Source organism: Netta rufina (assembly GCF_964035555.1).
Source record: "Netta rufina genome assembly, chromosome: 2".
Classification (NCBI taxonomy): domain Eukaryota; kingdom Metazoa; phylum Chordata; class Aves; order Anseriformes; family Anatidae; genus Netta; species Netta rufina.
In genome coordinates, this window is record NC_140124.1 from 23,881,651 (window position 1) to 24,170,008 (window position 288,358).

The following is a 288,358-nucleotide window of genomic DNA, read 5'->3' on the forward strand; positions in this document are numbered from 1 at the left end:
CAGAGCTGGAGTCTAGTAGGTTGTCTAGGACTTTGGTCTTGGAAATGAAGCAGAGACTTGAGGTATTTATGTCCTACATGTAGAGATTGTTTGTATGAACACCATACATACCATTCACTTTGTTTAGTTTTACCTTTTTTCCTTGTAGGCAAGTGTCACTTCCAGTGAAATTGTCCGTCCCTTGTTCTTGCCCCTCTGTAGCTGTTTATGCTTCCATCTCTTTCAGCATGCTTCCTCAAAGAATCCTTGGTGGGATTCTTGCCAAGCTGGAGCTCCAGTGGTGGGAAGTAGGCACAGCTTCCCTCCTATTTCATGCCTGGGCAGCCGAAGGTTCCTAAAGTGAGAGGCAGTGAATTAGCCAGTGACTTTTCCAAGCCTTTACAATTTGGTGCAAGGTTGGGAAGGAAAATAACACCTGCTCAAACTGCCCTGGCAAGGCAGAGTGTTTTGCTCTATTGCTTGTTGCATTTGTAATAATCTATAGGTATTAAATGTATTAAGTTAATTGGCTTTTCCTTTATCCTGTTTTCTATAAAGAAGAGAGAAGGCATAAACTGAGAACAGATTTCTCTGTTCCCCAAAGTTAGGGGATCTGCTGCCAGAAATACCTCGTCTGAAAGAGAGAGCTGTGACTACACTGCACCTGTTGTAAAAGCCAAGTAGTTTCTGAAGTAGTCTGTACATCTGAAAGTTATGCTTTGTATATTATTTGTGGTGGGAAAAGTATCAAATCATGGTAGAAGCTCCAGAAGGATGGGAAAAGTTGCTCAGTGTTGACATACCTGAATGTTTATTTGTACAATGTTTTAAGTTTAAAAAAACTCACAAACAAAAAACACAGTAATTAAAATGCTGAATAGCTCACGGTGTTTGCTATATTTTCATTAAATGGATATCATATTTATACTCTCCTCTTTCTCTTGATGACACTTTATAAAGCATAATTACCATCTTGTACATGACAAACCAAGATACCACTTGTATTCTCTGTGCGTGCATTTGGCGTAAATATTTGTAATAGTTAAGGTGCCATTTATCACATCTTCTTGTAACATTGCTTTTAGATTATTGTGACATTTACAACATCCCAGTGAGTGTGTGTGCTGAACACTGTGTTAAGTACAGCATTACATGGATTTATAGAGTAAGGGCAAGAAGGGGGTGATGAATCATATGGATTGACTTCCTATATGTCATGAGCTGTTACACTTGTTTAACTTTGTTTTTCATTCCAGTAACTGTAGCTAAGCATATATTCAACAAAATCATCTGGTCTTAAGGCTGCAGTGGATGATTTTGTCATCTTTATTGGAATGCGTAAGGGAAGTTATGCACATAGGTTTAGTGAATGGGTAGTCCCCATTCTAAAGAGCCTGTGGCTTATGCAGATAACACATGAAATGAGGTATAAAGACATGCTCTGCCTTACAGATGGCAAAATGGAGTTATAGAAAAATTCTGATTGACCCTGAAGAGCACACAGAAGCTTCTGAAAGAGGCTTTTGTGGCAAACACAGTGTTTTAATTGAAACATAGTTCTTTATCTTTCATGTAAAAAGCAAGCTGGAAATGAGACATTAGACTTGTGACTACCAGCAAGGAGTTACCAGATGGGACAGATTTACTTTTGTAAGAGCTTCAGAGATGAATTTTTATCTACATTTGAGTAGCTGAGATTTATAAAAAACATTTTTGCAATGCTGGTATAAGCAAAAATGATAGTTAAAAGGCAAAATCAGTGTAGTAGAAAATTTCAACCTGTGCTGTTCTTCAAAGTGATCTGGTCATCTCAGTGAAATCTAAAACCATTTCTGTGCACAGGAAGGTTTCCAAAACATATTAAGGAACAGTTTGCACTGTTAAGTCACTGTAAAATGAGTTTGAAGATTAGTTGGAGCACAGGATGGCACATCTGCATGCCCTTTACCCAGTGGCAAAAGCAGGGTTACCGTGGTAGTTTAGTTCTTGCCGATGGAGGGAAAACTGAAGTCACTAACATGTTTGCTGCAACCTTGTGGTGTGTAATGCTGAAGTTGTAGCCTGTGCTCAGTACTTGTGTTTTAGACTTGCTCAGATTTTATAGAGCAGAATTCTAAGGTTAAGTTCTATGATGACGTAAAACAAGCACCTAGGTACTGTTTCTCCTAAGAAAAACTCTCAGGCAAGGTAGATGGGTTGGAAATGTATATCCTTAAAGTACAACAGAAGTTTGGCCCCATTAGTTTCTCCATGCTCAGCAGTCACTTGGTGAGATGTTTAATTAATGCCAGCAAACTATTGCAGACCTTGAGAGAGAAGTAATGAATGAAACAGTGCTGGCATGAGAAGTGCCCCAGTGACAGAGCAGGGAGCAGTCTCTGCTTTCGCAGTTCTCTACCATCTTCTGTCTTCTTCACTGGTGATGCTGCTGTGCTGTGCACCCTCTGGGGTGCCTGACTTCTGCCCGGGGGACTGGCTGCTGCACATCTTGGTTCCAGCCATTCGCAAGTTTGAGGGTGGCTGTTAGAAGATGATGGCAGGGAATTTTATCCCACTCCTGACTCAATCAAGTGACCTGAAGGTGAAAGTATTTCCCTGCAATATCTAATTCCAAACTATTACTGCTTCCAGTGCAGAGACGATCAATAGTAACAGATGTGTAGCTTTTTTTTTTTTTTTTCCCATTTTTTTCTTCTAATGCAAGATCTACTTAGCCCACATTAGTGTACGACATGAAGACTTTCCAGTGGACAAAGAAATGAGACGCAGCAGTCATGGCATTGTTAACCATAACATGCTTGTAGCACTTTAACCAGTCACAGGTGGCATTTTGTAATTTGGAAGAAAGACAAGTACAGCTTTTCACCTTTTCTCCCTATCCCCTGTCCCTGTTTTCTAGATCATAGGATTTCAGAGGCTAAGAGATACTTACTAATTTATTTGCATCCACGTTGATTAAGCAAAATGAAAGTGTTGCTATTTTAACTGGAATTTCAGTTTACATTATGTCAAAACATCTTTGTTGGTATAAGCATCACAAGAACACGAATCTGGAGAGGACAGTGGGAAGTATGTGGGTGCATGCCTGTGCATAGTAGGTTTTCTAGGAAAAAAAAAAAAAAGAAGCCAATTAATTTTACAAGAAGGGTAATTAAAAATTCTTTGTGCAGCAGCTCTTTATCTTTTCTCTCTGAAGTAATAGACCAAAATTACATAATTGCTTTAATTTTGGCCTGAGAGAGTATTACCATTTGGAAAGAAGGGGGGCTGTTCCTCCCCTCTGTTAAAAGTTGGTTCGGTTTTAGTCCTGGAGAAGCCCTGTTAATGAGAAGAAACATGAACCCTTGTAAAGCTGGCTTGTAATGCTAGTAATGGCCTTAATTGGAGCTGAACTGGTGCATGGTGGTTTGGCCAGATGGCACCGAGTGAGAAGTGCACTTAAAATTTTTAATGTATGAAAAAAAATCTTTGATCTGCTGTTATGGCTGATCATCGAACCCATGAAATGCTAAAAACTCAAGGTATAGCCACATGGTACTTCTGTAAACAATTGGAATAAGTTGGATTTCAAGACACAGAATTCCTCAGTGGAAGAGGCAAAGAATAATTTTTTGAAGTCTGTGTTGCAGACATTTGGGTGATGGAGGAAAACTCCTAATTAGATTTTAAATTTATTTTTTTCTTCATGTTGCCCATTTTATGGCAGCAACTTTTCCACAATGCTCAAATTGTAGGTGCTTAAATGGAACATTACGCTTGTTTAAGTGTATGTATGAGAACAGTAGAGTTGATAGCAAATTACCATTTTCTACCCTTAAATACTTGCAGCTATCTTGGAAAAAATACATTGGAGATTCTTTTGATTTACCTTAAGTTTCAAGGAGCATCTAGGGTCTGTCTGCAACACCTCTCATAGTTTTTCCCCATAGCCTGAGAGCTAAATGTGTTTCTATTCTTACTTACATAAAAGTGGAATCTCTTGTGCAGTATGCAGAAGCTGAAACCTCAAATACCCCCAACCACACCCCAAAACTTGTGTGATTTTATGAAACAATAAATTGCAATGTGAAAAATACATAATATGCATAAAACTATGTAACTGGAGTATCTGAGCTCACTGTGCTGCTCACTGAGTTCTTTTGCATGAGAAGTAACCTATCTGGGTAGCTCAGGAAGCAAATTGCAGACTTCAGGGCTTGGCAGCATCGTACTTCACCGTAAGGAAGGATTGAACCTCTGAGCTTTAGTGCACTATTAAGCTGTGGTCTCACATTTCAGTGCCTGGGAATTGATTTACTGATTTCATTTTCTGAGACATATGGTGATAATAATAATAATAACACTGTACAAGCATTATTTAAAAATACTGGTATTGGCTCTCTGGCAGGCCAGCACCAAAGTGCACGCCCAAACTACCATCATTTATTTAAGTTTAGGCTCATCCAATTTTAAACAAATGGAAATCAATACTGCTCGCAGATATCAGTAGCTAGATTGGAGGAAAAAGTGAAATGGCATTGTTGCTAGGATCAAACTGTACGAGAAAACACACAAATGAATTTGGCATATGTTCTTCTGGTTTTTTTTTTTCTCTTCTTTTTAGTACAGAGTAAAAACATACAGTTTTTATTTTTATGACTGTTAGTGTGTGTCCCCTATGTAAAATGCATGTGTGATTTTAATATTTGAATAGAAAGTAAATGTCTTTGTGTTCCAGTGCCTTTTTTGATGGCTGATACATGGATCGATAAGACTTAAAGCCTGTTAAAATCAATGAATACTGTTTTTTCCTTTCAGATATGTGTCACAAAGATGTCTACACGGAACTGCCAGGGAATGGATTCAGTGATCAAACCTCTGGATACAATTCCTGAGGACAAGAAAGTCAGGGTCCAGAGGACACAAAGTAGTTTTGATCCATTTGAGAAACCAACCAACCAAGTGAAGAGGGTTCATTCGGAGAACAATGCTTGCATTAACTTCAAAACTTCATCTGCAGGGAAAGAATCACCTAAAGTCAGACGGCATTCCAGCCCTAGCTCTGTAAGTTCATAATGTTGATGTCTGCATGGCAAAATGGAGGATTTAATAACACTGAATAAATGGTTTCTTGCTTAAGAGGAAAAAGATTGCTTAGAAACAAAACAAGAAACTTGTGGCTGCCATTAAAAATGTTTCCCATGTATACTTGTACTGTTTCATTTAAAATATAATACATAAAAAGAAAATGAAACTTTAAAGATAATACATTTTGAGATTCCTCTCAGATACCAGCTAATATATCTTAAGGGATTTCTAAGCATTTTTCTCTCCTGATCCTGCTATGGCTTTACAGCTGCTACAATGTCTATGTTGGAAATTTTGTGGAAGATTGCTTATTTGCGAGGAAGAATTCTTTCCCACGAAGTTTAGGAAACCACCTGATTTTTTTTTTTTTTTTTTTTTTTTTTGAGTTTTAGATTTATGTTTCAGAGAAACTCGAGAAACAAATCAGATTTGACAGATTTTGTTTACATTTCAAAACTCTCTTTTAAAATCAAGTAGTAAAACTAGCATTTATTTCCCCGTCAGAAACTGTCTGTGTGAGAGAGAGAAAACAACTTAGAAGGTGTTGGTGATACATCATCATTGTTGTTTCATCCTCAAGTACTTTGAATGAAACCAGATAAATAAAATGTCATGTCTTTCATGAATAATGCCCAGACAGATTTCCCCCAAAAGACCTTCAAAATTATTGAAATACTATTTCTGTTATGCTTTGGAAAAAAAAAAAATCCATAATAATGTGACCTTTGAGGCGAAGACTATAGATCTAAGCAGAACGTGTGAAATGCTTCAAATCTTAGTTGGCATGAAACAATTTTAAAGGTTGATTGCCTTTTTTCCCTCTTTTCTTTCTTACCTTTTTTTTTTTGTTGTTGTTGTTTTTGTTATTGGTTTGTTTTGCTCTATCTTCTGGGCACCACCTGTCCTCTGTAGAGAAGTTTGACTGAATTCTGTCAGACTTCTAAGGAGAAGCGACAGAGATACATTTTCTGCAGATGAGCTTTGTTTAACCCATGTGAATTTAATGGATAAGATGTCATGTCTCTAGGGGACTGTCCTTTGGAGAAAAGGTTACGTTTTAAAATGGAGCCATCTGTAGCAAAAAGAAATTTGCTTTTCCATCATTGTATAGTGTTATATAGCTGCTGCCAAAGATGTCTCCTGCATGTTCCAGATCAATCCATAACAAGGAGATTTTTCATAAAACTACTGTAGTCATTAAGGAAGGACGGAGCTTTTTCTTTTTTTTTTTTTTTTTCTTCTTTTCTCAGCTTGTTTTGGGGGTGGTTGGGTGGTGTAGGCACTACAAGCACTGTATATTCAGCAGCCTACCCATTGGTAAGACCCCAGCTATTTATTTATTACCAACACCTTTTAAATTAGAACTTTTTGGAAGATGAGGAACTCATACATTTACAGTTTGCTCCTTGTTTATTTGTGAGTGATGCCTGATTAATATTTGGCAGCACAACTGTCAATTTAAGTGATTATTTTTTTCCTAAAAGTTCCTGAATTTTTTTTAGTGTTAACTTGCTCTACATCTTAGCTGTTTTTGCCTTGTTCTTTACAGAAATTGTTACTAGTTTCTGTTAATGCTTTACATAATTTTCTATTAAAAGTGAAGGTTTTTCTTTGCTTTGCTTCCAGAATTTGGAAGCAGATTTATTTTGAAAGTGTTATTGGCATCGTGTTCTTTTCCAGAGAGCTGGTACTGCATTGTGCCCAGGCAGTGTCCTGCAATCCCAGGATTTTCTCCTGTTAATGATGTTAATGCTTGCCCTCCTACTGTGCTGCTGGTTAGATCCCTAGCTAAACACACGCTCTCACCAATCTTCTCATGGGCTGAGTCACATGGGCTGGGGATGCCTCATGTTGGAAAGTAGATGCATAGGCATTTCCTGAAATACAATTCTGATTTCTTAACTTCCTGTAATTCTCCCTGGTTTTTATAGCTCTGCTCAGTGAACTCCCTTCTTCTGCTTCTAGGCATTGTTAGTCATTTTTTAACTCTTCCTCACAAAGAGTGCTCGGAAGAGCACCTGGCAAGGAATAATTTGTGGAATAATGAGGGTATTCTTGTCAATGAAGAAGGAAGAATAGAACTTCACAGCAAAAGGCAGAGCTACTGCTCCCCTGATTGCAGGTCACACCTGGTCCTGACTGGCAGACCCGAAATTCAACCATCCTGGGCAGAGATGTGATCAAGCCGTTCCCTTCCCCTGAGCCTGACTACATCGCCTCAAGCACAAGATGTTCTGATGCACATTTCATTGAGCATACGTCTGTGTGGTTAGTTGCAGGAATTTGTCGTTCTCTGGTTTTCAGTTACAGTTGAATTGACTGAGGGTTTTTGATTTATTCTTTTTTTTTTTTTTTCTTTCTACTCTCAATGCTGTGTTGCAGATGCCCTTGCCACTTCCTCGTCTGATTATTCCTTCTTTTTCTTTTGTGTCAGAGGGCTGCTCCACATTCTCCCTTATAATTTAATAAGTTGCTTCCCTGGAAATTCTTCTGCCGTGCAGATGATGCCATTCTGAACCGCATTTCAGTTTCTGTAAATATGCTTGAGCATACAACCATATGAGTTGTACTGGCTACGGTTGTGTAGTTGTGTTGCAGTTTTGTCTCTGTTTTTTTCTTTTTTTTTTTTTTTTTATATACTCTGACAGATGTATGCTACCTTCAATTTTTACTTTCTATGCTTGATTACTAGAGGCTCTGTATTAGAAAAAGAGTTCTTTTTAGTCTCTTCCCTTTCATAGTTTTAAGTCCTCTGTAGCCATCAGGTGAACTGATGTCTTGCAAAAGGTACATGGCTGAGGATTGCAGGCTCTGTATCAACCTGTATAACTGTCACCCACTTTCTACTCAGATGAAAGTCCCTAATTTGTCTCAAAAACAACATTTTTTTTAAAAAGAAATACCTTATTTATAATGCCCTGGGGTGCCATGCTCTTTCTTGCTTAGTTTCAGAAGCTTTATCAGCTCCCTGGCAGTTATTAGCATCAGTGTTTGGTGAAGATCACCAAACAGTACTCAGCAGGTGGCATTTGATCCATTTTATGTTTTCTGTACCTTCTGAATGCTCTGTACCTTGTGATGGGAAAGATGAAACACAGAAGTTTATGAAAGCTGGAACTCAGTGTTCCTGCCCACGGATTGTCACTTGGAAAATAAATCATTTGCTCTTGAACACGAAGTAATTTTCTACAGTTACTGTCACACCTCTTTGCAACCCTGTAGAAACTCTGTTGTTAATTAGTGCAATAGCATGCACTGAGAAGCTAGCACATTATTTTTTCTTCTTATAAGACTAACTGAATTTTTACATTTAAAGTCTTTCCCCCGATATTTACATTCTCATTATTTAAACTTGGCTGGACATGCCCTTGCTCTGACCCATTGCATCACAATAATAAGCATACATACATGTGCATATATGTAAAAATATACACATATATATATATATCTTTCCAAAAATCTTTTGTTGAGTCTTTTGATTACCAAAGGAAGAAACTTGTTTTTCTCTGCTCCCTGTTAGAAGAAAGAGTAAAAGAAATAGTAAAGCCATGAAATAAACTGGACAAAGAAAGGGAAAAAAAAAAAAGAAGCCACAATTCAAAAGAACAAACTTATGCCCCTCTTCCCAAAATAACACTTGGTCTGGAAGATGATTTGACCAATTCTTTGAAAATCCTTTTTGAGATCCATGCTGTTTGGGCATGTAGCCATATTTATTGTTCTCTATCTCAAGGTGAAGTTCTATTGTATTCAGTATACATATTTTATATACTAGAATAATACTTTTGCACAGTGTGTAAATAGAATATTGCAGCTTTTATGAGCTAACCGTCTAGTCAAGATTTAGGTTCGTGCTGGTACACATCAGTTTGTTTTCTGAATGACTTCAGATCCATGGCAATGAATTCAAATATCGTGCTGTTATATGTGCTACCTTTCAGCAGTAGAAAAACTAAGTGCAGTGAAATACTAATTATTCTTTTTACCAACAAACATAAATGTAAAAAAAAAAAAGTTATAGTTGAATATGCAATGCCCTAGTGCACTCTTTTGGGGAGAGCAGCCTCTCCTGTTTTTCTAACTTCTGTTAATTTTTGGTCTGTTAAAAGTAACTTTCCTACAAACAGAAAACAAATAGAAGCAAAATCATGAACTGATCCTATTAACTCATTGCACATTGATTACATAAAATATCTCACTTCAAAGAGAAACTAAAGTCAGAATTTTGTGTAAGCGGGAAGCATCTTTTCTGTCTGCCTAAACACTTTGCGTGCATTCTCACCTTTCTTCCTGTTGAGGTGTACGGAACCTTTTCCATTTTTAGAAACCCACTAGTTACAAGGGTATGTGCATTCTTCTTGGATAATACTTCTTTTATTAAGGTAAGATACGTTCAGAGCTCTGTGTAAAGAGCTGACTTTTCTGGCTAGAGGGAAGCTTCAAGAATCTTAACCTGGGGGATAGTCTTTAACTGTTAAGGCAGATAAAATGTAGCAGTTGGTCCAGCGACTGTGATTTGATAGCCTGCAGAACAAGTAAACACCTTTACAAACAGCACCAAGCCCTTTCACAGAGCTCTGTGGTAGCTGTGGCTCAGATTGCTCATTTATGGCTGCATGATAAAGGGATGGAAAGATGGCAAGATGATGGAATCTGGTAGTGGTAGAGCTCAGGTTAATGCTCAGGTAGGATTCTTGAACATCTCTGTATCCCTTGAACACAACCCTAGACAACCCTAAACCTTTTGCAAAGTTTAAAATGAAGTAAAAGAGTGGGATTGCATTGGACCTGTAATTGTATATTGGATCAAACCTTAAGGGCACTCATTACTGTGAAATTTGTGTATGGTTTTGTAAAATGCTTTTACCATTGTGAAAAAGAAGACAAATGTAGATTGGTTTAAAAAAAAGTCTACAGGTTTTGCAATTTAATCTGTTGTGACTCTTGGCCTACCTTTCACTTTCAAGTTATTCTAGCAATGAATATATTTCTTTTCAGTCATAGAACAAAACAGATCTTTAGTTTTGGTTTTTAATAATTTACAAGGGTACTGTGAACATAATATTTTTCCCTTGAGGATGGCTTTATATTGAAGTTTAATATCCCACAGTTTAAAAAAAAAAAAAAAAAAGATATTTAAAACTTAAGCTTAGGAGTGTGATGGTTAAGTGTGACATTCACAAGCTGTTTTGCAGTTATGAAAAATGCATGAGAACATAACCCACACAGCTTGTATAAGAATAGTCAGGTGATTTTCAATGTAATTTTCCATTAAAGTTCTCTTTACTATATAGATTTTGAAAAAATCTGAAGACAGGTATTCACATATAGTGTGAGGACTCTGTAAGATTTGGGATAGCTCTGTTACCTTCCTATGGTCTGTATCAATGAAATGCTTACTTGAAATGACCTGGTCAGAACAGACTCCTTCCTCTCACGTCTTTTTTCTCTGTTATTTTTAATACACTAACATCACTTTGAAATAGCTTCTTCTATTTCTGTATTCAACATTTTGGCATATTCTTTCTATCTTTGTTACTACAGTCTATATTTCCTTAGCCAGAGAAAAAAAAAATCTAATCTTGGTTGCTGAAAGCTGTCCTACAAAATATACCTACTCCCAGTGCTCAGTAGTGTTGTTAGCCTAATCTTGTGCTGGGAAAAATGTGGGCTACTAATAAGAAAACTATGTGAACAACAACTATTTTCAGAAAAGGTAAAGCATAAAAGCAAACAAGTAAAACTCAGTCTAGTTCTAGAAGGGAAAGAAGTGCACCATTTTGTGCTCCGGTCCTCCTTGCAGGTGATGTTATCCACTGAAGTCTGTGCTGGCTTCTACAATGACTTGGGACTATTTGTAGTTCTTCAAAGGCTTGAGAGCCTTTACTCCCTTCTGTCTCAATATGTTGCCTATCTTTCTCATTTGGATTCTATAGAAGATTTCTCCCAAGCTTTCCAGTCACTTTCCAGTGACTCTTCAGCAGTCCCAGTCTCTCACTGGTTGTTTGTCTCCTATTTAACCTTTGCCCATTAAAGTTGACCATGTTGAATCTTGGTCAGACTTACCTGTATCTCTTTCTTTTTTCAGCTTTCAAAGTTTGTTGTTGTTGTCTCCCTCTCTCCCTCCCTTCCTCTTTCTCTCCCTCCCTTTCTTCCTAGTCGTGATGCTGAGCAATGGGCAGATTTACGCCTAGGCAGTCTCACTGATGTGCAGTATATACAAATCTGTAGCTGTAGGGAGAAAATCTCTCTTTAGCTTCTACCTCACAATAAAATCACACACAAAAAAGTCATAGAAAAGTTTTGAAAGCTTCAACAAACTGAAAAACAGCACTGTTAGAACAGCCGTGTTCTGCTGGTGTTTTGGAGGGTTAAAAATTACTGATGAGGAGTAAGAAAAAGGAAATAATAATAATGAGGGAAAAAAAAAAAGAATAAAAGCAAATAGTGGCTGAAGTGTTCTAATAGTTGAGCTTCAAAAAGTAGCTTTGAACAAACATTTATCAAAATATGTGCATTCAGCTAAAATTAATACTATTTTCTGTTGAGAAATCTTGTCTGGGTCAAAGTGGAAGACTGCAGCAGTTTTCTAAAATGCAGGAAGACTTCTTGAGAGTCTGCTGCTTGTGAGAAATGTCAGTGGCTTATGCAAGCATTGTAAATGTGTTGTGCTCTGGATATGTCTTGCTTGCTATGCGTATTTCAGTCAACCGTATCCTGGGCAGAATATGGGACTCTTGTGACTCAACAAACACAGATAGATCTCTGTGAACATGTATTCCAATATATTTTACTGGAAGGAATAAAATATTCAGAACAAACAAAAGATGATATTTAGAAGTGAATTCTAAATGTTGGATTGTAATATTACCACTAAAAAGGTACCATTATCTTGCTGTAACAAAGTGTTTTTTTAAAACAAAAATGGTTGAGAAAGCTAAATATGGAGAAATCTGATTAATAAAGGTCACGGCTGTGCATCTGGAAAATAACCATATGAAACAGGGTGCAATAATTTAATAGGTGGCAATTGTGATAATTTTTAGTAGTCACAGAATTTCAGATTACTTAGATCCATTCTGTAGACCATTATTTAGATCCCTTTAAACTCAACATTTAAGTTTTGGGAAGCTTCATATCTTTGTTTTATGTGAGTCTAACCTGGTATTATAATCCAGAAATAGAGGTGAGAAATGTCTGAGCTAAGCAAATGCAAGCAATTGTAAGTTTGAATCAATGTGAGGCTTCATTAAAAAAAAAAAAAAAAGTAAATAAATAAAAATCAAAAAGTCTTTTGGTCCCTCAAAGTATTGTCCCGAATCACTGTGGTAGTATATGGAGATTTTTGATTGTAGAATTAAGTATGGGAATATAGTACAATTCAGAGCAGCTAAGCAACTGCAATGGTCTGCTGATTATTATTATTTTTTTTAATTTTTTAAATAATCCTCTGAAGTGCTTCCCTACAACAAATACCTTCAAGAACTGTGCATCTTTTAAAATTGCATATTCAAGGAAGAATAATGGCCATTTTCTCAAAGGGAGATTTAATAGCATGAGAGTGTAGACCTGTGAGCAGTCCCATTCAGTGATCCAGCTGGAACAAAGGGATGAGCTCCACTACTGAGGAGCTGTCACCTAGAGAGGTGAGATCAGCCACATTGTTTTAGTGCATATAGGATAAATAGTAACTACTAGCAGGTTGTTTTTTGTTTTTGTTTTTGTTTTTGTTTTTCCTTTCCTTTTTTTCTGGTTTGCTCTTTGTTGAACGGGCACCGGAGGATGGATTCAGGCTGCCCGTGAGGGCAAGGGGAGCATGGCAGATCAGTCTTGCTGTTGTGACACTGCATGCTCTGTGACGCTGCATGGGGTGGCCACAAAGACAAACTGGCCAAAACCAGCACCTTTTTGGGGCAATAAGGAGTGAGCTCTTCCTCTCAGTCCTGCTAAATGCAAGCTTTTATCATTTAGCTTGTTCTTGGTGAGGATGCATCCACTCCCAGGAGGAGAATGAGTCAAAAGGCATGACCTTAGGTCAGTGCCTCTGGCAGCTGGAATATGGGGATATGAGCCTGAGGTTGTAGGAATAATTACTGCTGCTGATTTACTGTGTGGTAATGGATTAAAGGCATCCTGTTTCCTATCAAGATCTTAAGGCATTACAAGTTGTTGTGACCTTTTATATTATGGTTTCCAGTGGTATAAAATTAAAGTAAATCACAGTGTGAAAATAAGAGTGGATGTGAAACACATGTATAAGCCGTGTCCTTTTCCTTCCTCACTAAAGGAGGAAACCAGCACTGAGCTATTCACCATTAACTGCAGCAGCATTGCCACCCTGAACAAAGCTACTCACTGTCTGTTTGCTCACTGCTGCTTGCAATATGGAAAATACTTTGCTATCCCTCCTCATTATATGGGATACGTTTAAACATCTTGATACTTCTGTAGTTTCATGATGCTGCATTAGTCCATAATTAGACACTTAAATGAGAAAGTTACTTGAATAAATGTTTTAGTCACCTCTGTTAGTGACATCTGTAATACCACTATGGTAAAAATAACAACAACAACAACAAAATCCACTTGCATTTCTAACCAGGCAGAATGTCTTTTTAAGTGCAGATTGGGAGATGAGCATATTACTCCCTTATCTGTAATGAAGTGGTCCCAATAATGCAAAAGGAAGATCAGAGAGTTCCCATATGGCATATTTTCATCAGTCTATTCATGTTTAGGACTTGGATAACGAAGTAATAGATTGTTCTGTGTATTGGAAGGAGATGAAGAGGCACAATTTTGCAAACATACATGTGTATAGCCTGATATCATTCAATAGAAGGCTGGGATCTTAGTCCCAGAAAACGCACGTATATGCCAAAGTGCCAAAATTATGGCTTAGAACAAATTTTGTAAATTTAGTTGAGTAAAAAGAATGTTTGTATTTTCTGGTTCATGGTTAATTGGCAGTAATGAGGATTATAGGTCCCAAGTCATCCTACCTGGGATGTTCTTGTCTGTTTATTGGAGCAATTTTTAGGCTCAGATGATTTTAAACTTTTGACCATGGTTTTAAAAGAATTTAATCACAGCTGTGTTCTGCACTGCAAACATGCACTGCATGCTTGTCTCCTTCCAGAAAACTGAAACCTGAGTACTTGTAAATCAGGCGTAAGATCCCAAATGTGAGTCTGTACTGTGTGCAGCGCAGGGCATGGCTTAGAGTCTCCCAGTTGAATTCAACCCTAAACATGCTCGATTTGCTTGGCTGCTTTCATTTGCAGTATTACAAACAGAGTGATACTGAGTTAGTCCCTGAATCTGAAGTGAGCATCAGTGCTGATTCTCCAGAATTTCTGCCCTGTATTCTTTTGGTTGGTTTGTGTACAGAATGTCTGAGTGCTGCAGTCTAAAATATCTGTAGGTGATACCGGTGGCGGTTGCAGTTCATTTTTTTTACAGTGTCTTTCTGGTCTATGGGGAGAGTAAAAAGCACTTTTCTTCCAGACAACTGGAAGATGTGGACACCTGGGAAAGCAGGATATACTTCAAAATGTCTGCTTAACTCAGATATTTTCCAGGAACTTCATGATATGTTGCGTACAAAAATGCTTATCCTAAACTACTTCAGATTACTTCTTTTTGTAAAAGTGAGGATTAATTCACAGCGAAAATGGCCCTTTAACTGAATTTAAAGTGCTCAGGATTAAAACTTTCAACTAACCTTTTCATTTCTGCTCTACACTGGTGTGGAACCTCAAGTACTGTGTGCAGTTTTGGGTGCCACAATGTAAGAAGGACATAAAACTATTAGAGAGCATCCAAACGAGGGCAATGAAGATAATGAAGGGTCTGGAGGGCAAGACGTATGAGGAGAGGCTGAGGTCCCTGGGTCTGTTCAGCCCAGAGCAGGGCAGGCTGAGTGGAGGCCTCATGGTGGCCTGCAGCTCCCTCACGAGGGGAGCGGAGGGGCAGGCGCTGAGCTCTGCTCCCTGGGGACAGAAACAGGACCTGAGGGAATGGCATGCAGCTGGGACAGACAGGGGGTTAGAAAAAGGTTCTGCACCCAGAGGGTGGTCAGGCACTGGGACAGGCTCCCCAGTGCAGTGGTCATGGCATTGAGCCGGCCAGAGTAGGCAGTAGTATTGACATACATTAAAAAAAACAATATATATATATATATATATCGTTTATTACTAAAAATGTGTATCATTCTAGTCTGTGTAATTGTAGACCAGGACTTCATTCATGAACGCTGAAATTATAAAAAGCAGATAATATATTGCATCATTTGGAGCAACATTTATTTCATAGAATAAAAATCAGGAAAAATGATTTTATGCAATGTAATTCCTCATAATACATCTTCTCTTTCTCAATTTTTAATATCAGCTTTCCAAATTAATCATTTTCATGTCAGATGAATTTCTATTTTTGTGGCTTGTATGGTGTTCTTTGTGAGACATGCATAGCAGCAGGGCAGGCAGCAGCCTGGCACAGAGGTGGGCTGAGCTGTCTGGCCCTCAGCAAGGCGCTGTGTTCAGCTTGCTTCCATTTTCAACCCTGCATTTAGTCTGCAGATGTTGAGGCTACAGGATTTTATTCCACTGTGCTGCATATACATGTCATTAAAAACATGGTGTGTTTGTATCCACAAGCTGAAGACAGTAAACATAATTCAGAAGCAAGATACTTCCTTTAAATGTGCTATCTTGTAGTATTTTAATGACTCTGAACAGTGGTAGACGTGCAGAAGGCACTGACTACTTATACAATGTTTTTGGGTGGGCTGTAGATTAAAATATATATATTTTACTTAAGAAGCTTGTGTAATCTGATTTTGTAGGGCAGATTGAAACTGTTGCTTAGATCTCTTAACAAAGATGAGCAGGTTTAGCTGCTAATGATCCTTTTCCCTGTACAAAGTGATATATGTGAAAAATGAAACAGAAATCTCCCTTTGATTAAGAACAAAATCCTTTTGATAATTCCAGTGATGTAAGTATATAGTTGATATTGAAAACCACCATCTGGGGTGTTGAATGATGTTTGCTTGAGTAGCCTATTCAGTCATTTTATTAGCTTTGCTATTAATTTTTTTCTTTTATTGTTGGCTGTTAATAACGTGCAGGTCTATGAGTTTTCATTATGGCCTTTGATCTCTGAAGGCTGAATCAAAGCAATTAATGTTGTGGGTGCAATACATTCTGAAAGGTCTCTCTCTTCTTTTTTTTTTTTTTTTTTTTTTTTCAGCCTACAAGCCCCAAGTTTGGAAAAGCAGACTCATATGAAAAGCTGGAAAAACTAGGGGAAGGTTCCTATGCTACGGTATACAAAGGGAAAAGCAAGTAAGTGCTGGTTTCTTCTCTCTCTCTCTCTCTCTCTCTCTCTCTTTGTCTTTCTTTTCCTTCTTTTCTTTCTTTCTGTAAATGAAAGTAAGCAGAAACTACTAAGTGATGTTACTGCACCTTGTGAATGAATGCGCAGTGCTACTGATTTTTGTGTTCTCGAGTGAAAGAGGTTGAAACCATATTGCAGAGGTACCATTACTTCAGAACAAGATGAGATTCAATCTTGTTAATCTGATGTTTTCTTTGTACTTTATTGTTCTATTACTTTTTCAATACCTTTACGAAATTAAATGTAAGATATTTAGTTTCTATAGATAAGAGCACAATACACTGTCAAGTAGATTTTTTTAAAGTCCTAAGAGTAATGCTGAATATAAGAAATGAGTTTGTTGGTCTTTTGTTCATCCTTATGAAAAGCTTGAATAAAGTACCATGAAGTGAATGAATGGAATTTTGGACTAATGTAAATTCAGTTTATTTACAAGAGTAGCCTTTGGGAAATAATGTTCAGACACATCTTGCAACCACTCCAGCTCAAAGGAATCTACTCTATATGTGAAAAATATATATTTTCTGCCAATTTAATGTTTTGTTACGACATTTTTTTATCCCTAATGTGCTAAGTACTTTTATATTGTATAAAATAACTTGGTAAAATACATAAAATACACTTCATTAGCTGTTGCTTCAGTTGAGCATTATCTTCTGTCAAGCAGTTTGTCTTATGCTGTAAAGAAGTTCATATATTTAATCAAGTTTTCATAATCAAATTTTCGATAAAAAACAGTTTTGAGAGGGATATTGGGTATATGCAATATCTTTATTTAAAAGTTTGTCTAGTGAATGATGGATGAGGCAACTTTTCATTCTTAGCAGAGTATCATGACAGTATATCTACTAAAACAAGGAAATATATAGAATCACAGAATACTTGAGGTTGGAAGGGACCTCTGGAGATCATTTCGTCCAACCCCCCTGCCAAACAGGATCACCTAGAGCACGTTGCACAGAAATGCATCCAGGCGAGTTTTGAATATCTCCAGAGAAGTAGACTGCACGGCCTCTCTGGGCAACCTGTTCTAGTGCTCTGTCACCCTCACAGTAAAGTACCCCCTCATATTCAGCCAGAACTTCCTGTGTTTCAGTTTGTGCTCATTGTCTCCTGTCCTGCTGGGCACCACTGAAAAGAGTCTGTCCCCATCCTCTTGACACCCTCCCTTCAGATATTTGTACACATCAATAAGATCCCCTCTCAGTCTTCTCTTCTCCAAGCTAAACAGGCCCAGTTCCCTCAGCCTGTCCTTGTACGACAGGTGCTCTAGCCCCCTCTTCCTGATGCAGCCCAAGATACTGTTGGCCTTCGTGGCCACAAAGGCAAACTGCTGGCTCGTGGTCAACCCGTTGTCCACCAGGACTCCCAGGTCCTTCTCTGTAGGGCTGCCTTCCAGCAGGTCAGCCCCCAGCTTGTACTGGTGCATGGGGTTATATTCTTCCCTAGGTGAAAAACCTTGCATTTGGCTTTGTTGAACTTCATGAGGTTAATATATTAAGGTGTTAATATTTTCCAGTGTCATCAAGTTGTAGGTACTGAATTTTTTTTTCCATTGAATATCTGTAGTAAATCAGAATAAGGGATGTTGTCATCTCTCAGTAGCTTTGAGATTGATAAACATAGTAACAGCTGTTCCTAAAGCACATTCCAAATTCTACATGTAAAAGAAGTATTTACACTTCTGCCATGTTAGTACATGCATTGTATTTCACTGGCAGCATTCTTCAAGAAAATGCAGTTATTTTGTGTTGCTAATGGTTCAGTTATACCTCACTATAAATTCCAGACATAATAAATAAACTTTTTATTGGGGTCTACATAATCAGAGAGAACTGTATAGATTTCAGCTTGTGCCTTATCACTAAAATCCTTTTGTAAAATCATAACACCTATTTCTGGTGATAGTTACCTGATATGCCTTGACTTTCAGTAAGATTGAACTAAGGAAACAGGGTTTCTAGATGTCTCGTCAATCAGTAGAATTGACCAAAAGTTAAAAGTAAAGCAAAGTACTTCCCTGAAGCTATCTCATTCAGTGGTGATTTGTGCATGTGTTACAAAACATAGATTCGTTAGAAATACTTCATTTGTTTTAATGGAGCTAACTGCAGATCTGTAAGAAATACTTCAATGATTTTAATGGTAGTTGAATAATAAATTGATATTACTGGGTATTCTGCATTCCCCATTATAAATAGCAAGCTCTAAATAAGTGGTGGGAATTATAATAATTATACATAACTTTATTCTGCTGCTTCTTAACATCTTTTGCAAAGTCTTTAAAATTTGTTTTGAAAAAGCTTGTGTAATTAGAGTGTGGATAAGAATGCATTTGCAATAAATATGTTGATCTCTTCTTAAGGTCATGTTCCTTCACCTGCTTAATTTTTTTTTTTTTGGTTGGCTTTTTTTTTCCTTCAAGAATTGAATAATTCTCATATTACATAGCACCACACAGACTCAGCACCTCCAGATGAGGCTTTGGTTTCTTGAAGTAAAGAAACAGTTCAATTACTTCAAAGCAGCAAAAGGTAATTCCTTAAGAGTTGAAAAACAGTACAGGGCCTATCTGCTATTTCAAAAGGAGTTGTTGGCCAATGTTCTTCTGTCCCCATAAGAAGATGAGGAATTTCTGCCCTTTATGGTGTTCCTAAAGAAGAGAGAGCATCACTGCTGTGATGTAGTTATGGGGAAAACAAATGGACAGAGGGGCAAATGGATGGGCCAACTTTGGCTCCTGCTGTTTCAGCAGATCCTAATTTTGCTGGTGCTTTTCTGGCAGATTGGCTCTGACTGTTTATAGCTTTGTCTAAAATGATACAGAAATAGATAGAGGAATGTTTTCTAGCACCTGCTGTAGATATACAGGCTAAGACTTTGATACGCATAACAATGTTCCCTTAGCTGTCAGTTCAATGGGAAATAACATGGGCAAAACAGGTCAAAAGAGGGCTGTTTTAGTTCTGGCGTGGACTGTTTTTGACCACTAAAAAAGCCCTCATGGCATGCCACAGAACACAGAAATATTGTTTATTTGGAGAAGCATGTAGTTATATGCACAAAAAGTGCATTTTTGTCAAAATTTTTAAGAATCCCTAACTCTAGTCTAGTTTAATCTAACCAAGTCTAGTGCTTGGCTTTGTCATTTTGCCAAAATATTTGGGTGGTGTGTCCTTAACTGTAGCGGAAGCTGGAGGATTTAAGACCAGGTAGAGTTGTTTTGAATGATGATTTGTTCTAAAAATTATTGTGCTTAGTATTTATCACCAGGTACATGTTAAAAGTTGTGGGGTTTGGTTTTCTTTTTAATAAATTTCATGAGATGCATAAGCACCAAGGTAATAGAACTGGAGGTAATGTTTCTTAGCTGTAAGAATAAAACATCTTCAAGGTGAAGGACAATACCATTTTGAAGAGTTTAATGGTACAATTTCTGCTAAAGGCATTTTGTGACAACATGAAGTGCTGTATGCAGGTATTTGCTTATTAACACACTGAAAGCTGTAGATAAATATCAAAGTTTGCTTTATATTTATATTAATAGTATCTTGCAACACTATTTTGAGTGTTTTGAGAGCAAACTGGCCAAATTGCATCTGGAAGAGTGTAGTTTGTTGTTTTTGTCTTTTTTGTCTTATTTATGTTATGTTATGTAAGTGTTTAGCTGTTTGTAATATAGACTTTATTTTTCACCTAACTGCTTAGGCACTTTTAGTTATCTTAATATTTGTTAATAGTAAAGACTTATTTCACTTATTGTGAGTGAATCCTGTTTTCCATTATGAGCTGTTCCATGTTTTTATTACAGCTTACTAGAGAGTACTATGCTATAATTTCGAGTTTTCCAAACCCACTTGCTCTTTTAGTTTATATTTCACTTCTACATTCATCTGCTTGAGAATGTTTCATAATGATCCATGATAAGAGTAAATTTGTGTTTGTAGGTTGGTCAGTATATCTTCTGAGCAGTGTGTACACCTCCTAATTCAAGTTTATTCCATTAAACAAAAATTGTCTTTCAGTTCCTGGGCTTCTTGAATCTCTGGAATAAAACCTTCTGTTTACATTGTAACAAGCTGGATCAGGGAGAGAAACAAAAGGAAAACCTGTTCAATTTCAAAATCTACTTTTTACACATTATAGAAATGACTGCTGGCTTTCTCATTAACATGCCATGTTTTTGTATTTGACGTGCTTAGGCAAGTCACTGAGAATGTCTCCCAGATCCGGCTTGTGTTACTGATCATCGCTATTTTGCATAAAATGGTTCTTGGTAAATGACAGTTTTCATTACCAAAGTCTAAATGAAGAAGACATCAACTAGCTGAAAAAAAAATAAAAAGGAAAGGATACTATCCGAGTACTACAAAGATACTATTGCATACTAAATTCCAGAGCAAATTCAATTTAATTTTAGATTTTACACAGAATTTTAACATGGAGGAGTCCGGGATTTTTTATTTTATTTTATTTTTATTTTTGACAGTTGCTTTCAGATAATTTCTTCTATTTGTTTTTGTTCCATTATCACTGCTTAAGCAAGGTATTTTTTCAACAAATAGATGGACTGTAAATGCACTGCAACTGTAATTTCTAAGTCCAAGTAGTTGAAAAAGTAGTATATTATTTGCATGCATTCAGCTTTCAGAATCCAAATCCAAAATGATATTTAAATATAAATAACATATAATAAGAGAAGGTAGAGATTAGGAGAGAGGGAAGAATCAGAGATGAGTCCAGGTTTGGGTGTTAGGCATCTCCGTGGATGGTGATGTTTATATATAATGACTGCAAAATCAGGAAGAGCTTTAAGAGGTTTATAGCACTGCATATAGGAGTTGTATTCATTCATTTTACCTTTCCTTTAGCTTTTTAAACTGCTTATCTCTAATTCCCATGATGATATATCACTCGAAACAATTACTTTATCAAAATTTCAGAATTTTCTGTCACCCATTTCTTTTTTGCTACATTTCTGATAGGAATTGGCAAAGTGTTTCAATGCTGTAGGTCATCTGGGTTTAGCCTCATATTGTCTCTTTTTTTTTTTGTGCTGCTTTGAATATTCTCATGAGTGTTCTGAAAGTACAGCGTGTTGTTCTGAAAGGACTTAATGTGTCCTTCAGTGAGCTATTTTATAGCAAAATTCTGAAATAATTAATGTGTGGGATTTCAGCTGTATGGTATCAGTTTCAAGACTAAAACTTGAATAAATGACTCAAAAAGTTGTATCTGAGGAAGTCAATGTGTTCAACTAATGGTATTCCAGGCTGTATTAGGAGGAGTGTTGCCAGCAGGTCGAAGGAGGTGACCCTTCCCCTCTATTCATCCCCAAATATTTCTTAGCCTCATATTGGCTACCTGGTAGAAGAGAGGTACGGAATTAGTGGGGAGAGTCTGGAGAAGGACCACAAAGATGATGAAGGGACTGGAGCACCTTTCCTGTGAGGAAAGGCTGAAAGCTCTGGGACTGCTGAGCCTGGAAACGAGAAGGCTGGCGGGAATCTTATCAATGTATAGAAATACCTGAAGGGAGGATGCAAAAAGGACTGAGCCAGGCTCTTTTTGGTCATGCCCAGTGAAAGGTCAAGAGGCAATGGGCACTGAAACAAAAGGGTTTTTGTCTGAATATCAGGAAACATTTCTTTATTGTGTGAGTGATGGTGCACTAGCACAGGTTACCCAGAGAGGTTGTCTGGTCTCCCTCTTTGGAGATCTTCAGAAGCCACCTGCATATGGTCCTGGGCATCCTGCTCGAGGTGGTCCTGCTTGAGCCAGGGAGGGTTGGACCAGGTGACTTCCAGAGGTTCCTTCCAACCCCAAGCATTCTGACTCTGTAACTATGTCTTCTTTCAGAGGTTAAGGCTTTCCCTAATTTTGATGCTTATCTTAAATTTGAATCTATGATCCATTGGAAATACAACTTCTATAAAGCCCTCTTTGAATCTCTTCAGTTGAGCAGAAGTTTCCAGAAATAGCATATAGCTCAAAGTCATTTTTAACTGAGCCTGGTTTTATAGGGTTGTTTGCTGAAATCCTGACAACTTTTTTTTTTTTTTTTTCCTAAATATCTGCATGTGATTTCTTTAATGGAGAATCCTTCAGTCTTTTAAATGATTCTCCCTGCTGATCATAATGATAGAATAAAAACTCCATGATCCTAGCTCACCACTTGAAAAAATGAATAGATACATACCTGCCTACAAATACATAAAATCAGCCATTCCTTTCTTAAAGTAATGTGCACGGTAACTTGCTTTCAGGGGAAGCTTGGCTTTTTTTTAGAACATGGAGCAGAATCAGCAGTACCAAGCCCCTGTCTTCCTATAAAGTGTTTTCTTCTGTCTATCTGAGCATCTGTGGTAGTATCCCAGGAACGTGAAGTGAAGTGGGCTAATTCCTCTTAACGGATGATGGATTTCTCTTTTCGTAGTCAGATTAAATTGATTCCCTGGAGTGTGGAGAAGCAGCAGAATGAACAGGGTTGTATGACTGAGGAAAGTGAAGCAGTGTTCTCTTAGACTGGGCTTTTTTGTGTGTTGGAGAAATAGCCACACAGCCATTTGTTTTTTGACTGACAGTTGCATCAAGAGGTAGATCTCTTTGAGTTCACTTATTGAACTTCAGATGTGCACAAGATGAGCTTCATTTTCTATGTTCTTTCAGGTTAATTTCTCGCTAGTTACTTTGTTGTATAAAATTACAAATGGCTTCTTATTGCATACATTGGTTGAAATTCAGATCACTAAAGGGATTTCTGCTACTTTTACAGTAAAATTTTGGAGAAATAGACTGAGTAACTTGCTAATGGCACTACAAAAAGATGCAAGTTTTACTCTGCAAATCAAACATTTACTCTGTTTGACTAATGCTGTGAACATGTCATCTCTTTTATTAACATTGACTTAAAAAAATAATAATAATCCTACTGAAGTTGAAAAGTGTTGCAATTTGACTGGGAAGCAAGGAGTGGGTAGTGTTGCAGTCATAATCTCTTTGCCTTGCTTTATATTTTCTTGACTCATTTTCAAGGTTTCACATTATTGTTGAAAGAAAGCTCATCATAACATAAATTTGTATACAACATAAATGCTATGGCTTAACTCTTTATCTCTACATACTCTGTAGGGGGAAACTGCAAAAACATTACTGTATTTGTAAGTAGTTTGCAGAGAACAAATGTTAGAGCAATAGATTCCTTTTGAATTATCATATCATTTCCATTTGTGATGGAACTGAATTCTGTCTGTATCAACCCATGAATCTTCCTCCTGACATTGACCTTCTTCCTTCTTAAGCATGACTAGAATTGACGTGCCTGAATTTATAGCAATGTTATCTCGCTTGATCTGTGACAACTAAATGTTGATGTGAGCCCTGAGAATCCAGGGACAGCAGAGAAGAGACACTCCTAACTGGAGCCCCTTGCAAAGCAGTATGAAGGCCTTCCATACTTGCCCTGGGAACTCTGCACATTGCCCTTAAAGGAAAAAAACTGCTTTTTGTGATAATTATGTGTTAGTATGGTTTGTATCCTCTCATCCCACTGTGTTTAATTGCCCTTCCAGCAAAGAATTAAAGCAGATTACTTCAGTTAAAGTGATGTGGTCTGTGACTGCTGCCTGCACAGCATGAATCTGTATTTTGAGAAGCAAGCCGATGGTATATCCACTGCATCTCCCCACTGTGATCTCAATATACCTCTTGCTTACCATCTGCTTTTTAGTGCACTGGAAAGGGGCATTTACTAAGTTGTTTGTGCTCAAAGTATTGCAAAAATGTATAGAACTCTTAACAGAGAGGTCAATCAATAAAATTTTGCCTAAAATCCCTGCTGCAAAATTCCATCATTTCAAACAATTTATCCTATATAAAATGCTTGTCCTAAATTAAATTCTGGTCTCTATTCCTGTTACCTATTAATATGAGAACTGGTCTGATGGGGCATGGAGTAGTATCCTGTCAAAGCTTGTGCTGTCCCCCCGAGTTCAGTTCCACGAAGGCTGTGGAATCGTGAAGTTCTTCATTCAGTCGAGCTGCCCCTGCAATTGCTTGAATTTATTTATTTATTTATTTATTTTTCAGGGTGATTCCAATGTGCACCAAAGGATGAATTGAAGCTTTTCAGTTAGCCAGGCCATTTTACATTTATATCCTTCGAAGGCAGTACTTTTTCTTATTCACTCAAAAATCAATAGGGAGTTAGTGATATGAAGTGCAGATCTTAAAGAGAAATATTGCTCAGTAAGACAGTCCTCATACTCTGCACCAGCTGTGGTTTCTATGCAGTATTATTCTTGTGGCAACAGGGAATAGTTGAATGATCAGAGGGAACCACCTGTATTTGTTGTTGCCATGATGCATTGTAGTATGCTTTATGAATATATAGCTGACTGTAATATTTCATATATATGTTTGTGGATGACTGCTCACAAGAAAATGATCACTCAGGGGTTTTGATTTTTATGTTTAGGGTGCTGAGGATGCCTGACAGGGCTAATTGTTATTCTGACTTTATCTTTCTTTTAAGCTGCACTATTTCATTTATTTGTCTTGAAACCTCTATGACTCTCATCATCTTTTCCTTTGTTTTATGTGCAATCTATTGCAAGTGCCATAGGCTTTGGGTAGCCTGAAGAACTTGCTGTTTTGTCTGTCACACTTTTTCTTTTTACTTATTCCCTAAGCATTAGTCTATGTGATGCGATGGATTGTGTTCACATACTTCTTTATATATTTTATGTGCAACAGTCCAGTTCACAGATAATATGTTTTGTGGTTCATGTCATCTTAGCGACTTAAACTTTCTGAACCGTTTCTTTTCTTTCTCGGAAATTGTGTGAAATCAGTGTTCATCTACAAATGAAACTGCTTTCATCTGTGGAGTACCAGATGGCTGGAAAAGGAATATATATTCATGGATTATGAAAATGCACTTTATAGTTACCTACTAGAGCTGCCTGATATGTTTTCTTTGTTTCTTTTCTTTTTTTTTTTTTTTCTATCAATTTCTTTTTTAAGTTGATAGGTTTTGAAGATTATTGTAGGCTGCTTTTTATTATACATTTTACAGTCAAGACACAGGTTTATAAAGTGTGTGAGTGGATGATTTATAAAAATTTCTAGTATTACTAATCCTTCATAAAAACAGTAACTACAAGATGAACTTGATGCAAAGCTAATAACTTGTTGCTGAACTAAAATGCCAAATGGTGGAAAAAAATGTTAAAGCAGTGTAAGTACTAAAATAAGTTATTAAATAATTATTCTGTCTGAAAACATTTTAAAATCATGTAAGCTTAAAGATTCTAACTAGAAGATGAATCATTAACTATGTCAATCACTTACTGAGTGAATTTTTCCACATCTAAAAGAAACCTAGGGAGGTTTTTCTCTGTAGCTGTACAGATTGAAAAGAACATTATACTATTTGCTTTGACCTGCAAAGTACAAAAGTACAAAGGTAACAAGGCATTATCATCTCTTGTGACAGGTGTGGAAACCAAGGAATGAAAATACATTGTATTACCCATTGACTGCACAGAAAAATGTGGTACAAGAACTAGGATAGAACATAGCTATATTGAATACAAGTGCTAAAAGTTATTGGATAGTAATTTAACAACACTATCATGTATATTCATGATTGGAATCATAGATTCATGGAATGGTTTGGGTTGGAAGAGACACAGTTCCAACCCCTCTGCCATGGGCAGGGACACCTCCCAGCAGACCAGGTTGCCCAAAGCCCCATCCAGCCTGGCCTTGAACACTGCCAGGGATGGGACATCCACAGCTTCTCTGGGCAGCCTGTGCCAGTGCCTCACCATCCTTGTAGTAAAGGAATGATAGACAAAACACTGAAGAAATTTGTAAACTAAGTGCCATTATGCACCAATATACTTCCTAGTTAGCCATGGGACTCTCTGGAAAGATCCCTGTGACTATATGTATGCAGAATTAGGATAGAGGCTGCTCTACTTACAGTAATACCACTACATTTGTCTTTGAACCTTCTTTACAAGAAAATCAGGTTTTGTGGAGCCCGAAGGGATGTGAGATGCGTTGAGGAGGACCAGGGCTGTACCTGTCTCTCCCTGCTGCCTGTGCTGTGTCATTTTCTTCCAACAGGGATGGAAAAGTGTGGCCCCCATGCTGAGACAAGCATCTGATATTAGTGCTAACTGAGCGATGTAGGTTGGTAGGTAGAGAGAGGGACCTGGAGTAAATTCTCTGATGTCGCACACCAGCTCCTGTCCAAATGAGGACTGTGGTATTGTTTGTGTGAGGTTAATTTGAGTCCTGTGAAGAACTAGATCCCTAGGTTCCAGTGGCAATGCTCATTAATAATTCAAATCCTTCACATCTCTTGGAAATCTTTGATCTCTCTCTCTCTCTCTCTCTCTCTTTTTTTTTTTCCCTAACCCTAATAAATGTCAACAATGTGAAATATCTTTAATCCACTGGTCTCTTTTAAAGGAAGGTAAAATTTGTTTAAAATGGAGCTTTAAAGATGATAAAAGTCAGAAAGATAAATCGATGAGCCAGGTTATTCCCTTGAGTATTACACAATAGAACTCTAGCAGGGCTGTAAATGTTTTTGTAAATTCCAACTGTAAGTGATTTTCAGTAATAGAAATATAGTCCATGTTTACATTGAACAGTGTCCATGTTTACATTGAACATGTTTACATCGAACCTACAGTGGCTTTGCTTCTGTCAGGTTTCTTTCAAAGAAAAATTCTGGCAGAGCTTGGTTTCATTAGGTGATCATGGTCTGATGTGGGTTTCAGACACGCATTTCTGACCTTAATATCACTACAGAGTATGTCTAATTAGGTATTTTCTGAATTTAATCATCACACCGAGCCTTTCGTGTAAATAAATATTTAGCAATTTAGAGTTGCTTTCCTTCATAAAAATTAATTCCTTGAAATAAGCATCGAAAACATGAGCATCATACTGCCTACTGATTTTTCTTTGCCGAAGTGTTCCCAAGCTTAGCACTTGCTAGAGTTATGAACTAAGCCTCAACTCCAGCCAGTGGTAAAACTCTGTGTTAAATAAACAGATTGAAATCAGTGGCAGATTTTATGTTAATTGAATCTTTTAAATGTGTTATATTTAGAACATTTATTGCATCTAAATATAACTGAAGAACTTGTGAAAATAGTGTTATTGTACTCTTTTGTTTTCTGTGTGGCTTCATCAGCATTATCCCCAGTAAAGCCCATTAAGTCATCAGTTACTTCATATTCATCACTATTATTTGTTCTTAATGATGTATTAAAGCACTAAATCATTTATAATCTTTTATGCTTTCTCATAAATGGTCATTTTTATCAATGTATTTATTTTGGTAATACTGATATAAGCTGTTATAGAAAAGGCTGAATGACACATTATATCAGAATTTTTTGTAACATCTGGCTCATTTGTATTTTTTATAACATACAGACTTTTACCATATGCCACATGAAAGTATTTGGACTCATTTTTCTTCTGTCTACGTTGCTTGTAAAATCTGAAATATATTAGAAGAGATTATATAACATTAAAATGCTGAATTTCCATAAATATGAAAACTATCCACCGGCTGCTGGTGATTTAGAGTTATGTTGCTTTGTGTGATCATTAGAGGGGCTTCATGACTTTTGTCCTTCTGGAGATTTTTGGATAAACGAGAAAGAGAAGTGCTAGTTTCAGAAGGAGGAAGGCTTGTAAGTTAGAAAATAGGAACTTTATAATTAATATTTTTCATTAGTAGAAATCAATGGGACAGCTAACAGGATGAAGAAGATAAGTGAAATCCTTGGCCATGTTTAGTGTATTGTTATGAGGTGCTGTGAAGTTGTTTACTTTCGGCAGTGAGCAGGAGAAGTGGTTTAATGGATCCTCGGTGTTGAAAGATGCAGCAGCATTGGCTTTTCTCTGTCTAAAATGCTCTCTGCCTATCATTTTTTTCTTATATTTGAAAATAATAAAAATACTGAGCATGCTTTGAAAGTTGTGGAAGACATGTGAAGTAATATCTGGGGGGAGTTCTGCTAATCTAATCACTACTGAAGTCTCCAAAGTCAAATTCTGATGGCTTGCAGAAGTAGTTTACTCTGTGTCTCTTTTTTTTTTTTTTTTTTTTTTTTTTTTTTTCAGTGTTGTTTCTAAGGAAATTACCACATTATTTTGGCAAGTCATTACAACATTCAGGGCATAATTTCATTACATAGCTGACTTGATCCCATGGTGAGCTGCTCCTCAAAGAGGTGGTCCTGATTCTTCTTGTATATTTTCTAGTGTTTTTCCCTTTTTAAAATACAAAACATGCATTTTTCATTTCTTAATTTTTTTTTTTTAAGGGTCTGTCTTCTCCTTTATAACTTCCCCAGCTGTCTTGCTGTATGGTCAGTCAAGCATGAGAGTTGATACAAGACAGCAGCAGGAGTGTATGGCAGGGATTTAGCAAGAGAAAAGCTCTACCCAGAGGTAGCTATTAGCTCTTCTCTGCAGTATCATCTAACTGCATCCTGAGATTGCATCAGTGGGAGAATAGCTAAAGGATGTGAATGTACACACCTATCTCTTTTAATTGATAATACTTTGTCAATTCTCATCTCTCCAGGTACACTTAAAAATTGTCCTATTCTTAGAAAATGAGCTGAAGAAAAAAGAAGTTTTAATGACTGAATAGGAAATGATAATAAGGGACACTATTTTTTTCCTGGAAGTTGTAGATTGGTATTTTGGATATTAAAAATACTAAAAGGGAGAAAGCAATCCCAGAGGAACACTGCTTAAGATTAGCTCAGTTATATTAACAGTGTTAAAAGTTGCCTTAATATCTGTCAAGATGATGATAGGTAACAGTGACAAAGTGGCAGCGATAACTGAATAGCAGAGCCCACCTACCATGTTTAAGAGTACAGTGTAATTGTGAATCCATCAAAGTGAGTTCCATATTATTGCTGTTTGTGTTATTTATTACTATTAGTGTATCAATGAAATGCAGAAATTCGGAATAAAAACACATAATCTGCACAAAAATAGGTGCTACTTTTTAATCTCTCTGGTAAAAACGTGGCATCCACATTCCTTAGTACCTCAGTGATCTGCTTTTTCCATTTTCTTCTGCATTGCCTTTGCTGAATAGAGCATCCATCCTGTTCCTGATGTGCGGAATGAGCTTGCTTTTCTTATTTAAATTCCTCCTGCACAGTTATTTCATCTATTGTAAAATAATCAAATTATCCAGGTGTCTAACTTACTTATATGTATGTGATAGGTGGGGAGGTGTATTGACAGAGGAATTGAAAACTACACATGTATATGAACCATGTCTGTCATCAATCTTTCTACTTCTACCTTTATTATGGTTTATTCTTCTGTCTGTGTATGACATATGAAGTTACATGAGGCAAGAGGTATCTTTTTCTGATAATCATAAGGAGAAATCCAGATAATGTGGTAGGGCTAAGCTGATAATTATCTTTCAACAATGAGTAGTGGCTTGAGACTTGAGCTGATGCCAGTATTTTGAATAGTTGGAAGGTGACAAGTAAAATGTCTTTTGATAATCAGGGCTTCTGAAGTTGTTCAGAATCATTGTGCAATGCACTGTATAGGTCTAATGAGAATCTGGCAATAGTAAAAGTTAATCAGAAGAAATAATACAGTAGCTGTCATGTCACTGAAGTCATGTAACTGCAAAAATTAGAAGCTTGAGGGAGGAGATGAATTCAGAGTTGGTGGGTATCCATGTCATCTTGCTTAGAAAAATGAATACATCTTCTAGGGTCCAGTGCAATAGGAAACTGCTTCCATGACTGCAGGAGTGTGAAAGCTCCAGTGCTTCCTTGGGTCTTGTGCCTGTAAAAGCTAGTTTTGCTTTTATAGAAAGAAATCAAAATATTGCTAGTATTTATTTGGTAACTTTTTGGTAACTTACCCTCACAATTGCTTGTCATAGCTTGGGAGTCTGTTAAAGCTTCAGAGGTATGAGCTTCTTCTTGAGGATTTTAAAATCTGATTCAGTTTTTGTGAGATTTAATTTGGCTAAAGTGGACCAACTGGATTTTTAAGGCTTTGAATGGGATTAATGTGTAGGGAAATTTTGAATTCTAGAAGTGAAATCAGCCAAAGAGATTTTAGAATAAAGTAACTTCTGTTGTGAAGTTTTGTCCCTTGGAGCACCGAATATTTTTAAGGGTATAAAAGAGATTCTTTATAATCTAAAATTAGTCTGGGTCATGTAGTCAAGAATGTACCTCAGGAACAATTGTGCCCTGAAGGGAAATGACCTAGAGTGACCTAAAAAATATTTCCCATCTCAAACTTCCATAGCTTTTGGAGGGTAGTAATTATGGGTGTGATGCAGTGGGAAGAAGGCAATCAATATAAATATGGATTTACTGCAAGTTGAATGATTGATTAAAATCATATGCCTTTTTGTTTGAGGGATTTGGTCAAATACAGGACAGATGCATTAAAACCAGATTCTGCAATGTGATACTTCTTAACAAAGCTTCAGTTTAGTGCTGTGATAGAAAGGAAACAGACTGACTCACAGAAAACTGAGATCATTTCTTGAATTACATATGGGTGTGAAAATATAAAGTTGACATTATGGAAGCTATGAAGTGTTTCTTACAGTGCTATAGATGAATCACTGGTATTGACAGGAAGAAATTGAATAAGTACATGATGGGAAACAAGTTTTATTAGGAGAAATACTGTTCCTGCTTTAATTTTGTTTTTTATCTTTCCTTCCCTTCCCCTTTTCCCTTTCAGGGTAAATGGAAAACTGGTGGCACTGAAGGTGATTAGATTACAAGAAGAGGAAGGAACCCCATTTACAGCTATCAGGGAAGGTATGCACAGACATTTAATGAGTATACAAATTATTATTATTATTATTATTAAATTATGTTGCACTTCTTATTTCAGTGCAATGCTGTAGTGAATAGCTTGAGAATTCAAATTATATGATCGTGTTCTCTGTAGGGAGAAACTGGTTCTTCAAAAACAAAGCCTCTAGTGTAGGAGTTGTTAAATAATGCAGCTCTGCCTCTGCTTTGGCTTGCCTTAGATTTACTATGTAAGTGAGTACTTAAGAGCTCACTCATGTTTAAGGTGGGTGTGAGAAGTCCCTCTGGAAGATGAAGAAACTGTGTAAGTAATGCTTCTTGCCTGGGGGCAGCACCTTAAAATGAAGGTAGATGTAATTTGTCATATACATGCAGCATGAAGAGAAGAAAAGCTTTTCTTGATGAACGCAATCAGAAGATCAGGGCACACAAAATAAAAGCATCATAAAAGCTGTGTAGGGTTTGGACTAGCTTTAGTATGTTTTCCCTTCCCCATGGGTTTGGGAATAACTCTTCTCTAGCTCACTCTGAGATGTCTGTCATGCTTTCTGCTCTGCTCCCTTTATCCTTCCTTGTCAGCCTCTTTCATGCTCCCTGGTGACAGCTGCTTTATCTGAGCTGGGCGGTCTCAAGCTCCTTTGCAGAAATTGTTCTGTGTGCCTTCTCTGTGTGAGCCTTCTCTGTAGGATGGCACTAAAATGAGCTTTGGTAGAGAAATAGTAAATAAATTGCCATCACAGAGCTGACTCAAACTCAGTTAAAATTGATAGTGAACTGAAGATATGAGACTGTTGTGGCTTTTGAGATGTCATTGAAAATTGTGTTGACTGTCTCAGCATCATTCCCGAAGCAGGAGGAGCCATTGACATCCCAGAATCTCAGTTTCCATAGGGTCCAAAGAGCAGATCCTGTGTGTGAAGGGTGTGGTTTCATGGCCATGTCAGCCGAAGTCCCAGCAGATGCAGCCCTATTATCCTTTGCTTCTGCCCTCAGGCACATTTGGCACCATCTGCATGCCAGCAGCAGTGTTCCCGTCTGCTCGTGCAGTGAGCCAGCCTGGCACTGGACTGGGAAAACATCTTGGTTTAGTGGGACTGACATCCTGGAGTTAGAAACTTGTAAAATACTGTGGATGATTACCTTTTTGAGATTTAGCTACATTTTACATTTTAAAGGCAGTTTCCTCACAATGGAAGAAAAACCGTGGGTGGCTAATATATAAAGGAATTTCATCGGTTTTTGTGTGTTGCTTTGTTTGAATCATAATTATTGAATGATCTGACACATTTATTCATAATGGTATACATTTTGTCTGAGTTGCCTGTTTCTGCAGCTGTGCCATGATAACGAGGTGTGTAAATGGTTATGAGCACAGCTTTCTGTATTTGCAATGCCGAGTTCAAGGCATACCAGCCTGTGTTTCAAATATGTTTATTATTCTCCGGTCTTTTAGTTTATAGAGTATTGACTTAATAAGAAAATAGTATATACAGTTTTCTTGTGCCTGTTTAGTGACACATAAAAGGTTTTTTAATGTGAGCTTGGTCTAGATGAAAGATTATAGCGACATAACTGTCAAATACAGAATAATGCTTTTTTTCTTTACACTTTGTTGTCTCAGCTCTGTATAAATAAATATTCTTTAGGAGCAGGAATAGAAATCTTCTGCTTGATTTTTTTAATTATAGAAGCCCACTTGCATGAAAATATTTTTCACACTGTCTTTGGAGAAGTTTTCCTTTTAGCTGTGAGTTCAGCACCATGGTTATTGCTGGTTAAAATTCTTGTACTTGGTATTAATAAAACAAAGCTCTTGTCTAGCAAAGCTCATAAGGTTATTAATTCATATATATAAGTATGCAGTATCTGAATGATTTTGATGGGACTATATGCATGTTTTGTATTTCTAAGTATTCATCTAGGCTGGGACTAGATACAAAGGCTATTATGCTAATATGAGTTTTTTCTGGACTTTTGAAGACTTTTGGTTAGGAGGAGTCAAATTCAGGTTACAAGTCAATTCTTTGTTGTTTTATTTGTGTGTAAAACTACTCCTGTCTTCTGGGTAGTGAAACTTCATTTGGATCTGAGAGAGCTGTTAGAAGAAATACACTCCTAGCTGTTGTATATATATCATGTGGAAGTCAGACATACCTGAGATGTAAGTAAGAAGGGGAAAAATCTATATTTAGATTATTTTGGCTCTCGCTTTTCTTTACTTTGATTTTGTCCAAAAAAAAATGTTAGGGCTAGAAAGTAAAGAAAACTGATGGTATATTGAAAATGTAACTTTTAGAAGGTAATTTTCACGGGGTGATGCCAGACCTGTATTATTTGACAGTAATGCTGCAGCTGTGGGTTTAGCTAGTAGGACCTGAGGGAGCTGTTGCTTTCCCCTCTGCAGCATCCAATCCATCTCAAAAGTGTGGTTTTCTACAGCACAGCAGTGGCTGATCTCAGCAGCATAGGTGGGAAATGAAAATGAAATGCTTCTATAAGCTCCCGAAGTTATCTGATAAGCTTGAGACTGAAAAGCAGTAAGAATGAGACACTGTATTAAGCAGATCTCTGTTGACTGACTGAGGCCCTCCTGCCTTATAATTTAGACTGGGACAAATAGAACAAGGGTAAATACCACTGAAGATGAGATCAACTTCTAATTTTGGTTATCTGAGTAGTAGTGTTGTCCTAATCAAAAAAAATGCATATATGGATGGTATCATGAGCCAGAGGTCTGTAGGAGGGTGTTTCTTTCCAAAGTCTTTCATAACGGAGGAGCCAGGCAGGTTTTGACTTTGACTTATTCCTTATTTTCTAATTTTCCATTAGTGCAAGGCAAATTCAGACAGAAGTCTGGTTGTTTGTAAATTGAAACTACTGTAAATTAACTATTTACCATTTCTCATGGCTCCTTGTGTAAAGAAATGAGAGAAAATAGCATTCCTGCGCTGTGTTCCTTTTGGGGGTGTTCTGTGATGTTAATTAGGGGGAAGTTACAGGCTGAAATCTTAAGCAGCGGTCATGCTGAGGGAATTTTGTAGCCGTCTGTGCAGAGGAAAGTGTATTGTTACTCTTCTGACAGCAACAGAATGAGGCTCAAAGAAAACCAAAGCTACATAGAAAAAAAAGATCAATTTAAGAGAAACAGGAAGATGTAGAATTTAAATATGGATTATGTGACTGTGGAAAAAGGCACTAATTTAGCTGAAACAACAACAAAAAATACAATAAAAGGTAAAATGAACAAAAGAAAAGCCAAAACATACAAACAAAAAACCTCAACCCACCAACAGTAAAGCAGCATAAGAAAAATCATAATTAACCTTGATGATTGGATGAGGTTTAGCTGAAACTTCAGTGAAAGCTGCTGCTTATAAAGTAATTCTGCTTTTTCAGCAGATGTGGTTTTGTGTCTTCCACCATTTATCAAAGTCTGAATGAAAGGAGGTTAAATGTGGCCTATCTGTGAGTGCCACTCAGCTCTCTTGAGTATGTAGGATGAAATTTAGAGGCAGCCTTTGCTAAACATTCCTTCAGCCTGGTCTAAGTCAGTTGTACCAACATAGGCTTTTAGTGGCATGCAGTTTACAGAATGTTTCGCTTTGAATTAACTCAGTCTGGGGAAATCTATTTTACTTTTGAAGAGCCTGAAACTAAAAAGAGGAACAAAAAAAAAAAATAAAGGCATCTGATTGAATGTATGTATATGACTGAGATAACCTATGTTATTTTCTGGACATGGTGAAGGCTTAGTTCCTGTTTGTACACCAGTGTATTACCGTAAGGATACTAAATGTGTTGCAACTGTGATATTTGAGACAGTATGGAGTCTGGAAATCATTTATACACTATTTTCTCATGCTACTGAATACAGATTAACAAATGATTGGTTTTCTGTGTTAAGTGTATTCTTTCACTGTATTATTAGTTTATCCTTTTACTGTAGCTATCATTATCAGCTGTTCAGAGATGTCTCAGTAGCAGAGTTAAAATGTGATTAAATCCACTGCAGCCAGCAGAAAAGTTCACTGACCTAAACTTTATCTCAGATATTTCATTCCCTTAATTTCCTGTAATATCATACTTCCATCTAGGCTAAATACTGAACTATGTGATAGGTTATAAATCTGGACACATCTTGATTTGCTATTCCATAGTTATCATCTTTGGATTCTGAATAATAATAATCTTTTTAGTCAGTATGACAAAGAGTCGACTTTTTAGGTATTTAGACAAGCATTCCTTGATTTTATTGCTACATTGCTTGTAAGGTTACTTGGGCAGTAAAATTATTTGTTCCTCATTGTAATCATGAAAGCTGTTTTTTAATTAGATTTTGTTCCTTCACTCCCTTGAAAATATTGCTTCTCCTTTGCTCTGCTTAATTTGTTTTACTGTTATTAATAAAACTCTATTCTAGTGGTGTAATATATAGTTACGTTTTATTTCTGATAAGCCTAGATGAAGTTTTGAAGCATCATGTAAAACAGGTATCTTTTGAAGGTATTTTTGTGCTTTGCCATTTAAATGTCATGATTAGGCAACTTTTACTCTATTTTTTTCTTGTTTTATTTTTATTTTTGTTTACATCTTTTAATTAATATTTATTTGTATTTTACATTTAAAGTGTTCAGGTTGGAGACTGTCTCTATGTCTTTGGTTTGACAGCTGCCCAGATAATAATTTTCCTTTTAATCCAGTATCCAAGGCAGTTACCTTAATACCACATGTGGTTAGCAGCGTGAAAATTAGCACATAAGTACTTTGGAAGCAGCCACCTGTCTTGCATTATGCAATTAAAAAGAACACAGGATTTGCTTTAAAAATTTCTTTAACTACAATTTTTGAAGAGAAGATCAGTGTGTGTACTGAATATGTTTGTGACGTGTGGGGGAAAACTTAATTCATTTGTTTGCTGGTGCAGAGCAGGTGTGGAGAGATGCTTAATTCTTGGCCACAAAACATCTTCAGAGTTTCAGGTCTCTTCCATCCTTACTTCTGTGTTGTATGAGGGAAGAAGACAGGAGGCAGCTGCACTGCTGGTACTGAAACACTGCTGAGGAGGGCAGTTCTTATAAAAGAGCAAAAAATGAGTTAAGCTTCTAGCCCTGTGAAGATATTTTTGTTGTCTTCCCTTACGTGCTCTACATCTTTTTACCTGTCCTCTTCACAGTAAACCTGTTTGGGAATTGCTGACATACATCAAAAGTTTCAACAATGGCTATGTTACGATTTTAAAATGGAAAGTATACAGTATGAAGTTTTTCTTTGGAAAGAATACAAATCTATATTTTTGTATACTATATGTAAAGTCTCACTTCATCCTCAGACAAGAAAATAAAGACACAGTTATCATTCTTATCAGAAGATCTATTAGGCCATCTTCCCTTATAAAGGACCCCCCAAAGAGCCTCCGCCTGAACAAAAAATGAAAACCTAGAGGGTTTTCTGGAAAGTCCAAGTCCTCCCAGATCAACAGACTTCCTGAATTTGGGAGCTTGTCTGAGGCCTCTCAGTCTGAAGTTGGCTGGCTGGAGGGTATAAATCTTCACAAAACTTTTATCTGCGGAAAATTGCTGCAGAGTAACTGCTAAGAGAAAATTACAGGGAAGATCCGCAATTTGCCAAGAGAGACTTCTTAACGTAAGTGACTGTGAGATTTATTACACAGTATTCCTCATAGGTGCACAATGGTAAATACTGCTTCATAGCCACAATGCTGCAAGTGATGTAAGCATCCAAGTTTTTAGATTATCCAAGAGAAATAGCGAGGTCTGTACCCATACCATCTAAGGAAGTGCTGCAGAAAATTATATTTCTCCTCAGTAGACATTTATTCTTGTGACGTCGTATTGAAATATTACCTGAAAACAGTAGGTGAGTTATAGCACACATCCAAGCTTAGTGATTTTGGACTGATATGTAGCATAATAATCTTTACAAATTTAAGTCAACAAGTGACCTCGTGGCACTAGTTAGATGATTGATGGTGATAAGCCATTCATAGTACCAGAGTAGGTCTGGGAGGTTCCATTCTTTAGGACAAGGGCACAGTGAAACAATATCTGTGTATTTTTAGGGGGGGGGGGGGGGGGGGTCATTGGTCAAGCTACTGCTAGGAGGTAGACATGAATATTGGAATTGGAATCCAGTTTTTATCTGCCAGTAAAGAATATTTTTTTTTTTGTTAGACCTTATTCTTAAAAAAAAACACAACTCAACCCCCCTAAAAACACACAAACAAAACAAACAAAACAACAGCAACAAAAAACTATTATTTCTTTCCTGTAGTAATTATTTGCTTTTAATTTATTTTTATTAAGGAAACTTGACAGCTGCTTTCTTTTGAGTGATAGGAATTTGAAGGACTTTCAGATTTCCTTCATGAAGTCCAGTCAAGAAATTTCAATTTCTGTAACTGAAATGCCTTAAAGCTTCATCTATGTCTGGCTCAGCAAGCCTCGGGGAACTTTATGAAATTATGTTTAAGATTATGAAGATGTAACTATTCTAAGCATTCACGTCACGTGAGTCATGGTAGGATTTTTGCATCTTTGTTTTTAGAGTCTGAGGATGAGTTCAGTCTCCCTAGAAGCTGTATTGATTTGGAGTTCTGAAGTAAAAAAAAAATAATAATAAAAAAAAAAAAATAAGACAGTAGCTTGGCTGTAGCTCAGGGAACTTTTTCATTGCCTAGAGAGCTGGCAAAGCTGGTGTCTACTGCAGGCTAAATAGCTAGAGCTCAATTAGCTGTAAAGTCCCCTCAAAGCCATTGTGGCTTGTAGTCATAACAGCTTTGTTTTTCTTTGTTGTTAAAAATAAAATGCACAAGCCAAAAACCTCTGGGACACTTTGTCACTGGATATTTAAGGTCAAGAAGTATTCAGGGGAAAGAAACTACAGAAATCATAATTTTTCTGTCTGGTCTCTGAGTGTTACGGACATCCTGCAGACTTACCCACAGTTTATACTGCCTCAAAGAGGAATACAAGATTTCCAAATAAAGATAATCTGAGCTTCAAAAATGTCAATCCATTTGGAAAAGGATGTTCCTGGGTTCCTTCTCATGGAATGGAGTCAGATTTTTAAATTCCCAAGACTTTTGTATAGTACTTATTAATAAATACTATTTCAGTGCTGTAGGGAAGTGTATGTTCTTTCTTACTGAACCTTGATGATAGAAAAGTGACCTTTAATTTTTTGAGCTTTTATGACTGGACAGTCTATTTTTAACCATGCTTCATTTGTGCTTTTTTCTGCACGCGAATTTGTGTGGATTTGCTTAGGTGTGAGAGAAACATGTTGAATCCTCTGCAAGGCAGCAAGAGCATTCATCTTGATTCCACTTTCCCCCCTGCTGATCTCTCTAGCCCTGACTTGCAGCTATTTTTTTTGCCTTTTTTTTTTTTTTCTTTTCCCCCCTGACAATATTCATTTTCTTTTCTTAAAAAGCAGTTGGACTGACTGGCTTAAACAGGTGAACTTCTGCTCGTCTCAGACAAATGTGGGAGAGCTGTTAGTTTGCCAGTCCCATTCAGATACAGTGCAAGTGGTTACGGTAATGCTGTTTTGCATGGCATTTCAGCATGTCCAAATTGTGCTGTGTTCCTTACTCCTTTCTGGTGTACTGAATGAAAGCTACTGTCTGTAGGGTGCTTAGAAGTGGTAGAGATTGAATAAGTCTGTCCTACTTCTTTCTTTGTTCCTTGCTATTCATTGGCTGAACATAACTTTTTTTTTTTTCCCCTTTCCCTTTTCTTCTACCTTGTAACATGTTAGTGTCACACAATTATGAATCCTTCCAGGAGAGCTGGAATTACATAAATGCAATATAAATCATTATGTTTCCTTTTGGGAATCGTGATATAAACATTAAACCCTTTTACAAACTCCTATCATGTGGGAAATCTGTCATGCTTTTCTGAAAAGTACAAATGAAAATTCCAAATTACCCAGCTACCACAGAGTAATCGTATGTCTCCCCATAATTTATCTGTAGTCTGCTGAGGCTGAGCACAGCTGTATCAGTTGCATCTTCATTCTGTACTTTTGAAGTACGAGCTGTGACCTTCTTCTGCCTTTCTTTCTTGGGCACAGGTCAAGAAAGAAAAGAACGTGGAAGGAATTATTATTATTATTTAAGGAATTATTATTATTATTTAAGGAATTATTATTATTATTTTTGATATCATCACTTCACCACTTGGATCCCTAATGCCTGTTATCAGTTAGTAGACCTTTTGTACTCTGCCCTACTTCCATTCAAGGAGATATCTGTGTGTCATTATTCACGTGGAAGATGTTGGATAAGGGCTCTCCTGCTAATTCCAGCACTAGAAGGTTACAAATCCTTTAGTTCAGTGATGCCATTGAATATCTGCCTAACTCTCCTCAGAAAGGCCATCTGCCTGCAGTGCTGGCTTCACCTGAGCTTCATGGTTCTCTGCCTTGACCCAGCTGGAGCATTCTGCTTTGAGCAAAAGTTTCTTCTGCACAGAAAGTCAATTTCTTCTCTTCCAACTTTTATGCGTGATTTAGAACTGTTGCCTTACAGATTTGCCCGGTCTTCTGTTCTTGTATGACAGAAAGGGTAGAAAAAGGTGACAAATACAGAATATGGCAGATAAATGGAGAGGGGCAAACCTTTCTTTATATACAACTATCTCTAGCACATAACTATAAATCACACCTTGTGCAGCCCTCATGGCTTTCTTGTTTAAGTGAAAGTTGGTGAGGGTCAGTCTTTTTATGTTATATGCAAATTTAACCTCTTTTTATAGCATACAATACCACCATAAAATGTAGAGCACAAGTTAATTCCACTCAGAGTATTGGCTTTTACCCTGTGATTTGGAGTGATTTATACAAGGGATGCAAATATGAGCTGGTTGTTAATATGTATGGAAATGGTACCAAGTGATGGAATCTCTGCTTCAATTGGTTAGAGACCCTCAGGGAGATGCCTTCCAAGTGCCAATACCTTCTACGGTCACCTGGTGAAACAGGACTGTGATACCAGCTGGTGTTGAAGCAAATAAATGTCTCCTAAACGTAGCCAGTTCTTCAGCCTGTTTTTTCTTTGTTAACTTTTTCTGAAAGGAATAATCACAGCAGCAGTGCTGTTTAGCCTTGTGATTAAAGTAACTTTAAATCTGCACAAAGACATTTGTCTTTGTTAAGATCTTTGAGTGTTTTGTGTATATTTTTCTGCTGCTGTGTCCTGAATTTCAAAAGTATCAGAGCAAGACGGCAATTCCACACTTGAACCTGTTCGGTTAGCCTTATTTATCTCCTTAGTTGTTTGTGAATATTAAACTAGTAGATGCCTTTTGTATCTCAGCAGAAGTGTTTTCAAGTTTGGGCAAATGCGGATATGAGAAGGTTGTGTAGTCTCCTGGTGTGTTTAACCTCTCCCTCAGGAGAAATACATCACTATATATATGGATAGGAATGTAGGTCTCTTGTATGTCTTTAAGACCTGACGTAGTAAGCTGATTAACACCATGCACCAAACAACCAAATCCTTTGTAAAGAGCTGTGTGCTGGCTTTGATCAATGCATTGAATGTTTAAGGTAATTTAGGTGTGTATCCAAATCTAGACAAAATTTTCCAACGAAAGACATCCATTTCCATCAGAAAGTTGTGTTTAAGACAATTGGCTACTGACCACAGTCTTCATTCATGAAGTTATCAGAACATCAGAGCGGGTTTTTTTTTTTTTTTTTTTTTTCACAGAAAGTTCGAGAATGAATTGTCCTTATTATTCTGACGTGAGTCATTTATTCAGAAATTATAAAGCAGTTCAGGTTATTTAGACATGAAAACAAACTTCTGAATCAAGTCATACCTTTCTTTTCAATGCTTTTGTCTCCATCATAACTATTTGTTTTTGTTTTTGTTTTTTGTCTTTTAAGAAAAACCTAAGTAGTTTATTGCAAATTTCTAACTTCTTTATAAACAGCTGCTGAAATTAAGCACCGTTATTAGTCCCTTTCAAGACACAAGACACTATTTTGTCTTAATATCTATATAAATCACTCACTATCAAAGGGTGAAGGATACTTATTATGAAATGGTGGGGTCATGCCTTCAGAAGAAGCTTGCTAACCGAGAAGACAGGAAGCCTGAAAGAGAGAGGAGAAGGCTACTGCAGTATTTTTGCCTTGCTGCCTTTTATTCCCTTATTTTCTGATAATTATTCAATTTTTCCTTAAATGTCATATATTCAGGGAAGTAAACGATTCCAGTAAGGTAAAATATTCCATTTAGATCACCATACTTTGCTTAAGACTGTAATCATGAATTGCTTATAAACTTTGAAATACTTTGGAAATATTTTCAGTAGCCTGGATCTACTATCACAAGATACAGAAGCAGACACTATACTCAATGAAAACCCTTTCTTATGGGAAGAAAAACATCAATTATAATCAAAACAATGAAGAAGTGTTAGCAAATATATCTTAAATTGAAGTTATACAGGAGAGAAAAAATCTTTTTCTACCTTGTTTTTGTTTTCCTCGTTTCTTCAAAGGCTGCTCTTTTTTTTTTTTTTTCTTTTTTCTTTTTTTTTTTTTTTTTCTGTAGGCTCAGGTGGCTGGGTCAGGCCCTGCCTCAGGGAGATAGCACTAGTCTTTTCCCTCCCTCATATTTTCCCATAAGCTGAAGACTGTGTTGCAAACATCTTAGTTCAATTTTCTAGTTGTTGTTCTTGTGGAGATTTATCATTCAGGAATTATATGGAGTTGAAATACATGCTTCATAAAGGGATCTATACTTGCAGCTAGGGTAAAGTTACTGCTTTTGGGCTTCATAATCAATATGAAGAGAGCAGAATTACAAAATTAGAGATTGACCTTCACTGTCGTCTTCAAAGCAGTGAAAATGAATATCCACATTATTTTACTTGGGAACGTTCCTCCTGAATAAGCAATATTAAAAAAAGAAGCTGATAATTTATCCCCCCACTCCTTTTTTTTTTTTTTTTTTTTTTTTTTTTTCTGAGATGAAGAGGATCTGCATGGTTCAGAGACTGGTAATAGGATATCATGACCTTCCACTTCTGACCCGTTTATTAAAATACAAGCCATGGTAGTGGTGTCTAGAAGCTATCAGTGTGGGATATATTCTACAGCTGTGGAATCTGTAACTGTGTAGTTGGTAAATTTTTAAGGTCTGGTCCACTTGGCACAAACTTCAACAGCTTCTCAGCTGCCAGCAGATTTAGCTGGAGCTAAGTGAAAATAGAAATGAGAACATAATGAATGAAGGAAGCCTTGTAAATGAGGATATACTAGCTGAACTTGGTGATTTTATCAGTTCTGATATGATACAGACTGTTTGTCCTTCTTTGGTGAGGCTTGGTTCAGATTTGCATGATGAAGTGGTACTGACAAATTTTCTTTGCCTGTTACTTTGGGATGTTAGGAAGGGGTTAATGTGGATTTTACCTTAAAAATATGCTCAAAACTTGCACTGTCAATGTGAGATAACTTATGCATGTAGCTTTTTTTGCTCAGAACCTCACAGGGAAGGTTCCTAACACCCTTTTCCATCTATTAAACTGTCTATTAAACTTAGGTTTGTAAAGCCCATCTTAGCTGTACAGGTCAGGTAATTAAATATCCTTGGGCTTTATTTAGTCTCATTTATCATTTGTTTTTCCCTGAGCAGAAGCAATCAAGAAGGTCACAAGGGTGGCAGGAATGGTGTACCTCCATGCTGGTTGCACAGACAGGGTGATAACAGGGCTGGTATGGCTGGCTTCCATCTGGAAACATACTCTCTTCCCTCATATCTCCTAAAATTTGAGAGGACAAAGTAACCCAAGTTACTTTGATAACAACAGACTGAAATAAATAAAATAAAACAATACTTTCAAAGTAAAAAGAAAAACCATTAGGTCAATGTTGAAGTTCTAGTTTGGATGTAGTTCAAATGGATCACTTTTTATGTGGTCCAAATATTTCTGAACTTTTATACCTAAAGAAAAAATAATATACAAAACTTCTTGAACATTTGACCCTCAAACAGCGAACTAAAGCTCACACTCACTTCCTTTCCCTCTACTTGTTTGGAATCCAGGAGCAATACAGTTGCTCTTTTGTATGCTGTGAAGTCTCAAAATGTGCTAAATACAAGAATGTTTTCATAAGAACATACGCTGGATTGTGTGAGGGTTTTATTAAAAAATGTGAAAACAAGAACCCTGAACATTTAGCACATGAAACGCTGGACAAGATAAAATCTCTCTTTTGTTATTTCGGTTTGGCTTTTCACAGCATAGTGGTGCTACGTTACTGCCATTAGGAAACTGTCAGTTACTGAAGGGATGTGTAACTTAATGCAAACCCAGCAGGTTGTAGACCCATTAACAAAATCTTGTTAAGAACTTTCACACTTTTCCATGTTACTTTATCTCAATGTGCTTGTGATCCTACAAGATATTTTTCAATTTGCAATTCTGTGTTTGTCAGAAAGTCCTGGTTATAAAACTGACATGGTTGAAATGCTGGCTTTGCATCAAGACTTCTAGCAGAATTAACATTTGAATCACTCGAGGCCCTATTCACAAAGCAGAGGACTATTTGCATAATCAAAAATGAATTATTTTGCTTGTCAGTGGAGAAACTAAGGCTTGTAGCAGCAGTTCACAAGTAAAGTTCAAGTGATAGGTATTGATGTGTGTCTGTATGCCACTGTCTCTCAGCCTTCCTTGCACAAATAAGCACATATCTGTATAAATGCCAAAGAAAAGATTTTGGAGCAATGCATATTCTCTATTCAAAGTCTGATTAAACAGGCTTTGGTCAAGGTATTAGATTAATGGTGGGATTAGATGAACTTTCTATTCTACCAAACGTGGATGGGGCACTTTTATGCCTGGCTTGTTGCAAGAGGATAGATGTCTTTCTAAAAATATGCTCAGTAAAAATTTATGAGCTTGAAAATTGCTCCTTCTATTGAGGAGGTCAAACTAAATAACCTGTAAGAGTATATGCCTGTGAATAATGGGTTTGCGACTTTCTTAACACCTTTCTGTCAGATTTCTGGCCAGTGGTCCAAGAGGTTTATGAGTTGCATTAATAACCTTCCCATCTCCCCATGAGCCCGTGCATTTATGTCCTCCATCCTTTTTTATGGCTGTGGACAGAAATTAGAATGTCACATTCAAATAATTCATTTCTTTGAATGTAAATAGCTCCCAATCAGAGTTCAAGAGTGTGAAGCAACTTCTAACCTCCTTGAAGTAGAAGGAAACCTCCAGACCTTAAAAAAAAAATAAAATAAAATAAATTTCCTCCCTCCCTTCCTTTCTCTAGAACAAACTTCTGTTTCTGGTAAATCAAGTTCTTCCATGAAGTTTAGAGATCCAAACTTTTAGTTCCACAAACAAATTTGAGATATAATTACTGCAACTTCAGATTATTTGACCTTCAAAAGGAGTAAGATGACATCCAGCCTTTTACTTGCTAATGGATGTCAACTAACTGAATTAAAAAAATCATGAAGGTAAGATATGAAGTGATATGCAACTTTTAACAAGTTTTGTGGCATTTTCAAGTTTTAATTGGCTTTCTTTTAGACAGATTGATTAAGACTATATATATATTTTTAGAGTAAAGGACTTGAATCTTCCATTATCATTGCTATTTAGCTCTAATTAAATTCATTTTTTATTTTTTTTTTTTTTATTTTTATTTTTGAAAATAAAGTTATTGAAAGCTTGAGGTTAAAACTAAAAAAAAAAAAAAAAAAAAAAAAAAAGTGAGGTCCAAATTAAATGAATAATATCTTGGATAATAGACATGCTCCTAAAAAGATAAACTATAGTTCTGAGCCTTCATTATCACAATATGAGCTTTTATTCCTCCCCTTTCCCCCCCCCCCTTAAAAAATTTGAAATTATACCCATGTAGTATTATATGTAGTATTCTCAGATGTATCTAGGGGATTGCCTTAATCTCTGGTTTTAGGATTTTAGGTTTTAAAATGCTTCTGATTCTAAGTGTAACATGGCTTGTCATGAATAGGAGTTAGTTGTTTTCTGTACATTCTTCTAAAGTTGTTACCAAAAAGGTGTTTATTTTCCCCTCCATGTTTCATATTTCATATGCCCAAGTTCTCTGCAGAGTATGCTGTTTTTATGGCTGACTGAAGTGCATAAAATTAAAGTAGTTCAGTTTCTCATTCATTTGTTTGATTACAGCGGTCATTAACCTTGTAAAATCAGTGACAGAATTACAAATCAACATCTTTGAGAATTATGTAAACAAGTTCCTAAAAGTTCCTTGAATTAAATGAAAGCCAAACTATACCAAAGAACAAGGTTTTATTAACAGTACTTATTAAAGCCCGACAAAATATTGAAAATAAACCCTCAGATAATCACACACTTACTCATGGCAATGACACCACCAGTTACTATGCTGTGTAGCACTCATTGTGATGTTAAGGTTAAAGATACCTTCAAGGTACAGGTTCCCAGCTGTAATTTCTTCTCAAATAAGTGGTAGTTCTTAACATTTTGCAGGTAGCTTATTGCAGTCACACAGAGCTTTGGGAAAGAAATGTGTTTTACTGCTTCAGACCAGGTTTGTTTATCTGTGGAGATCTTGCCTGTTTGTTTCGAATGTTATCGAGTTGTCATATATACGCATCCTAGCCAGCTGGGGGAGAGGCATTTTGATGGGCCTGCTGAAGTCTGTGATCTGTCATCACTGGGTTCCTGAGCTCTAATTAGATATAAATGAGTGGTGTTCCCATGCCTGTTCCATCGACTGATCTTTCCTTTTTCTGTTGGGGAATATTTTTGTTCTGCTTTCATGGGGTTGGTCCTGCTTGAAATATTGAACCGAGGTGGGAATTTAGGGAGGATGTTTAGCATTGCAAGTGTTAGCACTTTGGCTGCCACTGTTTTAATGTGCATGTCTGAACTGGAATGTGCTCTTAGACTTTTGGATGTAATCAGTTCTTGGTTTTTAGCCAAAACTTTCTGGCATGTGTTGGAAAAGGGCTTTGGTATTCCTCATTTAGTAAGTTCCTTCAGAGATGAGTTTATTGTTAAGAAGTGCCTGAAGTAGCATACACACTAATTAGCCATGCTGATAAAGAAATTAATTAGCATATATTGGTACTTGTTTCTGTCCTAATTCCTGTGAATTTTTTCAGATTAGACTGTGTTCCCTTGACGGAGAGACTTGGCCCTGAAAATTTGGTGGCTTTGTTGAAGTCATTCTTTGATTTACTCACAGGAGGTGATGAGCAGCAAATGACTAGCAAAGAGCTGCAAGGACTCAATAATACTGCTTGAGCTGTGTTTTCTTGCATATTAAGGCGTTCTCACTGTAGCAGTGTAGGCTAAGTGTTTGACCTTGTGTGGTATCTCAAAATCCTGTTTCAAATAAACTTGCTTCAAGAGCAAGCTTAAAGCAACATGTGTTCCAGAGACTTCCAAAGTTTCAGAAAGTGCTTCAAATATTCCTGGACCTTGGACTTATATGCATAATATTTTGTTAGATCAGAAACATTCAAAATCTGTTGTGCCATTGCAAAGCATTGAGGAGCTTCGTGTCTGTGTTGAATACTTTTTGGGCTCAGTTGGTAGGAGGATAAGGGTCTTGTCTTTGACCATGCCGTACTGATAGATTTGTAAGAAGATGCTTAGCTCCCATTTTGGCTATATATCGGTACACTGGATGATCTAGTTCAATCTGTGTTTGATCAAATTGGATTAGAAGCTAAAATTTCATTTCTTCCTCACTTGAGTTTTGTCAATAAAGGGGAGCTCATCAGTTATAGTTACGCCTATTGATTCAGTCACACAAGCTATTAGTATTTTATTTGCTTTAGTCCTTCTAACTGAAAATGGAGTTACAGAAGAATGCAGTGGTCTAAGCATATTGTAGGTCTTCTAGATTCAGCTAGAAGATCTTCATGCCTCGTGTTTTTGGTTAGCAGGTCACTTTTGTGTTCAGCCACAATAACAACTAGGAAAAATTAAGAGACCCATTAAAAAATTGTGTTTATCTCAGGGAACATGTACTCTGTGGGACGATGGACCTAGACCTAAACACTAGGTTTTTGGTTTGTTTTCTTCTCCTGAGCTTGTGGATGGAACTTCAGTCAGTTTCACGAGGGGACTTTTCAAGTGGCATATTTCATTGCAGAAGTGTCAAAAAATCCACCCACTTTTTTTTTTTCTTTACTGATATTGACAGAGTTAAAAACTCTGTATGAATTATCCATGCTTTTTTTTTTCCTGTTTTCCCTCCAGTCTTCACTTTACCCTCCTTGGTCCCCTCTCTGCTGTGCTGTAGCAGCCTGGAAGAGGAAGGCTGCCTCATTGCGATGCTTAGCGCTGTCCGGAGCTGGGCAGTGATAGAGAGGAGAACTGGGAGAAAAATTATGTCAAAAGCTGGTGGTTAAGAATGGACAGTGGTATGAGAATTGCAGGAAGAGAAAGATTACTGCTAAAACAATAGGTCTGGAAAAATGCAAATTATAGAAGCCATTCAAAAAAGCACTAGGTGTAATTGGAGGATAGAAAGAGTCAGTGACCTCAGCCAGGAGCCTGTAGGATTGTGATGGGGATTCTTCTTGGACAGGGACAGCAGTTCCCAGCCTTTTTGTCATTATCAGTGATAAAAAGTGAGAGGGGAGCAGAAATGAAGCAAGGGACTTGGAAACATGTTCATCCAAGAACAGGTTTGGGTTTGTTATTTTGGGGGAACTGTCAAAGAAGTTTTATTGCTAACATGGTCCCCTCTATAGCTGACATTTGATTCCAGACTTGTTGGCTCAAAATTCTTTTGCTTCTGCCAAATGTCTGAATGTTTAAGTGTGCTCAGGGAGGGTGGATTCTTCAGGAGATTTTAGCTGTTAAAGTGCAGCTTTGAAGTAGAATTTTCCACTGACCAGATATAAACTTTGACAGACTGGACAGATTTTCAAGAAACAAGAAAAAGCATGTCCTTGACCTGAAGTGTAGCTTTTGAAGGCCGCCTTTCAATGCATGAGATCTGAGAACTGTTTGAAGAAAAGGTCACCATCGTTAAAGAGCGCTTTTGTTCTCGAGTCCTTTCTTGGAAAAGAATGACCTGTTTTGACTGGAACAAACACTGCTAGACACAAACTGTAAAAGATCAGGACATTTGATTAAAGTTTGGCAAGGTAATAGTGTTGTCTTACAGGTACTGGTACTTTAAGAGGCAGTGCTATCAGTTTTGCTACTGTCATCGTTAATTACTACGATTCTATAAAAAGAATCTTATCTGGAAAAGCAAACAGTAAATTGCCATTATTATAATTGATGCATGACACAACAGGATGGAAGAACTGAGTACATTTTCAAGAGGGCTGGGAAGCGATGTTTTATATCTGCATGTAGTAGACAGACAAGCTGTTGGTTGTTGAGTTGGCCTTTTAAAAAAGATATATAATTTCTTACCACCTGTGGTGTTAATGGGTTACTCTGGCAGATTTCTTAATGTATTTTCTCACATTTCTTGGGTGTGTTTTAATTATGTGGTTGCTCAGAATGACTTCCAATACGGATTTAGATCCATAGTTTGGTTGGTGTCATGCATCCATGTAAGTAAATCAGAATCTATACTTGAAAATTATGGGAGTGTTTTTGGCAAAAGAAGGAGGGTAGAAATGTCTAGCTTACCTCAGCTAGGTCTTGTTAGCATCACTTAACTTTCTCATCACCCTGTCACTATCAGCTGTGGCTGTCAGCTTTATGAAGCTGAGACATTCCTTCAGCCCTTCTTTTCTGTTCTAACACCTCTCTTGCTTCCTCTGAGGGCCAGCTGCTTTTTAAAGTAACATACAGTACTTACCAGCTTTTGCTTAAAGAGATTTTATGTCCTTTAAAAAGTTGAACATTGTCCACAAGGTTTTAATGTAAATGTAAAATTTGCAGTCTTCCTGGTTTAGATTCAGTTGTATTCCAGTGTGAATAAAACAAAAGTCCTGTGGGTCTGTTCATGGTTTTCTGTTTCTTTCCAATCACTTATACCTTAAATTCAATTAAATTGATGGTGGATGCTGTGAATTGCAAGAGTAAATGACAATTACTCTTGAGATGAGAGAGAAGAGAATATCCAGAACAAAGACTGAAGGAGGACAGCGCATCAATTCTTTGTAAGCTGATAGGTCCTTTAGATGTGAAAAAATGCTTAAGTTGTATTTTCAGATGGTATGATTCCTAAGTTGATGACCACCAGTGTTGGCACCAAAATGCTTTGCTGTTGGTGGTACAGCATCCTAGTAATTTCTGTAGTAGTTTCTGATAGAGCCTTGATGTGCTCTAGTTCCTGTCCTTAAAAAATATTTTTAAATGTTCCAGATGTTATTCATATTGTAATTATGCTTAAAAGTCCCACAGTTTATTATTTGGAGTTGCTTTTTATTGTAAATTATGCTGACTGGATTTCATTCACTATATTAGGAAATATTTGTATTAGGAAATCTTTGTTCGTTTCGTATACCCACTCTATGTTATTCTCCTTTCAGTTGCAGAACAGTATGCCTTATCTTCACTGTGATTGATTCTGTTTGTTAAAATATTTGTAAAAATAAGTATTTTCTAGCTTCTTACTGCTTTTCTTTAATCTTTAAATCATCCCACAAGAGACAAAGTAATGCCATGTTCATTCCAGTGTAATTTTCCAGTTGTAAGTGAAGAGGCATGTTGAGCCTCACCCACCCAGAAAAAGAAAATTGACATGATTCTTTAAAGTCTTCTGTCTCGCTGTCTTTTCGAAAAATTGCAAGACATATGCCACTAGCCTTTTTTTCCTGCAGCCTAAAGTGTATGCTGACAAAAGGAATTCTTTCTTCTTTTTGTGCTGTGTTTTTGCTGGAGGAAATGCCCCACTGAGAAATATAGCAAAAGCATTTTTTTTTTTTAACAAATAGTTTTTCTGTAGCATTCATCATTTGTTAGTAGTGGATAAAATATGCTGGTGGGCAACTAGGTTTCACATCAATGCAATTAAATACTTCCATAGGACTCCTATCTCCCATCTTCTATCTTTCTTAAAAAAATAATAATCGTTCATTTTGGGTATATACAGTTAAGTGATTTCTTGTACTCTTCATTGGGAAGAATGAGTAACAAAGCTCACATTGACTTCAGCAGCGCATGAATTTCAGTATTGGTACTCAGTTAATTAGAATGTGTAATACTAAAATTACAGGTGTATTGTATAGCAGCAGATCTTTATAACAACTACAAAGTCAATCATTCAGAAGTTGTAGGAATGAAGTTTATCTGTGAAAACTTAATTTGGTCACTCTCCCTCTGTTTGTACAGCACTATTCTTTAATTACACAATAGCACCATATTTGCTCCTGCTGTGTGATCTCTGCCTGTGTCAGATGATGAACGATTAATTTAATTGTGTTCTTGATGTGTGGCTCTAGCTATATGCACCTACTGTGCATTACTAAAACACAGATGGTTTTGTGATTTTCTAGACCACTTATCACTGTGCTCTGACTAGTTAGCAAATATTTGTTCATCTTCCCAGCATCCTGTTTGTTGAGAGTTCTTTTAAATGGTGATTTTGAGATGTTCACTGACTTTCAAAGTACTTGCATAGCATTGCATAATAACAGCATTGCTTGGCATTCTGTAGTAATTGCCTCCACTTCTTGGTTCTGATGATCATGAATGAAGATTTGAAGCTGACATGTCTGGAAAATAAGGACCATGGTGATGGTCTCAGCTTGAGTGACTCAATGTGATGTTCAACCAAAGGTGGAGGTAAAGGTAAATAAAGGTCAGGATGATTGTGTTCTGACTTCATCCTTGTGGACTTTTCAGCTTCTTTAGTGGATGGAAGAAGTCCTGCAGCGAACATTGAACCTTCCACTGAAGCTGGACATGTTGCTGGATCAACTTCACATTTGATCCTGTATGTGGGAGGGGAAGAAAAAAAAAAAAAAAAGGAAAGGAGCTGAGAACAAGTAGTGGCTTTAGGTGACCTTGCTTTAGCAGGGGGGTTGGACCAGATGACCTCCAGAGGTCTCTTCTAGCCTCCAACCATTCTGTGATTCTGTACAAGCCCACAAATCAGTCACTGCAGGATAAATTAGACTGTGAACTTAAAGTTGTCAAAGTGCAAGATAAATACAAGATAGCTAATGAAGCAGCTGTCTGCTGAAAGCTCCTACTCTAGCTTATCTCATAGTAGCCAGTATACAGAAGCCACAATATACATGTTTTTTTCTCAGCTTGGGGTGGCTTATTTTAATTCAGATTTCTGTCTATGTAATTTTCTAACCTTTTGAAAAAGCAAATGGAAATCCATATTTCATTTTGTGATGTTGTGTCTATACTCCCATTTCATATAGCATTTTTGAAAGCTATAGATCTTGTACAGATGTGTCCTGTTTGAACTGAAACAACAGCTGGTAGCTGTGATAGGTTGCTGTTATCTATTGCCTGAAATTAGATGGAAACGAAGAAAACTCTCAGGTGTTTCCATTGATTCCTGCTGAAAGCTGCAGGTTGGTAATCTATAGGAATCTTGCATTATGATATGGGCTTAAATGGAGAATATGTGCTAGTGTCTGCACAGTCTTGTTTACTTCCCCCTAAGCACTGATGCTCGTCCATTCCATGCTCTATGTTCTGTAAATTTTCTGTCCTGTGTACGCACTCTCCCTTTCATTTGCCTGCATAGGCTGTTCAGTTGTCCTCTGACTTTTGTTTCTCTGTACACTGCAGTCCTAGCTTCCACTGTGGATTATAACCCCTCATACAGCCTCCCCTTTTCTGTATTCCTTGTGCCTTTCACTCTGCTGGTTCTTAGCTCCAGTGTCATTGCTGAGGTACTCTGGGTCTCCTGGTTGTGTGTCCCAGTATCACCCCCTGTCATTCACAGTCCATCTCAGAGTCCAGGTAGCTTGTCTTCTATCCCTTAACAATCAAGGATCTTTTCCAAAATCTTACTCCTCCTTCTCCTACAGTCATGCTCTTAACATTTTTCTGTGTGTTCAAATCAGGCCATTGCATAGTTGAATGCTGTCAGCTGCACAGCTTACAGAAGCAAGTACCTAGAGTCAGTCTGACCCAAAGAGGAGATTTCAAAAGCTTATAACTAGACCAATTTTAGAGTGTTTGCATGGAGATGCCAAAATGTGTATTTCTCTTTTAAAAGCCAGAGTATTTCCAGTTTTCAAGTATTGACTCCATTAGAGGTTTTCCCCCCCTCAGGGAACTGTTTACATTGAAAACTTCCAAAGAAATTATACTAAAATATTGATTTTTGTATGAAATCTGTCTGAAATTCAGCAAAACACCAAGGCTAATAACAATAGCTTATAATAAAACAGTGATAGTTTTATTAGTAGGTTGTGCTTCTACAGCAGTCATGGTATGTGTGTATAAAAAGGCAATAGACACTTGCTCTCCCATGCTTGCCTACGTTGTGGTGTTTTTTCTATATACACTGACATATTTTTGGTTTACACAGTTTCCTCCTCTTGAATACTGAAATGGACAGTGAAGGCAAGATACAACTGGCTCCGCCAAGATATGAGTAGCATATTACAGTCTTTTTCCATAGTCTGGCTTTAATTGGGTAATGTCTCATTATTTTTAACCTCCATCTGCACTTGTGTCTAAAGAACATTGGGAACAATATACAATGCGTAAATTTGTATCTAGAAAATAATGAAAGAGACGTTCATTTCATATGGCAGCAGTCTTCTGTGTATCTGTTAGAATAATATTTTGTAGTGCTTTTCTGAGCTTATTTGATCAGCCTTTCCAAAGCATTGTTACAGGTCAATAGGCAAAGAGGTTTCATCACATTTGAGACTTGCCTATTGCTTAGGCGACTACAGCTGTAGTGAGAAGATCCTCTAAAGATGCCTCTGTTTTTACACATGTATTTTTCTGTATTTCTCGATTAAATAATATACAGCACTTTCAAGTAGGAGAGCAGCAAGTTGAAATTTCACAAATAAAATGTACTAGGATAAAAGTTCAGCCCACTCATGTGTCAGACTGAATTGCAGCCTGAGGAGGTAGATGCAGGTAATGTGATCCAAGCAGACCAAACTGTCTTTATTTTTTTTTTTACTTAATGAAAACTAGAAGAAGGGAATAAGGGACATTTGTTAAATCTGGCAGAGACTGTCATGAAGTTGGAATTGGCTATAAAGAAGGTAATTCACCTAAGCCTACATCATAACCAGTTGGAAAGGTTTGTTGCTTATGCTTTTGCTCTTCTTGTAGCTCACAGGTTCTTTTGAAATTTGTTAAGAAATTTCTTCCTAGAAATCCATCAAAGCAGGACTGTAATCTGTATGCCTTTATTGCATTGTGCTCACATGGAAGCTGTCTAATTCTGTGCATTTATTGGTGTGCAGCTCTGAAATCAATTACTTGGGATTACAACTAATGATCACTTTGCTCTAGAATGTATCCTGTGGTGAGCACATGGGTAGTCTGTGGTCAGTGTGGTCTTAGCTGGGATGTACGGTTTCAATGAATTGAATTTTGTCATGTCATGGTTGTAGGAAAATACATCTATTTGCTCTTAGTAAATTATCTCAGATGAGTGAACTTGAAAATAGCAAAGTGTAGATTTGGGGACTGCATTTCTGAGGAGGAAATTTCAGCACATTTATTTCTGCAAAACCAACAAAGACTGCCGAATTCCTGTCCTTGTACTATAATTTAAAGTAACTTTTTGCACACAAAAAGTCCCTCTGTGTGGGAAGCATAAGGGACATTATGCTTCTAGGCCAAATTAAAAAAAATAATACTGTAAAAGATGTGTAGATGGAAACATAAGTTACTGGGAAGGGAAGCAAACTTCTATAGTTTGTGCAGTAAGGCACATTTGGGTATATTTGTTCTGAAGACTTGATGAGTAAAAAGCTACAAATGTTTTCTCACTAAAAATGTCTTTCCAGGAGAGCTCAGAATTAAGAGACTGAACCCAACTGTTTATGAGAAGAAGTTGGCACTCTGTCAGAGAACACCGTTGTGTCTGCAGAATATGACAAGCCACAGAGTTTTGCAGATATCTTGTTTGGCTCTGAAACACAACAAATTACTTGCTCTCACAAATTTGTATTATTGACTAGAACCTGCATGATATGGTGCCTCAGAAATTAAACAGGGCAGCAAAGATGCCACTGTTATGTAAACAATACTAGAGAGGTGCAAACTGCCATGATGTGCCGTCTTCAAGAGTAAAACTCTCCTAATGAGAAATGTCCCCCGAGAGTAATAATAAGGCTAGTGAGAAAGGGTGAGCAGTGCGTGTAAGAAGTAGCATGGGAGCTGGACAAGATGGTGAGCACTGCTGCATGGTAGCCCCATAGGACACCACAAATACTGAGCAAAGCAAGCATTTTCATGGTTATAATTTGTGGAAGAATAGTGTGAGTATCACAGCCTTCTGATATAAGTAATTTGAGAGAGTATCAGCAGCATTTGTACATGAAGGTAAATATGAGCAGCATGAGAGTTGAGCTCTTCTGTTAATGTTGTGAAAAGTTTTAAGGCCACTGAAATACCAGACAATGTGGAAATATTGAGAGATTCTTTTAGCTAGGTCTGCAGTGGAGACTTGCGATTTTTCACAGCGTGAGAACAAGATGATAGCCAGGAATTGCAAGAATGAATTAATTGTGCTAGGATGATCCAAATACCATAATTAACGCTCTAGCTCACCGTACTCCCCATGTCTGAAAGTACCATCTTTGTTAGTGTCACTGGTGAAATGTTCTTCTTCCTGCATGAGGCTTGGAAGTTGTTAGTAATAGCTACTTCTGTTGAATTTGGCATACAGCTTTGAAATGCTACATTATGGGCATGTTGGAATAGCAGTTTTCAAAGAGAACTATGCTGATCCTTGCCTGCTCTCCAAACCTTCTACAGGTAAGTCAGGACTAATCTAAAAGCTGCAAAGTTTTGTTAATGGAGTGCCAGGCTTGAGCTGATGCTCTAACCCCTGTGGGGAGCGAAACACTGATTTACTGATGCTACTCAGGTTTTGGGTAAGAGTTGGCTGCTGTCCATCTGGATTGGCTTGCTTGTGGAGGAAGCATACTTTAGGAACCAGATCATCTGGGAACAGCAAAAAGCTCCTTGACCAACACAGGCAATAAGGCAGCGTGCCAGGAGTTCATAATAGATGAGAGCATCCCCTTGTTGGAGGATAAATCAGTGATGGTTATTCAGGCAAATACAATGTGTTTCCTTTAGGTATGCAAATACAGTTATTAGCCCTTGATGGAGAAGTGCTGAGTGTTGGTACTTTTAGTGGCTCAGGTCATGAACTTCTGTACAAGTTTCAGAAACGATCATCTTGTATATCATTAATTATTGAAGTATGTTGCTAATTACTCTACCCTGTTCTTTATTGCCTGAATTTACTGTAAGAGAACATACAAAAATGTGTGACCGAAGAAGAACCTGTCCATTCAAACTCGTACAATGTTTTGTCCAAAGTGTTTTAAAAAAGCTTTTTTGCATCATGTGCTACTGTGCTTCCTCAAAACTCTTTGGGGAAATGAATTAAAAATGTTGCCATCTGTTTATCTTACATTTAATACAGAGGGTAGAAAATGAATGCCAGCAGTATCAAAGTAGCATTATATAATTCTGTTTTTAAGAATATGAGCTAAGGATACAGAGAGTACTAGTATATTGTTCCCACGTGTGTGATTTGTAATGCTTCTCCACCCATGTTTTACTCTTTCTGTCTTAAAAGTAAACATCTTTGTGTGAAATCTGTGGGTGATAACCACTGGATTGAGCTGGCTTTCTGTGGGAGAATGTTTTGTTCCAGGAGTAACGTCAGGCACAGCAGCACCTGAATTCTCGTGAATCTCCAGTGGCAGCTGCACTGGTAGCTTCAAAGTTGAAGTCAGATTTGTCTCAGAGTGATGCCGAGAGATACTCTGGACTGCTTTTCATTCTCTTCAATGTGACTTTCTGGGTTTTGTCTTTGAATTAGTGGAGTATATCCGAAGTTCTGTCCCCATCCAGCAAGAAGTTGCCCAATCAAGTATTGTTCTGAAGTAGGATGTTTCTGAAAAAAAACACCAAAGCATCTTCAGTTGGTATTCCATTTTGTTTTTAAACTAATTCATGGAAAAAGAAACAGCTTTCTTATTTCAGACAGATTTCTTTCTTTTATTCTTTATTTCTTTTTTCCTTTTTTTAAGCAACAAGTCAGCATTTTCATGAAGACAGGTGATCATTCCAGTAGTAATCCTGATAGATGTATACATGGAGATAATTCTGTTACTGCCACCAGGTACAATGGACTGACTTGTCACAATGGAAATTTACAATGAAATTGCTATTGCTATCACGTTGTAAATTAGTGCAATTACGATTTTGCTTTCTGTGCTGTATTATTTACTGTATTTTGATTGGACTAAGGGAGAAGTCAGGAATCCAAACCTGCAGGTGGTGTTCAGTAGTTCTTGTGGTATATAGCAGATACTGAATACTGAGGCTATAAAAGGAAAGAATTGGTTATTAGAGAAAATAAATAAGAGGCAAAATAGGGGGAGGGGACTGAATAGGAAAGAATATTTGCAAAGGCCTCAGGGTAGGCTGCTTTCAATGTACTGTTTAAGCTTTAATGACCCATATACAGATCTTAGTAACATAGTAATGGCCAGCTAGAGGAATTAGAAGCCCGAGGTGATGGACTGAGCAGCAAAAGCTGACATAGGTCATAAATACTATTATGGTATGGTTTGACAGGCTCTGCTAAGACAGCTTTGTGTATAACAACCTATCTGCATGTAGGGTCATCTGATGACAAGACTTGAAGAAAGAATTGGTAAAAGCTCAGTTACTGCAAGTGAACTCTGCTCAGGTTCCCCCCTGGTTAAAAGTCTTCATTTGTGATAGAGGGTTTCTTTTGGAATAATTGCTCTAATTATCTGTATCCATACCTCTTTCAGTAGCATTTTTTCACAGTTGTCATTAAAAAAATAATAATTCAAATCTCTCTGAGCTTTTGCTCCAAGAAAATCTCCAAATCCTAATGTGAGGATCATGTGAAAATTGCACGTCTTTTTTTCTGGGGGGTGGGAGGGGGAACTGGGAGCTTCTATTGTATTTGTGGAATGCTAATAATGACTAAGGATGTACTGATGAAGTGTTTAAAAATGACAATAATAATTGCAATAGGAAATTTACAGCTCAGTAACAATATATTCAAAGCACAGGAAAGATTCCTTTGTGCTGAGCTGTGGAGTGCAACCCAAAGCAAGCTCATCTGAAGCATTTCTGCTCACATCTTCAGCCAGGCTGAAGAGTTACCTTAATCCTGGTCATGGGCCTCGTCTGCAGGTTTGGAAATCTGTGATCAGGATATTGCTTTGAATCTGCTGCATACTTTTTTTTTTTTTTCTTCTTTCTTTCTTTCCCTTTGCTATCTACTTTCTGCCTACTGTAACCTGCCTTTGGATTTTTGCTTGTAGAGAAACACTGATCAAGTCAGATTTCTGTTGCCATTGTGTTGTTTCCTCAAGTGATATCAGCCTGTCAGATCTCTTAAAAAACATTATGAGATATGATATGTACTTACCCTAATTCAAAGCTAGATGACCCCTGGGGTTACCTCAGTCTGATGGAGCACCTTCAATAGGATAGCAAAGGGTAATTGTGTTGTGGAAGCTCCTTAACTTCCATTTTGCACATTAGTGGAGAGAGACACGCTGTCTTAGAGGTTGGGGGTGCCATTTGGTATTCATTATTTTCTTTGACAAAAGAAGAAGGGTGACAGAAGAAAGTTCCATGTAATTCACTTCTGAAATATGCCACTCATTTGCATGTCTTTGTATCTATTATTTACTTTGCTGTTGTGAGTGATAGTCCTGCTCAGATATATGCAGGAGGTGACAAGCCATCAGTGGGGGGAATGACATTGGTAACAGCACATGGCTTTTCAGCATATATTGCTGAAATATTCCATACTTGTGGAACATTAGTATTATGGCATTAACATTAAATATGCATTCTGATACAAGAGAAGTTTAGTGAAGGAGATCATCTAGAAATTCACCAGGTAAATCTTTGTCAGTCGGTTGAAAACATGAGCTGATGCTATTAACGAAAAAAATATGTGCTGAGAAATCACCATTTACTTATTCTCGTGAGCTAACAGAAGTGATTCCATCAAACTATGTTTTATTCTTATGAGAAAGGGAAATTACTGTTTAAAATGACATTCATAGGGTAGATTTAGAATTCGGTTAGAAGTCAGCTTTATTGTGTTAGGATGTTTTGAAAAAAGAAACACATGACTTTTATTTGAGACAAAAGCATGATATTTGAGTATAGAAGCAAACTTGGTGTTTGGTTGATCTGAAGTTAACGACTGATTCACCTAGAGGAGGCTGCTAAGGAAGACATCAGTAGCCGCAGCTCATTTTTGCCTCTAGGGGAGGCTGAGTTTAACCAGCAAGATGGAGAAAAAAACACTGAATAGGAACACATGCTTTTCAAATGCACTGAATAGAAGCCCATATATGTAGAAGATGAAATACAACTCTTGGTTGTCAGGTTGTGAAACCCAGGTGTCAAATAATCATCCAAGTCACCAAAAAAAAAAAAAAGAAAAAAGCTAATTAATGTAAAACATTTTGATCCTTTTTAAGATAACATGTATGTCTTGCTTTACAGCTTCTCTTTTGAAAGGACTGAAACATGCAAACATTGTGCTGCTTCATGACATCATTCACACCAAGGAGACCTTGACACTTGTATTTGAATATGTGGTGAGTAAAGTAATTAATGTTCTGTGTATATTCCAGATTTCATTGAATTCTATGGAAAAGTTCACTTTACCATCAGTGATCTATGGATCAGGCCAAAACAACCCTCTACTTTCTTTAGGAGTGTGGAAGCTATGTGAGATGATGCTTTATAATGGAGTGTGCTAACAGTAGAAGGCAGGCTGGACTAGACCTGGGTCAGAGCTGGAGAAGTGGCTGGTAGGACTCTGTAGGGACCTTCACATTGGTTCATTACTCTGCTTCCTAGGTACAGTTTGTTTATTAGAATATTTTCTTTACAGATGTGGTATGGACAATTTTAAAATAGGTGAGGATAATGTAGGTAAGAAGAAAAAAATAAAATTCTTAACAGGTAGATCCTTTATCAGAAGCATGTGACAAATTTAAATGGCTTTTGTTGTGACTGGCTTATGTGTGGTGTCTCTTTATAAGAAATGTAAGTAAAGAAAAAAGTCTGACATGCAATTCAGAATTTTTGGATAATTTTTTTTTTTTTGCCATGACTCACTATTTTAGCTACTAATTAAAACTTCAATTTACACAGTATACAGCATAATGATCTAATTGTGTTCAGAATATTACTTTGCAAAGTCTTGGGCTTGAACTCCTAATTAATCTTTTTAGTTTTCCTAAGACAAACATATGGTATTTATGTAGAAGTACTTCAGCATTTATCTGTGGAATTATGCAATAAAGTATCACAATCAACCTCGCAGTTTTCACAGATGGGTCCAAGAACATGTAATTTAAAAGAAACAAATGGCTTTAGAGAAGGTTGGCTTTTCAGTGTAATATCTGTTACTGTGTTGCAGTCAGTAAGGCTCCACATTTATAAAGTACAGCAATTACTAGTTTGGTTTTTAAAGTAGGAAATATTCTATTTACTCTTAGCATGTCCCTGCTTCAGACAGATGGATTTTTTTTTTGAGTGTGTTTTTTGAGAGCACGCCTAAATTTTTACATGATAGTGCACGGAACTTCTTGTCTGGAGAATCCATTCAGCCTGTCTACTTACATAGAAATACTACATTTTAATAATATGAGTATTCAGTGACAGGAGCCTGCAGAGCAGTTGCATGCATTACATACGTTTTACCTCAGGTACAGGGACATTATGCAAATCTAATTCTTTTTCTTAAAATAAGTGATTCCTCTGCCTCTAATTTATAAACTGAATTAGCGTAGGAAAAGCTTTCATATCTAATTTTATTTAGCAGTCAGTGTAGACTTATTTGCAGAACTTTATGTGAATACAATTTGCATTTCTTTTTATCTTTGACTGTATTAATTGCATTCATCAGAAGTCATTGAGAAATGAGAACATGTTACTCCTGAAAATAGATGTTTTTGCCTGTTATCATAATGCCAAATTTCTGGATTTTTTGTGCAGTAGTAATGTATATAAATGCTTAACTCCCAGCCATGTGTTATGTCATGTTGCCATCTTTCATCAACGTGGACGCACGCTGAACTTCTTTCAGCAGTTATTTCTTTTGAATTCACTTAGGTCTTTGTTTTTTAAACATAGCACTTTTGGGATCAACCCTTCTGGTGCTACACCTTTTTTTCCCGTCATGTATGGTAGAAATTTAAACTGTAGTAGGATCTTGTTTAATAACAGTTTCTAGCAACTGATTCAAGTAGTACTTTATTATTATGCTATTTTGGCTGGTGAGCAGTGTCTGGAAAATTAGTGTTCAGGAGGAAGGGGAAGGATGTTTTGTTCTCTCTAACCAGCCAAATCTTAATGACATCGTAGGTTACTCTATTCTTAGAGATGGCAGAGCTGCTTAAAAAAAGTCTGTTTTCATTGTTCTGTAATGTAAAGTTATGGGCTGATCAAAAAGGTAACGCTCTCTGATAATGTTTCATGCTTGAGAATGTTCTAAATTGTGTGCATGTTCTAATACATGTTCATGTACAGTTCTAATTGGATGATCACAATGATTTTTTTTTTTTTTTTGATCGGAGAGCTCTCAGGATGTTATATGAATATGAAGAGACAAAAAATAAGGCTGCCCTTCAAATCTACAAATTTTGGCTAGTTAAATAATCAATCTAATTATGTAATTGATGTTATAGAGCTCTATGTCTGTAATGCCTTTTAAAACACCTGTACATGGCTTAGCTCAATAATATGAGTGATTTCTACCAAAATCAATAGAAATGCTCATGCAATTAAAATTACATAGTGGCGGGCATTTCTGAAGGACTGAGGCTGAACAAACCTGAAAGGATTTGAATTTGATTTACTTCACAAAGTTGCATCATGGAACATTTAAACTATTGCCATTAATTACTATTGACCATTTCAATTGTAATCTTTTGATTGAGATGTCATAATTAAATTAGAGATGAACGGTTAGTTATCCAAGAGTTCTCAGCAAATGGAAACTTTGGGTAGATAGTTCGGTGACAGTTTCATTGGGAAATTAATACTGATGACACGTCTGAGGTTATCAGAGGTATTCAGTTTCAGCATTGACCCTGAAAGACTAGAATGAAATTTCATTTCATGTAGCACCTTTCATAGCAAAGTGCATTACAGTAATAAGTTAAAAGCTTCAAGCAGAATACCCTATGAAAGGAAACATGGCAGTGATGAAATTTTCTGGGTACCTCAAATTAGATTTCATTTTTTTTAATATGGAAGTCTGTTAGACAAGTAAACATGACAGAACTTTCTAACTTTAACCTTGGTAGTGACCCAAAGCAAGAAAAGACAGTCTTTAAAAATCTGTGTGACAGTTGAAGTGCAGGAGAATTTCATTCTCCACATTGTAAACATTTTAGTATTGAATAGAAAGCTATACATTTTTGTGGAAGAAAAGAAAGGGGGCTTGCTCCTTTTGAATGAAAGAACTTAACTGAAAATAGACTGGTATATACAGTGGACCATATATTTTTTTGTATGCTTTGATAACTCTTAAGTCAGCTATATGGGATTATTGTTGGTCATTCAAGTGTACTGAAAAGGAAGATGGAACTCTAATTTTGTCACTGGATGACTGAGAGCCATTGCTTATTACCTGAGGAGTTGTGAGGATGAGTAGTTCAAAACTGAAAGATTGATATAGTCTTTCATGTATGAATGCTAGAGAAAATGTGTTTTTTTTTTTTTTTTTTGTGTAATTGTACCAGTATACACTAAACAGGGCCTGAAAACAAAAGACTAAATTTTGACAAGTTTTGCATATGGTAATGGCTTCCAAATGAAAAAGATCAGTTCAGCTTCACAGTGCTATGGAAGTGTTCATGTATGTATGTTTATGTAAGTTTATTGCTCCTCCTCTCCAAGCTCTGGTTAGGCATTACTGTACATCGCCTGGTGGATGTGCCAGGTGTGGATATGTCGCTAATGTGCCAACCTTGCCAAAGGAAATTATGAATTTTACAGGTGAGATCTCAGACATTTTAACAGTCATCTTTAAAGAAGATGTGTTCACATCTGTTTCTTTTAAAATTGTCATTAGCTGCTATCATTTGTTTCTTCATTTTTTTAATTATCGTGTAAAAGGAAGACAATTGTATTTGTAAACACTCAATTCCTGAATGGCAATCCTAACCAATACATATTACAACTGACTCGTTAGAATGATAATGAGGTTTTTAGTGTTATGTATAATTACATAAGTATATTATTTTAAAGAAAAGAACTGGTAACTTGTCCTATTCCTGGCATGCAAAAGTGAGCTTGTGTAGCAATACGTTATATTATGCTTTCAATATTTATGAACTAGATTTGAAACAAGAACAGACACATTTATAATTGGAAGTATGAGTAATGAATAATATTATTTCTGCCTCAACAGCACCAAAAAAAAAAAAAAAAAAACACGCAGAACAACAAAAAAAGCAAACCAGACTAATCTAATAGTATAATTTAAAACCAAGCATTTTCAATTACCTTGCCTATTTTAATCCTTGTGTATGTTTTTCCCTCTTAAAAATTACTTTTTATTAAAGAAGAAAACCTAATTCTCCTTGCTTGATTACAGCAACTAAAATAACTTGTTATAAGTTGGCGTAATAAAGTGAAAAAAAAATAGCAGCTGCAAGTTTCTTATTTTCATGCTGATTGGAAATTCACACGTATATTATTTTGTGGAATTAAGAGTTGCAGAGCTGAAGATCCAAAACATGAGATTTTGAGCTCAACACTGAACATATTAGAAAAGTACTGTGCAACAGTACTTTAGCTAATGATCAACACTCATTAGCTAAAAGGATCAAAATCTTTTTTCACTGAAAATTTTATTTTTTTTAACATTGATGATGATTTGGATCAAACTGTATTATTGGTCTCCTGTTTATTTTATTAGAGAAAATGTATAGAAACTAAAGGTCGGATAGAATTGGTGGTATGCGAAAATAAACAGTGTTGTTTAAAATGGAAGAGAGAGCATGGAAAACCCATAGAGTCCCAGAGATGCTTTACTTTTGTCTGAGTTCACTTATTTTGGTGTGACTGAAATAATGGGGCCATTTTCTTCCCTGTTGCTGTGCTTGTCAAACCAGGGGTGGCTGGGAGGACACCCTGCTTGCAGTCCTCTTCCTTTGTCTACCTCTGGGAAGGAGGTAGTTTTTGAGGGCTCTCAGGCACAGGAACAATGAAAAAAGTGGTTTCCATGTGCCTTGATCAACGAAGGAGCTATTCTCCTGTTGTTGTAACCCCTGCCTCATGTACCTGGGTTTGCCACAAGTTGCCCTACTAAAATTGCAGTCAAAAAGGCAATGGAAAAAGGCTGAGAGGGAGCAGAGAGAAAGGAAAACCTGTACTATTAAGAACAGGCATTAAGGGAATACTTCTCCTGGGAAACCCCTATTTTTCAAGTATTAATGAGCAGATTGGAGGTGGGAGCTGCTAATGTCCAAGTATAGGGTGGAGATGCAAAGTCAGCTTCAGGAGGCAGGGATTCAGAAGGGATTTCAGAAGGAAATTGCTTGGTGCTTTGGTGAGAGGTAAAGCCTGTGCCAGATGCTGGAATCAGCAGGAAAGAAGGAATCAAAAAATGTATTTTTAAAGCTCATCAGCTCCTGCTAGGTGAAGAAGGCCTAGTGAGAGATCTGCACAGGCCTAGTGGGAGGAGGATTTCAAACTCAGTTGTGTCATTGTCCTGACTTTGAAGGTCTCACAAAGTATGTGTGGACTTTGTATGAAGAGTACATACTTATGAGTACATACTTATGAATAGATAAGATTAATCAAGACTATCAGTCCAACAGAGTGTGAGGCTGTGTGTCAATTGTTTGTACAATTTACTAATGTTTCTTAGAACCTTACCAAATATTGTTTAGTTTGGCACTGTGCTTTCTCCATCATTTAATAATTAACATCTATTATTTATTCTCCTTTTAATTATCAATAAATGTATTCAATGTAGAGTTTTCTTTTTAAAAAAATAATAATTAAAAAAAAAAACAAAGCATAAAAAATATCCAAAGATAAGCAGGCAGATGAAACACTAGAAAACAAGTACAATATTCTATGTACTGAGACATCTCCATTAGTGTTTTCTAAGTTAGAGATGAAGATTTAGAGCATCATTATAGTCCATCAAAACCACACTCACACATAGCAAGATGCATATGCTGGTGCTAATGCTCTACTCAACACAGATAAGGCCACCAGCTAAAATGGTATATTTGTACAAACAAGGAAAATATAAATCAACTGGGAAGCTGAGGGGGAAAAATAACAGGAAAGAGCAAATATCCAGAATAAATGACTTTTTCTCCTTCTGAGGAAAAGTCAGACAAAGTAAGGCTGTTTATAATGGAGGGGGTGGGGGGAGGGAAATGATATGGTTGCACACCGTTAAATAGATCATAGAGAAAGAATTGACCTATTTATTTTCATGTCAATAGTAAAGAGAATAAAAGGTCCCTTCCAACCTGAGCCATTCTAAAAAAGAAAAGGACCTGAAATTACAGCGAGGAAGAGTGAGATTAAACTATTAACCTCTTTAATGTTAAGTATAATAAAGCACTGAAGATAGTACTATGTAGTGATGATTTCTCTACTACTAGCATTCTTTAAGAACATCTTAGACAAATAACCAGCAGAATGATGCCATTTAGAGTAGATTTTGATTGAGGCAATTTGTTGTTTTTTGTTTGTTTGTTTGCTTTTGAGATCCTTTAAATTTGTATTTTTCTGTATTCTTTATTTTCATCACTTAAATATGTCTACTCATAGTCTTTCAGGGAAATGCATACATTTCTAAGAAAAAATACATTTCTTCAGAAAAACTGAAGAAAAAATATTTGGTGAATATTTGCTTATTTCCATAGCTTAAACAAAAGTAAAAAAAAAAAAAAAAAAAAAAGTCTATTTTTAGAATTTTGGGTTAATTGGTTACTTCTATGTTATAGACTTCTGCTCAGCTCTACAAAAAGTAATATTCTGGCTGCATCCCACACATTCCTCATCTTTTAATTTCAGTAATAAACTGGCATTGTCCAATTCCCTCTGAGGTAAAATCTGACACTGTCTCAACTCTTACCAGAGACTGTCCAATCTAATTACACTTTTTTCTCTGTCTCTTTAATAATGTGGGTTGTAGCTGCACTTTAATTTCTCTTACAGTGAGGTGGTCTGATTCACGTGGTGCAGACTGGGGGGAAAAACAAAAACAAAACAAAACAAAAAAACTGTCTGGAAAGTGACGGTTGCCATAACTTTAAATCTTAAAAATTGATTTCTCTTCCTGAGCTAACAGTATACATCTTCATACTTTTTTTTTTTTTTTTTTTTTTTTTTAATTCAGATTGATAGAAAATACATCTAAGAAAATTTTTTAAATAGAAACATTGGGTAAGCAATTCTGGCAAAATAATTATAAAATAATTTCCTGGGACTCAAGAATCAGGCTTGAGTAATAAACAAAAAGTCAACAATTGAAAGTAAAAACAGGCCTAATTGTTTCTTCTTGTTTTACTGCTATGAGTAAAGAGGGTATTATCCATAGAAACATCATTTTTTCTTTTGCATGCCTTAGTCTGAACTGCAAATTTTCCTATATAATTTTTATTAATTTTTTTTCTGTGATCACGTAAGGACAGTTGGGACTAGGAGGCATGGCATAAAATAAGACACCCAACCAATGTAGAGAGAGTTCTGCCTTAGATACTGAAGTGTTTAATTAAAGTGTTTGGACTGCTTTTTTCCTGCCCTGAAGATAGCAGTGTCTTTGCAGCACAGCACATGAGAATGGAAAAGACTCCTGAGGCAGCGTAGCTTGTGCTGTCCAGGGCTAGTATTGAGACCATACCAGTGTGGATACTTTACACGCTGTGTCTGTGTGTGACTTGGCAGTCTCTCTGCTGTGTGTTTGCAGTCAATTTATGTGATCCTGGATTGACTTCTGTCCCCACCAGCTTAGGGGTACCTGCCATATTCTAAGTACATGTAGAAACTTGATGTAACTTGCAAAGTGATTTTTATTTTTTCATTTTTGTATATATGGATTTAGTAGCTATAAGGGTTATAGGTCAGTTTTGTGAAAACCTAATGATTTAGCAAATTAAAGAAAAAATGCACATATAGATATGTGTATGCATATGTATTACAAGTTGTTCATCCCATAAAAATTGTCCGAACCTGTTGACCTCGGGGACTGTAAGTCCATAATGGTTTACACAAGCTGCTAGATTTTGATCATACTAAACAAATTCCCATGTGTTTTTGAGATGTGATTTTTTTTTTGTTAAGTTAGTCATGCTCAATGAATAGTGTTTACTGTCCCTTTAACATGATTTATGTAGAAAGCAGAGTTGATACAATTGTTAAGGTGGCTAGAGAATAAGGAAGAGGACAAAGATACATCTGTAGAAAACTGGATTTTGCTGAAGACCTTGCAGTTTGCTCACCAGCACTTTGCACAGTGCTATATCCTACCTATCTGACTCTCAGACCAGGTTGTTTTCTGTACAATGAAAGAACTTTGTGCAGAGACTTTGTATGAGTAAATATACACTGTCTAACACCACCCCCAAATAAGAAAACTGTGCATTCCCTTTTCTCTCAGGATTTTCAGGTAGGTTTGTATTATATATCACGTACTCCCCCATCTCACAACCTCCTTCTCTGTATAGTATTGTTCATGTGTTTTGAAGTGTATTCGTCTTGTTGACAGTGTGTGAGAGATCCAAGTCACCAGAAACATCTGTTAGCGGAATTGTTTTCATTAAAGGTGTCTTTTTTTTTTTCTTGAATCCCCAGTATATATCTTTCCCCTGCTGCTCAGCCCAGCTGCTGCTGTTGCCTTCTGCTGATTTTCTGAAAGTTGCTCAAAGATGGCTTGTAGAGAGTATTTTTTGTTAGCAAGGCTAACACTTTGTGTTCTCAGATGGGAAAAGACTGAATTGTAGGAAGTCATAGAAATGCTTGAAAATGAAGGTCGGTGACACTTTTGAAAACACCAAAAGCATTGAACTGTTGTGCAGTAATCTGCAGACTGCTTTGGCTAGAGGATACATTCAATTTAAATAGAATTAACTTCTCTTTGTTCTCCTGTCACTTCAAATATTACCGCTGCCTGTGCTTTTATTGGTAAATTGTATTATCAGTTTAAGAATTTGTTGGTGACAAAAGGGACAGTATTTTCGTCAGTAAAACTGCCAGGGCATAAATAATATGTGCTCTCCTTTTCACAGAGAAGAATGGCTTGCAACAGTCTTGCTGCCTGAGTGAAACAATACAATCTGTCTGCTGCATGATGTCATTGCCAGAAGCCAAATAGTGTAGTTTTTGTTTTAATGGCAGGGTCTTTTCACATTGCTGGTTTTACATGATGGGAATGTGGTTGGAAATGCTTCCTGTTCCGTTCACAAGCCCCGGGCTCTCCATGCATTTCAGCTTCAAAAATGACAGCTGAAACCAATTAGGCAGAATTATGGGACAGCGAAGTCACATGTAGATTTATCATCACTGAGGATGAGGAGGGAAAGGGAATGTATTGCATGGGAAGTAGAAATGGCTAATTTAATTAGAAGAGAATGATGGTCACATTATTATGGGAAAGGGCTGGCGAAGTAGAGCTTATTTCATGTCATTGGCCATGCCTTTAAAAGGAGATGTCTTTCTCTTTGTCTGAAAATATTTTATGTTGGCTAGTAGAGTCTCTGATTTCTGAACAAGATAGTTGAACAAATTTGACATTCAAGCATAGAGCATATCTGAGGACATTTATAGCTTGTGGTTTACTCATCTATTCATAATTCAAATTCTTTCTTCAAGGAGAGAGGGGAGGAGTCTGTATTGTCAACATTTGTCTCATTCTTTTTTCCTGTTTGCATACCCTCTTTCTTCCAGAAGTAGAATGCAATGTATGTAAACCTCAGTTCAGCTGTATAAATATCAGCCTGGTTTCTTTTCCTGTCAGCAGATGACTATGCACAGTATGCTCACAAACACACATGCATGTGTCTGCTAACATAAACCAGTCTTACTGAATAGAAGTGACCTTCATACACTTATTCACTGCCACAAATTTAAAGCAAAACCCAAATAAGTTTTTTCCATGTGAACCCAAAGTTGATATTTCGTAAGGTAAACATAAGGTAATTATATTTCATAAATAAATAAAAACACTTCATAAGGTAAACTTTTTGTGCTATTCTTATGGTAGTTTGTGGTATGGGGAAGTGATGAACTTCACAGAAAGAGCACATGAGCATGTTCTGCTTTTAAATAGTACTATGTTTGTGTTTTTTTTTTTTTCTTATTATTCCTTGACCTAAGCTTGATTTTAATTGACCCTTTTATAGCTTTATTTTTTTTTTCTTTAGACTGTATATTTATGTTAGACAACTTACTTAATTTATTTTCTTGTACATACAGGATTTGAGATACTTGTCTCCATCATATGGAGGAAAGTATTTGAAACTTACTGAATTTGGAGTGGATCAAAAATGGACATTCTCTTATGTCCTTCTACATACAGTTTAGAAATGGAAGGGTGGAAATAGCCTGTCTTAGTGTGAGTTTTCTCTTCCCTGTCCTAGGAGGCCTTGTGCAGTGTCTGTCCTTACCAGAACTCATGCTGCCCGTCCAGGGAGGGTCAAGGCACTTGCAGAGGTTTCCTAGTGGAGGTCTAGTTACTTGAGATGGGCACTGAGGGATGGGTTTGTGTTTTATCTTGTTGAGAGAGGTAGCACATATGCTTGACATGCCTTCTCAGGGACATGGAGCTGTATGTGCCAGAACCTTACATTTGGGTCACATCCCTGGAGCAATGATCTTCTGGTATGATTTAGCAAAATACAACTCTTTGAAGTAATAAAATGCCAAAGTGTGTTGTGGGTGGCATTTAGCTATGATTTTGAAAATTTCCCCAAATTTGTTCAAGTGATAGGCCTCAGAAAAACTGCCATTTGCACTTGAGACCTATGTCTGAAAACTCCCTCTCCCCTCACAAAGACGGCTTTCACAACTTTTTAATAATGTAAATTGCATCCACAGAGCAAGTGAATTTGCTTCTGGAGGAGGAGGAGGCAGTAGTGGGAGGAGAGATCAAATTGTTTACTTGAAGCATAACAGATTTTGCACAAAATGTTGTTGTGTTAGTGATGTGGCAAAGTCAAGTTATTAAAAATTAGTGGGTGCAAAAGTAAACGTTGTGTGTGCAATCTCCTTTTGCCATCCTTGTGGAAGAGCCTGTTGTGTAGATTTGCAGGGGACTGTGTAGTGAAGGCATGGCCTGGTGCTTATTTGACTTTATTGCACTTTTTTTTTTTTTTTTTTTTTTGTGGATGCCACAGTAGAAATTGTCATCATAGCCACCATTTTATGATGTTGTTGCGAGTTGTCTGCATCAAAATTCAGAAACGACCGACTTCTGCTGTCCCACATGAGATTCTGTCTCCCTTAAAAAGTGTTTTATCCTCACACCTGTAACTGATGTCAGTCAAAACACAGAATGCCAAATACTCAGAAAAGTCAAAAACAAAGTGCTTTATATTGAGTTCCCCAAATCAGTGTTACTTAGGACTATTTTCCCTTTGCTTTAGTTCCCTACCTGATAAAAAGGAGTAATGCCACAGCTCCCCTGAATTGCTCTCAAAGTCATTTATGTTTGTGAAGCATGTGAATAGAGTAGCAATAAACAGGGCAGGAAAGCCTGTGAGATTAATATTTCTGCCTTCAAAGTAATAAATAAGCCAGAGACTTCAAGCTGTGTGAGAAAGGAAAGGGAAAAAAAGGAAAATCAACAACACAAAAACAGAACAGCTGTTCTGTAATCAAGTACTCCTATTCTGTTCAGTGAGTATGTCTTATCTGGCAAGGGGAAAGAAGTTATGTGATCACATCAAACGTTTGTAAAGTTATCATAATGTATATTCATTGAGCAAACAAACAAAAGGTTGGATAAACACTGTTAATCATGGAGTTTTCTAGCTTTTGAGTTCTTCATTGTGGAAACTTGATTTATATCTATTTAATATTTTTGTGTAGCTGTGATAAAGTGCTAACACAGGATTGGCATATATACCTGGGTAAATTAGTGGAGTTTTAAGACCAGGAATGAGGGTGATTCTGAATTTATCTAAAATATCAAATAATCTGTCAGCATGGAATTACTTGTGGTGATTTACCTGTGTTGGGGCTTAACAGTACAGCTGATAGAGTTGTTAAAAGCTAGCTTAAAGCAGAATTGGTCTAGCCAGGTCCACCTGGGATCGAGTGTCTCAATGTCTCAATGTGTGAGACAGGTATTTGCAATTACTTGGAAATCTCTGCACTGCACTTCTGCTGTATCCTGTTTCCCTGTAAGGTGTCTTCACCTCTGAGACAGTGGAAAAAGAACTGTAGAAGGTGTGTTGGTTCATTTGTTGTTTGTTTTGCTACCTTATTTCAGTATAGTTCTATGTTAGGACTGATATGTAATTGAATCTTGAGTTTTCCTTCAGAGCGTGTGTTCTATTAGACCAAGGTGCTAAGCACAGCAAAACCCCGGCCGGTGTCAAGGTGTGTCCTGCTGCATCTGCAGCTACTGTTCCACTTGGGGGAACATGGGGCCTTCTACTTTGAAATATAGTGTGAAAGGAAAAGACTTTATTCATCTATGTGGTACCATAGACATTCATGGAATATTGTTAGAAGACTACTTTTGTCCAGTTTTCTCTGTTTCCTTTTCTAATGCTTTTCTGAAACTTGCATTCATGTCGTTGTCCTCAGTGTCGCTTGAACACACAAGCACTGGAGCGGACACTTACCCGCCAAAAGGGAAAAAGGTTTTAGAAATAGCTGTCTGTGCAGCGCTGTCAGCCTTCCTGGCTATACTAATACATAATTCAATGTGCATTGAGCCCCTACCTTGGGAAAAGAATAGCAGCTGATGCTGCTTTTGCTTTCCCTCTACCCTCTTTTTTTTTTTTTTTTTTTTAGTCAGGAAAAATGGAAAAATGTTCTATAATTTTATGAGCTGCTTTCCCATTTCATAGCATAGTGTCAATTGCTCTTGTGAAACAGTTTCTAGCTTAGTTTCAGGAGGGGAAATTCTTGAAAAATTTGAAAAGAAAACACTTTGTATTTCTGTTTGCTGTCTGTCTGAAGATTTGGTAGAGGCTTCTCTGTGTGTGTAGCTTGTGTGAAGAAGAAAAAGTAAATGCCAAAAGACTGCTGCAACTGCTGCACAGTTGACTTTGTTAGTTTTCAAGAACTCTGTAGAAGCTGGTGCTTACATGAAATTTTTGGTGGATATAAGCAATCAGTTTTTGCAGGAGAGAACTACTGCTGCAGGTTATAGCAGCCTACCAGTTGAGCAGGTCCTTGATTTAGGAAGAAGTAGCGAATGGTACATGATGCAAACATGATCACGGTTGATGTTCACGTATGGAGGAAAAGCATTCAAATGATAACTGTAATATAAGGGGAAGAAGACGGTTTTATCCTCGCAGGTCATTACAAGTCTATTAGAAATAAAAAGATGACTTTTATTGCTGTTACTCATGATGTGGCTGAAAATGGTGGTCTGAGAAAGCTTTTGGTGAATAGGAAGGAACAACTAGAGGACAGCTGGGATGCTAGGGGTTCAGATGGGACCTTTAGAAGTAGCACTGGGTTTGTCTTCCTCTGGTCTGGTTTCTGTCAGCGGACTAGTTGCAAACTGCAGAAATCAATAGGAGGTGAAGGAGGCAGTAGGTTTCCCACTGAACAGGCTATGTCATTATGAAGTGCAGGGAACTGATGATCTTCTTTCAGCCAACCCAAATCAGTGAGCGTGCATTGCTGGGGAACATGTGGTAGGAATGGTATGGAGGTGCCCCAATCTCCCTGCCTGGGCATCTAAAGCAGAAATTCAGACATTTTCTTTCTTTGTTACTCCATTCACTAATACCAGCAGTTATGAATTGAAGTATTACTTACTGTTGCTTGTGTTTAGGAAGGAGCTCTGTTCTGCTGTACTTGGTGTGGTGTATCTGTTTGAGTGTGAGATTCATACAGTTCATTTTGGGACCCAAGCAATGTCCTGCAGTGGAAACACTCGCTTTCTTAAAGCCATGTAAGAACTTCTGAAAAAATGCGTTAGTGCACAATGTAGTCAATTAGTGCATCATACATCATTACAATCTTAATTCTACACATGCAGTGCATTTTCATAGTTTAAGACTTCAGAAGAGTAGAAGATGATACACAACAGTTGTGGTCAGCATTGATCTTGCATCTTAGCAGATGTAAACTTCCCTATGTAACCATACGATACTTCTCCAAGAGAGCACTAGAATGGTTCTTGGACTCAGAAATGTTGCACAGAGAAACCGCTTTGGTATGCCAAAGGCAGCTTTTTTCCAAAACTCTCACCTTGAAAACTGCTGATATTTTGTCAGTCTGTTTTGTATGTGAGGCAGGCATCGCCAAGTAGCTTTTCAAGGAATGCTGGATGATTTTTGCCAGATGTGTTCTGAAAACAGATGTGGAAGGCAGAGTCAGTCTCAGTTTTTGGTGGTTAATCCCATTAATATTTTTGCCTTGTTTATTCTGAATATAATTCCAGAAGCTGAGTTGTGCAAACAAATCAGAGAAACAAAATGCCACTTCACTGGCAGTATGCTGCTGACTCGTAGGAAAGTGAAGTACAAGAGAAGAATTTAGAGAAAATAGTGATTCCATAGTAAAAATAATAAATGCTTATTAGTAAGTAATAAATATTATAACAGTGAATAACATTAATCTATACATTGTAAGTCTACTTATTTTCTGAAAAGATTTTATGGTATATTAGCAGGGAATGTATGCAACTATAAAGTGAAAATGTAAATGTTTGAGTCTTCAGTGAGGCTATTTGCTAAAGTATCTATAATTAATAGCTGTACATGTGCACAATATGTGCTTCTTTTTGAGCTGAAAAGTATTAAATAACCTGATCTGCAGTGCCTTTGACATTTATTTTCTAAACTATTAAACCATCTTAATTTAGAATCACTATAAACTTATATTTTAAAAGGCAACATTTTAATGTGAATAATATGAGTAACATTTGAGGTTCTCCCTTAGTTTCTTCCTCTTCCACCCATATAATACCTGTATGGCATTGATGGTGATATGGTCCTTACAAGTTATAAAATGATACTGAAATTCAAATAATTAATTTATTATATACAGAGCAATGGGAAAAAAAAAAATAATTTGCATTTGGTGAATACTCAGTCAAGTTAAGATTGTTTAAAGAAAAAAAAAAAAGGAGCCTAAAGGTAAGTGGAGGGGCAGGAGGGAAAACTTATTTTCCATTTGTTCTTTCCACTCTTAAGTAAGAGGATATTTATTATTATAGTCTTACAGATATTAATACACATTTTTCCATCTGACTTTCTTTTAGCACACTGATTTATGTCAGTACATGGACAAACATCCTGGAGGGCTTCATCCAGAAAATGTGAAGGTAAGAGTCAAAAAGAGAACACATTCAAGGCATGCACAGTAATGATGACTGTACAGAAAAAGTCCAATCAGTGGTTTCATTGAAGCTGATCATTATCTAAAGTGAAAATGATCAGCATATGAAGTACTTTTATTTTTTTTTCTTTAAAAATAAAAATATTTGAAAGTTCTTATAAGAAGAACTTGTTAGAAGTCTTTAAAACTGATTCCAAGTCAGGATAGTGTTCCAATGTTGGTAACCCCTCTCCTCCATTCAAACATTGGCTCTTAAGACAAACAATACTGTCTTAAAGCACCTGAGCAAATATATTTTAGGCTTTCAGTACTAGATCTTCAGTGAGGTAAGTCATTGTAGGTTCACAGAATTTGAGGGAACTATTGTGAGTTATATTAGGTGAATGTACTTCTTTTTACATGAACATATAAAATCTTTTCACCTGTGTTATTTTGATTAGGTATTTTCGTAGCTGATCTCACAGTTTTTCTGTTTTTCTTCTGTTCTGAGGTAGATATTAAGAATCACTGTGCAGAAAGGGGGCCGTTATTAGAAGGATTTAATGAATAAATAGATTTGTAGAGACTTGATCCAGTTACTTTCTGGGAATTAAGCCAAATTATTTTAACATAAAAGGGAAGCCAGTCAGACATGCAGAGTGTGTCTTCTGTGTATAGATCACACAGATGATATTTGTTACACTTGTCTTGCACTTTGACATCATTCCCTTTGTTGTTCTACTTTGGAAGTGCTTAAATCTTCACTTGTCATACTGAGCATTTTATTCCAGTATTTGTTTTCCTGAACGCAGAAATTGAGAAATTAATGGAAAACATATTTTTTCTGGAAAATTAAAAATTTAGTAGAGAACTCAAAGTTTAGTGTAAGAAAACAAAATATTTTAAATGAGGATTTTTTTTTTTGCAATACCTCATAATTGTTGTACATCAATTAGTTGTATAACATTGATGAATTTTCTGTGCTCATTCACTGAGAAATGATGTGCAGTATATTAAATTAAATGAGAATGACTGCCATCAAAAAACAAATGGTACAATTCCTCCTTATCGTGTATGTTTGGCCAATCTAAAAAAAACAAACAAACAAAATAAATATTTTTGAACAGATGATGTGAATGCTGCAAGATAACATCCTTGTGATGTATGACTGTTGCTTAAACATTTTGGTAGTGTGGACAGGAAAAACACAGGTGTCCTCTCAATTCCTCTGTGAGTGCAGGACTTGGACACATGGTGGTGGGTGAGGTGGAACCTGCTTTTCCATCGCTAGAGCTTCCGAGCTTTCCTTGCTGCTCGGTTTCATAACCTTAGTTTCATGTGCTGAATATGCTTGTTAAAACACTGGCTCTGTGCTTCATTTCCCTATGTAGAAACCTGAACATTCAGCTCTGAGAGGTTTGGGATAAGCTAAGATTAGTTTTGAAAGTCCTTTGTGCCGTTTCACACTCAAAGGAATGCTCCAAGGCTGCAGCGCTGTATAACTTAAGATGTAATATGCAGTAGACATAGTAGCTGTAATTGTTCCCCAATGAGAGGACATCGTAATTCACATAACTACTTTTTCTTGACAATATCAGGGTCCACTGAGCTTGTCTTTGAGGAGGATAGCCTACACGGGTAATTGGGCTTGCTAATGCATCACTCCCCTAAATCCTGAGTTACCTGTCTTCTAAAGCATATTTATTGCAGAAACTATATATAATTGTGGAGGCAGAAAGAAGATTTAGCAGGAAAGCTTTGGTGCTAAGCTGGCTAGCTGCTCTATAGGTGCTGCTGAATGGGGAGGGAATTGCAGCAACAGCTTTTCCCTTTCCAAGCTTGCTGCAGCTGTCTTTACAATCTAAGAGCAGTATTCAGCAGCACTTCTGAAGTTTATGGGCACGTTAGAAATATTTCTCTGAGTAGCCAAGTGTAGAGTCTGATGTACTGCTAGTTCAATTTTTTTAATGGCCAGTTGTATTATTAAAAAAAAGAAACTGGTATAAAAAGGGAGAAAACATAGAGAAGTGGAAGCAAATGAATCTGCCCTTCTGCAACAAGCATCCCATTGGAGAAATAAAATTACCATTTTCTGTTAAATAATATTAATGAAGATTGTATATATTTAGTAATATCTCTTACCAGGCCAGCAGCCAAAGCTAGCTTTAATTTATAACAGTAATTACTAAAACCTAATGTGGTGTTTGGAGCTCCTACCAATCTAAAACTGAATTAATCTGTCTGGGATTTTCAGTGAAATCTTTACCTGCTCTCAGACTCCGTGTCAAAAATACCTGCTCAGCCAAACACACAAAGGTTTTCTTCAGCTGGGGGGACAGGCTGTGCAGAAAGGAAGGAAGGAACCCAGTCACAAACACTAACAACTCCCAGATCTCAGCAAGCATGCCAATTAAAAGTTTGCATCACTCTTGTCTTGCAGAAGAGATATGATGGTTACTGCATAATATCTCAACGCTTTGTTGCACTGTACTCAATTTGTTAACGCACGTAATCACAGTTCTGAGGCTTTGTCACCTATTTTTGTTCTTGCTTCTGGACACAGTTGTCTATCTGGAGCTCTAGTTGATGTTTAAGGGTTGAACTGAGCCATGTTAATTAGCCTTCTCTCCCTGCCAGACCCTTCTTGCTAGAGGTCCTTCAGGAATTTCAGTTTCAGAATTGTAGACAGTGTTTGTTCAGAATCACTGGTTATGTGATCCACAGATCCATTTTTAAAAACTTCCAGTTGAGCAATTAAATTCCAGTGGCAACAAATTAGTCTCAGCTCTCTGGGGCTAACCTGTGGGATTAAGCCATTGATGCTCCCTGCTTTTTAATTCTTTAATTGATGAAACTGCGGACTACTGATGGATATTCATTTCCTTTCTGTCTTGTTGCAAGCTATTATAAATACAAAACCAGGTAATCTTTCTTTTTCCAAAGAATGCTGTACATTATTTCCTGTAAAACAGTACTTTTGCAGAAGCAAAGCCATTATTTGCTTATGTTTTGGTTTCTATGGCACATGTTCATCCTAATTATATTTCTGAATTTTCTCCATATTTACAAGATAAAGACAACACTGTTCCCTCAGGCTTACTTTAAGATGAGGAACTGTAAATAGAATAAAAATCCAAATTACTTTGATGGACACACATACTGCTGTCCCCTTGGGTCTTGTGTTTGACACTGCCTTTCTTTGTGATAGGCTTCAGATGGGCTATTTGCTGTCACTTAAATATTTTAAATAAAGAATAAGCAGAATATACAAGTATTTGGAAATATAGAGAACATCTTAATTTGCAGTTGTAAGAGTCTTGGGAAAGTATGTTTAAGCAAAAAAAAAAATAAAAAATGTTTTCTAATGTATCAGGCTTAGCTTTTTTAGTGGGGTGTTGTTTTCACACATCATGATTTCAGAATTTTCTACTTCTGTATGAAAGCCCAAGCCTTACAAAAAGCATGAGGATTTAAGCCCTTCAAAGAATTTGTGTGTGAGGCTGTGAAGCTATTATCTAATATAGTTTTAAGTATACCTGTCCCTGAGAATGTTAAACCAAGTATCCTGATGAAAAAATGTGGTTAGGTGCCTGCAACTTCTCTATTAGCTAGAAGGAAAATTGGCAAAAAGTAATAGTTTCAGTCCACAGATTTTGTTAGTTCCAAATACAGAGTTGTATACATCTTTTGGTAGCTACCAAGGCTGTATATCTACCATTTATTTATAACTATGTTAATATACTGTGTGATATTACAACTGGAGGTGAGGAATGAGAAAAGATTCCTCACCTCTAGATTCAATAAGTCCTGGTTTATAGTAGGTGCAGACTCCTCTTCTTTAGTTTTGAAGATGTCTTACTTAGTTTTTCCAAAAGTGAAGGTAGGCAATGTATCTTAAGTACATGGCCCCACATGTAAGTTATGCCCTGTTCTGTTTCTGGTGGAAGCTACTGCTGCAGCCTGGATGGAGCTGAGAGCTGCTATCTTTTGTAGGTGCATCTTGTGTGGAGCTCGCCAAGCTCCAAAATGTGGTGGTTGTGGCAAATGGAGGTACAAGGCTTACTCCTGACTGTCCTGACTATTCATTCTGGTCCAAACTGAAATCTGTACTGCAGGCTTCCTCTGCTACTGCTCATGCCTCTTGGACCCTTGAAATAATCTGGGTTGCTTCCTACAGAAGAAACTCAAGTGGTCACAGCAGCAAACTGACTGCCAGTTGGTTTTCATGATGATCTTCATTCTGATTTGTGCCTCTTTCTGTCTGGTGCAAGGCCACCTCCCCCAGCCTTTTCCATTTTCTTCTGGGTTCTCCTGAGACACTGTTTGCAGCTGTCTATAAATGGCTTTTGTTTTGTAAACTTATAGTTTAATTTTTAAATACTTTTTTCTACACTTCAGCACATCCTGTGAAAATGTATCACACTGCTAAAACTTTTTTTTTTTTTTAACCTTTGAAATAGTAGCTCTATTTAACTGTATCTTTTACTTCATTTTATGGCATTCCTAGCTGCATTTCATTTTTATCTACACATAAGATCATTTTTTCATTTGGATGTGCTTGTTGTAGCTGAATCAATTTTCTGTAACTCCTATCATTGGTGAACAAGTGGAGTGTAGGCTCGCATCTGTCATGCCTGCATTGCCTGTTTGCATCCCTGCCTTAAAAATAAATATATTTATGAAAGCTGTTTTGCTTTTTAATTAGTGATGCTGCATTGAAATAGCTGCAGTCTTTTGGGAAAAGCATCCATAGTTTTTTCTCTCTGCCTTTTTTTCTCTGCTGGCAGCTTTAGAGGTAATATTACTTTTTATGAGCATTTGACTTCAATAAAATATCTTTGACAAAATAAAAAGACACTTGCCCCTGACCCACCATTCCGCAATCTGTGCAACACCAGACTGAGTGACAATGTGGTTGTCATCCAGACAAAAACTGTCTCTGTCTCTTAAAATCACTCACTAAATCTTTTACTTCAGGCAACTTGGAAGGCTCCTATCATCTACTGTGACTAGAGGGAGAAGGAACTTCCAGTTTGTTCTTCTTCCAGCTAATATTGCTGCTCTGATTTCTTCTTCTCCCTGGACACCTTTTTTTTTTTTTTCCCAGGGCCAAAAAGCAGTAAGGAGAAATATACAGGTCCTGTTGATGAACTTTGCATGCAGGGAACAGGAATATTTAGCCTTCTCCCAGGAGCTCTTATCCATCTCAATTCTGAGCCTTCCTTGTTCCTAGGAAGAGAGATGCAGCAGTATTCCATGTACAATTTATGGGCATGTTTTGAAGCAAAACCTGAACCAGCCAAGCCCTATCTCCACCCACAACCTTCAGAAGTGTGTTTTACACTTGTCTTTACTCACTATAAGACTGAAGGTCTGTGGCAGAGAAAATAACTCACTTTAAAGGTGGCATGTGATATCTGTGGCAAAGTATGGGTAATGAATTTCCAATGACTGACAGTGCTGTAAACTCTGGTACAAATATGCTTAAAATTAAGAAAGAAAGGGAAAAAAAAAAAAAAAAAAAAAAAAAAAACAGTTTCAGTCTTAAAACTATTACAAAAACAGTTTAAAAGAAAAATAATTAATAGGCATTATCGGAACATAATGGGGTGCTTTAACATTTGTCTGTGCTAAGTGCTCAGAAAGAGATCAGTCAACTTTTTAGTGCTCTGAGTTAACAAAAACGAACAAAACTCCTGAATCAAATATGCCAAAAATATTGGATTTATTAAATCATGGTTTTATTACTGACCTCCTAAACAAGATGAAGTGTGGGATGAATTGAAAATGTTGAAATACAGTGAACATTATGTGATGTTATCAAAAATCTCAGGCTTACTCTGGCACTTCAGTCACTTGCAGTATTCATTTATTCTTCTCCATACTGCGGTGCTGTGAACATTATCCTTAGCTAGTGGTTGTAGTTTTTAAAGTAGAATCTGTGCTTGACAAGATGAATAATTTTGGCTCATTTAATGACTAATGTGAAAATTAATAATCTGAGTCAAAGCTATCGGGTAGTTGTCATCATATGTCTTTTGTAAACATAAATATTTGTAATTGAATTGATTACTGTTGTAGAATAATCTGAATCACAAAGGATAGGGGAGCATTCAGAACAGGGAAGGATTAGGTAACATATTTAAGCTACACAACACTGAATTGGATGTGCAGCTGCTGAAACTTTGGCAGTCGCAAAGCATTACAGGCTCTTGCTAAAGGCTCTTACTAAGCAGAAACGCAGAAACTCCATTCATGATTAGTAATATATAAAAACATATGCTTGTAACTAAAGCATAGTATCCAAAAAGTATGATACAAATTATACTTTTTTTTTTTTTTTTTTTTCCCCTGGATTTTTGTTGTGGCCTCCCTGTTGTGCTTCTGTTTTCTTTTCATCACGTGATTGGTTTGTGGTATGCTTTGAGGGAGATGTACGCTGAACCACAGGCAGGGCCTGCCCTGCATCTGTGTGGCACAAATGTGGGACAAAGTGATGTTGGAGAAGTTGTGGCATGTGAGCACGTATGTGTATTAGTGGTGTCTGACCAGAAGGTTGACTGCTATAGACTTAGGTACACTGGAGCTGGGCAGGTAAATCCTGATAGTCTATCTGGCTATGGTGAATTTTCATATCTTGTTTCACCCATCTCATTGACACCCAGAAATCTGGCAAAAACAATCTTTTACTCTAAAGTGAATGCATAGTATGGTGGTCCTTTTAATTTTATCGGTCATTACTGGAAGCAAATCAAATTAATGTCACGCTTTTGAAATCCCCTACTCACTGAAATTAGCGATGCTGCCGATGTAGAGCTGAATTAAAAATGTATTCAAACAGATATGCTAAGTAGGAAGCGAAGCTGCTTAATGTGGTTGAGAAGTTGCTATTTTTCATTCCTCATTCAGAGAACAAGCAGGTGTACGGCAGACAGAATAATGTTATGCCAAATTAAGGTTGTCTTTTACACATGGCATTGAGAATTGATTATTTAAATTAGACTTTTTAGTTATCAGACATTAAATATGGCATCAGCATTTCACTCTACTTTATGTCAGTCTTGTCACTTCAAGTAATGATTTGATAATATGCACAACTGTGAACAGTAAATGCAGAATCTTTATCAGTGTGTTAAAATTCACGCTAGAAGAATGTCACTTTTATATTTACTGCAGTGAGAAATGTGTGCAAACCCTAAACTGAAATGAGTGTGTGCATGTGTAATTTATTGTCTGTATGAACATAGTTCACATATGGCAAAAAAAAAAAAAATACGGCTGAAGAAAACACTTTCTTTCTGTGTCTAAAAATTGTTGAGGCACCAATTGCCACCCTGACCTAGTTCAGCATGGGAGTGAGTTGATAAAAGGGAGAAAAGGAAATTTAATTATTTCATTAGAATTGAATTTTATTTTTACATTTGCCATTCAGGAGTAAGAATCTGAAAGTGTCTTCTACTTATTGAACATTAGCAGATGACTCTAACTGATCATAAGGGAGTGTCTTTATATTCAGTTAATTAAGCACACCTTCCTCCTTGCAAATGACTGTAGTTGAACCCAAAGGGGAGAAAAAATGATTAAAAGAACATCAAAGAGAATAGAAGTTAGCCAATTAACACTTCACAGTCTCTTTTCTGTACGGTTCTGCTTGCCAGTAAGTAGAAAAGTCTATAATATATATATATATTAAATTTTATGATCTATATTCCCAGTGGCTGTATTGTTATGTATTTCTTCTTGAAACTGTCTTTGGTAAGACTCTTATGTAAGGAAGGCAGAAGCAAGTTAGAAGCCTTTAAAAATGCTTTTTGGAGAGAAGTATTTTAAAATTCTTTTTGAGAGAACTCAGTTGGTTTCAGGGAGGTCAAATAGGAGTAACTTTAATTGAAATAAAGCTTATTATGATTATCAAAATCGATCTGATTCAAATGGATAGCATTTTTTTTTATTCAGATAAGTTCCTTTATTCTTCAGGATGCAAAGTCATCTCAAGTTAACACTGTCCCTGAAATTTCTTCTTGTGACTATTTAAGCAAGAGAGTCTACAAAGCTTTGACCTAAAAAGTTCAGTATTTCCCCAGGACATTTTTAGAAATGAAAAGTTGCATTTTATCCTGTGGATATTATCCTGTTTGGAAAGAGATAATAGAGATAATAGCAAGCCAGCAGTGGTAAAAAATAAAAAAAATAATAAAAAAAAATGCTTTATCAGCTTTTGACTTGCTAGCCAAAGTCACACAGGTATATTTCTCATTGCCTCGGTGATAATACATCTTACCAGGTAGGTTTTTTTTCTGTATTGTATTGGTTTAAAACAACTGGATCTAAAATTCCCAAGCAACATAGTAAACTCAAACCTAGTTGAGCATAATGTTCAGTTGAGTTTATTTCTAAGGCTGTGCGATTGTACTGCGTGGATTCATTACCTCCTTTTGCCTTTGTAAATAGCCAGTAATTCACAGAAGCCTTATCCTCTGGAGGACAGGGAGAAGTATGTTGGTTCCAATCATGAAGTGTCCAGGGTTGGGTTACTTTTACAGGTATTTTTAGATTTGATGGCCTATTAAGACTGAGTATGATATCGATTGATGCTGAATACACACTAGAGAATTCAAATTATTATGTGATACCCAGCTGGTGTGCTTTAATATGTACAGCGAGCAGGAGCATGTGTGTTATTGGTGATGAGTGATGTTAAAGCTTATGCAGTATTGTGTATTACTTTTTGAAAGTAACTATGCTAATACAGCAATATGAGCTTGCTAAAGGAGTGGTACATTAATCTTGTCTTGCTTTCAGCTTTCTTCTGAACCACTCAAGGTCCAGCTTAGCTCAGCTCCATTTGTGTTTTCTTGCTGCAGAGAGACCAGAGCAAAGATGTGGACTTCTGTGCATCTTCTGTTGTCTAAAAGTTTCCATGTAGCTTTCTACTTTTGTATCTAGGCCCAGGTCCTTTATTCCCACAATAAAACATGTGGTAAGGGAGCTCAAATGCAAGAAATCATTCAGAAATCATTCTGTGCCATCAGGAAAAGATTGTTCCTCACTGAAAAAAGTCCCTTCAAGGGCTTATTAGCTTGCCCTCTTGGGCAGCATCCATACTGTCCTTGGTGCCTCAGCAGATACTGTGTGGAAATGCTACATTTCCTGAAGGATCTCTCTGGGCATGTTGTGAATTTCTTCCTGCTTTTCATGTACCCCAGCATCCTTTGCCAGGAACTCTCTTTACCATCTCTGGGAATGGATAGCAATGATGTGGAGTCATCTAAGCAGTTCTACACAGATGATCTGTACATGGGCATCCCCCTTTATCATTAGATTAGTCAGAGCTGCCTGAACCAAAGTCAGAAAGCATTAACTCCCATCATTCCCCTTAGATGTGTTTTGGATGGCCTGTGTCAGTGTTTAGTTTACAAGCTCATTTGGATGAGAAGAGCTCAAGATCCTATGTGACATTCAGAGGCCAACAAGATAGTAAAGCATTTAGCTGCATGTGATCCATCTTGCAGCTGTTAGATGTGTGCATTTAATGGTCTAGCTTGTACGCTTGCCCAGACTCATGAAAAACACCATGAAAGCAAGAATGTTAATCCAGGCAGCTGGCAAGTCTTTCAAAAAATTTCATTGGTTTAAACAGGCATTTGGTCAAATGTTACATGTAGCTCGAGTGGCCATCCAGGACTTATACCTTAAAGACTACATTTATTTGCTGTAGGTGCTGCTATTTTTGTGTAATTGAGGTTTTTCTCTTGTAAGTTTCAAGGACAGCTAATAGTCACAGTCCATAAACTCCAGATTAGCTTTGACCTACATGCAGTTTTCTCATTGTGACAATGAAAATTCTTCATTAGAATATGTAGTTCAGACTAAAGTGAAAGCTGTGTAACTGTTAGGGTAGAAAACGTGTGTGTTTTGTTTTTGTTTTTGTTGTTGTTGTTGTTGTTGTTGTTCCCCTCTCTCCCCCCACGTATCCTCAATAAACAAGACCTGAAACACAAATATACATATTGTCTGAATATAAAACTGTTAAGTGTTCTCCTGCAAGATGAAGCCATGCCAAAACCCTGATTGCTATAGACTAACCTCACTTCTCTTTTCTTTCTATTCCAATTTTCATCACAATGACCCTTGCCATTTTATGAGTCTTTCATTTTATTGCTAAACTGCCTTTTTCACTATCTATGCAAACAGTATGCAAGTAATGCCCTAGTTTGTTTATCACAGGATATTTGATGGTTATATAGCTTTGTTTATGATGATGCAAATATTAAAGCTAGTAACATATAAGCTCAAAAACCACAAATCTCTTCTGTAACATTTCTACTTTCACGACTAACAGAAGGGAAGCAGAGAGGTTTCTCAGGGAGAGCTTTCCTCAAAGACAGCAGAGGGATCTTGTCTGAGAGAAAGCAAAACTATTTCCTGAGGCTTCAGAAATTATTCTTTCCAATTCATTTTTTCTTCTTGTGGAGCAGGGAACACTTGAACATAGAGAGGCTCTTCTGCTATTCTCGCTTTCCAAGCAATCTCAAAGGGCACACAGTTTGCAAAATGTTGTACAGCCAGGACTTAGGTTTGTATTTTTACTTAAATAATAGAATCATACAATCATTAAGGCTGGAAAAGACTTCATAGCCCTTCTCTGCACTCACTCTAACAGATCAACATCCTCCTTGTGCTGGGGTCCCCAGACCTGGGCACAGCACTCCAAATGAGGCCTCACAAGAGCAGAATAGAGGGGCATAGTCACATCCCTCAACCTGCTGGCTGCTCCTCTTTTGATGCAGCCCAGGATGTAGTTGGTCTTCTGGGCTGCAAGCACACACTGCTGGCTCATGTTGAGCTTTTTGTCCACTGCAACTCCCAAGTCTTTCTCTGCAGGGATGCTCTCAATGTGTTCTGCTCCCAGTCAGTGCTCATGTTTGGGATTGCCCCAACCTAGGTGTAGCACCTTGCTGCAGAGTTCTTGTGCTCTAAGGAAAACATCCTTAAAGAGTTGCCAGCTCTGTTCAGCTCCTTTGTCCCTATGGACAGTGTTCCAGGGAATCTCATCCACTAGGTGTTTGAGTAGCTTGAAGTTCAGTCTTTGGAAGTTCAGGGTCCTGACCATGTCCCTTGTAACCATGTTCAGGGTCCTGACCGTGTCCCCGTGTGACCACATCTACCCTTTCCTTAAACACTTCCAGTGGCAGTGACTCCACCACTCCCCTGGGCAGCCTGTTCCAATGCCTAACCACTTTGAAAAGAATTTTTTTTTCCCACCTGAACCTCCCATCGTGCAACTTGAGGCCATTCCCTCTAGTCCTGTGAGAAGAGACTGACCCCCAGCTCCCCACACCTTCCTTTCAGGTAGTTGTAGAGAGTAATGAGGTCTCCCTTGAGCCTCCTCTTCTTCAGACTAAACAATCCCAGTGCCCTCAGCTGCTCCTCACAGGACCTGTGCTTCAGGCTCTTCACCAGCTTCGTAGACTTTCTCTGGACACATTCCAGGGCCTCAATGTCCTTCTTATAGTGGGAGGTCCAAAACTGAATACAGTACTTGAGGTGCAGCCTCACCAGAGCCGAGTACAGGGGGATGAGGTGCGGCCTCACTAGAGCCAAGTACAGGGATCACCTCCCTGGTCCTGCTGGCTGCACTATTCCTGATACAAGCAAGGATGCTGTTGGCCTTCTTGGCTACCTGGGCACACTGCTGGCTCATGTTCAGGTGAGCATTGACCAACACCCCCAGATCCTTTTCCTCTGTACAGCTTTCCAGCCACTCTCCCCCAGGACTGTAGTGCTGCATGGGGTTGTTGTGACCAAAGCGTAGGACCCAGCATTTAGCCATGTTGAACTTCATCCCATTGGCCTCTGCCTGTTGACTCATACTTTCCATGTCCCTCGGCAGGGTCTTCCTGCCTTCTGGCAGATTGACACTTCCCCCCAACTTGGTGTCATCTGCAAACTTAGTGAGGGTGCACTCAATTCCCTCATCCAAGTCATCAATAAAGATATTAAAGAGGATGGGCCCCAACACTGACCCCTGGGGATCACCACTGGTGACCAGTTACCAGCTTGATTTCACTCCATTCACCACCACTCTCTGGGCCTGGCCTTCCAGACAGTTTTTAACCCAGCTAAGAGTGTACCTGTCCAAGCCATGGGCTGCCAGCTTCTCCAAGAGGGTACTGTGGGAGATCGTAAAGCAAAGGCTTTGCTAACGTCTAGGTAGACTATGTCAACAGGCTTTCCCTCACTCACTGGGTGGGTCACCCAGTCATAGAAGGAGATGAGGTTGGTCAGGCAGGACCTGCCTCTCATGAACCCATATAAAATCTTTTCACGTTTTAGTATCACCAAAGTAAAACAATGCTGATTGGGAAAGGAGAAAACAAAACTTGACAAAGTTTACCCTGTAATGAGTCGAAGGTGATTTTTCACCTTCTATTTCACACAGTGTATGTGAGAGAGTTAACTGACTTTTGTGGAAGTTCTTCATTAGAAACATGTCTAAAAGTTTGGAACAGACCTATGTTCCAAAGCTGTCCTCAAGAGCAGATGTTTATTCTGTTTAGCTATGAAATTGCTGTGTTTTTTTTTTTTTCTTAGTACAATGTGTCAAATCACTTGACGCTTTGCATTAAAGCCAAATGAAAGACTGCATTAATTAATATATTTTGAATTACAAAGATCGCAGTGCTGTAAGACAACATGATGCTTAAAAATAACTGTTGAAGTTTAATGTCATTGAGTTAGTTTGGCAAAATGGCTATTTTCCATATCTTTTATGAAAAGAAGTTGGAAGTTATTTAGTAGAATTTAACTTATATTTTAAGACTGTAATGAAAGCCATTTCTGCTTCCTGTCTTTAAAATAGTTTTTGTGTACTGTGAGTTCCATTTTAACCACAATTCAAAAAGGAATGTGCATGTTACTTATGACTTTCCTGCTATTCTTTCTTTTGTTTCTGTATTTTGCTCTTAAGTTTCCTCAGCACATTGTTAGACTCAGCCTTGGCAAGAAGGTGATTGATATGGCTCTTTGTGCCCTGGCTAAATAGCTACACATACAGTGTATTGTGTCTGCACTTTGGGAAAAAATGAAATGCAATTAAATTCATTTCAACTTCAGTAACATGACATTTCTGTTTCTTTCATGTCAGCTTTTATTCTCTTCTATAATCAGATTTTGTAACCCTTTTTATATTGTCTCCTCACTCAGCAGTCACTAAATAGGATGCTTGTGTTGCAAGTTAATTAGACATTGTTATGCGCTCAGGTTGACTTTTCCCAAATCTTTGGTGTGGTTTCCACAGCTTCCAGGGGAGCATGTTTCACCAGCTGGTGAGCTGTGAGGCATGAGGTCCATTCATTCTTGAATCTTCCATTTTGGGCGTTACAAATGCTTGTTCTGTTCCAACTCAGAAACGGTAGTACTTCTTTAAATATTTCATGCAATAGGAATGATCTATGTATTAGGAGAGATTCTTCAGAACTGCAAAGAAAACTCCTAGGAAACAATTAATCACCCTTTGTATTGACAGAAATCTGCTAGTGAATGATTTACAGCCTTTACAGCAGGTGCCACTAGAAGAGTGCAGGAGAATGATGGGAGAGGAGTTGAAAAGGGGAGGACAAAAGATCTCCATCATCCAGCTCTTTGTTCATAATTGTAAATTACAAAAATACAAAACATCAGTGCTTAGCTCTAGGGAAAGCATTTGTAGAGTACAGTGAAGAGTTAAAAAACAAACAAACAAACAAAAACATGAGAAATGAGTTAGGTTCTTATTTAAATTTAAGACTATTATAAGTAGGTTTAAACAGTCATCTTTTTGTTCAGTGTGAATTGTCATTTCTTAATGAAATATACATAAGCAACTCCCATAAAAGACTTTGAAGGGGAAAACCTCTCGTACTTACAGATTACCTTGGGTACACAGACATTATTGTTATACTATTAATTTCTTTGTTTTAGCTCCAATCCCATCCCCCAGCCTTATCTCCCCATCCCTATCCACCCTGTACTGTTGTTTCCTATAATTAGGGAAGATACACATCTGTCTTCAGGCTACCACGTAATCTCTAAGGCCATATGGGTAAATGGAATATAATTATAATTTGGTAGAAATCGAGCCTTCTGCACATGGGTATATTGCTCTTATTCTTTTTAAAGAAGGCAAATTGAATCTACAATATAGTAGGGCTTGGAGAATGGAGTTAGTCCTTGCAAAGTACATATTTTTTAGATTGAAATTTCATTGTGTTCAATTTGGGTGGGGAATTACGCAGTTTGGGAGGAATTCTAACACAATGTTACCACAATATGCAAGCACCCTGCATATTGTGAAGAAATCAGCTGTGGTTATATGCAAAATATTAACAGAGGTCATTTTTTGTCCCCCTCTTTTTCAGTTATTTTTATTTCAGTTGCTGCGAGGACTGTCTTACATCCACCAGCGTTACATTTTGCACAGGGACCTGAAACCACAGAATCTTCTGATCAGTGACACGGGGGAGTTAAAGCTGGCAGACTTTGGTAGGCAAGCAGTTAATTACAAGTCTCTTATAATGTTATAGGAATGTCAGACAGATGGTTCCATTGATTTCTCTTCCCCCCACCCTATTCCTTAGACACACCTTCTTCATTGTAGATAATTGCACATTTTTCTCCTGAGCGAAGAAATTGATTATGGTCAACAAAATGCTTGATTAAAAGGCAGCAAGTGAAAAACAAATATATACTCCTGTTCTCACCATGAAAATAATGCTGGAAGTATTTCAGTTTTACTTGTCATGAGACCTCTGAATTAAAATTCAGAACCTTTGAAAAGAGAGATTGAGAGAGAGAGAACTGACGAAATACAGGATATGTGAAGAGCATAGTCACTTTGTGCAAGCAGCTCTAGGGTTGTGGAGATATGGAAGTAGGATTAACTTTCATAAAATGACGATTGATTGAAAGAGACTGAAAGATTTAAGAATATTTATTCTTTCTAAAGATAAAAGGAAACTAAGATCATCTGGACTGCTTTCAGTATCCATTCTTAGTCCCATATGGGGAAAAGCCTTATGTGAAGTATAGAAACAGGAGAAATTGTCCACTGAAAGGTTAGCCCTTTTTTGATATATATATATATACGTATATATATATTTAATTTTGATCTTCAAATACTTTTTAGTGACTACACTGGAGATGTAATCCTTCTTCTGAAAGTTAACATGAATACAGATGTGGCAAATGGCAGTATTTTTCTTTAGTGATTTTCAGAAAATGTTGTAGGAATTTCTCTTTTTCCAGTAGGTCAACTTGTCAGCTACTGATTCCAGCAGAACTTCTGAAGTAAGCTGAAAATATGACCTATCAGCTTTTTTGAAATGTCTTTTATTTTTATGACTGCTATCCACATCAGGCTTCTCATTTCATTCACCAGCAGTAATGAGGAAGCCTTATGTGCTAATTGGCAATTTCACTGTTAATGTAGTCGTGGTTTTTGTCTTTTAATTAGTATTACTGCAATTAACAGCTCTGTATGTATTTGCTGTGCTGGAGAATAGAGCAGAAATTCAGGTGGACGCTCCATAAGAACTTGATTGTGAGGTGATTAAAGAAACAGTATTAGAAACAGGAATAGTTTATTTTTACATACCATTTTCTGTGGCTGTTTTTCAAAACCTGGAGGATGCGAAAAGTTTCTTAAAGAAATGCTTAAAAAAAGCATTCCTGCATCTTGTATTTTACTGTAAGATTCCATTTCTTAAATACTTGAAACAAACAAATCATTAAGTGTTTTTGTTTGCAGTGAAGTATGAATTAGTCTTATGTTGATGATATTGTGCTGTTTGAAATAGATATTTTTGTTGTATTGTTGTTGTGTATAATACAGTGTACAGTTACCTGAATCCCAAATATCCCCATATTATAAATCCTTCAAGAGATTATTATGACAGTGCGCCAGCTTTGGAGGATACTGAAAACTCTGACCTTACAAACTCCTTTGTTATGTACAGTGTCTCATATGATGTGTTTGTTTTTTTTTCCCTTTATTTCTTCCCCCACCCCTCAAGCTATATGGCCAATTTGAAGCTATTAAAAAAAAAAAAAAGTCATTCAAGAAGAATTAATCTTTTGAAAATATCTCCCTTGAAAATAATCAACTCTAATGAATTAGTAATAATAATAATAAAATAATAATCTATCAGATACAGATATAGTCAATCTGTTATAATTTCATGTTTTTAGTTGTTTCTCTGACTGTAGTCTCTCTTGGGCTAGAAACCCATTTAAAGTCAGTTAGTGTATATAGTGATGCTGATCCTCATCTAGGACTGCAAGACATTGCTGTATATTACCAGTACTCAAATAAATAAAGTTAATAGTCCTACTTTGGTTAAATTTGTTGGTTAAATCCTGCTCCATGTGTGGTATAATGAAATTCTATCCAAGCAATTTGACAAACATGAAGTGTCAGAGCAATAAGTCTTGGTTCTTTATGTTTTATTATAATGTTAATGTGAAATCCCTGGAAAACCTGTTAAAAATGAAGAGAAAATTAGAAATTTGAAAAATTCAGTGACCATTGCTTAATTCCACAGTAGCCAGCCCTTTTCTTGAGCTAGGTCCAGTAGCCTTCCTTTTGTGGCTGGGTACAAGAGGCCTTCAAACTTTTCAGATGTGTTTTTAAGAAAACAAACAAAAAAAACCTTTCCTCAGCACTGCTAAATTCTTTGTTGGAAATGTGAACCGGTCAATGTGATGCCCAACTCAGACGTACAACTGATGTTCATGTTGGCTGATGTTCAGTAGAATATAAGAAAGCTTGGGACATTTATGTTCCTTATGTGCTTTCACCTTGTTATAGTAGGAAATGGAGCTCTCACTTCTGAGGACTTTTTTGTACCTCAGTGCAGCATGAGGCTAATGTTCCTTTGCCAACATCAAAGGCAATATTTTCTCAGCTTTGTGTTGGCAGGAATTAAAGATTGACCATTATGTATTATTATGAAATGAAGAATAAAGGTGTAAAAGTAAAACTAGAATGAAATACCAAGTAATAGGCATGTGAATGTATAATGTAGTGAGGATTTTTTTCTGTTGTAAGTTTGTCTTGATGTAACAGAAACACCTGCATAACCCCCTCTTATTTACTGAGAGGAGATTATATGACTCCATATTTTTTTTCAAGCTGTATTTTCTTTCATGGCTAATGAACTTGTAAAATTCAAAACCAGATGGGTTAAATTTCTCTGAGAAACAAGATGAAAAATTAGATGTGATGAGGTTAAAGTTTAAAGGGTTGTGACCTCTTTCACTGAAGGCATGAGAAATGAGAGCATAAACATGTGCATGCACATATACATGTTCACGAATGCATGTTTACCTATTAAAACACTGTACCATTAGAACCCATCTTCCACTTTCCCAGTATGAAAGACTCTTCTTAAACAAGATGTAAGATACAGTCTTGCTTCTCTTTACATTTTTCTTCCGTAAATGACTAATTCATGATAATGGCTTGGAAAGGAAGTTGATTTAGATTATATTTTTGATTAATTACATGAGAAGTGGTATGGAAATTAGAGAAATGGGTGCTTTGTTTTAGAATTCACTCAAGGCAGAAGAGAACTTATCATGAAATCAGTTTCTGACAGAGATAGCATTGACTTTGCTAGCAAAATAAATATAAAATCCTAGAGCAAAGGCCTTTTAGTCTCTAAGGACAAGACCTTCAGATTTTGTTTCATAAGTTTATAAAAAATCAACAGTTTGGCTGAAGGTTTTTAATTTGGCATCAGGCTTATTTAATCTCCTCAGTGTGGGATATCAAATACTTAAAAGCAGGCTGCAGTAGATCATAGTTCTTGAATAAACAAGGTAAAAGAAAGGCTATTCATGCCTGCCAGTGCATTGCATTGCAGCTGAAGTGGAATCTTTGAATAACCGTGGGCATGTGTTTTTCTATAGCACAGCTTCCAGACATAGATACTCCACTGTGTGGGAGTGCCTTTGTTCAGATGAACGGGAATTTGCTTTACTGTTCGTTGTGCTATAGTTGCTATGAAATGAACATTTATGAGAAGACTCGGCAGTAAAATGAAAAGGGATAACAGAACACAGAGACTTTATCAAATTAAAAATTGATGAGGTGTAAAAAATGGCTTCCTTGAGAAGATATAATAGGGAAGACTACTTCTTGAATAATTGTTGCTCTGAAAAATAGTCCTTGAATTCTATTCTTGCATTCTTTTTTTTTTTTTTCTTCAATCTAATTAAAATTCCAGAGGAAATTAAAGTATATAGGAATTTTCCTTATGAAATTAAATGCAATAATTATTTTTGATCCTGCACTGTGAATTTGTCTAGCTGTCTGTAGTTTTGGTTATTTTCTCCTGTACATATGTCTGTCTTGAGTAGAAATAAAGTATTAAAAACTTCTAATGAGTATCACCATAAGCAATTACAAACTTAAATGAACAGAGCCTTGTGCTGGATGTTAGCCACCACATAGACTGGGCTGTGTAACTGTTGCTTAGGCTTTGATTAGTTATTTCTTCACTTTTAATTTTTCTGTGCACTATTCACAGATGTATTTATTTGGCCTTTGGATGTGTATTGACTTTAAAAACAAACAAACAAACAAACAAAAAACAACTTGGAGCCTTTGTTTAGGAAAATCATTGAGCAGCTTTAAAAGCAAGGTGTGTTTCAAAAGCAAATGCATTTATGTTAATTTTAGAGTGTCAAGTGGCTGTACAGCAGTGGATAGGAGCATGAACCCAAAGACTGAACACTAAGAATATCTTATTTTTTTCCAAGTGTTACTTGCAATCAGGTGATTATTATTCTAAGCAGAATACCTTTCTAAGGAAGTATGTAATTTGTATTAATATTGAACAATCATTCAAGAATTCTTTGTTTTATTTATGTATGAGGTACATATTATAACCAGTACCACTTGTCATTTCCACAATCCTTCATTTTTAAGCTTGAATTCAAACCTCTAAAAGATTCTACCAAAGACTGGATAAGCAAATATAGATGACAACACTAGAGGAACAGACTGCCAGGCACATTATCTTTGACTCTGCATGATGGTGCTTCTGAGTGACCACTCAGGCAGGAGGGTCTACAGTGTAGACAGGTCTTAGACGGCAGCAGCTCTGCCATCAGTGAGGAGTTTAAGGCACCTGGGAGGAAAATAAGTTGGGGCGAAGAAGGAGGCAGGCAACAACAGGCTGTTGAGGAAGAAAAGTAAAGATGCTGGAGGAGCATTAGGGAGAGAAGTAATAAGTGGTTGTGGAAAATGTAGGCCCTTAGCTATGTGGAAAATGTAGGCCCTTTGCCAAGTGGGGCACGTGAGGTAGTCACAGCAGACGCAGATAGGGCTGATGTGCTCAGTGACATCCTTGTCTCAGTCTTCACAAATGAAATCTCACAAACCTATGTCGTCAGAGACACGGTTCAGGGAGGAGAAGAGTGAGTGGAAGAGAACTGAGTCAGGGATCTTCTGAGAAATGTTGACCCATGCAAGTTCGTGAGTCCAAACACGAGACTTCTTGAGGGTACTGGGAAAGATGACTGATGTCATTGTGAGGCTGCTTTCTATCATCTTTGAAAGATTGTGTCAACTGGGGGAGGTCTCCAATAACGGGGTAAAAGTGAACATTGTACTAGTTTTCAAAAAGAGCAAGAAGGAAGGTCTGGGATGGGAAGGAAAGTTCCAGGGATGGGAAAATGGTGGAGCAGGTCCTCTTACATACAATACTTGTTGTTAGAATTTAGTTATTGTGTATGCCAATATAAATCAAGATTGGCTAATCGGTTATGCTTACATCCAGATTATTACTTTTAAACTACAGCTCAAAGTTTCTGAATGGCTGATAGCAATCAACAAGGAGGTGGGAAGTGGATCCTTTCCAGGAAGGATTTGTCTTTCTGTGTTTTGTTTCTTATTCTCTGTCCCCAAACTTCAATTAGAAGCCCAATATTCTGACTCTTCTAGGAACAATGTGGACCTTTAAACTGATCATATTATGTTTTCTCTTACATATTCTTTAGTTTGAAAAATGTTGTGCTCTCTGGCTTGAAAAAATACATGTTATACTTGTTATTAGAAATTTTCAGATAAAACAGTTATGGAACTTTTGAGGGCAGGCACATTGCATGTCACTTGCTGATGTATTGAAAAACTCCTCAGGGCATCATAGGTATATGGAACAAAACATTTCAGCTTGGTTTGCATGTGAAGCAGTCACAGCACCTCTGACACTGTGAGAGAAACTGACCAAATTAAGAATCTTGTTCTGCTTTATCTGTTAGTTGATCAACATGCTGCTGGGAATTTTATGTCAGGGGATTTCTTGTTTGTGAAACTTCCCTGCAGACACTTTTCCCATTTGTCTTTTCTGCTAGGCCTGCAGTATAGGTGAACTGTACCAGTTGTGTGGTTGAGAAGTTTGAAGATCTGTTTGATCTGCATTTTGGACTGTGCAGTTTTCTCAAGTGCAAAGATCTCCTATGTAATCACATCTTTTAATTGGGGCGTGATTCTTTTTAGCATGTACTGTGACTTTCTTGCTATGCCATCGCTCCAAGACACAGTGTATGGTTGTGACTGTGCAGGTACCCAAGAGGCAGATGTGCAAAATATAATTTCAAAGTGTGAAAGAGAAAGTCTAGAAGGTATTGTTAGCTTGACTGTAATTTGAAAGGATAGGAAAACTTGTTGATTAAATTATTAACATTATTAATTTTTTATTACATTTTGTAAGGCTTGCATAGAAATTGCCCCTTCACCCCCTTCCCTCCACTGATTCTTCTAAGTTTCAGTCTGTTAAAAAAGCCTCAGGCTGTGGTAATGCCCCAAAGAGTTCTAGTGTTGCAAGGTGAGTGTGAAAGAACATTAGGAAATAGGTATTTTAATGTTCTGGGGCTTGTTCCTGCAGTCAGACAGTTGCTCTTTCTTGTCTGTGGGAGTGGGCTTTGGAAAGAAAAATGGCAGAAGAATTTTCATGTAAATTTCTTTGCTTTAGTCTTCCAAATAACACGGACCCTAAAGCCTTTCAATTCAGCTTTTTGTTATCTTTTGGGATCTAATTAGATGAGTAAGGAGCTGCAGGAGGTCTAGCATCATGGTGGAAATACTGCCTTACACTTTCAGAATTTTCTTGATATAAAACTTTGTGATGTAAGAAAAGACAGTATCAAATAGGTATGATTGAGCCTTGCATCCTTTTGGATATATAGGATGATTAATAATAGATAACAGGAGCAAAGAGGCTTGAGGATTGTAATAAAGAGAATTGTACTCCATAGAGTTGCAGTTTAAAACTGCAGCTGAGTATTAAAGAGGATGTTTCCATGAATTTCCATACAGATTTTACTGCAGGGAGCATGTTGGAGATATGTCATGAGGGACAAAACGATTGCTGTATAGTTAGTTTACTGTTAAAATGATTAAAGCTATGTTGATAACTTGAAAAAATAGTTCTTTTTTCACAGTAAGAGTCCCATAAGGAATTTCTTTATATGCATTCATATGAAATGTTGGATAGCATAAAAGTTTGCTCACACTATGTTTTTCTGTGTGAATGGCCCACAGAGTATCAGTTCTTGAAGATATCAGTATATGGAGTTGTCATGGTGCTGGAAGTTTCCATTTTCGGTGATGCTTGGTGTAATTGTTTGCAAAACTCCTCAGGGAATGTTTCTAGCTGTGGGCTGGCAACCTCTAACCTTCCTGGCTTTAGGAAACAGCAGGCTGGGTAGCTGCAGTTGTATGGTTTGAGGATGAGCTGTAGGAGCTGCCTGGGTCACTTTGGAGGTAGCTGACCCACCACAAACCCCTGCTGCTTCAGGAACAGGCTGTGCCAGGGCTGGAGAAATCATGGAAGATGTTTGAATGTTTTTATTAAAGGCTGCTGCTGGTGATGAAGGGAACCAGCATACCCAAAATGTAGGTCCACAGACTCCTCAAATACCTAATCTGAAATGAACAGAATGAAAAAGGCATTTATTTCCCATATTCCTGCTAGAGGTTGCTGTTTCCCCAGGTGCAGCCTGGTCCCCTTTGATAATAGCCTTCCAGCCTGAAGAATTCGTTCTCATAGCCCCAGGGAAGGTTGCAAGGATAGGTTTCTTTGAGGGGTATTGATAATGTTTGTATTAATAGCAAGTAATGAAGATGGTTCACAATGTTGTGAGTTGAAAAAAAAAAAAAAAAAAGGAAGTAGGAACCTGGAAAGTGAAATCTTAAGATGCTTAAGCTTGAGTTAGCTTGCAGGTCTTTAGAAAATACCGTAATTTCTGTAACTGTAACACGGTGATTTTTGTTGAGAGCAGAAACTGCGAGTGCTATTCACTTCGACACCTGGGCTCGAGGCCTGGAGCAACAGAGCAACCTGTGTATATTTGGCCTGGTGTAACCTTGAACGCATGCTACCAACTCAGTGAAAAATGCCTTTATGGGCTCATTGCTTTCTGGCACCAGAGAAAGGGACCCCAGAGCTCAGGAGCTAAGTTCATTGGTAGCAAGGGTACCTTCAAATATGTTGTCTTGGAGGAAGGATTAAAGCTGCAGGTGCTGTGGACCCAGAGACCCTTTACAAGCTGCTGTATCGGTTATTTGTTTCCCCCAGATGACAAGCTGTCCCTCCACCCCAGATCTTCTTGGTTTCTAACAGTACAACAGACTGCTGTCAGGGAATAGCCAAAGCTGCCTCCTTCCCCTCGCCTCCTAGAAGTAATGGCTTCATGTGATGCTTTCCCAACCTTCTTGTATCTTGCCCAGAAAATGTGGGGAGTGAGATGAAATGCATAGGTGGCAGGAAATCTCAAGTGACAACAGTGCAAAGAGGTAGATTTAATTTCTGGTGCTTGGGCTGATGAATTCTTTTGTGCATTGTTTTAGAGATTAAACTGGAGGAGAATTTGTGGTCCAGTGCTGTGCAAATGCCTTTTGCTTCTCATATCTATTTAGCTTGCTGTTCCTGTCATGGACCTCAGTCTAATTTGTTTCATTGATCTGATGGGTTTATTGAGGAATTAGGCAAAACTAATTTAAAAATTGCCATTGTGAGAGTTGATGCAGGAAGAGTATCTTATGGCTGGAAAACGGGTTTGCTGGCTTATGGAAAATGAATAGATTTGACATAGGTTTTTTGGAGACAAACTGGACTTTATGTCCACGTCAGTCTCTACCGATTGTTTTTTAATTGTTGAAATTAAAATTCTTGAAAAATACCCATCTTTTCAGCTATATTAATAAGTAGATACTGTAACTTGAGCTCTTCCCACTAAGAAGCACTGTGTAGGATTATTGGCTGACAAGGAAAAAATAATAATTTATTTTTAAACCAATAAGGAACTGGAGATTGGTTTGAGTCATTAAATGAGTCCCCTGTTAAAAGCTTCTCAGATTACCTAGGGTTCAATCCAGTTTCAAATTGTTACAAGTTAGAGATATATTGAGCCTTTAAATAGGAGGAAAGCATCTTAATTATCCATTAAGGGCAATAAAGGAAGTTGGTTATGACACCATTAAAACAACTGTGATAAAAATCTGTTTCAGTGTTTTGTGCCTAGGAAGAATGTGGGATTTGGATGTCATCTGTAATGCGGCTAGCTCAGTGCTGATTGTGATCTTGCATTATTACCACAAGAGAGGCCCATCAAGCCAAAGGAATCTGTAGATGTATTTAAAATCTGGGCAGCAGTGACAAGCTTTTTGCTTTCCTTGCAAAAAAAAACCTTAAAACCTTATCCAGTCATGTGTCCATGATCTCATGTCAGTTTTCTCTTCCTACACATCTTGCTTCTTCTATAGCCTCAGTCTGTAGTCTAGTAAATAGTGTAGCTATAGGCCCCTGTTTTATGTTTCCAAAGTTTCTTTGCTCACTTCTGATACTATAGATACAGGGAAAAAATATCAGTGGAGGAATTGATGTAGTTACTGTGATGGTGGCACTTTAAAGGGAATGAGAAAAGTAATCAGAAGTGTGACTTTTGGACTAAGATGTGCTAAGATGTGCTTCCCCCTCCTTTCCCTGTTTAGGAATTAACTGAGAAACACCTCAGTGTGTTGCATTGCCAGTCTGGTTTTTGAAATTTCATACATAACGTGAGATTTTCACAAGTGTTGAGCAGCTGCAGCCACGCTAACTTGTCAGAATGGTGCTTCCAGTGTCTCAGTCCATGGTGATATTTCATTAGTAGTTTTCCTCCTGCCTGAGAAATGGCAAACTGCTTTTGTCAGTGTAGCTATATTCAAAAGCCTACTAGTGTCATGGTAAAGCATGGTAAAATATAGGCATCCAGGTTGATTCCCTAGTACTTTCCCTGTTGGCCTTCTTGGTCTGATTATGCTTTTGTTTAATGTTTCCTTATTTAGGAGAACATGCTATATTATAATGGGAGAAAATTATGCCAAATTGTAATCATTTAAATTTCATTGATGTGTTAATAGTTATGCATATTTATTTTACACAGGAAATAATCAGCTATGTGGAAATTAAAGGATAACTGGGAAGCGGTATGGGTTAAAGAAGAAAGAAACTATCACCAGTCAGAAAAAAAGTATTGATATGCAAAGAAAAAGATTAGTGTGAAAGGAGAATGGCAGTTCATTAAGAGAAATGTGCTGTTTAACTCAATATGAAATAATTGCATCATTGAGATAGCATTTTAAAGAAATGATTGCTCTGTAATCTATATCATGGTTTATTTTGTCCTAAATGGTGTAAAACCTTACTGCAACAGATCCACTTTTTATCTAGGTAATTTTTAATAATTTGTGTAGGGTTTATTTTCAGTCTTTCTGAAGGATACAGTGCTCGATATATTAATATTTTTTATAGTTGCATGATTCCTATTCATGTGTTAAGAGGAGAATTTTGCTGCAGCCACTGACCTCCACGGCACCCAGAAGCCATCAGGAACTAAGTTACTGATGATAAAAATGGGAGCTCAGGAATCACAAGCATTTGATGTGGGTGAGGTAGCAACATTGACAACTGCTTTGTACAAGGAAGGAAGTGCTGTTTGATGATTTTCACGTTACATATTAGGGAAAAAATCTGGTTAGATCTTCACCTTGTTAAAAGGTGGCCAAGCTCTCCTCCAACGTCACTTTCAGCTTTTCTCACCCTTGGCTTTTATGCCTTATATAACATATCAGATGTAGTAATTATTATTATTTTTTTTTTCCAGTGACCATTAGAAATAAGGGAGAAGAAGATATTCAGGTGTGATCTCTTTTATCCCTACCCCCAGCTATGCACATCTTATCCTTCTTCTTATCCTTCTTATTTCAGCAATTTTTAGGTCACTTTTCACTTTTTTTTTTTTTTTTTCTCCCAGTATTCACTCTTGTGGCTATATTTGCATTTAAGGATATTTTATTGCAGTGGTCTTTAAGTTAGCTGTTAACTGTAGTGGGTTGAATTGATTATAAAAGCAGATACCAAGCATGAGGCACTATAAGGAAAAGACTCATTGTATCAGTACTGTCACTGCTGATGGTAAGTTCTGTACTCTTCAAGCAGGGTGAAAATTTGATTCAGTTTTGAACTGTGTGTTGACCTTAGGAAAAAATATATATTTTTTTAAAATCACAGTCTTACTGAAATGCACTTTATGAAAAACAAACAAACAAACAAACAAAAAAAAAAAACAACAACAACTCCTAATTTACCTTCTTGCCATATAGGTTGCAGGATGTGATGCTGAATGGGTTGTCAGAATGAGATGCGCTCACCTGTGTACTTATGTTCATACATGCAAAACTGAAATAGGAAATGGTTTATATAAAGCATGAAAAGTTCCAAAGTTACTAATAATATGGCAGTAGTATTTTGCCTATGATCAAAATACTATTAGGGTTACTTTGCTTGCAATCCAGAATCAGGTTTTAATCAAGCACTGCACAGAGAAGCACATCAATAGTCCTTAAGTTAACTGAAATAATAGAGAAAGGAATGGTTTAGCCTCAGTACTAACAGTTTTTCATTTGTTTTACTGAGGTATGATACAGGGATTTGCAATTCCCCTGACTTAGTAACGTTACGTCTGTATATAACAGACTAGATATGGTCCTATAGCTCCAATTTTGCTTTCTTGGCAGTGGTATTTCAGCATTTCAGTATCAATATACAGAAAGATGCCACATGAGGAACATTTGCTTTTTAACTACACGCTTCCAGAATCCTACTGTATAAAGCACAGCCTTAATGCTTTTCTAATGTAACTTTTTAAAAATGAAATTGTCTGTTTTCATTTCTTCCTTCTCTGTGACAAAATTGTATTATGAACTGATTAGGTGGCTCTGCAGGAATACAGATGCCTGACTACTGATGTAAAGTCAAATAATCATTTAGACCTAAGCATATTGGAATGCCTCTCACAAAACTCTCCTTGTAGATTTGTGATTCAGCTAATTAAAGATGACATAGATGTTAAATGAGTTTTGAGGAGCGATTCGATTGAACAGGTGAATCTGAGACTCCAGAGATCCCTTTCATAATATGTTGCTCTATAATGCTGCTTTACGGAAGCAAACATATTTACGTGGGTTTTCTTAATGTTTTCACACTTTAAAGCAAATTGAAAATAAAAAAAAATAATTTAGTGAAATCTTTAGGTCTGTTGTAGTTATTTTGTTCTTTGTAATAACTTAGATTTTTTTTTTTTGTACTGGTGCTCGTACTGTATTGTACTGATGTATTAAGAGCATTTTTCTCGGACTTTTTTCATCTGCCACTGCAAACAGATGTGTGTTTAGATACTGTGGGTATTATCTAGCATGTGAATGTATGTACTGGTGTGGTAACACATACAAAATGTACTGGAGTTCTTCAGCAGAATGGCCAAGACAGTGTTTTACATGCTAAGAAAGTATGTAAGCTGCAGAATATAATGTATGGCAGCGATACCAAGAATTAACTGAGTATTTTCGTTTTCTATAACTAGTCTGTCATGGGTCCTGGAAGCAGCCTGGATTAAACTTCTTGATTGCTACAGAACCATTGGTGCCAGTCAGGGCGGCTGTAATTCAGAAGATGAGGCTGTGAAATGGAACAAGTGTAGCTGTGTGCTGCAGGAGGGAAGTGTGTGCTGGGGTGACATCTTGCCTGGAAACATGGGCACATCAAAATTGCACTGGCTGTGCAGCATAGAGGCCGGAAGCTGGTGAAGGTGTTAGCTGAGGAGTTATGCCATTCATGTAATGTCAGACATTGCACTGTAAGAAGTGATCGTTTCAATGCCCATGTCATGATGGTTTTGCATGGTAATGTCAAATGGCCCTGTCGGTGTTGGATTTATAAATTGAAATAATTATTAGATGTGATTTTCAGAAGTGTATTTCTTGTAGATGTTAATACTCTTCAAACACTTGTTTCTAGATGTAGCCTTGCTCTTATTAAATTATCCTAGACTAGTTCCTGGAATCTTACCTGTTTGGAAGTAAATTTACAGTCACTTAAATAGGCTTTTACCTGACCATTACTTTAAATACTATCATCACTAAATTTCTCTGGCTATTTTACCTCTAAATTATAAGTGATGAATTAGCAAAGTAGTGTTATGCCACTGGCATAAACCACTCCACGGAGCAACATGTTAATAGTCATGCAACCAACTTTGCATTTGACCAGAGTTTTGGCACTCCCCAGAATCATTGCACTGAATTTTGGACCTTGTTAGTGGGAAAAGCAGTACGTGTTGGCTGTGGCATCACCTTGTCAGGCTCAGTGTTGTATAGTCCTTGAAGAAACAAAATTATCTGAGTGTAAACTGGGATTAGATGTTCAAATATAAAACTTTCAGTGAAACTTAGCTTCTGTGTTTCTGTTTGGATGACTGTGAATCACTACACTAGCAACAAAACGTGCTTATTTAACAGTTCTTCAGCTGTCAGATTTAATGAAGCGTTGCAGTAGAAGGATTTAAATGGTACTGCTGTCTAGTATACAGAGGGATTGAATCTGGTGTGTGTTCAGTCCCCTTAGCACCTCAACAAAGGGGAAGGCAGTTTATCTACATGATGATTTTCTGCTAATATAAGTCTTGCACAGCACAGAGCAAGCTTATTTATTTCTTTGCCAGTATGTTCTATTTAGCCTGTCTCATGCAATATGTCAAGTACCTACTGCATTTTATCAAGTGATAGGTTATCAAGACACCAGTTGATGAAGATTGGTTCATTTTTACTTGGACTCCAGATGGAGTAATCCCAAATTGGCTCTTGCAGTCATGCTTTTAGTTTTGCAGATGGGGAACACAGTCAATTGTTAACTTAATACTCAATAGCACTGCGGTGAGGTGTTGACTTCTGTGGCCATTGCTTGGTGAGCTATTACACTTCATCAAATTGTACATCCATAGTTCTTTGTTTGTTTTGATAGAACAGTTTCCCCAATGGTTTGTAGCACTTAACTTTTTCTTTTCTCAGTTCCTTTGGTTTGTTAGGGAAAGATAACGAGAACATTATTCCTCAAAAATGTATGAAAGTAGTCTGTTAAGTTTCTTGTCTTCAGCAAGATCATTGTGCATATGTCTTAAAATTCCACAAAAAAAAATATATACACTATTATTCTATTCTAAACTCAAACTGCTCCCTAGCGCTGTGCTCGTTGATTTGTAGCTGCTTCCCAGTTTTCTCTCTTTTCTTAGGGAGTATTGAAATATTCTGCTGTTACCTCTCATTTACAGTGGAGAATTATTTTCTGCCTCTTTGTCCTTTCTAGAACTTCCTCCCCGTCCTTTGCAGATCTTACCAATTTAAAACCATCTGTTTGGGCATTGTTAACTATTTGCTTCAAACTTAATAACTGGAATGAGCAATTCTGATATTTTCACTTACAGCCTTATTAGCAAAGTGGTGTGTTCATGCTGGGATGTTGTTAGGAGGAGAGGTCATCGTTTTTCATATAGAATTTTTTCTGTGAGACAACTAAATGAGGATCATTAAGTAAAAATCCAGAAACTGGAAAGCAAGACTTGAATCAGTCAACTGTTAAAAATCGTGGGCACGTATCCCATATTCATAATGAATCCAGGTCTTTTCATTAATACAGAAGTTATCTTTGATGTGAAATTGCTTGCTGTCCTTGAGTTCTGTTAGCTGTCATGGCTGAGTGCATGTTTACGGTGTGGATTCTTTTTTTTTTTTTTTTTTTTTTTTTTCCTGCCCACACCATTATTTTTCTGTTTCTAGACTAGGAGAGGCAATTTGAACATGTTCACACTGACCCAGAAGGTCATGGGAATACATATAATTTTACTGTGTTGAAAATGGAACATGCATTTCCTTCGCACTTCCATGCCACCTAGTTTTTGATTGGAACAGAATTATTTGTGTGTTCCTTTCTGCTAATGAAGAATAAATGAATTTGGCAGTCATGGTACATGTTCAGCATCAGTAGGCTTTTTCAATGTGTCAGAAAGTTTTTATAAGGGTTTTAAAGCAGAGGAATAATCAGCTTTATAGATAGGATGGCTTTCAGGCAAATTAATCAAAGAGGTCTTTAATATACAGCCAACAGCTGAGCACTTTTCCTTATCCCACTTTTCCACTGCCTATGATCTTTTGGGTGGCTTGGGAGGCAGTTGAAACAGATGATGCTGGAGTTTTTGAAAAAATAAAAACACTTTTCATGGGGGCTAAATTCTTACTTCCTGTTAGCAGAAAAAAAAAATATTTCTCTATCTTCCCTTTTTGTATCTTGTATTTGTCAAATTGATAGTCGAGTCTCTTTCAAAGGCCAGAATAATTATCATCTACATTATTGTAAGTGATTGTCTGACGGCGTACATGAGATAAGATTTGCAGGGAGAAATCATCCTTTATTAGACCTACTGATACTGCTGGAAAAAGCAGGCTGTCAGGCACACATGCCTTTTGCCTTACTTATTGCTGCCTGTCTCTAGAAGGTTGACTCATGCGCTCAGCTTTGGAAGAACAGTCACTGTCCAAGTGCCTTTGGGGAATATTAATAGGGGAACCTGATTAGGCTCTCCCTAATAGTGGGTAGCTTTTGCAAATGAACATCACTACCATAATCTGTTGTCTGCATTAGGACTCAGACATAGGATATTGTAGGCAATTTATCATATTTGAAAGGAATTTAAATCAGATATTCTGATAATGCTGTATCTTAGGGGTAGATATATTCACATGGACAGCAGAGGGACCTACAGGCTGCAGTACACTTTTCCTTGCCAAGAACTGACTTCTGGGGTGGAGAGCTGACTGCTTTGTCAAAATAGTGGCAATGTTTCCACCTATTTTACTTCAGTTCTGTTGCCATTCAGGTATTCACTAAATAAATATGCCTCTGTTGGAAAATAAGTAGCTGGATAAATAGATTAAATGAACTTGACAATTCATGATCTACAACAGACAGCATTAATAACATTTTAATATAGTTACTGAATAATGGGTATACTTTTATAAGCCATTTATCCCAAACTCTAGGTAAATTATTAAAATAAATAAACATGAAGCTAAGAAAGGAAGTATGAAAGAATCTAAATCAAGGAAAAACGGCAAAAAAAACAACCACAAAACAAAACTTTTTTTGTTTGTTTGCAATACGCCTCACTAGAGCTCTTTTTGTTATTTCTAAATAAAAATAGTAAACAAATAAATACATTTAAGGTATAATGGAAAAGGGAACAATGCACATTCTTGGCAAGCCCTCATTTTTGCAGCCGTGACTGTTTTTCTCATTTGCAGAATGATGCTCTCTGTGAACAAAGGCTTCCTGGTTGTCATATGAACTTGACTAAAAAGCTATCCTGCAGCTAAAGAGATATCAAATATTAATATTTATGCTCATAGCCAAAGGTGCGTGTATTGAATAGATCTTGTGGCTGCATATAGCTACTGCCTCTTTTAAAAGCCAAATACAATTAAAAAAAAAAAATTACAGTGATAAATCAGTGCAATGTGTTATGTCAATAACTGATGCTAGGTAAGATCAGATACAACCTCTGGGTCTGAGATAAAAGATAGATCCAGACAAAGCAGAGAAAATTGTGTTTACCACAGAAGAAAATATCACCTTGCCATTTTTATTTTTATTTTTATTTTTATTTTTATTTTTATTTTTATTTTTATTTTTATTTTTATTTTTATAATTCGGAGTACAAGGCAGAAGGAGTTTTTATATGTTAAAGACACATAAATATGCTCTGGGCAGCCTCCCAAGGAGGGGAGGTGCAGAGGGAGGTGCCAGTCTCTGTTCCCTGGTAAGTGATGACAGGGCACGGGAAGGGCACAGAGCTGTGCCAGGGGAAGGCCAGGCTGGGTGTGAGGAGAAATGTCAGTGCCATGAGGGTGGTCACACACCTGGGCGGACTTCCTGCAGAGACAGGTGGTGCCCCATGCCTGTCAGTGCTCAAGGGACATTTGGACAATGCCCTCGGTGACACGCTTCAGCTTGTGGTCAGCCCAGAAGGGGTCAGAAAGTTGAAATGGTCTTTGTGTGGCTCTTTCCCCTTCCCTTTCCCTTTTCCCTTCCCCTTCCTCTTTCCCTTCCTGAGGTTTCAAATGAGTTAAAAGGAAGTTGTGCTTTGTGGCACAGCACAGGTAGATGATGCTGAGGAAGACTTGTGGCATGTGATGTGTGAGAACAGTTTCTTCTTCCAGTTTGGGTAATGGCCAAAGAAGTAACTGCCTGGAGAATGTTAACCAGTGTCTGTTCTTGCCATAATTATATGCAGCAGGGCTGATGCAACCTGACTTTTTTAATAGCCGTGCCTTACGCTTGGCTTCCTCCTTTCCAAACGAGGCTGTAACAGCAGGACGCGTGCTGACCTTTTATCTTCTGGAAAACGTAGGACCTAGAAGGGAGTTCAACAGCTGTCAGCACACCACCACTGTACCATCACAGGCAAAAAGTGTGCAAACAGCAGTATGTAAATGCTGTGTACTCACCTGGTGATCTCGTCATTTACCTTTTGACTTTTGTTCACATCATCCATTAAGATTTGAAGTTTTGATGATCGCCCATAAGCTCTGTCTTTTTCAAAAGAGATCGTCACTCTTCCTGTAGAGTAACCATGGAAACAGACAGGGAACCCTTAAAGAAAGTGATCGAACATGCTGTGCTAATTAATCCTACCCTTCAGTTTTCTTTCAGCTGAAGGATGTGGTTAAATAAATTTTGCATGAGTAAGCATATTTGGAGATGCAAAAGGGTATGAAATATAAAGCATCTTTTTCCTGCAGAAGGATATTTGGAAAAACGACAACTGTCAACTGTTTGCATCTGGAACATCAAAATAAGAAATGCAGTGTCTTGTTAGTGTTTATACATATATATAGAAAGAGATAGTGTTGCTGCTTTTAAACTGTAAATACATCTGAAAGATGAGGATATTTTCATGTCTCAGTTGTGTTGAGAGAGATTTACATTAATTCTGAATCTTCAAATGAAAGTGCTCATAATTGGAAGTGCCTTATTTACGCAGAACGTTCTTCAGAAAAAGCAAACTTTGTACCCTTCCAGAGACAAAGCAGCTCCTCCAAGGCATTAGCCTAATTTAGGATATTTGAATTCTGCACTAGAGGATCTATTGACTAAAACAGAGGGACTGTTCCAAATCTTCCTATGCCAAATTTTATCCTTGGTGGGTTGTTCACTTCTGCTAAACTTGGCCATTTAGTCTGCAAAGTAGCGTTAAGTGCACAAGCAGGAAACCAGTTGGCCACTACATAAAACATATGGCCTGTACCCATAAACCTTAAACCTGGTGCACTGATGCTGTTTGATGTCAACGTATGGCTTCAACTTGCTCTTACAAATTGAAGTTTTGCTAATAACTTTCTCCTTTCCAGTAATGATCCTCTTATAACTGAGAAACCAGATGGAGCAGCTAACCTCGAGTGAGGCTTTCATGGTTTTTTGGAAATGAAGAAAAAACATTTAGCTGTCCAACCATCTGGGATTAGCCAAAAAGGGCCATACTTTGAAAATTTGATGGATCTTAGCTTGGACCAGATTAGAGGTAGAGGAGATCTAGAGGTGGTAAGCTGAGGAAACAGGATGGTCAGCAGTCCCTACTGGATGGGAGGACAGGATTCTTGCTGAATGGTCGCAGAACAAGAGGAAAGACATATTTGGGTAGGCTACAGCACTTGCAAAGCTTTGTCTTGGACAGCAAGGTGGCAGAAACTAGGTGGTAAGCACAGGCATTGTATTATTTGCAGTATGATCTCTGGTATGGCAAGTTAGCTATTTATTCCTCCCTATTTGGGAGATTTCTTGAGTCTGTGGGTCAGGCACTTTGTGTCATGGAGACCTGCATTTCTTTATCACCACACAAACTCTAAAACTTTTTGCCAGTTTTCTTCATATCACATGATGTTGCTGGCTTCTTAAAAGTGCCTTTTCCCTGCCTGCCTGGGCCTTTTCTCCTACCAAAGCTAGGAAGAAGATTAGAGAGGTAAGAGTCTGCAACCAAATTCAGTCTTCCTAAGCAACAGTGAAGGGACTTTGGAAGGGGACATTCACCATCCAGGCTTTTCAAATCCTTTCATCATTCTTATTTAGCATAATAATAGCAAATCCAGATTCATGCCTTCAGGGAGTAGTACTTCAGATGGGTCATGTGGCGTGTGAGTGCCTAGAAACTGAAGCTTGTTTGTAAATTTTGTGCTAGGAATAAGAACTATTCATCAGTTAGAGCATTTGCTTGTTTTCTAGTAGAAGCAAAAACATTGATCAGAGGTACTGCAGACAGTGTGAGGTTACCTCTCCTCTTTGGGGTTGTACTGCATTTGCCAACCTTGAATCGCCTGCTTGAACCAAGTGTTGGTCAAGCTGCTAACCAAGTGAACAAAGCAGATGGAAGTCAAAAAGCTGGATAAAAAAGAAGAAGGAAAAAAAGATTATTCATATTTGATTTTTTTTTTCAAAGAAATTTTGGCATACAAGTCAAATTATTCCCCTACATTGGTCTAATTGCTATAATCAGCTGATAATGCAATCTACTGGCAAGATTTGCCATCATTACTATGGAGATGTATTCACTGAGATTAACTGCTCTTAAATAGCTTCTCCAGTGTATTGAGAATAAAGATGCAAAGGACTCTCATCTTCACTTTTATGTGAATTCTCATGTTGCATATTTCTTCTGGAGCGTGTGACTGCTTTTTGGTTTCTCTGTGGTGTAGGACACGACCTTCTATTTTAGTAAGTTATTTTTTTGTGTGAAAGGGAAATTGATAGTTCTTTGTTTAGGAAGACAAAAATCAGTGGTGTATTCTCCTGATTTCTGTTACTCGTCCAGTGTTCCCAGTGAGGGAGTCTCGAGGCATGGAGAAGGAACAAATTATTTGGAAAAGGTATTTGCAGGCACATGATGGGAACAGGCACCAAAGTCCTGAAAATCTTTTTTCCAGTCCCTGGATGAGTGAGGCTGTTGTAGGATAACTGTTAGAAAAGTTTGCTCATTACTGCTGTTTTTAGCACATGAGGATCTCTCCTAAAATCCTTCCAATTTACATGAGATATATGGTTATGCAGTTATGTGAATTATTTTAACTGACTGACAAGCTTGAAAGACAATTATTGTAAATAGTATATCTTTAGTAGGTCACAGATTTCATAGAAATGATTTCTGTTTCTGAGATTGTTGCACTGCCAACATACATTTGTTGAGAGAGAAGAATTTTGCACATACCATTTTCTGATGTATTACAGCAATATTAATATTTATTTGAATGGAAATGTCTGAGTGTTTCTACTACTTTCAGATATAAATTTGAATAAGAAGACTAGGGTTTGCAATGTAAACTGTGGAAGGTTTTCTTAGGCTCCCCTAAAAAATAAATCTCAAGTATGTCACTATACATCTGGGAGTTTCCTTTCCATTTCTTTTTTTCTGAATAACACTAAAATGAAAGACTATTGATGCCCAAGGATGAGTAGTTAATGGAAATGAACAACATTATTTATTTGTCTTTCATTTAGGTACACCACAATGTATCTTTGCATCTCTCCTGGGTCTGTGGTTGTCAGTATGAAAATCATATTTTATTATTCTTTCATAATAACCACAGCTCTTTTTAGCCAGGTGCTAGATGATAGAAACTACCATGTTCTTTCATTAAGCAACATATTTCAATACTAGAAGAAAAAAATACTTGCAATATGACATCAAGTTATATGATGTGGGCCCACGTATCCTTTTAGGATCGTAAACATACAGCAAACAGTTTCTTCATTTTGTTTTTATTAATTTCTTTGTATTTACCCCACAGGTCTTGCAAGAGCTAAATCAGTTCCCAGCCATACATATTCTAATGAAGTGGTAACCCTATGGTACAGGCCTCCAGATGTCCTTTTGGGATCAACAGAATATTCTACCTGCCTCGATATGTGGTCAGTACAGCATCTTTACTGAGACTGTATTTAGGTGTTTTAGCTCTGATTTTGTTTAGATGTGTAAAACAAATATGTGGCAAGATCAGTGGTATAATTAAAGCTTCAAGTTAAAATAGTATAGCTCATGTGTAGTAATCTCTGTGCGGTTGACTCACTTATTTCCTTAAAGGAATCCCCTCCTGCAACACACAGCTTGGGTACCTAGTGTTGATACACCAGTAGCAGAGCCAGTAGTGCTTTTCAAGAGACTGGATGAGTGGCTGTTGATTGCTGTTCCTTGGCAAACAACTGCTTGCCCTGAATGCATGATACAGTACATGGTGGCTAATCCTATATTAGCAAAACCAGCTAAAAAGCATGGTGGCTAGAGCATTGCAGTTGTGACTGAATTGCCCAATTTTGCCATGTCTGTCAGATCTTCCCAGCTGTAGCAAGGACAGACCTAGGATACTCTGGGTGCAAAAATATAGCCTCTCTTCTTAATCTGATCTACTAGTTATCAGTAAATCAGTATGTGACACGTTGCTGGAAAACTTTTGTTCAAAGCTACAGGTTTTGTTTAGACCTGTGGGTTTGAAAGAACAGTTTGCGTAAAGAATACGATACCTTGCTTTTAATAACATCGTTTAATCCTGTATTGAACGAAGGAGGTGTGTGTGTTTTTTTGACTGTCAGAGACCAAGGTGAAGGTTCTTTGTTTATCCTGTTGGTTTTGAGGTCACAAACCTCTTTAATCTGTACACATTCTGTTGTTAGTGAGAACATCAACTTTGTTGTTAGAAGCAATGCACTCTGATTCAAGAAACGGAAATCTGGAAGAAGAATATTATTTATTTACGAAGAATAATTGAAGAATATTATGTATTTACCAAGAAACTCTCCTGTTGTGGAATAAGTTAATTTGTTTTGAATGTATATTTAATCTTCAGATATTACAAAACTCTATTTTACTTTATTGTAAGGAAAAAATATGTACTGAACGAGTTTCAAAAAAAGTATAATGATTTGTTTTGTAGCTTGGTGAAGTACCTTTGTTTAATCTGTGTAGCCTAAATTTAGAATTACGATTATTGTAAAATCTAGAGGTAACGGCAAAATAAGATAAAAAAGATCATATGTATTTCAGAAAGGCTTTAACAGTGGGTAAATAATATTTGTTGAGGTAATCTTGAACTGTTTAGTAGTACTGAAACCAGTGATCACGCAGGAGTATTTTCTTTGTTGAGAAAAGAAACTAAGTATGACGAGCTTGTGTTTGTTCCTGTAGGTGAGGTCAGAGACTGTGGAATGAAAAGCTCTACTTTCCTGGAAATCTCATCTAGTTTTGCCCTAAAGCACTAGAAGTATTGACTCCTAGAGGCAGGCGTTAGAAGTAGCAGGATTCTTTCAGTTGAGGAGGGGTTACAGCAAATAAATAATAGAATATCTAATGCTGAAGAGGACATTTAATATAACTGGGCTTCTAGCTGCAGGGTTGGTTTATCAAGAGGCAGGAAAGGGAGCAAACATCTCCAAATGTGAACCTTGTGATACTGCAACTGCAGAGAGGCAAAGGCAGCCTGTATCTACTGTCTGGTTTTCTTCAAGTCACTCTCTACCTCCCAGATCTAAAATCACATTTCCCTGCATCTCAGCTTCTCATCTGTGCTAAAACTGTCCTGTTTTCCCAAAGATCAGTTCAACCTGATGTCTTCACAGACTGCATGCAATCTCTGCATCCCATCTGCTCCTGACATTTTGCAGTCATCCCAGATACACCTCTGATATTCTCAGCAACAAGCTCGACTTGCTTAGGGTAATAGAAGGTAGACATAAATAGTTCTTTCTGCTCATCTTCTTATAGCTCAGTCAGCATGTGCTCAGTTTTTCAGTCACAAATCTTTTTGTATATGTGTATGTGTATGTCTGAACTTCTGAAATACAAATACAATGACAGAAAATGTGGAAACCACTTTAAAAAAATAATTAAATGCTTTAACAGAGTAAACTACTCTATAAGTCCTGACATATTTTTTTAGGCAAAATAGACATTACATTTTTTTTTGCTGTTGTTAACTTTTCACAAAAATAATTACACTTAGCAATTAAGGCTTTTTTTTTTTTTTTTTTTTTTTTAATTAAACAAAGGATTTTTAAACATTTTTGATTCTCACTGAAGCTTCTTCCATGGAGAAAAGTAGTTCACTCAAAAGTTTAACACCTCAAAAATAGATCTGTTATCATTCCTGCCAATAACCAGTTTTGTAAAAGAGCTACTAAAAGGTCCAGTCAAACTATGTGGTATTACTAAGATAGAGATCAAATTGTCATGCAGATAATTAAAAGCATTTTAAACTTACTATAAATGCAGACTGACATTGCCTTTGTGATCCTATGGGCAGCAGGGAACATCAAGGAAGGACTCTAAATGCCGCTTCAGGAATGAAGGTCATTTTTTTGTAAGGACTTTCAAAATTAGGCAAGAAAACTATAGAAGAACATAATAATTGAATCAACAATATCAACATCAACAATATCAATAAATGATGTCCTCTTGTACAGAACACTTCATATAGGTCTGAAAAAGATCCAGGTGCTCAGGGACAGAGGGCAGTGAGTTTTGTTTCAAATGCAAAATTAAGTTGTACTTCATTAGATTTGTATCACTGATGAAAGATTCTGCTGCCCCATACAAACTGGTGAACTATGGAAACATTAGAAAAAAACAAACTAGTAGTGCAGTTTCTTTCACATGGTAGGAATTTATGTAAAGGCTGAGATACTGCCATGTCAGAAGTCAGGTTAGAACAAATGTATATTGTATGTGACAAAAGAGCTGTAGGTTTTTACTTCTATGCTTTGCTGGGTTGTCTGCAACACCTCTTCCAGAGTGGTGGCGAGAGGTGTCGTTCTGTCTTCAGGCCACTGATGCTTGTTTGGCACATCTCGCAGGGAGCTCTGCTGAAGCTCTGGCAGTCTTGGGGTTTTATTCATATAACAGTTGTACATAGCTGGGCCGTAATTACATTAAAACTGCTTAGCGATATCCCAGAGTGGGAGGAAGGGAGAGACATGGAGAAACCTATCTTCCATCAGATAAAAAGATAATTTGGTAATTTGTTATCAAAAGTGTGTTTGTAGCATTAGCATTTTTATGCAATTACTGGCATTATGTCCTTATGGCAGATACTGTGTGCTCTCGCGTGTCCTTATTGATAATCTACATTATGACAAAATGAGGCAGCCACTTCACTAAATATTTAAATAACGCTGAGGCACAAAGCACAGCTGTTTTTTCCATTTAGGAAAAAAAATACACAACAGGGTCTTTGCTGTAGGCGTGATAAATGACATTTCATGGTGGTTCCCAAGGAATGGAAAGTGGGGCTCCTATTGAGTAGAAGACCAGCTGCATGAAAAAATAGAGTCCAAATATTAACCACTGGACAGCGGCTAGGAAGCAGGTGGCAGAGGCTGCAGGCTATTTTTACACTTCATTTGTCGGTGTAGGGCATTAGTAACTAAAAGCTAATGATCCACATACAGTATTACATTCTCCTGCTTTCTTTTTAAATAGCCACTGGCAATAAAATAATATTAATGAAGACATACATGCATTAGTGGTGTCAGAATAGTGATGGAAATCAATGCAGTGGGCTTTGTGATTTACTGCTGACAGCATTTGATACAGTGGCATTGTGTGAATGTGTTCCGCTACCTAAGACTGCATCAAAGAGTTGTGATAACCTTTGATATGCTTTTTTTTTTTTTTTTTCCTCCTCTTGATGAGGACTTACTAGTAGCTTATGAAAATGGCTTTGCATTGCCTCTGGTGTAACTTTTCCTAATCCTTGAATTTTACAGTCCTTTGAAAGTCAATCTAAGGAAAATAAGCTTCAATAGATAAAGGGCTTATAAATTACTAAAAACCATAAATAGGTAATACAGAAACATAGGGAAAATCCCAGAATGAACCTATTCTGTTTGTTCCTTACAGAAGGAGTTTAGTATAAGTAAATGAAGTAATTTTAACAGGTTATTAAATCATTTTTGGTTCTGGTAATGCATGTACTGCTACATCTGGGTTCCTTAGATCAGGAAGTCACTAGGGATGTTTTATTTTGAAGTGCAGCTGGCTATAAACTGTGTTTGCTAACAGCTGGCAATTTTTGCATATCCTGTTTTTCTTTTAAAAAATACACTCCTAGTCACAATTCAGGTAATCTGGCCACGCTATTTTTTAAATTCAGTCCTATTAACTAATCACTCTTACTAACATCAGCTGTGTTTAGTGCTGTGAAAGAAATTGCTTATAACGAGGCCGGTCAAATGTTATGAAATTGCTTATTAAATCACTGTTATTTAACTTTGTAACATCTGGATTGATAGGCAAAGTCTTAATTCTGACCTATATCTAGGGAAAACTATTCACATGAAGTTTTTCCATTCTGTTGTTAGAAAAATAAATGCTGTTTTTCAGGTACGTGGCACTTTTCACAAATAGCTTGCTCTGAGTATAGATTTGAGTGTTCCTTGTAATTCCATGCGTGCTTTCATGAATATTTGACCAATGAAGACCTATGACAGTAATTAAGTTATTTATTATATAAAAATGAATCTTGTGTTAGACACAGGTGCACCAAATTATGTTTTTACACAGGGGAGGTTACAAAGGCATCTTTATCCCATATCTGCTGTAAACAGTTTGCAGTGAAACAAATCTGAGAGTACGAGTCCCCATGCACAGTGAAGAAATACTGCTTGGGGCCCAGGAGAGAAAACAGTGTAGGATAAATTAGTTCTTTTGCCTTTAATGTTCGTTATGATTATGACTTCCACTCCAAAGAAATGCTAATCTTCAGGATTAGGATATTAAGGTGAGGGTATTGTGGTAACTGTCAGGGTATTGTTAATTAAACTTCTCTCATTGTCAGTGATCTCTTCAAAAGTTTTTTAAGCTGAATTAGCTTTTGATTGGAAAATTCTCATGGGGTCTTATTCATAGAAAGACCGTGTGTGAGGAAACAATTTTTGTCTCTAGGAAAGGCATTTCAGTTCCTGTCTAAAAATTACTTTTATCCATTTGAAACGTGAGATTTACTATCATTTTCACACAGCTAAAAATATGTAGCACATGTGTGTGAGGAAAGTACTCCATAAGAAGTATCTGGATCCATGAGAGAAAAAGAAAACCAGGAAGAATGTGTTGAACAGGAAAATACCTTATGGCAGGATGTTGTTTAAGTTCAAAAGTGATTTTCTTGATTTATTTTATTTTGCATTCTTCTTTTACAGAGGAAATAAGTCTAATTGAAAGATCGTAGCAAAAAATAATTATGTACAATTTAATCCTTCATGAATATAGTATTTCTTAATATAGGAATCGAAAGTTTCTATGCAGAAGATTGGGTGACAAAAACACTTTCCAGAGCTTTTATTTCTAGTAGTTTGGAGATGCAGGCAAGAACATGAGCACCCTATTCATTTGTAATTACGGTTGGTTCAAGAAATACCGTGAACTACCATACTTTTGAGGAATTTATTTTTCATTCATTGTATCTGCTTTCTGTGGAAATTTTAATATTGTTCTTTGTCATTATGGAAGGGAAATTTTGCTTCACTCATTACAATTCTCACATGGGAAGTAATTCATTTGCCTTACGCCCCCATTTTTTGCTCAGACTGTATCTCTCATGGTATATTGCTTTTCACATATCAGATAAGCAGTCACAAAAGATGAAGTCCAACCAAGTTCAGTATCCATGGCATTTACAAGAGGCAATGAGCACTAACTGGATCACAGAAGATTCCATCTAGACATACGCAAGTACTTAACTGTGCAGGTGACAGAGCATTGGCGCAGATTGTTCAGAGAGGTGGTGAAGTTCTTGGAGATCCTTGAAGATCTTCAGAAGCTGCCTGGACACGCTGGGCACCCTGCTCTGGGTGGCCCTGCTTGAGCGGGGAGCTTGGATCAGATGGCCTCCAGAGGTTCCTTCCAAACTTGGCCTTTCTGGGATTCCATTCTGTTCTGGCAGTGTGCCATCACAAAACAAAATCAGGTTTTGGTCAATTAAAGAGACAGAAGTCCCTTGCTCTTCATTCCTTTCTCCCCAGAGTTTGTTGTCATAGTTCTGTTCGTAAGCAGGATCATATAGGAATGTAACTTTTTTTCTGAATAAATCTGACAAGATAAAAGCCTCCTCTGTGCCCTTCAAACATGGATGTTAACAGGTGGATTTAATGGAAGAAGTTCCACCATTGCTTCTGTGATGAGTCCATAAAACCAAGCAGGCTTCTTTTATTTTTTTTTAATCATTTTTATTTTTTATTATTTTTATTTATTTTTTATTATGGTATATTTAGCAGTGCAATCTGCATGAATTTGGGAAAGTTTGTATGAAAATTCTGCTGTTACTCTGTATTTCAGAAATCTTATCAGGAGGAATTCTGGAAGCAGTTACTTGCCTTTCATAAAATGCTTTCCTCATCCAAACTTTTCACACTGAAACAGCCTTCACAACCAGATACAAATCTTATCTGAAGAGCAAATATACAACTTTGCAATGAAGAATATGCTAGATGTCATCACCTGCAATGAGCCTGTTGGAAAGCATTGCAAATCTGTTCAGGGCAAAAAGTTCAACAGTTATTAACATATATAGTAAGTGTTCCTCGAGTTTCCACTCAGGCTTTCTATAATTTCCATTTAAGTATAAAATAAATTTCAGTTTGGAAACAATTCCTCATTCCAAAGTGTGTCTGTAGTCTCTTTTACAAATCCATCAGGAAAAAAATGGAATATTAACTGAAGGGGAAAAAATAAAAAATCTTACAGATTGTGCCTCACCAGAGCTTTTATGTTATTTTCTTGTAGTATTCAACTACAAATAGGCTGTAGATTCTTCTTGTTGCAATAAGGATCTTTGTTGCAAAGAGACATGAATGGAAATTCTTGAACCCAAAATATAAAGCCAATCTCCCAGTAAAGAAGTTAATTTTAAGAGAATAAGTTCTTGAATTATAAAAGTTGTGCTGAAAAAAAAAAAAAAAAAAAAAAAAAAAAAAGGAAGAAAAAAATGAAAGCAGTTTTGTGAGGCATCTAACTTAACTTTTACAGGCTCATTTACTATGTCAGTTCAAATGCAAAAGTAACTCATTTAGCTGTGCTATTAACTCTTACTCCTTATAAGGCTGTTCAGTGACAGCTGGAGTCCCAGCAAATTAGGCAGGACAATAGAAGAGCGATATTAGATGGTATGGCCACATATGGTCTCATCAATACATCAATAGGTTTAGTCATGCTTTTTGTCATCAGAAGGGAAGCCACACATTTCAACATTAAATGGCTGTCACGTTTACTTTGCAAGGTTATCCCATGCAGTTCCATTGGGAAGATCTCTGAAAAAAAGTCTCAGAATTAGCAGCATTTGGCTTATTTATTGAAAATCAGAAGTCCTGCAAAGTAAGTAGGAAAACTTGATTGAAGGTACTGAAAGCCATTAGGCTAATGGTTTTTGTCACACAAATGATTTCTGAAAAGCTGCCTGAAAATGGCATTGTACACTGCTATGTGTACACAAATGATACATAAATAACGGATCCTCAGAGATGCATGCACATTGCAGCCAAGTTAATTGGTTGTAATTCATATTTCAAGATGTAATGTTCACATCGCAGAAACTGGAGATGGGAGTGATCTGTGAGATCATTTTATCCACCCTACTGTTAATGCAAGTCTAGTCCCAGAAGAATATTCCTCAGTGTTCCAGCTTGTCTGGTTTCACGGGACTGCAACCATGGAGTTCCCAGTCCTGTGGGAGACTGGGGTATAGCACAGTTGTTAAGTGTATTTCTCTAACATAGCCTAAAATTTTCATTTCCTAAATGCATTTTCCTATTTCTGGTTATACTGTCTTGGACCTACCTACAGTTCTGGGAACCATTAAAATCCCAATCAATTCTTTCCTGTCCTTCATTTTGCATAGTTTTAAATACAGAGTCATCTTGTTCTCCCTGTCCTTCTTTTAGCCAAGAGTGACATAGTTTTTTAAATTTTTTTTCATTACAAACCAGTTCTGGACTGTAACTAAGCTTTGCTTTTCTCGAAAATCTCTATAACCTGTTTAACGGTGTGTGTGAGGTCTACAAAAACAAGTTAAAGGCCTTGCAGAGGCTTTATTTCTGTTCATGTTCAAAGTGTGTGCATTTGAGTTTTGTGATGCAGGGATCCTACCATATATTTAGTTTCTACTTGCTAAGAGCCTAAGACAAAACTCACGGAGAACTCTAAGGCAACTAAAATACCATTCCAGCCCTTCAAAGTCTTTGTGACATCACAGCTTTCTAGGTATTTCATATCAATTCGATATCATATTCCTTTTTCCTCCCTCCCCGCCTTTCTTTCTCTTTTTATTCATTTAATCTTTTCACGGGCTTATTCTTCAGTGTGCTGGGTGAGTGCCATAAGCTTTGAAACAAAGCATAGTTTTCAAGTGAGCCAAAGTGAACAGCAGTCCCCCAACTCAAACCTGGAAGCTTGTTTATGTTTCTCTCTTCAACGATTTTAATAACCTTTTCATTTTTTGTAGTAGTTGTTTATCTAACTCCTCATTTCAGCTTATGACTAAATGGAGTACTAGGTTCTACAAGAGTCCAAGCCACATAATAGAATTCTTCTTTCCAAGCAGGAAATTTTTCTTCAGTGGTGTTGTTTGCAGTTCTTGGCTCACACTTGCGTCTGACCCACTAGAAATGGAAAATTTTGCAAATAGATTTTGGGAAAAAAATATGAAACAATCTGGTGAAATCTGCATGTTGCTTGTACAGTATTTCTGGTCAAACTGCTAGCTGTAGTTTCTCTGTAGATAGCAGTACATGCCCTAAAATGATAAACTGGTTTAATCAAATGCTTTCTGGTTGCAAGAATAGAGCATTAATCCTCTTTTCTTTAGTCTAAATTCAATTGTTTTATTTCTTATCTTGAATAAATGGCTCCTGACTAAAATCTTGAATTTTTCCTTGTCTGAGATCCTGATACTTTGTAAGGATTTGACTAAGACATATTGTGCCTATCTGTGCCTAATGAAGCACTAACCAGAGTGAATGATGAGTGGCAGTTTAATCAATTCCATTCATTCAGTAACCAGTAGCAGCATATGGAACATAAATTTTAACCTTTCTCTTTTATGAACACCTGATTTTTTTCCAGAATTGGACCAGAGCTATGCCTTCCAAAGTTTTCTTCCACTTTTCCAATGGCTAGGGAGAAACTTTGTTTACTGTATCTATGCTTTGGGATGTAGAATTAAAGAATAGTGATGCATGTCTAATTTTCTTTGTCAGGAAATTTGACTATCAGCACTCATTGTCTTGGAACATAAAATTATTTCATTATTTGGTAGTGGTGGAAGCATTCAGAGATGAGTAAAACATGGTTAATCTTCTGATAATCTTCGTTATAATAATTTACTTCAAAAACCAAAGTGAAACCAGATGTTATTGTTGGGATTTTCAGAGTTAAAGGACAGCTCACAATTTAAGGAAAAAGTGGTACTGTAGTTAGCTTTGGGAATTCTTGCTTCATTCAAATATATATTTTGAGTTATTGACTTGGTATTTGTGTTGGGTGAAGACTTTTCATGTGGTTACTTACACAGGTGTGGTTATATGTCATACATAGTAGTTTACTTGTGTAAGTTGTACATACATGGAAAATAGTAATTGAACAAGTGAAAATATATAACTGAATTCTACAATTTGCAATTATTTTTGTTGATGGAACAAAAAAATGTTGAACTCTTTTCATCCGGAAAAGAAGCAAATACAAATTCATAATTACTTTTGCTTCTTGGATGTGGGAACTCCACAGGTAATCTGAAATCTGGGTTAAAGTCCTGCAGAAACTTTCCTCAAATCTTAAGAAGCCATTAATCCGTTCTTTGCGCTGTGTAGTTTTTTTCCCCTGATTTGCCAGTGGCTTTAAATGAGTGGGGTGAGGGAACCCGTGTGAAGTAGCTTTTGTAGAAACTAGGGAAAGGAGCTGTAACAAGGTGGCTGTCGCAGTGGTGAGAGGAGGGAGCCTGTGGCTGCAAGCCCATACCAGGAGTCATCAGCATATGGGCAGTAGCTTAGTTCAGTGGCTGTGAGCAACTACATTCCCTTTTTACTCATTTTTTCCCCAGACTTTGTCTCCATTCCAATCCCTTCCAGTGCGCCTCTGTGCTGCAGTCCATCCCGGTTCGGCTGCTCCCAAGGGTGCTCTCTCAGTGCCATTCCCATATCCACAGAATTTATTTGGGAGTGTGAGTGTGCTGCCTGGGAAGCACTCATACAGACAGGAATCTGCTGCTATACCTTTATTGGTGTCAACAGCTACTCATCCATATTCCTCCTATCTCTACACTTAGCTTTCAAACACCTGAAATGTGAACTAATCACTTTGTATATTATTTTTCACAGCATTGATTTAAAAAGTAATAATAATAAAATACATTATTTAAATATTGGTGATGGAGATAAAAGCATTGTTGATAACTGTTTAATCTAAGATAAATCCTTCTAAAGGTGCATGCTTTCTTTTTTTCCCTCTGTAGGGGAGTGGGATGTATCTTTGTAGAAATGATTCAAGGGGTCGCCGCTTTTCCAGGAATGAAAGACATTCAAGATCAACTTGAAAGGATATTTCTGGTGAGTTCTGTACTGCTGAAGTAATACACCTAAGACAACGAAGATTGATTGGTAAATGTTCATATATGTCTTTGTGTTTTATTTTTTAATTAAGTTGCTGACAGAGCCAAGGACAGAAGCCTAGTGCACTAACGAGGTGCAGTTTGTGTATTCTTGAGGACTATGTAGTAAGTTCAGATCTTGTGCTATATTAATTTTTTCAGTAAATGTTTTTCAAGTAATTCACAGACGGGTTTTTATACAGTTACGAAAAAAAAAAGTTTCCCAATGTAAGTTAGTGGAAATTGAGCCAGTTTGCTCGCTTTGCAAATGATCAAAAATTAGAACTTGGTTGCCCTTTTAATGTTATACTAATGTAATGTCAATGGGAAGTATCCTTCTGTGAGATAGACATATAAAAGGAATATAATATATAAGGAATACAGGGATGATGTTCGTGTTTGTAGGGAGAAAATTTGTGTGGCCAAAGCCCAACTAGAGTTGAAGCTGGCCATGTCTGTGGGAGACAATTAAAAAGTTTTTTTTAGATATGTGAACAGAAAAAGGAGGACCAAAGAAAACATAGGTCCACTACTTGATGGGGAAGGTCTCCTCACAGACAATGACATAGGCAAGGCAGAGACATTAAATGCCTTCTTCGCCTCTGTCTTCAACTCTGATGATGGGCTTCGGGACCCAGGATGCCCTGAGCTAGAGGACCATGATGATGGGAATGACAAACTCTCAACTGACCCTGAACGTGTGTGGGATTTGCTGCTCTGCCTGGATCCATACAAGTCCATGGGTCTGGATGGGATTCATCCCAGGGTGCTTAAAGAGCTGGCTGATGTCATCATGGTACCTCTCTCAATTATTTTTCAATGATCTTGGGAATCTGGAGAGGTCCCAGTAGACTGGAAGCTGGCAAATGTTGTGCCAATTTTCAAGAAGGGTAAGAAAGAAGACCCTATCAATTACAGGCCTGTCAGTCTCACGTCAGTGCCTGGTAAAATTATGGAGATGATTCTTGAAGTTATTGAGGTGCACCTGGGGGACAATGCTGTCATTGGTCCCAGCCAACATGGGTTCATGAGGGGTAAGTCCTGCCTAACAATTTTTATTTCCTTTTATGACAAGATCATCCATCTAGTCAATCAAGGGAAACCAGCTGATGTGACCTTTTGGACTTCAGTAAGGCTTTTGACACGGTTTCCCATAGGATCCTACAAAATGTCCAGTGTACAACTTAACAAAAACATCATACAATGGCTGAGCAATTGGCTGACAAGCAGGGCTCAAAGGGTTGTGGTAAATGGGGCCACATCTGGCTGGCAGATGGTCACTAGTGGGGTCCCTCAAGGCTCCATTTTAGGGTCAGTCCTCTTCAATGTTTTTATAAATGATTTGGATGTAGAACTAGAAGGTGTTTTGAACAAATTTGCCAACAACACCAAACTTGGAGGAGTTGTGGACTCAGATGAGGGTGGTAAGGCCTTGGAGAGAGACCTGGACAGATTGGAGAGCTGGGCGATCACCAACCTCATGAAGTTTAACAAGAGCAAGTGCCGGGTCCTGCACCTGGGAGAGGGCAACCATGGCAATACGTACAGACTGGGCAACGAGATGCTGGAGAGCAGCCCCGCAGAGAGGGATCTGGGGGTTGTGGTTGACAGCCAAGTTGAATATGAGCCAGCAGTGTGCCCTGGCAGCCAGGCGGGCCAACCATATCCTGGGGTGCATCAAGCACGGCATTGCTAGCTGGTCGAGGGAGGTGATTGTCCCACTCTACTCTGCGCTGGTGCGGCCTCACCTCGAGTACTGTGTGCAGTTCTGGGCACCACAGTACAAAAAGGACATTAAACTGTTGGAGAGTGTCCAGAGGAGGGCGACGAAGATGGTGAAGGGACTAGAGGGGAAGATGTATGAGAAGTGGCTGAGGTCACTGGGCCTGTTCAGCTTGGAGAAGAGGAGGCTGAGGGGGGACATCATTGCGGTCTACAACTTCCTCATGAGGGGGAGTGGAGAGGCAGGTGACCTATTCTCTGCAAACACCAGTGATAGGACCTCTGTGAATGGTGTTAAGCTGAGGCAGGGGAAGTTTAGGCTTGACATCAGGAAGAGGTTCTTCACTGAGAGAGTGGTTGCACACTGGAACAGGCTCCCCCGTGAAGTAGTCACTGCACCAAGCCTGTCTGAATTTAAAAAGCAATTGGACTGTGCACTTAGTAACATGGTCTAAACTTTTGGATAGACCTGTGCGGTGCCAGGAGTTGGACTTGATGATCCTTATGGGTCTCTTCCAACTTGGGATATTATGTGACTCTATGATTCTATGAAAAGGAAAAGCAAGACAGAAAATGAGGTGAGAAACAGAATGGGAAATCAGAAATCATTATTATATTGAAGTTCAAAGGGAGTCTTTGGCTGCTGTTTCTGCAGACTAGTTGGGCCCTTCATAAGGTGTGGATAACAATATAAGTGGATTACATGATGGGGAAAGTATTCTAAGAGCAGCTTCTTCTTTCAACCTGTCAATCTCTGTTTTGATTCTGACCAAAAATTTAGGAGGGAAGCATGAATACACCCTTGCTTTTATAGATTAATCCATCGTAAGCCATTGATTTCAAATGCAGAGGATTTATTTGAGATTCTTTTTTAGCCCATGAGAAGGAAAAAAAAATCTTTCATATTGTGTTTATAAAATTTACATTCTTCATTTCATACGGACTTGCTTGTATTATCTCTCTTTTGTGGGGACATCAATGAATTTATCAATTTATTTTAGGAGATACTAAAAAAACAAACAACTCTATAAAGCAAGACCTCAATTGATTGAGATATAAAAATGTCTCATTTTACATAAAATATTTTGTTACTCTGTCCACTTGGCTAATACTGTGAAAAGTTCTCTGCTAAAGAAAAACAGCCATGCTGCAACGTACCCAACAGGAAACTGTTGTGAAGGGTTTCTGTGACATGTCAAATTGCTTTTTTGGTTTGCCAGCTTGTGTATTTGAAGCTAGCAACTACTGGGCCAGTTTTAGAGTTCTGCTTTTTAAAAATTATTATGCTTCTCACTTATTGGGATGAAATTTCCTCCCAGGATGAGTTTTGAGGCCTGCCAATTTATTAATTTTGTTTTCAAACTGCAGCTGCAAATACTGAGAACAGTGTTGAAATAGCAAGAGATAATTTACTGATCTTGTTTCTTTAATTTGATCTTTTACAAACCTTAGAAGAAAAAGATAAAACTTTGTACTGAAGAGTTTTATGATCTGTTGTAAATCAGAGTTAATTTTAAAATCCCAATTAATTAGGCTTTCTAATGGAAGAGCCTAGTTATCCTTAGCTAAATAGTTTCAGTGAATGCCTTCCTAATATACTCTAAGCATCATTAAGAATTTAAGTTATCTATTTAAAAGTTATAAAACTAAGGATTATTCTTGTTTGCTTTTGTACTCGAACAGAAGGATTAAATTCATCCATTCTCCAGTGAATCATGTACAGTATGGTAGTTAATAGCCCTGAAGTACAAAATTAATCAGGTTGTTACACAAGATAACTAATACAATTAGCTTCCCCACAGTGAACACTTACACAGCTGTGAAAGGACCAGATCAACCAATAAAAGATTTTTCCCACAAAGTCTTCCTGTAGTTCACCTTTTCAGCGTCCATGTGTTCTTCTCATAATGAAGGGTAGTCTTTGAAAATGGTGCATCAGCACTTCTTTTGGTCTCTTGTCCTCTCCTAATGGTACCATTTGCAACAAAAGGTGCGTTAATCTGTCTCATATCTCTTGCCACTGCTACCAGTTATGGTTAACAGTGACTTCCATAGCCCTTAAGAATCCAGGCTGCTGATCAGGACTTATATGGGACCTGTTACTTTGTACTAGGAAAAGTTACAATATCATAAGAAATAATATTCAGGAAAACTGAACATAATTTAATGTAACAGTTTAAAATTCCTAATTGTCGGTTGTTTTCCTATTGTATAATTCTCCATTGTTACGTAAATAAAATTAAAATATATTGTGTGCTATTTCAGTGATTATCAAGCACAAGTCAGAGAGATTCTGTAAATACTTTTGCATATCTCTGCTGTAGGCATTCCTTACATATCTACGTAGCAAGAGTAGATCCCATGCAGCACAGCACATACATTTCTTCCTGGTAATGACTGATGTTTGTTTATGTTTAACAATGGCTTAATTAAGTGATTGTATATAATAGATTAGGGAAAGAGGTTGATCTTTCAGTTATCTTAAAGAACTTATCTATTTGAGCATGTTTCCTGACTTTTGATTTATAAACCAGCATCTGTTCTCTGAAACAGAACAGCACAAAAGAGGCACTGACACTATGAACAAGCAAGCTGCAAGTTGTTATTGTCACAGTTTGGATCTAATAATAAGAACTCTTTTTCCCACATATAGTTAAAAGTGTGAATATTTAAAAACAAAACAAAACAAAACTGTATTTACTAAATATCACAGAGTCATACAGTGGTTTGGGTTGGAAGGGACCTTAAAGATCACCTAGTTTCAACCTCACTGCCATGGGCAGGCATGCCACCCACTAGATCAGGTTGCCCAGGACCTCATCCAGCCTGCCTTGAACACCTCCAGGGATTCTCTGGGCAACCTGTTCCAGTGCCTCACCATCCTCTGAGTGAAGAATTTCCTCCTAAAGGGAATAAAAGAGAAAGCACACATTTGTGTTGCATTTTCAAAGAGCTTTAACAGTGAATAAAATGTCTTAATGCAGAGGTGATTTGGCTTAAGTATACTGTTTCATCTTTACTCATACTTTTTTCCCACTTATTGGGACTCAGGTTACTTCCTGGATAGAACTGCATCGTACAAAATGAGAGAGAAATTTGTAATTACAGTATGTAAAAGGTAACAAATCTTTTGCCTTGAAGTATAACATTAGTGATGTTTCGTTATCGTTCCCTATGTGTATTCCAGCATAAGTGAGAAGATCAGAAAACTGTTTCTTTTGCCATTTTCTCAGATAAGTGGCTTGAACTTTTGTTGCAAGGTGCCAGATCTGCTGGACCAACAATCTGATAATCTCAGCACCACTGTTTAGTCTTGTAATATGTGCCTAGGAACCATGAAGCTTCATTCAGGCACTTGTGAACAGTGAAACCATTCTGGCCTGGTAACAGAAAAAACTGGGAGGCAATCTGTTGGATCAAATAAAGCTGCACAAAACTGGGAAATGTTATTGGGCTTCTGATACAGAGTAGCTAAGTTCTTTATCAACAGTTTTTCCCTTTTGATCATTTATCATGCATTTCTGTAAATGCAAAGAGAGATTTCTTGTATCAAGGAGAACCTGCCGTTGCAAATATGGCTTTAATTATGTCTAGAAGTAAAAGCCACACCAAATGCCTGCACATTAGCCTTACTCCCTGGGGAACTGACAGCTCCTTGGATCTGGTGATGATCAGCAAGAATTAGTCGAGTGTTAAAGCTGCTTACACGGGGAAGCGTGTGGTCTGCCTGTGTGTGCCCTACCCTGAGCCACACTGGAAACACCAGCTTGGTTACAGCTCTGGTTTTGATGTAAGGATATGCTTTTACATGCTCTTATACTCGATGCTTTTAACAGATTCAAACCAGATCAGCGTTGAATTGCTTGTGCTAGCTTTGTTTTTCTTTTAGAGATTTTTATTTTATTTATTTATTTATTTATTTATTTATTTATTTTTAAAGTGGGAAGGTATTTCTGTCTCCTCCAATTTTTGTGAGGTTTCTGTGAGCTAGCACAGATCAAAGTGAATTTTCCTCTCAGGCTCTGAAGCCCTCCTGATAAGGGAATAATCTGTGTGTTGGCTGAACTTCAGTCTTGGTGCCAGCTACACTAAAAATTACATTGCACTGGGAGAGTAATGCACAAGCAGTTCTCCTGATACTTTGCAGGTCTCTGCACGGGCAGGGCAACGGCACTTAAATGATGTTTTATCTGTAACTGAGCATTCACTCTGCAAACAGGCTTGTTGGATGGGTGCACTATGTGGGAGATTCGTGCCGTAGGTGACAAGGCACAGTGGGGAGCAGAGTTTGCAGCCAGCAGCTCCTCTCCTTCCAGACATGCATATTGCAAAAAAGAGAGAATTCCACTCTGTTACTAGATGCTATTGGTCTGTTGGGTGCTGTAATGCACAGTATTAAAAAGCAATTAAAAGAGAATCATATACATTTGTTGAGCCTAGCAGCCTGGTATTCCAAAGGGTGATGCCAAAATTGCTTTCTTCATAGAGCTGTACAGAAAAGACTCACAACAGTTTGTGATTTCAGGTAACTATGAAAAAATTGCATTTTCTTTTTAAGTGGAACTGTAACTATTACGTCTGGTATTGAAGATTTAAAAGGCTAGCATTATATTCTTTAATATATATTTATAGCTACATGCCTGAAGTGTCCTGTGTCACGAAATGCAGGATTGCAGACACTGTTTCCTCTGAGATTCAAATGGTAACCGGCATTTGTGAAGCTGTAGAGCATCATCTTTGTAGTTCTGTATCTGAAGGGTTGCTCTATGTCAGGTACATTCTCTAAAGTCAAAAATAATATATTTTAACAGGCTTCAATTTCATTTAAGCTTATGAAAGACACATAGGAACCATGCTGTATGGTACGTTGTGTTAATGACGTCTTTTGGGAAGCAAACAATGCCCAAGAGAGGAGTATTTTTAACTACTTTTATTTTTATTTTTTTGAAGTTTACCTGAGTAATGAGATGTTTAGTTTCCTTTATTGGTCTTTTATTCTTGTTTCATTATTCCGTGCACATTTTTTCTGTCAGTTGTTGAACAGTTTGGTCCTGAAATTCAGCTCGTTCATATCAAATAGAGTAAACATATTTGTGAGGCTGAACCTGAACTGAAATTTAATTTTGTGTAGGTATGGTGTCTTTGGTGTCTTATATGTTACAGATGATGAATCGCATTCAATAAAAATTCTTCATCTTTGTGAAATGGATGGTTCTTGCCTGGTGGGGGGAGTTCTGTTCTCCTCCCATTTCTCTCCATTTCCCTTCCACCAATGACTTCATGATGAAAACAAGATATATATTTTTTTGAAACTATAATTTAGTAGAAACCTGACTGGTGAATTCTCTTCTAAAACAATGTGTAAGTAGAGCAAGAGGAGTGCAATGTGTTATATCATGCTAAGGAATTTACGCTTCACATTATTATAGCAATACACAAAATATTTCACTTCTTTGCAGTAACACTGAAATGAATTGCATAAATAAAAGGCTCCTTGAGCTGTAGGTCTTCTCTTTGAAGTCATTAACACTTATTTAGTATTTTGTAGTAGTTGCCTGCAGGTTTTGCACTGATACCACTTTTACGTGGTTCTTCTGTTAGAGAGGGTCCAGAGGAAGGCCCCAAAGATGATCAAGGGGTTAGAGCACCTCTTCTATGTAGAAAGGCTGAGAGAGATGGGGCTGTTCAGCCTACAGAAGGGAAGGCTCTGGGGGAACCTCATTGCAGCCTTTCAGTACTTGAAGGGGACTTACAAAAAAAGATGAGGTGCAATTCTGCTCAGTTGGATGATGACAGGATGAGGAGGAATGGTTCTAAACTAAAAGAAGGGAGATTTAGATTAGAGGTTAGGAGGAAATTATTCACTCAGATGCTGGTGAGACACTGGCACGGGTTGCCCAGAGAAGCTGGGAGTACCCCATCCCTGGAGGTGTTCAAGGCCAGGCTCGATGGGGCTTTGGGCAACCTGGTCTGGAAGGAGGTGTCCCTGCCTATGACAGGGGGGTTGGAACTGGGTGATCTATGAGGTCCCTTGCAACCCAAGACATTCTGTGATTGTCTGGGCTTTGCCTTATGCCAAACTGTAAATGAAAATAATTCTGAACTAGTATGAGGAGAATTAACCTTCAAGTGTCATTTAAAAATTAAAATCTATCTATTCATGTGTTGTAAAGGATTGTGGATTTTTAAGAGTTTTTTTAAAAAGAATTTTCAGCTCAATTTTATCCCTCCGACTGCACTATACTGTTTATCATATTGCTGCATGTATATTATTTTTCCCTTATAATAGGGCACAAGATATTTGATGCTAATTTGCACTTACCGCCTATAAAAAAATTCTGTCCTCACCATGTTTGGGTAGACATAATCTGTGCTTTTCTTAAACACATGTGGTATTGGGCAAGCAAACTCAACCTCAGATTTAATGGTAGTAATCTTTAAAAAATGTAGAAAGTGTCATTAAGAGATATTGCCTGGACAGGAATATTGTGTCAGGACAGGAGGCTTTAAAAAGCATCAGTTATACCTTGCACTCTTTTAAAAAAGGTGACAAGAAACCTGCCATTCATCCCTGTTTAAAGTGATAAAAACACCCAGCAGAATATGATGGACACCAGGGAAACTACCAGCTAGCAGCTGGAGTGAAGAGGGGGAAGGAAAAAATAAATTAATGTACGACCCTATCATTGACTTTCAAGGGGTGACTGGATGTTGGGCCATCCAGTCACACAACTATGCTGGTTTTTGTGGCTTCTTTTTAACATAGGTGTCATCTTTTGCTTGTGGGAAGTTATTCTCATCCAGCCTGCTAACACTGAGCCAAACTCTGAGCGTGGCTGAGATTGCAAGAGTTTGGCTTATTATCAGCTTGGTAGTGCAAAATGTGAAGAGTAATTGGCTATCAGAAAAAGAAAACAAATTAAGACATGGTTCAGTGAAACACAATGGCTTTGTGGTTTTCTTTGAAATTGGAATGTTTCTTCAGTATCTGCCATATTTCAGTTGCTGAATGACAAATGAGCTATAATTATAAAGAAGTATTGTTTCTTTTCCAGGCTCTCCTCTGGCCTTCAAAAGAGTGGTTACAGGCAATACTTTGAAAAAATGTGCTGAGACTCCACTGGTGTAAATCAGCACAGCTCTAGTTACTTACATGTGTGTCACTGCAGTCACCCTCCTTGTTGGCTCCATACACCATGGAAACAAACTGCCCACATAAAATCCTTCTCAGTGCAGGTTGTGTCTATATGTGTTACAGAGTTTGTAATTTCACACTTTTTAAGATGCTGGTAACACTGAACAAAAGTGCAATTTGTGTGTATTAAAAATTGAATTGAAGACTGTTCTGAACTATAGTGGTTGTCCAAAATTTTTGTTATCCAAAATCTTACTCTGCAGGACAATATTGTGCCATGTAAAAGCATATTCATAAGGCCTATTCATAAACCTGTTCTGATATGCTGGCTATATATATAGTAGGGAAGATAATAAATGGTCATACATTGAGTAGTCATATTATCTTCTCTTTCCATTTCATAAATAAAGGAGCAATGTTTAATACACCAGAAACTTCTCTTTCCCCTTCCCTCTTTCACTTGTATCTAAACTGCATTTCACATGCCAAAAGTGGGTTTTCTGAAGAGTATCTTGATTGTCAAAATTGTTGCTTATAATCTGTAGTTCAAATTCAGACATTCTTAATGTTGGAAATGTTTAAAAATCATTGTGAGGCAATTTGAGATGATGTTTTTAGAGACATGTTATGAGAACATAAGATTGATATGTCTTACCTGTCTGCATGTTTCCTGAAAGACGTCAAGACTAATAGTTAATTCCCCTCCTCTTGTAAGAACTGATAGAAATATATAGAATTTTATTTTCATTGTATGGTTTGCATTTCAGGGAAACATTCCCTTTAAGCCCAGTCAGTAGGAGCCATGCATGTGCCAGAATTCTAGTTTGCAATAAGGCCTAATTTGAATAAAGATGGACTTTAATACCTGTTTAAGTGTTCCCTGAATCAGTGCCCTAGAGTATGTCTTAATTTAGAAAGATGCTGAGCACTTGGGAAAAGGTTGTCGTCACCTATCACTGACATTTCTACAAGCTGCTGATTCTCAGTATCTTTCTGTAAACTGAATGTGAATCTTAGATAAGCTTAGCAATTTAAAGAGATTTCAGGTTTTCAAAAGCTAACATTAGTCTGCCTTGATTAGGTCAGCTGCTTTTCTAATTGGTTAAGTGACTGTGGCTAAATAACCTATGCATTTAATTTCACCTGTATAGAAAGTTTTATATAATTTCACCTGAGTTTTAAATATGTATATTAAAATGCTGTCAGGTAATCCCTGTGTTCACTGTTTGTGTGTTGCCATTATACATGTGATTTGCATACAGAACAAAAAATCAAGAGAACAAACCTCTCCTGATTTTTTTTTTCTAATTTCCTTTTTATTGTTATTGTCTTTTTACTATAAGAGAAAAGTAACCAACTGAAAATAAGCTGCATTAGTTTGGAACTGCTTGGGGAGTAATGGACAAAAACAGTTTTAAGTGGAAAAAAAGAAATAAAAAAAATAAATAAAGAAAGAAAAATATATTCTTTTCATAAGAAGATGTCCAGAACAAGAGCTTTCATGCAGGAATTGAGACTAGGAGAATTACCTGACTAGGCTCTTAATGTGTTAGGTATTTTTAAGTGAATATGAAATAAATAGTACCAGAGTATACATTATTAAGTTTAATTCTGTTGCTCTTGTTCTTCCTTCCATAGTCTTCTGAGTTCCCTATTTGAAATAAGTCCCAGGCAATACAAAACTGGATTCCCTAGTTGTCAATTACAGGAAGAAAAATGCCCACTTTTCACTATTTGTCTTTAGAGTGCATATATTTATCACTGCATAGCGGCATTTCTGGCAGTTGAGGTCTGTTTCTGAGTACATCAGAGAGAACTAATAATATATATGGTGAGAACATAACAAGAATTATTCACAGTGCTTTTTCTGGGCACAACATGATCCAAATATCTGTGGTGTAAACTTCAAAACCTGTCAGTGATGGTGCATAAAAGCAAAAGGTAAATTCTTAACAAAGACTGTATATGGCACAGTGGGTATGTTCTCACAGAAATATGGTAGCCTTCATGATAATTATGTCCAGAAGAGAAATAAAAGGAATTTTTTGAGGCATCTGTTTATTATGCTGAAAGTTTTAGATTGGATTTCTGTAACTTTTTTTTGGGTGAGAAATCATGTTGGGCGAGAGATCATGTAAACTTTGAACTTGATTAAACTTTACTGTGTCATAAAGAGGGACTTATTTTTATATTTATTGTTTTTTACGTTAACATTTGCTTAATTCCTTTAATGATATTTATTCTGCAGTTATTCTTACTAAGTTAATTTTTGAAGTGTTACGAGCCGTAATTGTATGCCTGTAGTACAAGTCTGTGTGTTTAGGACACTGGTCTGAACTGATCCAATTCCCCAGAAGTATGTGGGGGAACACATGTAGGATGCCTAAGATGTGCTGTCATTGGGATTCAGGCAAACAGAAGTTGTCACTGCCATCACACTGTCTTGCCTTCTCTTTTTCTCTCTTTCTAGTTCTTCATTCAAACACACCTTCCTTCTGGCTCTGCCATTTTTTCTGATGTTGGTGACCTCCTGTTTCCTGGAACTAAACTGTTAAAAAAAAATCTAAACCTTTTTGCTGGGTTAGTTTTCTGCAATGGTTCATGCATGAAGCAATCTATTAAAGCACTCCATGATGGATGGGATTGTTTAAGGCTTCTACCTGAAATTAGATCAAGCCAAAGGCTTGTGGTAATATCTTGTCCTACCCCTGGCTGTATGCCTCTTCTCTCCTATACTGGCACTGGCACTCCTGCACAGAAAATTGAATACTTGCCTCCCAATCGGAAGTTTTGAGGTTAAGTAGGCAGAAACAGGGCAGTACAGCATCAAGAGTCCACTTCTGTTTGTAGTCTACAACCATGTAAAATTTTCTTACATTCTTAAGTAGCACTCAGTTTTGCTGCCATGGCATTGTCTGTTTACAAGGGTGTTATTTTTGTGGCTCCATTTATAGGCTGGCAGAAGCCCTGATGTAGATTTGAGTATGCCAATGCAAGAATGGTTTTGCCCATATTTAGCTGACAGCATTAGAAAATTAATAAGCTATAAATAATAGTTAAAAAAATAATAAAAAAGGGTAACAGTAAAAGCTGTATCTAAATTCTGTATAGCTGTGTTCACAGACTTTGCTAGTATATTTTCTAATAGTGTTGGAGAATACAGCCCCTCCATTCCTTAATCTTTTCATCCTGTAGGCCTCCTTTGCAGAAGATCTTCTGCTGTGTGTGGTTCAATGAGATTTGAGAGGTCGTTGAGTCAGGTTTTGTTTTGAAAGCATTTTTAGTGTCAACTGCTTTTCCTGGGAGTTGCCATTGCCAGGAATATAAATCAGCAGGGTTGCTTTAGGTAAGTTTAAGTGTGTTCAGCTGGTAATATGGAACTGTGTCCATCCTTTCTCACACAATTTCATAACGTTACTTTCTGTTCTCGTGTATGAAAAGGTTATGTTTACTGTTAAGAAAGTACTGTTCATCAGCTCTTGTACTCAGCCAGCACGTTCACTGTGTGGCTGAAAGGAGTCAAGTGTCAGTGTCAAATAGCTCTAGGAGGAACTCAGAATCACCTTTAAAAACAGATGTGCTTTAATTTTCCCTTGTATTATATGCTGTTAGTTACTTCTGTTTTCTAGTAGCTTATTTCTGTTCAAGAAAGATTCAGGAAAAAAACACAGGGATAGATAAATAGATAATTTTATAGAAGGATGTAAGAGGAACCTTCTTCAAAAGGGGATTAATTGTACTGTACTTCATTTTCAGCATAGAACATACATGTGTTGTTTTCCCTCCCCCTCTATATCCAGATGTAATTGTTTTACAGCAGCTGGTAACTGTGCTCCTCTCAGAAGAGAAAGGAAAGTTTCAGAAATTTGTAATCACTAAAATTTTGTATCAGTGAAATCAGAGGGAATGCAGACAGGGATTTTGTCAGTCTGTGAGCTATCCTTTATGTTTCATACATACATACATACAACATGTATGTATGCATGCGTACATACAACAAGTTGCCCTAGTTACTTAAAAAGAAGCCTCAATAATTTGGCTGTTCAAGATCCTGGGCATTTTGGTACAGTCTGCTTTGGGCTGATGACTACGACATTTGGTGGATAACATTGCTGTGCTGCTCAACCAGCTGGTTAGAGTGTACCAGTATTGCTCCTTTCTCACAGGGATGGGTAGAGAGACAGTCCTGCTGACCTCCCTTTATCAGACCTCTTTATCAACTGCTCAGCAGTTCCAAGCAGGGTAGCAGCAGCCTGGGTAAATCCTCTTTTGTTTGTTTTGTGTAGTTTATTATTTTTTTTTCCCCCATGAAATCCACACAGTACAGTATCATATAAAGAATATTTATCAGACCAGTGAATGTAGCTGAAAATTCAGAATAGTGAAACTGCTGTTTCCTAATAGAGTCATCTCTTCTTTGGACTTCATTTAGTGCTAGTATTTTCCTACCACTTTTGCCTTACATTATCTTCCAGTGCTTTTATGTTTTTGTTGCTTTTGCAGCCTTTTAACTTCCCTAATGATAAAATCCTGCTGCTAATCAGCATTCCTCACATAGTTCAAGAGATCAACTGCATCTACACTGTTGAGAGGTTGATTTTTCTCTTTAACTTGTGTAGTTGGTTACCCTTATTTCACTGGTATAACATGTCCCTTTGTGCTAATTCAGTGAGGTCTTTAAAACTGGCCTATGAAATGTAGTGCTTTTCCCTTATAATTGCAGCATTGCTCATGTTAAAGAATGAACATAGCCATTTGAATTTTCTTGTTCCTGACCCCCAATCATTATTCAGCCTTTCATGTTGTCAGTATTTCAGGCCATACATATATATGGACCTTAATATTTTGGGGGTGGTGGATAAGCAACTAGAACTCCATTCTTTCTTATCCTCTCCCTCATTATTGACTATTAGTGGTTCAGAAGTTCTGTCATGTCTATGTTAATTTTCTTTTTTGAATTTGCATATAGTATTTGTTTTCTTATCTATCCATTTCTCCCTCTGCTTTTTGCTTGTTTCTTTGTCTGTTCTTTTAGATATTTTGTTGTTGTTGTTGTTTTGTTTTGTTTTATTTTCTGAGAAAGAGTATACCATGGAATGCAGGTGTTAAGCAGGTTTGGATACGTAGATATGTTAAGCAGCAGGATATGCCTTCATTCATTCACATGTTGTCATCGATTGTTCTGGTGCAAGCCCTCCAAATTCCTTTTGGAATTGTAAGCAGTATGTTCTACAAATCTTCCCCAGTCCTCACAGCTGCCTTTCACAGACTCCTTCCCTGGTGAGTAGAGAGGAACCGTTGCTTTTCAGCAGCTCAAGGGAAGTCTCTCCCTTTTGCCCAAAAGAGAGGTTGCAAAGAGCAAAGACTGCCAATGTGGCTGGCTTGTGTGTGGCTTAAAGCATGTTCAAATGGAGACAGTATATGACTACACCCTAATTCCTCTTGCCTGGTGTTTTGGAGAGCTCAGAACTCATGCACAAAGTTACCGAGCCAAACAATGTCAAAGAAAAATGGGTTTACTGAAGCTGTGAGTGCAGCTGCCTCTTCCAGTTGAGTGACACCTGCTTCCACCTTCATTTAAATAATCAAAATGAAAAGTCTTAGGCCACCTGCCAACTGATTGTTAAAACTACAGCTGCTAAATAATCAATAAATTGCTAAATCTCACAGTTCCCAATTTTCAGGAAATTTGAGTCTCAAAATTTGGCACTCTTTCAAAACTGACTTTGTATCTCTACCCTCCTCTAACCCCCCCCCCCCCCTTGAATTTCTCATCAAAGATGTATTCTCAATTTGTTATTTCAGAACCATATAACATGGTGTTTTTTCCTCAAATGAAACAACACTTTAATATGACAACAGATAAATTACTACTTAATGGTAAACAGAAACATAATTGGCTAAAATCACCTCAGTTTCAGCCACAAGGTGTTTGGTGTTACTGTGGGTACCACTTCTCTTTCTTGACTGTCCAAAACTCAGAGCTTTTTGGTCAGACTGGGGAAGTCTGTAGCAGGGTTCTTCTGGTGTTATGGAGAGGAGAGAGCAATCCAGAAGGGATGTACTGATCATCCTGGTCACAAGCAGCATCCAGCAACGGAGTAGTGGACTCCATGTCATCTGTCATCTGCAAGCAAGTTCTGGACCTCCATGTTACTGTGGTTGTGTAATGTATTTGGTATGTCTCCAGGTTCTTACCTATGTGAACATCTAGGCACGGTGTCGGGGAAAAGAGCCCATCATGCTTACTGGACTTCCAAGGAAGTGTCTAAAGAAGGCACCAGGGAAATGGGTAGATGTTCTAGAGAAGAATTCACTGGAGACTTGCAATGTTGTCTGAAGTATAGTGTGCTAGCTCATTAGGCTGTAGTGGAAGATAAAGGTTAAGTTCAGCCACAGCCTTCCTGTTTATTTTACTGTGTTCTGGATGTGAATTAGCATCTTCCTCATGTTCTACCCTGATCCTACTTAAAATATTCTGTCTGCTTTTCTGGCCAGCACCTGTCCATCAAGATAGGCTGTCATTTTCCTCAGTTTTTATTTTTTATTCTTAGAATTTTCCACACTACTTGGAGACTTATGTTTTTCATTCTGCTTGCCTATTTTGTTCCTACAATTCAGAAGGACAGTCAGAAGTATAAAACTCTGTCTTTTATAGGAGCAAACATTGCTGTTTGGAGTGAATTTTGAATGCATTGTGCTGCAGTTTGGTGTAGGTGGCACACTTGAAACTGAATCACTTGAAGTGGTTTTTAGTGATAAGGTTAGATGTTTTTAAAAGTGATTTGAATTGGGAATTCTGTTCAGGCTCAGTGCAGGAAATCAGCAGGATATTTAGACATCCAGAAGTGCACTTATGTCCGCCACATCTACCCAACACAATTGGAGCTCATTATTAATGCACTTGCTGTTTCAGAAATATTGTAACACCTGGACCCACACATTCTTCAAATGGCAGCATGACTGGCTGCCTTCATTTACTGCAGATTGAATAAATGGCTGCCTAAAAAAATCTTGACAGAATACCCACTGCTTCACTGGGCACCATGTGGCTGCATAGATCTATTCAAAATTGAGATTATTGCAAAATCAAGACCTTAGTTGGCAAAATAAGGACTTGGAAAACTTCTAGTTGATCTGATTTGGTTCTAGTATCGTGCTTTTCTGTGATGCTGAGCACCAGGCTAAATATGCAGGTCTCAGTGTATGTTATCTCCCAAGGATTTTTAGGGGAGAAAAAGAATTTTCTCAATATCACCATTTTTTTTCCAGACCTTGAACTCAGCAGTTCATTTTGCTCAGCTATGATATTCTGTCTGACTTAGTACAGCAGCTTTCCTTTGCACTGCAAATGTACTTCTGTCATGTAATGAGCTTCCATTGTGCGTGCATATGTTGTTGCCTTTGCATGAGGAATGACAGGTCCTGGTATAGTGTCATAACGAGATACACTCATTCCTCAGATGTGTTGTGGCTGGGCATCAGGCCAGACAGGAAGGGTTTCCAGTATCAAAGAAGTAGAGTGCTTCACTGCTCGGAGTGGGATTTTGCTCTGGGAAAATGTAGATTGGTTTCTGTGAAAACTAAACCATTGGGGCAGGTCCTTGTGTGGTGATGGTACTTCTCAGGAATGGATCTGATCTTGAATGTGCTGATTTGGTCAAATAGTTTTAGTTAAACAAAGGTATACTGAAGAAATGCCATCCTATTTTAAATAGAAATGTTTTCTTTACTAATTTTATGGTGATTCATAGGAATTTGCATAAATTCAGTCTGTTATTTAAATAAGCTGTCTGGCTTTAAGCCTTTAGGTATCCGAATGAAAGGGTGTATCTTTGCTCACGCCACTGAGATTGGACAGTGATACCTGCTCCAAAAGCAGCATTGTTTTTCTGACAAGCCAGCATTTCAAAATAAATAAACAACAACAACAACAAAACAACACCAGAAAACAACTGTATAGTGCATACCAGGAATTCAAATGAACCAGCTGCTGAGCCAGCACAGCAGGGCATGTGGAAGTGTGTTTCATAAAAGCCTCCCACAGGCTTATGGCTTTCTTTTCTCTCTCTCTCTCTCTCTTTTTTTTTTCTTTTTTTCTTTTTTTCTTTTGTGGTTTAAAGAAAAAAGTCAGAAAAAAATAAATCTAAAAAACTTTGAAATCTTTAAAGACCATATTTCGGAGAGGATTGTCTTTGGATGTATTCTTCCAAAGATTTTACAACTCAAACAGGATAGCAAATCAGACCTACATAATACATACCTTTCAGTACACTGTAAATCAGAGCAGATTTTAGAGGATACATAAACAAGCATGACTTGTGAGCTAGGGGGTTCTTCTGATAATCACTGTGCTCCTCCTTTACACTGAAGGAAACAATTCTGTTCCCAAATGGTAAGGAAGAGACCTATCAACACAGAAATCAGAAGCAGGTGCTTTTTCACATGTATTGTCATGAAGGTCTTCCTTAGTGAAGTCTTTCCATCTCTGCTATTGGATTGCTCACAAGTGACCATGCTAGAAGAGCAAGCTTCTCTCCTTGGAAGAAGGGGAGAGGAATCTGTTGAGGTTAGCTGTAGTTTTATCCATGAGTTCTCTTTCCATCTATCCCCATCCACATCTTCAAGGCACACAAAGCTTTCAAATTCTCTTTTTACTCATCCTATCAAGCTGATTTATCTTCTGCAGATCTAAAACAGATGCCATAATTTAAAAGTCTAGGATTTTTTATTTTGACGATTTGATTGTTGGATGGGGGAGACTCAGCCACTTCACTGACTTATCTTGGCACAGGTGGCTGGGAAAGCTAGGAGGACAGGATCCCAGTTCTGCTGCTTCATCCCATTTGGGCCTCAAGCAGCCCTCACAAAAGAGCCCTCTTTAAACTTTGGAGCTACACAGTGTCTCCTTTTAGCATGTCTTACAGTTTCAAATTAAATTGTTGCATATTTTCACTGATTTGAGTGAAAGTACAGTCTGTCAGGATTTTGACTTTTTTCCCACCCCTTACTGATAATTTCAGATCCTCTCTCTACAGCATAGACCCCTTTGTTTTCACAAGAAGTTTGTCAGATCTTGTTTTCTTACTGTTCTTGGTACTTGTGTCATTCACATAAATGTTTTATTAAGAATTACATCATTCACATCCACCATGTGAACCTTCATGAAAGCGGAAGGTTACTAGAATGGGATGTTGTGATGTGTGCTGGTAAGCTTTAGGAAGAGGATGCTGTAGCCCAGTACAAGCTGTTTCACATTGGCTTTTTTGTCTCATTGTGAAATTTAGATGGAATGATTCTGGTCTCTCTGTCTCCAGTTTAGATGGGATTGTGGACAGAATTCCTTTCTAAGAGTCATCTAATTGACAGAGCTATTTCTGTCATTCAAAAGAAAATATTTATTCCAAAAAGGGCCTACTAGATGTACAAAACTCATACCTGGTGAGTTTTGGCCGAGCAGTTAAGGACAATGACAAATCAAACCTTGGTAGTGTTTTGTTGTATGGCTGGGGATTTCATTTAATCCTGTCCTGATGGTCTGCAGTGTGCTTGGTCTGTCCTGATGCCTGCTGTGTTCCTGCTTCTCCACTGAGTGCAGGGCAGTAGGTGCAGTCTGGCTCTGCAGAGGCAGAGGAGTGTGCCTGTGAAGTCTCCAGGCCCTGGCTTCTCCCTCCTGTTGGCACAGTTGCAATGGTCTCTGCTAGTGCCCCTCAAAAAGAGGGAGCTTTGCTTATGGTGGGGATGAAGTTTGTTTACTTAGAGTTTGTTTACTTGTGCTGCAAAGAGAGTGGAAACAGCGTTGAGGAAAATTTAAATGTTCAGTGCAGGCAACTACTCAGATATCATTTAAATACACAAAGTAAGGCTGGAAAAAATCACATATTAAATAGGTTTCCAGGCAAGACTTTGTCGCATTTTACCTCTGTGGGGAAAAGCATGTCAAGAACAGTTGGGTCCTTTACTGTTTCAAATACCTCATTTTTGGTCCTTGACTGAGCTAAAAAGCACAAACATTAGTTGGATGTGATTTTTTTTTTTTAATTAATGTGTTTTGTTAAGATTTTGTAGGAATGTTGATATTAATTTCATGTTTTGCTTCCCTCATCCATACTGGCACGTTACCTAAATGTTTTTGAAGCTAGCTTCGTCATAAATCACTCCATATGCTCAAAGCAAATGTTTTTATTACCCTTTTATAATGGAATGATGATATTCCACTTAATGCCTGAAGGAGTCAGCCTTTGATTGTAGGTGCATATGGTTGTTTTTGCTGGTTCTTTTTCCACCTTAGAGAATAAGCCTTGGGAACTTTTGGTTTTCATAAAACAGTGTCACTTTATTGTGCAGAAGCAGGCTTATTAGTTTGGTGAGCTGTGCCTTCTCTCTTTTCTTGAAATAATTTAATGCTTATTTTTTTCTTTGTTTTTGATAACACAATGCTTTTATCATTCACAAATTAACTTGCAAAATAAATACTCTGATCAACTTGTTTTCTAACCATTTTTTTTCTATTAAATTCTGTATTCTCATTTGAAGTCCAAAATGAATGCAGATCACATTAAATATATTAATATATTCTACTACTTATTACATACAAAATGGTGGCTGTTGAATTTATTTTTCCTTTTATTAGCTATCATCTCTTTAGGATTTCTTGTGATTTTGTAATTTTAAAGGGACATAAGGAACCAAAAATATAACCCGTTTTATACAGAAAAATAAGAGTTTGAAAGTCTTATTTTGTCAGTAAAGAATTGGCAGATCTTTTCTTTTCTTTTTTTTTTTTCTTTACCACTTTCATTCTGGAGAGGAATCATGCGAGCTCAGCTACATTACCTCATTTGCTGTATGTTTAATATGTTGCATCTCTGTTTGGCTGGTATTTTCTTTCTCACCTGTATAGGAATAATGAGGGAATGCTTGACAACTGATTGGGAGGGGAAAAAAACAAAACAAAACAAAACAAAACAAAAAAAAAAAAAAAAAAAAACACCAAAATTTATAAATATAATAAAATACAAAAAAATAAAATAAAATACAGTTTTCAGGCTCTGAACAAGTGTTTTCCATGAGGGGGGAGGAGGAGACTGTGCCTTGATCACACACTCAGTTTAGTTGTTTTAATTTTGAACTTATGTGAATTCCCAGATGAGGGATTGTATGTATTTTTTGCCATTTATTTGAGGAAGTAGGGCTTCGATATTTTAAATCTCAAGAACAATGAATAGGTTCTTATTTTTGGGGAATCCAAATAAATATATTGTTATCCTAGTTGATCGACTTTTACTGTAGATAAAAGTAGGGTGACTCTCATTCCAGATAGGAATCCTGGAAAAAACAATGCCTATCCTAAGTTAAAATATGTTCATCCTCTAACAAATATACAAATGCATTACACAACCTCATAGATTTATTTTCCCTTAAGGAAACTAAAGACCTAAGCTCCTGATGTGAATAAAAGACTGGTACTGAGACAATTCCATTTTTGTCTCTATCTTTTGGATATTAAACTTGACACTCAGCTGTCATCCAGTGTGCCCAGCAGAGTGTTGAAGGGAGCATAGCTGCAGTTGTCAGTCAGCAAAGGCTGAGTCAGCATGCATAATACACAAATAGTTGCTGATTTTTTTTTTTACCCATTAGGCAGAATGCTAAGCTGAAGGACGAAGTTCCTCTTTCAGTCCTCACTACTATTCTTTGTGCTAGCTGACATTATCAGATGGTAATACAGAACTTTTCCTGATGGTGGAAGTTATGGTTGAGGTCTACCTATCAGGGAAGCTTCAGGAGGGGAATGCAGCACTAATTGGACCACCAGTGCAAATGACTTATCACCATGGAAGGCTGACAGAGAGCGAGATTCCGGAATGGATGGGGAATTCCATCTTCAGAGTTAGCTCAATGAGTGGTGGAGAAGCTATTGAGAAACCTTGGACTTGCACAGCTTCTCAAAAATCTAAACCAGTAACTGACTTTTGTCTAACTAAAATGAAAAGTTTTAAAAAGAAAAGAAAAAAAATAAGTTAAAGTTTAACTAGGAATGTATGATTTGGGAGAAAATAGTAGATTTTTGCTGAAAAATAGAACAACCAAATCCCACTAAAAAGAAAGAGATTGATGATTTGGAAATGGCTCTGCTGTACTTATTCTCTTGCTTTCTTTATTTAGTTAAGTTCCTTAGACAGATACAATCTACTATGGTGTCTCAGAGCCAAGGGCATGCCCTAAATGCAGTATGTTTTACTTGGCAAACAAGAAGACTGGAACAGAAACTTTGATGACCTTTGGAAGGAAAAATAAAGTAAAATAAATAAATAAATAAATTACATGCAGCTTGTAACTTGTTCTAGTTAAAATTCTAAGGTCTTTTTCAACACAAGCATATTTTTATTGAAAAAAAAAATAGAATTCACTGTCCTGAAATTTTTTGACTGAACTTTATTTATTCACCAAGTTGACCTAAACAAAAAAGACTTGAAAATTCAGCAAATTGCTCAGCCTGATTTCCATAAATTTTGTCTAAGGAAAAGCATCTCATTTGCATGCTGATCTTGTTTTTCATCCTGCTCTGTTGCTAGAAAACCCTGAATAATACCACTGGCTGCACATTCTTTGTCTTGTTGAAATCCAGACCATTGCCTTTCCTGAGTATCGCCATATTTAACAAAGAATTAAAGCACTATTTCAATAATATACAGCTTCATATATTCAAAAGTTGTAGTAGAAATGGAAAAGCTTATTCTTCACTAATTATGCCAGTACTTGGGAAAGATGTATGCTGCTGCTCATCTCACAAGCAATTCAGATGGCTTCTCTGGACAAATTGTTACCCAGAATGACCTTATTACATGGCAGTAACAGGGAATGCTTTCGAAGCAGAATGCAGGACAACATGACTAATTGTGTTGATGGACTGGTGTAATGCTTACCATAAAATAATGATTCCCTTGGACACAAGGGAGCATGTTAATTAGGTGAATGATGAGTCTTTGTAAAATCAAATGGAAAAAACAAGCAAGACTTTTTCCTTTATCAAAAAGTTACAGCAATAGAGTAGACCTTAACACATTTATGTTGTGTTTCCTGGACAATCTTTCTATATTATGCTTGTATATGGAGGTTTGAACAGCAGGTTCTGTTTTTGTAACTTTCTGTATATTGCTGCTGCCAAACCGCTACAATGTCAACTGGCAGTGAGGGTATTTGGCCCTCAGCACCCTGATGTATTGTAAATCTGTTATTTTCATATAAATAGATTTCGCACCATGCAAATTAGATCAGAATCTGATCCTGATTTTGAACAGCAAATTTCAAATGACAAATTAAGGTCATTTTATCTTGTTTGTTAGGGAATAAATGAGTCCAGAGTGCTTCATGTTATAATTGTGTGTATTGTGGAACAGCAAAATCCCAGGAGGGTCTGGAGTTTTCATTACAGAAACCATAACCCTCTTGGCCTGTGGCAAACACTAAATTGATTCCAAATTTGAGAATTGTAGGTTATTTTTGCATAAGTAATTCAATTAAAAATAGGACATAAAAGCATACAAGTTGAATGTTTACCTTGCTGATATGCAAATTATCAGTAGAAAAAGTACACAAGTTATTTTTTCCAAACAATTCCCAGTGGTAAATAAAAGATTATTTCCAATCTTGCATTGGGCTTGAATGCTGTGACAGCAGCAGTTATTTTCATGTTTTTTAAACAGGCTCGAAATTGAAAGAAAAAGTGTTAAAATGTAGAAGAGAGAGAATTCTAGGTGGCATGCTTGAGATGAGAAGTGGTTGCCCATGAAGGGATAGCTGGGGGCTGGAAGTTCAACCATAAAATAACAGCTCCTGGTGATAGGTGGCTGTCCCAGGCTGCTGTATCTCCTGTATCTTCCACCAGGAGCTGCAAGGAGTTTGCTCTCAGGCACCAGCTGGCTAGTGGTTCGCTACAGCCAGATGCCTCATATAATTGGTTAGATGCCTTTCTGCAGTGCCAAGATGTTGCCCGTGTTCAGGTCTGGACTCTTAACTGCTAAGGGGCAGTGTTTTAGAGCAAAACCAGAAGATCATTGGGCTCTCCTTTCCTCTTCCATGTTGGTCCCATAATTATCTTTTGCAAGCCAAGGCAGATCCTTCTCCACTGTGGTGTTATGTGGAGTCCACATTGCTTTGTTTATAGCAGGTGTCAGAACTCATTGCTTTAAATTGCCTAATCCCACCTCATCAAAAGTGGATTGATTGCTGCTTAGAAGCAACACTTGTGGAAGGTGCTGCTTACCAACTGCTTTATGTTGACATACCTCTGGGCAGAGACTGTTTTGTCTTATTAAAAACACCATTGTTTCCCTGCTGCCTTCTCCTTGTTGGTTGATTGATAGTCACATATTGTGAATATCTGCACTGTACATGTTAAAAATTGTAATACAATAAGGATGATCTTCATAGTGTTTGTACAAAGAATTGAAATACAGTGTCTGGATCATTGCCTGAACTACCAGCTGGCCCTACCTGAAAATGATAGGCATTTAGATGATAGAAAAAACTGGTTGTTTCTAAACTGAGTGGTACCCTTGACAGAAGGTATAAATGTTGTAGGCAGTTTGAATACTCCATTGCACAGAACTCGTTCATAGCTGGCTCTTAAACACTGTAACAGCAGATGTGCTGGAATACTATTAAAGAAATGGATTGGAAAACTGGTCAAACAAACAAACAAAAAAAAAACCACCACCAAACCCTATGAGTCACTGAAAACTGAGTCATTACAAAAGTGATCTCCCATCAAGCCTTCTGCTGCTATGCCTAATGTTACTTTGAACATCATAATAATTCATTTCATATCGGCAAGTTCTACATTAAATTGATCTGATAAAGATTCTACCTTTGACTGAAAGTTTCAGATTTTGTTAGCAAATCTTAATATTCATCTATACAGTTCCTTAGTTGCTTAAGTCTCATCTAAAATACGAGATGATCGCAAGAGTGCATTTGGAAAGACGTGGCTAATTTTATTATATTCACAGCATGTTATGAGAGAGTATTCCTTTTACTTGCTAGGGGCGCTGCAAAGTTGATGACTTTTTCTCAATTTAAACTGAGAGAAATGAAGAAGCGCTGTTTCTAATACACGGGCTCCCTCTCCTGGCTTGGGAGATGCTTGGTGCCAGCAGCTTCATTTATACAGAAGCCAGGTGAAAGTTATTTGCAAAAGCAAATTGATTTAATCATAACATAGTGGGTCAACAGTATCTCTGAACTTCTTTTATGCTTAATCAGAGCACTATTCTCTCCTTAATAGCAATAATGAAGAAGAATAGTGGTGTTGTGATGAATCAGGGTTGAAGGGCCAGGCTTACCTTATTCAAATGATGATTAAGTCTTGTTTCACAAGTACTGAAAGCGACGTCCTGGAAATAATATTTACAAATACAATCAGTGAACTTGCATATCCAAATAACCACATGAGCACATATTGTCTAATTTAACTAATAGTGTTTGTTGTCTTTGTTTCTCTGACACCTTGGTGCTCCACTTTCAATTCATGCTATTCATGCAAACAGTTCAATTTAGTTGTAGTTTCTTGTATTTGTGGTATTATGCATAGTGTAGAAGCATCTTCACAATATTCGTCTTATATTAGAAACATGCTAATATTGTAAACTGCTTAACAAACTTCTAGAGTCATAGAACTCACCTTGCAGGTAAGAGTTGCCTCTGTTTAAGAAGTCACTACTTCTATCTTAAGTTTTTAAGCCAATTTCAGAGTGTTATAAAATAAATTTCTGGCAGAGTGAAGAGACTTTTATTTGTGTTCCAGCTTCCTAGTCTTCCTACTAAGAATTTTTTAAGCTTTAATTTATAGATAAGAACAAATGTTTATGTAGCTATTTTATGCTGGTCTAAGTGACCATACAGTGTAACAGTGATGCAATCTGTGCAGGTCCAAAAGACCTGCATTCAGAAGATCTGCAGTGCAAGTAGAGACAGGGCTTGCAGAGAGTTTTTTGTACGTTTATGACAGTGCAAAACAAGTGCCCTACTGGTGTGAAATGCTTTCACTTTATAATACCAGCCTTTTATTCCAGGGCCTGAGCTATTACTATTTGCAATAGTAACTATTGAAAACAGTCCCTAGAATTTTCATTCACATTAGAAATTGTATGAAGATTTGTAACAAGGAAACTCTGGGGAAATAACAGATTCCCCATCTCACGCAGAAACCCACTTCTAGAGCTGCTATTTTAGATGTTCTTCCCAGCTCCACTTAAAGCAACTCTTGTCAGTTATGTTGCATAAAGCAAAAACCATTCTGGAAGAATTAATTATAGCAGTTCTTTCAATTACCTTTTTATTTGTGCCAAAGATGCATGGGATTGAACTTTTCATGTGAGCAGAGTGTATGTACGATGTACATGAGAAGTCTTCAGCACTGCTGCTGAAAGTTAGTCTCATATATACTACAAGGAGAATAGTTTAAGTGAATAGAAACGAAACAATGCATGAGTCAATAATGTCTGTATTTTCTAAAAATATACTGGTTTTATTGTTAATCTATCAGTTTGAAATAACAGCCCTTCTCTGTGCATTCTTTGTTCATGCCATGCTCTTGGTCATCTGCTTGACCATTTGTGTGTCTATCCTGACATCTGTTAGGTGTCTGTTCAGCTTATTAAAGTTTACAGGGATTGAAATTATTTTGAGGTAAAAATCTAGCCTCAGTAACATCAGCATTCTTTGACATATAAATAACTTGAACTTGTCAGTGGGAACATGTATAGGTCATACAATCAATCTAACATAAACACAGCACTGTTATGTCCTTTACTGACTCCACTGGTACCTTATAAACATGGAAACTATTTAACTTTTTGTACCCCCAATAATTAAGCCTATTTAAAGTTTAGCTTGTAAGGTACTTTGAACTCTTTGGAAGAATGCAGTGCTATTCCACTAAAGCAGCATGTGTTTTATATTTCTTTTTCTTTTTTTTTTTTTCCTTTTGTGTACAGGTACTTGGAACACCAAATGAAGATACATGGCCTGGAGTCCACTCCTTACCCCATTTCAAACCAGGTAGGTCTAAGTACCAAGTTCATCCACGTTTTCCTTTTCCTGGAACTACAGGACACAATTACATTTCTGACCACAGTCTGGGAGCTGGCTTGTGAAGACATCCACTGGTATTTTTGGCAGCTCTTAATTTACTGAAGAACCTCTACAGTGTTTTTCTAAATGACCTGAATGCAGTGCAGAAACCATGATGAGCTTTTGCTCGCTGCTCACTTCTTATTGTGCTCAGGGGGTTGTTTGGTTGGTTGGTTAGTTGTTTTTTTTTGTTGTTTGTTTGTTTTTTCCTTTTGCTTTTTCTCCTGTATAGTACAGAAGGATCCCTGTCCATTCTCCTGCCATGTTTTACCGAGTATCATACACCTTGGTAGGCTGATTCTAGATTAGCATTACTTTCCTGTAGACTACTCTGAACTTTGAGGAATACCGAAGGGAACCAAAGAATAGGGGAAAGACTTAGTGAAAGCTGAAGCTACTACTAAACCATCTGTTAGTACCTTTCTGCGCCCATTTTTTTTTTTTTTGTGTGTGTGTGTGTTGTAATCTTAAATTGTCACACTCTATGACCATTTTTGGAAAGTTATTCTATCATGTGATACATTTGTATAAGAAGAAGTGAACAGTTTGCTTCTTGAAGACTAAGAAGTACATGGTCAAATTATGCGTGCATATATATGTTGTAGTCTTGTGACCTTTCGACTGGCAATCTTAGAAATACTGTTTTTCAAACATGCTAAATGGGAACAGGTAACAGATATGTTGACTGTTGGGGTGGTCAAATACTGGAACTGGTTTTCCGGAGATGTTTGGCATCTTCATGCTTTCATATGCTTTCCTATAAAGTACTTAACTGGTTCCCAGCAAATTTTAGATGAGTCTTCAGCTAATAACTATATGACTGAAGTCTGATATGGGGCCTGACCTCCTCTATCAGTATAAAGGAAATGGGTGACAGAATTGGCCCGGGAATCACCCTCAGTAAGTTTGCAAACTACACCAAGTTGGGGGGAAGTGTCCAGAAAAGGGCTACAAAGCTGGTGAAGGGCCTGGAATACAAGTCCTGTGAGGAACGGCTGAGGGCACTCGGATTTTTTAGTCTGGAGAAGAGGAGGCTCAGGGGAGACCTTATTGCTCTCTACAGCTACCTGAAAGGAAGGTGTGGGGAGCTGGGGGTCGGCCTCTTCTCACAGTTAACTAGTGATAGGACTAGAGGGGATGGCCTCAAGTTGTGCCAGAGGAGGTTCAGGTTGGAAATGAGGAGACATTTCTTCTCAGAAAGAGCAGTCAGGCATTGGGATGGGTTGCCCAGGGAGGTGGTGGAGTCACCATCCTGGGGGTGTTTAAGGAGAGGTTGGACGTGGTGTTTTGCAACATGGTTTAGTGGTATTGGTGGTAGGGAAATGGTTGGACTAGATGATCTTGGAGGTCTTTTCCAACCCTAAATTTTCTATTATTCTATGATTTCAGATGTCTTACTCCTTGCATGCCTAAGGTCTCTCTGTATACTCCTGGTTCTGCTTTACTGCAGATGGTAGTCCCTTCAGCTTTTGTCATAAACTGTGACAACTTGTCATTGTGTCATTTAAGACTAATTTCCAAGTCCTCTTATGTCAGATGTAAAGAAGATTCCTCTTTCATTGCACCTGTCTTACTCATTAGATTCCCAGTATCATAGTGGCTTCTCTGGGACAGAGAAGTGGGAAGTGAGGCACAGGATTTGAAAAGGAGATATCTAGGTAGTTCTGAAAAAGAAAGAGAATGAAATAAATATCTTGTCAGGCTTACTTTGATAATAAAGCAAGGCAATGAAAAAAAGGGAGGCAGACATCTTGCTTGTATTTTGTTTTTCAGTATCTGCCCTAATGCAGTCTTATTGCTGCATAGTCAAATCGTTCTCTAGTACTCTGCAACTTTTAGTAGTAGAAAGAACTTTTAAAGAAAGTAGAGAGAACTTTTTAATGAATACAGTTTTTCACTGTATTTTTCCTAAGCCAGTGTGTCAGTAAGTGTTCAAGATTTTGCCTTCTTCATTCATGGTTCTGATTAATTATTGAGTATATATGCAGAATCCTTACAAAATGTAGTGGTTTTTAACTGCATTCCAAAGGCACTGTTTTTATCCAAGGAAAGTAAAGCAAAGGAGAAAACTTGGAGACATTGGTGTATGTTCTTTGGATTTGTTCTTTTTCTTCTGTGTGTTAAAGAAAAGTTTTGAACAGCAGATGGCAGCCAAGAAACTTTCTGGTTTAATTTTTGTTTGCCTTCCAAGTGTGTTAAGGGATGTGGGTTTATTACCACAGAAGAACATCAGGAAATAAATCCACAGTAGGCACTTCATTAAATCTAAATTTTAGACAGGCATTGTGTTAGACTTCCTTTTTATTTTCTCTGTCCCAGACTGGGGATTTTGTCAGCTGTAAATATATAATAGTTATAAAAATGCGGAATGGGGAAAGTATGAAAGATGCCTCTAAGACAGATAATGGTCACTTGGTATTTTCACGATTTCCGCTGGTGTACTCTTTGTTCTCTCACATCCTTTCCACCTCTGTAAAATATGTAGATTAGCAAGTCAGAGTAATTATTATCCTGGCTGGCAATTTAATGATTCTAGGGCCTGTTAATGCAAAGTGCTGAGCTCCTTAATTCCCATACACTGTGGAGGTCTGAGAGCACTCCAAAGGAAAAAGCCCTTCTCTGTAGTTGCTTGAAATACATATTATGTTCTACGCTCCCTTTGTAAAACCCCTATCCTGCATCACCTTGGGGAGGGAAAAAAAAAAAAAAAAAAAAGGAAAGAAAGAAAAAAATAGTATTTTTGTTTCTTTTCACTGATTTTTAGAAATTACAGAAGAATAACCTAACTAGACAAGCAAATTTGGCTTATGTACCCCAAAACTGGGTAATTGCTGGTAAAATGTGGAGCTGTGAGAGCAGCAAAACCATCACTTCTGGAATCACACTGGAATGCCAACATCTAAAGCAGGCTGTGCACATAGTGCTCTGACCTATGGACTGTGCTGGATTTATGCTGTTTGCTCATGCTGTTAGGGTCACTGGAGCTGTTTAGTCATGGATACCAGGTTCTCTGTTGCTACTTAAAAAAACATAAAAGAAAAAAAGAAAACAATAAAAAGAAAAAAAGCCTTCCTTCGTATCATTCTGTGCTCAGAGGTTTTCTGGCTATGGCAAGGCTGCTTGTCTCCATCCACAGATGCTCAGCCAGCCATGATTCCCTTCCTGTTGGTCTGAAATTGTTGTTACACTCTAGACAAAATGTTCTCAGTGTATAGGACTGAAAGACTCTTCTTTCCTGATGGACTTATTTGGAGCAAAAGTTGGAGGTTAATGCTTTCATTTAATTTTTAGATTAGTACATTTAAGATAACTTAGTCTTTTCCTTTTATTAGCTCCAGAGTGCAGGAGGGAATCTGAAATGTCTCACCCAATTCGAATCGATTCCATTATTCTTTAAAATTTGTAAAATTACTGCATTTGAATATATATAATGTGGTTAAATAACTTCTGTGCTTTATGTGTCTTTGTGTGGATTGGGAGTTTTAAGACAGCACTGGTGATATCAACATCCACTCCGGCAAGGCTTTGATGCTATAAACTAACCTATGTAAGCATAAAAGGATGGGATTTGAACAGAAAGTATTAATAGTTGATAGTTACTATAGTTGTGTTTTTGTTTGTTTGTTTGTTTGTTTGTTTTAAAAAAGTACTGGGAAAGGGCACATTAACTGTCTGTGGAGTTGGGAAGACTAATGAGAGCAGAAACAAAATGTCATTGTATTTCCTGTTTGCATAGATTTAAATAACTAATTTTTATGCTGTGATTTGATAGGACACACTCCACTGCTGCAGGGAACTAATCACATTTTACTTGAAGAAACAAGTAATGACTGAAAAACATGGCATTAGTTACTTCTGCACTAGAATGGCCAAAGGTCTGATTATTCTGGGAAGTAGCCAGTGCATAAATGATGACCTCTGACATCTTGATATGTAAGAAGTTTTCTGATGCTGAATTACAGATGCATTTCTAAGGGTAGCTATGGGTAGTTCTACATGAGCTAAACTCCTAACTTCAGTAATTTTTACAGCCTGAAACTGAAAATAAAATGGCATAATTTGTTTTGCTATTAACAAAATAAGAAAATAACTCATATTTTACCTGCCTGCTTTGAGATCTTTGATTGTTGTCCATCTCACAAATACTGGAAGTAATACAGGAGATACTTAATTCTAAAAGTTGGCCAATTCTTTGAGATTTCTTTGTGCCTCAGCCCTCACAGTTTGCAGATGTGTATATTCACGTGCACACAAACACACATGCACACATGTCCTGCTTAGTAAATTACTTCCATGGATGATCTAAAATATGCATTTTAAAATCCTGAAATATGTCAAAAGTCAGGGTTACTTCTGTGATTCACTTTGAAGCTGTCATGACTGCTATAATCTTGAAAGTGACTTCATGTGTTCAGACAAAGAAACCCAGCCATTCAGGCTCACTGTGAAAATAACTTATCTGCTCTCAAATAGAAGGCAGTTTGAGTAAATTATGACAAAGTTGAACTTGATGATCTTGGAGGTCTTTCCAACCTAAACGATTCTGTGATTCTAAGTTAGTTTCAATAAACTTTTGAGTCTTCATTCAGCTTAGAAGCCCTATGCGAGAGGTTATTGGTCAGAGACACTTTAAATGATAAAAATTGTTCTCTGACACATGACTTGGAGAGCAGATCTTCAATATTAATATTTTGTTACAGTACTTTAAGAAATATGTAGATTTGCTGCTCTAAAACAGATTCAACCACTGATTGTATTGCTGGAGCAATGTCTCCAAGAACAAAATGGAAGTATGCAGTTATTATGTCTGCATGAGTAGAGATAGAGCAGTATTCCAAAGCAAGCTCCTTCCTTACTAGTCTCATGTCTGAGTATTCCTCATTTCTGTGTATTATTCTCTCCATCTTCATTAGGTCTTTCATTTATTTTAGTTTGGAGTTGTCCTCTGCTCCAGACATATCTCCTGGATTCAGAGTCCTGTCCAAATAAGTGAGCAAGATAAGCCTTTTATATCAACATCTGCACTTAAGTTTCTGGTTTTCCTACATTCTCAATTAATGTCTGGGATGGCCACTGTGTAACCTCTGTCCTGGGAAGTTAAATAGATATTTGTCAGAAGATACTGTCAATGAGCAAAGGGGGAGAAGGTAAGATGTGGTCAGAACAGAAGATAAATGAGGTGATGGTGGACATTAAGAGATGTTAACTGTCAAGGAGAAGAAATAACTTGATAACAAGTAAGGTAGAGAAAATATGAGAATGGTTTGCAATGTTCAGTGTGCCTCAGTTTCCATACATTGCTGTTTCTAGGTGAAAGAAAGTTAAATATTTCATCATAGGCTGGTGGTGTGGGAGCCTGAATCTCAGTTGTTCAACAGACTATCAGATGTAATAAAAAGTAATATACCTGTGTCCTTTTATGAGACAATGGAAACATCCACTAAGCACTGTTTTTAAAAGCGAATCCATAAGATGAGGGTGAAAAGAGTTAAAAGAAAGAGACTCTCCTTAAGGAGACAGCAAAAGACCAAAAGAAACCAGGGAGGGAAAACAACATTCATAGGAAATACTGCATAATTTGGAGTCAGCCAGAGACTGACAGGTACTTCGTAGATTTATTAAAAAAATCCTGAGTATGTACCTGACAAAACCACTGCAGAGTCGGTGTTCTGACTGAGGAATTCTGCTTTGCTTCACAGGTGATCAATAAATATAGATTTGGTTTATAAATATGATCTATCTACCTGCATCTTCACAGCTGATTTGCAACCAAAGATTAAGTTTTCATTTAGAATAGGGATGGATTAAGAGAATAAACTCTTCTGACACAAATCCATGCAAATACTGTATATGAGCACATATGGCTTTTCAAACTTGCATAACTGTTTTTCCTACAGAGTTTCACCAAAGGCTGTCAACATTTTGTTACACACTGAATCAATATCTTGTCTGTTTGCATCTAGACTGATGACAAGTGTTCCCAGGCAAAGTGGGAGTCTCTACTGTTAGAGAAGTCTCTGGCTTGCATTTAGCTCATGACAACTTCAAACTAATTAATTCCCAGACGTGTTTTAAGTTAGCATGGACTAGGGACAGTTCCCAGTAAGGAGTATGCCTCACACATATATTGGAAGGCATAATTGGGAGTGTGCTGTGGTTGTATGGACACAGGACAGTGGTGGTAATTTGGCCAGACAACAGTCCCAGGCACATTTAACTTACTGCTATAGATGTAGTCTGAAGGAATTTGAGTACTTGACTCAGAGAGGAATTTGAAAAGGAGAAATAATTTCAAATTTTTCCTTTTTTTTTTTTTTTTTAGTTTTGGCTAAACTGTAATATGCAGTGTTTCCTCAAGTCTCTGGTATCCACAACCCAAGAGAAGCAGAGTTGTCAGTTTTTTCATCACACTTTAAATAAAACTGATCAAACTGAAAAGTTAAAGTAACTTGTACATATGCAAGGGAGCCTGTGTGAACACTGCTAAAGGGTAGAGCCATTGAATGTAATGTAGTCCAGTGCTACACTGTAATGTAGTCCAGTGCTTTGGACAATGCAAGCTAATATAACTACATTTTCTGTTCATGTTTAGCAGAGATACTAGAAATAGCTTTTCTCCCTCCTCTTTGCACAACATGTGCTCTGCTAAAGCTGTTGGAAGGGAGAGGTGGAGAGGAGGAGTGATGGGAATAGAGGTTATTTTTCTCAAGATGTTTCACATACAAAAAAAGCCAAGTTTAACTAATGATTGTGATAAAACCCCAGTTTTGAATGGTCTTCAGTAAAAGTTCTAATTGCAAATTAGTGCTGCAAATAGGGCTTGAAAATTTTGCTTGTCAGCATGAAGGCTTGTCTTTGTGTCTTAAGCTAACATAACATTCATATTTTTAGGATCAAATCTTCAATAACAATAGCATATCTGAGTGTTCCATATCACAATACAGTGACAGTCACTTTAGACATTTAATTTAAAGAAATATAAAGAAAACCCATTTAAAGAAATTGTGCATTAGACTTTTCAAAATATTAATTATAGTGATGTTTAAATATTTGCATTTAAGCTAATCACATTTGGTTTTAAATAGAGAAGAACATTAATCAAGGAATGCATATTAGCCAGCATGTTTTGATTAGCAACATAAAAAATGCCTTGAAGTCAAACTGTATTTTAAGTTCTTTGGTTTAGACAAGAAGCTGACTATCAGTAGTGTTAAAAAGGAGCTAAAAATCAAAATGTAGTCTGCTTCTAATTCCTTATGTAGCTCTTCTTACCTCTTCTAGGTTCTTTCAAGGCAAATGTGCAAAAGATGTAATAGTTCACGTGTTTTTCTGACAGATAAAGGAGAATAAAACCTAATGGTATTTTATGTTACTTAAAATGCAAGTGCTTATTTTTTCAATTCTCACAGCAAACCAATAATTCTTCCGTGGTCTGCTAATAAGCTCACTAGTGAGTTCTGCTGAAATTCTCTTCTGTTTGAACCTGTCCTTGATGCAAGGCTGTCAGATGGAGCGTATTTATCAGGCAGATAATGATGTTTGCAGTGGAGAGCGTATAGGTATATATGTGGGCACACAAGTATGCATATATAACAGAGTTGCTGTGCAGGAGTTGTCTAAAGGAAATAAGAGGCAAGCTTTGTAGAAATGCCACTGTTTCTAAGACCAGTTAATACAGCTGGGTATAATGGATGAGCTTTCTGGCATGTGCTTTCTTTTTTCTTTTCTATGTCTTCAAGCTGAGTACTATTTAAGAGCAGTTGCTCTAAGGGCATACATTCTGATGCATCAGGCTTGTCAAATAAACCAGCAGAAGAAACTTCTTCCCTCTCCTACCTCTGGCTGCTCACTTCTGCTTCCATTTTGTAGTTATTTCTTCCAGTAGTTTCACTGATGCTCCTCTTTGTGGGGCATAGTTTTAAAATCCTCCATGGCACAACAGGCATTGAGTAAGCTATGCTATAAGGTCTGGAATAATAATATTAATAATAATAAAATAAAATAAAACCTGTTTACTGTCAGAAGAATAAGTTGTGTAGAATAAACTATACAAGACTACCTTGTGTAACTGTACCCAGCATCTCTGAGTGGGTCAGTTGTGGTGCCCCGCAGAACAGTAACTGTTGGCTCTGAGGCTGGTCTTCTGGAGGCGCAGATGTAGTACACTAGCTTACTCTTTGTCTATGCTGTTTTAAAACATCTTAAGAGTAAATGGTATGCTACAGGAAGATTGTGTGATTGGTACTTCTTTCCACTAAGGAATATTAATACTATATTTTTGTTCATTTATGTGGTCCTATGTAGAGATCTGTTTAGACAGCATTTGATTATGAACACACCACTTGAATCAAGATTTAGCTAAACTGGTCTTCTAAGAAGCAAATGGTAAAACAGGTTTAGGTGCTGCGAGATTTAAAGAAAAAGTGAAGTCTCCTTTCTTTCATTACACATAATGAAAAATTACCTTTGGCTAGTGAAATTCAACACCCAAGTGAATAGCAATCTCCGTAACAGTGAGAACATGGTAGCTAGTGAGACGGACAACTATATATGTGGGATAAAATTCAGAAGATCAAGGTTGTTTCCTGAATTTGTTCCCAAAAGATCTGCAATTATTTGCTTGCATAAATTAAAATCATGATTTTTACTTCAAATTTCAGATAAGCTTGCCATGTCAGTCTTCCAATGTTTTTGTTTAAAATAAGCATATTTAGTAAAAATAATCAGAAAATGTTTGAACTACAAAGATTCAAAATATACCTTAAACCAAATCTTAATCTGTAAATGTACAGTTTTTCAGGTTTCTTTAATCTAGATGTAGAGACTGGGCATATACATAAAGATGGTGAGCTCTGCATACTTGGCAGTTATTTGTATGTACTGAAGCATGGCTACATGGTTGAGTGATGATGTGAATATGTGTATGAAATTCTTGCTTGTGCCCATTTGCTTTTCAGTTCTGCAGGAGTGGCAGTACATTTTGGCTACGCAGGGTTCTTTCCATATGGTTGGACTAAGATTTGGACCACCTATGCTGCTGCTTTTCATAAGGCAAAGATTTCTCCTCTTTTTTTTTTTTTTTTCTTTTTTTGTTTTTGTTTTTGAGGAGCACTCAAGGTAGTTCTGCAGTATTACAGGATCTCACAAACAGTCAAGATCTACTGCTGATGTTACTAATTTTTATGGTCAAATCAATGGGAGCATCTGGAAAATAAATACCAAAACTATATACTTGAAAATATTGTAAAATATAATTTCATGCAGTTAGTCACAGTCACATGTGTGTAGCTTTAGATTTGTTTGTGTTAAATTCATCAGTAATAAAGAGCAGGCGACTCCATATTGGTGTGTGAGTAATTCACTCTGAAAAAACACTCAGGAAAACTTGGAGATGTAATTGTGAGACTGAATTCCAATTATCATTAATTGGACACAAACAGGAGTTTCACAGATGAAAGTGAGGAGGAGGTCATGTTACCTCTTTATTGCCTCTGACTATCAGATTGGTGTTCATAGGTACATTATATTGTGTTGACACAATTCAGGACTTAAAAAAAATAGATCATGATGGAGAAACTTGAGGACAAGATTGTTGTAGCTTTTCAATTCTGACAGCTCTAAAATCAGAATCAGCTGGTTGTGTTATTTTGGTTTTATTCTCTGAAGAAGGATTAATTCAGAAAAGTACTAAAGGCTGGGATGTTCATGAGACTGGCTTAATTACCCACAGTAGTCCCATCTAGTCTGTGAAGGTTAACAAGCTTCTGGTTGGAGGCATGTCCAAAAATTTGTGTAGAAAAATGAGAACTGTATTGATGGGTTTTCCTTCCAGAATTTAAAGAGAGCATCCTCTAATCTGCTTGGAGTAAAGGGAAAAGAGTTCACATCAGTGGTTAGGAGAAGCATGATCTCCAGTCACAAGGCAAATTAAATAAGTTTGAAATTAAGGACTCAGGACTAAAATTTGTCTCTTGATAGAAAGGACTTCACCCTTACTGTGATTTTCCCCTAGTTCTTCTACTCATTGCCTGATACATATGATGAAAAAGATACTTATTTAAAAAGAGGTTTAGAGCAGGGCAGCAGGCAGGGGAAGAAGGAAGATCACTTTGAGATTATTCATTTTGATTATGCATGTTCTTTATAGCAGCATTTACATAACTGATTCCAATGTTTCCCTTTTTTAGTAAAAACTCATCTGGCATAGCAATGTTTTTTTAATTTTCTTGCAGAACTGAAGCAGATCTTTGGACATTAAGGTCTTAGAGCAATTTGGCCAAGTAGCTGACACCACGTTTAACAGGTGTTTCATAGTTTAAATTGATTAGAAAGAATTTCTGACAGTGCTTTGAAGAAATAATGTTGGATATAATATTTCTCAAATATTTAAGTGGATGTAACTCTGTTGAAATCAGGGTTACTGTGCCAATTTGAACCAGCTTAGTATCTGGCCAAACCTAAATGAGGGGTAAAGTCAAGATCTGTCTTTCCATAGATTTAGGTTAGCTTTTCAGCAATGCTTCAGGTCAGTTCAATTCTCTTTCCACATGGTGCTTTTCTGCACCCTTATTAGCCAAACTTCCATGTGTATCTCAACCTCATTGGAATACAGTGCTGTCTAGCTGCAGGTAATTTTTCTGTCCTTTGTCGCAAAGGAATGCACGGTGTTGTGATTGGACTATTTACTTATAAAGTAAAGAATGTCTTCATTTTCTTGTAGTTTTTATGGGTATGTATTTTATCTGATTGCACATACGTTTGTAATTCCCATTTGTAAACTTAAATTCAAGGATTTGTTCAGGTCCTTCTCAGGCCAGTGCAAGTCGTCTGTTGACCTTTGTGGAGCTCAGACTTCTCTGGAGAGCAGAAGCTGAATCAGTAAACAACAGATAAAATTTCAACTGTAATGCCCCTCGCTCTTGTAAGTTTGGATCGTGTCCTCAATGCCATCATGATGCTTAAACTACTCACCACAGGACAACTAATTCAGTCCTGAGGTTTGTGGTCCTAGATCTGTGAACGCAGTGATAGGCAACAAGTCCTATGCCACATTACTGGTACCGAATTGTGGTTGCATCTAGTAATGATCCTGACTACTTTGCTCATTTGCTTTAAAGATCTGCCCTTAGGAATTGTCATACCTGTAGTATATGCATTGTGTAACAGGGATAAAAAGAAATTTGCATTTCCTGTAGTTTTAATCTGGATGCCTCAGGTGTGATTCAACCAAATAGTTTTAGTTACATTCTAATGTAGTGTAATGACAGCACATCTGAGAGTCACTGAGAGTTGTCTCTTTTTAACTAAAGAACTTCATTTGTTTCATAGTGAAATTAACATAGGGAAGCTGACTAGGTGCTGCTTTAATGGTTATCTATAATAGTCACATATTTTCCAAGTGCAGCAACTTTTTGTTGGCAGTACAAAAACTGAAAGCCTTTCAAACTTTTATTTTATACGTTCATCTATACCTAAAAGTCTTTAAGGGTATGCTTAAGTCTATTTGCATAAATTTAGATACAATATTACAGAAATTACATTTATGTTTTATATCAGTGTTTAAATTGGTTATGGTGATGTAGCTTCCACTTCCCAGTTCACTTGTCAGATATATCTAATATGGAATGATTTCATTGCTTTAACTGAATCAGTATGATTAAAGCAACAACTTTTCTAAATGTGTAGTGGCCCTCAAAGTCTGCAGGTCTGCAATTTGTCAAAAACTTCTGATAACAAAGTCAATGAGAGTTGAAGTTTTTGCATACATTTTTTTAGATAAAGAAAGAAAAGAAAACATGCATAAGAAGCAAAATCATCCACAATGACACTAGGTTTTTGAATATGCCATAGGTTGTTGCTTTGTTGCATCTTTGAAACCAACTATATTGCCTTAAGTGAAGTATACAAATACAGGAATTGAACACACACACACACACACACACTCCCCACCCCCACCCCCAAAACAAAAGCAAAAACAACAACAACAAAACTGTGTGTACATATACATGTAAACATAATGTTTATCCTGGTTTCAGTATAGAATAACTACAGTACATCTATTAACTGACATTCTTGTGAGTGAAGTGGAGACAAAATTAAATATTTTTGTGGTTTTATGGGGGACGTTTAGCAAATTTAGCATTTCTTCACAGCAACTAATGCCATCACACTAGGTTAGATGGCCATGGTGAGTACCAGGCTACATGGTAGGATTTTGGTGCGATGAGGCTTTGTGGAAAATATTTTTATATTTTTCCAGACAGATAACATTTATTCCTTCCTGAGTTGCACATATGTCCTGTTCAAAGAACTAAGAGAGTATGAGCTCTTCATTTTTGGAGCAGTTTTCATAGCATCATTCTCTGCCAACAAGAGTCCTAATGCAGAGCAAGCATCTTCTTGGATCTGGGAGGGAAAGTGCTTACATCTGAACTTAAGAACTTAATGTTTGGTGAAACGAGCTCCCCATATTCTTTGTTACTTCTGTTGACTATCTGTTATATGTTCTTTAGATAATGAACTCTTATGTAGCTCTCATGTTTTCTGCCTCCCTAAGTGCCACACAGACCCCCACTTACTCTTACACCTCCTGGGAAAAGTGACAGTGAGGTTGCAGAGAAATGTATTTGTGATAAGGAAAAATAAATTAATTGTAGATTTTAGGCATCTATTTTTCCCTAGCGGTCGAAAGTATTTAAAAAATACTGTAAAAATTACCTTATCTGGTGATGCTGTGGTAAGTGAGTTTTTTACCACAATGCCTTTTTGTCTTTATTGTTTTTTGTTTGTTTGTTTGTTTACAAGTATTTTGTTTGTGTTTCCATGGTATTTGCTCCTATGCTGTTTTTCATGCCCTGTCTTGGGACTTGAGCTGCAGTGCTTACATAAAAATGATGAAAATTGAGAGTAAATAAATAATTTTGAAAAAAGAATCCTGGTTTTAGGATAAATAATTGAACGTTTCTCTTCTCTCTCTTTTTTTTTTTTTTTTTTTTTTTTTTTTCAGAACGGTTTACACAGTACAGCCCTAAAAACCTTAGACAAGCATGGAATAAGTAAGTCTTTATTTATTTATTTATTTATTATTAATTATTTTATTGCTTTTTATTCTTAAGGAATGCCAACTTCTAGTTATCATAACTTAAAATGACTTTAACCATTTTAATTACAGTAAAAGTATTGTTCTTTTCCATGTCTCTCAACTTTGAATGTTTTGTGAATTGCTAGCTTTCTGTAAATAGATAGAAACTGCAGAGCATACAGTTTTATTCTTGGGGGTGGATCTCAGTTGGCAAGAATATCGAACTCACCGAAACATGTTATAGTATTACTTTAGACCATCAGTTTTGAATCTTGTTTTCTTTGTTCAAGTATAGAGGTTAAGAGACTTTTAAATAATCTGTTTCTAATCAACTTTGAATGCAATGTTGTTTCCAAATAGTTGTCCCCTGTTGCAAGGTCCATCTGCTCATTCCTGTGAGCTAACAACCATATTGTATATTTTAATTATCTTGACTGAAAAAGTCAATGTGAATTCACCTTATTTTTTTTTCCTTTTAATGTTTCCTGATACTTGACACATATATATCAGATGGAGTAAAATATAAATGTATTGTGCTCAAAATCTAGAAAGGTTGCCTACTAAACCAGGAATGCCTAGCCAACCATCTGTGTAAACTTAATAGAAGGTTTCTCAGCATATGAAGTTTCTGTGCAGGCAGAATATTTGGGCAGCACTGTCTTGAGTGATTAACATATTTGAAGAAACATATTTGAACATATTAACTTACTTGAAGAAATCATACACAGTATCAGTTGGATAAGTAGGATAAACAGTTGTTTCAACAATTTGTCTGGCTAGAAAAAAAATCTTAGAATTTTGTCTACCTTGTTTTGACCATTATTATTATTTTTTTTTTTTTTTTGAACAGGGCTAAGCCTTTGCTGCAACAGCATTACCGTTTTTTGTTTGTTTGTTTGTTTCTGGTACTCATTCCGAATTTTACTGTTGGTACCAACTGGCTGTCTTGTTGGTAGTTTACCAGGAAGTTCAAAGACATAAATCAACAGGAGTCTGAAGCATCTCCTCCTCAGTGTTTACCACTGAAGTTGAAGAAATTAAATATTTTGGTGAAAGAGCATCCTTGTTAAAAGGGAAAAATAGTTACTAGTAGAGTAAAAGTCCAAGTTCTTTTTCAATACCGTAATTTATTAAAACTAGTGTGTGTGTGTACAGCTCTGAAATTCATAGCACAGTCATTTGCCCAAGATGTAATTAGGTTTATGCTCACTTTGCCATTCTGTTATTCCTTCTACATCTGCTCCTTCCCATTCCAATTTGGTTCAACGTGTTGGACTTAACCGGAAAGGCATACTTCATTTAAAAACAACAACAAAACTTTTGAAATTATGGTTAAATGAGAAAGGAGAAATCTCTTAATGTACCAGGATCATTGCTATAACTAGTTGTTGGATGTGATACCATCAAATGTACACCTGTTGAGTCAGAACCTTCATTTCTACAGTGCCAGGTGACTGTCATGACCACATAGCTTCTTCTGCATTACTACAGAATCCTTCATTAGGAGTTCTTTCTGATTCCTGTAATGGGGGAGACAATGTTAGCAGAACTGAAGCCAGTACAGACCTTCTTGAAGGTTGTGTGTCGTCAACCTAAATAAGTCAAATAACTTTCAATAGCCTGTAGAGAATTTCCTGACACCTTATTAGGTGACCTTTGTAGAAGAGGCTGTTTACTATAGAAGATGTTTACTGTCCTGTTTACTATAGAAGGAGCAATAGAAGGATTAGCTACTCTTGTAGTTTTTGTGAAGATTTCAAAGTAATTTTATCAGTTCTAGTGATCATTGCAGGCATCTTGCAGTGTTTGACTCTACCTCAGTCTAGCTGCTTGGAATGATGTAATTCCCTGAAAGTCACAGCTTTCATTTTAAAAAGTTAATAAAATCATCTATTTTCTGTCCTTTAACAAGGAACAAACTTGCAAGTTCATCGTTTCTTTGAAAGTGGTTAATGAAATCCAAAAGCTTGGAAAAGGCAATTATATTACAACACAGGCAATTAGATTTGGATTGGGAAAGAGGGACAAGGAAACTAATACTGATGTGAATGTGTTTGCTTGGGGGCATATACATACGTGAGTAATGTGAATAGATACTGGCACACTATTCCATCCATTCTGCAGGAGCGAGCTGACTGTTTTTCCATATTTTAACAGCAATTAGACCTAGCAGTATCTCCTGTATATGAATCAGGGCAACAATAGATTTGAATTTTAAAAGCTGATACCTCACATTTCTTTTAAGAACGTTGCATGAAATTTCTGTTTTCTTAAAATACCAAAAAGGAACAAAGCTCAGTTTGCTTAAAACAACTCCTCAGTCTCCGAGACTTCATAACTGACACCACACCACAGATCACTCCACAGACTGATTCAAAGAAGACCAGAGCTTTTTCATTTCTAAGAAACCCCTTCAAATTTACACATTTGCAATGTTCCATGCATAAAGGATTTGCAATTTTTCAGCATAAATGAAGGAATCGAAAGACTGAAAGCAATAACAATGCACGGAGTTCGCTGCTCCATATGTGCAGTTCTACTATAATACAAAATATTTAGTGCCCCCTAATTATGTATGATTTACATTCATAATGTAAAGGATTTTTTTTTCCTATTGTAAGTCTTTATCTGTGTGCTATATTAGAGTACTGTTGCTTGCACAACTGTAGTTAAGGATGTATAAACATTTCTGTTATAGACAGCATATTCCCAAGGCTTTATAATTCAACTATAAACTTAATATGTGAACAGACTGATTCATACTTGAGATTTTTTTTCTTTATTAGGATGTTTCAAATAGCAGCAATATCTAATCTAAAATACATATATATATGTATACATATATATGTGTGTGTGTATATATATATACACTTTTAACATCCTGATTTAATATGTAGAAGATGTGATGATGCAAAGATGTCCCATTTAAAATAGAGTTGTTTTAAGGACAGTTGGGATAAGTGTGAGACTTAAAACATGAAGAAAAACATATGTTGGTATTATTACAAAGATACTTGTTGGCTTATACCTTTGAAAGATACACTTCAAAGAACAATATTAATGGTCTTGGAAGGTTTTGCATGTGTGCTTAAACTTCAGATTTGATGTATACACTTACTAATTTCAGTGAGATAACTTCTTGCTATTCAAGGTTGGCATGGACATTGGCCTTTGCAACAGGAAAGTATTTTAGAAAATCTCTGGGGCAATCACTATACAGTGTTAAGTAAATGTTTTATGGATATATTCTAAGGTGTATATCAGGATGACTTTTGTAAGTATGCAACTATATATTTAAACAATATTTTTAGATGAAGAGAAAAGATTGTCTAGAAATGGTTTACCATTAATGCAGCCATGAATCTCTGCAGGATCAAGCTGCAGTAAATCTTTCTGCCCAATGCAGGTGCATGACAGTCAGGGACAGGGCTGTGGCAATCCATGACTGCTCAACTCTGCACCCCTCAGGCTTACAAACAGACGGAAGCAATAGAAACTCTTCTGAACAGTTTCAACAGCCCCTATCTGTAACTGTATTCCAATGGTGAATATATTTATCTTCACAGTGCTTCTCTGAGGTGAAGTCCTGCCTGCTACTGCATTTATTGTGGGGATTGAGTACAAAGATATTAAGGAATTTGTCACAGAGAAAACTGCCTTAGAAACTCTAAAACAGTGCAATGATTGAACATGGTGCTCCCAAATCAGGAGATAACATCTTCAACTTTCTGCATGCAAGGAAGTTTTCACCAGTTACTGCGTTTTCAAAACTAAGCACAGTCTACCCCTTTATCTTGTTTGTGTCTATCTTTTGAGGCCATGACATAGAAGAATATGGATTTAGAAGTCTTCAGAGAGACTTTCAAAATATAAGTTATAATGTATGTAAGGATAAGTTACTAGAAGGAAGGATAATGCACATCCAACCTTCGTAGAACCTGCTTTTCATGTACATAAGGTAGAGAAACAAAAAATAAAAATAAAAAAAAATCCACAACAAATCCAAGACCTCCCAGAAGGCCATAGCTGGTAGATTGGAGACAAAATAATCGCACCTGATTGCTTACACCAGCTTCCACAAGATGTGAAGTGTAAAGCCAGAGCTGGGCCATGGAACAATGATGCACACAATCTAGTGGCTCTTTAATTTTCAGTCTCACTGAAAATTAGCAAAAAATGTGGAATGTAAGAGTAATGTCAAAGTGAAACCCACACTTACTATATAAGGAGTCAGATTCCTAAAATCCCCTAAATGGAATAGGTCAACATTTAATCCTACTTTTGGGAAGTGTTTGAGGGAAGTAATATAACTGTCACTCAGAGTGCATTAAATCCTTTTGAGACTGAATTTTCTCACTGACTGTGAAAATATCTGAAAATTATAAAGATAGTATTTACTAGGTAAGATGTGATTTATAAGTTTTGTGGAAAATTCATATGATGTTGGAAGTATTCCAACATTTTTTTGGAAACAAAACTTGCATTGACATTTGCTTCTCTCTAATATGAAGCTTCATGTACATTGCATGACCTAACATTGTGGAATGTGTTTACAAAATACTGGCCCAAAAATAATTAAGATGCAGTAATGTGATCTTCCTATAGAGCTCACAGTGAATTATGTTTTCACCTTAAAAAAAAATTATAAAAAAAAATCTGTTGAATTACATCTAAACAATAAAAACCAAGAACAGCTCCACCTTCAGAATGGAATGCAACCTTTTTCAATTTGCAAAAGCCTTTCCACAATTAAAAAAAAAAAAACACAAAACAAAAAAAAAAAAAACAACAACTTCCAGAAGAATGACAAAAGAAAACTAATTATCCTTGGGTATATTTGGTAGGACATAAAAAGCTTTTTCAGATCCTTCTGTCATAATATGTTTCATTGTGAGAAATTAGGTTAGAAAGAAAAGGTGCAATTGAAAACAAATTCTGCTCTGCATAAATAGGACTGCTACTTCATAATTCCCCCAAATGGCTGTATTTATTATATAAATAAGACTTTATTCTCCCAGCTAGTCCCACTGCTGAGGATTTCATCCTCCAACAAAATGGCCTCTGTGCTTGAGACCTCTCTTCTGGAGGATACACTGTTTGAAAGTTGCATTCCAGGATGGGCTTGCCTATTTTGGGACTGTTGTTCTGTGAAAACTTCCTGAAGAAAGCAGTGAGTGAAAAGAAATGAGTGCATTTGCTTTGAATCTGTATTTCATTTCAAGCCTGACGTAGACTTTGGAATTGTTAAGAGCTGAGATTTGGGAACATTCTTTTTTTTTTTTTTTTTTCCTAGTTCGCTTTGCTTTTTTGAGGCAATCTTTGCCTTAGTGAGGTTCTGAGTAAAGACAAAACTCTCTTCTCATTGTCATTTTTATCTCGTTCACCCCATGCCCCATAAGCAGCATTGTTCATTGCAGTGGAGTCTGTAGTGCTGCCAGAAAAATATTCAAGATCTCAAGCACAGCAGGAGCAAAAAAACTGTCCAGTGTTGTTAGGAAAACCTTTCTGATAGACAAAAACAAGCAATAATGGTTTAAAACTGTGCCTGTGCAAAAGTTGGGGTGCATTCTGGTCCAGGCTGGTTTATATATCTACACGCCCGTGCAGTTGGAGCATGTCCTGCAGTTATGCTGGGGCTGTCTCCTTGTTTGCATTTAATGAATGATCAGGAACCAAGCTGAGAGGAGGGGTGAGGATGGAAACCAGGCACAAAAAGAGAAGATTTTGTAGAAGTATTTGTGATTTAGAGGCATATAAACCTGCCTCTGTCTCCTGATGATTTGGTTGGTGTGATATTGCTGTACTTTTTTTTTTCTTTTTTTCCATTTCCTATTATGTTTCATGTTTCTCATAAATACCCCCTTTATCAGTCATTATCTTATCCCCGAGGGACTTTAGGAAGCATACCGTGGCAAAACCTATGTTAATATGGGATGCAAAAAAAAAAAAAAAAAAAAGTCATTTCACAGGTAGTAAATTTATTATGCTATTTTGTTAAATAAATAAATAAATTCTCCGGGATGTGATAGCATGCCGATTGACCCTTTCTGTGCAGCAGCCACAGTCTGGGACTAGGCAGAGCCTGGCAGAGGAGGCCAGCAGGAGGGTGCTGTGGGGTGGGCTCCAGCCGGAGCACTGCGGAGCTCTCTGCGCTAGGAGGAGCGCTTGAGCTGACCCAGCAGTCGCTCCTCTAGTGTTAGAGACCCTCAGCAGCGGGGAATTTTTGTTACATTTTCCTAACGCTATTTTTTTGGTTTGTTTATTGCACTAACTAGCGGGGTTTATTAAATTAATTTCAGGGGGGATGAAGTTGCTTGTTTACACTTACGTGTCTTTTTTTGTGTCTGTTACTATGCATTGCACTCAATGCAATTTGTTATGATTCTGGCATCATAAAGGGGCTCAAGTGCAGAAGTCAGAGTTCCCAGCCTGGCTCAGGAGTGTTAAGTTCAATATCTGAAATGCACTGTATGTCTTGTGAGCTTTATGGTTATGAATTGTATTACACTGATTGAAACGAATGACTGAGAAAGACAGATAGAGTTTCTCTATTTATACCTCTGCCAAGATGAAAAAATCTTTATATTTGAATGTTTCTTTCATTCTAATTGTAAATTACTCAAATGTTACAGCTTCTATACATTTGATGGAGATTATTCCTCAGCCTAACAGACCTCATTGTCATAATGCTTATCCTGATATTCAATTTATTTTTGCTTCTCCCTTAATTCCCCCTCTTTTGTGATGCTGATAGGCTTTATGTATTGTGTTACATCCTCCTGGCCCAGTTAAAAATAATAATAAACCTCCTAGCTGGACAACAAAAGCCTTTGTCCTCTCTAATATGACGCTTTTTTTTTTCTGTATTCTACCAACTCTAGGTTGTTTCTTCAGTATAATCAGATTGTTACCATCCTATACCTTTCCTATCTGTGACAACTGTGAAAATACAGCCCTAAAATATATGGTTATTCTTTGTTATGCAACAACTAATTCAATTTCTGGCATTGGACTAGAGTTTTTTGGCATTATATCTGTCCTATTATCTCTGAACCTATCCATATTTTCAGTTACTTTTCCCTGGAAGTAATTGTTTATTGTTATCTATCCTCTATCCTGTGTGTAGATTTTCTGCCCATGTATCTCACTTCTATTAGCTTCTTTGTACTATTTTTTTTTTTGTCTTTGTTGGTGTCTTCAGCATTTAGTTTCATCTAAGAAATGATTCAGTATGCAGCGTATCCGTTAGTCCAGTTCATTAATAAAGATGTTAAATAAAACTGTGACTAACACTAATCCCTCTGGCACACAGCTGGACACTTCCCTTCCAACTCAGTACATTGCCACTTATCATTACCCTTTCCTTATGGTCTGTCAGCCAGTTTTCTGTCTATGAGATAGTATATCACATCCCAGCTCTTCTGAGTTTGTCTACAGAGCAAGATTTTTAGAGAAACTGCGTCAAACACTGTCTCCTGTCACTTTGTTCCACCAAAGATAAAGTCAATTTTTAAAAATAATCAGTTCATCTTGCTCATTAGTAATCTGTTCTTTTGATCAACATTTTGTCTAAGAGTTTACAAAGCCATTTCTCCCTAAAACTGTTTTTGTTTCTATAGTGTCTGTATTTTGTTTTTATTGTCTATCTTTTGCTACTATATTGCATGTCAATGTCCAGCAAAATATTTGTCAAAATTCTCTTCCTTATTTGAAAAACAAGAAAGGAAGGATTTTTTTCTCTAGTAAAATACTTCAGAATGCAGTGCAAATTTAGCTAATGTCACTTACCTACAGCAATGTCTGTAAAGAGAAATGAAGAAAGAGAGCAAACTGTTCTTCTGTGTATTTCATAGAAAGAAACAAAAGGTGCCTTACATTTGTTTGCTATCCTTACTAATTCTGTAAGAATTCCTAAAGATATTGAGACATATATCAGATAGACATGTTTATTTGGTGTTTCCAGGTATGATTTTTTTTCAAAGTATGTTCTTTATTAACGTTTTTGAGTACTTACTGATCAACTCTTTTCAGATGTTTCCAGTTGTGTATTTTTTCTTTTCCTTATGCATTTTTACATGCCAACATTTTATTAATTTCTCAGAATTATGTTTTTGGTAGTCTGTTACTCATGTGTTGCCATAGTGTCTGTGTTCATTTTTTGGTTTGAAGTCTAATATGTTCTGATCAGAGGCACCAAACATCTTTATATCCTCATATTTCTAAGTCTGGCCTGTTGCTACAATTCTGTACCGTTGGACTCTCCGCTAAAATCTTTGTTCTCCAGAAAATGACATTGCTGACAAAATTTAGTCTGAGATGTGTTTTGAAAATATTGGCCTGAAGAACTGAAGACATACTTTGAAGTCAATAATGTAAATGAAGTAGACCTTACTGCTGGATATGTCATTATTTGTGTGTGTCCGCTGCAGACAAGATTTTTCCAAAATGAATGCCAAAATGATAGGCATCTTAAGAATTGGACTTGCATTTGAAAATGCTTAGCACTAAAGCAACTGTCGTTGGTGTAAGCGGGTTGACATTTTCAACTGCTTATTGTCATGTGTTACAGATAATTTTTCTTCAACTGAACAGTTTCTGTGATTCTTACCTTAGGGTCTCAGAAATTTGTATCATTTTGAGATACAGTGCAGAGAGGCAATAAGTGCTATAATATCAATAATGCCACAGAATTTTGCCACCTCTGCAAATACTTTAAGGCAATCTCAAAACCCATGCTATTTGGCTCAATTGCCAGCTAAGACTTATGACAGTAGTTAAGGTTTCTGCGCTAGTAAAAACATCACGAAGTACCTTCACTTAAAATACTCATTTTAATGACTTTTATGATGATTTGATGCACCACCTTTTGTGCAGTAGAATGGTAATCACAGCTATTCAGATATTACCATTCCATCACTATCTCCTGCGATGTTCTCCCAAAATTTTTTGCAATTTGACCACAAAATCTTAAAACGCCTCTTCCCCATTGCTTCCTTTCCTGTGTTTCTGGTTGTGGCACTTCTTTCCTGCCATGTAGGACTAAGAAACTAGAATTGTTGCTTTTTCATGCAATGTTTTTGAATTGAAGGTACAAAGACATACGGTGTTGTAGGAAACTAGTAGAAAACATTGATTTGCTTCAAAACTTGGACTTATTTGCTAGCTAAACAGTTTTCGTAATTAAATTTATTGATGTCTTTCAGAAGCTTATTTTAGAAAGTTTGAAGCTATTGTTTGAGAATTTGTGAAAGATGTTGGCTGCAGGCAAATCAGCATGTATATAGGTTCAGTGTCTGCTTGACCTGAATGTCAAAATGGGAAGATAGGAGATAATAATCCTTGCTGCTGTATTAAAATGGAGAGGTTAGATTATATATCTTCAGCAATACGCTGTGAGTAAAGAGACTCAGCATAGGACTGGTGCACCTGTCATTGCTGGAGGGCAAAGAGGCAAGTGGTTCCAAAGGGAACTGACCTTTTTCTTTTAGGCATTGAGTCAATCCTATATCCTAAGGCACATGATCTGCGCTAAAATTATTATAACTCTCCTGGTATTAGGCTGAACAACAGACTCTGGTGAGAATCTATGAAAAGAAAACATAAAATGAGGGTGATGGTGGTTCGTGTATTCTTTCAAATTAAGCCTATATAGGAAATGCTTTCTGTAATTCTGAAAGATTTCACTAAAGCTGTTAAGTTGTTTTCTGATTAGGATAAACTTAAATGAGGTTTAAAATAAAATTTTGAAATTTTGTTTGTCTGAATTAGTGGGTTGCTGGATACCAAAATGTAAATTATGGTGTTTATCAGTGGATATGAATTCACAAAAAAGATAATAAAAAATAACTGCATCCTTTTAAATAATGTAATGTATAATATGGTATATATCCACTGTCTGCTACTTCAGCTGAATTTATATCCATAAGATCTGATTTACAAATAGACAACTTTCTGTTAAATTATTCACATCTCATAATAATTGATCTTACGGAGTTGATCTTATGCTGAAGCATATTTGATCATAAATTCAATGAAAGCAGCCACCATCTTTGTGATGTTTGTCCAGCTAAATCCTTCAGTGAATAAAATAATAAAGATGCCAGCTGTGTGTGTTTTATGATCACTGCTGCAGTAGGAGGGTGAAAATACAAATGAATAAAAGCTCTAATTTTCCATGCTGAATTTGTAATCTCAGAATCTGACTGCAAAGAATTTAAATGGAAAAAAAGATTTTTATTTACATCTGTTAATACATAAATGTATTGTTTGCTTTTATTTAGGAACACATAAGTTAGGAATGGACCATTCTTTTTTGAATTGCCTTCTTTGGTTAGATTCTATAGCAATCTTAAAGCTGTTTTCTACTTCCTCCAACTAATTTTACCACCCTGATATAAAAAATCATGCCCCGGAATATTACTGGCCTTCCTTCAGCATTATGACTGTTGTGGACTAGGGTGTTCTGTTCCTTTTATTTCTTTCATATTTGATCCTTAAAGTGCCCTTGAGTCAAGCTTTATTCTGCAACCATGAGGGCATGAATCTTTCCTGAGATGTTGACAGATAGTGTTTGGTGAATATCATTTTTCTGTCAGATACAGCCTATGTCTCTACTGCTAACTAAAGCAGAGCCAGGGACTATCTTCTGGCCCTGAGGCCATGTGGCAGACCTTAGCTACATCTGTACTAGGTAACGCTTGGGCATGCATCTCCTGAGGGTTTTATGTGGTTCCCATGCAGCTGGAGGTGCAATTATTATTTTGGGGCTGTTTGGTGTTAGGTTTTGAATTCAAAAATTCCAGAATAGCCCAAGAACCATGCTTCAGACCACAGGAACTGTATTTTCTAGCATAAGCTTGAAGAAAATGTGTTGTGTGCCCCACTTATAGGAGGCTGGCATGTTCCAAAAAAGGTTTGGAATGGTTCCTGGCATGGGTTGCCCTGTGAACAATGCCCAGGAATGGTTTTGGATCATGCTGGTTGGCATGGGTCAAAATTATCCAAGGAGCAGTGGGAACACTCAGCAATTGAGTGAATGGTCAGGCTTTCTCCCTAGCCCTGCTTAAGTCATTGGCACAGGCTTCAATGGTGAGATTCTTAATATTTCCTGCCCCTTGCACATTTGAGCTTGTTCCCAGTGAAGTTTTCCCACATTCCTCTCTCTATAATGCTACCATCCTTTCTCACCTTGACCTGAAGCCATCGGGGTGTTTTTATCTTTCCTTTCTTTATCCTCTGCATCCAGACTGCTTTATACATTCTTGCCAAGATACTTTTTTCCTTCCCCAATCAGCTCTGTCATTCAGATCTTGACATCCAATTTTTTCTTGATTATCATAATACACTTCCTATATCCTCTCCTGACTAACACCCTTCTTCAAATCATATAAGAAACAGCCTGTACACCCATCTGTTTGTGTGTGTGTCTGTGTTGTTTAGCTCCCCTTCCAACACTGGCTGTTTCATTCAGTCACTTTTGAGCAGCTTCTACCCTTTTCAAAATCCTCCATAATTAGACCTCTTCCCTTCTCCCTTCACCAAGCTCCCACTATTTTCTCATTCATATTTAGTCCTTCTTCTATCCCCTGGATCCTTCTGACAGACTTGCAACTGCTGTCATCTTTTCTGTGAATCACATTGCTGTGTGCCCAGGTAGTGCAATTTTACCACTTGTTTGTAGTCCTTTTCTCCAAGCTTCTTGTTCTCAGCGTGGAAGCTGCTAAGACTTGCCCTTGTCTACCTTGAATGCCTAAAATCTGCCTCCTTTCCAGCAAAGCATAACATCCATTTAGGCCCCTAAATGGGACCCAGATATTTACCTGCTTGTCCTGATTTGGTGGTAGTACACATGACCAGCTGTGTAGCAGAGCTCCATGGATTCCACATTTCCACATGTGTAAAACTCTTTTGGAAATCCACCTGCTTATTTTGGGTCATTAGAACTAGCTTGAGCTCTTCTGGCAGTCAATTTTAGTGATAGCTGGCTCTTTGGGAAATCTGACCTTTAATGGTCACTGTTATAGATAACGGTTTTGATTTTAGTTCTTAAATCACCTATGCTGATTTATGTTTTAATAGCAGTAACTCCCTGCTTAGCTGTATCTCTTTCATGCTACTTTGACGGGTTAGGATTTGCAAAAATAGTTCAGCATTGAGTCCTTCCCTACTGCAAGCCAATTTCTGAGTGTCAGATAGCATTGCATCCTCATACATATGTGAGTGCAAGCACTTACAGTCCACATGTTTCAGTAATTGATAGCTAATATATATGGAATTTGTGGGTTGGTCAGTCATTTCCAACCTGTTTATAATTAAAAAGGCATAGGCTGTTGAGTTAAAAAATATTTCCATACAGGTACATGTGGATATGTACTGTTTCACTTAAAAAATAACAAGTTCAAAATTATGTTCAGTTTTTCTCCAAATTGCATACTGAAGAGCGGTCGCTGTTTTCTTCTATAATGGTCTTTTGTGCCTAAGAAACACTTCTTTAATAATTATCCTCAGTCTTTCCCTGTCCAAGTTTAAAGTTAAATTCAGACTTGTTTTAATGTATTGGCACATGCATATTTGTTCTTAATAAGTATTACTGCTGCCTGTATCGATATCAGGCCCTGGAATTTCAATCCGCCAACTTCTCCCTACTGGAGGATTACCAACGTTCCTTTTAGAAAGCATTTCCAGTAGTGTAAGGAGAAATAGCAGTGTGCTAAATCAGGAGAGTAAATTTGAAGAAGGAATGGCACCTTCTGCTCAATGGTGTTGGTGTGAATGTGGCTTCCTGATTCTGTGATCTCTTCTAGTGTCACCAGAAGCAGGGAGGTGCAGCTTGTTCTTTATAATATCTATCTATCTATCTATCTATATATATATATGTAATAATATGTAATAAAGTGTTTTTGACTGCATAGCTTTGAATATATTGCCCATATGCTCTTGTTATAATAATCTTGGTTTACTCCTCTCAATGTTTACTAGGTCTGCATCATTTCCCTGTCATGTCTTAGCTTAGGAGTGTAGTTCCAAAAAGACCAGGTTGCCTCCTTGCATGTAATTGCTTAGTCTCGTTGGGTTCAACCAGGCAACTCATATACATAAAGTTAAATGCATGCATATGCCTGGGGTCTGTCTTCATGAGCTTTCTAGGCTTGGGGCATTCTCTCTGCCTCCAAATCTCCATCCACCTTTAATGAGCTGTATAAATAAATACAAAGTACTCTTGATCATTCCATATCCATAAAAATATATTTTATTAGCTGAGAGGTATACAATAATAGAAAATATCAGACCAATCTGGTGTTTGAGGGAGCTGTGGGAGGACAGGACAAGTAGCTGCTTCCAAGTGGTTGACAGACCTGAGGCCCCAGCAAGACAGATTTGTAGGTTAACTGTGATAAATGATCTCTGGCTTCATTGACTAAAGCGAGGTCACTCTTCTCAGGGCACTGCCGGCATGCTGCAACGTTGCAGCAAATTCTTGGGGAAGTACTGAGCAAACAGACCAGTTCTTATTTACATTAGAATGAAATTAAGACTTCTCAAAACCAAGATAATAAAATATTGGATGAGAGGGCAGAGATTTATCGGGCAGTGCTAATGTTTATTTACTAGAACTTATTTTTTTCGTTTGTTTGGTTGGTTGGTTGTTTTTTTTACTTTACAAAAAGTAATAGGTCCAAAAGACAGCTGGGTTGTCCTTCTGTAGTATAAAGGAAAATAGGAAAAAATTGTTTACTACTCTAACAGGAGCACCCAGTGACAAATTTGAAATCCAGAGTTTGGTTGGCTTTCCTCTGATGTATTTTTATTTGGATTTTTTTGGAGAGAAACAATCCAGGTTGTTGAGGGTGGGAGGAAGAAGAGCACAGAGCTTTGACTGGGTCGTGTGCCAAAGGTTTATTTCAGCTATTTCTGTGTTTCGGGGGGGTTTATTCCCTCCTCTTTTTTGGCTCATGTCCAGCCAGTGAGGAAATAAATATGTGAAGAAAGAATGCTATGGAATGTTAACTTCACTGCCGTATTTTCTTCCTTTTATCATGCCCCAAGATTCAGTGAAGTTGATATAAATTCACCATGCCTTCTTTTAAAAAGCATAACAGAAAGGCATTCTTCCTTTAAGAGTCAGACTCTAAAAGGTGATTTTCTTTCACTCAGTTTGGTTTAAGCCTGTAAAAAGCATTAAGTGAAAAATCTGATATATTTGTTAGGGCATTTATTGCATTACTAACTTATATTTTCAGTTCTCAGTGAAAGGTTTATAGAGAACATAAACCTTGAAGAGTTTTTGTTCGGGATTAAAGATATATTTTCCCCATTTTCTGGTGAAATAATAGCTCATAAAATGATTGAGGTGTTAGTAATTATTTTTAGCTCTATTATTTTCCAAGGATATTCTGTTCAGCTTGCTGAGGTGCATGAAGAAAGCCTTTAAAAAGCATCCTCCTAATCATAAGATTAATGCCTTTTAAAGAATTTCAAAATAATCAAAAGCTCCTGATTAGATGTCACCACCATGTTGCTGTTTTTCATTAATTACATTTACAGCAAGCAAAGACCTTGCAGTAAACTGTAAATCCAGCATACTCAGAAGTAGTCTGTCATTGTGCAATATACCATATCTTCCATAATGAATATTGTTAGTACTGGGCTTACTGGGATGCAGAAAGAGTTTAGATAGATACCTGATTGTTGGTGGCATGTAAAAAAATAAATAATAATAATATTTTTTTATAAAAAAAAAATAGTTGCTAAATTCTTTCTAGGGCAAAATGGTAAGGGATGTTCTAATTAAAATTTCTTAGGAAATTCTTTCCCTGGGAAATATATGTATCTGAGATGAATCTGCTGAAAACTGGGTGAAATAATGAATGGAAATGAAATACTTAAGGTAGAAAACATTTAGTGTTCAAATAATTTGTTGTGGTTTTAAGCAGCAGCAGTACCCAGCAGTCACGCTATTTGGAATATCACAACCTGAGATTTCCCTAAAATTAAGGAACGGGTATGATCATATCATGGAAAGCCACACTCACAAGTGTGGCTTGAAGTATGCTATCATTTGACATATAATGTATATTTGCTGCTTAAATGCACTTATTTTTCTTCTCCATGATGTCTTTAATATTGGCCACACAGACTCAGTTCTCACTCACTTCATCTAATGCTCCAGCATCTATTATACTAGCAAAAAAGATACCTAGTATCAAATGTTTAAACCTTTATGTAAATGGCATAGAATAGTGGACAAAAAACACAATATTGTCATGATGGTATCTTTTTTGCATTAAGCTCTCAACAGTTGGTATTGGGTTTCTTCGGAAAGTTTTGTGTTCCAACATATTTATTTGGAGACATCAGAGCAAGAACGAGGCTGGATGTATGTCAGGCTATGGGAGACAAAAAGCAGGGTACTGTTAAGTCTGTTGTATGTTGACTGATTCTCTTTAGGCTTAGTATTTAAAGTTCAAATTAATCAAATTCAGTTTTTAAAGGCATTGTGTTCTGTAGGGATGTCATGTTCTGCTTCCTATATGAAAAAAAACTTTCAAACAGGATATCACAAGCAATGTCATGTTGTAGAAATACAGTAATATATGTGATACAACACTAAAAAGTCAAATATAGTGCAGGAAGAGTCAGGGAGAAATAGATTCATATGGAAATTTTGTCCTGAGATATATTCAGTGATTACCCACATAAACAGATCTGAATGATTTTATGATCTAGTCATGACTGAGCTTAATAGTCATTATCAAATGTGACTTGCTGTGAGGGTCTGGATTGCATCATTGCCTAGTTTAGGTGTGACCAAACTGCGTCTCTGCAGCCTCACATGATTCACAAACAGTTTAAGTAAACCCGTTTTACTACAGCAAGTGGCAAAGTTGCTTGGGCACTGGGACTAAGTAGTAATCATCTCTAGCTGTGGAAGAAGCAAGCCAACCCTCAGTGCTGAAGCAGCAGGATCCGATCACCTGTCCCCAGCTGCATGCCCGGCCTGCCACTGGAGGAAGGCTCTGCAGGCTGCTATTGCTTCCTGCCATTGAAGCTATTGGAGTTGTTTCTTCCCTATTGGTTTTAATTGGGACACGTAAATGTTGTAGTTATGTGACTCAGACTTGGAAGAGTGATCAACTTTGCTATTTGGAGATGTTCAGGATTATCCTGTCCTGATTCTTTTGGACTGAAACATTACAGGGTTTGGTAGTTAACATGTATTTGTGCTTGAGAGAAAACTAACAGTTCTCAAAAAAGAGATTTGACATCATAGTTCTTCATTCTGGGCAGTTCAGGAGCTGCAGCTATAATAATGGTTTATGTACAGGGTCAGTAGATCCCATTTAGAATTTACCAAGTATATAGGAATGACACAGCTAGTGGTAAATGTACAGTAATTAAAGTAAACTAAAAGAACAGTAATAAAAAGTTGCCTGTAATGTTAGAGCCTTCATTCATTGCATTCACGCTTTTCAAGAAATGCTGTTCATCTTGGCGGCTTTCCTGCTAATGGCATCTGGGCAACTGTCAAGTGAGAGTTAGTTCAGGTGTGTCAGGGTTATTACCTTGTTGGACTGCACTGAAAGAACTTACCTCCACAGCTTCCCAAAGAGGGCTCTCACCTCTTCTAATCTATCTCAACAGCAATACTGAAGAATCAAACACTGATACTTCTAGCTGTATGCAAATATCCTGAGGAGAATACTCAGCATTGGTTGTCATGGCTTTTATTGTAATAATAAACATTTTGACCACCTTTTCAATACTTCAGCAGATAAGACTGCTGATACTGTAGTACACATATAATTAAAAGGGATTGAACTAATTTCTAAATTGCCAAAGAAAGATTGTTTCATACGCCTGTGTGGAGACTTCGAAGGCCTAAAGACTGGAGTGCAGTGGTGTGCAAGGATATAGGCCAAGGATGCTGGTAGCAGTGTAGCCACATTAGTGCAGGATTTGTCCCAGCTTCACTGATCTAAGAAGCCTGAACAGGATACTGCACTTGTGGCAACCTTGCTTCGTGTGCAATTGAACTGGCTGCCTATGGGGCCTGGAGAGCTTGTCTTGCAACACTGCACGCACAGAGAGCTCAGTGGTTCTGAGCCTAAACTGCTGCCAGCACCAGTTTGTTGGGAGCAAGAGGGGCTTGAGATGTCTGGGGATGCACCACTTCTAAAGCACACTACCCAGCACTAAATGGCAGCCTCAAGCTGATACAGGGCTGATCCCCAAACTGAAATATGGGCCCTGTGACCGTGCCTGTAGGCTGAAAGGTTAGTGTGTAGTTTGGCTTGAGGTACCTTTACCCTGTGCTGTAGAGCAAATTCTATATACCGTGATTGATCAACCAGGCTGAGTAATAAAATATGGCTTCAATGAGCCTTCAAAAGCTTTAGTCTCTCTTTGTTCATCACTTTCAGTCCTCAGTGCCCTCTGTGCAAACCATAGAGAAAAACGATACCTTCTTTACTTTGTTAGGTTCCCACCCTGAGGTGCACGCTTTGTGCCTTCGTTTGTACCAAAAGCTAAAAGCGTTGCATCCAAACTGGTGCTCGTTTATTGCAGGGTTTGTGGTGGCTGAATTACTTCCTTGGCACCTCTGCGGAGGCACGCCAGGTGTGCTGGGGATGCAGCTCCCAAGTGCGTTTCTGCATGCTAGGGCTGCCATGCAGCTTCTCTGAGGATGGCAGGTGTTCTTGGCAGGGCTGTAGCAACGGAAAATACTGCTGATATTAAGGAAAAAAGGAAATGTTACTTGAGGTAGCCCCTGCTCTGGCCTGTGTGCTGTGTAGCTGTTCTAAGCAGGGTCAAACGCATATCCAGAGATGTGAAACAGTCGAGGCACAGAGAGCATCAGCTGGTTGGGAGATAAAGGTATTTGCAAAGAAAACGTTGACTGTTTTCTGTGCCATATGATGTTGGCACAGCTTTGTGTCAGCAGAGGCTTAGAGCCTGAGAGAAGATGGAAAGACTGCCAGCCTCAAGCAGGCTTGGGTGAAAATCCTAAAACTGGGATATGGCCCTTGCAGCCGTGCCACTGTAGGTAAAATACCTGTAAACTTTAAACTCTACTAAATGGTGTGATTGTTCTAGTTAACTGTTGTTTTGTCTTTCAGCACTTCAGGTGACAAGGGATTACATTGAGTAAAGAAGCAGAGCTGGGGTTTCCACAGGGAGTTAGGTGCCTCTCCTCCAGGCCATGCTGTAAACTCCAGTCAAGAAATGAATTAATGATATGCTGTGAGAATTGTATCTTGAAATGGAAAATATGCACAGTAAATGATTTTTGCTTTGGGAAGTATTTACCTCATGCTGTTAGGAGTACATAGACAGCATATTATTTCCATTTGTTTTAATGCCCATTTGTCTTAATTATTAATGTGAAGTTGAGCTGCATTCTTTGTTGCATTTAAAAGCAAATCACCCCAAGTTCAGAAGTTCACTGCACATGCCCCAAACTTTTTTTTTTTTTTCTCAAGAGCTTAAACCAAACTTCAGTGATCTTAGCCATGTTCTGCTTGACCAAATACTGACCTTCCTTTGCAGTAGAAAGACATCCAAACCTGTTTTCTGAAATTAAATCAAATTCTTGTAATCCAATGAGATTTACAACTGCTCAAGTGTAGTCAGATTCATATATGTTTAAAGTGAGTCAGGTTCGTATAGTGCTTGTTTTTGTTCATCTAAGGCAGTATATTGCATATGAGACTAAGCTGAAAATTAGAGTGTTTTTGCAAATGTCATCAGAGTAGGTCTGTAAAAATATTCCTAGTATTTCTCAAAACAGCATCTACATGTTATCTAATGCTCATTGCCAAAGGTTTCTCTGTATTCTGCTGTATGCTACATTTTCTGAAAGCATGTATGTATGCTGTCATGGCTAGTAACTATTCCTCAGTGATTAGTGTGACAGTAAGTGAAGCGTGAATATTGAGACTTGCCATATCATGCATGCCAAGTTACTATATGGCCCAACTGCTGTGAGACAAAACATGCTATTATGTTTTAGACACAAAGCCATATTGTATGAAATTCCATCCTGTCACATACTGAAGGAGGTGTATTTAAAAATCAAATCTTTTTTTTTTCTTTAGTTCTTTTTGTTAACTTTTTCTGTCTTAGATACTTAACTACTGAACCCCATCAGAACATTCAGCCTTTGTCCCTGTTGAGGAATCATGTTACCAACTTACATCAGTCAAACAGTTAATATTTGAAGGAGGAGACTTTAAAGAGACTATTGGCAAAAACAAACAAACAAACAATAACAACAACAAAACACCAAAACCAAGCGTTCTGACATTCCAAACAACTGAGTTGATACATTAAATGGGTTTCTCCAAACAATTCTGATATAGTAGAGGTAATTTAAATACATGATCATACAGTGCATTTTTCATAAGTGAAAGAATAGCTTGTCTGTAAACAAAGCAGCAAAATTAGTCATGCATTCCACTAAGGCATCAGTTTGAAGACTGACAGCCTTAGGATTCAGCATGCATATGACTTTTGCAGTGTCCAGAAATGACCTTAGCAGAAGACACGTTATTTGGAGAATTTTGTCATTGCTGTTCAAATCTCTATAAACAAAGCTAAGACTTTTATGTAGAACTTTGCATAGTTAAAAGTAATTATTTGATCCATGAGTTACTTGGATGATCTTCTTTGGCCTGTGCTACACAAGAGGTGAGACTTGATCCCTCTGGTCCCTTCTGACTTTAAAATCTATAAATGCTCGGAAACTTGATGCTAATAATGTGCCAACTGGAATCTTCAAAGCACTGTATAAACAACTAACCCACCACAGCCCTACTTGGACTATTATCAGGTCAAGGAAATATAATAATTAGAGCAGAAAGAACTATTTTTGCAGGCTGTGTGATGATTTTTTTCTATTTATTGACTCTTAAGTCTGGTTCTACTTTTGACTGATTTATTCACAATGATTTCGTTAGTGGATGTGATTATGTTGCAACCCTAGATACTTTTGTTGTTTTTATATCGCATTTATGTATAATCTGATGATTACTTGATACTTATCTGTGACTTCTTGATTGACTTTGGTTGACTGATACCTTTTTGCTTTCTGAACTGAGAAGGTGACTTTGGCTTCCTGAACCATTCCTCCTCAAAATACTTTAAATTTATTAGTAAATCTTATTTTCTTTTTAAACAAATGCCAGCAATGCACCAGATACTTTGATTACCATTCATACAGTCAAAACAATGGTACTACTTTATTCAAGAACACTAAGGAAGTAGCATTTCATCACCCATGATTTCACCTGCAATTCAGAATTCATTAATTTTTGAATGTTCTTTTCTATGCCTACGGATTAGCTAAAGATGGCACAATTCTTTTTCTTACATTGGAAGGCAATATTTAATGATTTACATAAGTGACCACATTTTTTTAATATTGCCTTTCATTCAAGACAGAGCAAGTATACGCTGGGTACTAAAAAGCTCCCACCTGTGTGGGAAAAATAAAAAAAAAAATAGTGAAATGATTTGCCAGGATCTCTTGACAAATAATTGGTGCAGGTGGGATTAGGACACAAGACAGGCCTCACTGACTCAATATAATAACTGGTCCATGGGAATTTTGGATGTGTAGAAGAATTAATGCCAATTCTCCGTGGGTATTCAGCCCTCTTTTTTCCTTTTCTTTGTTGAGACTAGCCTTTTCTCTTGGTATTTTGCTGTGTTCTATAATGAACTTTCCTGTGATTTGAAAAAAGTTGAGTGAAGGAATTTCTACAATCTGGTAGTTTAAGGAGTCTGGAATTAATTATTTTCTAGATTCTAATTTATAGGCAATAACTGTCTCATTCAAGATGCCTTCATTTTGTCATGAACTGAAAATTTGAAAAAAAAAAAAAAAAAAAAAAAAAAAGCACCACAGAAAAATTATGCCCATCAGGAACACTAGAGTTTTTGCATCTGTTTAACTTAGAATAATGTTTCCAAATCCAAACCCTGAGACTTCTGTAAGATTATCATATCACAGAATCACAGAATGGTTTGGGCTGGAAGGGGCCTTAAACCCAGTTCCACACCCCTCACCTTGGTTAGGGACACCTCCCACCAGACCAAGTTGCTCAAAGCCCCATCCAGTCTGGCCTTGAAACTTCCAGGGATCGGGCATCCAAATGTTCTCTGGCTGATGAGAAGTAGTGGCTTAAAGTGGTCAACATTTCTGGGCAATTGGTCCCTGGGTAATTTTTGGATAAATATCCTGTCTGTTCTCAAGACCCGATCAGATATGTTCAGTAGTCAAAAATTCCTGTACAGCATACAGTTGCTGGAAATTAAGAAGAGAGACAATTGCATATTTTTTGAAGCATTATAAACATTGGCGTGTTATACATATGTTAGCACATGATTTAGTCTACTAATCACTTACACCTACTAGTATACGTACTAGTAGGTTTGCACTACTATACTATGTGCAAAAATCTCAAGAGCAAAATGTGAGGAGATGCTTTTGACTTGTGTTTTTTTTTTTTCATACATAGTGTGGACAACAAAGGCTGTGTCTATGACATTTTGAGACTTAAATCTCTCAGTAGAATAACAATTTAATATTATTTCATTTATAATTTTCAGTGTTGTCTATTCATTGTTGCAGGGTTTTCACCTAAACGTATATCCTATAAAGTATAAAGTATATCTTTATACCTTATGCAATTCAAATGCATGAAAATATGAGTACTGCTTTGTAATCCATGTTCATTGAACGCTACTCCAGAAAGCCATCTTGAACTGAACAAGAACGAGAATTTGCAAGAAACATGCTGTAGGTTTTCTGATTTTAGAGGATGCCAACACCTTCTTTTTCAAATACTGAAGTATTTTGGACTGCAGTCCACTATATTTGTATTGGTAAACTAGCACAGTGGAAAATAGAAGACCTTTAATATATTTTAGCATTTTTACCTAACAAAAGATCTTTACTGAGCAAAGGCATGACTGAATTTATACAGTTACTTACTAATAGTAGCAACATGATGTCTACAAGATTCAGCACTTCTTCTTAGACTGTGTATTACAAGAAGTTTGGTGGCTTTGGAAATTTAGGAGGTGGCTGTAGAATAGTAGAACAAAGCCACATCCTGATTATCACCATTTTATTCTGTTCCCTCTAAATCTTTTATTTTTAATCTCTATTTTCATATAATACCCCCAAACATGGGGAGGTAGTGCTTTACCTGTCAGTAAAGCACTATGTTTTATCAGAATTCCCTAGGTAGGTTAGAAAAGATAATTCACTTACAATTTAATGTTTGCATTGTATTTACACTTAATGAAGAGTCAGCCTTCTGCCATGTGAATATATGAAAAGTAAGTCAAAAATAAATCAAAAACACTCACAAAAGACAAATGTCTTTATGAAACTTGATGTTATATGTTAATTATCATTGAATTTTAAAATCTGATACTTCACAAAGTTGGGTAAATACTACTGTTATTTTAAACTTGGATTTCATTATTTTAGATAGTAATAAACGCTTGTCTCCAGTGCTGTAAATTCTCAGCCTGTCAGTATGCTCGAAGAAAATGTAAATGAAGGAATCAGAACAGTTGCTTTCCAGATGCTGTTGCTCACAATCCTTTAGGGTACTAGGTAGGGCATTTGTGATATGGTATATTAGGTGCTCTATATATGTAAAATGTGCATGAATTTTGTGCTGTCAATCCAGAAATAATTCATTGACTTTCTAACCTGAGGAATGTGTTTCCCAGTAGCACCCGCAAACAGACTTTGTCTTTATACTGGCTAGCAAGACTCATTTCAACTGTGCTGACTGCAGATGGTATTAGTAAACAGGATAATGAGATTGTTTTTCAGAAAAAACCTTCTTGTTTGTGTTTCAGGCTCAGCTATGTGAATCATGCAGAAGATCTAGCCTCCAAACTACTCCAGTGTTTCCCAAAGAACAGATTGTCAGCACAGGCAGCCCTGAGCCATGAGTATTTCAGTGATCTGCCCCCACGGCTATGGGAGTTAACTGATAGTGAGTATAACCACCTCTGAATCGATGGAAAACAAAGACACTAGTTCACACAGATGCATGTGTGTATACTTCTATGTATGCTAACACTCACATGCAAACTCCTTCGTGGACCTGCACATCCACACACAAAATACGTGACAGCAATTGTGTATTTGAAATTACATAGTTAGCTTGACACAGGAAAAAATGGATTTTTTTTTTTTTGCTATCTCTACTCTGCAGTCTGCAGCTAGCTATCTTTGTATTTGATTATGTGTGCAGCCAAGAGAATTATCTGAATTGTCATAAAGCAAAAGGAAAAATACAATTTACATATTTAGTGCTTTTCACTTTATAACATACAGTACTTCTTAACTAGCTGCAGCATACGGGATAAAAATCCAGCTATGTTTGATTCACAGAATCTCTATCTGTTTTAACAGTAACCTTTAAGAAAGAGATTGGCATTCAGAAGTCTGAGAAACACAAAGTAGAAAATTGCTTAATTTCCTGAATTAAACAGTGTAAGAAGAGAATGGGAGATGATATTACTAACTGAGAAAGCTTTCAGAATTTATATCCATCTTTTAATTTATTTTATTAAACAAAATGCTTTCCAGTTGACTTGGCAAATATTATCCTATTGATATGTATTTTGTCAGTTATCTCTTTAATATTTGCAATTCATTTATTTCATATATGTCCATACCTTTTCCAGAGTGTTAAAATTCACTACTATTTATTTTGTGGAAAAATACTACCGTGCATGAAATTTTTAATGAAGATTCTGGCATTAAAAATAGGTTTCATAGGGGAATACCAATCACTATTTTGATTTAGTACAATATAAGGAAGGGAAGCATGCTTTCATTAGAACAGTGGTTGCTATGTTCTCCTTTCCAACATACTCTCATTAGCAAAATATCTAAATCCAGTACGTCAAAGCAAAATTTTCAGATATGCAACAACATAATGTGTGTTTAATTATGGCTAATTTAAAGCTTTGCTTGTAAAAAATGAGTTCACATTCTGAATATTAATCCACAATAGATTTTGTTTACTTCAGTCTCATTAAGAAAACTTTCATTTCCCAAAAGTTTAGCTTTTCCATCCTCAACATCTGTAATGGTTACATTTTGAGCTAGTACTGTGGACTGGCACTCCAAGTACCCTACTCCTGACTCTGCTCTAAAGACTCTGCTCTGCCCCATTTGTAGAATGTGAACATTAAAACTGAACTGGCAATACCAATTCTTGTACAGCATAGGCTACATCACAGACCTTGTCCTTGCTCTGCAAAAAGATTCACAGTTTCCTCCTCTGCCATTAAACCCTCTGCCCACACCACTCAGTTTTCTGACTGTGGCACTTCACAAGCTGAAAATTCAAAAGGTGCAGTGTAAATTAAGGGTACTGTTGAAAGTCTGTCTTTGCTGAAATTGATGCAAAGAGATTCATTTCTTCAGGACTAATGAAACATCAAGAATGCCAGTTCATTTATCCTTTTCCACTAAATGGAAAACAAAAATCACTCTTCACTGGTGACATCTCAATCCTTCTGACTGTGTGATTCAGTCTAGCCAGGATTTTGAATTCTGAATTCTGCAGTAGTACTTTTCTGTTAATATGGACTTATTACCCACTTGCCACTTAGTTTATCAGTCAGTGGTTAAATCCAGTTCTATCAGTGAAGTAAATGCCTACACATTATCACTCTGCAGCAGGCTGCCAACAGAGACAGTCTTGTCCTAGTCATTAACAAGCACAATGTATGCAGAACACCAGAGGGGAATTAAAACCACAAAAAATACCTCAGGGTGGTATTTTTAATATGAGAATTTAATTTGTAATTTCACAGATTAAGAATTTTGGCTGCATTAATCCTTTTATCAGCTCACAGCAGGTTATTTGCAGAAGCATAACCATAAGGCGATATTCATTGGCAGAAACACGTCTTTGCATAACGTTAAACATCAGGAGCAGTGAAACCTTTTGAAGGGGGGAGAATAAAGATGAAAAATCATTATATTTTAAAGCAAGGTTCTTCTAAATGCCTCCAGTAAAATTTTGAGTTACAGAAAGACTATTTCTGTGGCTAGTAGATAATCATTATGAAGCATAAATCCAGATGCAAGAAAGGACAATCCCAGTATCAAATACTACAATCATTTCTATTTAGTATGAGTTGGATATACTTGTAAACATATTTCCAAAACAAAGAAGTCATATACTTTGGAGAGATGGGAAAATGTTTACTGTGTCGTGAAATTACCACTTTTTGCAATTCTAGTTCTCTGGGTTAATATTTTACATTGGGAAGGACTTCCTAATGATAATTCATTAAATGCAGGTGTAAATACATTGAGACTTCATGCACGATGGAAATGTGCATGATAGTATTCATCATGGAATCTGTTTTGTCCAATTTCATCCTAGTGCTGAACTGCAAATATCGGGATTTAGAACCAAAAACAATGAAAGACTCACAGGTGAAGCAGAAGAGAGGAAAAAAAAAAAAAAAAGAAAAAGATAAAGAAAAAAAAAAAGATTGTATGATTTTCAATCAGAAAATATTGTTTATTTGGAATCATAGTACAGAAGTACAGTGACTCTGCCTAAATCAGATATGTAAAAAAAAAAAACAACACCACCCCCACATACACAAAAAAACCCACAACCTTAACAACCCTGTCTCTTTCTGTTTTGACTTTAGTACTATGTATTTATATTCTCTGTAATATTTTACAGGATAGCATTTTGATCTTGTGTTTTATTTTTAAATACATATGCAAAATTTATTTGAAAGATTTGAGAGTTTATTCACAAAAAGTTTGATTTTTGGTTTCTTTTGGTTTCGAGCCAAGGCATAATTTCAATTGGCTTGGAAATTCAATTTCCAAATAAAATCTAACATCTAGCTGCTGTCAATTTTTTAAAATGTTGCATTAAAAAGACAAGACTTTTGCAATTCTGAAAAAAAAAAAATTGTCTGTGAATACAGTACAGTTTATAAAGTAACGCCACCCTCATTCATCTCAGACCTGAGTACTAATCTGTAGATTAAGTCCTGTTACTAAATATGTGTTCTTGTTATTTTCTATTGAAAATAGTAATTTTAGTCCTTCCCCTTTTCTGCTTTCATACCTGAAAGCTCATATTATTGATTTATTTGGATAGAATATGTAATTCAGAATCTATGTTACCAAGGACAGCAGAATAGGACATTCAAGATGAGATGTCAAAAATATGGTGTAAAGATCTCGTACATAAAAAAATAAAAAGTATCTCCACAAAATTACAGCTATACTAGTGAAAACACAAACAAGCAGACAAACAAAACAAAGCAAAAAAGTACTATGGCCCTGATTAATTCTTTAAACAAGCAGACTGTTAACATTTCCTCATGCAGTCATTCACTGGCAGCTATCTGAGGATATTTTTGTATGGACATTTGCTCTCAGAAGATACTGAAAACCAGCCATTTTTCCCCATCTTTTTTGAGGCATCCAAAGTAAAAATGAGTTTTCATATAATCAGTGTGTGTCCTTAGCCATTTGTAGTTAGATCCCTATGATTAATGTCATGTATACTACTAATTAGTTGCCTGGTGTTACATAGAAATGCAAGAAGGATTTGCTTTATGTGAAAGCTTTTTGAATTTTTGGAATATTTTAAACAAACCTAGTTGTCTTTAACACTTAATAACATTAAGTCTAATAACTCATTTCTACTGGCATTAAGATTTGGAAGACGGAATATGTGATGTCACATTATTGCAAAACCCTGCTGTATATTTTCATGTTCATACTTATTCCTAAACGCTGTCAGAGAGGAAATTTTAAAATGGAAAATATGAATTACAAAGCAGTGCAAAGACTAGCAAACACTCCCCCTGGAACCAGTTGTGTTTTTTGCTGTTGTTGTTTTGTTTTGTTTATTATTTCATTTTGCTGTGTTGATTGATTTTGGTTTTGTTTTTTTAAAACAAGGCTTAAGCAATAGAAAATATGTGCATCATACAGCCTCCATCATACATACCATTCCTTTGCATTCAGAATTTTTACAGTTCTTGTTTGCATAATTGATGGTATATATAAAAGCTGTATTGATTTATTCAGTATTGTGTTTGCCACAGATATTAGCTAATTATTTTTAAATTGCTACTTTTTGGGGAAAAATCAGAGTTTCTGATCTGATGTTCTTTTTTGCAGTGTCTTCTATTTTTACTGTACCGAATGTAAGATTACAACCAGAGACTGGAGAAAGTATGAGAGTCTTTGGAAAAAACAATAGCTACGGCAAAGGTGTATCAAACAGCAAACATTGAAGAATATCTATGTTCACAACAGATAATGCAGGTAAGACATGATTATTGGAAGGTGTATCTTTGAAAATACTGTTTAGTTTTCTGAAGACACGATATAAAATTGAACTGCACATTTCTTAAATTACACATGATCAGGCAGATAATCTGTTTTTGCAGTATAGATTTGTCAATAAAATTAGTGTAAATTCTTGGTCTTGTGGGCAGGATCAGTGTGACTGACAGGAAACATTGCTGAAGTCAGTGCCAGCAGATTAAACATTGGGTTGCCTTTAATTTGGACTGATTTTTTTCCCCTAGTAGGATAAGGAAAGATAAAATACCTCTTTCCAGTTCTCTAGTTAAAACTGAGGGCAAGGACAAAAAAAATAATAGTTAGTAGATTCGGTAGCCTTGATAGCAGAAGGATGTTCTTGATGGAGACAGAAGTGTTGACATGTTAATAAATTTGATCGATATCGCTGGATCTGCTTGAACTCTTCTTGTTCTTGGATGGCTTTGATACCCCTTGGGGGTTTGATACCCCATCTTCAGCATAGTTCTTCAGCAGTGAAATAGCATGTAATTTAAGTTCAGATAATAGAACAGAACCAGAGAAGGGCAGGTGAGTAGTGGGGCTGCTTACTGACTTAAGGCAGGGAGTGGTTGTTATATCACAGTATTAACTCTCTTCTGCTGCTCTTGTACCTATTGAAAGGTATACTCTGGTATTTATGTGGTTTATATTTGCATGAAGTCTATCTTCAGCTATGTCTGCTTGTTATGGTATCAGATGTAATTTTCCCTAATGAATTATATTCACTTTTTTACTGCTGTATGTTTACATGCAATGTTTTTTAACCCTGTAATGTAAAAGAGTTCATTTGCCTGGCAGACAACTGCTGAAAACTGAAATGAATAGATTTCAGTCTTGACAGACTGCCCCAATTTTGCACATGCTCTTTGGCAGCAAACCATTTAAGATTTTCTAATGTCAGAAATGAGGCTGCCTCAGAGCAGTCTGTTTACATCTTTATTGACAAGCTAATCCCTACTTTTTACTGGGGCTGTGTCCCTGCAGACATCTCTTCAACCTTGTCTGTTCTAACGTGACATATCATTCATCTAAAGTAAATTTAGAATGTGCCCATCTGTGCTAAAGACCTTTTGTGTGGAAGCTTAAGTACAGAATCTCATTCCTAATGTACAGAATCTCCTTTCTGTTGCCTCCAAACAAATGATTTTTTTCATTTATACAAAATACGTAATAAAAAGTTTTATTTGAAAACCAGCATGTAAGATAACACAAAAGAAAACAGATTGATCATTTCTACTGAATCTGCTTAAGCAGACACAGACGACTCTTAAAAATTTTATCTGTAAGCAGAAAGAGAGAGCCATGTGTACCTTTGATGTTCATTGCTGTACTGTTGTGACTATTCAACCACAGCTTTAATACAGAAAAGCACCTTTTATTGTATAAGATCTGGAGATGCTTAACAAATGTTAAGTTGTGGTTTGTGTACGTTATTGATTTCAGTTTTCCATCATGGCTTGGGACTGTGTTGTATTAGGTGTGTACAATGCAATAAAGACCAGTTCCTGATTGCAGTATTTGATTTGTTCCTTAATATGGGGGAAAACAGGTAACACTTGAAGAGTATCTGTTCAAAATAAAAGTCCTCTTACTTATACTATTTAGAGAATTGGGGCTTGATCAGATGAAATTAGAATATTAGGGGAGGCAGAAGCAATGTGGACATGGAACCTGGACCTTGCTAAGGAATCATTAGGATGAATGGAAACCTTTAAAGGAATGAGACCAACAAGCAAGTAGAAAGAACACTCAGTGCTGAGAGTGAACGGAGCTGGAAAAAAAGACTGAAGTTTTTGATAATGTGAAAGGGAGGTCTGCTGAAGGCTTAATCTGAGTAGCAGGTGGCTGTCATTTTAAGTAGTAAAGTAGTGAGTGACAAGTAGGATGTTGTTATGAGATATTCAGTTAAGGTCTCCATTCACAAGGCTCAGTGAAGCAACAGGACGTACAAAACCAAACCAAAAAAAAAAAAAAAAAAAAAAAAAACACAGAAAAAACAGACCCATGAAGGTATCAGGTAGGTGAGGTGATTAGTAGATAAACAACAAGTTGTTGAAGTATCAGTGAGAATGATGGATAACATCACACCCAGTGGGGATAAAGAAAAAGTGCCAATCAGAATATGAAAAAAGCAGAGGGAACAAAATACTCATAGACCATCTCTTGGACATATTTTTACCCAACTTCTTGAACAGACTTTGCATATATAGTGTTGGTATGGAAGCTGGGAAGGGGTGGAATCTATTTAACCGTAGGTAGATGTTTGCATCTGAGCTAATTGCTAGACTATCCTTTGCAGTTAAAGAGAAAAAAGTACTTCTGGAGCTTGGGTCTTCTTGTCCCAGAGAAGGCGTCTAAAATAGATCCAACAAATTGCACTTTTGAAGCAACTGTTCCTTACTACATGGTGTAAAAAGGAGCCTTTTTTCAAAACATATCTGAGTGCCTCAGTATCCAGGTGTAGAATGACTGGTGCACATGAAAACACAGCAGAGCATTTATGATGGCCTTGTCAAAGGGATAGGATCCTTGCTCCTGACTGTGTTTGCAGCGAACCTGAATTTTGGAGTATGAACAGTCCAGTTCATTTGTATAGTTCGCATCTAAAATAGCAGCTAAGTATTTCCATTGCAAATGTTTTGAAGTGTTCCAGTATTCATCAGGAAGCTGCTAAAGAGAAATATCTTTAGGCACTTGATCTCTAAATCCTCTCAGGTGATGGGGAAAATGTGGGGGAGGGGGAATAGTTCTGTCTTTATATATATGTATTATTTTTTTTACACATTTATACATTGTATTGGAATTTATTAGAAGACAGATGCAAAATAATAATAATAACAATAAAAAAAGAACCATCTTCAACTGATTTCAGAAGCACAGAGGTGCAGAAGAAAATTCTAGTTTTATGTCTTTTGTCTGTTGAGTCCAGTCCTTTCTTCCTCATTTACTATTTTTCAGGGCAGAATAAGGAATAAAATAGAGAGCTCCAACAAACAAACAGTGCCAAATCTTGCTGTGATAATTTAAGAAATTATCACCTCCTGCTGTGCTCTCCACATGCTTGCCAGAAGCTACTGCCCTAACAGTGCACCCGCTGAATTAAATCCACCTTTCTCTAGGTTTTAGAAAGCAGAGAGGCTAGGCTTTGCCCAGGAGTGGCTGAGGCATTGGCAAACATCAGCATCTGCCAACTTTGGAAGCAGCAATTTCTGGCAGATTGGTGAAGGAGAGGAGCTAAAGGCAGTAACTTCATAAATGGCTGTGTCATCGTTTGTTAGAGCTCATCTGCTACCCTCAGAAATAGCTTCAAGGAGCAGCTGAAGAAACTGGTGCATCCCTGAGAATTTTACTCTGTAAAATATTGTAGTGCTTCAGTTGCTTGACTGCAGCATAGCTGCTTACAAATCCAAAAAATCCCTGAAATAGCAGTAACCTGAGACATGTTTCTGAAAACCTCGATAATGCCTGTCAGACCTCTACTACTAATAGGGTATTCGTGGACTAAATTGTGTCATTGTCATGGACTCCAGGAGAGAGACAACACATTATTTCAGTGCCCACAGGGAACGAGATGACATTTGAAGCTACCAAGGTCAATTTTCAGACTGCGCCCAATTGGAGAAAATTAGTAAATATGTAGTAATGAGCTCAATTTTACAGAGAGGAATCAGTCAGCAGTGAATTAGTGTTTCAGGGAGAAAGGGAAGAAATCTTGTGACCGTATCCAAGTATCTTTAAAGCTTTGTGATAAGGCAAAAGAAAAATAAATAAATAAAAAATTGTGCCTGCTGGTTTTCACTGTTTTGTTGTTGGTTGTTTTTGTTTGTTTATTTGTTTTGTGGTTTTTTTTGTTTGTTTGTTTTTCATGGTATTTTCTTTTTTTGTTTTTTTTTTTTGTATTTTGTTTCCCAATGGACAGGAAGCATCTTTGTGGAAGCGTTCTAGATGTAGTGTTGAGATACATTGTGTATTATCTTCACCCATCTCTACGTGTTGCGTTTTATCAAGATTAGGCTGGACCATGACAAACTCTAGAGCTACTTTTTCCTTTGGCCAGTGGAATATGTGGTTAGAGCTTATTCTTCTCCGGAGAAGGATGAGTCAAATTGTAATGGGGAAGACAAAGCAGTACCTGATACTAGATAGCACGCCGTGTTTTCTCGTGGTGATCTATAATCCCTAGCTCCCATTGGTTGGGCAGAGACACGAGATGTGCTTCTGGCCTATTGTGTGCTTCGCGCAGTCGGCAGGGACAGCTTCATTCAGGACGGTAACACCATATGCTTTTAAAGTATTTAACCTGTATTATCATAATGAGATCCCCTGGCTTTCGAAATCTCTTTGACAATTCACTGGAGCAAAACAAAAAGTGGTCTTTATTTGTATTGCTTCACCACGCGCACATGCGTCCGAGCGGTCCTGAATTTCAATGGCACGATGCCGAATTCTTTCTTCTGTGTCCATTCGAGCTGGCAACTGACACAAGCCCAGCCAATCGAAGGGACGATGTCGTCATTCGGGTCAGCTCAGCTGTGTAAAACAAAATAAAGCTGAATAGGTGACAGTTACCAGTATAATGGCAAAAAGGGCTACTTACTGAAGAGCTTGTCTGATTTCCTTTCTTCTGACCAGGGGTGCTCAGAAGCCCAGAACCACTATGTAAAATTACCCTTTTCTTCTTGCTAGCTGCAGAGGTGACTGCTGTAGCCCTATCCACGTTGTTTCATTTTTATTTTTTTTTTGGGGGGGGGGGGGGCTTTTAAAATCTTCAATGTTGCACTTACAAATTGTGTAAGAATGCCTCTTTAGCACTGCTGTGGGGAAACCGAATTTTGCCTGCTTTGCCCGAGCCAAGCTGCAGGGAAGCTATTGCCTAGCAGTGCATGTGTCAGCAGGCAGTGCTGGAAAGTCATTCTAATTCACCACTTGCCTGCTTTTAGTCTGTCCTGGGTATCACAGCGTTGCTGAATCACTGTAGAAAACAGTGTACTGTGCTTCTAAGTCTTCATCTGTCCAGCTTCAGGGGATGAAACCATAGTAATTATAATGAAGGAAGGTCTGCATAAAAGGGAAATCCTGGACTCATCTACTGTATGTGAGCCACATTCTGTCATTGTAGATTTAATCAAAAGCCAAAAGTAGCCAACAGTGTTTTTTAGATTTTGAAATCCAGTGTAAACCTGGTTTATGAGAGAAAAGCAGAGCCTAAGAGCACAGCAGTTAAGTTTCATTTTGAAATGCACTTTTTTCTTAATAGATAAACACAAGTAGATGTGTACAGTCATTGTGCTGCTGCATTGTTTGTACTGCTTGAAAAAGATGAAGTGCTAAGTACTGAAGATGGGAGGTTTAAATTTCTCCTGCATTTTTTAGTACCAGACAATGTCTATACATGAATGTTGAGGGTCAGTTTAATTATTTAACTAATACTGGATTTGCATAATCTGGCTTTCATGAAAAGGCTAATAAGATGCAGTTGTGGTGGGCAGCTGAAAGCAATTTGGGTTTGAGTCCAGTAATAACAGTACTAAACAGAGTTGAAATTGTAACATCAATTTTGTAAAATGTTAAATTAGTGCTAAGCTGTGAAAGATAACTGCAGGATCCAAGATATTTTTTGGCTCTCTGATACTTTTAGTGCCATTATTTTCATATGTTAACAACATAATGGTTTTATGAGACTGTTCCAGCTGTGCTTTACTTAATATCAAAGAATAAGATCACCACACTGATAGAATATGCCCTAAATTTAACACACAAGGGAAAAACTCCAGGCACTGGACTACATTCTCCTTTTGATATCTGAGAATTTATTATCTTATTCCTATTAGTTTAAAATAAGAGTTATAGACTGAGTTTTGCCCTCTTCAGCCATAAAGAAAATCCCACTGTCATCAGTAGAATATGTGCAGATGGTGAAATAGACTGAGGGCATAGCAAGGCCCTTGTCATATAAAACCCCCGTCTCCCTTAAGCCACACGTGGGGATGGAAGGTGGAGCTGGTGCCCACACAGAAGTCTGCCAGCTGCCCACAGTGTGCCGCAGGAAAGGGTCACCCAGCACCTGACCCAGGAGCCAGGGGGACCTGAAAATAAGTTTAATGGTACTGTAACAGCTCCTGTCAGCTATGACAATAGCCATAAATACACTGTCATACCAAGAAGCAGGGGAAAGTACACTCTTGGCTTTCATAATAAAAAGTCCTTAGTGAGAACAGGTAACCTAATGCACAGCTTTGGGGAAGGTGAACCAGTGAAGGCCTTCTTGAGGTCTCTCTAGGCTGTCTGAACACTAATGCTCAGAGCCTTTTGAATCCACAGCCTGAAAAGTCAGGACAACATCAGCACCTGTGCCTGAAATTCCTGTATCAGAAGCAACACTTCACAACAGGAGTGCTGAAGTGCATCACATCATCAGGCTGTGATGATGGAAAGGTCAGAGGACTCTGGAAAGGTTTTGGGAAAACATTTGTCTGGGTAGGATGTGGCCTCCATCTGGCATACACCTATTGAATGAAAGAGCATTCTTCATGGGTGTCCTGAGCTACATGGGAAGAGTGTAAAAGGGATTTGAGGAAAGGGGAAGGCTGCTGCATGGAAATAAGGAAGCATTAATGGGATTTCCAAAAACATGGAAAGGAGTCTGGGTGGAGAATTAGTCTGGGAGTTTCTTTAGGGCTGAAGGCAAAGAAAAGAAAGTAAGCAGGACAGAGAGAAAGCAACTTCACATTTGTTGTTACCAATTACACTTGGTAGGACAAGTATTTCAAACCTCCATAGTTAGGCAAGATTGATATCTTCCTTGCAATTATATACCCTATGTCATTCTGCATGAAATTACTGACTGCATACTTACTGGCATGATTTTTTTAAGTTGCAGCATTTTGTGGCCAAATCAGCTACAGAGCTGGCAGGAGAAAAAGGAAGCATTACACTATTACAGATGAACTTTTTTCAAGGGACAATATCATGTTTTCTTGTACCATTGCATAGTCTGGAGCCTATTTTTAGTTCATTTCTAATGCATGATAACTTGCCTTCAGCACTGTGAAGATTCACTTCTAAATCATTTTTAGTGTAGAGGTTTTAATTTAACAGTTGCTTATGCTGTAGGAGATATATTAGTGATATTTGCATGAATGCATGTGCTCAGTTGCAGTGCTGTTTTTCTGTCTTTCCAGATTGTTTAGGACACAGAAGGTGGAACTCTCTATGCCAGAAGTGCACTGTATTGTATTATTAATATTAGGATAGCAAGCGATTCCCACTAGACAGGCTTTGTGGTCCATTGATGCTTTAAGAAGTGTCTAGGCATAAAAGGTGGTTTGAGTTGAAGTGGGCTGATAGCCTGGGATGACATTTGAATGCAGAGGGGACAATGTATAAATGACAATGACTGGAAGGGAGGCAAAAGCTGTTCTAAACTATCCCTATTCTCCCATGGACAGTCATCTCTCCTCTAGGATTATTTCATCACGTGACTCCTCAGTTAGGCTTTGTCTAAGAGGAAAAGTGGAACCACTGAAGGGGAGAAACTGAGGTTTCCAGACAAAGCAGAGTCTTCCAGTGCTGACACACGGCCTGTAACCTAGAGAGACAGCAAAGCTAATGAGAGGCATTGCCTCTGAGGCATCATTTGCAGCATTCAAAATTAACGAAACATTTTACTTTCAGCAAAGTCAAAAAAAAAAATAGTAATGCCATATACCAATTTATTTTTCTGTGAGGAGAGAGCTTTATGTTGGTATTTTGAGTATGTAGTTTATGTTGCCTGATTCTCTGTGAAACAAAGGAACTAAACCAACCAGTGCAAAATTCTTTCTGAAGGCAGCCCCAATGAAAGTATTTATGTATTGAATACTAGCTGTGGGGAGAAGCTTGCCTAATAATGCAAAAATGCAGCGATGATTTAAAACTCAGCTAATAAAAATATATGGATGTATTCTGCCCCATAGTTTTTGTGTACAAGTGGAAAGGGGATGTCCCACATGCTCCATTGTTAAAGCAGTATGAAAAGTCAGAGGGGGGAAAACAAACAAACAACAAAAAAATCAGAAAAAATAGTAAAATCTCTGATGTAAAAATAGGTGATACAAAGGAATAACTGAATCCGTTTGTTCTGATATTTTAAGAACCTGAGACAAAGTTGGCTATTTCTGTAATTTGATGTCCCACTTATAAATTATTAATGTTGTTTTTCAGTGTAAATGTATTTTGTATTGGGAATTATGGGTGATCATTCTCTGCTATTAGTACCTTGCAATTAATTCTGTACATCCATTTCTATAACTCTTTTGAAGTTAATGTAAGGACTAATTGTGCATTATACTTTCTGGCACGTGTATTCTAACAATACAGTCACAGCATGTAATGTCATGATGTAAGCAATGTTATTAATTTTCTTCATGAAATTTTTACTCTGCAATTGCTTTTAGTACCTCTCATCTTCACTATATGCATTGCATGTCTGTTAAAATCTAGTTAGTAAACAGTCTATCTGCTAAGTTTGGTGAAAAATAAAGCTAGTTATCTGAAGGCAGAAAAAATTCACAATTAAATCTCTTCTTGTGGGCTTGAAAGATTCAACAGTAAGTAACCTGTCACATCATAAAAAGAACAAAATTGAAATAACTTAGTCATTATCATAACTCTGCTTGGTTTCAGCCCACAAAGTCACATCCAGACTATGTAGATATCGTATTCGTTGTTTTATGTATCTGTGTGCAGATGCTTGTAAACACAGAGGTGTAAATGTTGTCAGCATTTAAATTAGGGTAAAAATGCTGTTTATGGCTTACTTCAACAACAAAAAATATTCATAATCATCCCTAGATGAAGACACTCATTTAACAAGCTTACAGCTCCTAATTAATTCTGTAAAGAATGCCATTTGGCAGAGCAGAATTATGAGGTTTACATGTTGATGGTGGCAGGGAAAGATATATCTGTTTTCTATTTATATGGTAAAATTAATTTGTGCTCTTCAGAAAATGGCACATCTCGGAGGTATTGCTCTCAAAATGATCTCAGGATGGAAAGAAATCAGTAATTACAGCACCAGGCATTCAGTTCTGCCCTAATTTTCCCACCAGTTTTTCAATGTTTCAGCTGCCTCAGAGACCTAAAGCACTCTCATTAGGTAGCTGCAGAGGCTGCCTGCTTGCCTGCTCCATCACTCTCGTGCTAGCTTTCTCCCTCTCTCTCCATCTCCTGCTCTCTCTTTCTCTCTCTTTCCCCCCCACCTCCTGCCTTGGGAGTGACTGTGAAGATCATTTGCTGGAATGATTGGCAGGTTAGAGGATTCGATCAGATGAGTTCCTCTTAGTGCGGGTCAAAAAGGCTAGTTAGCAGGAGCTGTTGAAAAATGCTAGCAGCATTCAAAATGGGAAATGTCATGACTTCGAGGCAGGGGGTGCCACCTGGAACAGAAAGCCCCCAGCTCATTAGCAAGTTACAGGATGCAAGCTTAACTGGAGGGAGCAGAGGAGGAAAGATAATACCCAATAGGGAAAATTATTGTGAAGTGGAATTGATTTCATGTATAATTTGTTTATCACTAGAGGGGACAAATGCTGTCCTCCTGACATGTGCGGAGGAGTGTGGACTATGAATGAAGCAACTTAGCATAATCTCCAGGTTGAGCTTTGGATTTAAAGCATGTGAACTTCTTTCTTCCTAACTGTGGAAATGATCAGGTCATGTTGTATTAATTAAACCTGACATACTCTCAAATGGTTTATCTGGGCAATTTTAGCAATTTAACAGAACGTGGTAGATATGAGCTGCATTCGTTATTGACACGGGACACTGTTTTGTTTTTTGAGCACCTTGATGGTTTTTTCTTGTAAGCAGCTGTTGTAGAAAGACATGTTTCTATTGCAAGTTGAATTATAACATATCTCATTTTTAAAGCTTAGTCAGACTGCATAAAATCAGAAGCCAATTCCAGTTGCATGATTTAATTTCCAGGAAAGACTACACACTCTTAGAAAATATGGATTTAAAAATAAATAAAGCATTTAGATTTAGTTTAAGAAATTTAATCTGAAATGAAGAGTACAAGGTCTGATGACTGTTAAGAGACTTAAAAGAATGCTTATATAAAATATCAGCTTTACAAAATGCTTATTTTTTCTCTGAGACATTCTGCAATGGTAACACTGCAGGGAAACTCTTCATTCCAGGCGCTATAGCTAGCCTGTGGTTATTCATGCTGCTAACCATTCAACTGTTTCACTGGTCTGTATTTTCATATAAGTATTAATGAACTATATAGATTTTCTTCCCCATTACTTTTCTCAAAAATGTGAAAAACGTAGTATGGAACCATGGTACCTTCCAGAGTCTTTTATCATGGTATGTTTTAGAGGCTCTGACTCAAGCTCTGCTTGTCCTGAAGACAATGGGGGAATGCCATGGTCTTTGGTGGGAGTAGTGCTGGCCCTGTTATCAAAACTAACCTAGACACAACAGTACCATTGCGGGCTGAGTAAATGAGATTTAAAGGCTGCAAGCTGTTCCTGATGAACTGTTTTGTGAACTATATCTCTTCTTGTTAAGGAATTTTCTCTTTTATATATTAAATGTGGATGTCTCTCAGAAGTTTCGGTCTTGTGCTTATACAATCTCTTGGTTAAATGCTGAGGAGTGTTTGCTTAATGTTCTGATCCTTAATTATTTTTTTCAGCTTTCATTTTATTTCATCCATCAAAGATTTCAAGTTAGCAATGGAGTAGCCAGGGTTTGTTTTATTGAGTAACCACAGGCTGTTGAATTTCCCTTTCTCTACCTAATGTGAATCAGAATCAGATTTTTTGAAAAGACTGTCTTAATCAAAATATTTGTACAGAGACTTACAGATGAGTGTTTTCTGTTTTGCATTTCATATAAAAAGCTTGCCATTAACAGTCTGCTAGTTTGCCAAAACAAAGAGTTAATAAAGCACTGTAAGCACAGACATTCTTTACCTTTCAGATAACTTTTCAGTGCAAAGTTCTTTCAGAATCGCACTGTGAATATTGGCTGCCATAGTGTGCTCTAATGAATGCACAGCCTCAGTCCTTTGCAAAGCAATAAAGAGAGGAGAATATTGGAATAAAAATATCCTCTATACAGATACCCTGAGAGAATTTTTCACACCTTGGGTAGCTCTCCAGATGCTCAACTAACGTTTAAGTAAAAATCTGGAAATGAGTTTGAAGAGTTCATAAGGTATCCATTACTCAGTATCTGCACTGCTGCTTTGTTTGGGGAAGTGATATGCTAGTTACTTGTATGGAGTTTGAAAATTAGACTTCTGTTATGAAAGGAGAGCAAGTTTTCTTAAAAATCTCCAAGTAGGTTATCCCAATGGAGTAAAGACAAGGATCAGTAACCACTCAAACCTGAGTAGACCTGCTAGACTTTAACCCTGAGATATATTTGAGGGACCTATGGTGTCTGTCTGCATCTGGCAGCAGCTGTTTTGACATGTGCAGAAGAATGTTTTGGCTAGGAAGTCAGGCAAGTACAGATAACCTCTCTTCCTGGGACTGTGTGTCGTGGGTCACAGACCTGTACATGTCCTGTGTTCACAACCAAAGAAGTTGTCATTCAGAACTAGAAAAATGTAGTTAGAGTTAGACAGCAAATATTCCCCTCAAATCCACATTTTCTTTCAAGTAAAAGAAATGTAGCCTGAAGTAGAAAAAGGAATTTAGCCATTATTCCTCTTTTTATTTATTTATTTATTTATTTATTTATTTATTTATTTATTTATTTTATTTTATTTTAACCAGATGGCTTCTGGTTTTGCAATTTTGATTCACTGATTTCTTAGCTTCTAGGAGCTTCATAATCCAAATGAAGAATAGCAGCAAGGAAGGAGTAAGTGTCTGACTGTCCCTCAAACTTACCAGGAAAGCATTCCTGCAGTTCTTTGACATTCACTCAAATCCTGAGTTTTCTGTCCTTAATGAATCCTGTTTTGTTCCTTGACTCTCTAGGGAAGATCAGGCGGCAGCAGTGAGTGAGGGCATCACATACTCATCATCCCATTTCTGTATCTCTTCTTTTCTTCTCCAAATTTCTGAGGCATCACTGGAACCTGCTAGTGTGCATTCTGTGAAGTTACCCATCTTTGTGAATCACTTTACAGCCAGGAAGGAGCTCAAGCATGCAGTCCACAGTCCATGTCAGTCACTCCTTTCATCATTATTTGTGTGTAAAAACACAGTATGAATTGCATATGTCTTTTTTTTGAGGAGGTGGATGTGTAGAAAAATTTAGTGAGGCCCAAGGTCATCTAAACAATTCTATGTAATATGAGCAGTTGTTGATGAAATGTAGTTCAATCAGTAAAATTTCAAATTTTGTTTTATGTATTATGTTTCAAATTAAATAGGGCAGTATAAAACAATCCTTAAATTGAACCTAGGATTCAGCCATGTCCTTTTTCTTTTTTTTTTTTTTTTTTTTTTTGTCTGCATTCCATGGCTTTAATACCAATCACTTTCTAATTTTATTTTCCATCTGAATTGTTAACTTCTTTCTGAAGTAAATCGATATGTGTATCTCAAAATCTTTTTTCTAAGAGTTTGCCTTACACCGTTTTTTTTTTTTTAACCAAGTCCTACCCCTACATTAAATATCTTAAAAGGCCATTTACGTATATATTAAAATCTTTAGGAGGTATGTTTAGATAGAGTAAGGCACACAGAAGACTTCTTGACCTGACCCTGTCAAAATCATTGACCAGGAACTTTAAGCATAAGTCTTGATTTTTACTTTCTTAGCCGATGGAACATTGATTTGGATCATTAACCCTTGCCATATTTCCTCAAAGAAACTAGAAGATGAGAATTTCTGAATTTTCAAGTACTGTAGTTGCTGTCTTGTGTAGGCTGTACTGCTCATTTCCTGTAATCATCTCCAACTTCATGGCTTTCCAGGAAACTACTGTACTAATTTGCATGGTATCAAAAGTAGGAAGGCTACCAGTAAGTCACAACATTGCTTATTTCACAAGACCAAATAATGTAGTCCTCTCTCCTTTTGTGAGAATCCTAAATGCAGGATAGAGAAACCACAACACACTTGGGTATTTGGAAAGATGTTTGAAATGTACCTCAGTGGAACAGAGTGGTTTAGAAATCTAATTCTTTCCCTGAGTTACTGTGAAAGACAGAGAGTAAACAGAACTCAATCTGAATGCATGAGTCCTTATAGAAGCACAAGAGGTAGAAAAACACCTCCATTTGTAAGACTCTAGGAAGAAATTCTACCCAAGATCAGCTAAAGCAAAAAAGGGCAAAAAAAGCAGGAGGTCCACCAGGTAATATCTGCAAAGCTTCTTTTTCTGTCTGGTGTTTCTAAACTATTTTATTTGTATGAGACCAACTCAGTTTCTTGCTAACACTGAGGAATTGTCAAAATTTTCAGGTCATTTTGAGAGAAGCATACTTTTTGTGGTATATCCTGACTTTCTGTTGTTAATCCACTATGCATTGTGACCATGATAATGCATAAATTTAAACAAAGAAGCCCACCACAAACCCCCATCTCCTAATAAATAAATAAATAAATCTAGACTGTGATGATAAAACAGTTGATCATCTTACATTGATCTACAAGCATGCCATGGTCGAGAAATAAAGGGAGGGAAAGAGGATTTTAGAAACATATTGTCCATTTTTTTCTTAACATTAAGATCTGTTTCTCAAAAGATGGTTGATCTTCAGTATTTGAAGCAAAAAATGACAGTGTCTTTTTAGTCTAAAATAGTCTACAAGTTCAAAGCAAACACAGTACATGTATAAGGTTATGTTCTAAAGGTAAGTGGATACTACTAAAAAGCAAAACCACAATGATTAATATGTGAACATACGTAAAATGAGTTGTTCCATGACTCCTGTTTGAAGCTTTGCCCTCTCTCTCACTTATCTCTTCCTTCGTTTATTAACTGTATTTATTCTAAGGTCTGAGACCTAGGATATAAATTTTGTAGATCACAGATTTTACTTACCACGTTCTTGGAAGTTCATAGCCTATTTTGTGGCACTGGAAAAAATGCCATGTAATAAAAAGGAATTTCAGTGCTGTGTTTGGCCCTTTTGGCACAGTTACTGAATCTGTGATGTGTAAAACACACACACATATGCGCACGTACATGCACACCCAGTCCCATTGTGAATTCTTTGCAAAAGCCAGTGATTTCTTTGCTTTTAGTGCACATCCAAGTGGAAAACAGATTGGAATGTGAAGAAACTTAGCTTTGTAGTCGCTTGCTTTTGTATACGGACTGTGTGCAGTTATGATGGATAGGTGTCCTTTATGTCCCAAATTTTCTGAAAGACAACAGAATTCCAGCAGAAAGTAGTCAGTAAGTAAACAGAGAGCACTGTCAGCCCTTCCTTCATTTAACCTAAACCAGAAAACAGATAAGGGCAGACATGAGGTCACATTTTACCTTTTAAGGTAAATAATCCATGTCAGCCTCCCCCAGCATTCTGTCTCAACAGGGATAAATGTGGTCTGTGTACAGCGCTGGGTCCATCATACCTTATTCGTGTGGGAACCCCAGTGCTCAGGGTGCATTTCCATCTGCAAAACAAGGAAGGTTTGGACTTGGTCTGGGTGTGTGTTGTGGGGAGGGGGAAGAGGAGTGGATAAAATGCACTAAATCTGCTTAATTTTTGAAGATTTTAGATTGGTCAAATATATATACCCTGGCAGTAATGGAAACAGATCGCTTATCACCATATCTAATGAATTAGAAATGTATATTCATTACTCCCTGTTACCCAAATAGAATGTCCATCATTCTGTATTAATGACATAGCTTCATTCTACTCACTTCATTTTTCTTTATGTTTTACCCAGCTGAATAGCTCAGTGCTGCCATGGGGTCCTTTATCATATGGCAGACTTTGCCTTTTGAACTGCCTACATCACAGTTTTCGGCAGATCCCTATCTCCACCATCACTCCTTTTCTTTACTCTAAATGTTTCCAGGGCAGAGAAAAGAGAGAGAGAATGAGAGAAAGAAAGAAAGGATTAAAAGAAAAAAGAAAGAGGGAGAGAGAGCAGGAGAAAGAGACTGCTGTGAAAAACTAAAAGTTTAAAAGAAAACCAGAATGAATGCTTCACTTGTTGGCTTTTAGCACAATTACCATACCTTAGGAAATATGCAGGGAATAGTTAATTATGACTAAATGAGCTCCTTTTAGAGTTCATGGCAGGCCCCAGCATCCAACTGTCAGTGTTGTGAAAGATACTGAATTGGAAGGCTGGTCTCCCTGTCAGCCAGTAGGATGGTCTGCCTGAGTAAAATAGACAGTGAAAAGATAGCTGGGTTCGAGTAGCCTCAGCAAGGGAAACACGTATAGCATTTGCATACTTCTGCTGCAAAGGGGGTTTAATCCGAAGAAAGGAGGAGATTTCTGTATTGTCAGCCAAGGCTTTGTTCAGGGCGAAGAGCAGAAGGAAATCTGATGAAGGGGCCTTTCTGAAGCCCTTACTCACAGACGTGAGGTTGTTCTAGTAAAGTTATGTACTTTGGGATTGTTTACACACTATTGTCTGTTTGGAGATCTTCTAAACTGAAAGACTCAAAGTATTCCTCTTTGCTAACAAGAAAGCGGGGAATTTGTGTGGTAAAAATAACTTACACTGCAAAACTGAACAAGTTCTTTTCATTATGTGCACAAAATACCCTAAAGATCCTTTTTTGGTGTAGACAATGTTCCCTGATATTTCTCAGCCAAACTCATACATCACAAAATGTTTTCAGACTAGGAAAAATAGAAACAGGAGAATTATGTTCTCAGAGTAGAGATAGCAGAAAAATCAGATAACCTTCAGGCTTAAGTCAGCCAAATTTTTATTGCCTCCTCCAAAACAATTCTTTGCTAAGCAGTTTCCTGCTAACTAAAAATAGTGTTTTAAAATTCATTCAGAGTAAAGGACTGTATCTCCACTCAGATCTCTTCTGTACTATTTTTTTTTCACCTGAGAGATGGGTCAGAAGCCCAAATCTAAACCCATTTTGTAGATAATCTGTAGCAGAACCAGTACATTCCTAACACATTTCCAGATAAAGTGATTAGTATTTACAAATACAAAAAAAAAAAAAAAAACGAAAACCAAAAACCAAAACCTATTAAACCTATTAATTCCTCCTTGGAATAACTATCCACTGACAGTGTGCACTACCCCCTTCCAAGGTTTTTACATGGAAGAAAGTGCATCATCTCAGGAACATGATTAATATTTAAGGACCAAATAAGCTATATAACAATATAGCATCTGAAATATATGGCTTTTGTTTTATGCTGCTGTAATTTTTGTGTCTTTCCCATAGTCCTAATGATTTTAGATAGCGTTTAATTATTTATGTCGATCACAATAAAGATCACATTCCTTGTGGAAATAGTTTATACACTATTACAAAATGTTGTTCTATAAATATCTCTGTCAATATTTAGTTAGCTCATTTTCCCTTCAGCTTTGTAGCTAGTAGTCATTGTAAAGTAACATATATTTCCCTATCATGCTTTGTGAGGGACAGTAAAGTCCTTGCTTGAATTTTCTTTAACAAAAATCACTGCTGCTTTTAAGACTTAGTCACATTTTGGGAAAGAATATGAAGAATGATTTCTAAGATATGAAGAGTATCTGGATATATCTGTGTTTGCTCCACAGTTGTTTAATAGCTATAATCCAGGAGGAAAAAATATATATATATATATTAAATAATATAAATGACTGAGTTTATAATGAAATTTGGCACTCAGTTACCGTGACTTTTTTTTTTTTTAACCTCAGATGCTTACTTATGCTCATTCAGCATGGATGTTGTTGTTTGGGCATATTTTTTGTTCAGTGAATAATAATAAACACGAATTATTAAATACTTAATCATCTGTTAGCCTTGTTTGCTCCCACATGGATGTCTCAAAAACTGACAGAAACACCAAGCAGAAGCACCAGAGCACCTCTGGTCAGAGTGTTGATGCAACCTGAAAATCAGGCACCAGAAAGGTGGGTAGGTGAAAGAAATGTTCTGTATCCAGTTGCTTGCTGAGCATTAACTGCCATCTGGACTCTAGAAAAGCCTGAATGAATTTTGGCATCTCCCTTTCTCTTCCACCCTACAGAAAACTAGAAGGGGAGATCAAATGTCAGCCAGGATGGGAGCTGAACTAAGGCATCAGCTGGCACTCACTGTTCACTTCACACTTTCTTCTACTAGTTTAATTTATGCCTTCAAGTGTTTATATTTTTGCAACTAATCTGTGTAGTAGAAAATAAAGTGTGCTGCAAGGGTTATTTACCAAAAGGTAAATTACCAGCCAGGAAGCAAAACAGTGCTATCCATAAAGTAGTTTTTGACTGCCTACAGAGACAAATAAAGAGTTTGAATCCAATGTGGGTATAATGTAGTATACAATTTCAGAACAGTTAATTTTATATTAACTCATAAGTTTTTATTGCTTCATAAGAAAGCGATAGCATCCTCCTACAGTTCTTACCTCCTCAAGGAAATAAACTCGTGGATGTCTCACATGCAGGCCATCTTTTTTGTGCAGCCTTCAGTGGTTAGAAAGGGCTCATGCTCAGAAAGAAACAGTGTTGGGAAAACAAAGAAAGGAACGCGGTAGAAATAAACATGTCATTTAAACCTTACAGGAAAATGAATGTAGTTTATTCAAACATCCATTTTAAAGAATAGCTAATAATAATATTTTAGTAACACAAAGGGGGATCTGCTGCTGCTCCCATTCCTGGGCTCCATTCCCATTGAAGGCAGCAGGAGCTGCACGTACAGATCCAGAGTGCTTGTATCTCGAACAGCATCTAACATGAAGTTGAACAGTGTTAAAAACTAGGAAACAGGCTCAGTCCAACAGTTACAGGCAGTGTGTAGCAGGAGGAAGGAATGTTTTCACTTCTCTTCCTTTTTGTTTTGAGGTAAATGTGCAATCTCCAATTAGAAATTACCCTTTGTTAGCAGCAGTCAACTGCGCCTCATCCCGGTTTGCGTTTTTCCTGTGAGAAGCGTGTCAGAATTTGGGGGAACTAAATATACTTCTTTGTTGGCGAGCTTGTCAAGCACAGCGCTGTGTTCGCTTTCCCACCAGGAAGGTCAGGCCGCTGGGGGGCCGTGCTATTTTCTGAAATGATCCCTACTGTCTGTCCATGCTGTCTGACAGATTGAAACAGTTGTCTGTGTCACCGCTTTCAATGCTTTTTAAATGCCTCGCTTTCCATGAAAGACATAAAATATGTAGGCAATGGGGGAAAAAAATGTTAAAGGAATGATACTTTTTCCTGTGTAAAGAAGTATTAGGTTTTCTTTTCTAAAATAAACTTGATTTTTTTTAAAATATGTTTCTAAGCTGACTTAGAAAAAAAAAAAAAAAAGTTGATCTCGAAGAATGGTAAGTCACTGCTTGCATTCTTTTTCTGAAACCTCATTTTAAAATCAGGGTAATAAAATTATTAAACACATGCTCATTCAGTAGCTGAAGTGAAATTGCAAGTTTTCTTTGTTCACTTCTACTTCAGTTTAATATATTTTGATCTGAGGTATGTATAGAGCCTGAAGAAATTGGTGCTGTGCTGAGCCTTCAATACTCTCCAGATAATTGAACTAATTAAATCTTTACCAACATTAACACAACTCCAGCATTCCTTGGACAGTGGTTAATTATTGCATGAACATGGCAAGCTTAAACTAAACAGATGAAAATAGAGTCCTGTGGAATGGGTATTGAGTTTATTCTTTATTCATCTTTTGATAAGGTTTAATTAAAACTGCCTCTCTCCATTGTGGTGAGAATGAATGTACTTGTTTTCTTAGTGAAAGCCAAATTATTCACTTCAGCCATGGTTCAATAATCAAAGCCTTTGCAAAGTTTTGGGTTATATTGTAGCTGTGGAGATATAATTGCTGCAATTCTCTATGAAGGTTTTATCTTTTTATTACATTTTCTTTTATTTTTTTTTAATTTATTTAGAAAGAAAATTAGAGCATCTATTTTCTGATTCGCTATTGTACTGTGGTTTATGCAGGGCATTCTTTGTAAACAGGGAGTGAGCTGTTAAAAGTAACATTTAAAATAAAAGATTTTATAACTGGAATATAAAAATTCTTTTTAAAAATCTGTATTACAGTCTTTTAGACTATTATGCAAAGTAAAATTTAAGCATATATCAAAAGCTATCCTCGTTAACCATTGAATATTAATAAAGGAATGGTCACTTCTTTTAATGATGGTAATGGCATGGAGGTTGTGTAAATCACCATGCTCATGCAACTGCTAATTACTCCCTGTGTAAAATTTGTTGAAAGAACTGGTGCCAGCTCATAAGGTTAGAAGACGAGACTTTGTAAAGCATACCAGCCAGAGCTACATAACTCTGTGTATGAAGTACTGTGTGTATGAGGTACTGTAGTTACAGTACCAGAGGTACAAAGGAGAAAAGAAATCCCTGGAAATAATGTAAAATTTTAAGCAAGGACAATGGGATACAACTGAAGAGAAATAAGTGGTTGTGACTGTATATATATACATGGATGCAGATGATACCACGTGTGTTGCCATGGATTTGCCTTTCCAATTGGAGTGCTGTAAACTATAGAATTAGTCTTTAGCTGTTAAGTATAAACTCATCCTGCAAACCCACATACATTCATTGAGAAATGGCACAGCAGATAAGAAAAGGATCGTCGTTTATTATAAATGCTCTCCTTTCATACACTTCTGCACATGATTTAGATGGACCACAAAAAGGTAATCAAAAGAGTTTCACAATTTTATTAGTGTTCTGGCGACTCGATCCATGTTTGGAATAATGTTCTGGCAGAACCTTGGCTTCCTGTCAGCCTTCTGCATTTCTGAAATATTGGTTTCACTTTCTGTGATTTATCATAAGTGACTGTGACATTGTCCTGTCTTGGACTCATGTTGTCATGAGTGTATTCTAAACTGGCACAGTGGTTTTGATTTAAGGGAGGAAAAAGCATATGCTTCATGGTTTTTTTTTTTTTGATTTTATGAGTTTTCTCTTACAGTGAATTTCACTGGGTAATAAAACATTAAAGACTGTGTCAAATCCTGTGCCAAAGGAGAAAATAATCACAGCAGGGTCTCTTGAACCATGGAGCTGGACTTGGCTGGTCGCTCTTCCTCCTTCCGAGTGAAACCCAGAGCATGCTTCCTCCATGTCTAAGGAATCCAGAACCATTCAGAGTCACGGGCCAAAGGGTGGGTTGTTGGAAAACTGGAGTCAGATCTATAGCAATGTGGTACCCATGCTCTTTGCCATGAAGCAATAACATTTTTGTCCCAGCTGACCTGCATAAGTTTTCCATAAGTGCAGCCATTTACACATGTTTTACACTGAAGTCAAGATTTGCTCTAATCTGTTTCTTGAGGTATGGGAATGTACCTGTCTGGAAGAGTAGGGACACTATGTGCTAGTAGTGCCTTTGGAGTACTAGGGAGTGCATGTATATGATCAGTCATATTATGGTGGTGAAAGCTGTATTCTACTTTCCTGCTGATAATATAGCAAAGTCATTAGAAATCCAAAAAACTATGTTAAATTAGGTCATCTCTGAGACCAGACATTCACTGACAGTTTTGTTGTGTGTTTTTATTTTTTATTTTTTATTTTTTATTTTTTTTCTAAATAGAGATTCCCTATTTTGTTAGATTTATTTTTATTTGGCTTAAAGAAAGTAGGTATGGCAGAACTGTTATTTTTTTTTCTTAGCTCCTTTCTTTTACATTTTGTCTTTCAAAGCAGTGGAAATGTGTTATTCTATGAAATAGATTTCTTAATTATTTTAAGGGCTTTAATGTATTTTTACACGAATTTCACTCCTTTAGAGCTCTGTGTATATATTGCACATAGAGATTTTCCAGCATTTAATACAATTAGCTGTGGTTCCACAGTTGTTAAGATGGGGTCTAAGCAATCCTGCTTTGCCCAGCTGAAGAAATTTGATCAGGATCAAGAACGGACACCTGATCTGATTTACTGAGCATACAGTGGCTCCATGCTGTTAGTGGGGAACAGAGAACCTGGCCTACCATAAAGCTCCTGGTTCAAATTAAACCCATAAGATTTTTTGATCAGATTTGAAACTACAGAGTTAGATTATACTGGGTCAGCATGGTTTTCACTAGGTCATAGGAGCTCTAAAACTGGATTTGTAGCATTCTCACACATACTTCTAACTGTCAATCAGATTTTCCCGAACTCTTAACTGAAAAATTATCTTCTAATATCTGGTTACATTAAAATAATTTTGCTGAGTAATTTATTTTAAATAGTCATAATAATCTTGAATCGGGTAGGAAAATCTGATGTCCTGGAAATAAGAAAAAGTTTCTAGCTAGATTTTCTGAAAAACTGCTTGCTCAAGAGATTGTAATCTGATCTGAGTGGTTTGAAAGATTTGAAGATGTCTTCTTTAAATGTGAAGAGATTGTTGCATGTTAATTATTTATTAATTCATGTGAGTTAATACCCATTAGCATTTTTGAGTATGTGCTATAGTGCACTGTGACAGCTTTGCATATCATCCCTACAGATGTCTTAATTTAGAGAGATTCTTATGTACTTGGCTAATACCAGGCATTCACTAAAATGTGTGTAAATGTGTTTATTAAGGAGCTTCCCAGCACTCCCCAGAAGCCATGGGGTAAAGAGGACAGACTGCACTATCTTCACTTTTGACTGCATTAATTCCTTTTAAATTAATGTGATTTTTTTTTTTTCCAAATGATGAGACTCCTCCATGTTTTTTAAAATTGATATGTAAGCAAGAATAGTTCTGCTTACATCCTTGCTTTTTGATTTAGCATAAAATCTACAGGAGTGCAAAAAGGTGATTCCCCTAAAAGCGGACCCATGTATAATTTACAGTGCTACCACAAAGAAATCCTAATGACTTACACATACATGACTTATTAACTTGCCTCCAGCCACAACATTTACATGGTAAGAACTTGTCATCTTTATGCTATCAACTGCTACTTGATCCATTTCAATGTTTCCATTTCTTTATAGTTATTATTTTGTGATGAACAGTCTTTGTATTTGCTGTCAACTTTGTTATTCATTCTTCTCAGGAAGTTCTTCATGATCTGTAGAATGTGGCTGGTCACATGTCTGAGGTGGAAAATAAGGTTTTGACATTTCAGTATTTATAAATTTGCCACATTTTTGCCTCTAGAACTTCAGGTTTTTCTTTAGGAGTGTGTTTTCTGTATCATGGAAGAGTAATCTCATTTTGTGTTTATCTTGAGATGTGGCTTCCTTTGCTCAGAATAGGGAAAGTTCAGTTGTGCTAAGTACCATGCAATCATATATTAAATAATATTATTTCATGCAAAGATCTAATGCCATGTGTTCAGCTTTGCAGACTATTACCCCTCTCTACATAAAATCTGCTTTTATTCAAGTAACTGACTGGCCTTTTCATTCAGGATTAATTCCTGAATGTTCGATGATACTTTGCTTTTCCGATCATCATGTTAATTTGTAGATGGGATTCTTGAGTAATTACTGTATTTTTATATCCTATAAAATATTCTAGGTGCCTTATGCAGACAGATAGGAAGACAGCAAGAAGAATATTGCTTTAGGAGAAATGTTAATTTATGCACAGTTGCAGACAACGTCTTGAGTGCATATTATTAGTTGAATTCAGGTTATTGTGAAGAACTAAAAATCAGATACAGAAGTAAATAACTAACATTTATTGAACTTTCTTACCTATAATTACTTAAAGTGTGTGAAAACAATATATCAAATGGAGCACTTTTTTCAGCTAGAAAATATTGCTGCTAGGTCCCCAATGTAAAGACTTCCTCTCACTTCCATATCTCCTTCAGTGAACTTGAGTTGCTTTAATTCATGTGTTTCAAGTATATGATAGAGCAATCCTCTATCTTAACCTGATATTTTTTCTTAGTCACAGACAGTAGAAATGTTAAAGTAATATTGCCTTAACTAGCACTTTCATTGGATTAATTCTCTTTCATTATATTAAGCATTCTGTAGGCTGAATAAGTGGCGTGAACTTTTCAATCAGTATTAATCTAGAATGAAAACATATAAGCCAAATTGGCCTTCATGTTGGCAGACCATTAGCAATTTTGAGATGGGAAGGGAGTTTGAAATATGGGTGCCAGGAGTGCTGGGATGGGTGAAATTAACTTTGTTTTATATAGGGCTTTAAATCCGATAAGTACAATTCTCCCTTTTTTTTTTCTTCTGTTCAACTAGAAGTGACAACTAGAATATCAGCTATCTAATTCTACTCTAGCTTCACTCTGCCCTTTCTTTCCTCTGCTTCAGATGGCTTGTACACCTCCAGAGCAAATGGTTCTCTCCTTCACAAGAATCAAAGACACCTACAGTAAACTTCCAAAGACATGTTTTTGACTGCATTTGTTAACTCCATTATCTAAATAAAAGGAAATCTAGCTTTTGTCCCCTTTTGTCACAGTACTATGGAACAAAAGCAGAGGTTCCGGCATGTCTTATTTAAGTAGGAGCTGATAATGGAAGAAAAAGGTTTGAACCTTCCTAACTAAATGGCAAAATATATCTTCCACTGTCCCTGAACCTATCTCTTTCCAGCAAATTCCAGACCTTTATTCCAGACTCAAGGGAACCTGCAACCATACAGATAACTGATGGAAGAAAGGTGTTCCTGTCCTTGCACAAAGGCACAGATGTCACTGTCAAGGTCCAAGGCTCTATGCTAATAGAAAGAAGAACTGCTGCGATGAGCAGGAGAGGTGGCTGAGTGGAAGTATTTGTTCCATTTCTTGAGAACACTGTCAGAAAAGATATTTATATTTACAGAAAAAAATGTAGGCCAGATTGTTTTGACTGTTTTGTTAAACAGGCTATTTTCACTGGTTTAACTACATTGGACTTGAGCAACTGAACCAGGAAAGACTGAGTGAATCAGTGAATCCTTTTTAGCAAAATGCATGAACCATCAGCCAGTAACAGAGGTCAAGGTGTACAAAGCCTGAATAAAAACAGAATGCAACGACATACCTGTGATTAACTCATTACAAAGGGTCACAAGTAGAAAGATTTCCACTCTGTTGCCTCTAGTCTATTGTTGCAGATATTCCAGTCTTTGTCTCTGAGTATATCTGATGGACAACTGACCAGTAAGATAAGCCAAAAAGATTTAGAATACAACATTCTCCAGACAAGATATGCGAGGGGTCCTCCCTGCCTTGCCCCAACGCCCCTCCCCCCCCCCCCAAAAAAAAAAAAAAAAAAAAAAAAAAGCTAAGGAATAGCCTTGAATAGCCTTGTCAGTTATTGCCAGGCTTGCTATCCACAAAGCCCCACTAGAAAAGAAAAAAATGTACATAAAATAAAGATCCCATTCAAGTGAAGATGCATTCATTCATGGAAGAGCTGTGTAGCTCAAAACGAGCTGGCATGGAGGAGCTAACATGATACTGCTCAGATATCTCTGCTTGCCATCACCCAGATCCAACATTTGAACAAAGTAGCAGAATCTATTAGAGATAAGCAAATGTATTGAGATAGAAAAGTATAGAAAAGAAAATGACCTTGCGATGAACTCAGATGCAGAGCAGGCCTTACCAAAGGAACAAGGCAAAAAAGCCTCTCAAATTCAGAAAAGAATGTGTCTAACATACTGTGGAGGGTTCTTGAGTAGTCAGAGGAATTCTTAAAAGACGAAGCTACATAGCTTACTGCTGGATGAAACTTAGTGAGCAGGTTTGTCTGAGTGATTTCACATTAAAGGGTTCAAAAGATTGTTCCTCTGAATATAGATAAGCTAAATTCTTGAACATATCTTGAAATCTTTCACTATGTTTTCACTATTCCTCAATCCAAGAACTGACACCCCCCCCACTCCTACCACATCTGCAGATAACATTTTCTTAATTAAAGGAATCCAGAAGTGGGAGTTAAACCTTTCTGTGTTCCTTTGGGTTTTATACAATCTTTCATCATCCCAAGGAAATTGAATACTCTTAAGTGAAGAATCAAATCTCAAAGCACTGCACAAGTAAATGAAATCTCTTTTGCACACTAGGGACCTTTTCATCGTAGTTTTGTGTTTCAAGGGATTTCACAACCTTTACTTGAGGGAAACAAATATTCAAATCCCTGTTAGACTGGGATAGAGGAAATATGCCAGGTTCAATTACCACTGGAGTTATTAGCCTCTGAGATTTTTCCATTTGCATCTTCACCGTCTTTTTCTTGAAGTTCTGCATAAGTTGTTCCTGGGTTGTGGGAGCACAGAAAGGGAGTGACCGCTTTGAAACTAGTCAGAAGAAAGGATCTGCCAGAAGTCTCAGAAATTGCTGAAGTCCTGAGCAGCATGTTTCAGGCGAATTCTAATGCTGATGGGTTTTTTTAATCTCTAGTCCTCTGAATTTTCTGAAGATGAAAATCCACCTACATGTACAGATGTGTATGTGTGTGTATATATATAGTCAATCTGTTTTGAAGAGAGTACCTTGCAATATTTTTTATTTTAGATTAGAGGAAATTTATGAAAAATGCAGTTTACCACTTGGTGTTGTATTTTTTCACACTTGGAGAACAAGAATAAAAATGTATTATGCATTAAAAATAAAACAAAAAAAATAGCAAAAAGGACTTGAGAGATTTTATATAGAGAGAAATGCTACAAGAGAAGTTGTGACATCCTGGATATATAAAATCTATGGATGATGATGATGGCCAAAGAACAAAGTAGGTGGTATGAATTGTATTTTCAGTGGTTCTTCTGTTGTCTGGAGCTGATGCACTATATTTCACTTGCCGTGTCAATGACTGCAAAGTTTTGGCCATTTGCAACTCTGTGTAATCTGCTGACAGCATGTAGTATGTGGATGGCTTTGACATTTTAAAATAAGTAGTATTGTAGATTCTGTGTAGCTTCAGGGGCTTTTGACATATTTTATCAATTTCTTTGTCCTTGGAGATTGATAGATGGGAACGTGATTAGCTCCCATGGTTATTACCTGTCAAGCTAAACCTGCCCCCACATCCTAACATTTTTAGAATACCCTGTCTATAAACTGTTCTAGCCAACTATAATATGTCTTTCTTTCTGAGGTACTGCCAAGTACTTTAGTATGTGTTATCCTGTGTCATTTCCTCCGTTTTTTGCTGTCTACTGTGGCTTCCTCCAGTAGGTGAGGTGGATTTGAGTCTTAGGTTCTATCTCTGTGTATGAAAAGAAATGCATTGAGAAAAAAATTGACAGTTGCTGAAAATTAGAATGACTCTTTACTCAAATTTCTTATATTCAAAATATTTTTTGCCTTTGCTGCATTTTTACTAAAACAGTACAAGTGTTGAAGTGTTGAATTAAATCACTGATATTACCAGCCTTAGAGTGGTTAAAAAAAAAAAGGGGGGGGAGGGCTGGAGGGTTGGGGAAGTAATCTCGGGAAACCAGCTGACCTGCACAGTGGGAAGGTAGATCGATCCAGTCTCCATTTGTGTAAGAAATGAGTTCTGTTTCTTCTCACACTTACTGCAGGACAGGGAGGAAAAGCTCTACTGAAGTCAGTGAAGTTGCACCAGTTTAAAAATAACATGAGGTGAGAAAGGAATCAAGCCCCAGGGTGTTTCAAAGCTATGTGCTGAATCACTGAATCATAGAAAATAGGGCAGGAAGAGCCTCGAGAGGTCATCTAGTCTACCCTGCCTTCCCCAAGGCAGGATCAGCTGTATCTGTGTCATTCTGACAGATGTTTGACTAACCTGTTTTTAAAAACATCCAATAACAGAGATTCCACATCCTCCCCCGGGCAGTCTTTTCCAGAGCTTTGCTATCCATACTGTTAGACATTAAGAGAAACTTTCCTGCTTGGCTGCTTCTGCTGCAGTTCAAGTCCATTATTACTTTTCCTGTTTACTGCAAACATGGAGAACAGTTAGTTTTGCAAAAGCCATTTTAAATATGTCAACACTTTAGGCTTCTGTAAATTAAAAATCAGCAATTTTATATATATTTTTTTTTCAGTCTTGGTATTTTGGCTTTTTGAACTCTGTAGAACAGGGTTGGAGGAGAAAGGGGTTGTTTGGGATTTAGGAGAGAGACTGAGAATGGAAGTTACAAGTGAAGAGGCAAATTCCCACCCAACAGTGAGATGGGTGACCTTCTTTGGACAAGTGAGTGGATTCTGTTATGGTAGAAGAAATAGAAATAGCAGTGTAGACCTATAATAAATTCACTGTTTCCAAGCTGTTTATATCAGGAGAGACTTCAACCTCAGGGTTTCCAGAAAACAACTTGAATAGGGTAAAATGGTGTTCAGGACTATATTCAATACAGCTCTAAATCCCTCTGTGATGGCTGTTCTCCAGATCAAGACCATTATATCATATTAATATTAATAGGAGACAGAGATACTCCACCAAGAGTGTATGGGTTCAACAATGTGAGGTTCAACACACATTGTAAAGTACTGGCTCAGAAATGGTACAAAGACACTATTTGGCTTATTGCAAGAATAATTCCTGGGAGTAAGAGTCTTTGAAGGTACATGGGGATGGTTCTTTTCAAATACAGAAAAATAAATAAATAATAAATAAATAAATAAATAAATCTGAGAAATGTTTGATTATGCAGAAGTTGCAAAAAATGTAAGTATGTTCTCTAACAAAACAGCAAAAGAAAAACTGTAATATATATATATATACAAACAATCAAACTAAAAAGGCAGGATACTTGTCCTGTTCTTCCTAAACAATATGTAGCACATTTGTGGTTTTCCTGAAAATTGTCCTGACTTTTCATCAGGCCTCATATTAGGGTTTATTATGTGGCCATCAAAAAAGTGGCCAGGGTGAAGATTGCACTCTGTAGCGCCACCTTTACATTACCAACAACTTCAGGCAGGTTTGGATCTATTTCAGGCTGCATCAAGCATTTTTCAGAATGGGTCAAGCAAAAGGATGGTGCAGTGGATACTAATATGCAAAAGCTTTGTTGGAAATGGGTCAAAGTCACAACTGTGTTGTGGAGAAGACTGGCCCTGATTCTCAAGCTCGAATATATCAGCTTAGCCCCAAGCCTATATCTAATTCTCCTTCTTATTAATTAATGCAATGAAAATTTCACCCAGAAAACTTAGCAGTTTAAACCTGTCACTTAAGTTTACTCTCTGCTTAATGTAAAATAATGCAATGTTTTTAAATAAATAGATCTTTTAAACGTAAAGCATTGTATCATCAAGATATGGCAATGCAGGCTGCACCAATTGCTTTGTTATCTCCAGTCTCATGTGAGCCAGAATTTGAAGGGCAGTATTAACCACTAGGTTTTCTTCATTTTTATAAATTGTATCAAGTGCATTTTTTTTTCCAAACTGCACATCATTATAATGAAAATAATCTTACAGCTTGGAATAGATTTTGTAGCTCTCTGCTGTTATTTCCATTTCGTTCCATGTGCTTTTTCTTCTTGTTGACCCTAGCGTACAAATCTGTAATGAAAAAAATTGATTGACTCTTAGAGTGGGGGATTGCAATGTAGTGATTTCACGCTCAGTTGTTGGCTAACAAGGCTGCGTAGTTTTTGTTTAGAGAGGCCCAGTTGCAAAAAAAATGAAGAATTGTGCTCAGCCCAGCTGCCAAGGTTACAGAGCAAGCGGCTTAAAGGGCTTCGGGGTTCCAAGTGAGAGAGGAATTGTCTCTGCCCAGCAGGTAAGGGATAGATCTAGACAGGAGCCGTTGTGCGTCAGATGCTGACTGACCCTATCAATTCATAAATCCAAAAAATTACAACATTCTGTGCTTATCAGTAAATGGAGCAGACACTCAGCTGTGTAATTAACCCTTTGAATGTCATGGGCATGGTGCATCCAGCTTGTGTGAAAGAAGGATACCCTTTTCTGAATGCCTTCCTTGTAATGTCCTGGAGAGATCTCAGTAGCTCAAGGTGCATGTGCAGTACTGACAGTCTATTATATATTTTATAGAGATACTTTACATGCTTTGTATATTCATTACAAGAATCACTTTTTCTTTGTTCTTACATTTCATGTTTGGCTTGTAATGTTGCTATAACTGTGTATAAAATGTCTTTCCATGTGTCACCTAAAACATTATGATGAATTCTCTGGTTTGGTTTAGCTGCATGGGATATATGAAAGGAGAGTAGCCCAGATATCCAGCCCTTACATAGCCCAGTTTCAGGCAGATTTCTGATTTTAATTGATTTAAAGCTGCCCTAAAAAGTCAACTGCCAAAGTTGTCCGGCAATCATACTTGCCTGAGGATTATCTGAGGCTTCTTTTCAATCTCCACATATGCTCTGCATGAGGCATCAAGTTCTAAAGTGCAGATAGTTGTATATACTTTAACCTTTTTATCTTTATTGTATTAACTAGTGCTCCATTTTAGTAATTCATTTTTTTAATAAAGCCCTGTGCAACTAATACTCAATTTAATCTGGAAGCTTCCAGTTCTGTGTTCCATGTACATCTCCTGTGTGTATCTGTATTTTCCTTGTAATGGCAAACTAAGAATATCCACTAACTTAAGCCATGAATTAGAGGGAATTGTTATATTCATACACATACATTGTCTTCTTTTATGGACTTTGTGAGGTTTTGTAACCTTGGCTAAAATTAGTGAGCAATATAACTATTCCTCTCTCTTTCAGACTTAAGTGTGATACCTTTATTTTTAATGTATCTTACTACTGTATTTTCTCTCTTAATTGCTAATACATACTTTGCCTTTACTTTCTAGATACCATTTGGTGTTACCCAGATGCTATTTTCCTATAATTCCACTCTGTTAAGATGCTGCTTTCTTGTACTATTTGGGTCCAAGTACTTGACATTCCCGAGTCTTAAAAATTACATTTCGTGCAGATCGCTTCCCCCTCCTCCCCAGGATATCTGATCTGTCATGTGCATGCACTTGCTTGTATTTCATTATCACCTACTATTCACATTTGCATTTATAAATCATGTGTGAAACTCATTTGCAAATCTGCAGGCCTTTTTCTTCTACAATATCTTTTACTGTAGTTAATATCCTTTAACATAAACTAAGCTACCCTTTCATTGCACTGCTTAATATCATGGTTATAGGAGGTTTCCAGGATGTGATTTTTTTAAAGACCTGCAGAACTGTGCAAATATTTTTAAGACCATTATTAGGAATCTGGAAAAAAATAGCCATATTTTATTAACAGTAAATGTTAATACTTTACTTTTGAAAGTAAAGCTACTTCTAAAAATTATACATGCATAGCGGAAGTTCTTATGACCACAGACATTTCGATTTGTTTTATACTTGTGTAACCTAAAGTCAGCTGAAAGATTTTCTTAAAATCATTTCTTGAAAAGATTTGCATCATTACTGTTATTTTTCAGGTCAAGTTCAAACCTTTGTGCACAACTTTTCAAGCCCCAGAATGCATTGCTTACCCTATCTGATAAATAACTACCTGATTAGATGAACAGGAACATCAGGCAGTATGTTATTTCTGATCCTCTGTTGCAGAGCATATTGTTTTCCTTTTAATTAAATTGTTCCATGGTGTTCTACCCTTAAGATTGTGTGTTTGCATTTCATTATCAGTTGTTATTCAAACTTGCATCTCATTTGAAATTTGCAAGCGTGGCAGGTTTTTTCCTATCTTTGTTATAAATTATTGCTTCATTTCCCATATCATCTGTTAAGAGAGTAGCCTATTTTTAATGGTGTTTTCTCATGTGTAATGTTTCTCCAGCTCTGGATTCAGTCAACTTTGACTTCATTTCCCCCCACAAAGCTTGCTGGATCTGCATGATTTTATTACTTTTGATTTACTTTCCTTATGCAGCTTCCATCCTCATTTGCTGTTTTCCTTCTGCTGCTATAGAGCACTTCTGTTAAAAACTCCTCCTTCTAGTTCAAAATAAATGAAAAGGAAGGAAGTAATATGAGATTTATGGAGTGAAAAGTACACTGGTTTGTTTAAGAGGGGGCAAAAGTGTAGTTGGTTCCTGTCAGCAAAGAAAGAAGCTTCTAGCACATAGTAAGTTTTTATTTTATCCACTCTAAAAAGGCTAAGAAATCTGTTCATCTTGTAACTAAACTATGTACAATATACTCAGCTTCCTATTAAATAATAATAATAATTATCTGTTTATAAAACATTTAGGAAATTATGAGACTGCCATTCTGCCATTAAGCTACACAGTAAATTGCTTTGATACTTGGATTGCTTTTTCCTTTCCCGTTTGCCTGCGATGTGAGTGGAAGTTGGTCCAGTTTTTTTCTTGGTCCTACCCTCTGTTCCCACTACATGTGTTTATGGGTTCCTTGAAGTTAGCAATGGAGAGACTGAGAGAATAGCTGAAACCAAGACTCTGGATAGAAGCTGCAGGAGTTTCAAAAGGAGTCCCTGAGTGCTATTTCCCTGAGTGTTTCTTTATACTAGATAAAGCTAACCAAAATCCTCAATGTGTTTTACATTCTGGCTTTGCCAGTTTTTAAATTCAGCTGTGAAATGTACATCTTGAATGCATGCCTGTGCACACATACCTTTAGATATTCATCCTGCATTTACCATGCTGTGTTTTTATGGCCCCTATGGAAAGACCACCAGAGGAGGTAGCTGCTGATGCAAGGGAGAAGGCTGGGGGGGCTGTGGATGCTGATTTAGTCCTGGTTCCATATGGCTGCTGGGGGCGTGAGCTGCCTTGAAGCCTCTGTCAGCCGAAAGCCTTCCTTCTGTTACACTTTCAGAGGGAAACCCAAGGGGGTAGCAACAGGGTTTCCCTCTCACAAAGAGAAAAGTGCATTTTACATCTCCCGGGGCCAGCTTTGCTGAGCTTGGTGTCATGGGTAGAGTACAGAGGCTGCATCTTTAAAGAGAAAGCCTTTACCAACCAACCAAGAAGAATATGGTAGAGAGAATTGCTTTTCTCAGAGCAGGAGTCAAATCCATGATGCAGGAGTTCAAGCCAAATGTTGCCTGCCCTTGCACCAATGAGTTGTGCTCCTTGGGGTCATCTTGTGCAGAGCCTTGGAGGCAGATTGGGTGACAGGTAGGAGGTGAGGAGAAATAATAGCTTTGCAGCTGTGCAGACCAACCAGACATTCTTCACTTCCTACAGAATGGAAAGCAGAAGCAGAACAGCACCGTCTTCATCTGTGCCAATTTCCATAAGCTTGGTACAGAGATTGAGAATGGACCTGTATGATTTTTGGTTACACACGGCAAAACCTCTTTCATTTGACTTAAAATTTAAGTATATATATGTTTTTCCCTTAAAATATTTCTTGGGAGGAGTATTCTTCATTATGTCTTTAAGTGGCATAGGAACTTAATAGGAAAAGAAAGATTTAATAAATTGTCATCCTTAAGAGATGATAAATCTTTAACCCTAATACAAATAAATGCACATGGTAGAAATATTTATTATAGAAAATACATCTAATTTAAAAATGATGAAGTGGGTGGATAAGACCTGTCTGTGTAGAACCAGATTGTAAAGATTAAGTCTTTAAACACGTGCCTTATGACTGCCAATAAAAATGGCAGTCACACTGCTTATCGGTGGCCTTATCCGTTTAAGGAAAATGCTTGTATATAGTGTTAAAGTCTGTGAACACTTTATTTAATATTCAGCAAACATTATATGTTGGCAGTAGAAACAACATATTATAGGCTTGTGGTTTGAATTACGGCTCCAGCGCAATACTGATCTAGCAGTCATTTGGCTGTGGAGATAGCTCTCTTAAATGAAAACCAGCACCATTTTTGACAAATATTATCTGGCACCTTTGAATCGCTGTTAACTAAAAACATAGAATACTTGCTCAGGTGTCAGGTTCACTGAAAACTGTAGGCTAACATTATGGGTGATATCACTGGAGGAAATAGCTGGGAATTTAGGGCTCTTTCTCGGTTTCTGAAGTATTTTTTCCTGTCAGGAAGCCCCTGGAATTAAATAGCGGGTTTTTCCTTCATCACTTAATCTCTACTACTGTAACTGCAAGGAGGCTGGGCATGATGAGAATTTAACATGATCTGTCATCCAGAGCTATCTTTAACTCAGAGGCTCTTCCATATATAGGAACATTTCCCTCAACTGTTCCCATCTACTGTCCTCACAAGCGACAGTATTTGTTGGGGGAGGGAGGAGAGGAGGTATAATGGGAGAAAATATGTACAAAAAGCTTGTTTCCCAGCTTTGCCATATAAGTAAAAGAATCTACTTAAACTTTGTATGCCACTTCTAAGGCTTGATTTTGTCTCCAGCTTCCAACATTCACATTCTTGAGAGTGGGGCTGATCGTGCAAGCACCTCTGCGTGCTGCCCTTCCAGCATCCCTAGCCTGGGAGGGAGGCAGTGTGGGCATGCCTTGGCTCATTTACCTGGAGAAGTACTTGAAAGCATCGGTTAGATAGGTACACACTGAAAAGATTGCATTGCATTTGTGGGAATGAAGGGAAATAACTGGACATCTACGGAGATGTTACACAGTAGTGGACAATATTTAATTACTGTTGACTGATTTTCTTTGCAGAAGAACTGAGGGTCTATCATGGATGATCAGGACAGTTCTTAGTTTTTGCTTAGTGCTCTAAGATAAGTGTTTTTATCTACTATTGTAAATATGCATTCTTATCATAAACGGCTGGATTTTACTGCAGAAAAATGGAATTTGTAGGGCACGTACTGAGATTGAATCAAATCCTAGGATTATGTATTTCCTAGTCATTACAATCAAGGAGTTAATGAGCTGAAACTCAGGAAGAACTGAAGTTAAGGATTAATAAAAAAAATATATGCAATTAAAAAAGAAATTTAATTTAAGAATACCTGTAGATCACTACAGTACAACTTTAAAATAGTGTTCTAGGGCTAAGAACTATATTTCTTAAAAAGTACCCAAATGACTTTGCCAGACAGATGGTTTACCTGAACAGTCTCAGGGTGTCAAGGTTAACTGCCTCCCAAAACAGAGTTTTCAAGGCCTGTACAGATATCAAAGCATCCATACTGAGGCAAACTGAAAGTCCATCTAAACAAGTATCTTGTTCCTGACAGTTGCCATTTGCAAGTATGGAAACTTTTAAAGATTGAATCTGGAGTTTTCCAGCAGATCACATAACTGCTCCCACATCTTCTTCCACCAAATTGTTTCTATTTCTCATCTTCCTCTGAATCATTTAGCACTCCGTGCTAAGCTTTTCCCTCTGTGGGAAAGACACAAGTGTTTTTGACAAGAAAACCATTTATGGATATTTTTTTCCTTTACAATATTTATGATAGTAGCATAAGATAGAAGAAAAACAACAGCACTGAGTGTTCATTCCTGTCATAGGTATAGGCCACGTCCCTGAAAATATCTGAAATGTCACGTGAAATAACAATACGTCTTCACTGGTTTTCTGTCAGATCTGTACAATTACTGTTTTCTGATGCTTTTTTGTGTGTTAAGCAAGAGAAAAGAAGCTAGATATTCCTCTGGGCACTTTCTCCTGTACCTAAAGAAAACGAGTAAAGTTTATAAAACATGGCAGAGCCTTGATCACCACAGTGCTGCCTGGCAATCCAAGGCTAGGAGTGTGAAAATCAAAACAACAGAGGCGAAACACCCACCAACCTGCCATTGATACATATACAACGATGAAAATATTTTTATTTAAAAGACAGACAGCTGAGCAGCAGTTATTTGATTCATGCTGCTTGAGGGACAGTGGGGAAAAAGGTATTTTTGTGATTGCTCTTCAATGATTCCTGTGCAGCTTCATTCTGGCAGTTCCAGCAGAAGCTGGGACTGGAATAACAGCATTGCAATAGGCCAGAGTTGTGTTGCAAGCGTTTTTGGAGTTTTACTTCACATTCACATTTGGTTTGATTGCTTCCAGACTTAAGACATTTTGTTAGTTTAAAAAAAAAAAAAGGGGGGGGCTTTATCTAGCTGAAAAGAAATTGCATGCTAAATAGCATGTATTTCTAAATGTGAACTTGTATTCCGTGGACTTAAATTAAGCAGTTCCTTTCTTTTGGAAGTATTATTCCTTTTCCTGTCATCAGCCTTTGTCTTGTAACAGTCCAGAAGGGACAGTAAGCTATGCTGAAAAATCCTCTCCTCCCCAGGGGCTGGAAGTACCCTATGTGAAAGTTGTGTCCACACACGCACTGAGGGGTGGGCAGAGCTTGCAGATGGATTCAGCATTCAGACAATCCATTGCACTCATGGGGTTGAGATTGTCTAAAGTATAAGGGTCAAAATGGAAATGTGGTACTGTTTATATACTTTAAAAAAAAAAAATCTAATTATATGTGCATGTGATATATAAACAAAATATTTGGTCACATGGTTTTCCAGTGCTCTCTTTGGATAACATACCTTTTTTTCTTGCCTTGCCATTTCTGATTAATAGTATTATCCCTATTCCTGTTGATAACACCATAAGGCCTCATCCTACCACTATCTTATATATGAAACAGATTTTATAAAGTTATCTTATGCTTCTAATGTATGTGTCATGACCGCTTCTTTTACCTCCTACTTTCTATCAGGCAATGTGCACTGAAATGTATATGAAAATGAAATAACTACCAAATAATCTAAAATAGTGACTGTCAAGGTTGTTGGGTTTTTTGTTTGTTTATTTTTTGTTGCTTGTTTGTTTTTAAAGATGGTGAAACAAGTTCTGTGCATACTAATATTTCTTACTCCTATAGTTGAAATCAAGTGATGAACTCATTTCAAAATGTGGAAATTCCACTTAGCAGTTGCAACAGAGATCTGGTTGCAAGTTCTTAGGAATGTGAACCATTTGACCTCAGAGCTGAGGTATTTTTACATACATAGAATTGCCATTTCTGGTCCCAAACTGAATTACTTAGAGCCTGCGTCTTGCACTGTCAGAATGCAGAGAAGCTCTGTCACTGCAGGACTTCCTTTTCCTTACTGACTCTCCCAGACATGCTGCAGTAGCTCTTGCCAAATTAGAAGAGCAGATAGAGAAAACAGTGAGGAACCATCGAAGAAAATGCAAAGGAAAAAAAAGGGGGGGGAAAAAGAGTGTGGTTCTTTGTTGTTATTTAGCAAAGTGTAAGGATGTTCCTGAAAAAAATCTAAATGTGTGCAAGTATTATTTTATACTTTTCTAAAGATACTGCTAAAAGGTTTTGCTTTTCTCCTTGTGTAATCAAAACATTTGGAATGTTTTCCAAAAGTACAGCTATTTTTTTTGTAACAATAATAATAATAGTAATATTAATAATTAATAATAATAAAATAAAGTGCCATAAAGAATTTAGAAAATCTATTACAAAGGTGAGGATTGCTGTCAAAATATTTTGCTGCATTCCTAATTTATTACATATATTGTAAAGGGAAGGCAAGACTGTTTTGCAGGTAGAGATTATTTTGTTAGTGGCTGTATCTCTGTTTTGAAAGCCTGAATATCTTTGTCCTGAAGATCTCAGTGGGCCTGGCCTATATGTGCATAAGTACACAATTTAGTTTTATTTATTTTTCAATGAAACAAGTGCATAAATTCCAGGCTCATGCAGAGATTCTCAATCAGCAATTCTCTCTGTAATTTCAGAAATGAAATCATAAGAGCTTTGTGTAAGAAAACAATGTGCCAAATAATGAAATCATTATGAGCTAATTGTGAGCTAACTACTCTAAGCTAGCTACTGTTTGCCCTACTCCTCTAATATGGTTAATAATTACATACACAATTATGTTACCAGCCTAACATAATAATTATAACCAGGACATTTTTAATATAGAATTATTGGAAAGTTCTTAATAGTAGATTTCTGATGCTAATTACAGACTTCTTCATTTAGAGCACACTTTGGCAGCTGATCTTTGAATCATTTGGTTGATTTGCTGTGACTTATAAAAGCTTGATAGCATGGGACAGTGAAGCTTTCTGAATCGTGTACTCCATGACTAACTAATGCAAACTCCCCGCACCACCAGCCTGCAGTGACACACAGTGAGGGCAACCTGCTGAGCAAACGTGCAGCTTGTCCAGCTCCCTGGTTCAGTTTTCAACACGTGTTGAGCTCAACACAAGTGTGTATCCCAGTCCAGGGCTACAGCCAACGCTGGGAGCCAAGCTGAGGGCTGTGCTCTGAATCATCCCTTCGGTGGCTGGTTCTGTGGAACTCGTAGTGGTGCCTGCTCTTAATTACAGTATTTTGGATGTAATTATCATGCTTATGGGATGACTCTCAGGGCCTTTTGGTTTGCATGTATTGATTATGCAGCTGGCCGATCTACCCAGTAGAAAAATTGCTACGCCCCATGGAAAAAAAAGGGAAATAGTTATCAGTTGTAGGCCCAGAACTGGCACAGAACTGGTTGTGGAAGCTGGGGGTTCAGGTACACAAGCTCTGTGCTGTCTCCATGTGACTTCTCATCTCCCACTGTGCTGTTCAGGCTGTAGGAAATTGATCTCTAGCCCGTGAATTATGCTGGAAGAAGGAAGTGGTGGGAAAAAAATATGTACTGAATTGTGGCTTTGCACTAGAGGATGCAGGAAAGATTTCAAAGTGAAATTGATGACAAAATTTCTCATAATTTTGGTGCAAAAATATTTTTCAGATATGTTTGTTTACAACTCATTGCTCCTCCATTTTGAAAGAGCATGTCTTAGTAGAGTAGTCACAGGGCTGAAAGCTGTGGGAAACTTTGCACTTTCTCTCATATCTGCCACAAACTGTCCTTAATCCTTTTCATTTATTTATACATCTGTGAAGAAAATTCACTTAACATTGAGAAAACACTTGTAAAGCATTTAAGTATATTTGGCAAGTAGACTGAGAGATGCAGCACTTCTTTTTGGTAGTAAGAATGTCACTTACGGCATTGGGTGTATTGGTTTTACCCTTTGTTGGAATCCTTCCAACAAGGTCAGTGCTTATAAAGCAGTGAGCCGTGTAAAAAGTTGTAGAGGTGGGAGGCCATACCCTGGTCAACAGTGGCAGAGCTGAGGAAAGGTCTTGGCACTGCCAGGAGTGTTTGTCCACATTTATTTTTCAATGTAATCATGCCAACTCGTGCTTGTCCAGTGTAAGGGTAAGACTCTCCCAATAAAAAAAAAGAGTCTAGAATCAGAGCATCCTGCTTCAAATAAAACAAAACTGGAGAAGTCCAAAGATAGACAAGCCCTTCAGTCTGAGTCTGGTGGCTGAGAACAAATCTCTCAGTGCCCCATTTGTATTTGGGCCAGTGGTTAAGAAGACAGGGCTTCAGTGTGGGTAGAGATGAGGTGGAGGTGGGTATGTGTCAGTGAAGTGAGGATGTGTTTGTCCGGGGAGGTTGAGCAATGAAGGGGCGAGGGCAGGATGATAATCTGCTGTGAAAAATAACTGCAAATGCATGTGTGACTGAATGCCAGGCATGAAGGGTTTTGTGACGAAGAGATTAAAGGGTTTACTATGCAAGTGGGTGTTGGTATTTATGGTAAAGAGAACAGGAGGTTTGTAATTTTGTAATTTACTTCTGCTTAAGGTGGTAACATTTTTTTTTTTTTTTGAGAACTTTGCAAACTTTGCCAAGGTCAGCAAATCTTGAAGTGGTCCACATGCCCATGATGAGTACTTCACAGAAAGAGATTAAATAGTAAAAATTGAGAATTTTTTTATAGAAAAAGTATCTGTTGGTTCAGATATTTGAGAGACTTTCTTCTAAATCATATGATTTGGATTCTTTCAGCAGTTCATACTTCACAACTGAACAGTTGGTAATCAGGATGCTTTCATAGTGTTTTCATCTTTGCACCTATTTTCGTATTTTCTGTTGCTGAAAGTGATTACCAGTAATTGTAAATTTGTGGAAACTATTTTGAAATGGCATTAAATTGTTATAATGTCATCAACTTTTTAACTTTGCAGACAGATGTGGTTTGATAAAACCTTCTTGTCTGAATACTTCCACCAGCTTTCAGCTTGCTCAAGATTGCCAGGAGTACAAGACATTGTCTACTGTCTAGTCATCTCATTTGTTCAACACTTCAGCCAAAATAAATTCTGTGTTGCCCTACCCATTTCCTTCTCTGCATACAAGATGTTGGCGCTGTACCATTTGTTTTTTGATCGGAGAACATGGTTTTGTGCATTTGGTTGAAACACCCTAACAATGAGAATTACAAACACCCGTACTCTGTGGATTATCTACAACATAACAGATATAGCATGCCATGTCCTATAGCCGTCCTCTGAAACAGGCTGGTTTGAGGCTGACTTGTGTCTACCCATGCATCAGAACTATGTGTTTGCTACCTATCTATCTGAATCTGAGGGTTATTTTGAGAAGATAAAGCTACTTACAAAAGTGAAGTTTCAAGCTAATAAGCATTTTATGGGAAACTATTGACATATGTGTACAATGACAGATGTTTATGTATCCTAGTGTATAGCATTCAGGGAACGTTATCTGATTTCTCTTAATAGTCTCTTCTACTATGTAATTAATAAAAATTATTTTGATCTCATTCATGTTTAACCTGAATAGTTTATGAAAAGTAGTTATCAGTCAACACATCACTACTGTGTGTATATATATATATATATATAAATGTACATATTCAACACATCTTTGCAAATTTAGTAAATCCACTTGAAAGGACAATGTGAAATTTTGTGTTAAACTGTGGTCTGCTACACACATGTCCAGTTTCCTTTTATTTTCTTTGAACAGAGAACACAGTAAAATGTATTGTATGGCGTACCAGTTTGATATCACTTTGATAGACATGATGTGACCTTATATACACACTCCAATGTACTCTAATCCATGGTCTCCCAGCTCCCACTCTGCAGGATTTCTGCGATGTTGATGGAACCCTGTGATTTAGCAGAGCAGCTGCGGTGACCCCTCGCCCTGCTCACTGCTTCTGACAGCTGCCTACCATGTGTAGAGGAAACCTCACAGACTAAAATCTCTCTCATAAAGTAAAGATCTTTAGATAAACATGCAGGTCCTATCATGCTATTACTTTAAAAATAAATAGTTTAAACCCAGAACTTTTTGTGTGGCGCTAAAAGAGTGGTAGGGAAGTATTTGAGGCATTCTGCATGGTAAAAATAATGTGTATGTGACACAGTATCTCCCTTTAAAAAAAGAAAGAAGAGTTCAGTGTAAACAATGAAAGGCATCCTGAGCATAAATAATCTGCATAAGAAATTAGTTAATCTGTCTGTTAGGACAGGTTTGACTCGCTGAACAAGGCTCATCAGGTTCTTCTAGTCTGTGTTAAAGAATAGTGTCATAACCAAAGGCAGACAAACAGCCAGCCAGTAGTTCATATATCAGATGGGAGAAGATGGTTTGATCTGAATTGTAACTTTTATCCACACAGTAGATTTACTCTTATCAGGATTTTTATTTAGGAAAAAGTAAAATGGGATGAAAGCGGGAGCTTAAAATACAATTGAAGGATACGGTGGTTTGTTGTCTTTTTTAAATGCCAAAACTTTAAATCATTGTTAGGTAAAGACGGATTGCTATTGTACTTGTTAAGGCATTTCATTCACATACAGTACCGAGAGTTATATCATTGCTACAGTTTTCCTGCTGAGCTACCATCATCTTTTGTCTTGCTGTCATGGTATTACACTGAGGTACCTTCCACATTTGGGTAGGGGTCATTATCCTGGTGCCTGGTTGTGTTGCCTCTGCTGAGCAGGTTAACTGCTTGAGGTCTTTTATCTAGACAAATGTTTTACCAGCGCTTTTGCTCCACAATGACACAAACTGTTCCTCAGAGGTCAAATACAAATGAATTAGCAATGCTGTGCTGGCATGTTCCTTGTATATTCCCACACCAATGCAGACTCTTGGGAGTAAACGTATTGGGTTTATGAAATGAATAAAAATAGCGATTAAAGTGCCATTTTTTTCAAGATTTGCTTGAATTCTCAAGTATTTGCCTGATGTCTTAATTTACTGTAAAACTGGGTTGTCAAAAGACTACTATTTTACGATCAGCTTTGACATCCATATGATAATCATAATAGCCTCTTCTCACAAATAAAATGTATGCATATGAGCGTGATTCACAGTTCACACACCTTTGATGTGTTTAGCTATTTTTATCAATATCTTCACTTAAAATAGTAGCTTTGAGACTCAACCATTCCCTGGGCATATTTTGGTGTTTTCTTCCTATGCGTGAGTGATAATCAGGAGGCCAAATAACAGGTGAGAAAATGCCCTAAAGCTTGCTCAGGTGGACAACATCTGACAACATCTAGTATAGTGACATTAGATAAAACAAGATGTAAGAGCATGCTTAAGAGGCATTTTCAGGGTACCAAAGCTTTCAAGAGTTAAAGTAGAAGTTCATGTTAATGTCCATTTGAACAACTTTATGTTGGGCATAATATAGATGTACATCTTTAACAGTAAGTAAAAAGCAAAGAGGTGGCAAGAGTAACAAAAATTTGGTGTTTGAAACTAACTTCTATACTATCAGTTTTAGGCAAAAAGGTTTAAAAAGTGCATATTTCCTATGTTCAGGGTTTTGGTGGATTTTGTCAGTCTTGTCCCAAACAGGAAAAGATGTGTGCAGCATCTAATCCTCTGCATCTCTTCACAGTAATTTAAAGATATTCCTTGGTTTGTGAAATGGTATTTGATATGACCTTGTTGAACAAAAGTGATGAGCACTGTAATTTGTCATACAAAGAAAAATCTCTTTTCATCTCCTGTTCATACAAACCTCAATTTAGGAATGTAGCTGAACAAATATTTAGCTTTAGGGATGTGATTAAGACCTACTGAAGCAAATGAAGTTTCTGGATGTGCCAGTGTGGGGAACAGGAATTCTTCTCTCAAGCTGGACTAAATTTCCTTAAAAAATTAAAAATTTAAAGTTTAGACTGACAGAGGCAGGACCAAGGTCACTTGCCTTCCCAAAGATCTAAAAGGTATCAATGTGTAGTAGGATGTCGGTATTTATTGCTTTAGCTGCAAGTATTTAATTTATGTTGAAAATACTAATACACAAATTTAACTCAGTAATTCCTGTCTCTTCCTGTCTCCCACCGGGAAAACCACATTGACTTCAAACAAGCTCTGTGTGGCTACCGGTCTCTTTGCATGGAGTGCCTTCAAAGGTCATGGCTACAGTCTTCGTATGGTAGTACAAAAATGAAGTTCAGTTTTAAGCATGTGCATAAAAACAGGAATATGTATATCAAGGTATGCCTTATTCCTTTATAGCTTACAAAAATGAGCACTCCTGAGCTCAGAGCCAACTCTTACTGGTGATGTGTGGTGGTTGCAGTTGTGTAAGAAATACATCTACGGTACAGAGAATCGAAGGGAAGATGCTTTTTTGTATGAGGAATGTTTTATTTTTTTGTTAGCTATCGTATTTGTGGAGTTTTGTATTTTTTTTTAGTTAGAGCTTCTTTAGTAGTACCTACAAACAAGATTTTAGAATACATCTCTACATGAAAGCATTGGGGGACAGAGTAAAAGAAAAAATTTCTTCAGACTGCAATTTTGTTGGAGGAAAAAAAAAAAAAAAACACACGAAGTACAAGCAGTTTAGTGGTGATAACATTTTGCGTGTGTAGAAACTTTGGTAATCAAAAAAATGGACTTGAACAGGTTCATGAGCACATTCCAGCCAGTGGACATCATTGTATCTCAGAGCTGTAAGGGAACGGAGCTGGGGTGATGCAGACTATGATACAGGCCTGGCAGTCTTAGTTCTTTGGACTAGTTTCACCCTTGAGCGGAGGGAGATTTCCAGGTAAATAGAAACTGATTCAATTAACATTTAAATTAACAATGTCTTCTCACAGTCTGCTGTCTTGTCTGCCAGGAAGAATGTAAGGCTCATCTGGACTACTGAGACTGTATGTATGCAATGAGGGTATAGACAACTTGTATTTTTATTTTTCAGTTAGGGCAATTAGTTGTGTTAGCTTAATCAAGTCCATGTAGCTTAGTTCTCACAAGGAAATTTTTCTGCTTTGGGACTAAAAATGATCAAAGACTGTTGCTAGAATTTGATTTTTGTTTGTTGTATGAGTTCATTTAGAGTATGCCAGCGGCTGCTGCAGCCAGTGAACCTAAATAAATGTCTGTTGGATATCTATTTAGCAGCAGGCTCCATTTTTTTCAGCACCGTCTCCACATAACCTTTTAATCTAGCTCTTGTCTTTGACTTTTCATATTTTATATATTTAACCCCTTGATGCAGATATTTTGCATTAAGTGCTTTAGAAATCCTGATTTACTGCCTCAAGGGATTAACTAGAATTCCAGTATTCTCGCTTTATCTACATTCATTTATACAGCCCATTTATTTCTAATAAATACATTGGCCTGATCATATTTCTCTGAAAACTTTAAGCCCTGAAAATAAATTTATGCAGTGACATAATAAAAATAATAAAAACTGTCTTGGATATTGCTCTTATTCTTGCTTTAAATATCAGCTTCCAAAGGCACAGTGGGTTTATATTCTCCAAGTAAACACCACCTTTGAGGTTCACGCTGCAAAGCTCTAATTTTTAGTTGACTTCTAAGAGGATTTAATCAAACTACAGGATATATGATTCAAAGCAAAAAATGTAATTAAGAAAAATCTTTTTCTGTAGGCAAAGAGCAGCTTGTTTTCATTAATTTTATGAAGAATGTTGTTTTTCTTGGCTGAAAACTTAAACTCATGGGACAAAGGAAGATTTATGGGGTGATCAGCAAAATCACACAGGTTTTGTGTTGCAGTGCTGTTTTTGCAGTGACCACTAGAGTCCCAATAGCTAAAGGTTTATCAGTGTTTCTTTTTATAAATCTCTATTTTCAGAAAGGGGTTTTACTCAGAGATTAGCTTTAAGCTAAATATATGCACACAAAGTCTCAGTGTGTATGTAGTGTAGTAAGCATGTATATTTTAATGTAAACAATTTATAATGCTTTAAGAGCTCATACATTAGAAGGAAAAATGAGACTGAACTAAGGATGGATATTTAGACCTCCCATTCATGTACTGCATGTGCTGCTTTGTTGTTATGCCTTATATATATACATACAGCTAACTCTCCAGCAGTTGCCGAAAGGCACGAGAATAGAAGATCAGAGACACGATGTCTCTTGCCCTAATCCTTCAAGGTGTCAACACCACTTGTGCGGTACTTGGGCCAAAGATCTGTGTGTTGTATCAATTTTCACTTTTGTGATTGTTAGAATGGAAGTAAGGAGCCTGCGATGAGACTGGGTCATTGTGTGGTTGTTTGGCTTATTTCTCCCTTCTGAGTTTTGACCCCCTTAGACGTGAAGTTCAAATTCAGCTTTGACTTTGACACGCATAGTTTTAAACCAAATAATACAGTTGTTTACTTAACTATATCAAATGGAATACTTACTGTATCTCTAAAAATCTCTCTTATAGAAGATCAGTGGTTCGTGAACAGTAATGAAACAAATATCTTAACAGAATGCTCTTTCATTCCCCATAATGTCAGCAAGAGTGTCTACTTGTTTAATACTGTAGTAAACAGAAAAGTTCATGGTTCAGTGCTTAAGCCTCCGAGCTGTCTCCCCAACTGTTCCTGGCTGCCAGTATTTTACTTACTCAACAGGAAACTAATTTAATTAGTACAAAGAACAGGCCAGTACAGATGCCTGCATGAAATTCTTTCAGTTTTCAGAAGGCATATACCAAAGCTGCTACATCAGATGGAAAAACAGAGATCAGAAAATCGACACAATGGAATATATGTTGTCCTGTGTTATCAAAGACTGCTGTCTCAAATTAAATTACTCTGGTCTTGCAACATCAAACCAGACAAAATATTTCAGTTGAAAGAAATAGAAGCTGATAGTAAATTTGAGCCAGGCTTATGTTTTATATTATAAATCTCTTCATTGTGTTTGTGACTAACTGGGAAGATAAACAATCCATTAGTTCTTAGCAATACTCTTTTCTCCTAAAGTGTCTGTTTTGAGAACTTTTAATAAAGTGGCAAATTCAAACGGTAGTTAGGAAATACAAAAAATAAGGTTTCAAATTTAATTTCTTCCACATGTGGTTTATTCATTCATCTATAGTCTTCATTTACAGTGTCATATACTGTCATTTCTTGGGACCTCAAATCACTTCTTTTTTTTTCCAGGATAATGGATTGTGAACACAGATGGATAGTTAAGGTTTATCTTCATCTTCATCATTCACTGTTTGATCCTATGCATTACGGCTACAATATCTGTAACCTGCACCAGATACAGACTCATTAATTTCCATGGAGGCTTTTTTTTTGTGATGCATCATACCTTAGTTCCTCCCAGCATCAGGAAGCCACCTTCATAGTACCTCCAACAGCTGAGTTGGTACAGAGGTGTCTGCTTTACACACTAGGAGCTGAGGTACAGGTATTAAGATGGCAATTGTTAAAAATAAATCAAATTTTCCTGCCTGATTTCTCAGAGCTGCTAGCATCTTTTATTGCTTATTATGTTAAGATTGGATTTCATTTTGCAGTGACCTCAGTTGCAACAGTGAATGCTCAGTGTATCAGCAGTCCAAACCAGAAGCCATTTTGTACTATATGGAAAATGAGAATTGCCAAATTAATTTCTGTTAGAAAAAAAATATATAATAAATAAACAGGTTAATATAACTTCCTTACCATCAAGTAGGAGCTCTAATATCTTTTCTAGCATCATGTAGGAGCTCTAGCAGAAGCAGGACTCAAATGCAATTTTCTAGGCATTCATGAAACTCTTACTTTTTCTAGTCTCCTTCACTTACTTGAAGCCTTCCAGCTTCCACAATAAAGGAGTCAAGGGTCTAATTTTCAATAAATCTCTTTGTCTTGCAAAAGCAGCATATAGTTTGGGCAATGAATGCGTCAAAGGCCTCATGGGGGAAGAAAATAACCACAAGTTAAAGAAGGCATAACGCAGACATAGAAGGCATATATACAGCATTGCACAAACATTTTTAACTCCCTGAGCATTTGGAAGCTGAAGAATTGAAAGAAGAAAGTTTACATGTAATGAATCACAATGATGCCTTCTTTCACCTTTGTCAAGATGTGTTGTCAATGGGATTCATACCTTTCAACCCACAGTGTGAGGCCAGTAGGTAGCAGTAGGAGGTGATTATCCTCTGTGTCAGGCTGACACAAGAGAAAACACCGTGCACTGTGAAAACAAGCTTACCTGCTGTTTGTTGGACAGGATATAATGTTGTGTGACCCAGGAATAATAGTTTCTATTGCTGCTGCTGAAAAGACGTGAAGCCTCCTGCCTGCCTGCCCTTTGCCTCTCCATGTCTTCTGCTCCTTTTCTGACCATCACATCCCTGGTCCCTGACCTGGTGCTTCAGCTTGTTTCCCCTCTCCTTGTCAAAAAGGAGTCAACCACAGAATCCCTCTCAATTGTGCTTGTCCTGGTTATTGGATGTTTGACACAAAAAAGTATTTTTTGTATTGCTGTAGTGCTTAACTACCTTCACCCTCCCCAAAAAATACTTGGTATTTGTGAGGATGAGGAAGATTTATGATGGAAGAGGAGATGTCCATCCCTCTCCCTGTCCAAGATAAATGTTATGAAAGTTGCTGCTTTCTTTATCAGCATGTTATCCTTCTGTCTGTTTTGTTTGCCTGCTTGTCCTGCTCAACAATTGAATGACTGAGAACATGACAAATTCTGGCTTTCTCATTTAACCACTGTTAATCACTTGACATTGCATTTAGAGTTAGTTTGCACAAGATATGTGAAAAGCAAAGAGCCTCACTCACATGCTGGCTTAACTGCTGGGAACTTTTTCCCCTCCCATCTGCTTCGTTCATTATTATTTAGAAGCAAATCAGGAAGCAGAATTGGATTAGCAGAGTGGGTGGCACCAGTGGAAAACAAGCCCTGTGTTGGCAGTTACCATGCCAAGTGCATGTGAAATTGCCCATTTTAGCAGGCAGCTTCAGTTTAGCTTGGTGTGATGACATATGGGCCTGGAGGGTAAGAATCTATTTCCATATTATAGCAGCTTCTGCTGTGATACCTCATCGTTTGTAGCTGTGCTGTTGCCTGGCTTTGGCTGCATTTTGTCCTTCTCCTCTGTCCTGCCATGCTGGGTGCCTTTGCTGTCATCTCTGCTTTTTTCTGAGGTCCACACCAGCAGTTCTAACTATATCTTGGTACCCACAGTGCCCCCAGCTACTCCGTTGGTCTCAAGCCATAAGCATGTTGAATGTCAAGAAGCAAAATAGGGAATCTCATAACCCCCACATCTGTTCTGGGCCTCCAGAATCAAAGGAGAGAAATCAAGCCCTCACTTTGACTCGTAAGGGTCAGTAGTTTCTCAAAACACTGGTAATATGCATTTTATGTTCTAAAAATAAATAACGTAGCATGTACATTACATATCAGCTCTAAACTTAATCACCTCATAAATAGACATTTACAAAAGAAAAATTAACTTATTTGAATTGATAAAAATCCCCTGTTTCAAATATTGGTGTTCTAAAATTTTCCAGGATATGATTTCAGTGTCCAGTGTTGTGTATTGTGCTTCTGCATAAAGGAAGTTTTGGTGCCTTGCATTAAAATCCATGTGAAAGGTATACCACCAACTTAGTCAATTTTGTAAAATAAGCTCAAAGATATTTTAGAAACCAGACTGCCCCTAAGTCCCTCAGCTGTGATTAGTGAGTTAACAATAACATTTCTTATTTTAAAAAAATCTCTTTTTCAGCCTCCACTTACTATATAAGGAAAATAATTAAAATAACTCTATGCAAAGCTCTTTCAAAACACAGAGTCTGTATCTCATTGAGCTTACAGTACCGTTATTGTAGCCCTTACTTGTAGGGATAAAAATGTTCTGATGAGTGAGAGTTACAGGCTGTTGACATTCTTTTAAACTATTTATTATAATTTCCAGAAATTCCAGTGCCTTTTTTTGATCACTGTTCACTAGACCTTACTTTAGAAACCTTTGTTTTATGGATACTCAAGGGGGGAAAAAACCTCATTGGTGAGAGCCTATGATCCACTTACATGCAATGTGAAAAATGGAAGAGTTTATTCCCATTAATCTTCGTTACCACAAGCTGTGCATGGTAACAAACCTGGTCTAATGCAGTTTGTCAAAGGTGGACAAAGCATGACGCATGATGCCATTTAAAAAATAAAGCTGAAGCAGTTGTACTGAGAAGAGCAGTCACACCTCAGAGGATCTGACATGGTGGGCAGGCCTCCCTCCCTGCCTGTAGGCATACCTCTCTGCTCATACTGTTTGGATAGTTGTCATATACCTGAGATGACTTTCTTGGTGTCTACCTGCAGCAATGACAAGTTCAGAGAAGTATTAGGAAATAATACGAGGAAATGGAGAAATCCATCCCAATCAATCAACTGCAGACAGATCTAAATCAAACGCTCTTGAATGTGTGTGTATTTATCGTCTAATGGCTGCAAAATCAGAACATCGTGCACCAGTAAGGTGGCTAGGTTCTGTCACTATTCATATAAAGGCTTACATTTCATATAGGTTTCATTCTGTGACAAACCCAATATATGAAGTTCCTGCTGGGGTTAGAGATGTAATCGCTTCTCAGGCCCCAGTGGTAGCTTCTTTGTCACTGCCTGTGCGAGGCCTGAACACATCATTTACAGACAAAGAGGTAGCTTAATTCTTTGTTCAGGTTTTACAAGTGAGCGAGTTACTAATTTATTCATATGTAACTGTTATGATCTTTGATACCTAAATTACAGTGTGTTTCAGGATAAAATTAAAAGAAGACCATAGTGGGTTTTTTTGGAAGGGCCTAATGATCCAAGATGATAAGCTGTATTTATTATTTTAAAGTGAAGATGGATAATTGTATACAGGAAATCACAGTATCTGCTCATAGAGAGCAATGCAGTGTTCTCCTGGTGCATCTATTTCACCTTCTTTTGAAATTAGACCCAGAGCATGTGTCACAGAAATGCTGGATATCGTTCTGTATTGTTACTGTCGGCCCATCTGTTCTCCCATTTCTTTCTCCCCTTTCCTGTAACCATTTCCAGCCTCGTGACTTTGATATTTTTCATAGAGACTAACTATACTTTACATGACTCATAAAATGAATACAAGCTAATCAGGCAGATTGAACTTCAGTCACCATGAACAAATGAGGACTTACTGGAGCGCTATGCTATTCAGTAGTGCTAGAGAAGTTTCAGTTTGAGAAAATCCATCGTAAATGAATTTATGTGCCCACCCAGATTTATTTTAATTAAAATCATCCATGATTCTTGGCTGTTGCTTTGACTACTAAGTACTTACAAATAAGCTTAATAGACATGTTTGTTTTTTCCACAGCTGTAAAAATACATATTCTGCTACATGATTGTTTTTTTATCTGATTTATTTAAATAGAGTTAGGTAAAGATGCAGTTTATAGGGAGGTTAGAGAGTCAAAATCCTATTTAATTAACTTATACCCACTTGGGAAGCAGCCAAGGTAAAAGAATGCAGTGAAAGTAAGCTTCAAATAATATGAAATCTTTGAAAAGGTCTAACCACCTTTGGTGAAAGGCTTTCCTGTTCTTAACCTTGTGTCATTTAAACTATTTAAATGAGCTATGCAAAACCTTACATTTATAATGGAGCTTCAGAAAAAAAAAAAAAAAAAAAGAAAAGAAAAAAAAAAGTTTAAGTATTTCTTGCAGTTACAAGAAAACAAAGTCTTTAGTACTCCATCTGACCATGATCCTTGTTTTTGCATACCACAAAATGCATGGTATGTTACACCTGATTTGTTATCTACCATTTCTGCCACACGTATGAAACCCCTTGAGTGTGTGAGACTGCTTTCTCAAAACATGTAAGTCTTTCAAAAAACGATCAGGATTGTGAGGACAGCCTCTGTAATATTTGAAGGAGGCCTGATTTTGAAAGGGTGTGGTTGCTCCACATTTTATAAAAGTTGTGTCTGTGAGAAATAACCTCATGGTGGGTTTCCCAAATCATGCGTTGTGTTTGAGTGTCTTAGTCATACATGTGGAAAAGGCTCTTACCGCAGTCAGAGTGGCAACTGTAAGAAAGAAAATGCAGCTTTGTGATCTCTTTATACACTAGATAGGAGATCTTCACTGCTGTGTTGATGCTCTAAAGAGGTGCCAATTCTGGAACATTTTTTCCATTTAATGCCACAGAGACCAGACCGCACTGTGGAAATATTTCTGTTTCAGTGCTCCATATGGTTTTGTATGTAAAAATGGGATTGACAGGGAAAAACGCAGCTGGCCTGAAGCTGCCAGTAACTGTTTCTAATGTCACAGATTTTCAGCAAGAATTCCAAGTGGGAGTTGGATAGATGAAAGGACTGCAGTAAGTACTAGCAGAGCCAATAGGGAATGAGCATGGAGGCAAGCAATATTCCATATAGACACCAAAGCATTTCCTAAACTGAGTTTTTTTCTCCTGTGCCCCATTTGAGTCTTAAGAACTGTTGGGTTGGGCAATGATTCAGGCTTGGAAAGGTCAGCTCCAAAGACTTCCTGATCTCTCTGTCAGTAATATCATATGACATTCATGGTGTGGGTGGACGCATAGCTTAAGAGCTTTGGACATAATGGAAATTTGGAAACATATTCCAAAATTTAAATATATCTATTACTTAAACTTGACATTAATTTAATATACTGCAATTGTGGGAAAGAGCCTTGTGATTCAGCATGTGAGGTCTACATTCTGTTTAATTTTATGTGTGCTTAAGGGTTGCAATACTGTCCTAAAAATTTTATTTTAATTGACATGACTATTTTGGCATGATGATCAGTCTCTGAAATCCACAGCAGCAAATAGACTGTATAACCAGATGGTTCTTACAAATAGCAGCTTTCAGCTAGAAGGATCTTTGCTATCCGGAATGTGACTGTAGAGATGTCTGTGTCCAGCTAAAACAAAGGCTGTTATAACTCCACATTCTGGATTAATTAAAAATTCTCTGCTGGTTTGAAAAGTAGATTCCTTTTGGAAATAAACTCTAGGAGAAACACTAAAAATAAAATAAAATACAGGTGAAAATGGATTTTTTTTCCTTCTTTCTTGTTTCTTCTCTCCCTGAACATTCATTCTCTCTTCTCCAAAGAAGAGCTAACAAACATAGCTTAATCCCAAACTGTCTGTAGCTACTTTCAGGCTACTACAATGGTTTTTAGTAATGATAAACATTCAAACTTTGTTTTCTTAATGTTTAGCATTTATCTGAGAGAACTAAGGTAATTTGTAGTGTTGTGGATCCCTCACAGAAGAATCTTTATGTTCCCAGGAGTCTTTGCTTCTTTAAGTCAACCAGCAAAATGGTCCACACCAGTCTCAAGACTATGTCATTGCTACTTTGCACTGATTTGCACTGGAAGCGGTAGATTTGTTCTGAGAGCACTTATCTTTTGAGAAGTAACGTGTAGTTTTAACAATCACATGTATACGAAGTGCCCTACATGTGAGTACATGTGAGTACTTTAATCTTCACATGACTTAGTGCTTGATTTGGGGGATAAGGTGAATACAAATGAGTCATCTGGCAGGCATTTAGTCTATCATATGTCATTTTCTCCAGTAGACTGTTCCAGCAGGGTACAACCTGGCAGCTCTGTGGCAACCATGGGGATAAAAGCCATGACAAAGAAAACCAGGAATAAATTTCTTCTGGAAGGGGGGAGAGGAAGGAGATGGTCTGATATGTCATCACATCTTTACTGGGAGTTGGCCAACTGTTCAAGTTGATAAATAGCCCTGTTAAGTAACAGTGACCCTATTAAATAACAGTCCTGAGATTGGCAGTCAGTCAGTTTCATTCATGGTATTTAGATTGGGGTATAGTTGATCTGCACTTCTTCGCTTTAAGCTAGATATTAACATACAAAGAATCTGAAGTTTTTCTGCCCCATCTAAAGTTTCTGAGTTCTGGTTAAATATGATTTGAAGCTTCACAATCTGTTTAACATCTCCTTGATATGTTGGCATGCCAACATATTTTTATTGAAAAAAAAAAAAAAAAAAAAAAAAAAAAAAAAAAAAACAAGAAAACCAACCAAAAATATCCAAGAAACATTCAGTTGGATACATGGGCTCTCAGCCATCTCTTGTTTGCTGCTCCCTTGAAACAAGTACAGGAGATTATCCTTATTAGGCAATCTTAAGGGTATTCCCAGATATTCTGAGTATAGTTTTCTTCCTTTTTAATTAGTAGGTCATTATGAGTCTTCTGTCTGCTTCCCTAAGTGGCCAGCTAAGGCAGATTTTGCTGTGTTTCTGGATACCTGAAAATAATTAGCCATTTGTGAGTTGGCAGGTGGCTTCAGACTTCAGAAAGTGAAGCTTTGCCATGAGTAATGCACTGGGGAACTGCTGTTAATGAAAAATAAGGATGTAATTCCATGATTTTGTCTTTGCAGGCAAAAACAGCATGATAAGTTTCTGCCTAGCTCTATCCAGGCCCTTCCTTCCTGCTCCCTTACCAGTTTGCAATCCCTCTAGTTGTGCTGGTGCAACTATTTATAAGTTTCTATCAAGCTGGATCACTGAGAAGATCTCGGTTTAAAATAATCCCACTGCCAATACTTTAGTTGATCTAGCGTACCGAGTCTGATGTATAGACAGTTCTATTAGGAGAAGTGACAGGGACACAAGGTTTGTGGGCAGTGGAAATTTCGTGACTTTTCCCCAAAGATAAAACATTGTGGGAGGGTACAACAGCTCAGCTGACAAACCGGTTGCTTGTGCTTGAATCTCCAGCCCCTTTGGCTGTTCAGTTTAGTGAGAGACTGTGATTCAGAAATCTCTTACCTGTTCTTCCTGATGCTCCTTTTTCTCCAGAGAGAGATTCAATCCAGTAACCTGTATGTTAATGGCTGTGTATTGCCTTTCAACGTTTCCTTTTTCTGAAACCATGCTGAAAGACTTTTTTTTTTCCTTTCTGTCAGTTATTTTAATTAAGCTATACACAAATTTAATTCAGGCACAGCATTTACTGATGCATTTCAGCTGATGCTACAGCTGAGATATGGATCCCACTGTGTCAAACATTAGCAAAAAGTAGGGTTAGGCTCTTTCTTTGTAGATCCAGGAAGAAAGCATTTCTTCAGTTCACATTCAGTCAGTTCTTTGGCAGGCTTTTTTTTTTCCCCAAGTATCAGGGTGAGAAGCAAAATGATTTAGACACATCACATTAATCACAAAATAGAGAGAGAGGGGAGGGGTGGGGGGCTTGTTTGGGTTTCCTGCATATTGGAATCTAGAGAATCTTTGGCTTACGTCCTACAGTTTTTCTACTGATGTAATCACGAGTGAAAATTTATGCCTTTACAGGGACTGAATTTGAGAAGAGAGAAATTTTTAAGCCATTAAAAATATAAATAACAAACTGAATCCTGAAGCCTTTAGAGAAGGAAAAACAAAAATTAGGGTGTAAGAAGTTGTAAGTATTTGGCTGTTTGTCAGGTTTGAGAAGTATATTCTTGCAAACAAACAGCACTAATATTTTTCTGGTCTTGATGTGTACTGAAATCCTCAGCTTTCTTTTTTGTTTTTAATAAGGTTTCTGTGGCTTTGCTTGCAAAATATATTGAGCTCAATAACACTGCTATTTTTGTAGTATCTTCGTCTGAAGTATTAGTTTTCCCAGAGCTCGCTCACAGAGGGCTGTGCTTTATTCTCAAAAACTAGAAGACATGTAGTAGATTCAGTCCTGGCCATTTTTCATGTGAAGCCTTATTCAAATGGTAATTGTAAAAGGCTTTGTGGACTTTGTTCTCAACTCAAAGAAAAAAATTCAGCTGTGGGCAGCTAGGGTAGTAAAGAATTTTTGCTGAAAGACTTGGAGAGAACTCATTTGGAAGTTACCACAGCCACTCAAAAGTTTAAGGTATACCTACAAATCATCTGTGAAACCAATCAGTTACCAAATGGTATTGGAAGTGAATATTGTTAATAAAATATTACAGTAATAATCAGAATTTGTGTTCCTTTTTTTCCTAGAAAGACATAGTATGAAAGAACTAATTCTAATATTCTATGTGCAAAGTATGCCTGGTTGGTTTGCAATTATTGATATGCATATATGCTACTTAGCAACTAGCATAGAATTTAAGGGTTAGTCTTCACTCTACAGAATCAGCCTCCCACACTGGGCTGTCAGATGCTTGTTCACAAAGTTCTAGGTGAAGCAGGACTCTCACTTTGGATTCTTAGTGCACATAAAGGCACAATTTGGAGAATTGATAGGCCAAGTAAGGATTTCAACAAGCTCCAAAGTTTGCAGCTGTTCTAATTGCACTTTTTTTTTAATTTAACTGTATTTATGTAGTTTGAACTATTGGTTGCTTTAGCCAAAATTGGGCACTCATTTTGGGAAACAATCTAAACCCAGAGGCTGGAATGTAAAACAAAGCCCCGGTTACAAAACAGAGGTTACAGAGGGATAAAGTGACTTGCTTGTGGTGACATTCAGTAGATAAGTCAAAATCTTCTTTTCCCACTTCCCAGCCCATTATCCACTGAGCCATGGACTGCTCACCTTTAATACGGTTATGCCATGTCGTTTACTTTAATGTATGTACATGTATGCTCATAAAATTGCTTTGTTTAAAAATTTGTGTTTCTACTCCAACATTTTATTCTCTAACTAGTTTACAGTTCTCGTCCAGCACTCATCTCTTCTAGGGTCATCCCCTGTCACCCTCCCTGACACTAGACAGTGCTCCTGTGGTCACCTCACAAATTCCTTTACTTGCAGTTGCAGTGATCTGCCCAAAGACAAAGTCCATATGGGAAAAAAAAAAATTTGGCAGGAAGACAAATTCTGTAAAGAGTCATGTGTTTATATACAATCTGTGTTCTGATTCATACATTAGCACTCTATAGAAGAATATAGAGCAATATTTGTTGCTGAAGATAAGTCTAGGAGATCCAGAGTATACGAATAACAACACAGTAACTGAGACACAGTAGAAAGTATCTAGGAAAGGGAAAAGAGTTAGAAAATGGGGAAAAAATACTAAATGCTTTGTTCCTTATTTGTCAATTGTGGTTTATTTTTAATGACAGATAGTAATTATTAGTATAATGTATAAGTATCTTATACAGTACTACTGTGAACAGCCAACAGTTACCAAGATAACCCAGAGGTGTAATTTGAATATGCAACAAGATTAAACATTACTGCATAAATGTAAAGTGAATTGGGAAAGATGTGTACATGTATAAGGAGAGGAAGATGAAGATATTCTCTCTTTGTTATGTCATTATAAAAAAAAAAAAATGGAAGTCACATTCATACTGTGTTTAGTAAAGGAGGTTATCTGATGATTTGGCCATGCCAGTATCTTGCACATATTTAGCTGAGGCTTCTTTAATTCTTCTGATACAGCAAAATCTTGAATTGACACTGTAAACTGACAATGTCAACATGGGCTTTGGCACAAGCTGAAATTAAATTGACTTAATAATTGACACCTTCATTAGACTCCTGAAAATTCCTTTGTAGCCACATCTCAGTAAAGAGGATATTTTATTTCAGTGCTATTTTAGCCGTGATGAAAATCCACCATTTTTCTGTGTGTTACAAAGTATTTGAGTTCAGGAATCACATATCAGCCCATGGCAGAAAATATTTTCTTCCAACCCTTCTCAGTCTGTAAAAAAACATAGGTTTTCTAGTGTCATCTTTTTTTCCTTTTAAATAAATTTTTAATGACAGCCTTAAGTCTTGCCTCTCCAGTGTATTTTGGGGCATGGGTAACTAGATAAAGCTAAAGCCCAGCAGAAAGCAATTGTAGTAATCTTATATTGAACTTTAGTGAACAGTGTTCCTTGGGAATCACAAACAAGGTATAGTCCATCGAAGAAAAGCTTTCAACAAAGCCAGGCACTACATTGAAATAATCTTTGAGCTAATACCTCTGAAAATATGCAGGGAAACTTTACAGGCAGCAGTCTTCTGAGCCTTGTCCATGGGGTAATTCAGAGCCCAGGCTAACAATACTGCAGATCATTTATTTTTCATATATTAGAACAAGTGTGTTGCTGTTAAATCTCACACAATTAGAAGTTCCCTGAGAAACAAAGCACTTTAAACATGACAATTCCATATTTTAAAGCATATATGTATAGAAATGTCTTTATATGCATCCATGCCTTCCACGCACACTCAAACATACATGTTATTTGTACATTTGTGTTTATGCACATATCTTATTGACACAGATATAAAATGTGTATGTATGTGTGTATATATGTACATGTATATATATATATTTGAAGGGGAAAAAGAATTTATGGGAGGTTGGCCAGATTTAATTTGTCTGCTTGTATTTAGCACTTAAGGGCTTATATACTCAGTTTGCTCAAAAGAGTGAAGAAGTACTCCTTGCTTATGCCTCAAATCAGAAATGCATGAAGTGCAGCTGCAGAGATAATACATTCTCCCCAAAGGCTTTGGCTGAGCAAATTAGGTGTCAATGGGGTGCCTGCGCAGGCAGTACTCTCTCTAATTAGTCTCTTGAGCCTAGTTGGTGGCGGGTATAAGATGATCTAATCAATTGGTCTGTGTCTGATGGTACGTGTAAAAATCCTAGCAGGCAGAGCTGTCTCCCACAGGTCACTCACCTGCACAGCGGGAACGCTCATTTTCATTTTTCATCTCTTCCATCACATGATGCTGACAGTTGGTTTTAAGAAAATTGAATCCAAAAAATATCTAGTTCATAGGGCATGTAGGTCAAAATAAAATTGCATTATGGGTATTGGTGATCCAATTAATTAATATTTATAGCAACGAATTGCATGTAGATATTATCTGAGTGCAAATAGTATTGATAATGTTTGGTTAGGTTTTTTAAATGACTTCTCTAACAAAGAGAGGAATAAAAGCTGTGAGGGAAAAATCACCTGTTAATAGTGTACTTTTTTTTTAGAGAGGATGAGCAGCGGCTGTGTTATGTGCATGTCTTTTGGAGGGAGAGAAAGAATATATTGTTGATGATCTTAAATACCCCCACATTTCGTCTTGTAGGAACACAGTATCTCCGGTTGTCAGCTCACATTTTGATTTTAAATCTGGTGTTGTAAAATGAATACTCTTATAATAATGCTAAATCAGCTGCCACATAAATAGACATGCACTCTGAGTATGCTTTGCATGCTAAGGACACTGCGGGAGCACAGCTCCACCCTGTTTTATAATTTATACAAAAACTAAAAGCACCTAGAGAAGGATGCTGATGCTGCCAAAAAGGACATGTATTGAATTGGTAAGTTGCATTTTTAAAGGAAAGGGCATTTCATTATTAATTAAAAGGAAAATATTTGGCTCTTTGGTCACTCTTCTCTGCCTCATGTCTTGAGAGCATGATTAATGTTTACACTATAAGCTTTAGTGTTACACCAACAGCTACTCTCTTCTGACACTGACCACTGCCATTTTAAGGTGTGTTAACACCTTATTTTGTCCCACTTTGGATCTGTGAGAAACAGGATGTATGCAGCAGATGATTTCTCTAGATAACAAACATACAATTGAGTTACTTGATTTAGGTCACTTGATATTTCAGGCACATCATTAACTTGCTGTTATCATCATTGTAATCTTCTATTAAGTTTAGTGAAAATCAAAACTGCCTGGACCTGTGGTGAAAAAAATACAAGTTCATTTTTAAGACAGTCTGTTATATTTCAGGGTCCTTTTTTAAAAATAAATAAATAAATAAATAAATAAAAAGAAAACAGAGAGATCTGAAAGAACCCTATTTTGCTCTTGGGAAATCACAAGTTGTAAATATCCCATTTAACAATTTACGCTTTTATAAGCAAACTGTGACCAGAGGCCATAAACACAATCTGCCAAGTCACCAAGCAAAACTTTGATTTGTATGATCAGGAAAATGTATTAAATTCTAAGCAAGGGTATTTCTAAAATATAACTTTAAGAGTGCAAACGTGGAATACTGAGTGACCCGGCAACTGAACGGCAGCACTGTATGGAGAGTCATGCTTCAGGAACTGCCTCGGATCTTGGTTGTGTGAACAACCCATGTTTCACTTTGACAGCCTCACTGGGGAAACAGTGTTGTTGGTTTTTTTTGTTTTTTTTTTTTTAATGGGTTCTCACCCATATACAATTTCATGTTTGTGTTATTTTGGATTTTCTGCAGTGGACAACTAGACACCCTCTTCCTCCAGTTTAAGGGAGGTGTCTACTTGATGTTACACAGTAAGTCTCATTGTAAACCAAACAAAAAGACAGGGACAGACATCTTCTGTCCCATAGCACAGCAGTTACAGTGCTTCTCTGAGAGGTGGCATCCCTGTGCTCAGTTTCTTCCTCTGCCTCAGGACAGGTAAACCTCAGTTTCCTATTTCCCAGGTGAAGGCGTTAACCATGAGGGCGCTCCGAGGTATAAACAGAAGGGATTTCACCTGTTGACCCCACTTTGAATCGACAATAATCATTCAGAGAATTAGGGGCTCCAATACAAGCCTCAGATACTCTCAGTGTATATATTCCTAACCATCAGGCCTGTTCTCCGTGTCAAAGCTCACATAAGGATTTTATACAAAGTAGAATTACCGTGGCAACCATACTCAGAGTTCATCATCAGAAGGACCTGGCCACTGTAGTGCTGGTGGGGATGGTGGAAGGTCTTCATCCATCCCTGCTTCCCGAATAGGGCAGGCAGTGCATCTGAATGCATCTTCACAGAGACTGTGATCGCCAGCCGTTCTGTTTCTCTGGTTATGCACTGTCTTCTAGTTTTCCCCCAGCCAGATCCACCTGGGAAATTTGGAATGAAATCACCTCTTCTTTTTTTTTTTTTGTTTCACTCCCATTGAGTTTATTGTTTGATCTAGACCTTGTTCCACATTGATGCTGGCAGTGGTTGCCAATATGCTAAGGTTATTCCCCATGTTAAATGGTGGCAGCTTTGTTCATTTCTAGGGAAGCTTTTAATGTTACAGGGTTTGATTCTGAAAGTGCAAGCTTCTGATGAAGGTATTCCCCATCTCCTAGGCTCAGGCCCTGCCTTGGAGAATGTGTGATCAGTTTTGCATACAGAGCCAAACTTGAAGCCAGAAAATGTAGTATTGTCACTGGAAAATTTTAGCATATCTCTGGGAGAAGTGTCGTGCTGACCTCCTTTGAAAAGTTTTTTGAGGTCCACTGATGGAATGGAGAATGTTCTCTGTAATTAATATAATTATCTAATTAAAATGCAGTTTTTCTCCGATCTGAGCAATTCGGTAACTCCAGAAAAAGTTCTTTGTCTTTTATCCAAATCATTTTGTTACGTGTCCTAGATGCCCCTGCTGGTTATGCCAGGTGCTGAACTCCAGCAATTTGGGTTTAGCCTGAAATCAAGCAGCTGTTCTGGATCTGGACAGTCGTGGTTTCCAAACTGCAAGCTCACTTTTCACAGCTGTACTGTGGGTGGCGGTGGTGGTAGAGAATGCAAGCTTGACATTGGATGGAGTCTGGGGAGTTTCATTGCTTCTTTCGTTGCTTTGGGACTCCAAAGAGGTAATCCCTAAAATGTATTGTTGGTTTGGTTTGGCTTGGTTTGGCTTGATTTGGTTTGGCTTGGCTTGGGCAGTAGTGGCAGCAGTGTTTCCCCGGTAAGCAGTTGTGAACCTCTGCATTTGATGTGAATCACTGCTTTTCTTTTTGAGCTTATGAAGGGTAAATTGAATGGGTCAACTCTAATGTATTCCTTGAAACAAGATTGACTGGGGCTTCAGCCAAACTCCTAGACCCTGGGGAAAGTGGGACTTTCATGTGGAACAGACATTCCATGCAAGCTCCAAAGGCATTTAGGAAACAACCCAAGCAGGACTCAAGAGGTGGTAGACCAAGCTCCAGGAGGGCCCAAGATGCTGCCATGCATCATTAAGAACAGGCTTTTGTTAATCCCAGTCAGGTATTCTGGCACTTGAAGGGCAGAAGAAGAGCTATAAAGAATCATGACAGGAACCCTGGAAATTATGAAGTGTAGATGCTGTGTAGAGATTAGGGTGTTTTGATGAAAGCCACAATTAAAATATTATACTTGAAACTGCAATTCAAAACTGATGTCTTGTTTTTCTCCTGCTTTTGAAATGAGGGCTAGACTAGATTCACTGGCACCTGCATTCAGTTTGATTTAAATAGTTCTAGGACATGCTAATACAAACCAGTTCTATGCTTGATGAATATTTAATTTTAAGTTTTCTTTTTCTTAAGTGCTAAAATTCCTCCGTATCTGAATGTCTTCCTGCAACAACATTTAAAAAATGTAGCAGGTTTGTAATTGTAGTCCTTGGTCTTGAAAATCCCTGTAAAACAAGGATATTTGAACTTTGTAAAACTGCAGAATTTCTCAGCATTATCAGGAAACGAAGTCTCACTTTATTACTTGGCAGAGAAATCTACTTGGATGTTTATTAAGAGCTAAGTATCTTAATTACAGAATCCCTCTAGTAGCTCCAGTCCATCCAGCCTTTATCTGGCCCTCACCTAGTTCACCTTCAGTTGTTAGTTTTGTTTTAAAGTGATGCTTCCAATATTCTTGGCCTGCCTCCTGGTTAGTGTAAATCTCAGGGACATCCTGGTACATTCCTGCAAGTCCAATCACAGCATGGAGCCTCTGTAAACAGCAGTCATTAGCAGAGTGAAAGATAATGTAAACGAAACTCTTGGTGTAATGTTTACTTTCTATATATGAAAGGAGTGGATTTTGATATATTTTTATAAGTAGGAAAACACCCAAGTAAAAGGGAATGTGTTTAAAGGCAGGGCACCAAGGAGCTCCGTCACCTGGCTGTGTTTACAAAAGTGTCCGTGCCACCTCGAAGTACCTCAAATAACTCTTGGGAAGCAAAGCTGAGGGAACCTTTTCATAAACTGGTCACAAGCAGTGCTGGGAAGGCAATCACTAGAGTCTCCAAAAGAAAAGGGGCAAAAAGAGCTCATAAACTCCTGAAGCTGTGCCAGCATTTAGCAACCTTCCTTTGCATCCTTGGGGTGTGACCACCTTTAGCAGAGCCAGCTGTCTATTTATAGCCGCCTGTAATTTCCATGGAGAATGTGAATGCTGATGCCACCTCTGAAGATTAGCACTCGGGGCAAATATATATGAATATGGATTAATATATCCCATTTAGGTAACCACCCTGCAAACATCGGTGTTCTAAGCTCATTTGCTTGAGGTACCAGCTCTGAAAGTGCTTTGGATGTCTGTCCTTTGCTCTGAGCTGGTGTCTTCATAACCGGCTTTAGACTAACCTATTATTTACCAAGTAAAAAAAAATCATTTAAAAATGCAAGTCGTGAAGCTTATTATAATTTATATTGTTTCCTTACAGGATTAAATTTACCAGTTTGGAGGAGGGAAACAAAAACCTAATGAGGAGGCCGACACCAGGAAGGAACCATGGCCTGTTTCCTTTCTTTCTCTGTGGTGGATTTCATTCAAAAGAAAATTGAAGCTGGCAAGACCCTGTTTTTCCCTGCAATTTATTTAAAACCTTGCACGTGTTTGGATACCTTGTGATTTCAGAGAACTATGTGAAGATTAAGCTTTTGCTTACTGATACATGGCATGTACTCTTTCAGTCTTTTGTGTTTGATTTTGTTTGATTTTCCACTGCAGTGCTGCATCTTTGTAAGGATTTTTATGCTTTCACCAGCAAAGTCTTAAATACATTAAGACAACACATTTGGTGTTCACACTTCTTCAGTAATGACTGTACAAAAAAAAAAAAAAAAGCCAACGGTGGCATAAAGGACTGTGTGTTTTCTTTGAGAGTTGTGCACATTTTGCAACCAATGGGAAGACAATTTCTGCCAGAGCAAGCCCAACTTGTCTGATCGGCTGACAATTACAGCACCTTGCCACTATTCCTGAAGTGTTGGGTTATTCCTTTTTTTTTCATTATCTCCTCAGACCATTTATATCCATATTAAAAACATGGCAATAATTGCATGTTTATTTCAGTACTCTGAATTTGGTTACTCTGCTTAGGCTATGTAGCATGCCAGTTTTCAAAATAGGCCTGTGAGAAGGACAAAGCAAAAAATGATGAGATATACTCAGCTGACAGATACAAGACAAATTCTTTAAGGTTTTACTCCCATTATGCATATTTCTTTCTTTGATGGGTCTTGGCTAACATCTCTGTTTTTCCTCATGTTATTTACCTTTCAGAAAGTTTTCTTGAAAAGAAAACAGAGATGCTGAAACTGTTCCATTTAATTCAAGGCAGATACTAAGGTACAGAGAAACTTTTGTTTAATGAGCCATTAAATCCAGCTGTGTTATTTTGCTGCTTACAGAGTGAAATGGAGAATTTTCCTTATCCCAAGCTGTTTGCTGTTCCACACCAAAGCACCTTTCAAGTTATTTTCTATAGTTATCCTGATCTGATTGGAAGGCACTGCTGGATGACGTGTCTTTAGATCGCTTTTCTGAATGAATCATTCAAATGCAAACTTTGCAAGAAACAAAGTTGTGTGATTTTAGAAAAGGAAGCCCCTGCTACATTGTGTTTGGGGAGAACATTGTGTTGAAGGGTGGAATAAACCTGCCCTGATCATAATACAATGCTTTGCATTCAGAAAGAGCAGGGTATGGTGCAAAAACCACTGCTGAGTTATGCTCCTGCTAGGACAGAACCGCTTGCTAGGCAATATTATTCTACACATAAATTTGACATCCTTTGCTTGCTGGGTGCATTGAATTACATTTTAAAGAAATGCAGTAACACTTTGGTTAGTTTTCAGTGTTTAAAAGGAGGGGAAAAGGATTTGTGCTACTGCCATCTTATTAAACTCCAGCGGTGTTTAATAAGAAAAGAACACCCAATAAGGCAAATCCTTGAATGCTCAAGTAGCTACGAAAGGCCTCTTAATGAACTAGGATATGAGTCTACACTTTCAAAGAGTTGAACCATGGAAATATTCTCAATATTTGCACAGCCATTAAAACACAATTTTCCCCAGTGACATCTCTGTTTCAGGATCTGGTAAAAGCCATCAGAAAGCCACTTTCAGTCACAATCCTATTTAGAAGTTACTACAATTTTTCTCCTGCATTTCTGAAGGGGGAAAAAAGTGACCACTGAACTTTTGACTTTATCACACACTGAAACTGCCTTAGACGTGGTTTGTTTGGGTTTCATGTTGCTTTTTTTTGTAAGAGAAAAGTCTTTTATACATTATCTTTGCTACTTAAATTGTGTGCAGTTTGATGACTAAAATTAGCTATTTTTAGAAAAAAAAAACTTGCTGCAAAAATCTGAAGAATTTTTGAAAATGTAACAAAGATTTCAATTAGGAATATAAGGGTAGTTTCATAGACACATCTACTTGGCAGCTTAAATCGGGAGGCAAGCAATTATGCTGCTCAACTAAACATCTGAAGGTTTAATATAGAGAGTAATTCCCTAACTGTTCCCACAAGCCTAGCACATTGCTATCCGTAGTGAATCACGGAGTATTTGCTTAAGGTATGTGTGTGCGTGTGTGTGTGTGTGTGTGTGTACAGACACGTGCGTGTGAGATTATCTTCTCTGCCCCATTCCCACTTTTAAGCAACCGCTGAAATAATTAAAGTTCATCCACACATCTTCAAACTCAGTTGCCCGAAGGAAAGTGCATAAATACCTAGGTTCCTAAATAGTAACTTGATTTTCAGCACTAGTGGGGTTATTTCAGCTGCAGATCAATTAAGGGATGACTGGGATTACTTATGCTCCTCCTTTTCGGGAGGCACTGAGTCTTGGGGGTGTTCCCGCACCAAGGGCACCTGGGCTCAGCCAGCTGCTGCCATTCGCGTGAGTGCTGCATGTTCATTCAATCTTCTGGGAAACCTCAATTTATTAATTTTTTATCACTTTGAGGAAGCGGAAGCTCCTTTGTCCAGGGAACTGACTGTACAGCCTTATTTCCCCTTTTCTCTTTCCAGTAGAGCCCCTACCTGCATTGGTAACCTGATTTGACACCCATCAGTTAGGATCCCCTGACAACTAAACCATCTCTCCAGCATCTTGCAGAAGTGAGGTTCTCCCCATAGCTCTTCTCAGTGCTGATGAACGAACCTTTTAAATCCCATCACTGCTCTTGGTACAACTTCAGGGAATATCAGTAATGTTACTCTCTTTTTCTCACATCCTTCCCAAACCAGTTCTCTGCAGAATCTTCAAAGGGACAAGAAAAATTAGCCTGGTCTTCCAGACATGCTGCAGGTGCTGGGAATGCAGTTTTTTTGTGCCATCAGTAGTCAAAATTGGTTTAAATGGCCAGTAGTCTGTGCAGCCCAGTCCTTGAGGAACTGCGGGACTCGCTTGGAGTTGATAGCTGGAAGCAGTGTGACTTTTTTTGTCTCACCACTTGGCTGGGCCCCAGGAGATCCTTCCTGATGATGCTGAGAGGATGTGGCTTAGCTGCTAGAGGGGAGAGCAGCCACGGGGCAGCAGGTACAGCAGGCAGGTAGAAGTGGGAAGCACATTCTAACAGCGTATGATACCTGATATTAGTTGACTGGGGAGGGAAGATGGTGACAGAGATGGTCTGCATGGTACGGAGGTTCCTTACGAGTTCAGGTTCCCAGAACCTGACTTTAAAAGCCAGCCATCTGGAGATGGCTTTGTCCCCACTCGTGCTAGGCTCAGAGCAGCTCTAACCCACGCCCAGCAGGCACAGCACCAGTCAGGACACACCAACGCTGCCAACATTACATTCTTGTGTGGTGTCTCGGGTCGGTTGGGTTTTTTCGTTTCTCACTATTGTTTTTAAACAGAACCATATTTTAGGATAACGTCAGTACATGCAACACTGAAAATTCAATCTGCAGTAGACAGAGGCACTGGGGTTTTCATGTTGTCTTTGTTGTGCAGGGGTTCTGGACTTCAGACACCTGTGGAAAGAAGTTAGGGTGATAAATTCCCTGTGGGCTAGTGGGTGACATCCACTCCTGTGTACTCTGTGTCAGTGCACGCAATTGAATGTGGTCAGTGCTCTGGTATGCTCACACACAAAATACTCATCTGTGAAGACTATTGGATTTTGTAATCTTTGTTATATAAAATGTTTAGGCTGTACAGACTGGGGAGCAAAACACTGACACCCCATATAAATAGAATTATGTTGCATTACTGAGCATAACAAAACTCTCCCCTACCAGCGTTTAGGTGGAGTGACCGTATGTTACTGCCTTGCATTTTTCACATAAGCAAAAAATCTAAAAGTAAAGGATGCACTAAAAATTCCCATCCCCCCAGATGCATTTCAATGGTGCTGCATACAAAATCCCAGCTTGCCAGCTTCCACGTGGATTTTTGTATGGTGCACTAAGAGGTGTTCTTTTTTTTAACGAATAAAAAGGGGAGGGCTGGTACATGAAAACAATGTTAATGTAATTAAATATATATATATATACTTCAGAAGAACAGCATAGTAAGCAGTACAGTAAAATAAATGTTGCATTATTTGTTACACCTTGTAATTTGTCTGTATTATGGAAGATGTAATGGTTTGTCAGCTGTAACTGTTGTTTTCTTGTAACATCATATTGAATAAAGTGTAGCAGAATCTCTCTTCTCCCTCATATATGTGATCTAGACCACATAAAATCCCTAAATCGGGGAATAAAGCCTTTCTTTTATTTTTTTGTTCTCCAGAAAATGAACGAGGAAATGTTTGTAAACAACAGATTTTTAAGGAAAGAAAAATACTTAGAAGCAGGCAAGCACTTAGGCAGTAATTAGTTGAAAAGATTAGGCATTGAATCAGCCAAACACATGAGCTTAATCAAAACTACAAGGCAGTTGCTGGCTACACTGGGCAAGGTTTTTAGCACAGTGTGTTTCTGTCTGTACTAGTTAGTAAGTACATTATTTGGTGTCTCTTTCCATTTGTTATATGTATGTGTGACAATGGACCTCTTTACAACACACTGGGATTTAACTGAAGTGGTAGAAGGGCCAGTTTACTGACAAAAAAAAAAAAAAAAAAAAAAAAAAAAAAAAAGCCTGATTTCAATATATCATTGTATGGAGAATAAACTCTGGCTTATTGCAATTTCTTTTGAAATAAAGACCTGATAATTCTGGTGGAAAATTATGTAAAACACATGCTCTGCATTTTTCACAACTTTGATGTGGGAGCTGGATTTGCACCTGTTCATACTCGGTTATTTATCTCCATAAGTATTTATGTGCTGCTTGGATTGTTAACCAGGAATTTATTTATTTGTGCATTGCAGCATTGGATAGGCAAGTGCTCACTTACCGTGAATGTAATCAATATGCACCTTCAGTATTTTTCCTTCCTTTCCATTGCTTCTAGCTTTTGGGTACCAACAACTTGCCAAGACCTATTTTTAGACGATGCAAGTTAAATCAATGCAGCTCGCACAGACTTGATTAGAATATTTGACTGAAATGTCAGAATATGCTATTTTAGCAAATGCAGAAGTCTGTAGGAATCTGTTGGTTTTAACATCACTTTTCTCTGGGATGGGAGATGGCTGGAGAGCAAGTGCTTGTACTGCCTACGCTGATGGTGAAGCCACTTGCCTGGAATATAGATAATGGAGGACGTAAATTCTGGTCTTGTCTCTGTCCATCTAGGAGTAATTGAAGATAAAATGGTCTTTTTTAGAGCTAGCACAATATAGCTTGATCACAGGACTGCAGTGTCCTGGGCTTTATCTGGTAGAATCATGTTCTGGCCCAGCTCTGATGGCAAAACTCTTGAAGAGGTTAATTCCCATATTTGAATACAGAAAGGTTCCACAAAATGACATCAGCTGCACCCCAGAGGCGTTGCACAAAAACAAAACAAGGAAACGCATGCATGTTCATCTATTTCTAGTTTGCCCCCAGTTCTCACTGGCCAGGTCAAATTTGGAAAGGTGGTGCCTTTTCCAAGCCTAGATGAAAGGTTTGTCTCAGGTAGCTGATTTGTTTGGCATTCCTGATGCACTACCTCCGTGGCAACTTTAACCTACAAATCTCTCCGATACAAATGAGGACCGAGAATTATTACTTTAAAAGGTTTGTGTTTTTGAGCACTGGGTACCAGGAAGCATACTCAGAGTGAGCTGCTGATTATGTAGTCTAATTGTTAAAACCGTCTCCTCACCCCCTTGGCTGCACTCCTAGCCTTTTTAGCCCCAAGGCTTTCTTTCTAAGCAAGCCTGGCTGCTGCAGCAAAGCAAGAGATGCACTTGCTACAATAGCAGCCACCCCTCCCCTGAGAAAAGAAAAAAAAAAAATAAGCAAGGGGGAAGCTGCTGGAGCAACCTTGTGCCACTAGGTTAACACATACAGTTTCTAAATAATGTCTTTCCTTGTAAACCTTTGCAAAGTAAACCCTACAGCAGCGGAAGGACTTGCTGCTACCAGTGGGGGGTGGTGTTATGGACATTAGATTTGAGAAGCTTATATAGCACATGGGCGAGGATAAAGGGATACAAATCAGAGAGAAAAAAAAAATGAGGAGATTAAAAAAAATCCAGGGCCAAGTATTTACTGTTCATTCCCCTTGCGAGTGGTGCTACATATTGTCTGCAGTGAGTCATGCTGAGAGCGAGCCAGGCACAATAATAGCAGAGAGCAGTCCTGCAGCCCCTTCGTTATTGCCTGCACTGGCTGGTACTGAGTTGGGTGAGAGAAAGGGATTCCAAAAAATGTTCCTTTCTTTTCCTTTTCTCCTGTTTCCCAGAGGGCCTGGTAGTGATTGCTGGGGATGCACTGCCTGGAAAGAACTGCTAAACTAAAATCAAATGTATTTTTAAATTAATTTTCCAGGGATCGATATGGTGATGCACATAAAGACCTAACAGCTTGAAGGGCTATGCAACAAAACGTTGCAGTGCTATACACCCTAGTAATGTCTTGAAGCCTGAGGAGTTTTATCATAGAAACATTGCAGCCTCACCTTTCAACTGGAATTAGGATTGCAGTGTAGATTTACTTTACCATCAAAAGGGTAGGTGTGCAGCTTACAATCCAGCTAATTATAATAGTTTGCCCCCAGCTTCCACCTGAGGAGTTCAGAGATATTCATACATTAATGAAATGAGCTGTACACACAGCCCTGGGATATACCGTGAAGATAGAAAGATACACATTTTGTGGATGGGGAAAAAAAACAACCCCCAAAACCAAGGCACAGATTCAGCTCTCTATTTTCAAAGCTTTTCATGGGCACAAGCAGCCAACAGATTACTTTATCTAGTGTTTAGTGAAGACAGCATTTAAGATACTTTTCTAGAATGGTTTATCACAGCAGAAAAGCATAAAACTTCTGTGTTCAAAACAAGTAAAGACAGATGGAAAGATATCAATATATTATTATATGACAATATGCTCTGGTCAACTACAAAGAGCTGTTCATTGACCATTGATTGGCATCATGTCAGTGGGAAGCAGAAGACATTGCATGTACCACCGTGTCAGCTTCCCTGGGAAATACTATAAATATGGACTGCCACTTGGGTGCATCAGGAGACATAGAGAAAACTGTCAAGCTTTTTAGAGACTTTCAGGTGCCCTTCTATATGCATGCAATACAAACAGTAAAGCAAAAGTGATTTTTCTGCTTCTTAGGTTTTGTTTATTTATTTGTTTTTCTATAGAAATGCCCCCCCCTCTCGCAGTATGCTGTTCTGGCCCATTACATTTAATACATGCAAACTAGTATAGCCCTAACATGCCCTTTTTATGTACTTTGCTGGCTGCCACAAGTGCTTGTCTATCTACTGAGCCCTCAGAGAGCAGCCCAGCACATTTTGGAATACTACTGCCTCTTTGGTGGAGACGTGAATCATGGAAGAACTGCACTTCTGCTCTCCCACATCAACTATGTCCTTTCTAGAAATGCCTGCATGCATTTGGAAATGGCAGTGTTTTCACCCACTGGCTGTTATTCAGCTTGCACTCGTGCATGCCAAGGGACTAATCCTTTAGCAGGAACCCGTAATTTTGGAGCAACTCCATTAGAAGTCACAGGTATCTCACTCCTCTGCCAGCTCAGAGACACCCATGAGTGAGCTCTGCTTGGCAGCATGCAGCAGCCTGGCCCTTTGCTGCTCCTCAGCTCCAGCTGCTTTTTTTGATCTCCGCTCAAACACAACATCTGTCGGTGCAGCAGGACTGGAGGTGGAGGAAGCAGGAGAGAGGGCACTAGACAGAGATGTGTGTGCTGTCTGGGGACAGGGCCATGAACCTGGTAGTCCTTAGGTCACAGGCAAGTTTCCTTGTTTTAGAAATCAGCTGAATATTCACCCTCCTGTTTGTTAACTGGGCTGCTCTTTTCTGACCCCCACGTGAGAAGGGGACATTTGGATATCATTCCAAACCCTTTCCCCAAGGAAACTGTAACTTAGATTTAGGACAATCAATTAGGACGATCAAAAGAAAGGGAAGAGTCTAAGAGGGTTTTAGATGAGCCCTTACAAGTCCCTAAATATGAGGAAGAGTGCTATACACTCACCTTCCGTAATAATGCAGAGCTTTGAACACTTCAGCATGCTCCTGCAATATTTAGTCAGCTTGGTTACCTGCACCAGCACTGCAGAAATAAAAAAAAATGTGAAAAATACCTGGTTTTGGGGAGAGGAGGCTGGTGACAAGCACCCGTTCTGCGGGAAGCAGCAGTGCTACATAGGTTGTCGGAGACACCAACTTAACAAGGGAAAGAAAGGAGCCAGAGTCTGGAAATGACACAAGCCTCTTACTGGAGGACTGATGACAAATTGGAGTTAAAGCCAGCTTTGCCTCCTGCCATCAGGACTCTCAGCTGCTACTTATTAGTGTGGTGTTTGTTACTGTGCATAAATCAAACTACAACCTCTGTGACACAGCACATCATTTGTTCACTTCTGTTTTCTCTCATCCCATCTGCCTGATATGAATGTACCAGGTATAAAGTAACTTTATGAAGAGAAGCCTGCAGTGCCCTTCAAAAAATTGAGCTCAGTGAATTCCTACATCTGTAAAACTGGCTGCTGCACTCGCTTCTCACCAAAATATTTTGACTGCAGGAATCTGTCTGGTACAAGAATGTGCCAGTAACAAACAAGGAGCACATTTACATTTGCTGGGCTTGCTGAACATCACTTCAGGTGCCCTGTTTTGAACAAACAGCCATTTCTCAGCAGCCCTGCTGGCTCAGGCCCAGTGGCGCAGGCTCAGCGTCACGGTGGGAAGGCCACAGAAATGTTGCACACAAGGCATGAAGGAGGCCCACCAAGGAGAAGGAACCTTAAACTGAAGCGACGTTCAGGGGCTATCCCACAGAAAATGGCACCTCTGAGTGGAAAGTCTGCTGTGCCAGAAGATACCGTTACTAGCAACACCAAGACCCTGCTCGTTTGTCTGTCAGCTGGGCCGCAGCACAGGCCCGGCGAGCAGCCGCAGCCTGCCCAGCTCACAGGGGGCCCCGATGGGAGAACCAGCCCACCCACTCCCATCACACCTGCAAAAAATGTTCACTGACATTTTTTGGAACATTTGACAGAATCCCTCTGTGAATGTGGGCCCTTTTTGCCTCAGCTGCGGCTCCAGGCTTGTTTAGACCTGCATGGCAGCAAGGGGCAGAGCAGACACAGGGCTCCGTATGCTCAGACAGCCCCTGTTCCTTGTGCTCCTCACATCTACCTTGTCCCAAAAGTGTGTCTTTGAAATGTATACAGCATGGCAGAGAGGTTCTGCAGGTGCAAGCTGGCAGCAAGCTGCTTGTGCTAAGAGCCATAGGGGACTTCTCCCTCCTCCCCCCCAAAAAACCTTCCTCTTTTCCATGCAAAAACTGTTACCCATGAGCGAGACCAGGGTTTCTACCAGCTCAACACATGTTTGAAGGTACTTTGCTACAACCCAGCAGCTCATGTGCAACACCCATAAATTTGAACACCTTCAGTCATATTTATGATACCGCCTCAGATCTGTAACACATATTCAAATACATCCATGCAACAGCTGGTGCAGTAACAGGCATTTGTGCTTGTGTGTGAGCACCTGAAACTGGAGTTGGACGTCATGCCATCCATAAAACACAGTATCAAAGCTACACGTGCCTGAGACCTGGTTCTTTTATTATTTTCCTCCATAGAGAGAAAAAAGAAATTGCAACCAAGTTATTTTAAACATATTTCTGGAGCCTGAGTTAGAGGAATGGCCTTAGGTGGGCTTTTTTGTTTTATTTTATTTTTTAACTTGGACGTTTACTACAAAAATAGAAGGAAAAGATGCCGTTAAATATCTCTTCTCACGTGATCCTCAGTCTCTACCTGGTTTACCCTCCCCCCTACAGCCTTCTGTGTTCTCTAGTAGCAGTCTTCTAAACAAGTGATTAACAGACGAGGGATCAGCCTGCAACACCCCTAGCTACAGGATGCGATGAAGGTTAAAAAAAATGAAATTCACACTGGTTATTTTTCTGACTTGCCCCCAGTACTGCAGTGTCCCAACAGAAAAATCAGTGTTGTAGCCGTGTGCATGTTTTTTTCTTTTGAGGTGTCCCTCAGCACTTCCCCAAATCTCCCAAACCTCCTCGTACTTTCTTTCAATTAAATTGCTTTCCTTAACTTAATTTGCACTGTCTAATTAGAGTTGGTTGGAAGTTTTCCCCGACACAAGATAATTCAATATCTTTGAAAAACCTTGATTTATCAGGAGAGAAATACTTAACTTTCAATTAACTCCCTTCACCTGTGGATTGCCAGGAGCTGAAGTTTCTCAGCTCTGTGACATCTCCAGCTGAATGACTGTGGGGCTGGAGACCTCAGGGATTCTCATCTCTTTGCCATACAGCTGGGAGCCAGTGTAATTTTCCAGTGTGTGCAGCCACAAGGCAGTGCAGATGCTGGACATTAGTATGATTATTTTGATTTCAGACACCATAGGCTTGTTGTTAGACTTGAAACTGGCCAAACTACTATCCTCAAATATTCCAATATTTCGCAGTTTTGACACAGTATTTCAAGTCCACAAACACTTTCATACTTTTGCTGTTAGTTCATAATTAAGTATCTAGAAAACATTTCCCCATGAAAGAATGAATTACTGATCATCATTAGCAATGTAACCAAAGAGGATACAAACTTCACTGGCTGTAGGAGACACTAAGTAAATTCAGACTACAAATAGGATATATACTTTCTAAAGAAAATAATGACTTAATTGGCCATAGTACCACTCATGCAGGAGAGGTGTGTTTTTAATCAAGTTTGAAATCAGTTGGAATCCTGGCAATCTTGATTTTATTTTATTTTTTTTTTTTTGTGTGTGTTGATTTCTGTAGTGTTAGTACTTTGTCTCATATGATGTGCTAAGATAGACACTTCAGTTTAAAAACAAATTGGAGCTTGAGGCTAGATTTCACTTTGTGAATGTCAATGGCTTATGCAAGTGGGAAGTCACACTTGATAGCACTATAATTTGTTAATTATATAAGAGGTTGCAATGGCTACATGCATTACTGGTGATAAAATTTATATTTTGTCCTGTTTAAACATATTTGCAGACGTTACTGGTAGTATTGGTTCATGGTCATCTTTTTACCTTTATGTGATGACTTCTTTTTTTTTTATTATTATTTTTTCTGTTATGATTACTGCTACATGTATTACTGAGAAAAAGAAATTTGATTGTCTAAGCAACACAGTTCAGAAAAAAAGAAAGTCGAACACTTACCTATGTTCAGTATTAAATCATTATAGTTATGTCAAGAAGTTTTAAGGACATACCCTGCCTAATAGTGGAAAGATTGAAATTTTAGTTCCCAATAGCATGAAGGTCCAATTTACAGTTGGAAAAATCAACAGTTTTAGGTTTAAAACCTATTCTTTCTACAGAAGTAAATTACATCTACTGTAGCAAGAAAAAAAATGTCACCTGCAGAAGAATAATATTTAATAAAATATATATTTACATTCTGTTAATTGTTCCTTTAAGAAATATTTAATTGAAAATATGTTGCAGTAGGATGTGGCTGGCTGGATAAAGGTTAAAGTGATGTAATTCGCTTTCTCTTTTGTTTGTACTCATAATTGGTTGCAACCTTTGCTTTCTACTGTGATTGTCTCTAATCGGCATTCCCACTGTTCTAAAAAAAAAAATAATATTTGAATTCTAGGTTGATACAGGACATGCATACAAAGAGATTTCAGCTCCCCTCCTGTGCGGGCAATTTATGCAAAATAAGTTTAGGCTCTCTGGGATTTAAAGTTTACTGACTTTTGTCTGTGGGAACCAGAGCACCACTTTTCACATCGTGAACATCATTGTGAATTACCTGCCTTAAGGGGGATTGTTAGCACATGAATCAAAAGTGGCTCACTAATGTAGAACATCTCAAACAAAAGGATTAGACAGTAGCTCAGATGCACCACGATGCATTTTAAATCAGATGAAGTGAAATTAGGTGCTTTTTAGTTTAATACTGTTCTTAAGTATAATGTTGAACAACAATTGTGAAAGTAGGAAGATCTGGATACTCTCATTTTGCTATAGAGAAGATGCCATATATTTATTTTATCTTTATAAACAGTCTACTTTCTTTACCTGTGTATGGCTACTTGCTCCATCACGTGCTTCATTAATAAAGAAGAAGCAATGTATTCCTGCATGACTGTGTGCAAAGTCCATAGTGATTTTCCTTTGATTATGAGGGTAACTCTGGGGAATTAGACACTTATGCACATATATTTTCCTATATCTTTATATTGTCTGCATAATTTATGTTTTAATAAATTATGCAAAGGAAAAGAAGGGGGTTTCCAGATGGCACCAGGGCTACTTTGTGCTCCTACCAAGGAACCTTTGTAGTGGCAGCCAAAGTGTGAAGCTTGTCCTTGAGAATCCTGCTGAAGACACTCACGCCCAATCTCAGCTCTGGTCACCTGTGACATGGGATCCTTAAAACTCTGTGCATCATCAATTCCAAACTTCCAGGGAAGCATCACCTTTAAAGTTATCATCAAGGTAAGTGATTGAGCTTGGTGATAAATGGAAAACATTGATTTCATCTCAATGTGTGAGGAGGAAAGTGGCTGTGGCATCAACTGGCACACCTCCGCTCAGTTTGCTGAATCCTCCATTTAGGTGTAAAGATGAGAGGGCAAATGTGCTGTCTTACTCCATCTCTAATCCAGACACCACAGGATTCTGAGACAGATGAAGTTCATTAATTTTGCCCAATTCTGATCCTACTGAAATAGGACTTTAATTCACTGAGATTAGAATTTGGCCCTTTGGGGCAGTTTTTATGGTGGAGATGGTTTATTTGGTAATTTTCTGAAGAATGCAAACTACTGCTGGACAAAGTGTGGCCATTTGCTCTGGGCAGCAGCAGAAATGCACAATTGATTTGAATTTGTCATAAAATGAATTTTAGGCAGATGCTGTAGATAGAAAATGCTCAGTGCCCATCCAAGTAGAATACACAGCCCACAGACCTTTCTTTCCCTGCCTGCAGAGAAAGGACAAGCTGATAGTAACACACACTGATGCTGCTGAGCTCAAAGAACTTGGTCCATTCTGGAGGACTTTCTGCTCTCTGGCCTGCATTTTCCAAATCTACCTTTGCTTTTGGTGCCAAATGGCAGCACAAAGCAGAATGGATATGTGTGTGTGCTCCATCTTGAGAAATCAATCTCCTGTGTTTTTTTGTAAAGCTTTTGGACCTAGAAAGTCGAGCATCCATGCTAATATTCTAAGCAATGGGCTAGTGATATTTATTTTAACTAGAGCTGCATGAATGAATGAATGATCCTATGTGGAAGAAAGCTCTGCTGGCAATTTAAAAATAAATAAATAAATAAATTTGGTTAAAACGTTTTGGATTGACATGAAACCGGAATTTTTCAGACTGCATGGCAAGTGGGAGAAGTTTTGTTTCAGGTTGAATAAAACATTTCATACCGATTTCGGGCATTTCTGAAGAACATGAAAGCAATGTGGAAATAAACTCATGCAGGGTAACTGCTACAGTGTTCACAAAACTCAGAGGAGATCCCCCTTGGCACCCAACAGTGGAAACTTCCAATATTTATGTGGGAGACTCCAACTGCTCTGCAATCCCCAGGTTTTCCTCTCACAAAAATATCCTGAATGCCAAGTTGTAGGGCTAGCTGCCCAAACCGTGCCTCACAGGCAGATCAAATGAAACTCCTGTCAACATTGCCTGAGATTGTGGTTCTGCTGGATCTGAGGCTGCTGGGCAATTTGTACACCACAGGGCAGGACAAGTACCATGGCAGAAGGTGCAGTTATGGCATTGCCCATTGCATCCCTGCTCTGCCACCAGCCCAGCCGTACTCCCTATTCTCTGGGACATGGTGTGTACTGTGGAGCCCCTGACCACTTGAAGGCTTTCATACTTGGAGTGGAGACAATCCCCTACAGTAGCTAGAGTGGAGAAGGGTGAATTGTCCAACTTGAATATTCACTGAGAAAGAAAACAGGAGAGGATTATGCTATCATCACATGTATAGCACATGCATCTGAATTTTCCAGTCTGCTTCCAAGCATCTTCAAAGGGAAAAAAATTGAAGGTGTCCCACTCAGTATCAGTGTCACTGAGGAACTGGTAGGAGGCCCATGATTTTAAGACCTAGCTTTCAACCAAATGAAAGAGGGTTGGTAGGTTGCCTCCGGTATCACCTAATTCACTTGGTATGGCATAAGGATGCTCTTTTCCCACAACCCTTTCAGAAATTGTTTTCAAGTCAGCTTGTAAGTCTTGCCTGAAATGTCAAAGTAATAAAAAATATTGCAAAACCACCAACAAACTCCCTTTGACATTTTATTTCAGGTGAAACCATGGACTAAATTCGTCTTGACATTACAAGAGGATGCATTTTTCAGTAACTAAGTGACTCCTTATACACCCCATGCTCAACTCTAGCTTGAGCTCTGCTGTTATTTCATCCTCCTCTTATTCTGCTTTGGGAGCATCTAATATAAGTTAAGTCGTGGAGCTGCAGCCTCCTCCACAGGGATGGGTGGATGTGCTAGCTTTGTGGTTGCATCGACTTTTCCAGCTAACTGGTTTCCATGATAAACACCTGAGTGCTAAAGAAATATGGCTTCAGTCCTCCCCTTCCACAATCCCCATCAAGTGACTGTTGCCTATGTATGTTCTTCCTTGGCAGGCATTTCATTCAGTCTATAATCTGTAGAAAACATTAAGAATTGATCTCTCAGCAGTTTGCTAAAAGCTGCAGCCACTTTGCTTTGTTTTCACTTGGAGGGTATAAATGTCTCTTTAGCAGATTTGATTTCTCTGCAGCTCCTGGCTGGAAATGCCATCATCTGCATTGACTGCTTTCGTTGCCTGTCACAGGCAAGCCATCCTGTGATCAAACTGCAGCCAACAGCCATCGATATCCATTACTGGACTTCTTCACTGGTTTGCACTGCTCTTCGGAAAACTAAAAGCAGAGATGGGCCAAAGGCAGCCGCAGTCATCTTCAAAGTGCAGAGCTGTGGGCGCAGGATCTTGGGCACATTTTGAGCCATGAAGAAAGAAGCCAGGCTCTTCACTTGCACCACAGCACTCTCCACCCTCATTGAGATGTCAGGTCCCACTGGAGGATTTTTACAGGTAAATCAGGGCTGTTCTGTGGCTTCCCTTCCCCTCCTCTCCTGCCGATCAGGCTCCTTATTAAAGTTCCTGCAGGAAGTGTGAGCTCAGCTGGAGCAGGGCTGTCTCCTTTCCCAAGACTTGCTACAGACTGCACATCTCAAAGCATGAGAGAGGCGGGTGATTTGGCCCCTGCCCTCTTCCAGCAGCTACAGCTTCAGGGAACCACAGGAGGTGTTTCCAGTTCTGCTGCCTGCACTCCTCATCTGACAAATGAGCAGGTTTTCTGCCTCAACTCCCCAGGCTGCCTCTTTGTCCGTACCACCACATGTGGGCTCTCCTTTTGTCATTGCCTTTTGTTAGCTGTTCCTCTGTGACTGCAGGCTCCCATGAAACTGAAGTGGCAGCTTCCTTGTGTGGGGTACTTTTGCCATATGGAGACTTGCAGTTGGGGCACTTCGGCACCCATGAATGTCCCCAACCATTCACCTGCCGCTATGTGGGGCTCTTGGGAGACCAATCCCCTGTCTGTGCTGTGGGCCCTGGGATTACTTGGCACCTTGCAGAGCTGATTGTGTGCCATGGCCGTATCCTGCCTCATCAAAAGGTCCTTTATCCCTGGAAGTCTTCAAAAGACGTTTAGATGTAGAGCTTAGGGATATGGTTTAGTGGGGACTGCTAGCGTTAGGTCAGAGGTTGGACTCGATGATCTTGAGGTCTCTTCCAACCTAGAAATTCTGTGATTCTGTGATTCTGTGATTAATTCTCAGCACAAAAGCCTTCCAGACCAGAACCCCTGAGCTGGCATCCAATGCCTGAGAAAAGGTACGTGAATAAAGCAAGCCCACAGCAATATTGCATCCAAGTAGTCTCCTCGCCCTCAATGGTATCCAGCTCAAGTACATCCTGTGCTGGAAGTGGTGGGCCTGGCAGGGGTTGGTAAATGTCATTTTACTGCCCCATGAGGTAGGAACCTAGGTGAAATAACAGCCAGAAGGAGCCATAGTAAATGCTGACTACAGCATGCCTGTCTCTCAGTGTCTTGACTAGCCCTGCCGTAAAAACTGCTTGTGTTGAACCCTATATCCTCTTTGTCCTTTACATCCAGAAGGCTGAAGGGCTGAAACTGTTTGTAGTGCTGTTCTGTTGAAAGAAACCTGGATGTGTTCTTCATATTTATTAGATCATCTTTTGTTTAGGACATGGGCGAGGGTTTGCCTGCATTCATCAGTTGCCTTCCTCCAACAGCTTCTATCTGTGTGTACTTTTTTTTTTTTTTTTTTTTTTTTTCCCCACTGCTTTTACATGCTGTGACACACATTTCCCTTTATTTAATGTCATCAGTGATTTAATGAACAGATTATTTACTGTTGGTTTGCACTGGATATTTCCAATTGGCAAAGTCTCTTCTTGGTGGTCTTTATTGCCTGTTTTATATTGTCACGCTGTAGATCAGGCAAGTCCACACCACACCATAGACTGAGGCTCAGGCTGGAGAGCATGCAAAGACACAAGCGCACAGAGAGAAAAATGAGCTGTCGCCCTTCTGTATTTGAACTACTTTTTATTTTTATTTTTTAAATACATGTATCTCTGCCATATTAATAACTTTGGTAGAGTCAAAAGGATCTTCTTTATCCATCTGCTCTGTTAACTTTTATCTCAATATACGGATTGAGGTTTACATTACCCTTTGTGAGCCTACTGCTGCAGTGAGGCTCAAATAGCTGTTGATCATCTGGTTACTCTAGCAGGTGGCATTTTCTCTTCATTCTCTGCTGCTTTTCTCCCTATTTTTTTCTTTGGAAAACCATGCACTGCTATCTTTCCCATGGCATTGCCTGTAACTCTGACTCTGTGTTGTTTTCTGAAAAGTCAGGTTAAAAAAGTCCGCCTTTCAAAGTGAAGTTTAAAATACTCAGCTATGTTGCACACTACCTCCCCATTGCAATTCATTCTGCTCTAAAGCTAGAGTGAGATTGGGCTGAGATGGCTGGCTGTGGCTCCGCTTGGGGTTACTGAGCTGGTTTTGCAATACAGCTAGCAGAGGAACTGACAGCCTGTGGCTCAAAGTGGTCAGAGAAGGTGTATGTAACCCTCTTCAGGCTTTATCACTCATCTGTGATGCTCAGCAAGATGGAGGAGAGGCAAAATCAAGTTATCAGCTGTGGAATTCCCACTGAAGACCAGATACGTTGAAACTCCATCACCGAGATTAAGGAACTGGTGAGCATCTGTGTATAAGCTAGATATATTACAACCTGCTTAGCACAGCTGATTTCTTAAGAGACCTTCCAGCACTGTTTCCTATTGTTGAATCTGTGAAAGCAGATACAAAAAATACAACTGTGTCTGTTGTTAGAGGTGAGTTCCAACACCAGGACCTGGTTTTCAGGCACCCCAAGAGCAAAATCCTAGCTTTACCCTTCCTTTGCTTGGGTGAACAAGCTGCTTGTGTAATTGGAGTTAGGGTCAACATTGAAAAAATAGATGTATCTGGTCTTAGGATTTTGATGCTAGCCTATCAGTGCTGACTGTTTTTGCAGATATTGTATAAATGTTGTAGAAAAGAGGAGTGAAGCAAATCCCATGAAAAGAGTGACACCTCTTCCAAACACACACGCTCTTGATAAAAAAGCATATTACAGAGAGATGTTTCTGCCTAGGGTTGAGTTACCAAAATGAGATTTTCATTTGAAGTGTCATGGACACTTGTAGTAATTTTGTGCTGGTTTGGGTTTATTTTCCCGGTTGCCATTCATTTCATGACATTGCCTGAGACTCAGAGACACAGCCAGACAGATCTGCTGAACACATGAATACTAAGGAAGTGGTTTCCCTAGTAACAATAACCATGTCACAGCTCTCACAACTTCCTGCCCTTCCTTACGGGATTTGTTTATTTGCTTGTTTTTTTCACTGGGTCAGATAGAGGAGACACCAAAATTGGAGCTGGCTAAACAGCATCCAGCATCAGCTTACTGGAAGTGAGCAGTGAAACAAAAATTGACTGCTGCATTTGCAAGCAGTGTCATTACGGGGTTCGGCTTTGCTTTGCTGTAATCTAGGAGCGGGCTTGTCACTGAGCTGGGCTGAACAGACTCCAGTAAAACTTGCTTTCTTATTTCAGAGAATTTTACATATATATATACATATATATATTTTTTTATTATTTTTTTTTTTTAACAAATGAAACTATTGTCATAATGGATTAAGTGCAGCTTTGTGACAGCAATCGATTAATGGAAAGCAGAGTAGGAACAAATATATACATTAAGTGTGCAATCTCAGTACAGGACCTGTTGCTAGCACTTTAGAGAAGGTGAATTCATGACTTTAAGCAGCATTTCGGAGCACAGATGGATGTGCTTCTGGGTTCAGACAGCTGGTAGGGGGTTGTCTGGCTTGCATGTTCTTGCTGTCAATGAAGATGGGAGATTCATTCTCAGATATACTGCAAACTGTTCCTCAAAGAAAGTTGCTACACCGCTGTTCAGGTAGGGGATCCTGGTAGGCAAGCTATGTATGATCATTAAATTGGGTTATCTTTTTAGTCTTCTAATCAACTAGTCCATTTACAGCTCACTTGAAGTCAGGTGAAGCAATTTGCAGTACTAATCCCAGGTATTCAATCTGCTTCTTCAGGCACTGAAAAGCTGAATTCCTGGATTTCATTAGCCATTGTTCATATACATTTTTTAATTGCTGTGGCTACTTTTGTGTCATTTTTTATACTGAAGGGGCAATTTTGTTGAAAAATAAAGGTTACTATTACCTTTCATCTGTCTGTAAGGATGTGTCTTATTTAAGGTGGGTCTGTTCCTGAGAAAACTGAAATGATTTTATCTGTTGCTAGAAGGAGAAACTGATAAGGGCCAAACTGCAATCAGCTGGGAGTTTACTGTTAAGATAATACCATGAACAGGTGCTGTGCAGAGATCAGCCATGCTTTGCTTTTTCAGGATCTTTGACCACAATGAAATCATGACATTATCTCAAAGCTGACATACGTAACTGTGGTCATACAGATATTTACAGCTAAAGCCTGATTCTGAGGGATGCTGGATACACCCATCCTTGCTGCTTTTAACGGCAGTTCTGGAGACTTTGGGTCACACAAAGAATATCTCAGCAAATTGCAGTGAGGGAGACACGAAGGACATGGCTATCAGAAAACCAAAGACAGGTGAAGATTTTATCTTTATTGGGCTAAGGTGAGGTGTCTCAGAGTAATATACTGGTTCTTTTCCCAGCCTATATCATATTGGCTGGCCCATGCACTTTAGTTCTCACTGCAGAAGTGAGCATGTGCACATTTGTGATTGGTACTCTCAGAGCATGTACAACTCCCACTATCACAACACTATCTTCCAATCACAGACGATGGCATTTTTTGAGCTAAGCACATTTATGAAGTTGTGTTAGGGTCTTCTGTAAACCAGCTGTGCTGGAATCCTTATCAACCAAAATCAATGTCAGACCTATGCATAGTGTGAACTTGGCAGAGAACAACACTGTTTTGTGCTGTCAAAATCGTCAACAGTAATGAAATTATTTCGTTAACTTCTACGTTGAACACATGTTAATTCCAGTCACATGAAAGCACATTATGTTCTCAGATTAATAAGAAAACTATGGTTAGCGAAATCTGCCTTTTGATTTTACAATTTCCCTGAAAGTACAGTATCTTGCAAATTACTGTCTGCGTTAGAGATCTTATTTCCTTGCTTCCGTTTGCAAAATAAGCTTTCTTATTAAGATTCAATAATTGAATACAATGGGTCTTATGACACATGTGCATCACCAATGATCCTACAAATGTGTATGCAGATGTGAGTATGAATCCGGATGACTATGGGACCATGTCTGTATTCAATTCTGAAATAAAAATCCAGCTCCTAAGCATGTAAATGGCTGGCTATGCTGATTTAGGCCATTATATTTATACTCCGTTTTGTAACTGCACATCAAGGAACCAAGAAACTCGAAGCCGCGAAAGCTGAACGAGATGTATATTGTAAAATTTCAAACATTTAGAGTTTTGTTCCATATCAAAACATTCTTGTTTTCACAGTGGTGCAATGTGATTCTTGCAGTATAAAAACAGCCATGAATCATTTGAAAATGTGTTATATCTTTTGTATATCACAGATACTTTCCTCATGAATAAGGAACTTTTCACCATAGGAAGGCTTTTATATGACTCCCGCTTGTTTCCCAGTCTATTTCTAGGCTAAATTTACTGTAAAGAGAGAGAGGTTTTGCATCTGCCTATGTCAGTTCTCCAGTGTATTGAGGTCAGCTTCCATTCTCCTTGGCTCTGATGCCTGCCTGTACAAATACAAATTCCATTTCCATCCTATTATTTTTCTAATCAAGGGTTTGTCATGCAAAAGAAGATCTGAGGTGACTGTTTTCCATTATGCAAAACATTCCATTATGATAATATCTTTAGGACAGTCTTATAAAGGTGCCCTGCCCAAAGAAATCACAAATGAGAGCAGTAAAATAGTAGACAAATCCTGCATAATTTGCCCTCTCATTTAACATTCAGGCCACAGAGTTCACCCTAATTTGCCATACACATTTCCTCTGACATTCTCGATCTGTACATATGGTAAAAATAAGAATTGGCAGCTCTCACTGAATAGTCTTCTGTTAAGTGCTTATCAAAAGAAGAAGAAGAAAGGGGTTGTAAAATGCAGTCATATTTAGTACATCCTTCACTTTCTTTTGCTTTCTCTGCCAAACTCACACTTAGTAAAATCTACAGTCAATGAAATTTATCTTTTGAGCTCAAGTTGTTTCCATTCAGAACAAAGTAAAAAAAATGCCAGCAAAGAAAACCTGATATTTCTTAGAAATTCTCTTTTCTTTCTTATGCCAAATCCCAAGGGGCAGGGCTCCACAGAAAGGGAGTTTATTTTCTAAATCCTTTGAACACAAAGCTCTTACATTTTCTAGGACACGATGTTTTCCTAGACAATCTCAATATTGTACCTTTGTATTAATACTTTTGTCATAAAGGTGAATACACACACATATTTTTTGGTGTATATTTAATTTCCATTAGATGTCGTTTCAATTATTCAAATATGCATTGGCTTACAAGCAGACTCCTGTAAAGACTTGTGTCTGAGTCTTGGCAAGTACATCATATTTCTGCAGTTTCTGTGTATTTGATTTTTCTGTTGTCTCTTCATATTGTGCAAATTTGCATATTGCATGTGTGTGTGTGCTAAATACATAAGATAATGAATCTTCACTGACTTCTTCATTTGGCAAGACTTCTGAATTTGTGGTTTTATTACAAGTTTTTAATGGTGGTGCTTCTTCTTCCTGACTATTTCTATATCCAGTCAGATAAATTTTCGGTCTTTAGAAAACTTAGGTATTTTAATTATCACTCAAAATAGGCAAATGGTCCTTTTCTTTATCTGGCTGTTCTAGAGTGCCCTTCCAGATGGGGGGAAGACTGTACTATGGCTGCTCATTCCTATTCAGGGATTATTGCACTATTAAACAGAGTTTAATTTAATGTAATATCCAGTCTTGAACTTGATATCAGCTTTCAACTGTCTCCAGTCTTTTGCAATTTTATCTCATTTAATGGAGCTGCTTTCAACCCATGATGTAATAAGTTTGGAAAAAAAAAAAAACAACATATGAATATTAGGTGTATTGTCCTTACTGATCCATAATTGCACCAGCTATAGTGGTGAAATTACACGGTTATCTGAAATTAATTACAGCTATCTGAAACTCCATATGACCTGTCTTTACTACTGCCCCCCATCAGTTGTCAGGAGCTATAATTTGATCAGGACAGCTTGCGTCTGCTGTAAAGTCTACCGTTAAGGGCCCACTGTGTCCCCTGAAACTGCCCTTAATCTGTCGATAATTACCTTCAGGGTGATTTCTCCCACTGATGACTAAGGCTAAACATATGTAATTATCTGGAGCAGCAGGATCTTCCTTTCTCCAAAACTGGTACAGGGATTGCTTCTAGCTGCTCACCGGCTACTTCCTTGTGCTCCTGTGCATCCCCACGTCTGGTTTTGGCTACTTTGTTGGTGCTTGCCCTGACAGCCGGCCACTGCGCTGCCTGGGCCTGCAGCCATCCCACATCTCCCTACGCCACTGTTCTCGTTTTTCTTCTTCTGCAAAGATAAGTGGGACCAATATGACAAACAGCACAGCCACCAGAACCTTTCAAGTCACTGCTCTGAATTTATTTTTTGCTTTCTTAACACATATACATGACCAGTATTATCAGACCAAGGCACAGCTTATCACATGCATGGACAACACATCTGTATTTATGCTCATTTTTTGAGGTCTGATTTCTTCGAAGATGGTGCCCAAATCCAATTACCATCTTCACAGGACATAACGATTTAGCTTCTGGAAACAATCCCATGTGCACCAATATGCATTGCCAGATATAAAAGCCTCGCTTACAACGGGCAGTGCAGTGAAGCATCCCGGCCAACCTTGCCATCAGGTCTGTTCCATGGATCTCCACGGTTTAGCATGAAGCCTTGTTTGGTGAAAGCATGTTTCTATTAATCCTTCTTGACTTCTTTTACTCACTAACTGCCACATTTCCCTAAACCAGTAGAACAGACAGGCTTTCTGAGGCAAGTGGGGAGAAGCTCTGGCCAGCTCAGTCTTGCTCCTAGCACTCCTGTGGTGCTTAGCAGCCAGAACTGGGCCATCTTCTGCCCAGGTCTATTCATACCCCATGGTCCTCATGCAAGACTGGAAGGCAACGCATAATGTGAGAACAAAGTCTGCCTCCATGTCTGGATGAGCAGCCCTGCAGAGAGCATATTTACCTGCTCGGCATCAAGGTGATAAACTACCTGAGCATACTTCCTGGAGGAAATGCTAGCAGTCTCTTGGCTATGAGCATGCAAACAGAGCTGTGCTCTCTGTTTCAGTATCAAGACTATTATCTGTAAAATTGTGGCTTGCTTTAATTAAATAGCGAAGAATATTTGATTAATTCTACTTTTTATTACAAAAACATTCAACAGTGGAAATGGTGGATTCTAGTGTCTGCCCTGATACACTTCTGTGTTTTTGGAATCTAGGCAATTAAAGCATTCATGTGGTAATTCCTCCAGTATACTTTTTCACATTAATATGATAATTTCTTCTGAATTGTTTAGTCAAATTAATTGTATTGAGCCTTATTCTGGGCACACTGAGCATCCTTCTAAGGAGAGTTATTAAACTACTAGTTTTTATCTCATTAAGAATTGCCTTAATAACAACATTCAGGAAAGCTGTTTCATGATCTGATATGGTGATAGCTCCAATTTTTATATGTGTTGTGTTGTCAGGCAGCTTGTGAGATAATAGGAAAGATCTACTCTTGGCTAGGGAGAGGATGAGATGTGAAGTTCGCTCTGCTGGAGTGCATATGCCTTCAGACATCAAAGCTCTTAAAATTTTCCACAGACCAAAATGGAAACGGGACATTTTATCACCCGGGGTGCTGCCTGTTCCCTACTGCTCTGCCTGCCCAGCAGCTTGCCAGGGCAGAGCAAAAGCAATTCAAATCAGAGGCCAGAAGTGGGGGCATATTCCTGGCTATGGATGCAGACATCCACTGATAGTAGATGGACGCCCAGACTAAAAAAAAAAAAAAAAAAATTTACTTGGGAAATTTGTAATGACAAACAAACCTCAATAAAGAGGCTCTATCCAATTCTAAAACAAGCACCTACAGGAGAAATTTGTTCACTCTTTAAATGCTATGACCTTCAACCTCAGATCTATCTTATCCTCCAGCATGGCATGGAAATAAACCATAATTGTGTAGCACTGTCGGTCTGGTTACAGCATGGGAATCTCCTAAAATACACACCCAATTCCCTTGTCATTAGCCTACAGCAATATGAGAAGGCTACACATGTATAGTTCAGAGGCAGAAGCCACACTGGCTGCACAGAATTGGTAGGGGAGCAGAGCTGAGAAAGATGTGGCTGTCTCTGCAAATGTGAAAAGGGTCTCCGACCAGTGTCAGATATTCCCTCAATTTCTGCATTTGGAAGGGTGACATTTGTATTTATTTTTATTGGGTGGTTATCTCCTTGTGAGAAATACAGGCCAAGTCTTGGGTCTGGGAAAATTAATTACGTCTGGAATTTATCTTGATAAAATATAAAGGCGGATTATGTTTCTTGGGTCAAATGCTGTTAGCATAAGTATAAGGTTATGAGTTCTTTGGTTCTTCTCTGCTTTGAGAAAAGAGACAGAAGTTTTAAAGAAAAGAAGTAAGAATAATGAGATAATTTATCATGAAAACTTTGTGTATGCATACAGGATTTATTGATTAGGTTGGTACTCCACAAAATAGTGCATTTGCTGATTTTAGGCGTCATGTCTATTACCTAAGCCAAATCACTGTTATCATAAACTCTGTAGTAGATTACCCTCCCTGTAGTTTGTCTTCTTGTTTTTAAAAGATCAACCAATTCTCTTGGGCTCTTGAGCCCAAGGGACATATAAAAAAGCAGGAGATGAGTCTCTTAAAGGCAACAAAAACACTGAAGGAAAACTCACTTTCATGTGCCGTCAGTTGTATCCACAGTACCACTTCCCATGTACTGGACAAACGAAGAGGAGGTGAAATATTTGGGTACACACTAAAGGCTACATAACTATGAAATTTCCACATCAAATACCGGTGAAGTCTTCTCAGACTGACTTCAGTTAAGAAATCACCCAATAGAGAAATAAAGGTAGAAAAAATAATAACCAGCAACATTAAAATCCTGGGTTTTTTTGTTTGTTTGTTTGTTTGTTTGTTTTTTCTCAGCCTTTATTTTAATTGAGCAATTTCATTTCTAAAAGTTTCTTATTGCACAGTTACTGAGAACATTTCAAAATCCATTTCAGATTTGAATTCCGAGGATGACAACAATCTCAGCCTACAGAAGGGTTGTCATGTTGGTGATCATCAGCGCTGATCAATTTTTTTTGTTTGTTTGGGACTCCTCTTGCACTGCTTGATCTTGGCTTGATCTTAGGTGTATCACATCTGATCTGGCATGTAAATTGAGCCAAGATGTGCAGTCCAGCATGCCTCAGTGTCTAGCAGCTATCCCATCACAGCAACAGAGGGGCACAGCCACTTTAAAAGCAGTGCTCTGCTACTTGGATCAGTGGAGATGGCAGGTCTGCTACACAGCCCTGTCCTTGGGGCTTCCCTCCCTATTAACCAGCAATGTCTGTGCTGCCTACACAGCCTGGTGGGTATTTAAATGGCTATCGACAACAGCATGCCGAGAGCAACATTTGTTAGTTAGAGCCTACAAGGGAGGTAGGGTGAGGAAACTGGCAGCAAAGCAAGTAAATGAATATAAAAATGCTTAGTCAGGACTTCCATCTGTCATATTGATTGTTTTTAAGATAAGAGAAGATACATTAAGAAGCTTGCATGCTACTATGAGAGAATACAGTTATAGGTGATAGCCTGGCTACAGACCAAGACTGTGACTTTAAATAAATCCATTCTAAAGAGCCCTGCCATACACAGTGGGGGAGAGGTGATAAATGATGGCCTCCAGTCCTGTTACCTCTCTTTTCAGGGCAGTCAGCATCAAGGTGACTCCACTCCTTTTCCATTCCCAGGTCCCCCTCAACCTGCCGCTTTCATCTGCAGTACTGGAAGAAAAAACAGAGGGATTGCTCCCCATATTCATCACCTCAGTGTCAGTCCAGATTTGTTTATTTATTTTTCAATTCAGAATAACTAATGACTACATTTCCTTTCTGAAGGTGCAGCCCAAACTGCAGCTTCATCATCGCCCACTTTCATGAACCCACTAAAGCTTTAGCTCTTGCTGGTTGGAGCCATCCCCTCCCAGCTTCCAGCTCATGCCTTCCCCTTCCCCTCTGCTGGCACCAGCCCCCTGCACTAGCCCAGAGCTGGAGAAGGGAACTGGTGCAGCAGGAAGGGCACTAGGTTTAGTGTAAAGCCTTAATCCGGGGCAGTGCACTGCTCTGCTTCTTCAAGTCGCCCGGCAGTGCTGCAGCACGCAGCAGGGGTTGGGATTGTGGGAGTGGGATGAAATGTGGGACCATCAGCGACTTTAAAACAATTGTGATTCACAGCCCTCCAAAGCTTTCTGGGCAGGAAAAATAGGCCTAAGGAAAAAGAATTGTGTGTGCTAGCTTCAGGTTAAATTCCCTTTGCTAACACAGACTTCCTACCTGACTTTGAACAGGCCATTTTCATCTCTTTCTGCCTTAGATTTCCCTCTCCAAAATGAAGACAGAGCAGTGCTTTTATCTTTCAGAACAAATACGTTAGAGATTTTGAGGTGACGATGTGTCCGGGTGCTTTGGGAGCAGGGGCACAGGAAGACTTGACAGATCTGCAAATATTTTTAAACTGCTTTTGTCTCAAGCTTCCCTTTTTTAATTGCATTAATTGAATACAGCATCTGTACTGCACAATTTGTACTGCACAGTTACTTTTCAATCGTTTGTACCATAGCGTTATTCTCTTCATCTGAACCTAGGCCTGATCTGAGGAGATCAGTTCAAGCTCATCAGACCTGACTTTGTCATCTTTTTTTTCCAACAGAGCTAATGGATGGTTTAGTTTGTGACCAGAACCATCACTTACAGGACTTCAGACTAATAAACTTGCTTTAATACAGAGCAGATGGAATGGTTGTTTGGACCATGACCATTTTTCCAGAAATGGATGATAATACTATATAAATACTGTCATTGTGTTCCTCTTCCTAGTCTAAAAAGCCCTGCTCAGAGAGTAATATTTGAAATGTTTATCTCTAGAAAAAATATACTTGGCATAGCCATAACAAGTGGTAGAATATCCTTTTTGCCTCAGAATTTGAGATTAGAGTGTCTATATTTATAGCTAAATGAGGATACCACTAGAAATAAATATTTATTGAGGTGGTGATTTTATTACAAGGGCGGATCATCATTCAGAAAGAAGAAGTCAGTCTTGTATTTACAAAACTCAAATGAGAGATTACAGACTAGTTATTCTGGGATATATCAGTCCAGCTCTGGTGAGTTGACTTTAAAGGGCCAATTACCAGAAAGCATGGGCACCAGCACCTTTTAAGTATAAGGTCCCTGAAAGGTCCCTTGACCTCTTTTTAAAACTATGTGCCTCCATTTTCTCTCTGGCTTTACCGTACACTTTTTTTCCCTGACCTTGGAAACACGCTTTGTTTCTCTGTGTTTAAGTTCCTGCATTTAGAAAACGGGGATTAAGAACACCGATGAGAAGCTGCTCCAAGTTTATTGATATCTGCAGCTTAATGAACTCTAATGGGCAGCACTGTACAAAAGCAAAGATTTATTTACATATTACTAAAACAATTCATTTTTTAGCCCACAACAATGTTGTACTGCACATCTTCAATGAGTGCGTACTTGTCCATTTGAAGAAACAACCGATTTAACTAAATGGTTTTTGAAAGAGATCTAGAGAAATTGGTGCAACCCCATCATGGAGATAAATTTGCATCAGCCTGAGTGCTTCATATTGATTAAGCTTATGTCAGCAAGGAATCAACTTGCTAATTCCATGAAAGGCACTTTTAAACTGAAATAAGAGTGTCTACACAGGGGGTTAGTTTAATATTGGCACTTTTTTTCCGAAACAGACAAGCCTTTAAGCTCCATATCCCTAGTGCTGAGCATTTCAAAAGGAAAAAAAAAAAAAAAAAAAAAAAAAGTGGCAAAGTAGACATGGCAAAACAATTAGGTTTAAGAAACATCCTTTCCTTGGCATTCTGAGTGCTGCATTGTCTCAGAGTTAGGCTTGCTTAGATTTGAAGCATCTTTAAATCTGCTGCTATGTCACACTTCATGTGGGAACACACGTTTTTAATGGCAGAAATAATACTGGCTGGCATATCCCAGAGACAGGGGTTCAAGGCTGTGGTCTCACAGCAGCCTATGGAACTGTTACTGCAAATCAACTGTGAAATGTTTTTATCATGCAACTTGGAAGCCACCGATGCATCATGTGTAAGAAGAAATGAAATGGTGCTTCCAAAACCCATTTAGCAAAACCTGTTGCTTGTTGTGGCAGTGGTATAGATAAAGTTCAGGATAACCTGCTGCCAGTCTTTCTCCTCCAAAAGGAAGATCTCGACTTCCAACTCTAAACTGCAGTTACATATGTATTTGGAAGGATGTACGTGCAGGCATAGTGCATCCTATTACAGACCTTTAAGCAAACATTATATTAACATATTTTAATCAGAATCTGCACATTTTAAAAGACAAGATGTATCCAAGAAGAAGCTATACAATCACAAAAACATATAAATAGAAATATAAAATATCAATGGCTTTGCAGAAATACTATGTCTTTGTCTATCTAGAGAAAATGGCAGAGCAACAGAAAACATCTGAAAGACTCACATCAGTAAAGTGCTTCTTGAATTTTAACAATAAATGCAAAAATAATTGAGGATAACACATGAGTCATGATGTAGAAAATCCTTCTTTTCCCTCCCCCACTTTCCGTCCAGTGCTCTTATTCTTATGTACATCATTCCTCATGAGTGTCCAGACTTGAAGAACAAACAAGAATTCCTCATCTGCCTCACTTTCCCAGTAGAGTATGTAAGGATGGACTTTCCCTTGCAGTGCTGTTACTGGAATACCCCCCCAAAAAAAGTGGTATTCCAGTAACAATACCAGTGGGAAAAAGGTGTTTTCCTCTGAAAATACAGAGGTGCAGAAGCAGACCAGAATCTTCTGGATGTTAGAGAGTAATACAGCCAGCAGTTGCCCTAGCTGAGGGCAACTTGGATCCGAGTCTGAGGCATGGAACAAAAAACTTGATTCAGATCCTGCATTCAGCCAGAGGGGAACACAATGCTTGGGACACTGAGATGACGTGGCTTGTCCTGTTAGCCTACCGTGCTGGGAACTATGTGATAGTTTTCTTAATGTTAGCAGTGCAGTATGAAAGTTCCTAAAATTACATTAATCATTCCTGCAAATAGCAAATGTGTGGGTTTCCACGGGCAAATCCAAATCCACTAAAAAAATATACAATTAGGTTGTTCACTATGGAAAACAGAGTTACCATGAAATCTAGAAGGAAAGAGTCCAGATGCACATTGATGTGCAATGGCTTAATGTTCTGATAGAGGCACTGGGGGATGAGAGGCTTGAATGCTTTGCGTTTGGACTGTATGTTGTGATTGCACATGGGGGCTGTACAGAATGACCACCCGTGACAAGAGAGTTAGACCTCATCATCCTTTAGGTAACATTCACTGCCATGAACTGTGAGACTTTCTGAAGTGTTTCTTTTTCTCCTCCTTGAACACCATGGAATCAGGCTAAGGATGGTTTATATGGGGCCCATGTGTGATATCCTAAATACTCCTGGAGGTGCTGGCGTGTCAAGCAGTGGCTGTGCAGCCAGGATCAGATGAAATTCTAACTGGAAAAGCCAGCTGCAGAACTGGGGGAAGGCCTAGAAAACTGCTCTTCTCTATCCTGAGGAAAATTCCTTTCACAAAACCAGCCCAAAGTTTCTGAAAAGAATTCACTTCAAAATACAGCTGACTCCTCTTATATGGAGAAAAATGTATTCAGGGGAGAATAAATGCTTACAAGCAGATCCTAGTGGCTCGGACTTTTCAATCTTTCTGGGCAGTTTGCCTCTGTTTACACTGGTTAAATATTTAAAACTATCTTTCCAAAGTAAAGCAAAAGCCCAAAAGATTTCTTTTAAACTGAAAGTTGAGATTCTCTTCTAGTCTGTACCAAGCCACATTCCATGGATAAAGGCAGAGGCAGGCTGTGAATTACTCCCGGCTCTGACCTCATCCTGCTCATTCTCTCAGTAACATTCATGGAAAACGCATGCACACCTAAAAGACAAAGAATAAAATCTTTCCTCTGCTCTATCCCCCGACCTCACACACAAACCTTTTACATTTGTGTATCTTGAAATACTAAATCAGAAAATATGGTCTTAACTTCATTTGCATCGGTGTAAATGGGGAGTAATTTCATTAAAAGAAAGGTACTTAAAGCATGGCAAAAGCAGTGTGGAAAAGTAGTTAAAACTGATCATGTAATTCCTCCTTGTATCCCAGCCTTTTAAAGCTCTTCTCACTACCCCAGCGTCGATGAAAGCAGCAGGTCCGCTCTTGGGAGTAAGGATTGCAGGCTCAGGCCCTTAAATCAGCATCTCTGTGTGCAAGGAACAAGGGAGAGACTGTGCTGTTCTCAGACGCTGTACGCAACTGTAGGAGAATTCACCTAAGAAAGAGAAACGACAAGAGAGTAAAAATATTCGCATTTGCTCTGAACAAAACGAGCTGTGCTCTGCAATTGCCCTTTTAAGAGCTCTGACTTTGTCTCGTTCTCCGGAAAACTTCTTGCAGCAGCAGAGAGCAGCCCCTGAGCCTCTCGCCCAGACGCAGAACATGTCAGGAAAGGCAGGCAACATGCGGCTTTAATTTGCAAGGGATCATCTACATTTCTTCTGAACAGAAAAGAAAACAAAATCAAATCTCCACATACTCAATCTATCTTGAATAAACAGTGTTAAGGAAAAAATGCTGTGGGTATTGGGAGGAAGAGACTCTTTGTAGTCCGCTCTGACTGTGCCTAGCGTTTCTCCTTGTGCCTCTTTAGAGCACACAAAATCACTGTTACGGGGGTCTGATTTACACAAGTGCTAGTCAGAGATTGCTCTTTATTCCTAGCCCATGCTAGTTTGGGTTACAATAGGTGTCACACAGCAGGAGTAAATTACCACTGACTTTAGTGCTAGAGCTGCATTTCCACTCTCTTTCTCCCATTCCACAACCCCCAAGTACAAATACAGTACAATTTTTACCTAAATTGACAATCACAAACTAACACAGCCGATTAATAAAAGGCACATATAGAGGCATCTGGGAGAAATCTGAGGATAAGATGACCTGGGCCAGCTGCTGGTAAGAGAATTACTTTATATCTTATCAAATGCCTGTTAATAACCACTGCCTCTGCACTGCAAAGACTTTCTGGGCACTTGGCTGTAGAGCCAAGAGATGCTTCGCTGCAGTAAGTACTCTGGCAGCACCATCACCTAGGGCTCGTGTTCAGCTCCTACCGATTTTCTCTGCCAGTTACTGCATGTGTTTGTTATTTCTGTCAGCACGGGCATGTTTCCAAGAGCCTCCTAGATGTTCCAAGAAACAGTCAATGTTCAAGGTAGGCTTTTAAATTTTCAGGATTTTATTCTTCTGGCAAGACTAAATCTATGAGATGCTATGGCTCATGGCCTTGGGGAAGATGGCTATGTCATTGGCATGTTGCAAAGTGAAATATATCTTACTATGCAACTGTAAAAGCTGCTTGGGAGTCTTGCCTAGATAACTTTTCTCCAGAATTTTGGTCTGTAGATCTCTGTGTCAACTTTGAGGATCACACAACTTAGTTTACAGAGTCTGTATTACCTGGATTAAGGATTTTATCATCAGAAATATAAGGTAGCTTTAATATGGCAATGGAAGGAGGAACCCTGTTTTATGTTACAATTCCAGGTGTATGACACTGTAATTACCTGTCCTTCATTTCACTGCATTTACATTGTTCATACTGATTCTCCAGCAAGCATCCCTGTCTGTGCACGGTGAGGGCTTGATGTGATATGTGTTGCCAGCACTGAGGAGAGAGATGCTGTAATGAGACGTACCTGAAACTGTGGAACTGTACTGTTTCACTTGGAATCCCCTAGGTCACTCTGAGAGGTTTCATGAATGTGAATCAAAAAAATCTTAACTGTTTTTATCAGGCAAGATTCATGCTCAGCATCAAACAAAAATCATTCAACATTTAACTTGCCACATCATACTAGGATGACCAGACTTCTAAACCCTCATTTGAAATTCAAATCATCAACTTAAAAGGTAGTTAGCTGAGTATATCTTTTGCTTTTATTTAGTGGACAAACATACATTTATGTAATCATCTGTCTTTAGATTTCATTCATTTGGGTGGCCACTAACCTTACCACACATACAGTTCGTGGTTGTATTGCATTTCTGGCTGTGTGCAGCATAGGTCTGTGATATAAAGCTGAACAATTTCCTCTAGAAAAATAAGTTTTCTTTAAATGCTGTGGAAACTTTTACTCTATCCTATTTCTGCCAATCACTTAGAGGAAAACAAGAAAATAGTGTAACTACTTTTTTCTTCATTTCTTCCCATAATTAAATTAATAATTTGACAGCTTCATGGTTCTTTCTGTTTTTCCCCAAATATTTATGTTTTCATTCCCCTCCTTATAACAAGTAAAAAAGCACAAAAAAGCACCCTGCTGACAGCAGCATAGTGACAATGCAACTGGGATAGAACCAATGCAAGATGGAGACCATAAGCACCTACAATAGGCAGAAAGCAAAATTCCAGTGTTTTATCATCCTAGTTCTGAAGCCTAGTCACACAGAGGGTTGAGGACGAAATCTGGTACTCCTCCCTCCTGCCAAGCTCCTAATTTCCTCTGGTGGCAACTCTAATTAACAATAGGACTTTGTTTTGAAGTAAAAAAGCTTAAATTCATTTTAAAGTATGACTTTAATGTCTAAGTTTTCACTTATTTTATCATGGAACTTCCATGGCAAAGGGGAAGAGTGCCTAGCCTTCAACAAAGACTCAATACGCCTGCGTAAAAACATGATGACTGTTGTTCTGAACCAAGCAAAGGTAGCATCCAGTCCTGTTTCCTCTCTCTAAGTCACTCCTGGTGAATACCTACTTCAAGAACACTTCAGGAACAAGACATACACAGTGATATTCTCCTGTGGATGTGATGTGCAGGACTGGAGTAGTAGGTAATAATACAGAAGGAGCAGTATCTTGGCTTTTGCTATAAGCTTTTCTTCAGGTTACAAATGCAAGCTGCAGCTTTCACTTAAGAATGACTGCTTAAGATTTACTAATTTCAAGTAAGATTTCCTAAAGGTATTAAGCCAGCTTGCAAAGGAAGAAGGTGGTATCTGCAGAATAGAGAGGCTGTTAATCATACAGGTGGGTGGAAGGAAGAATGGCACTTATAAGCTAAGCAAAAAGGAGAGACAATTACCTGATGGCCTGTTGTTTGAGAGAGAGAAGTGGGTGATGGTAGCAGGAGCAGAATGTTTTTGTTTTGTGGGAAACTTTCACTCACTGACAGCATGATGATGCACAGGACAAAGTACATTACATTCCTGGAACTACAAAGGGAATATCGGAGGATGCTGATGGGTTGGTGGCAGGGGGTATTTGTTGCAGTAGTAGCAGATAGGCATCAACACGTTTTCTGTTTCTTGCTCAGGCAGGGTTTAAATGGACCTGCTGTTTTGGGCCACAGAGAATAATGTTCCTAATTATGAGTTTTGTGGTTTGGGGTGCTTGAAATGTAGGACAAGTGCTTCTGGGAAGATTCTTTCCACACAGGAAATCTTCTGTTAGGTGAAAAATCATTAAACAGTTAAAACCATCAAGTCCTAGGAACTTAACAGCTCTCAGTCCTTGTTCTTCCCCCCCCAACATCCCATCTGTTCCAGCTTCTACTTCTCCTTTCTAAGCTGGTCTCCCTGATATATCCATATCTGAGCTCTAAGCAGTTGTTCCCAAGTTGTATTTAGTGTTGTAGCTACTTCTTCAAAACAGCAAAAATGGTTTATAAACCCCCAAATTTGTCTATTTTCCCTTCCATACAAATCTTGTCCCGTCTGCACTGATCCTATTACTGGAATACACTTCTGGCTTGTTGCACACACTAACTTAGTGACTTTTCAGTGTATTTTTTCCCTGTGTTTGAGAACTGAGCATTTCATAAATATTTCAAATGCAGACCCCTGTAGAGAGAATTTAAGCCAACTGAGGATGGACTTGCATGTCTTAACTGCCTTTCCTGGATTCTGTGATGCATCCCCAGGTGTGGAAACCACATGTGGAAATCCACAGAGTCTTCCTGACACTGGCTGGAAATTCACGCTTATGTTCTCTGTGAAAGAGTGTGCATACTATCTGTTCATTTCCAAAGATTCCGTGTTCAATTATTTTAGAATGAATAGGAAAACATTACTATCATTTAGGGCTGAATATAAATTAGGTTTTGTGCTAGGAAGGCGTTGGTAATTTTAATTACTGAGGCAGACGTGAGGAGGAAAATCTCTAGATTAAAACAGTAAATATGTTACATGAGGAATCAAACCTTTTTCAGCAGGAGATGGAAAAAGACAGCATTTGTACTCATCACTTTTGAACTACAGTCCTCGGAGAAGAGAGCTCTTGACAGAACTCAATGAACCTCAGTAAATGAGGACATCAGCAATCAACATATTTAAGGCTGGGCAATTTCTAAACATGATCCTGCTCCGGCAGTCGTTACACAGCACAGATCTTGCTCTTAATTAGTTTGAATGTGGGACAGCACTGCTGGGAGAAAGAAAGTGGCCTAAATAGCAGGCCCAAATTTTATCTGCAGCTATCCAAGAAATATGGATGTCTTTTATTAACCCTTGCCACCTGTGACAGCTAGAAGTACACACTAGGCTTGTCTTATTCCTAATGGATTTTTGCAGCCCATTAGCCCATAAAGCGAAGAGGCTCGTAGCATGCCGCAGAGAACCAAGACAGCTGGCCAAGGAAGTTTCATGCCTGGTTCTGCTCTGAAAGGCAGCATTAAGAGTCAGACAAATACGAGGACATTCACATCCATGACACAGAGGCTGGGTTACTGCGTGTTTAGAAAACGTGCGAGGATCCTCCTCACCTCCAGGAGCACAGTTTATTATTCTTCTTGAATTCCAGCGAGCCCAGTAAACCTCCTGCTCAGCCTCCACCATTTTTCCAGGCTGCGCACTTTGGGAGAACCAACAGAACGGCCATTCTGCACCAGCGGACGCGCCTTCGACACGCCGAAAAGAACTGGCCATTGTTGGCAATTACTGTGTGCCCATTCACTTGGCAAGACCCCCCTTTCTCAGGACACAGCGAGCACTTTAAAAAAACCTGCCGGGAGGTACTTCAAGTCACGCAGCATTCACCTTAAATTAAGCTCAAAAAGCTGCGCGTTGGGCAGATGGGGGAAGAGGGGCCGGGAAGCCCCATTTTCGTGGTAGTTTTGTGTTTTAGGCTAGAGATGTAGAGGCTGTAGGAGGGACACGTAGGTGAAATACTGACAACAACTGAGCAGCGAGATCCGCACGATGTCTCTGGAGGGAGGGAGGGAGGTGGGTTTTGGCCGCCTCACACCACCAGCTGCGTGTTTCTGAGGCGGCTCAGCTCTCACACGGCCCAAGTTGCTGCAACCACCGCATCCCCTCGGTGCAAGCCCCGCACCGACCCCGTTACCGCTCCCCTCTCCTGCCTCCCCTCCCACCCCTCCGCCGCCCCCTGCCCCTTCGGGATCACCGGCCGGGCCGGGAGCAGCAGGGCGGCCGTCCCGGGGGGCGATGCCCGGCCTCCGGCCACAACTTGTCCCCCCTCTCCCTCCCCATCCCCATCCCCATCCCCGTCCCCTCTCCCCTCCCTGCGGCTCCGCGCCGGGGGGCGCGCTGAGGGGAGCCCGCGGCGGCCGCTTTGTGAGGGGCTTCGCCCGCCCTTTGTGCCGCCCGCCCGCGCTCCCCGGGACCCCCCCCCCGGTCCTCCCCCAGCCCCTCCGAGCTCGTCTCCCCCCCTGCGGGGGCTCAAAGCGGCCCAGCCCCCCCCGGGCCCCGTCCCGCCCCGTCCCGCCCCGCCGCCTTTGTGCGCGGCGCGGGGCAGCCCCGCGGCCGCCTTGCGCCCGCCCCCGGGCGCGGCGCTGGAGCCGGTCCCTCGCGCAGGAAACTTCGGCGTCGGTTTCAAGGCCCCTCCCCGGCGGGGCAGGCAGACTGCGGGGCGCCTGGAAACCGGTCGGAGGGCGCGCGGGCTCGGGGGGCCGGCACAAATGGTCGGGCGGCGGCGGCGGCGGCGGCGCTAGGAGGCGGTGGCGGCGGGAGGGAGGCACGGAGGGAGGGAGGGAGAGAGGGAGAGAGGGCGGCGGGCGCTGCCTGCCGGGGCGGGCGGCAGCAGCAGCAGCGGCAACAGGAGCAGCAGGAGCAGCAGCAGCAGAGCGAGTGGCGGCCGGGGCTGCCCCGTCCCTGCCCGCCGCTCCCTTCATGAGCCGCAGCTCGGGGCCCGGAGGAGCGGCGCGGCGGCGGCGGCGGAGGGAGCCCGGCAGCGACTGAGCATGGCCGAGCGGCGCGGGCCGGCGGCCGGCGGCGAAGTTGGCGGCGGCCGGTGCCGGTGCCGGTGCCGGTGGCTGCTGCCGGTGCCGCTGCCGCTGCTGCTGCTGTGGGCGGCGGCGCTGCCGGCCGGGGGGCAGCCGCCCGCGCCGCAGTACAACGGCGAGCGGGGCATCTCCATCCCGGACCACGGGTACTGCCAGCCCATCTCCATCCCGCTGTGCACCGACATCGCCTACAACCAGACCATCATGCCCAACCTGCTGGGCCACACCAACCAGGAGGACGCGGGGCTGGAGGTGCACCAGTTCTACCCGCTGGTCAAGGTGCAGTGCTCGGCCGAGCTCAAGTTCTTCCTCTGCTCCATGTACGCGCCCGTCTGCACCGTGCTGGAGCAGGCCCTGCCGCCCTGCCGCTCCCTCTGCGAGCGCGCCCGCCAGGGCTGCGAGGCCCTCATGAACAAGTTCGGCTTCCAGTGGCCCGACACGCTGCGCTGCGAGAAGTTCCCGGTGCACGGGGCCGGCGAGCTGTGCGTGGGGCAGAACGCCTCCGAGCGAGGCACCCCCACGCCCGCCTTGCACCCCGAGAGCTGGACCAGCAACCCCCAGCGTGGGGGCGCCGGCGGCGGGGCTGGGGGCTCGGGGTCCGGCGAGCCCCGCGGGCGCTTCTCCTGCCCGCGGGCGCTGAAGGTGCCCTCCTACCTGAACTACCGCTTCCTGGGCGAGAAGGACTGCGGGGCGCCCTGCGAGCCCGGCCGCCTCTACGGGCTCATGTACTTCGGGCCCGAGGAGCTGCGCTTCTCCCGCACCTGGATCGGCATCTGGTCTGTGCTCTGCTGCGCCTCCACCCTCTTCACCGTGCTCACCTACCTGGTGGACATGAAGCGGTTCAGCTACCCTGAGCGGCCCATCATCTTCCTCTCGGGCTGCTACACGGCCGTGGCCGTGGCCTACATCGCCGGCTTCCTGCTGGAGGAGAGGGTGGTCTGCAACGAGCGCTTCGCCGAGGACGGCTCCCGGACCGTGGCGCAGGGCACGAAGCGGGAGGGCTGCACCATCCTCTTCATGATGCTCTACTTCTTCGGCATGGCCAGCTCCATCTGGTGGGTCATCCTCTCCCTCACCTGGTTCCTGGCCGCCGGCATGAAGTGGGGCCACGAGGCCATCGAGGCCAACTCCCAGTACTTCCACCTGGCTGCCTGGGCAGTGCCAGCCATCAAGACCATCACTATCCTGGCCCTGGGGCAGGTAGACGGGGATGTCCTCAGCGGCGTCTGCTTTGTGGGCATCAACAACGTGGACGCGCTGCGGGGCTTCGTGCTGGCCCCCCTATTTGTCTACCTGTTCATCGGCACCTCCTTCCTGCTGGCCGGCTTTGTGTCCCTCTTCAGGATCCGGACCATCATGAAGCATGATGGCACCAAGACAGAAAAGCTGGAGAAGCTCATGGTGAGGATAGGCATCTTCAGCGTCCTCTACACGGTGCCGGCCACCATCGTCATTGCCTGCTATTTTTACGAGCAAGCTTTTAGGGAACAGTGGGAAAGGAGCTGGGTCACGCAGAGCTGTAAGAGCTATGCCATCCCCTGTCCTAATAACCACAGCAGCCATCACCCACCCATGAGCCCTGACTTCACCGTCTTCATGATCAAGTATCTCATGACCTTAATCGTGGGCATCACCTCGGGCTTCTGGATCTGGTCGGGGAAAACGCTGAACTCCTGGAGGAAGTTCTACACCAGGCTCACCAACAGCAAGCAGGGCGAGACCACCGTCTGAGACCCCCGGCCGGGGGGCCGGGCGGGCGGAGGACCCGGGCTCTGCCCGCAGAGCGCCTGCCGTGCCCCGATACCGGCCGCATGCTCGCGCTTATCCAGCCCCAGCAAACTTCAAACTTTGCGGACTGCTTGTCGTCCTGCAGGCGACGGGGAGCAGAGGAAAAAGTCAGGTGGGAAACTCCTGCGCTTGGGACAGACTTGTTTTTTTTTTTTTTTCTTCCTCTCTCCTCTCTCTCACTGTCTCCTGTAGGAACTGAACGTACTGTAAGGTTGGGGGAGAGGGATGTAAATAGCCTCTGTAAGATTTTGTAAGTATATTTGTATTTAAATTACAAAAAGTCTCACTTTTTTAATTATTTAGGACATTTTTAACCCGTTTGCAGATTTTGCTTCCTCGCCCTCCCCTTTTTTTAAAGAGAGAAAAAAAAAAAAAGAGGCATTGGATTTTTATTTTGTAGGGCAGGATGGGGAAAAAATTACCGGCAAAAGAAACCAAAACAACCCCCTTTCTTCTCCCCCCCACAGGTTTTGTAATGGCTTTGCTTGGAGTTTCAGTTGCATGAGCAGCAGGGCCTGGACTGAGGCGGCTGTGACTGCCTAGGGCGCCTCCCGACACGGGCTGGGTGCTGCTCCCAGCCTGCCAGAGGTATGTGGAGGTGGAGGTGGGGTTGGGGAGGAGCGCCGCTTCCTGACGGCCTCCCTGCCCCACGGTGGGGACAGGGCAGCCAGGACAGTCACCCGGCCACGCCGTGGGGACATGGCCACGCTGTGGGACCGCGCTTCGCCATGCCTCGGCCAGCCCCAGTAAAGCCAAGCCCTGCACGCCCGAGTCAGGCCCTTCTTTTGGAGGGGGGAAAAACAATGGCCTGCCCTGCTCGAAGGTGTGTCCGGCCTTTTTCCGGAGAGAGAGCATCGCCGTGGTGCCCTGTACAAGGGGGGCTGGCTGCTGGCTGCCCTTTCTCGTTTTTTTTTAAATTTATTTAAATGCACCACATAGTTGAAAAAGAGTTGGCAGGTTTTGTTTGGCTTTGGCCAGGAGTTGAGGTCGAATACCGTCTGCACCTGTAGCATGTTGGATGGCTTCAGAGGTGAATGGGGACGTAGATATACCAAACTTCCTTTTTATTAAAAAAAAAAATAAAAATTTATTTATTTTTTTTAAACCCACCTAATGAATTTTCCAGTCATCAAACTGAGAGGTGTCCGCTCTGGGTTCTCCCGTAGAAATGAGATTATTGGTCTTGTCTGTCACAAGGTGCATAGTTCTGGGAGGAAAAAGATAGAGCCTGACTGTGAATCTGAACCCGGGAGTCAGTTGCAGCTCCTGCTGTCATCACGGGGCAGCTTGTGCATGTTCACATTCTTCTGGTAACGAAAATGTTGAGGGAGAACTACCTGGAACGCCTTGCTGCCCTGCTGGTGTTTACTGAGGTTAGCAGAGGGTTCAGTGCAAACAGGATCAGGAAATATGAGCTCAGTAAAGAGAGCTTCATCAGAATAAAATGCAGCATTCAGATTTTTTTTTTTTAATTAAATCCATAAGCTGGCTCTTCATTTTGGAAGCATTTGAGCCATTGCCATTCTTCTGAATTTTAATTCATTGACATTTAATTCATTACAAATTATGAGGGTGTGATGATTTTTTTCAGTAGTAAAAACAAAGGAAGGGAAAACAGAAAACCAGAATGTCTAAGTACTCTGGTGGGATGTTAGTCCTTAAAGAGCCTCTGCTGTCTTTTTTTTTTTTTTTTTTTTTTTTTGAGTTCAGTAATAACATCACATACTACAAAGATTTGGTATCATGTGTGCAGTATATCTACTGCCTTGTATTCTCCTGGGTGTGTGGGATTGTACTTCTTGTTACAAAAGAAAAAAAAAGGTTAAAAATGAAATGTAACTTTCAACAGATGCATTTGAATATTTAGTCCTCTGTATGAAAACCAGCAGAATGCTTCTCTCCTGATTGTATTGTTTTAAACTTTTTATATTACAAATGCCTGTATTTAGGTTCATAAACATTATCTATGGCTACCATACCCTGAAATGCAAAATTATTTGAATTTGGTATGCATTTATTTCTGTTCATTATCACAAGATCATCTATATTTATAGAGGAATAGAAATTTATATATATTAAATACCATATTTTTAATTTCTCTGAAATAAATGGAGGTTTTGTACAAAACTATCTTGTCCTTTTACGTATTCCTCTCACTAACTCAAATGCTGTGTGAAAGC

General features: G+C 38.1%; 2 protein-coding genes across 2 annotated transcripts; both read left to right on the forward strand.

Moving 5' to 3' along the window:
* Positions 1–4,776: 4,776 nt before the first annotated feature.
* Positions 4,777–186,466, forward strand: CDK14 (cyclin dependent kinase 14; the record flags this gene model as incomplete). The annotated part of the gene is made up of 12 exons (XM_084282821.1): positions 4,777–5,022; positions 16,300–16,394; positions 31,234–31,313; positions 58,994–59,088; positions 73,929–73,991; positions 88,384–88,507; positions 109,236–109,356; positions 119,934–120,027; positions 145,926–145,989; positions 159,068–159,116; positions 182,021–182,160; positions 186,351–186,466. Exons 1-12 carry the CDS (start codon positions 4,792–4,794, stop codon positions 186,464–186,466), a joined length of 1,272 nt encoding a protein of 423 aa, XP_084138947.1. The 5' UTR covers positions 4,777–4,791.
* Positions 186,467–284,348: 97,882 nt separating this feature from the next.
* FZD1 (frizzled class receptor 1) lies at positions 284,349–286,214 on the forward strand (the record flags this gene model as incomplete). Its single annotated transcript, XM_084282686.1, has 1 exon — positions 284,349–286,214. The coding sequence occupies one exon, from the start codon at positions 284,349–284,351 to the stop codon at positions 286,119–286,121; it is 1,773 nt and encodes a 590-aa protein (XP_084138812.1). The 3' UTR covers positions 286,122–286,214.
* Positions 286,215–288,358: the final 2,144 nt, after the last annotated feature.